Here is a 286,905-nt window from a genome sequence, read left to right on the forward strand (position 1 = left end):
TGAGCCACCCCTAAAAAAAAAGTTGTTTTAGCTTCAGCAATATTAGATTCAGAAAACTATTTTAAAGGCTCATCAGTTCTTAATGCCTTAAAAGCTTTGTTTTTCCTGTCTTGGTTTTGAAACTATACTTGGTTTGACTGTAAACATGGCAAGCAGAAAAGATAGTGTCCATTCACGCTTGAGCAAAGCATGCCTAGGTGCTACATGAAAGGCTGAAGTGATTTAGCACACATCAAGCACTTAAAACAGTGAGAGGCCACATAACCACTCCCTATATTTCAGGGATTTACTTTATGGATTTCTGTCATTTTACAGTTATCTAGCTCCGGGACATGTGACATCATGATATATACTATTTCAAAACAGAATGGCTGATGTCATCCTACTAACATTACATAGCCAAACCTATGGTAGGCCAATTTACTTTACTCAAAACATGACAAAAACAAAACATTACAAAAAAATTACTAGAGATTGCTTAAGAAACCTTCCATATATATACACATGGAAGGTATCAGGAACCCAGTGATGGAGAGGCAGTACCTTATTAGAATACATTAGTGATTAAACAAACTAAGAAAATATTGTTAAAGGGACCGAACAGACTATGGCTATATGCAATCCAGTAATATGCATTTATTATAAAGGGCAGAAAATGCTAGCAAAAGACAATACAACCAGGTAAAAAACCATGCTGTTTTCTTATGTTTATTTTTGAGAGAAAGAGAGAAGAAAGTGCTCACATGAACAAGCAAGGAGAGGGAGAGAGAACCCCAAGCAGGCTCTGTGCTGATTGCAGAGAGCCCGGTATGGGGCTCAATGTCACAAACTGCAAGATTATGACCTGAGCCAAAATAGTCAACTGAGCCATCCAGGCATGCCCCTGCTATTCTTCAATGCCCAATTCTTGGACTAAAGAGGAGACTGTGTTAACACAAAGTCTCTATCACAGCAATCAATCACAATTGTTTACGCTTACAAACATAATGTAATTAAAGAAATATTTGTCTTGCTTTGAGCCTACTAATTTCAACCAACAGGTGTTACATTTGATCAAATAGGAACATTCACTGCAAACAGTCTTCTTTATAAGCATACTTGGGGAGTTTGCTTCCTAACGAATGACTGGTAAACTCAGAAGAGAACTCATTCACCAGCTGTATCAGCTGAAAATCAAAATACATTAAAACTTGTGTTTATGACAGCATTACTAAAAAAGGGCTTAGCTTTACACTTTCCAGATCCTTCCTCCTTGTTTCATCTGAATAGTTAGAATGGAAAGGAAGTATGTATGAGCTAGTGTATTTCACATAAGACTATTTTGTAGGTGCTCTATGTATTGTTCTATTTCAGTTACCTTTTCTGTAAATGAATCCTGTCTCTTGATAAAGACTTAATAAGTGTTAACACTAGAGTTAAGAAGTCAACAATTTGAGAGAGACCTGCTGATACCTGGATATCACTCAATGTTGTTATTTTTTTTCATTGTAGTTATTTTGAAGTTAAGTGCCTTAAGACTTGGTTAACTTCCTATCCCAAGTATTTCACTCAGCGTAATTTCCTTTAAAAACCCCTAAATATCCTCTACCTTCACTAATATCAACCACAGTTAAAAAAAAAATGCTGACACCAGTCACTTCACTGAGCCCTTGAAACTAGCCATGAAACTAGCAGAATGTCAAATAAAAACTGCAGTTTCTGTCTTCTACAGGAAATGAAGACAAATGCTGAGAATGCAGCATTCCTTTAGTTCTTCCATCAACAGGATACTGGCCATTGTTTTGTGTGCTCCACACATTTCAAGCAAGAAGTAAAAATGCCTTTAATTCTTGCTGACCCTTTGTTTCTACTCCATGTTAGCCTTTGAGGCAATCACAGTCTCTTAGAATTGGGACTCTTGTCACCCACTCCAAAATTAAATACTATATTCAAGAAGCCACAGTTGGACTGTAAGACTATTAGTTTTGGTAAATTATCAGGAAATTCAAAGAGAATTTTTCCTACTTATAAAAGCCAACTACTGACAGGAAAACGTTAAAAGCTTACATTTGACCAGTCCAATAATTAGATGAAATAGTACACCTCAATTCTGACCAAACTGCAGGGCAATATAGGTTAAGTTTTTTTTTTAAGTCTCGAATCTTGCAGGTTCTCCAAGGTTATATACCCTTTTCTGCATAAATGCCATTCAGCTGGCACAGAAGTAGTAAACACTACCAAAGTCATAACTGATTACAGGTATGTATGTATGAATGTTTGTGTGTTGAGGGGAGGGGGGTGACATAGACTTTATCCAAACATTCTTCTTGAAGAACTAGAAATGAGGCTTACTTTGAGGGTTCAAGATTATAATACTAAATGCTGACCTAACATAAAAATCTTCAAAGGATGATGTGAATGTCCCTAGGCAGACACCACAGGCTTGGTTTCCTGGTGTAAGTAACTAAAAATCTGGCCAGTTTCCTTACTACTAAAACTGTAAAGGTCTCAAAGAAACTTCATTCTATGACACAACTTCTCAACAACTTCCCAAAATGTATTTTTAAGTGGGAGCCCAGTGATTAAGCTCAACCCTGTTTGTTACTGCTGCACATATTCATGTCTTTTTCTAACCTATACCAACATACCTGCTAAGAAATTAGACATTATGCGGTTGGAGCAATCATTTAAAGCATGATCAGCACATAAGCGTTACAAGTTACAAGGTCAGAATCAATTTTTTTACATCTGAATCACTGGAATATTTCCCTGTGAATCTAAATGCCAAAAATTCGAAGTTCAACAGAGTCAACAAATTAACCCTTGGCATAAAGAGTTATAAGCTTTCTCAGCATCACTTAATATTAACAAATTCAGAGAGTCTGAAACATTAAAATGACTAAATGACCAGGATAGATTTTCTAATACCTATTGAGCATCTATTATTTGGCAACATTAATTCAAAATTTATAGCCTACTATTTAACTGTAAGTTTTGTGTGAAACTGCCTTTCTTTACTTTGTTAAGCTATAAATTTGTCATTACTACAAAGGTAACAACATACAGGGAAAATAACAGGTTTTAGACTCAGAGTTTAGAGTATACAATTTGTACGTAGCTCATGTGTTCTAAAAAGTGATAAAAACTTTCCATCCCCAAACCCTACAGATACTGCTTCACTGTCTGACATGCAGTCAGGGAGAGGGTATGCTATGAATGCTTGTAGATTTTTTTTTTTTTTTAATTCATGGTACTAAAACTTCCCCAGGCCTGTCTCAAACGCTTCTGAACCCTTTAAACCTTGCTGCTTCTTTCATAGCAGTTAAACTGTCTTCCATTGTCTGAAAAGTGCCTCCATTCCAATTATTTTGGTTTCTGTAACTCTTAGACTTGTAACCTATTCTGTCACACCTCCTCTTGTTTTAATTCTGGAATTTCTTTCTAAATTTAAAATCTTCAAAAAATTTTTTCAAGTTCATCTTCCACATCGCTGATGTCCACAGGGGAAATTCTACTCCTAACTGCTCCAGAATCAATTGTTTCTGTATATATCGTATTACTGCAGCTCTTTACCACCATGGGTCTTTCTATTCATATTGTATCAAGTTTCTTTACATGCCACAGATAATGCTAACAGTTTCCTGAAGCTTCTTCCAGTTCCAATAGAAAAAAACTTTTAAGGATTTCCTCAGATCTCTTCCTAGTTCTATAGTATTTTTTCCCATAATCACACATTTAAACAACTAATGAGCAGCTATTTATTGTATGCCAGATACCACGCTAATACAGACAATTCTACAGTAAATGAGCTATGGCCTTCTCTACTCAGTGCGTCACAAGCACACAGCAATTACAATGGTGTAATTACAAAGGATGCATGGCTAGCCCAAATATATGTAGGCGAATACATGGTGTCTCAGGAGAAAGTGAAATACCATCTAAAGCAGGACACATAATTTAAGAGAGGACAGAGCGACAAAACTTGGAGGAGGACACATAGAACTAAAAATACCATTATGTGTCCAAATGGGGTATTTATCTTAGCAAGCAAACCATTCCCTAGACACTCAAAAAAAGCTTTTAACTAGTATTAATTAGAATGTGGAAAAACTGGAACTCTCATACATTGCTGGTGGGGATGTAAAATGGTACATCTGCCGTGAAAAACCGTTGGACAATTTCTCAAAAATGAAAACGCAGTTCTAAACCATAAGACCTGGCATTTCCACTCCTCAGTATATATCCAAAAGAACTGAAAATGAGTATTCAAACAAAAACTTTAATGGCCACAGCAGCAACATTCATTCATAATAGCCAATAGGTGGAAAGAATCCAAATGTCCATCAACTAATGAAAAGACAAATAAAATGTAGTATGTCTTCTACTCAATGGATTTACTCAGTAAAGGAATGAAGTATGAGATACATACTACAACAAGGATGAACCTCAAACATTATGCTTAGTGTAAGTTAGACCAAAAAAAAAGGGTCATATATTGTATGATTCCACTGATAGGTAAATCCATAGGGAGAGAAAAGTACATTATTGGTTGCAGGGGATAGAAGGGGGGTGGAAATGAGATACTGCTTAATGCATTTGGGGTTTCCTTTTGGAGAGATGAAAAGGTCTGGGAAGTAGATAGAGGTGATAGTTGCACAATGTTGTGAATGTACCATTAAACTGTTCACTTTAAAATCGTTAATTTTAAGTTCTACGAATTTTATCTCAATTTTAAAAGATCCTTGGCCCTGTTAATATAAATTCTTAGGAATTAGATATGCTTAATACATACTTTAAGTAGTCATTTGACTTAGTTTATAAAGACATTTAAAATTACAAAATAATTTACAGGGTGCCTGGCTGGCTCAGTCAATACAACGTAAGAGTCTAGATCTCAGGGTCCTGAATTCAAGCTCTATTTTGGAGCATGGAGCCTACTTAACAAAAAATAAATAAATAAAATTATAAAATAATTTACTTGAAAATGTATTTCTACTCTTCACATTTCAGAAGCCATTTTAACTCTTCGTATGCACCTTTTCACATCAGTGTTTTCATAAACACTGGAAAATCCTCTCCATTCCATTAAAGTGCTTTAAAAAAAAAAAAAATCCAGGAGCCCCTGGGTGGCTCAGTCAGTTAAGTGTCTGACTTCAGCTCAGGTCATAATCTCACAGTTCGTGGGTTCGAGCCCACATCAGACTCTGTGCTAACAGCTCAAAGCCTGGAGTCTGTTTTGGATTCTGTGTCTCCCTCTCTCTCTGCCCTTCCCCACTCATTCTCTCCCTCTCCCACCTCAAAATAAATACTAAAAAAGAAAAAAATTTTAAATCCATTATGGTACAATCACGGTAATTTTAGAACATGCCTTAAATGCCTTTTGCATATTAGGAGAGTTGTTTTTTTCACTTGTTTCTGGATTATAATCTCCAGAAATATGCCCCTAATGGATCGAGTTTTTGAGGGATATTTAAAATCTTTCCTTACCCCATCCAAAAGTTATAACTGTGAGACTAGAGAACAATAATTATTAGATATGTTTACCTCTTACCAATCCAATTAGATATGTTTACCTCCTAACCAATCCAGATGGATTTCAAGCATATGATAGTCTTCAATGAACATGTTGCAATAATCAAAACAGAAGTTAACTGTGAGAGGACTCCATAAATGTGGAGACTTGGTAAGGCTTTTAATATAATGAAACGCCTTCTTGAAGAAGTTCACCTTAGATTTACACAGTTCAAAAGGGAGAAATTTACGGTACCACAGAGAGTGGGGAAAGACATGAATTTTGTAAACCATGTTCTCCCTATGGGTTTTTTCCCAATTATTCATCCTCAATGAGTTATCCAAGGTCAGCTGTTTGCCAAGTTGAGCATACATGGTTAATCGCTGGCTTCACTGTGTCCACTACGGTGGTTTTTAAGTCCTTTTTCTCAGCTAGTCAGAAACCGATGAAAGCAACAGTCCCAAATCCTATTTTCATCTACTCTGATTCTCACAGTCAATAGATGGAGTCATCAAATGGATTTTCCTCTAGAGCCTCAAGGAAGAATACAATCCTGCCAAAACCCTATCTTCTCCTATGGGATTCATTTCAGCCTCTGTCCTCTAAAACTGTAAAATTTCTGTTGTTTAAAACATTATGTGGGGCTCCTAGTTGGCTCAGTCGGTTAAGTGTCCGACTTTGGCTCAGGTCATGATCTCAGGGTTCGTGGGTTCGAGCCCCACATCGGGCTCTGTGCTGACAGCCAGCTCAGATCCTGAAGCCTGTTTCAGATTCTGTGTCTCCCTCTCTCTGACCTTCCCCTGCTCACGCTCTCTCTCTCTCAGAAATAAGTAAAACATTAAAAAAATATATATAGCATTGTGTGTATGTGGGGAGGGGGGGAGTCATCAGAAACTGCAATCCGTAGGATCTCCAGCATACATCACTATTAAGAGTTCTTCCCTTCCCTACACCAGAAATGAACTGGATGTGGAAAATAAAAGGAAAGGGCCACCTGGGTGGCTCAGTCAGTTAAGTGTCAAACTCTTCAGCTCAGGTCATAATCTTGCAGTTCCTGAGATCAAGCACTCTGCTAGGATTCTCTTGGGAGTCTCTCTCCCCTGCTCATGTTTTCTCTCTCTTTCTCAAAATAAACATTAAAAAAAGAAAAAAATAATAAAAGGAAAGAATCTGGTGTAACTCCAAGATCTTGGCTTCAATAACTGGGTAGATGGTAGTTTTTTTTTTCCTTTAGCATGGCATTTATATTCTATTCTACTAGATAAAGGAGACTCTGCTCTAGCACAGGGCTAAGAAAGAATACTTGAGTGTCTGTATAAGCTAAATATTATGATATAAACACAAACACACACCTCAGTCTAACTTCACAATTGCCAAAAAGTATTATTTTAACTTAATGAGGAAGTTCAGAAAAGATAAAAAGATAGAGCTCAAACATCTGAGACATTTTCCACAACAGAACACAGCAGAATTTAAATTTTTTAATGTGGCAAAATGGTTTCAATGCACTCAATTCCTATTCTTTCAGGAATAAGCTTTAAAATCTGCTTTACTTCAGAACTTAAAAGTCCTTATTTACCTAATGATTCAGAACAGGAAGTGCTAATATTACTGGTGGTTCTGCCTCCGAAGCACAACCCTACAAGCTTGTAACCATTTTTCCCTCTATGGTTATGTTATTCATACTGAGCAAGCATGTTCAACATCCACTTTTCTCCTCCCCCACCTCAAGTGCCTCTGTTTTCCTAGAATTATATTTAAGTTTTACATTACAAAACATTTACAAAAACATTTACATTGCATTTACAAAAACATAAATAATACAGTAAAATAGAAGTTTCCTGCTTTCACTAAGTGGCTTCAAACTAGAATATATTCACGCTCTTGTCATTAAGAAAAACTCTTATAGACACATTTGAGAAGTTCAGCTTTAAGAGGGATAAAGATAACCCTCATTACCAGTTTACCTGAGCTCAATCATTCTGCACAATTTTCTAGTGGGAACTTGAATAAAGCCCTTTAAAAACATCATCTATATAGCCACTTAAAGCATAGAAAATCAAATGTTGGCTCACTGGCCCTTACTTTTCTCATAATATAAAAACGATTGGGGTCCCTAGGTGGCTCAGTCAGTTGAGCGCCCAACTCTTGATTTCAGCTCAGGTCATTGTCTCACGATTTGTGGGTTCAGTCCTGCATCAGGCTCTGATGCTCAGGCACTGACAGCTCAGAGCCTGCTTAGGATTCTCTCTCTCTCTCTCTCTCTCCTCTCTCTGCCCCACCCCTGCTATTGAGCACGCAAGCATGCGCTCTCACTCTCTCTCTCGCAAAATAAAACTTAAACAAAAAAACAACTAACCACTGGCAGAATGTGTACATCAAAGACCACCACAGCATAGATGCAAACACACTGCTATATTTTGCAGTTCAAATTATACAGACCATTCATCAAGGTGCCACATTCCAAAAAGACCAAGTATTAAAGTCTGACCACCCACTCGCTAGCTGTCTGACTACTGATTAACTGTAATGAACTTCAATTTCGTCAAGTGCAAAATAAGGCTAACCCTAACAATCTGATGGGATTTTCTTGCTAATTAAATAAGATCATGAGCATACAACATTTAGCAGTGTTCTCAGTGCACAGTAGGTGTTCAAATAACTATAGTGGTCAATTATTTTGATCTTTTAGATGTCAGGACAATTAAGATTTGATAACAGTTTGTTTTGTTTGTTTTATTTTAGAGAGAGAAAGAACAAGTGAGGGAGGGGGCAGAAGAGGTTCCACGCTCAACGTGAAACCCAACATGGAGCTCCATACCACCACCCCAGAATCATGACCTGAGCTGAAATTAAGAGTTGAACGCCCAACCAACCAAGCCACCCAGACACACCAAGATTTCATAAATAGTTACTCCCTTTAAGTTAGGGCAAAATAGGGGTGCCTTTGTGCCTAAGAGTCCAACTTCAGCTCAGGTCATGATCTCTGGGCTTCTGAGTTTGAGCTCCACATCAGGCTGTCCACTGTCAGTGCGGAGGCTGCTTTAGACCCTGTCTCGCTTGCTCTCTGCCCCTACCCCATGTGTGTGTGTTTGTTCTCTCTCTCTCTCAAAAGTAAATAAAACATTTAATAGCAAAAGTTAGGGCAAAATAAATTATATTTTTCATAACACACAAAAAAGAGACACAAAATCCAGGTATGACAGCTGGGTTTTGCATAATACATTCAGATCCAAGCCTCCTGCCATCCCTTTGGTTAAGAGCATTAGCCACAGGTGCTTGGCCAAGGGGGAAAAACATCCAGCTAGAGCTGTAAACTTTGCTGTGGCTTACAAGTTGAATTTGTGAAGCAGCTTTGGCATGGCATATATGTAAATAAATTTAGAGAAATAACTTCATTCTAATTTAAAGAACTGAAATATCAGTTATGAACTCATTTCCCATCTAAGTAAGAACATTCACTTCAACATAGGACATACATAACACCAGCGAAGGTCTGACTGGCATTCCAGGTGGGTATTTTATCAGATATGATGGTCAGGTTTCTCAAATGTATCTGACCGACGAACACGAATTAAAAATGTACCAACAGCATACACTAAGAGCTCATGGAATATTTAAAAAAAGGAGTTTAAAAATTTCTTTCTTTTGGGCACATTTCAGAGAGGAATCACTTATATTATATGAATATTTGTATTAAGTCCTGCACAGCATCAAACATTCTATAACATGTTGCAATTACGTATGAACAGCCTTTCCCAACTAACCAATGCAAGCTATAGTCAGTATTGTTCATCACTTTGTCCCTAGTCTAACAGTTGCTGATAAGTATTCAAATCTTAGGTAATTATCAAATATTTATAAACCATAAAAATCTAGGTCTGCAAATAAAATACTATATCACTGGTGGTCAGATACATGAATTAAATGTACTGGACAAAAATTTTATAGCCCACAATTATTGTTCCTAAAGTGCTACATCAAGTACTTTCACATACATGACCTCGGATCTTTACAGTAACTTTGTGAAGCAGCAGGCCTATCTTACTGAGACAAAGAAAAGTTTAGCCTTTAAAAAAATTTTTTTAAATATTTTTAAAAAATGTTTTTTAAATTTATTTCTGAGAGAGAGAGAGCGTGAGTAGGGGAGGGTTAGAGAGAGAGGAAAAACTGAAGCAGGCTCCAGGCTCTGAGCAAGCTAGCTGTCAGCACAGAGCCCAGCGCAGAGCTCTAATCCACGAACCGTGAGATCATGACCTGAGCCGAAGTTGGACGCTTAACCGACTGAGCCACCTAGGCGCCCCTAAAAAGTTTTTTAATATTTATTTTTGAAGGAGAGAGAGACAGAGCACTACTGGGGGAGAGGCAGAGAGAAACACAGAATCTGAAGCAGGCTCCAGGCTCTGAGCTGTCAGCAAAGAGCCAGACATCGGGCTTGAACCCACAGACTGGGAGATCAGAACCCTCATCTGAAGTCAGACACTTAACCTACTAAGCTACCCAGCTGCCCCCAAAAGAGCTTAGTCTTGTGTTCTCCAGTACAACAGCCACATTTCACAAGCCACGTGTGATGTGAGTATTGAAATGTGGTTACTGTGACTGAATTTATTTTAAAATTTAAACTACTTAAAACTAAACAGTAACTGGTAATAAATTCAATTATGAAAAACTTAAGTATGTTTGGAATAACCTGGCCATGCAAATCTGCTTTTTTCAACTGAAATAATAAGAAAGCTAAATACAGAACAAATATGTCCAATGAAAAGAGGGTCTGAAATGAGATGTGCTTTGAGTGTAAAATACAAATCAGATTTTGAAAAATCAGTACCCCAAGAAAGGAATGTAAAATATCCCACTGAAAATTTTATACTCCTTACATGTTGAAATTTTAACAATCTGGATCAAGTTAGAACATCCTCAGAGTTTGCAAAGTCCAACAGAAAAAAGCAAAGTAGGACACTGTATAACTTTTCTTAAGGCCAATCATTCTATTTCTTTGAAATATTTTGTGTCTGAAGACCCAGGTTCAAATCCCATTCTGACACTGTGTTCCCTTGGACAGGGTCTCACCTTTTTTAATTGTGTAAGAAGGATGTCTGGGGGGTTAAGTGAAGACTGAAAGCACCCAGCCACATACATTCATAGGGCAAAACAGGCTCTCACAAGAAGTCTACTGTTCCCTTCATTCACTACTCATTGTTCATCACAACCACTTCCCAAAAGAGACAAGACAGTATTCAACTAACATTTTTTTCAACTAACACTTTCAAATAATGAATGTTTTAATTTTGATTAATAAAGTGTTCTAAACTTTATAAACATGGGTGGTATGACAAATCTTCACTCTTACAAAGTCTATAATTGTACAGTCCAATGTAGTGGCCAGTTACATTTAAATCAATTGAAAAGAAATAAAAGTAAAAACTTAGTTCCTCAGTGACACAAACTAGTATATATTCTTTTTTAAAAAATATTTATTTATTTTGGGAGAAAGTGGAAGCAGGGAAGGGGCAGAGAGAGGAAGATAGGACCTGAAGCGGGCTCTGCGCTGACAGGCTGACAGCAGTGAGCCTGATGTGGGGCTCAAACTAACACTGACCTAAGATGAATGAAGTCGGACTCTCAACCGACTGAGACATCCAGCCCCGCTACTATATGTTTTCATCATGGAATAAAGTTCTATTGGACAGTAACTCTCAAAAAGAAAAATCACATCAGTAACAGTGACAGGAAAAACACGCTGTTAAATAGAATTCAAATATCATAGGTTAAGGTTTCTGAAATCACATACACCACACATGATTTCTAAAGGTTTCTAAAAACACTATACACTAAAATGAAAATGACCATGGTTCTATACACACAGTTTCACTTCTCTTACATTACCTCCTAAACAGAGTGCAAGCATATTCACTGCAATTAGCCACACCCCTTTAAGCTGAGTAAATAGACCATTAGGAAAATTCTGAAAAACATGATACATCTTAAACTTGAAAACCATTCCCAAGGTAGACTGTAGCAGAATTCCATGCGTCTTCCAGGCAGTATAGTTAAGCATACAGAATATCACAGTAATAGTGAAAACTGCTTCCTCTTTACAAATCAAAACAGCCATAACAAGAACCCCTACCATTCAATTCACAACACATTCCAAGCCTGTATTTATGGATCAAAGGGAAAAGGGTGGGGAGATTTTTAATTGCAGAACTCCAGAACATGGGTATACAGTGGAATGTGCCAATGGCCATAAAGATACTTAATGTATCTTTATAAGAACTGAAAATTGCAGGCAACATTTTGTGTGTAGTCTAGGATTTTTTTTAGAATCTGCAACTCTAGCAATGTCTTCCCCAAATAGGCACTCATCTGTTTACTATCAGCCTAGGAATCCTTAAAAAACAAAACAAAACAAAAACTTCATAACTTAGAAAATACTAATATTCATTTGATACAGTTCCAAGCCTTGATGACAGATCCTTCAGTTGGCCAGAATAGTTAACAAATTCATTTACAGTTCACCTTTAGAAACTTTCACAAAAACTAACTCTACACTCAAGTTCCTCAATTCTTGTTCCCAATTTTTATCCTAAGTGTTTCAGAAAGTTTTCTGTGACTTACCAAACTGGCAGAACTTGGGCCAAAGACCTGAAGTGCCTATTAAAATAATACTTGTTAATTTCTTGAAAAGGGATAAAAATGAGAAGTTAAGAGATACTCTGTAAGAAGTTGGTGATTGGGGCCCTTTGCACAATTAACCATTATGAGCTGGAGTTCACAGTCCCACTAGCAAGCTTAACTTTAGGCATGGCATATTACCACAAAAAAAAAAAAAAAAAAAAGACTGAATTCTTCAAATATATTAGCAAAGTTGCTTTACACTCAAATCTTCAAATTATTCCAAAAGGAAATTGTTTCACTTGAATATTTGCAGAAACTTAGAAATCAGACCCATATTTAATCTGTCTTCAATTAGTGACACGGTTGGATTCCAATTGTTGGGATTATTTAACAATTCTCAGAAATGAACAGCTTCTTTAACAGAAATGAAAAGCTAGTGCTCAAATCACCACTAGTCAAGAAATAGGGTTTACTAATGGGATATACCTCTGCCTTGTAAACACCAACTGTACCTGTTTGTTTATAATTTACAAACATTTGTCTGCAGAAAGATTATATTTCACAAACACTCTAGTGTGAAAATGCGCCTGTTTTCCCCACACACCCAAAAATATTATTTTCCCAACTCTTTACATTCATTTACACCCCACTTTAACAGAAAGAACACAGCAATCAAAACTTGGATGGAGCAAAAACAAGAACTTCTCCGTGTCCACTGTCACTTAACACTTTTTAACCTTTTGTAAAAGTGTTCCATTACTTCAAATGAGTTATCTGAAAAGCACAGGAGACTAAAGAGTTACTTAGTTTTTAGATTTATTCATTATAATTCAAGACTTAAAGGAAAATAATTTCTTGCTGATGCAAAGATGATAATACCTGTAAAGAAATATGAAGTTATGTTACTCATAGCCTAAATACCACTTTTTCTTAACTTTTTTATTAACAAGAATCCTTTATGTATGCCAACTGGAGAAAGTAAAATAGCTTTCAACTGTAACATGTCCCATTGGTCAATAACATTAAAGTCAAGTCAAACCGTGGCACCTTTTATCATTATTCAGGCCTTCAAAAGATTAGCTGAGGCAGGCCTCTTTAAAGGGGTATTTGGGAAGAAAGCAAAATATATGAATAAATTACTGCAGCCAAAGTAAAACCAGGATTGGTGAACTAAGAAAATCAGAGGCTCAGAAGAGGCTTACTTTAGTCAAGCCCTCCAATGATCATCTGCCTGGGCCCGCCAAGGGCAAACTGCCAGATAAGACAGTATGTTGCACAGGAAAGCACACCACGGGGAAGAACTCTAGAATCTACTAAAAGTAAGCCAATTACAGACCAAATAACCTTGCATATCTCAGAAAGGTATGCTCTATCTCCTGGAGTCAATTCAATTCCATGCAATCCTGAGGGAGGTACTTAGGCCAAGCCTACAACTACCTACTATATACTCCACCAGACCCCAAGATAAACTATGGATAACTCTTTCCCACCTCTTAAAACGAAAAAGGGAATAAAAGCCGCACCATTCCCAGAGAAATTAAGAAAAGAAAAAAAAAAAAAAGACGAGTACCCCTAGGGACCTTGACCCCACGCACTCTGAGACTGACACCGCCCTGAGAAAAAACGTTCCCCCATTCTACCCTCCTTCTGTTCCTTCAGTGACCTTCTGTTCCTACTGCCACGGGGAAGGCAAGAGGCAAGTCATCGCCGTTCCACCCAACCCCAGGGGAAGGTGCCTTTCTCAGCTGAGGGCCGCAGAGGGAGGAAGAAAAAAAGGTTGCTCCTCCCCAGCCCACCAGCCCCACAAGTGCTGAGTACAGACACGATGGGGAAAGGGAAGCGAAGAGCAATGGGAGGTGACAGCTCTGCACTGGCCTAGGGACTGAAAATCCTTCTGTGGAAGAAACGCGGGAGAACCCTGCCCCCCCCCCCCCAACCAACCTACCCAAATGAATGAACTGGATAAAACGGCGAGGGGGTAGGGAGTTAAAATGCGCAGTTCTTACCACCCAGGAAGCGAAAATAGAGGCCCTCGAACCCAGGCCTGGCCTCGCTGCCCTTTGCACCCCTACCCTCGTCCTTTCTATCCAAGCCCCCATACCATTAACCCTTAAGCTTTCCAAGATAGCGCCCCTATCCTCCACCTACCCCAATACCCCAAGTACCGATACCCACCCCCCTCCGATCCTGCTCTTTTTGCTTGGGCCCAGACTCCAGCCTCTTCCTTCCTACCCTTTCCACAGCCCTCATGGGCCCGATCCCAGCCGCACCTGGAGATGCTCCTGAAAACGAATTGGCAGAATCTGGGCCATGGCGCTGTCGGGGTGTATGGTCTCCTCCTGTCACTGGGGCTGCGGGGCAGTGGCTGCCCGGGCTCTCCAAGGGAGAGGAGGAGAAGGGGGAGGGGGGAGGCTGGACTCAGCAGGGTACTCTCCGGGGACGCAGGAAACTGGCAGGCAGACGAAAGAGCTCGGGTCGGGGGCGGAGGCTCCAGGGTCCGGGAGAGCCGCAATGGCGGAACCGAGCGCAGCGCAGACTCCGGAAACGGCTAAGCCCTGCGGAGGGATCCCGTCGACAGAACTCCGCCCAAGTCACCTCACCCCCTCCGTCTTATGTACCCCTCCACGGAGAGCCGCGGTGCAGTGGGGCGCAGGAATTCGGGGCGCAGTGCGCCGAGGGCTTCGCTTACTGCTGCGCCACTAAGGTAAATTAAAGGGATCGAAGGGACTACTTTTTTGGACTCATCACTTTCCCCAGCCTCCTTCTTTTCCTCCCCCCTCCTTTTTTTTTGCATTTTGCCACATCATGCGACTGGCAGTGACCGACGTCATTTCCGTGGGCGCTTAGGTCCCACCCACGTACTTCCGGGTGCACGTGATGCTGGTCAGGAAGAGTCGTCTGATTGCTGCCAGAGTGCAGAGCGAGTTCTAGGGAAATGCAGCGTCTCTTGGGAATAGGTTGGCTGTTGGGACGCTATGTGGAATGGCGGTGTTACTCCCTTTCCTTGTGGGCCCTACCTATTTAAATTGAGTCCCAAACGAAGAGGACGTGGCGTGGGCAGATGGGCCCAGCCCCCCGCCCTCTCCGTGACTCAGGGAAACGGCCTCCTTGCAGAGCGGTGTCTTGGCAGCCGGCTGCAGCACTTCTCCCCCGCCTACTTTCAAACCGTGGGTGGTTTCTTACGTCTCAAGGAGTGGGAATGAAATGGGGTTTAAGATCCTCCCTGCCCTTATGCACACCCTCCTGACGCTTGGAGAAGCTGATGCTTGGATTCTAACTAGAACTAGCACTCTCTTTGTGTGTTACCTAAATATTTGGCCCAAAGGACAGTGATAGGCCATTTAAGAGGTGTGTGAAGCTGGCCTTCTGATAGCTTTTATTTCTGCTGTCATTTTGGCGTACCTGTATGTGATATGAGTCTAGCCCAGTATAAAGAATTAAGAGTATCATATATGTGCTACAGAATTGGACCAAAATTGTAGCAGGAGGATTTTTTAGCCACACCAATGAGTCTCAGAGATTTCGATAATTAGTTTAAGGGAGAATTTTGACACCTTTAAGGGTCTTCTACGGTGTGGCTAACAAATTTTTGGAAAAAGAGTTTAACTGTTAGCGGTGTATTTCAGTGGGACCACCTTAACATTGCCCATTAATTAGCAGCGTTTGGGAGTATAAGTGTTTCAAAGCTGTCTGGCGCATCTTGTAACAGCGTTAAGATAACTATGGTATTCATTCTCAGTAACCTTCCCAGTACACTATAGCTAAGGTATAAACTGTAATATTTCATTAACAGCACAAATGCAATAAAGGATACAAGAATTTAGTTCTGTGCCTTTCATCTTTATAAGAGATGTGATAATTTTTCCAGAAAGATCTTGAGGAAAAACAAGTACACAATAATTCTTTTTAGTGACCTTTTCAGTTAAACATAAAACCGTATTAGGTATACAACAATTGTGTGTTAAGCAGTTTTGCTTAAGAGAAGTTTGCTTAATCATTTAAATTGCTTTTAATGTTTTTCCCAAAATATATCTCACCTACTTAAGATGAGAGAAGAATCTTTGGCAGTTAAGAGAGGAGACAGAGACTGTTTTGCATTGCAAAGAAAAGCCTTGCCACCATGTCCCGAGAGTGAATATTTATGCCAGGCAAAATGCTTGTAGATGTTCTGTATTCCACAACCTTTCTAATTCCAGTTTAATAGTAGTTGCTTTCAACCCTTTTTGAAAGTAGACAAATTCTAAATTAAAAATCTAAAGGAGTTATTGTTTTATTACAGTAAAAGCAGTAGCTTAATTGGGTTACATTTCTAATCTCAGAATCTGAGGTACAAGAGCTATATCATGAATGGGCCACCAAAATTTTCTTTAATTTGTTAGTAACTGTCTTGTATTTTCATCCAGACCTGTATGTAATTTTAAGTATTGTACATTTAGAATTCCCAAAGCAATTGATTTTAGCTTGGATTTTGAATGTATGGAATATCTTAACCAAAAGTGCACTGACGTTATGTTAATGAGTGCTGTGTCATCAGACACAGAAATGTAAAAATGCGTTGTTTTCAGAAGTCATTTAGGGAGAAGAAAAACAGATTACAATTTACCAGTTCATTTTGAACACTGTATCCTTCAAATCAATAAATCCAAAATGTTTCAAGAGGAAAAAATGGCCTAGATGATAAACATTAAAACCGAAACCTGTGCATTTTAAAGAACAGTAATTTTGGTTGAGGTAATAAAGAGAGCTTTTTACAGTAGTAAGTTGTTCCTGCTAACGGTGTAAGGGCAGAAAGGTTAACCTTGGTTAGAAATCCTGAAGGCTGAGTCACTGTTAGCAGTTACCTGAGCAGTAACCAAATGGCTTTGTTTTCAGATGCTACCTTAAGTTAGAGAAGATAGATAACCCAATAAATCAGAAAACAAATGCTAAGTTTTGGGGGAGTTTTTTTTCTAATTATGACAAAGTCTTAATACATATACTATACTAATGTGTTATCATCCTGGCTTTTAGTTTCAGAAAATGTTTTAGTAAGTAGCCGTATTAATAAAAACAAATGGTCAAGTTCTTCCAACTTGAAGCTATTTTTATCAGATATTCAACAGTAGGTCCTCGCTCTGAGTCACAGCAAGCACCATTAGCAAAAACTGCATTGTTCATATGCTATTTTGAGGAGTGTCCATTTCTCAAAACCTATGCAAGAAACTTCTATTGTACCCCTAATTTTATATTTTATGCCAGAAAATATATTTACATACATATATATGTAAAACATCTAGTGAGTATGATACCTCAGACAAAAATTCATTTGATTCCTCTGTGGGTGTTTATCTTCAAGCAGCCTCCAAATTAAGGCTGCTACCTTTTAACTTGACCTTTTAAAAACAGTGTGAGCTAGCTACATTGCAAAAGCCACAAAGTAAAGGCATTTCTCAAACAGTAGGGTGGGGTTTTTTTGTTTTTTATTTTTTGTTTTCTACAGAGAAAGCATGAGCAGGGAAGAGAGGCAGAGGGAGGAAAAAGAGAGAATCCCAAGCAGGCTCCATGCTCAGTGCAGAGCCCAAGGTGGGGCTTGATCCCACATGGATCCTGGGATCATGGGCCAAGCCTAAACCAAATCCAGAGTCAGACACTCAACCAACTGAACTACCCAGGCACCCCAAGAGATTAATTTTAAAGCAAAACTTTAAATTTTTTTAAATGTTTATTTATTTTTGAGAGAGACAGAGCATGAGTGGGGGAGGAAGAGAGAGAGAGAGGGAGACACAGAATCTGAAGCAGGCTCCAGTCTCTGAATTGTAAACAGGTCTCAAACCCACAAACCATGAGATCATGACCTGAGCCAAAGTCAGACACTTAACCATCTGAGCCACTCAGGTGACCCTTAAAGCAAAACTTTAAACCTAACCCACTGGACCAATTATTTAAAATTCAGATTTTAATGAAACCAAAAGGGATATACTTTACCATTACTCAATAAGTGGTTTTGCCATTTAAACAGCTTTGAAATATCTCAGCCCCATAACTTCACGGATATGAATCCTACAGGATAGGTAAAGAGCATCATATCAAATGCACTGACTCAAGTATCAACCTACAGTTGCCCACTTTATTTTGACCCCACACAAGGCACTGATTAATAGGCAAAGCTCATCTGAAAGGAAACATTTACAAAATGAGAAAAAAAAAATTTCATGGCCTTTTTAGTATGAGATGGACCTGAATTTATTTATACTCAATATCATTCACTACTCAGGCTTGTCCTAAATATAACTTATACAATGTATAATGTACAATTTTATAATGTATCATGGATGGCAAATCAGATCTCTACTGAATCTGTATTCTGTGTCAGGACTGAGCATGATCCTAGGCCAACACTAGCCCTATGGGAATACAATCTGGAATCTAGTCATATTATTTAGGCCCCTCCCATGTTGTCTAAAGGTTAAATCAGTTTCCAGCAAAGGAAATGAAGTGGCTCATAACATTACCTTAAAAAGTCCTCTCAGGAAAGTTGGTTCAAATATAGTGATACACACACAGAACATTATGGACAGAAAAACCTAGAAAAGTTAGATGCATGTCACAGTATCCCTTTCATATCCAAAATTTAAAGTCACAAGAAGCTTGAGAGGATTTATACAATGAAGGGATAATGAGGGCCAGGTGTTGGAATGATTGTTACGGGCTTTTTATTTCCTTTCTAAATATGTAGAACTATCTTTTCACCTCCTAGAGTTACTACTGTCTCCAAAGCAAGACATGACCCACAAATATGTTGTCTCAGGAATCTTAAAATTCTTTTGCACCCCAGGGACAGTTCTACTAGTAGCAATGCACATATGCAGCCTTCTCATAGTATTAAACTCTTTCTCAGAACAGAATGGTTAAAAACTAACATCTGAGGACACCTGGATGGCTCAGTCAGTTAAGCATCCGACTCTATTTCAACTCAGGTCATGATCTCAGAGTTTATGAGATTGAGCCCCACATCAGGCTCTGCACTGACAGCATGGAGCCTGCTTGAGATTCTCTCTCTCTCTCTCTCTCTCTCTCTCTCTCTCTGTCTCTGTCTGTCTCAAAAATAAACAACCATTAAAAAAAACCTGAGATCTGGTAAACAAAGTTTTGATTAATTATGCCATAATAAGGGTTCAGGAAGTATAATTTACTTGATCAACAAACACCTTTCAGTACATCCAGTGAAAAGTTAAACACTGTTAAAATCTCTTAATTAATTACGACAATTTTTTTATATGGGGAAAGCAATTCTAATTTTTAAACTCTTCAGGCTCATCACTGTAAAGTTTTTGTAAGTACACCTACATATGTAGCCTGATTTGAGTATGTACCAAATTTAGGACACACTACAAATTACTTTTTTAAAAATGACTTACCTCAATAGGTCATAACTGATAAAAGTAGATTATGTAAAATGAACCAAAAACCTAGTTATTTCCTTTTCCTGGTTGCTTATATTCCAAATAACTGTGAGTTTAAAGTTGTAAAGTACACAACCATACAATTAGTCATTCCATAACATTCCAGTAATGAGAAATACATAGCATTCATATAAGCCTACCTCATATTTATTGATTTAAATTTCTTTTTCTCAGCCAGCCGTGTTAGCACTAAGAAGAATGAAAAGGTCTCCTTAGGGTGAAAATAAAAACTAACCTGATAAAGACAGTCTTTTACCATATCTATACTTCTGGGTTATTTAGCTAAGCCATCAAATCAGATATAGAGATTATACTCCTCATTACTGAAGAGGGCTTAAAAATTCCATTTCTGAAAAGGGAACTAAATGGAGTAGCAGACTGGCACACAATGGCAGTCTCCTGTTGAGCCCAAGATGACTTTCAAATTTTTCTGTCTGCAAGAATGAGTGACACTCAAATTATTCATTTGATCTACTTAGTGTTAGCCCAAGGTACAGACTGGAAACTGAAAAGCCCTTCAAAAAAGCCCCTCTCAAGGCAACAGTGATGATCTTCCATTGTTTAACTTTGATTCCTTTCCACAACCACACAAATTCTTTTTATTCTATTCTATTTAGTCCATTCTGCCTTAAAATTTGAGCTTAGAATCTATTTATCCTACTTCTTAAGCTATTATAACACTTATTGACTATACCACCTGTTTAATTCAAAACCTAACTTATGTTGTCAATAATCATATCTGGAGCTAGCACAACAAACATTTACAAATAACTATTATATAATCATATATATATAATAACTATTGTATATATATTATATACAAATGGCATCAAACTAACTGCTAGGCTACTATTATGGATTAACCCATCTCATTTCCTATGTATTAGCTCAGCACCAAGTAGTATTAGATTAAGAAACATGTAGATTTTATCTGGACACGTAATGTGATCTTTTCTGTGAAAATCTATAGTAGTTTCACAAAAGAGTTTTGTATTATTCATATTTTAAGGTTAAAAGAACAGCTAACAAGTAATATGGTTTACTTTGAAATTTGGGGGGAGAATAAAGACTATAATTTAAATTTATTGATACCTAACATTATGTTCATTCCCATCAACTCTGCTATAAAGAAAAACAAAAGGGGACCTGAGTGGCTCAGTCAGTTAAGCATCCAACTTCAGCTCAGGTCATGATCTCACAGTTCGTTGAGGTTGAGCTGCATGTTAGGCTCTGTGCTGACAGCTCAGAGCCTGGAGCCTGCTTTGGATTCTGGGTCTCCCTCTCTTTCTCTGCCCCTCCCCTGCTCATACACTCTCTCTCTCAAGAATAAATAAACACTAAAAAAATTTTTTTAAATAATAAAAATTTAAAAAGTAAAAGCCAGGAAAATCTCAGATACTTCATGAAATTAAGATCTCTTCTTACAAATGAAATAATCTGAATTAGAATTGGTATGTGAAAAGTAGCTTTCCTGGATTAAAGTGCAAGTGGTAAAAAGTGAAATCAAAAGAACAATATTTCCTCATGTGAAAATTACATGAAATCTAAATTTCATTGTCCCTAAATAAAGTTTTATTGGAACACAGCCATATCCATTTGTCTATGTAATACCTATGGCTGCTTTCATACTACAACAGCAGAGTAGTTTCGAGAGAGACTGTATGGCCATAAAGCCTAAAATATTTACTGTATGGCCTTATCAGAGGCGAATCAGTTATTTCTTATAGACAGTTTGAACATAAGGAAAAAGATGAATATCTAAATACATAAATTAACATAATAATGAGGCACGTTTTTGGGAATATAATTAGAAGAATATTTTTGAGGAACAACAGGCTGCAGTAAGACAGGCACTTTACATTGCTGTTGGGAACCTAAACACCTCAACTGGTTCACCTGTTTGTTTTACAAAGCAGTTTAAGAATAGGCATCAGGAGTCTCAAAAATCACTTTCAATGCTATAAAGAATTTGACCATGAGAACATCTCACAACTTATTCAACTATTTTCCTATTGATAGATAGATATATTATTTTCAATTGTTTTGCTATTAGAAACAATGGAGTATATATATCATTTTTAAAGAATGCTGTATTTAACATTTTCATATATTTAACATCAATCATCAATTGATGCTAAATCTATGTGAGTCAAACTTTATGAGGAACAGCGTATTTTATATAAATCTCAAAGAGTTCCTAGAACATAAATCTAAAGGTGGGCTTGCTGGGTCATAGTTTATGCACGTCTTCAACTTTACTACATATTGCCAAAATGTTCTCTAAAATAAGAATAATTTTTTCAATTCCAACACTTTTCAGGCATACTGACTGTTGCCAGTCTGATGGAAAAGAATGACACTTCACTATTTTCAACTGGATTTCCCTAATTATTAGTAAGATTTCGTATCTGACCATTCACACACATTTCTTCTTTTGTGAGGAAATATGTTCCTTGGACATTTTTCTATGAGAACATGTCTTTACATTGTTTCTTTTTGTTTTGTTTCATTTAGTAACTTAAAAGTGAATCCTCATCCTTTTAAGAACAAACTTGTCCATTCCCACCACTGTCCCTCCAAGACTCCTTCCGCCTTAACTAGACCCAGTACTCCTCTCACACTATTTCTCTCACAGTGGAAGTCAAATTTTTTTTGTTTTGTTTTGTTTTTTAAGAGAGAGAGAGAGTATGGGCTGGGGAGAGGGCAGGAGGAGAAAGAAAGAATCTTGAGCAGGCTCCACGCTCAGTGTGCAGCCTTAATGGGGCTTGATCCCATGACCCTGGGATCATGACCTGATCCATTGAGCCAAAATCAATAGTCAGATCCTCAACCGACTAAGCCACCCAGGTGCCCCAGATGTCAATTATTTTTATAGGAACTCTTGTCATAATTACTTTAAAGCTTTAATAAATTCATATAGTACAAAATGAGTCCAAATGCTGTAGCTTGGCCTTCCATAATCTGTTCTCAACCAACATTTTTAGTCTGTTAATTTCCTACATATACTCCATGCACCAAATAAACTGGACTGTTTTGCCACCCTTCTCATATAGCCCCTGGGCTTTTTAATTCTCTGTCTTGATCTATGCTATTACCAACTCCCATCTGTTTACTGGAAATTCTTCAAAGAAAGCTCTTTCACATAATATAATGCGAACAAATAAATACAGGAAAGAATTTGTGGGGGGCACTTGGGTGGCTCAGTCGGTTGAACATCCAGCTCTTGATTTTGCCTCAGGTCATGATCCCAAGGTCGTGGGATCAAGCCCCACATCAGGCTCTGTGCTGAGTGTGGAGCCTACTTGAGATTCTCTCTCGGTCTCTTCTCTCCTCCTATGTCCCTCTCCTCAATTTGGGCACACTCTCTAAAATAAAAACTTTGGGGGGTCACCTGGGTGGCTCAGTCGATTAATCATCTGACTTCGGCTTAGATCATGATTTCATGGTAAACGAGTTCAAGCCCTGCATCAGGCTCTGTGCTGACAACTCAGGGCATGGAACCTGCTTCAGATTTTGTGTCTCCCTCTCTCTCTTCCCCTACCCCTGCTTGCACTCTGTCTCTCTCTCAAAAATAAATAAAAACATTTAAAAAATAAAATAAAAAATTCTTATATAAAAAAGAATTAGGAAAAATAAATCACCATTTTGCAACCATAAAAATAAAACTCATTCAACAAGAATCATCAGCTGATGATAAATCCAGAGGGTGATAATTTATGAGAAACAGGCTATTTAACATAATTTCAACATATCCCTCCTGAAACATATAATACGAGTAACTACACTGAAGAAATCAATATACTCTAACCAAGTAATCAAAATTAATATCACCAATAAGGGACATATACCATGTACCTCCAGATTTGATGCCTGAGGAAAGACATTAGGCAGTATTCCAATAAAAAATGCATAACCATGAGGAAACATTAGAGAAATCTAAACTGAAGACATTCTATAAAATAACAGCCTGTGAATGAGTGTCTGGCTCTTAATTTCCCCTCAGGGCATGATCCTCGGGTCATGGGATTGAGCCTCACGTCACGCTCCATGCTGAGCATGGAGCCTGCTAAGATTCTCTCCCCCTCTTTTTTCCCTCTCCCCCACTTGTGCTCTTTCTCTCTAAAATAAACTTTAAAAAGAATTTTAAAAATATATAGCTTAGTCTGAATTACTAAAAAATGTCAGAAAATGTTATTCAAAATGTTAAATGTGAAAGAACAAGAAAGACTGAGGACATTTTCTAGACTAAAAGCGATTAAATACAATACGCAATTCGTGACAGGATCCTGAACTGGGGGAAAATTTATAAAGGACATTATTGGGACAACTATAAAATTTGAGTATGGATTATAGATTTAGAATGTGTGCTTAACTTACTAAAATGAAAGAGCTTTCATGCTAAGAATACACATATACCACCACCACATTTAAGAAAATACACTGATGGGGCGCCTGGGTGGCTCAGGTGGTTAAGCGTCCTGACTTTGGCTCAAGTCATGATCTCACAGCTTGTAAGTTTGAGCCCCACTTCAAGCTCAGTGCTGACAGCTCAGAGCATGGAGCTGGCTTCAGATTCTGTGTCTCCCTCTGTCTCTACCCCTCCCTGGCGCATTGGCACGCTCTCTCTAAGAGAATTAAATATATTTTTAAAAATTAAAAAAAAAAAAAACACTGATAAATATACCTGAGAAGAGAAACTGGTAAGACTAATAACGTACTGACAGTGTCAAGAGCAGTGAAGATTACAATGAACAAATTAACAATGCAGGGAATGTTAGCAGAACTATCATCGCTAACCTTACTTTAAGAACAAACACAGAGAGGGGTGCCTGTGTGGCTCAGGTGGTTAAGCATCCAGCTTCAGCTCGGGTCATGATCTCATGGTTCATGAGTTCAAGACCCACATCAGGCTCTGTGCTGACAGGTCAGAGTCTGGAGCCTGCTTTGGATTCTTTGTCTCCCTCTTTCTTTGCCCCTCCCCTGCTTGTGCTCTGATTCTGTCTCTGTCTCTGTCTCTCTCTCAAAAATAAACATTAAAAAACAGACAAGCAAAAAAAAAAAAAAAAAAAAAAAAAACAAACACAGATATTTGGGTCCTTATGTGATTTTTCAATAAAGGCTCAAGTTTCTAGTACTGAACAGAAAAAAAAAAAAAAAAAAAAAAAAAAAAAAAAAAAAAAAAAAAAAAAAAAAAAAGAACAAACACAGATATTTGGGTCCTTATGTGATTTTTCAATAAAGGCTCAAGTTTCTAGTACTGAACAGAAAATTGTTTAGACACAAAGGAAATAACTGCAAAATAGTTACCTATAAAAAATTTAGATTCTTAATTTTTACAAAAAGCATCTAAAAACACACATTATACTGCCTTTTGAATTTTAATGACACTAATAGCTTTATTTAACAAACATTGAATGACTACTATGTGCAAAGCACTGTGCTAGGTGCCGTGAAAGATACAGAGATGAAAAAGACATAGTCCCTGCCCACGAGGAGCGTATAATCTAGTGAGGGAGACAGACAAATACGCAAATAACTAGAATACAAGGCAGTAAACAACAGAGGGGCAAGTGCTGAGTGTGGCCTGAGTGTGATATAACTAGCCTCAAGGTTCCAATTTGAAACACTAGTGATGTAGCATTGGCTGCTTTGAAAAAAATCCCATCTCAAGATCAGCATAACAGATGTTTACATGGTCATACCCAAGCAGCTGGAGGCAAGAGAATAGGCCAGGTGGAGGTTGCTGTCTGAAACACTGTCACGACTACATACATGGTGCTGATACAAGTATGTAGGGACAACTAAAAAAAAAATACATATATCATCTGTCCTTTGGTTAATGGCTATAGCTACTGTTTTAAACAATATATTTTTATATAAAAAGGAATTTATATAATCCCAGAAAAATCAATTTAAGGATTAATAATAATTCAACAAAGAATCTTGCCATAGGCAATTTTCTTATTTACTAATTGATTAAGACTTTTCTCTAAATATCTATAAAGCTCTGTAGCAATTAAACAGTTAGACATCTAAGTATTGCTGAGTCAAAACCTCTTATGTTCAGCCTTCTGAAGGAAATGGTCACACACCTGATAACCTGATATAATACTATTCTAATAGCAACAAGAAGGCCTTAAAGAGATTTAAGGAAAATAATTTTTAATGCTTCAAATGCGAATGGAATACACGCTGATTAAATACAATTCAATGTTCTTTGAAAATACCTCAATGACAGCATTTGATACCAGTTAAGGCCAGCAAAATTGAAGTGAGGAAAATATCACACGTACTGTCTTTCATTGGTTTCATATATCATTGCCTAAGACTATGGCAACTCAATGTTTTCTTTGCAAATTCCATTTATTGGTATTGAACTTTGATTTTAGCTCACATGCTAATAACGGCTGCTGACCTCTTCCTCTTGGTAGTGCTATTTAATATAAATGTCAAAGTAGAAGCACATTTCCTGGCTGCTCTTCCTACTTCCTGAATTGGAGGATTCACTGCTTAGCCTGTTTCCTTCCGTGTGTCACTGTGATCCTGGGACCTCTGCTGCTTTCGCTCAAGGAAACGAGCACGTGCATCTGATATGGATTTATCATCATTTCTTCTTTGCATTTTCTTTAGGACTTCTTTTGAGATTCCATCTAAAAACATTACAAATTAATCCAGCAAAATTTTAGTTGTGAAACTCAGTACTAGAAATGTTAACAAGATGCTCTGATTTTTCAATGCTAACAAGGAAAAAAAAGAAAATTAAAATTTGCCCTTTCAAAAGAAACAATGTAGCATATGGATAAAAAATAAAGAGCATGCAGGCACCTGGGTGGCTCAGTGGGTTGCGTGTCCAACTTCAGCTTAGGGGTCATGAGATCATCTCATGGTGTATGAGTTAGAGCCCCACGTTGGGCTCTGAGCTGATGGTGTGAAGCATGCTCGGGATTCTCTCTCTCCCTTTCTTTCTACCCCTGCCCCGCTCGCTCTCTCTCTCTCTCTCTCTCTCTCTCAATCTCTCTCAAAATAAATAAACTTAACAAAAACAAAAAAAAACAAGCATAGAGAGGTGCCTCAGTAGTTCAGTTGGTTAAGCATCCAACTCTTGATCTCAGATCAGGTCAAGAGATCAAGTTTGTGAGATCAAGCCCCACAATGTCAGCATGGGGTCTGTTTGGGATTCTCTCTCCCTCTCTCTCTGCCCCTCCAGTGCTCACGCTCTCTCTCTCAAAAATAAATAAACTTAAAAAAAAATTAAAAATAAGAGCATGGAAAAAAAAAGTCAATTAAAATAAATAAATGGAATAAATGAATGAATGCATGGAGGCCTAAAGAGCCAGAACTGTCCCTAATTCAAACATGTACTACAGTTATACACTGCCAACAAAATATTACATTTGTAAAGACTCTTCCAGATCTATTTCTCATGACATTATAAAAGCATAATAAAATTTGCTCTATAAATCGGCCTCAGAAAGCTTTACTGAAAAGCTTTTTGTGTCTATGAGCTGAGAATTAAACTTTTTGTCCTAGTTCAGTACAAGTGTTTACACCTCCCAACTAGGGATCTAACGTTTCACAGAAAAATCCCCTAGGGGGAAAAAAAAAAGATGTTCTGAAGTTAAGAGTCACAAAATTTTATAAACAAAATAAAAACAGCAATGAACTGCTGGGGAGCTATATGGCTTTATGGTTAAGTCCAGTCAGGCTCCTTGGATTAAAAATCCAGACTCTCAAATTATTAGCTATGGGATTTTTCAGCAAATTATTATACACTGCCAGGTATCTCCTCATCTATAAAGAGGGGATATGTATTTCCCTCATAGGGTTATTGTAAAAACTCAATGAGGTAATGCAAATTGTTAGCACATGGTAAAAGCTCAACAGATTTTGTCACTAATAATGTTGTTGGACAGAGGGATTAAGGAAAACATGATTAACTGGAAGAAAAGAAGGAAGTAAAAGTAAGAAAGTCTGAGACTCATGACAACTCTTTGCATTCTGAGGAGATAGAGACAGAATCTAAGCTTTATAACATTATTTCCGTAATTAGATGGGAGCATAAATATCCTCCCTGGACTTAAGTTACTAGAACAAGTGATTGACTCACCTTTTAGATGCTTTACGTTTTCCTTATTTGTCCATCTCCTTCTTGCATCTTCTCTCACTTCACGTCGGGCCACACTGCTCAAATCATGTGCATTAAATTCATGCAACTTGGGTAACAAGTCTCTCACCCATTCATAACGGATTGGACACACAATTCTTGCGTAGACTTTGGTGGTAACTAATACCTCATGAAAAATGATCCATTCGAGTTTGGTTTCTTGTTCATGAAGCTATACAAAAGAATTTATTTAAGGATGGTAACTAGGTAACCTGTCTTATTCCACGTTAGACCAGCCAAATACTAATAGCCCCAAAAATTCTGAATTAATTCCTATACTCTTCATTCAAACAGAAGGCATGGGCCAATCAGTACCTTTATAGCTTTATGTAATAAAGATATATGCTAGGGATGCCTGGGTGGCTTGATCAGTTAAGCCACTGACTTGATTTCGGCTCAGGTCATGGTCTCAATATTGTGCGGTGGGTCTTCATACTGGCTGTGGAGCCTGCTTGAGATTCTCTCTCAAAATAAATAAATGGACTTAAAAAAAAAGATGTATGCTAAATATAACCACAAAGTGAAAAGTAGAAAACATTTGTGTATTACTTATTCCCACACCTTTACAAATTTCTTCCCTTTATTAAAAATAAGACACTTAAAAAATAATAGTAGGGAACTTACTGCTGAGGAAGGATGAATGTGGACTGGGCTTCCACGCCCATCCATTGTGCAAAATGTTCTCCCAACAGATCTAAAAACAAAAACAGCAAAGGATAAAGACAAGAACACTAAAATAAGTAGAGAACTAAGTCTAACAATGAACAATTATAAATAATGTGTTCTACCACAAAGAGTGTTATGAACAGAAGTTTAAACTTACTGAATTGTCACTATAACTTCTCTACCAAGCCATCTTAAATAATAATACATCTTAAACAGTCATTTCAGTTAAGTACATTTCTTGTTAATAAGTATTAATAGTAACAATAATATCGTATTTGTGCTTTAACATTTCCAAAATGATTTTCTAATAAATCCTCAAAACAACCTGTGAGTTTGGAGAGCAAATTACTTTTATTAAGAGGTCAAAACAGAGTCAAACAAATCAACTAGCCTTCTTAAGGTCACACAGTTAATGTACGGTGAAATCAAGTCCCAAACATAGGTCTTCTGACTTAAATCTTTATATGATGCTATATCTCTCTTTAAAGGGATAGTTTTCATTATTCTAAAACCTGATAATTAGAATATTACACCTATCATTTCTGTAATTCATGTTCTTAACTTCAAATTCTTATCCTCTTCTACAGTTCCCTACATAAATGTTATTCCAAAAACTTGTCAAAATATTAGCCCTAGTTCAACCATCACCACAGATGATTTCTTATAAATCTTTAGATATATTTCCATTATAACCCAGATCAGACTGCATTATAATTGTTCTTATACTTTGCAGTACATATGTATTTGTACAAGAAAACACTTTTTTTGAAAAAGAGAAGGAGAGAGAGAGAGAGTGCACACAGGCAGTGGAGGGGCACAGGGAAAGAGAGAGAGAGAGAGAGAGAGAGAGAGAGAGAGAGAGAGAGAGAGTGGGATGCTTAACTGAGCCACCCAGTTGCTCCCAAAAATCTTTTTTACTTGCACTATTTGAATTAGTTCCCAACTTTATGCCCCATCATCCCCAAATATCTGAGTGAGCATAATCCCATAATCAAGGACATTCTCTTACATAACCATAATACAACCATCAAAACCAGAGAATTAACACCAATACATCTAACATACTAGCATCTAATCCTCAGAACCCTCTGAAGTTTTATCCAGATGTCCTAATAAAATCCTTTATAGCAAAAGTTTCCAATTCAGAATCAAGTATTAACTTTACCTTTCATGTCCCCTTAGTCTACCTCATAATGGCAGTCTTTCTTTGACCTTCATGATCTTGACAGTTTTTTGTTATTTTACTTATTTTGTTACTTTACTTATTTATTTATTTAATTTTAAAGTTTATCTACTTTGAGAGAGAGAGAGAAAGAAAGCAAGCATGCACGTGCATGAGCATGGAAGTGGCCAAGGGGCAAAGAAAGAATCCCAAGCAATCCCAAGCAGGCTCTGTGCTGTCAGCACAGAGTCTGAGTTAGGCTTGTTCCCACAATTGTGAGATCATGCCCTGAGCCAAAATCAAGAGTCAGGCATTCAACCAACTGAGCCACCCAGGTGCTCCTATTTATGTGTTTTTTTGTTTGTTTGTTTGTTTTTTTGTTTTTGACAGAGAGAGCTCATGAGCAGGGGAAAGGGGCAGAAGGAGAGAGAAAAATCTCAGGTAGGTTCCATGCTCAGCATGAAGCCCAACTCGGGGCTCAATCCCATGACGCTGAGATCATGACCCGAGGTGAAATCGAAAGTCTGACACTTAACCAACTGAGTCACCCAGGTGTCCTCTGATAGCTTTTTGAATAGTAATTTTGTAGTACACCCCTCAATTTGAGTTTGTCTGTTTCAGGATGATTAGATTTAGGTAATACATCTTTGGAAGGAATATCACAGAAGTTAAGCTGTGTTTTTCATTATATTCTATCAGGAAGAACATGATTTTGATCTGTTTCATTACTAATGGTGTTCACTTTGATAGCTTGATTTGGGTAGCACCTGCCAGACCTCTCCATAAAAAGTTAATTTTTCCCTTTTTCTCTTCATAATTAAGAATTTTGTGGAAGGGCGGTTGGGGGGGCTCAGTCAGTTAAGTGTCCAACTTCGGCTAAGGTCATGATCTCACGGTCTGTGATTTTGAGCCCCACCTTGGGCTCTGTGCTAACATCTCAGAGCCTGGAGCCTGCTTCTGATTCAGTGTCTCCTTCTTTCTCAGCCCCTCCCCTGCTCATACTCTCTCTCTCTGTCTCACTCAAAAATAAACATTAAAAAAAATTTTTTAAAGGAATTTTGTGGAGAAGTGCTCAACTAATTCCATTTGTCATTAAACTTATAATTTATTCACTTAGTAATTTATATGACTATAAACTCATGATTTCAGATTTTATTCAGTGGGCTATCTAATCTATTACAATCATTATTTATTTTGATGCTTAATATATCCTATATTTGATCACTTGGAGCCTATTCAAGCTAGCTCCAGTGTACTTCTAACATGGCCTCAAACTTCATTGATCACTTCTTACTTGCTGGCAAAATAAGATGTTCTTGGCTCATCTTGTACTTTCCTACCCCTATTTCTCCAAACAGTTCTGAGTCCTTTATGTGGCAGATGGCTGTTTTAAGTCAAGATCAAGGGCACTAAGTATATTCATTGCTATTATGGTGTTATTGCTCCCAGTCCATCTGAGCGCTAGGATATATTTGTGTATATATATTTACACACATACAAACACATATATTTAAACCATAACATCTATTTTATTCCCACATCTATATATCCATCCATCTAACTATACTAAAAACTGTCAGTTCACAATGAAACCATGAAATTCCAATCCAACACTACAGGGCTTATTCTCATTTTCTCCCTTTCAGTACTTCCAACTCCCTTCATCATTATGTGATCAATTCCTTTGTATATAAATCTCCCATCATCACCATTATTACCCCTTTCCCTAAAAAAAAATGCCCTTCCTCACTACACTCAGATTCTAACACCCAACACCAAACACAGCCCATATGAGTGCCTTCCCCATCCTGCTCAATTATGAAAACTCCACACCAAGCTATCCTTCCTCAGGGATGCCATGCGCAACGTTTGTCTTTCATACTCCATAAAGGGCCACTCCTCTGCAAAAAAACCCTTGTCATTCAACTTAGGTGCTGATATCCCATGCTAGATAGCTGTCCTACAAATTCCCTCCTATCAAACTTGAGCTCCAGTATCCTACTCTGTGCCACTGCAGCTCCCCTGCACAAGAGATGATTATGAAATGAAGAGTCACTGTAATTGATGCCACTGTAATCACAGAACTTAAACTGGCCATCAATCTTTTTTTTTTAATTTTTTAACATTTATTTATTTTTGAGAAAGATAAGAGTGTAAGTGAGGAAGGGGCAGAAAGAGGGAGAGACACAGAATGGGAAGCAGGCTCCAGGCTCTGAGCTGTCAGCACAGAGCCCGACGCGGGGCTCGAACTCATGAACCATGAGATCATGACCTGAGCCAAAGTTGAACACTTAATCGACTGAGCCACCCAGGCGCCCCTAATCCATCAATCTTTAATATTAAATAGTTCAACAGTGTAGTCAAATACAGTAGTATTTCTTTATCCATTTCTCAAGCTCATTATTGCTTACCTTCGAGCTACATTTTTGAAATAGCCTGCACAAAGACATCTCCGTAGTACTTCATGTTTAGGGCCTTCAAAGGTCTCCCTTGGGAAATCACTTTGCTATAGAAAGAATATACATACAGTGGTAATCTCACAGAATAATATGAAATAATCTTTTATTTTGAAAACTATATATTTCTAGAGATTTCAGTTTCTGGCCATATGAAATAAGAGGGTTCAGATTTATCCTTCTGTTTGAAACAACCAAAAAATGTTTTACATGAAATAATGATTTCCAAAACACTGTATATCAAGTAATAAAGAATAGTGATCTCTGAGAAGTAAATGAAGTATGGAAAATAAATGAAATAGGCCCAACAGCGACCCCAGGTTACGGTCCACCTTGAGAGAGATTCTGGATGAAGGCTCAGGGGAGGAAAAACCCAGTGGAACCTGGAGAATACCCTGAGCTAAAGAGGCAGAGCTGAGAGTCCAGGAAGACCAAGATGGCTAGAGTTCACAGGCCAAGGGTTCAGGAGAGAAGAGAGCTCGGATAGAAACAGAAGTTGAGAGATCTGCAGGACAGCCTCTGCCAGTGTTCAACTGAGCATATAAATGTGAGGAAACTCCCCAAGGCCAGGGAAAGAATCTCCCCAAAGGATAAGAGGGAATAGTGCCTGGTACTCAGTTAGAAATGGGGCCTATTCCTACAAACTGGAGATCAGAATACCTCATAATTTGCATAGTTTGTGGTATAGTACTCAGGGAATCTTGCCAAAATTTGACTTAAGAAAAGATCACTTTAGCAATCACCTGTTTAAGTTTCCTGATTAGTTCTCGAAGTTGAGCTTCAACACGAAATGCTGAAAATAAGCATCTCCAGTGAATCCAATGTTTTTGGCACCACGAAGCTGGAGCTCCACTGCAGAACAAAAATATCAGTATCTTTAAAATATCTTCTCTAAGTGAAAGTCTAACAAGGGCACCTGGCTGGCTGGTTCAGTCAACAGAGTATGTGACTCTTAATCTCAGAGTCATAAGTTCGAACCCCACACTGGACAGAGTTTACTTAAAAAAACAAACAAAAAAAAAGGCAGTAACATTCTCATTTCTTCTATAAAACTAGAAACAAGCAACACTTAGCTCTTTTGTGAGACCTGTCCCATTACTGAGAGAGCCATTTAAAAGAATCTGAAAAAACAAAATTAATGTGGTTGCCTCTGAATGAATTAAAAAATAATTTGTAAATTAATTTCTTTTAATATATGGTTTAACAAATATCCAACCCTTTTCTCATCTAAGGTACTTCTGAAGAACCAAAATTCTGTAAGGTCATTTTCAAGAAAGGCTTAGGAAAAGAAAGAAGACAACTAATATTATATAATAAATGCCTACCTAGTAATAGTCACCCAACATAGATAAATCTCACTAATGTTCACAAAAATGCCTGAGGTCAATAGTATGCCCACTGAACCTTACTGTCTAAACTCACATAGTAAATACATATTAGAGCTATATTTTAAACTGACACTTTCTAGTGGGGTCTGGGTGGCTCAGTTAAGCTTCCGACTCTTGTTTTCAACTCAGGTCATGATCTCAGGGTTCATGAGTTTGAGCCCACATCAGGCTCTACCCTGACAACACAAAGCCTGCTTGCAATTCTCTCTCTCCTTGCCCCTCCCCTGCTTGCTTTAAATAAATAAATAAGGAAATAAATAAATATACATATATACATATATGCATACATATATGCATATATGTATATGTATATATGTATATGAGGGGCACCTGGGTGGCTCAGTCAGTTGAGCATCTTTGGCTCAGGTCACGATAACTCTTTTAATGGGTTCAAGCCCCAGGTCAGGCTCAGTGCTGACAGCTCAGAGCCAGGAGCCTGCTTCAGATTCTGTGTTTCCCTCTCTCTCTGTCTGCCACTCCCCCACTCATGCTCTGTCTCTCTCAAAAATAAACATAAAAATAAATTTAAACTGACACTTTCTAGTACATAGAACTATTTCACATACCTTGATTTGCACTGTTCAAATATGACAGCTAAAGTTGCAAAATCATTAAAGCCTCCAGCTTTAGCTGCCAATTCTCGATGTCTTTGTTCTGCTTCCTTCTGGTACTCTGGATCAACTAAAATGACAAGTTGAAAGGCAATTTAGTTATACTTTACATCAAATGCCTACATTCATTTTGTTTATTCAAGGTCATTAGAATCTGCCTCACTCACCATCTGCAGTGGAGTAAAGTGGAACTATATTAACTCTTGGTGGGGGGGACCACTATTTACTCCTATAAATTATTTTCTTCTTTTTTTTTTTTAAATTTTTTAATGTTTATTTATTTTTGAGAAAGAGAGACAGGGTGTGAGTGGGAGAGGAACAGAGACAGGTGGAGACCAAACTGCAAAGCAGGTTCCAGTCTGAGCTGTCAGCACAGAGCCCAATGTGGGGTTCAAACTCACAAGCTGTGAGATCATGACCTGAGCCAAAGTCAGACACTTAACTGACTGAGCCACCCAGGCACTCCTCTTCTTTAAGTTTTTATTTATTTGTTTGGAGAGAGAGAGAGAGTTTGCGTGTACACACAAACTCATGTGCACACGAGTGGAGGAAGGGCAGAGAGAGAGGATCCTAAGCAGGCTCTGCATTGTCAGTATGGAGCCCAACTTGGGGCTGGAACTTATAAGTCATGAGATCATGACTGGGGCCAAAATCAAGTCAGGCGCTTAACTGACTGAGCTATCCAGGCACCCCACTCCTTTTCTTCTTTTAACCACACTTCAGAGGTTTAAACAGAATAGTAACATTAGTTCTCCCAATACATTTGCCTTTAAAGTATTTAGAATTTATTTTTTAAGTGCAGTTTGATCAGAAGAGTAACCCATGTTCACAGTAAAAAAAAATATGTAAAAGTTCAACATTCTCCACTTTGTCACATTACCCATAAAGCCAATCCTTATAGCTATCCACTGTTATGAATGTGGGTCCTTCAAGATATTTTCTTTTTATTTTTTTAATGTTTTTTTAAATTTACTTTTGAGAGAGAGAGAGAGAGAGAGGCAGCGTGAGCAGGGGAGGGTCAGAGAAAGAGGGAGACACAGAATCCGAAATAGGCTCCAGGCTCTGAGCTGTCAGCACAGAGCCCCACACAGGGCTCGAACCCACAAATCGTGAGATCATGACCTGAGCCAAGTCGGATGCTTAACTGACTGAGCCAACCAGGTGCCCCTTCTTTTTTTATTTTTAATATTTATCAATTTGGGGGAAAGTGCAAGTGGGAGAGGGGTAGAGAGAGCGGGACAGAGGATCCAAAGACGGCTCTGCACTGACAGGCTGACGACAAAGAGCCCAATGTGGGGCTCGAACTCATGAACCATGAGATCATGACCTAAGCTGAAGTCAGACGTTCAACCAAATAAGACACCCAGGTGGCCTATTCAAGATATTTTCTATGTATATACCAGCCTATGTATACATAAACCTGATATATGTTTTGAAACTTCCTTTACTTAATAATGGCTTCATGGCAATACATAAAGAATTATTCATTCTCAAAATAGCTACATTGTACTCCCCAGGGATATAAGGAACATAACACAATTTAACCAGTCCTTATCTATCCAGTTCCTATTTCTAGGCAAATAAACCATCATATAAGCAGACCTGAACTATTACTAGCCTTTTGTTTTTTTAACTTTATATTGAAGTAAAACATGCATGCAGGAAACTACCAGGTCATAATTCTACAGCTCAATATTAATAAACATAATATACCAATGTACCCGATACCCAAATCAAGAGATTTTTACTAACAACCAGAAGCCCTCTTTTTGCTCTCTTTCCAATAACTACCTATTCTCTTCCACAAACCATATTCTGACATCTAATCCCACAGAAGGCTTTTGTATAAATTTTGTATAAATGTACTTCATGTGTCTGATTTCTTTTGCTCAACATTTGTTTTTGAGATTTATCTGTTACTGACATTGACCCTATCCCACTCAGGATTAATACACTCTCTAATTGTCCAAGTTCCCCACATACCACTTTGCCGAAGCTAAATTTCTTTCAGAGTCCCACTTTTTTTCAAAATTTCCTAGGGCTCCTTCATTAATCATATCAATCATACCGCAGTTTGTTCTCCTTCAGTGAACCCTTCCCAACTAGATTTAGCATAGGCACCACGTTCCCTGGTACTAGAGAGAAGTACTTCTATAGACTATGAAGTGAATCTGCAAAGCAGTAGATCCTGGTATTAGGAGGAAAGCAATCTGATTAAAGAAAACACTCATGAAGATAAAAAGTCTTTCATCCCAGGCCTTAAGTAGCTTCTACCTTTGTTACCTAGGTAACAACTAAAGGAAGCAGCTAAAGACAAGAGGAGAGAGAATATGATTACAGGCCATACAAACAGCCCTGTCAAGGTGATAATACAATTCCCATCTCCTGAACCACTCTAGGAAACAGATTTTTAAGCCAAAACATTTAATTTCAAGCACTGAATCACCATTGCCCAAAAGGTCTTATACCAAAAATCAAATTGCACTAGACTCAAGCATCATCCTGACCTGCCTCCCAACACTAGAGATAAGCCTATCTATCAGCCAGGAGCTCCTGGATCCCTGAATGGTGTTTCCTGCTGTAGAACTGTAGAGTGCCAGTTGCCTTGACCCCTGGGCTATGAAGCCTCAGAGACACTTCCTGCCTGGTCTCAGTTCTTCTTTCTCTGCCTCTAGCTGACCATTCAATGTGGCTGTAATACCTACTAGCATAATTTACACAGGTGGCTTAACCATCTCTTATTAAAATGTCAGAAAAACTAACAAATTTTAGTGTAGATTAAAATTTTAAACTCAGCTCATATTCTATGAAGATTAACTCTGCATGGTTAACGTTGGATCCCAACTGTTTAGAGCGGTGACATACATTTAAAAAAATGTAGAGAGCATACTGCTTCCCTGTGTCCATCCCACATTGCTACCTTCTCTGTGTCTCTGTCTCTCTTCCTCAATTATTCTCAAAGTCAAAAGAATAGAAACATTTTTTGTTCCTTTTCCCTGCCTCTTCCCCCAAAACAGCCTAATTAATTAAAATTAAAACAGGCAGAAGTCCCATAGTAAATTCTGGACATGTATAGGAAAAGTCACAATCCACATCATACACAGTTCCTACAATCTCAGCAAGTTTATCCTCTAACTGAACAACAGTTTGATTAGCCATCTTTAATTGCTTTCCAGTAGACTTGTCATTTTCTTTAGTTTATTATCTTTCCCCAGATGAAATTCTATTATCAGTTTTATCTCATGCAAATAGGCAGATATTACTGAGGCAAGAACTATAAGTAAGAAGGTGAAGCAGCAAAACAAGATTGTTATCAGCTGAACCTTTCCATTTGGGAAAATAATTCAGTACTTTTCCATATAGCAATCAGTCAGAAAGCAAAACTACTTCACAGAGGATATCAATAATAATAACAGTCTTCAGAGCTGAAGCAGAAGAATAAAGCCATGAGTGTCCCATACACATAAAGTACCCTTTATTTCTAAAAATATCACAGTTAAAATGAAAGATTTAGAACCTACCCAGTGCCGTTATTTTAAATTTGCTCTATTTTAAGGCAATGCCTTCAGGTGGCTTAAAAAAAAAAACACCTAAAAAATATTTAACAGCCCTCACTCCATTATCTGACTTCTAAAACAATATCCATACTAGGAAACATTGTATACAGTTCACTACAGTAAAAGAGAAATCATTAAATATGTTGACAGTATGATCATTTTGATGTTTATAATCTTTGTTTAATATTAGATCTGAGAATACTACCCAGTTTTACCAGTAAGGATATAATAAACCAAATTAGATGACCTACAAAGACCCAAGCCAGAAAGTATACATTTCAGGTATAAGTCACATGCTCAAAACCTGAAGCTGCATTTTACAGCCAGCTAAAGTTCTTCATGATCCAGGTTTAAAAATTAGTTGTATATTTATATGTAAGCCATAGTATCTAATTATGAATAAAAAACTGGTAGCAATTGTTGCCTCTAGGAATCAGACCTAAGGACATGTTTGAGGAAGACTTACTTTTCATTTAATACTTTGTGTAGTGTTTAAATTTTTAACTATATACATGTATGGGGAATGATGATATGAGGAGTTAGGTGAAACCTCTCCCCCAGATAGACATTTATTAAACCAGTCAAAATTGCCAAAGACAATCATTCAAGGTCTCTAGAGATTGACTGAATCTATGGAATTCAGTAAGTACAGAAGGCAGCATCACATCTGGGTAGGAACTACACTCAGCCCCCCAAAGCTTTGTGTGTGGAAGAGGGCTTAGCAGCCTGAAAGCAGCAACCTTTTTCTCACCTCCAGCTCCTACTCTGTAAGGGCAAACAAGGGCAAACAGCTAATGAATGGGGGCACATCTAATGACAGTGCATCACAGCTTTCCATTCCCTTACAGCTCTCCCCTGCAGATGAGCTGTCCTAGTGAGCACAGCAGCTGAGTGGTAGCTCCCACTACTCCCAGTTTTCTAGAGCTACTCCAGGTTTTGGGGTTACTGGGGCTTTTTGGCAGCTGGTAAGTATCCGCAGCGGCCATCTCATCAAGCTTTGTGCTGAAGAAGATGTATACTGGGCAGTGGTGGTAAGTGAAGCACCAGTTCCCACCACCTCTCACTCACTCCATGCTTCTGCTCTATAGAGAGGATCCTGGTGGGGCAGCCAGTGAAGAGCAGATTCCCAATCAACTCCCAGCTCCTGCTCCATAGCATCCTCTTCTTCCGAGGAGAGGATGGGGACAAGCACTGTTAAAAACCAGCAATAATTTGTGCCTGCCAAGGTGGAGGGGCAACTTTATTTGGATCAGACTTTGGAGCAACTTGTGCCCCAAGAGCACTGTCAAAAGCAACACAGCAATCAGCAAGCAATCAGTGGAGACTAACAGCTTACTGTGTTACCGTTTGAGGCAGACCAACAAAAGATTGATGCAGATAGGCCAAACACTTAACAGAAAACAGAGAAACCTGCTAAAACCAAAGCCGTCCTGATATTCTAAAAGACTATGTAGATGCCCCAGGTTGTACCTTCTGAGAAGCAAAAGGAAAGGCAACATCTGAGCCTCTGGTCTGTGGCTGAACACAGGACAAACTCATTAATTCTCTGAACTATGAAAATAGTCTCCAAACCACACAACACAGACCCAAAAGTAAAGGGTGAAAACATCACTAGCTTAAAAGTCTTAAGTACAACCTCCAACCAACCAGCAGGTGAGTAGCTGACTCTTAATAGCTGTGAGGGCTGGCAGAATAATCCACAAAATACACATCAAGAGAGTATGCAATCCAAAGAAGAGAGAAAAAAAAAAAGAATGATGAAAGATGAGCAGTCTCAGAGAATTGTGGGACACCACTGAATACACAAACACATGTATAATGGACTGCCAGAAGGAAAGAAGAGAAAGAGGCAGAAAAAAAAGTTGGCTGAAAAATTCCAAAATTTGATGAAAAAAATTAATATACACATTGAAGAACTCTAATGAACTCCAGGTAGGATAAAAAAGATCCACCAACGCATAATAACCAAAATACTGAGAGCAGCAAAAGAAAAATGACTTATTATACACAAGAGTAGGCCAATAAAATTAACAAATGACTTCTCATTAGAAGTGATGGACGCTAGAAGACTGTGGGGTGATATATTCATAGTGTTGAAAGAAACTGTCAACTAAGAGTCCTATATCCAGTAAAACAATCTTTCAAAATAAAGGCAAAAATAAAAACATTCCCAGAAAACAGAACCTGAAAGAATTCATTGCTGCTAATACCTGACTTACTAGAAATAAAAAAGGAAGATAATCAGACTGAAAGGAAGTAACACCAGAAAATAATTTGAATGACACTGAAAAAGAGCAGTGATTACAGAGAATATAATTATTTCTTCTATTATATCCCCTTTGATTAAAAAAAAAATTGCATGAAACATTATCTATAAAATCGTGTTGTTTGGGTGGGGGGGGTGCCTGGGTAGCGCAGCCGGTTAAGCATCACACTCTTGGTTTTAGTGCAGGTCATGATCTCAGTTTCCTATGTCCAAGCTCTGCACAAATAAGCTGGGGAAAAAAACAGTGTTGTTGGGCCTATAACAGATATATATTTGACAATAACAACTCATGTATATGTATTATCTATTTTTTTAATTTATCTATTTTGAAAGAAAGAGAGAGCATGTTTGTGAGGGGTGTAGGGGCAGAGATAGAGGGCTCTGTGCTGCCAGCATGGAGCCCAATGCAGGGCTCAAACCCACAAACTGCGAGATCATGACCCGGGCTAAAACCAAGAGCCGGATGGATGCTCAACTGACTAAGCCACACTGGTGCCCCTATTTTTTAAAAAATAGGCCTAGGTCAGTATTTAATGGGAAAAAAACCTTGTTCTTGGGTCTGACATAATAATAGAAAAGGCCACTGCTTTATACTTACATTTTCATCCTGTGGAATTTAGAAACACTGATAAATCTCTGAGCTACTTAGTGCTTTTGGGGTCATTCATGTTTCATATCCATTAACATGATTAACATCAAGTGCATCACAAAGGCAAGATTTAATCAAAAATATCTTACCAAATCAAAGCACAGAATCTAAGACATGTTCCTATTGGTTATACTATCTAAATAGCCTAAGAGTTAGATTTATGTCCACAGACATCTAAGACCAACTATTAGGATAACAAAGGGAAGTCTCTCTTTTCCTTGAGTGCCTACAAATATAATTCACTTTCAAAGAATGTTTTGCTAAAGTGTAGGTCCCAAATAAAGGCCTTCGAGATACCAAAAGCCAACTCAAGAACTTGATTAAAAGAAACGAAATTAAAAAAAAAAACCACATAGTTAAAACCTAAGACCTGAAAAACCTGAAAAGCTAAGATGTTGAGTCAACAATCTTTTGAGACAGAAGATCATAAATAAAAAATTTAAAACCAATACCTGGACTTTTACATCCAGTTCTGAAATAGACTTAATTTTTCACTTTCTTGTTCATATATATTACAAACCCCAAATACAATATTACAATATTTCCTTTAAACCTTCATATGTTTTCAATATATATGACAATAATTGCACACACCATGGAGGAATAAATGGAACTAGATTGTTGCAAAATTTCCTGTATTTCACATAAAGCAATATTCATTGAGTAAACTGTGATTGAAGATATATATTATAATCCCCACAGGAAGGACATGTTAAGCAGGAGAATAAAGGGTTCAATGTGATCCCTATCAAGTTTCACAAAAGCCAAATCTAAAAAAAAAAAGAGAGAGAGAGAGAGAAATGGCTCACTGAGGGAAGGTGGGATAGCATCTGACTGAGAAGGGGCACTGAGTAAGTTTCCTGGAGTGATCTAACTGTTCTGTATCTTTTTTTTTTTTTAATTTATAAGCAAGTTAGTTAGTGTATCATGCAACAATGATCTCAGGAGTAGATTCCTTAATGTCTTTTACCCATTTAGCCCATCCCTCCTCCCACAGCCCCTCCAGTAACCCTCTGCTTATTCTCCATATCTAAGAGTCTCTTATGTTTTGTCCCCCTCCTTGTTTTTATATTACTTTTTCTTCCTTTCCCTTATGTTCATCTGTTTTGTATCTTATAAATGTTCCATACCTTGACAGGGGTTATATGGTATGTGCACTCTGCAAAAATCAATTGAATTCTATACCTAAGATTTATATGTGTCACTACATGTAAACTTTACCTCAAAAATAAAAACTGTAGAGGCACCTGGGTGGCTTAGTCAGCTAAGCATCTGACTCTTGTTTTTGGTTCAGGTCATGATCTCACAACTTGTGAGTTTGAGCCCCCACTGCAGAGCCTGCTTTGGATTCTCTGTCTCCCTCTCTCTCAGAGTGTCCCTGCCCCACTCATGCTATGTCTCTCTTTCTCTCTCTCAAAATAAACAAACATTAAAAAATAAACAAACCTGTAAGCAAAGAGTGGCATACCTGAGGAATTCTAAAACTACTTTGTATATTCTAGGGACAAAGGACAATTTGAATATAGACTCTGGACTAGATAATAGTATTGTATCAATGTTAAATTTCCTATTTTTGATAAATGTTCTATGGTTGAATAAGACATTGCTCTTATTCTTAGTAAATATACATACATACATACATATATCTACATATATATATTTCATGGTAAGGGATGCAATGTTCCCAAATGATTCAAAAAAAGAAATAAAATGTATGTATGTATATAAAGAGAGAGAGAAAGAGAAAAATAATAATAAAGCAAATGCAGCAGTATGTTAAAAACTACTAAAACTGGGACGCCTGGGTGCCTCAGGTGGTTAAGTGTCCGACTTCCACTCAGGTCATGATCTCACGGTTCGTGGGCTCGAGCCCCGCATCGGGCCCTGTGCTGACAGCTAGCTCATAGCCTGGAGCCTGTTTCAGATTCTGTATCTCCCTCTCTCTCTGACACTTCCCTGCTCACGCTGTCTCTGTCTCTCTCTCTCTCTCAGAAATAAAAATAAAATATTAAAATAATTTTTTTAATAAATAGATAAATAAAAACTACTAAAACTAAGTAAAAGGTATAAACGAATTCCTCTACTATTTTTCCAACATCTCTGTAATTTGAAATTGTATTACAATAAAAAGGTAATTAAAAAAAAAAGAGCTAACACCAGACTGGTTTTATCTATTCAAATATTCCAATGAGGAAAACCAGTTCCTTTTTCTGGCCTTAGACGGGATCACCCTAATCTAATCTAACTCCACTTTCACAAATGAAAAATGAAGTCCAGAAAAACTAGGCCAATAGTCAGATAATTAGGCTGCAGTGGAATCAACTTAGAACTCTGATCTCTCCCACTCTGAGCTCCCACTTCAATACTCTGCAATAGTTTTTTAAGAGTATTTTTAACTTTGAAAACCAGCCAAACTTATTTATTTATTATTTACTTATTTATTATTTACTTATTTTTTAAGTTTATTATTAAAGGATAGTTGACATACAATGTTATATTGGATTCAGGTGTACAACATAGTGATGCTACAATATTATACATTACTCAGTGTAAGTGTAGTTACTATAAAACATTATTACAATATTGACTATTTTCCCTATGCTGTACTTTTCATCTCCATGACTTGTTCTTTTTATTTTTTTGTTATTTATTTATTCTTGATATAGAGAGAGACAGAGCATGAGCAGAGGAGGGGCAGAGAGAGAGGGGGAGACACAGAACCCAAAGCAGGCTCTAGTCTCTGAGCTGTCAGCACAGAGCCCAATGCGGAGCTTGAACCCACAAACCGTGAGATCATGACCTGAGCCAAAATCAGACGTTTAACTGACTGACCCACCCAGGCACCCCAATGACTTATTTATTTTGTAACTGGAAGTTCGTTTCTCTTAATTTCTTTCACTTATTTCACCCATCCCCCAACCCACACCCAGCCAACCTTATTTACTGCATATGGTATTTACCAGAAAAAAAACTATTGTAACCGGGGGGTATTACTAGAGTCAAAATTCTGACACTTAAGACTACAGTCTATTTGGGAGAGGCAACACACTGATTAAACCAGAGTACTTTTATAGAAAAATATATCCTCCATTATAATCTTGGCAATAACAAAACAATCTGGACCAAACACTCACAGCCTATAAAGGGATATGGCCAGGATGATAGTACACACTACTGTTAGTCTTGGCTGCAGGCAAGATATACTGTCTACTCAGAAACTCCTTTGAAAACAAATTGTGATTTCCCCCCATTAGAAAGAAGTAAAGCTGACATGGGGCCACGTATGTTGTGTCCCATATTCACACACCAAGAAAGGAAAGAAGAAGAAGTTTAAAGGCATGGAAACCTCAAAACAATTCTCTTAGAGTACAAGGGCTAAACTTCCCATTTCTTTTGTTTCTAGGGGGGAAAAAGTTAATATATTACTAATGTACTGTAACAGGGCAAAGGTCCACCATACTATCTTCCTTTACCAGTGAAAGGAACTCTCAGCCAGGAACATTATAACTCTATTTCAAACAACTAAGTTAAAGGATAACAAAATGTAAAATTCGTTTATCCTCAGTTTCATGTCTCATAGGGCCAGATATATGGTAATAAAAACCGCCCAGTGAATTACTGAAGAATATAAATAAATGGAGAGATATTTCATGTACATAGATAGGCTGACTCAATACCATCAAGATGTCAGTTCTTTCCAACTTGATCTACAGATTCAACATAATCCCAAATAAAGTACCAGCAACTTATGTTATGGATATCAAGAAACTGGTTATAAAGTTTATGTAGGAAGGGAAAAGACCCAGTGTTGAAGAGAAGGAGCAAAGTCAGAGAACTGACTCTATCCAACTTCAAAAGTTACTATAAAGCTCCAATACTCAAGACAATGTGGTACTGACTGAATAGAAAAAGAGATGAATGGAACAGAATATAGGGCCCAGAGATAGACCCATACAAATATAGTTAAATGGTCTTTGACAAAGGGAAAAGGTTTTTCAATGGAAAAAGGATAACCTTTTGAACAAACAGGGCTGGAACAAATGGACATCCAATTCCTAGAAGATAACATAGGAGAAATACTAGAAGACAATGGGTATAGTGATGACTTTACAAATGTTAACAGCAAAGGCATGACCCATGAAAGAAGTAATTGAAAACTGGACTTCATTAAAATTAAAAGCTTCTGCTCTATGAAAGACCACGTCAAAGGAATGAGAGGACAAACCACAGAATGGGAAACAAAAGTTGCAAAAGATGTATCTTATAAAGGAATGTTTTCCAAAATATATAAAGACCTCTTAAAACTCAACAATAAGAAAACATATAACCTGTTTTAAAAAGACCTGTGGGGGGTGAGGGGAGGGTGCACCTGGGTGGTTCAGTTAGTTAAGCGTCTGACTTCGGCTCGAGTCATCATCTCTCAGTCCGTGAGTTCGAGCCCTACATCAGGCTCTGTGCTGACAGCTTAGAGCCTGGAGCCTGCTTCAGATTCTGTGTCTCCCTCTCTCTCTGCCCTTCCCCTGCTAACACTCTGTCTCTCTCACTCTCAAAAATGAATAAATGTTGCGGCGCCTGCGTGGCTCAGTTGGTTAAGCGTCCAACTTCGGCTCAGGTCATGATCTCACAGTTTGTGGAATCGAGCCCTGTATCGGGCTCTGTGCTGACTGCCAGCTCAGAGCCTGGAGCCTGTTTCAGATTCTGTATCTCCCTCTCTCTCTGACCCTCCCCTGCTCATTCTGTCTCTCTCTCTCTCTCTCAGAAATAAATAAAACATTAAAAAAAAAAAAAAAAAGGAATAAAAAGACCTAGAGGTGCCTGGCTAACTTAGTCAATGAAGCACGTAACTCTTGATCTCAGGGTTATAAGTTTAAGCCCCTCGTTGTGTGTGAATTATTAAAAATAAAATCTTGAAATAAAATGAAAAGATCTGAATGGACACCTCCCCAAAAAGATACAAATGGCAAATAAGCATATAAAAAGATGGTTAACATCATATGTCATCAGGGATCTGCAAGTTAAAATAACAAGATACCACTACACACCTATTAGAATGGCCAAAATCCAAAACACCGACAACACCATATGCTGGTAAGGAGGTGGAGCAAGAGTAATTCTCAGACTCATTGGTGGTCAGAATGCAAAATGGTACAGACACTTTGGAAGAGAGTTTAGCAGCTTCTTACAAATATAAACATATTATTATACTACAACTCAGCAGTGAATTGAAATCTAATGTCCACATAAAAACCTGCACACTGATGTTTATAGCAGCTTTGTTCATAACTGCCAAAACTTAAAAGCCACCAAGATGTCCTTCAACACGTGAAAAGATAAACAAATTCCACAAAATGGAATATTGTTCAGCAATAAAGAAATGAGCTATTATGCCACAAAAAAACAAGAAGGAACCTTAAATGCACATTGCTAAGCTACAGGAGCCAGTGTGAAAAGGCTACGTACTGTATGATCCCAACTATCTGGCATTCTGGAAAAGGCAAAATGATGGAGAAGTAAAAAGATCAGAGACTGCAAGAGTTTGGGGTAAGAGATGTAGGGATGAACAGGTGGAACACAAGGGATATTTAGGGCAGTGCAATCATTTAGTATATCATTGTAATGGTGGAAATGTGTCATTACAGATTTGTCAAAACTCAAAGAGTATACAATACAGTGATCCTTTTAGGATCAATACAGGTTCATCAATAATAACAAACGTACCACACAATTCAAAGATGTTAATAATGAGGAAAACGTCTGTACTTACCCTCAATTTTTCTGCAAACCTAAAATGGGTCTAAAAAATAAAGCCTATTAATTTTTTTAAAACTCATCAATAAACTTCTTACCAGGTCTAATGAAGACATTTTCCACAGACAACATCGCTGCTATTGGAAGTAGCAGATCTTCACAATCCAGAGAGGCAGCCTTGATTACCGCACATGTCAGATGTGGAGGGAGAGGAAATTCTACCATAGACAAACCCAGTCTGGTCACATGGCCACTCCTTAATAGGAAGAAAGGGATCTTAAGTCTTTCTGCCTTGGGAGAGTACAAATGAAATGTTCATCATTCAGAATAATCAGATATAATTTATATTACCTTAAATCAACTCCAGAAATTCAATTCAATGTAAGAAATATGACACACTGGTCATTGATAAAAGAAACATAGAGATGATAAATTCCCTGCTTTCAAAGGCCAATACATCCAAAAAAGTAAACAATGAGACAGAATAAACTTGTATAATAAGAGACCATACAAATTGGTACAGAAACATAGAGGATGATGTCCTTAAAGAAATGAGAGAATGATAATTACCAAATCTTTCCCTATCACACAATCATGAGAACAAGGACTCTGGCTCTTTTATTATTTTGATTTTATTATATTAAAATAATATACCCATATTAAGCCTGCACTGAAATGGTATTCAAAAATTACTTGTTAAATAATATTAAACACAAACATAATTTTATCATATACTTTTTATTGGTTTGTTTAAGTAGGCTACATACCCAGCAGAGCCCAGCATGCGGCTTGAACTCACAACCCTGAGATCAAGACCTGAGCTGAGATCAAGAGTCGGATGCTTAACCAACTGAACCACTCAGACACCTTTATCATATAATTTTTAAATTCAGAAGTGTGGCAAAGAAAAACGGGAGGACAAATTCTAATTTCAGGTAAAACAATTCATTCAATTTAAACAAATCATTTTCTACTGATAAAAGAAACTATTAGGAACTCTATTTTAAAAGGAGATTGGGGTGCCTGGTTGGCTCAGCCAATAGAGCATATGACTCTTAATCTTGGGGTTGTTTGAGCCCCATATGTGGCACAGAATTTACTTAAAAATTAAAAATGAAGATAAAATAAAATAGAAAGAGATTAACATCTGTTGTGGTTGGATTTTTGCTGTTGTTGTTTTACCTGTCGATAGCATCACACTGGTAAAGTTGTTTAAGAGCTTCCAAAATAAGCCTCTCATTCGGTGGATCCAAATAGGGAAACCTGTGTGTTTAAATAAGATATAAAATAAGATTCCCTTCCCTGACCATGGTTAAGATTTGGAAGATTTGGAAAATTTCTTTATAAGGTTTTACTTCTTCTGTTTTTCAAGCCCTTTTTCTTTTCCCTAAGCATTCTGTGATCATAATCAGCATTCAGCAGAGAAAATTATTTTTTCAGAATCACACTCTTTTAATTCAAGAAGTACTTCTTTTTGATTCCAAGGGCTAGAACACTTAACATTCTTCTCTATTTTAATCCTGCCCCATTCTTCAAAGCTAATGTCAAATCTACTCTGTTGTGTAGCCCACGATTTTTTTTTTTTTTTACAAATAGTTTATTGTCAAGTTGGTTTCCATATAACATCCAGTGCTCATCCCCACAAGTGCCCTACTCCATGCACATCTCCCCCCCCCCCCCCCCATCAGTCCTCAGTTTGTTCTCAGTATTCAAGAGTCTCTTATGGTTTGCCTCTCTCCCTCTCCCCCACTATTTCCCCCCTTCTTCTCCCCCATAGTCCTCCATTAAGTTCCTCCTAATCCTCCTATACGTGCAAACATATGATATATGTCCTTCTCTGCCTGACTTATTTCGCTCGGCATAACACCCTCAAGGTCCATCCATGTTGCTACACATGGCCAGATTTCATTCTTTCTCATTGCCATGTAGTATTCCATCATATAGATAAACCACATCTTCTTAATCCATTCGTCTGTTGATGGACACTTAGGCTCTTTCCATGTTTTTGTGTAGCCCACAATTTTTATTACAGTTTTATAAACCAGTGGAGAAAATTAACTGAAAGTGGCCAAACATTACAACTTGTTTAATAGCACCTCAACGTGTTTTTTAATAAAATAGTAAATATATTCGATTAATTTTACCATATTTGCTGTATGTACATTCTTATTTTCTCCTGAACTATCTGAAAACAAGTTGCAAATACAATACCATTTCACTCCCAAAATACTTCAGCATGCCTCCTCTGAAAATAAAGACATTCTCTTACATAACCATAATACCATTAATGAACATAAGAAAACACATTCAAAAAGGTGGCATATAACCAAGCATGAATATGTGTATTACATATTTTTGTTTGTTCTAACTAGAACAATAATTGCTTAATACTACTGCACTAGCTCACTTTTTCCACTCTAAGTCTTGAGATGGTAAATCATCCACTCCAATTTCTCACCTTGAAAAAGGTCCAACAAAGGACAAAACGTCCAATACCTTACACAAAAGTCCATTCCAGGATTCACAGCTCTATTTAAAAACAATTAAACAAAAATCTTGTAGACTGTTCTACAGTCAGTTTTCCTACAACTTGTACCAACAAGTCCTGGCATCTTCTAGAGCAAGAGTCAGCAAACACTTTCTGTAAAAGGCCAGATAGTAAATATTTTAGGTTCTGCAGGCCATCTGGTCTCTGTCACAATTATTCAATTCTGCTACCGTAGTGAAAGCAGCCATACATGAATGAATGGACATGGCTGTGTTCCAATAAAATTTTCTTTACAAAAACAGCCAGTGAGCCTAGACCATAGTTTTTGACCCCTGTCCTAGAGCAATACCAAACCAATCAGCTGCTTCTTCTGCAGAAGTGCCCTTTCAGATTTGTAAAACTACCACCATTTTTCTCCCTTGATTATACCCTTTTTTTCAAGCACTCCTTGTATTATTTGCTTTCCAAGAGACCCACTATACCTAATTACCATCTTTTAGAAACACTCTAGTTTGTCAAATGCGACTCCTCATAAAATGTGATAATATCCAAAACTGAACTCCAAAGGTAGAGCAAACAACATAGAACAGGAATGCTGTAATTCCAGTCATTTGAACTTTGCAGTCCATTAACATAACCAAAGTCTATGACAGTAGAAATTTTTTGTTGTTTTCTAAACAGAATAAGAATTGCAAGCTCATATTGAGTTGTGGTGATCTGGTCATTTCAGATCTTTTCCACGTGAATTTCCTTAATGTGCAACCAAAACACAGGATATAAGATGTAAGCTTTCAGACTTCTGCCCTGTTAATTTGGCCTGTGAGATCATTCTAAATCTTCCAGTTTTAATCATTAATTAGATATCAAGACATTTTCCAGAAATCTGATAATCATGACTTCAATATCTTTACTTAATACTATCATTTAAATACTTAGGAGGAAAGAGCAAAGTTCAGTTTACTATCAGCAAATCCTCCATCTAGGATATACTACACAATTAATCAATACTTTCTGGATTTGGCTCTTTGGCAACTACTCTATTCTAACCCTAACCTTATTCACAAAGATGTCAAATGTAATCTTATCAAATACTGTGTAGAAAACAAGAGACTTTAGGTTATCATTCAATAAATTCCTATGGTGCACCCATTATGTAGACAGTCCTGTATTCACACTGAAAAGAAAATGGTTTATTACGACATATCCTTTGTGAACCATTTTGATTCATACTCATTACTATAAATCACCATCAAATTCTCTAAAACCATTTTCCAATAAACTATGCTAGAATTTGCTAAAGACCAATTTCAAGTATTGGGCAGTTGTTTACAGATTCTGCCCTTTTCCTAAATGAAAAAAAATCAAGACATTTGTATTTCTCATAATGTTCTGGCAACCTGTTCTGCATAATTTCTCACAGATAACCCAAAACCTGCAAGTTATTTCAGTGCCATGGAAATAATTCCTAAAGCCTCAAGACACTCATTTATGGTCGTTAGGTTTTATCTCATTTGCTAATCCATCTTGGTCATCAATTCCGTTTTATTTAGACTTGGTCTCATCTTTCTAGTTTTAAAAACATTCTTGATAAGGGAGAAAAAAGAAGCAATAATTGAAAAGCTCCATTTTCTTTCTGTCATCTATGAGACCTATACCATCTATCCCAAATACTGGTTCTATTTCTAGACACCTTAAAAAGAGAGAGGAGAGGGGCGCCCAGCTGGCTCAGTCGGTGCAGCACGCAACTCTTGATCTCAGGGTTGGGAGTTCAAGCCCCAGGTTAGGTGTAGAGATTACTGAAAAATAAAATCCTTTAAAAAAAAAAAAAAAAGGGAGAGAAGGAAGAGAAAAAAAAATTTTTTTCTCTTGTATTTTGGGGACTTTTAGTACATTCTAAGTCTTAAAACTTATGATGGAAAGGGGCACCTGGGTGGCTTAGTCGGTTAAGCGTCCGACTTTCGCTTAGGTCATGATCTCGTGGTTCGTGGGTTCGAGCCCCGCGTCGGGCTCTGTGCTGACTGCCAGCTCAGAGCCTGGAGCCTATTTCAGAGTCTGTGTCTCCCTCTCTCTGACCCTCCCCTGCTCACGCTGTCTCTCTCTCCTAGAAATTAAAAAAAAAAACAAAAAAACAAAAAAACAAAAAAAAAAAACATGATGGAAAAATAACGCAGTGCAGAAGTTATTATTATTTCTATTTTTCTAACACATATTATTCTTGATTATGTGCCACTCATGATATCATTCCTATCTTTCTAATACATATTTATTCTTGATTATATATTATTCACAAAAATAATACTATGAATATTATTATTTTTAAATTGGGCTCATTTGAAAGCTTTCTGTTTAGCCATTCAGAACTCTTTAGATGATTCCTCTTTCTCGTTGGTATTATTCACAATTACAGTTAGAATTTCATGTTATATGCTTTCCTTTTTAATTATCTATATTCTCATTTAGAACATCCAAAAAATATTAATTGGTTTTCCAAGAGTATATAATATATATTTGGATATACCTAGTAATTACTTTCCTTCTTATGAACTTACAGAATGCATGGTCACCTCCCACAGTTCCTGACACCTTCACATTCTCAGACAAATAAGACTAAAATTAAGAGCAAGACAGCACTTTCCTTCATTACTTCCTCTATCACATATAGTATGAAATTTCAAGCTCCTACAACAATATCGTATCCTGTACCAATTAATTATATAGTTTAACATTTGAGTAATTTAACAGTTGTTCTATTGTTTGCTTCATGCGTCCGAATCTTATTTACCTAATATAACTTAAGTTTAGTGAAAGCAAAAGACTACTACCGAGTATTGTTCTGTCTCTTACAGTACTTGGTACAATGCTGGTCACACAAAAGATTCTATGAGAAAACCACTTTCTGATTAGAATAAGGGTCATTATATACTTTTCATTACAGATAAACAGTGGTCACTAAATGATCCAACTAAACCTCAGCATGAAGCACCCCATTAAGTCAAGGTTAAAACATGAGCAAGGGATGAAATCACAGGAAAGCAATGCAAAGCCCTTTATTTGGGTTTAGGTTAACCTCGAAATGCTGTGATATTGGAATCAAATACTTCAAAAAGAATTCTGGCTCCACCCTAACAAATTTTTCTTTTTTCAAACTGTCTACATACCTTATAACATCGTGTATGGCAAGGCACTTTAAGGTCAGAACTACAGATGTCAAACTAGTTCTCTTGATCTCAGGGATCACATGGTCAGGCATACACTGGTTCCAAAAATCTTTACTATAGATCCGAAAGCATTTTCCTGAGGAAGTCCTGCCAGCTCGGCCACTTCGCTGTAATGCCTCACTCCTTTGAAAGAAAAAAAAAAAAAAAAAACACAAAAGTCACCAAAACACACTGCAAGTTTCCTAAGTAGTTAAACAAAAAAGCTTTACACAGAGACTTACTTTGATATTGGAACCACCTCCAGGATGTCCAAGCCTAATCTGGGATTGTGATTTAACTGCTTCACAAAGCCACCATCTACCACATATCTAAGAGGAATGGAAAACAGTTAAGTTTTTAGAAAATAAGGAAAAACTTGCCGCATCTTAGCCACTTTGGATTCTCCTTTTCTATCAACCTAGCCACTACATGATGACTTTTATGCTAAATGTAAAACTTGAAAGTCAAGAAACCGGAACCCTGTTTATCACTGATGGAAATGTGAAGTGGAATGTTTTAGAAGCAGACAGAGGTAGTATTAGTTATACTACATCGTAGAAGTACTAAATACTATTCATTTTTAAATGTGAATTTTTTAAAAAATTTATTTTTAATGTTTTTATTTATTTCTGAAAGAGAGAGACAGCATGAACAGGGGAAGGTCAGAAAAAGAGGGAGACACAGAATCCAATCTGTTAGCACAGAGCCCGACGCGGGGCTCGAACCCATGAACCGTGAGATCATGACCTGAGCCAAAGTCAGACACTTAACTGAATGAGCCACCCAGGTGCCCCAAAATGTTAATTTTATATTATGTGAATTTCTCCTCTAAAATACACCTGCAAGTCACCTCTAGACCATTCAAATAGGTTCAGAATCTAATTCCTAGTTAGCCTTTAACAATACCAATTAAGTCAATTAAACAAAGAACAAGTTAGGTACAAAACTAAGTTAGGAGTGGCAGCAGGTTTACCATTCACTAAGAGAACAGTCCAAAACACACCATTTAATGACTTTTGCCATTGCTAGAAAAGGAATATTGCAGAGGATAACTTACTCCAGAGAACTAACTGCTCCCTTAAGCCCTTAGTGAAATCATCATTTTTAAAGTAAAGAAGAAAAGGAAAGGAAACTGCCTCTCAGATCTGAACATTTTACCCAAAAGAAATATATAGAATTTTCAAAATTCACATCCAGTCTTCCTATGGCAAACAGATAAGACTTTTAGTTAAGGACATAAAATATATTGGATTGAAGATAAATATCCAGAGGGCTGTGGTTCATTAATCTAAAAGAACTTCACATTAACCTTCAGTCTAGATTTAAAATTTCCAAGTGTTTCTCCACACAAAATTTACTCAGAAACTTGATGTATTACTGATTACATAAAAAAATAAGCGACTTGTGGGCGCCTGGGTGGCTCAGGTTAAACGTCTGACTTCAGCTCAAGTTATGATCTCGCAGTTCACAGGTTTAAGACCCATGTTGGGCCCTGTGCTGATAGCTCACAGCCTGGAGCCTGCTTCAGATTCTGTGTCTCTCTCTCTCTGCCCCTCTCTCAAAAATAAAAATAAAAAACATTTAAAAAAAAAGATAAGAGACTCGCATCATAGTTCATTTCACAAAAAGGCGAAAAAGACAAACAGTACCTTCAGATAAACACTTGAATTTACAACACTTACTCCACCAAGTGGAGGTGTCAGATGAGAAAGGAATATCAGATCATTTTAGGTATATGCTGATAATGAGCATAGAGAAATAGCTTTGGCTTTCTATCTAATAAATAATGAAACCTGTGAAGCGTTACACATAATCTTAAATTTGGGAAGAGAAAACTACAAAGTGCCAAGTAAAAGTAGTTAAAAAGCATACTAAAAGTATACTGTGCACCTCCTACTGCATTTTCTTTTTTTTTTTAAGAATTGTGGTCATTTATTTATTTTTTAATGTTTTATTTATTTCTAGGAGAGCGAGAGAGAGAGAGAGAGAGAGGAGAGAGAGACAGCGTGAGCAGGGGAGGGTCAGAGAGAGAGGGAGTCACAGACTCTGAAACAGGCTCCAGGCTCTGAGCTGGCAGTCAGCACAGAGCCTGACATGGGGCTCGAACCCACGAACCGTGAGATCATGACCTGAGCGAAAGTCAGACGCTTAACCGACTAAGCCACCCGGGCGCCCCTCCTACTGCATTTTCTAACTATGGCAATCAATAATTACAAAAAAATAATAGATGATTACAAGGAGGTGAGAAGGAAATTAGTATATGGCACAGGGGAGCAAACACAAAGCTAAGTGGTTTCTTTGGCTTTAAATGAAACCTTACAGATGCCTGGGTGGCCCAGTGGGTTGGGCGCCCAACTTAGGCTCTGAGGCCCATGATCTCATGGTTAGGGAGTTCAAGCCCCGCATTAGGCTCTGTGTTGACAGCTCAGAGGCTGGAGGCTGCTTCATATTCTGTGTGTGTGTCTCTCTCTCTGTCCCTCCCCTACTCGTACTCTCTCTCTCAAAGATAAATAAAGATTTTTTTAAAAAATTTTTTAAGGAAACCTTAAAAGTTGTACCTGATTCCATCTATTGTCAAAGATGTTGCAGAAATATTGGTGGATATGACACATTTTCTAATTCCAGGTGGAGGTGGCAAAAATATTCTCCTCTGTTGATCTAAAATATATGTAAAGCGAAAACGTTAACTTACAATATGAATTTGTCAAACTCCACTTTTGAAAAATTTACTTTTCATTAAAAATTGTTTCCTTCACCTCTTTAATTATCCTGAATTCAAAATAGCAAAACATCTTTGTCTCACGTCTTGTTGCTAAGATTTCTAGATCCATTAAATCACAGATTATTACTGCTAAAATAAACTCTACAGCAGAGAGTACTTTTATGTAGGTCATAGCTCCCTTTGAGAATATTTTAAAACTGTGAACCTCTTCTCCATTAAAAGACACATATATACACACATATAAAAATTTCAAACAATTTCAGAGTGTTCAGGGACTTTCTGAAGCCCATCCACGAATGGCACATTAAGGACCTCTCTCTGTCTTAAAGACTGATTAGCTAAGTGGTTTTTACTTTTTGGGGTGTCTTTCTGATTACTCATGACTTCCTCTTTAAGCAAGTTATACCACACTAATTTCGCTTAGCCATACATTCTGAAGGGTGAGCCCAAGCAGTAATGCTTGTAGTATTGTACCTTGTTCCTCCAGCCATAGTTTATGGCACCAAAGATAAACATCTCCCCCAAGCTGGGGCAATCTGATTCTCCTGGAATTTGGAATAAGGTCCAAAAGATGCTCAATTTGACTAGGCTAATCTCTGGCAAAGATGAAAAATAAATTTGTGAACCATAGGGAAGTAGTACATAGAGGAAAGTCTAAAAAGAGAAAAGAATGAATTAGCCACGAGAGTTGACAAGAGAATATCTCTGGGCTCCAGGCACCTCCCAGGCCTTAACAGAACTGGGTATAAAATAAGTAGCTGACAGATTTGGCCAGACTTGCTCTCCTGCCAGGTTAAGAACAAAATAAGACAAGAGAGTTGAGAATGTTTACAAGGGAATGATTATAGTACGGGTGAAAGAAGGTAAGTGACAGTTGATAAAAGACATTTGTCAATGCATTCTGAAAACTGCTGAATTAGAAACAGTGGCATGTCTGGCCAAAATATGAAGTAATCATCAGAAAGATGTTTAAAACTGTGATCAGAAAAGATGGTAATGATAAAGTCTAGGATGGAAGCTTCTGAATGGGTAGCTGAGGTGGGGTAAAGAAAAAAAGCATTTAAGCTATAGAGATCAAGGAACTTTGAAGGAAGCAATTTGTTTGAGTGAATCACTGTATTTCAAAAATTTCCAAAAATTAGAAGTGATCATGCCAGTGAGTAAACAAGTCAATCCATTGGGGTATGAAAAGAAATTATTATCATTTCTATTTCTGTTTTCCATAACATCTGTTTAAACTATTATATGTACTTACTATTGTACATTATATATTAGAACAATAAGTACCTAAATATACACCTTAAGAAAAAAAATTAAAAAACACCCTGCTGTATTTCTTTTACATGAGATATGCCCATATGTGTTTGGAAAATTCACCTTTTTATCTAAGCAATCTCAAATTATTTTCCTTTCAGTAGCCAAGAAAATCTTAACAAGACCCGTTTTGAAATAATAAAGTACAAAACCTGTTCTCAAATAAAGATCCATGTATTCCCAGTATATGTAACAAACCAAAGCTGAACTGCTATTATAAGGAAGAAAAGGAGTGCACACATACACACACAAAGAAATGGCACAGATAAGCAGTTTTAATATCATGGAAACTAGGCCAACCATTTCATTTTACAGATGAGAAAACTAAATCCCAGAGAGGTCAAGTGACTTGCCAAGATTTACATAGAGACAGACAAATTTGAAACCAATAATGTTGATTTTCTTCCACATTATTCAGAAATTAATTTCACAAGTAAAAAACTACTAGAAAGGCAGCTTAAAAATCTATGGGGAAGTTTTGAGGTGAACACAAAAATAATTTCAAAAAGATCTATTTCTTTTAGATTTATAGTTTTTTGGTAAAAAAAAAAAAAAAACCTTACTAAGTGTTAAGATTATTTTTTTAGGTATTACATTTAGGTAGCCTCATTTCTTCCAGATGGTTCAAAGGAGTAATATACTACTTTGTAGTTCAAACTATATGTTTATACATTATTTATGGTCTATTTATTCTACTACAACACAGCTCCATGAAATCAAGAACTTTCTTTTATTCAAGACATAGTCCCACTACCTAGAACAATGTCTGGACCATAGAAAGTCCTCAATAAAGTTCAATAAATTGATAAATTAAAAATGCATTATATAAATAATAATTTAAGATCCTTCTATCTTTAAAATTCCACACTACCCTAAAACTTTACATAAATTAAAAAAAAATCTATTTAATGTTTATTTATTTTTAAGAGAAAGAAAGACAAAGCACGAGCAGGGGAGGGACAGAGAAGGGAGACACAGAATCCAAACCAGGCTCCAGGCTCTGAGCTATCAGCACAGAGCCTGACATGGGGCTTGAACTCATGAACTGTGAGATCATGACCTGCGCCAAAGTGCACACTTAACTTGAGCCACCCAGGTGCCCCAAAACTTCACGTAAATTAAAAACGTCCTTCCTGAACATATTTATCTCTAATCAAATCTGTTTTTCAATCAACCCATTCTAAAAATATCTAATTTTTTGTGTGTGTGTATTTAAAATATCTAATTTTTTAACATTTTTTAAAAAATTTATTTCTTAGAGAGAGAGAGAGAGAGAGAGAGAGAGTGAGCAGGGGAGGGTCAAAGAGAGAGGGAGACACAGAATCTGAAACAGGCTCCAGGCTCTGAGCTGGCTGTCAGCACAGAGCCCAATGTGGGGCTCGAACCCACGAACCATGAGATCATAACCTGAGCCAAAGTCAGATGCTTAACCGACTGAGCCACTCAGGCACCCCTAAAATATCTAATTTTTTATGTGTTCAGTTCATGCAAAACTTCAGTTTCATTTACCATTTTGTTCACTATAATCAACTAAAAAGTCTTAAAACTGCTGTTTTGACAAGACACGTTTACTTCATTTACATTTCACCCACACACTTATTTCTTTTAATTTTTATTTATTTATTTTGAGAGAGAGAGTGTGTGTGTGTGTGTGCACCCGCACAAGTGCAACTGGGGAAGGGGCACAGGGAGAAAGAGAAATTGCAGGCTCCTCACTGTCAGCACAGAGCCTGATGCACGGCTCAGTCTCACAAACCATAAGATCATGACCTGAGCCAAAGTTGGACGCTCACCCGAGCCACCCAGGCACCCCTATACCACACACTTTTTACCATATTCCACAAGTACAAACACATACTAGATTTCTTTTTAAGGTTTGTTTTTTGTTTTTTTTTTTAGTCATCTCTATACCCAGTGTGAGGCTCAAACTCATGACCCCAAGATCAAAAGTCGCATGCTCTTCCAACTAAGCCAGCCAGGTGCCCCAACACATACCACTTTTATGTTGCTTTATAAAGATTTGGAAAAAAGTTAAATACATATATCCTAAAGCACATTCTCACTCTACAGGAAGGAAAGGGGAAATGGAATACTATCATTAGGATGTAATAAGGTACTAGGATGTTATTAATGGGGGGAGGGGAAGGGATTGGCAAGAGGCAAAAAAGACACTCCAAAGTCCACCAAGAAATGAGGATATTGAGAGATCCTTCAATACTCATAATGAAGTAACACTCCTAGATATGTGCATATGAGATATGTTAAAGCCAACTGAAATTCCCTCACAGAATTTCTTGTCCCAAAATTCTCCAAAAAGATTCCAAAGCAGAACTATTTCTGAAAGTGAAAGTGACAGAGTAAAACAGAGGGAAAAGAACACAACCTAAAGTATAAACATAAACTGTAAATTAGTGGGGGAAAAGATGATGATCCTGGAGAAGAGGCACAATATTGCTCAGCTCAAACTCTACCCCTCCCCCCGCAAAAGTCATTTTTGGGTGAGACAGAAATATCTTGAGAATTCTAACACAGCTGAAAATCAAACTCTCAACACAGAGAAAAGACTTGAGATAATCAGTAAATGCAACTGAAAAAGTAACTAGGAGGAATTTAAAAAATATGGATGACAGGCAATCCAACATAAGAATAATTGACGTCCCTGAAGTACAGAAACCAATAGATAAATAAAAATTATATTCAAAGATATAACACTAGAAAGTTTCCCTAAGATAAAGATCTGAATTATCAGATTAAAAGAATACATCATAAAAGTTCAACTTGTTTGTGGTTGTCATTACATGGGTATACACATTTGTCAAAATTCACTGAACTGTATATTTAAAACCAGATAGTTTATTCTATGTAAGTTATATCTCAATAACGTTGATTTTTTTAAAGAAAGCACATCAAATTCCAGTAAATTTTAATAAAAAGCACTCTACACCAAAAATATCTTAATTAAAACCAATGAACTTTAAAAATAAAAAGAAATTTCCCGGCAATCAGACAGAAAAAGCAAATGACTTACAAGGAAGGGAAAAAAAATCAGGCTTGGCCTCAGACTTCTCCGCAGCAACATTCAATGCCAGAAGACAACTGGACAACGTCTACCAAGTTCTAAGGAAAAGAAAGTGTGACCCAAGAACATAAAACCCAGCCATGATGTAATGTAGTTCAAGTATAAAGGCAAAAGCCAGACATTCTCTCAAACATAGAAGAATAACAATAAAAGATAACACTCAAGAGCCCTTTTATCCTTCTATTAAAAAAAAAAAAAACACGTTAAAAAATCCAGGCAATCTAAAATTAACCAAAAGTAACTTGAGAATAGAAAAACCAGGGCGCCTGGGTGGCTCAGTCAATTAAGCATCTGACTTCAATTCAGGTCATGATCTTGTGGTTCATGGGTTAGAGCCCCACGTCAGGCTCCGTGCTGCCAGCTCTGAGCCTGGACCCTGCTTTGGATTCTGTGTCTCCCACTGTCTCTGCTCCTTCCTGCTACCTCTATCAAAAGTAAACGTTAAAGAATGGAAAAACCATGGTGAAAGGATTGATGATAAACACTGATACATCTAAACAGTGTAAAAACTAACAAAAATCAGAAGGGAAGGATACAGAATAATAAAAGTACTTAAGTCCTTACCTTTCAAATCAGAGAATCAACAGGTAAGATCTAAAAAGACATTAACTTCAGCTTCTTAATATCTTTCATCTTTTTAAACTTTAAAGCAACCTTTCATAAAATATTCTCATGTGGTAAAGAAAGATTTATTCAAAGTTTAACAATTCCTTCAAGTAAATTCAAGTAAAATTAAATACTTTTTTAAAAAAGCAACTAAAGGGGGCCTGGGTGGCTCAGTCCATTAAGCGTCCAACTTTGGCTCAGGTTGTGATCTCGCAGCTCGTGGGTTTGAGCCCCACATTGGGTTCTGTGTTGACAGCTAGCTCGGAGCCTGGAGCCTGTCTTCAGATTCTGTGTCTCCCTCTCTCTCTGACCCTCCCCTGCTCATGCTGTCTCTTCTCTCAGAAATAAAAAAACATTTAAAAAAAAATGTTTTTTAAAAAGCAACTATAAGTATTTCTATCAACCTACCTATATATTTACTTGTCCTTCTGCATGTGCATACACACATACACACACAGACCTGAACGTTTTTCCTAATGTTAAAGATGGTTATTCTTGTATAGACGAACTTAAGTTGGTTACTTTACTTTTACCTTCGTAATTCTGTACACTGCTTAAATTCTTTATAATGAAAACCGTATCATTTTACCTTGAGTAATATTTTTAAAAGAATACTAGAGCAAAAATGCGGAGACATTAAAAGTGTGTTAATTCTGCATAGTGGGAAATAGATTGTTTTTGCACTTTTCTGTATTTTAAAAATTTCTACAAAGGGCTAAAGAGAAAAACATAAAAGAACATATATAACAGGATGACATTTTTTGTTAGAAAAAACTGAACAATAAAAATATATTTAAATATATAAAGAAAAAGTTCGTTACCTCAAAATATTGTGAATATAACTTAATCATGTTGGTAAGATCTAAGCTTAATTATTTTTCTTACATTGTACTCTTTACGAGTACATACTCTTTACAAAAAAAAATGTTCACACTGAGCATGGAGCCTGCTTAAGATTTTCTCTCTTTCCCTCTATCCCTCTCCTCCATTCATGCTCTCTCTCTTAAAAAAAAAAAAAGAAGAAAATGGGATCACTGGACAGCACAATGCAGAAGAATGAAACTAGAGAATTTTCTCACATCATACACAAAAATAAACTCAAAATGGATAAAGGACCTGAACGTGAGACAGGAAACCATCAAAACCCTAGAAGAGAAAGCAGGAAACAACCTCCTTGACCTCAACCACAGTAATTTCTTACTTGACACATCCCCAAAGGCAAGGGAATCAAGAGCAAAAATGAACTATTGGGGCCTCATCAAAATTAAAAGCTTCTGCACGGCAAAGGAAACAATCCATAAAACTAATAGGCAACCGACGGAATGGAAAAAGATAGCTGCAAATGACATACCAGATAGAGGGCTAGTATCCAAAATCTATAAGGAACTCACCAAACTCCACACCCGAAAAACAAACAATCCAGTGAAGAAATGGGCAGAAGATATGAACAGACACTTCTCCAAAGAGGACATCCAGATGGCCAACAGACACATGAAATGATGCTCAGCATCCCTCCTCATCAGGGAAATACAAATCAAAATCACAATGACATAGATACCACCTCATGCCAGTCAGAGTGGCTAAAATGAGCAAATCAGAGGACTCTAGATGCTGGCGAGGATGTGGAGAAACGGGCACCCTCCTACACTGTTGGAAAGAATGTAAACTGGTGCAGCCCCTCTGGAAAACAGTGTGGAGGTTCCTCAAAAAATTAACAACAGAACTCCCCTATGACCCAGAAGTAGCATTGCTAGGAATTTACCCAAGGGACACAGGAGTGCTGATGCATATGGGCACATGGACCCCAATGTTCACAGCAGCACTCTCAACAATAGCCAAAACATGGAAAGAGCCTAAGTGTCCATCAACTGACGATTGGAACCAGAAGATGTGGTTTATCTACATAATAGAATACTACATGGCAATGAAAAAGAATGAAATCTGGCCATGTGTAGCAACATGGATGGAACTAGAGGGTGTTATGCAGAGCGAAATAAGTCAGGCAGAGAAGGACAGCTACCATATGTTTGCACGTATAGGAGGATTAGGAGGAACTTAACGGAGGACCATGGGGGAGAAGGGGGAGGGGGAAATAGTGGGGGAGAGGGAGGGAGGCAAACCATGAGAAACTCTTGAATGCTGAGAACAAACTGAGGACTGATGGGGGTGGGGGCGAGGGGAAGGGGGGTAATGGGCATGGAGGAGGGCACTTGTGGCGATGAGCACTGGGTATTATATGGAAACCAACTTGACAATAAACTATTTAAAAATAATAATAATAATAATAATACAATGATCCATATGTTCCTCACCTAGTAACCACTTATAATCAAATTGGCCATATTTGCTTTCTATCTAACATATCAAATTTGCAACCTAATTTTACACTTCAAGGAACTAGAAGGACAAATGAAATCCAAATTTAGTAGAAGGAAGAAAATAACAAAAGTCAGACCAGAAATAAATGAACCAGAAGCTAAGAAGACAATAGAGAAGGTCAACTAAAAAATACAACTAGTTCTTTGAAAAGTTAAACAAAATTGACAAGCCGTTAGCCAGACTCACAATAAAAAAAGAGAATTCAAATAGATAAATTCAAATAATTTCAAAGAAATTAAAAACATGATATCATAATTCATTCTACAGACATACAAAGGATCATAAGAGACTACTATGAATACTTACAGGCCAACAAATTAAACAATCTAGAAGAAATGGATAAATTCCTAAAAGCATAAAGCCTACCACGTCTGAATAATGATGAAATAGGAAATCTGAACAGACTGATTACTAGTGAAGAGATTGGATCAATAATCAAAACCCTCCCAAGTCCAGGAACAGAAGACTCCACTGGTGAATTCTGCCCCACATTCAAAAAATAATTAATACTAATCCTTCTCAAACTTTTCTACAAAGTACAAGAGGAGGGAATTCTTACAAACTCATTTTACATCGCCAACATTACTTTGATACCAAAACCAGACAAGGATACCACAAAAAAAGAAAATTACACACCTCTATTTCTGATAAACATAGATCCTCAAAGCAAAAATCCTCAACAAAATATTAGAAAGCCAAATGCGCCAATGAATTCAAAGAATCATATAGTATGATCAAGTGGAATTTACTCCTGGGTGCAAGGATGGCTCAACATCTGCAAATCAATGTGATACACCACATCAACAAAACAAAGGATACAAATCGTATGACTATCTTAGGGCCCCTGGATGGCTCAGTCAGTTAAGTGGCCGACTTTGGCTCAGGCCATGATCTCACAGCTCATGATTTCGAGCCTCACATTGGGCTCTGTGCTGACAGCTCAGAGCCTGGAGCCTGCTTCGGGTTCTGTGATTCCATCTCTCTTCCCCTATCCTGCTTGTTCTCTCTCTCTCTCTCTCTCTCTCTCTCTCCCTCCCTCTCTCAAAAATAAATAAACATTAAAAAATTAAAAATCAAAAAAAAAGAAGAAAAAATCCTGCACACTAACCCGAGGTAAATCTCCCTTTCCTTTTCTTCATGTATTCTGGAAACACATGTGCTGTTTTTTCAGCCCCTATTGAATAGATAACCGGTTATGAAATGCAGTTTTACCCTGTGACCTCAGGAATATCACTTAGCCTCTATCTGTAACATAAAGAAATCTGATTATGCAAAAAATAAATATATGGGTATATTTGTATTTTTCTAGAGAAAGAAACCATGGCTTTCATTATCTTTTAAAAAGAATCTGAGACTCCATCCTCAAAAAAGGCTAAGAAGCACTGAATTAGATAATTACTTTCAGTGCTAAAACTGTCAAATTCCATGCAAATATTTGTCACTTATGAAGTAACAGGTATATTTCAGTAAACCTGAAAAACTGCAAAACCTTGAACAGTTTTTACAAGAGGGAAGTTAGAAGAGCAAAAAGGACTGAGGGAAACAAGAATAAGGTCCTAGACATAACTAATGATGCAAGACATTAACAGAATGTCTAGCAGAAAGTGAAAACTCTGGACCTCAGTTTAACAAACATCTGATAAGGACTTTTGCAACATATAATACTCAAGTAGTTCGAGGTCTCATAAAGATGAGGCGACCATAACACAAGGTAGGATGTGTTAAGTGCCACAAGAGGAACAGCAGAGCACAGTAAGGATTAAATGAAGAAGAGATCAAAGCCAGTTGGGAGGTGGGAAATCAGGGGAGGTTTTTATGGAGGTGGTTGCACTCATGAAACAAAACAGCAGGATTTCAGCCAGTAAGAGGGGAGAATAAAAGGGAAAAGAGGAGTTCAAGTTAACAAAATAGCAGATGCAACCACAAAAAAGATGTGGAAAGAAAAGAAATAAAAAATACCGCCTACACTTTGAGCTTGAGAGAACATCACAAAGGATGGGGGGTCAGGAGTTCAGCCCAAGGAGTAGGATCATATAATCTTAGCAGTAGAAGGGATACCACAGCATCTCTTCACATTTGACATTTGAGAATTTTTTGTCAGTTAGGGAGATACCTTAAGATGTCCCTTTAAAACAGTAAGCCACCTTCATAGCTAACCCAGAAATAAAAGCAAATAACATATCCACCTCAAGGGGCACGTAGGTGGCTCAGTCAGTTAAGTGTCCAATTTCAACTCAGGTCATGATCTCAGAGCTCATGAGTTCAAGCTCTGTGTCAGGCTCTGTGCTGACAGCTCAGAGCCTTGAGCCTGCTTCAGATTCTGTGTCTCTCTCTCTCTCTGCCCCTCCCCTGCTCACACTGTCTCTCTCTCTCTCTCTCTCACTCTCAAAACTAAAATAAATGTTTAAAAAATTTTATTTAATAATCCCCACCTCAAAATCTTCACTTATTCACTACACCTAGATATGAGTCATTTTTTTAAACCCCCTCACAACAGGCTACAAGCAGGAAACCCTTCTTCCCTCTCCTCACTCCCAAGTCCAAGTCTTCTATTCCTAAAGCATAATGGGAAATAAAGGAAATAACATATAGTGTTTCTCCCCACCACCCAAAGCAGCAATAATAAAGAAAATAAGTGTTGTATTGTAATAACCAGGCTTAAAAAAAAAAAAAAAAAAAGCCTGAGATCCCAGGAACCTGCCACTCTCTTCCAACTGAAGTTACCCATTACTCAGTACCTCATCAGCTCAATTTGAAAGCCTCTTTGCATTGTTATAAATTGTTCCAATAAATATTACTATGCTCATAATGGATCACCAATAGTTCAACTTTATCGTGCCCTTGGAACCAGAAGGAAACTAAAATAAACAAACAAAGCCCTTCAGTAATGGCTCTCCTGACACCCAGTTCACACATATACGCCAACACAGAAAATCTCATACATTGGGAATTAAGGCTGAAAGCAGATTGAAATCACACTGGAAGGATAATAAGTACCAAGTTATTAAGTTAGTATTTTAATTCACTTGGTAATAAGGAATGGCCGAAGATACCCAAGAGGAAACACACAATCAGAGCTGTGCTTCTGGAAGATATTGCTTACCATTGCAGGTATGATGGTAAATTACATAAGAGAAAACAGGGTAGCAGGTTATGTTATCAATTTTGGAAAGCAAACTGAAGAGCCCAACTCTAATGATGACAATGAAAAATGAAAAAGAATGAATGATCTGGACAAGAGAGAAAAAAAAAACCTATAGGAGTGCTCACATTTGGATTGAATGATCTAGGATGATGTGATGCAGACCAGTAAGCCCTGTGAGGAAACCCAGGAGGTTCACAGCTCAGGAGTGAGAATGAACTAGAGACCATCATCCACACAGAAGCGACAGGTGAGTCGTAGGAGCCAACCTCTCCAAAACCGAGAATTCTAAGAAAACAGCAAACTAAGGATAAAACCTTAAGAAACAGTCACATTGAAAGAGGAAGAAAGGCTGGGAAGGGTGGGAGGGCAGCAGCACACTTAGAGAAAGAGTGGTCAGGAGAACGAGATAATTAAAAATATCCCTGATGACAGCATTCCAGGGAGACTTATTATGATCACAAAACCAAAATACAAACTATGAAAAAAAAAATAGTCAGGAAATTTGAGAAATAGAGGTCATTAGCAACCCTTAACAGTGTAAAAACTGGATTTCAGAACATTAAACAAGATGCAATAGCAGACTCAACATGTTATTTTCAATGTGGCAAAGGAAAGAATGAAACTATTTATATAGAAAAATACATTTATATTGTTAATAGTTAATAACAAAGCAACTGTGGGGCACCTGACTTCAGCTCAGGTCATCTCGAGATTCCTGGTTTGAGCCCCATGTCCAGCTCTGTGCTGACATCTCAGATTCTGTGTCTCCTTCTCTCTCTGCCCCTCCCCCGGTCTCACTATGTCTCTCTCTCTCTCTCTCTCTCTCTCTCAAAAATAAATAAACATTAAAAAATAATTTTAAAAAATAACAAAGCAACCATAATGAGTTTTGAATTACCTTAGTGGTTAACAAAGAAAAATATAATAAAGGAGACAGAGGATTCAAATCCCCAGGAAAACAATGAAAACTTTTAATATCAAATAATGATCCTAAGAATTGCCTTAAAGATATAAAAACCTAAAAAAAAGATTTCAATATAGAAGGCAAGGGCCTAAGATCATCACAAAAGAAACTGCCAAAAGTCATTTACAGTTATTTACAAACACACATATTCCTAAACTTTTTTTGTTAACGTAAGAGTAAAAACTACCTCCTCAACAAAACAAAAATACACATAAAATATAAAAACACTCAAATTCTTTTTACATTAAGTGCTAATCACCATCAAATTCTAAATAACTTCTCTTTGGTTTTACATATCAAATTCCCTAATAAAGTAGTTTTACTAAACAAATTCTAAGCCTAATTCAACAATATTTATTATTAACAAATATCAGGATAAGAGTTGGCATTTGCTCTTTGAAATTATAAAAGAACAGCATCATTCTTGAAAACCAGGCTAATATCTGCTACTTCAAAAGAAAACCTGTGAAAAAAAAGACTGTGTTTACGTCTCAGATGAACCTAGATATATGTTTCCAGAAATTCTTTGGCACTGGCAAATTAGGTTTGACTTATGGTACTCCTATCAAGAAATTATAGTCCTGGGGCACCTGGGTGGCTCAGTCAGTTGAGTCTCTGACTCTTGGTGGTTTCACCTCAGGTCATGATCTTGCAGTTTGTGGGATGGAGCCCTGCATCAGGCTCTGCACTGTCAGCACAGAGCCTGCTTGGGATCCTCTCTCTGCCCCTCCTCCACGTGCACATGCACTCAGGAAAAAAATTTTTTTTAAGAAATTATAGTCTTCATTTCAAAAAAGTTATCAACAGTATTTTTGTTCTGCTGGGAGAGGACACAGTCCACTCATAAATACCAAAGGGGTATATCCAAGGCTCTTAAAAAAGTGAATATGAAAAGACTTCGAGAAAAAAATCACTTTCCTAAGGAAGGCTGGTTCCCTTAACGTTCTGTTTCATGATCTAGGTGACAGTTACAAAAATGAGCTGTTTGTAAAATTAACTGACGTAAACAGTCAGGATCTGTGCACTTTTCTGTACATATGTGATTATTCAATAAAGTTTGTAAAATAGTCAAATTGTCTCTTCTAGTGAGGAATTACCTGTTGTCATAGATCCGTAACATGGCAATATTAACAAACCATCCAGAGTTGTATCTTGAACATCATAATCATAATCAACAGACTCTGCCATCTGAAAGAGTAACTCACAGCTTTTTTCAATTTCAAACTGACCTGAAAGGAGGGAGGAAAATAATATCAGCAACTAACAGCAAAAAAATATATAAGAATGGAAAAAAAAAAGGCTTCTAGATTAAAATTAGTTTTGCATAATAGTTATTTTAAATTTCACTTGATCTAAAGGAAATGAACACATAAATTGTACCAAATCTCAACAATAAAATTAGAAATTGAACACCAGTTCCCGGAGAATTTTAACCTCTTCAGGAATAAAAATGTTTATAATCTTCAAGACTTTCATCTTGCTAACACAATATTTGAGAAAGACTCAGTAAAGTTAATCATTAATACAGGAAATTCTAGTCCAAGAGATACTGCATTTAAGTGTATTTCAAAATACTTAAAAGTAATCTGAAAAAGGCAGCGGCTGTTACAATGTCTCACTTCTGAAAGTACAAGGCAGAGTAGGAGGAAAGCGATGAAATGACTCACTTCTGTTAGGAGGATGCTGCTAATTGAAGAATCACACTAGTTTAGGGTTTAACTAATCTATTTTTGACTTCCAAAAAAGGCCTGTCTATGAGAGATGGAATCAACACCTCATGTACTGCCATCACACAGTGCCATTCCACCACTCAACGAAGAAAGGAGCTAGTAGGACGTCTTTTGAAATAATGGAATTAATCATTCACATCCAGGACCGTTTAATGTGGTAGCAGCTTTATATAAGACAGACTAAGAAAAATACTAATAATTTACCATTTAATATCTTTTTATTAAAAGGTCAGCATACTTTATGTATGTTTACTAATGAGACTGGCAGTTTTTATCACAGTGTAGAATTATCTTATATATCTCATATAAGGCATAATATCTAAAACTATTCAGATAAATCATAAAAAAGCAATATGAGTTAAATATGAGCCCGGATTTCCCAACAAAAGTAACACTCTATTGTGATGCCACCTTCCCCTCTTATAAATAGTTAAATTTTTAACCTGAAACTGAATGCTCACCAGTCAAAAAAACCAAGATGTCTCCAGCCATTTCATTCAAATGGATATCCATAGTCACTTTCACAATCTAAAGCAAGAAACACAAGCATAATATGCCAATGGAAATACAGTACCCCACTCCCAACCACCTCCCCATGTTCCACAGAAAAGTTAAATTTGGTTCTCAAAAGTGCTAGGAACTATGAGGGCTGCCATCACAATACAAGGGAACAAATGAATTAATAAACCACTTAATCAACTAGAATCATAAATATTAAAAAAGACATAAAAAGGATGGCAAGTAATACCGCTTGAATATATGCAGTATTTTCTCTGTCTCGTGGGCCAATCAAATTGCAGAATTTTTCTCTGACTGGATAAAGCCTTCCAGGTATATCAAATATTGGACAATTTCCAAAGAATGCAGAGAGCTTGGCTAATTCCATAGTTGCTGACATCACCACGACCTTCAAATGCTCCTTCCTGTTAGGAGACTTCTCCTGAAATAACTTCTTTAATAAGCCAAATAAGATGTCCTGAAAAAAAAGTAAATTTCTAATAAGTCACAAGTACACCTAACAACCAACTTATTTTAAATATTTTGCCTTCCTAACCAAAGAACTCCTATTTCAATAGATTAAAATGTAAGTAAGACCAGACAATTCTCTACAAGTTAAAAATCTACCCCAAAGAAGGAAACTAACAAATAACCAGTATATTAAAATACTCACTGTAGTTAGAGTTCTCTCATGGGCTTCATCTAAAATGATGACACTGAACTTAGTAAGATTTGGATCTCCCAGAATATGTTTCAGTAAACATCCATCAGTCATATATTTGATTGCAGTTTCCTAATGTTCAAACAGCAGAGTATATCAGCTTACATATACAGTGTTACAGAAATTCACCCCTCCTTTACAGACTAAAATTTCCCCCAAATGTACAGATATTAGGTGATCCAACTAACCTGACTAGATAAAAAAGTAGGTAAAATAGCCTAACAACTAGGATGGTAAATTATAAGACATGTGATCTACACAGGGACAGAGATAAGGAACTAAGGTGGATGTTCTAGGATAAAGCAACAAAAGTGACCAATATGGAGATATAACACAGTAGTTAGGGGAAATTGGTAAGATAATGCAATGGCTTCCCATGAGCAAGCTGTAGGAAACAGCAATAAAATGCGATCCATCTCCCTGTCTCAGCTACTGTTTTAGAGGACTCAGGAGAAAAGGTAGAGGAAATAGGTGCACCATTTCCTCTCACTCTCTTCTTCCCTCACTATTCTCATTATTTTAAAAATTATGTCAGTCGACTAGCATTAAAACAAGGTGAGAATAAGATCCAAAGGCCAGGAGTTAATAGCAATATAGACATAAAATGAGGGAAGACAAAAGAGAAAGTTCCCCAGCAGTGACCACTAGGAAGACAAAGATAGTATTCTGGAGTCACCGTGTGCCATAAATGATGGCCATTCCTATCAGAAACCATATTCAAACAGGGATTGTTTTGTATCTGGTACAAGATTTAAAAAATCCTGAGGGAATATAAATTGTAACCATTAACTATTAAAAAGAAAACAATTTTATTAAACTTGTTGGTGCCATGAATACAGATGATACTCGATAAATATTTGCTTATTGACTTTTCTAAGTTGTCTGTCCATTTTCCATTGACTTTAGCAATACAAATATACAATATGGATCAACCTGGAAAATATGCTAAATGAAACAATCCAGACACAAAGTACCAAATATTATATGATTCAACTTATAAGAGGTACTTAGAAAAGGCAAATTATAGAGACAGAAAGTAGAAGTTACCACAGGCTGGAAGGAGGAGGGATGGAGGGACTAATGTTTAGTAGATATAGTTTCTGATAAAAAAAAAAATTCTGAAAAATAAAGACTAGTGATGGATACACAAGATTGTGAATGTATTTCATACCAATGAATTGTACACCTAAAAACTGTTAAAATGGTAAATTTTATGTTATGTATATTTTAATACTATAAAAATTGTTTCAGAGAATACAAATATAAGTTACATATCCAGGATTCTTACAGCTAAAAAACAAGAGAATCCTTAAAAAATAAACATGTCATTTATAAACTAACGGAGAAGAGAGAAAATAGGAAAACTATTTCATTAACAATGGGCAACAATCATTAACAACGTGCAACAAAGATTAATTCTTTTTTTTTTAAAGTTTATATTTGAGAGAGAGTGTGAACAGGGGAGGGGCAGAGAGAGAAAGAGAATCCCAAGCAGGCTCCAACCTATCACCGGGGAGCCCGACATGGGGCTTAAAACCCACAAACCATGAAATCACGACCTGAGTCAAAATCAAGAGTCAGATGCTTAAATGACCTGTGAGCCACACAGGTGCACAAACAAAAATTAATTCTAATCTGAGGCTTTGTCTCTGAAAATTATAAATGCAGGGGCACCTGGCTGGCCCAATCAGAACAGCATCCGACTCTTGGAACTTGAGGTTGTGAGTTCAAGCCTCATACTGGGTGTAGACGTTACTTAAAATTAAAACCTTTAAACAATAAAAATATATAAATAAAAATGCAAATTTGAAGTTAAAATCTTTCATAACTTTTTCCAACCTTTCTATAAGTTTATAGGTCTTATAGTAATAAAACTTTTGTACCTTAGAGCTGCAATCATCAAAACGAACTTGGTACCCTACTTTGGATCCCAAAGTGCATTTCATTTCTTCAGCAACCCTCTGAGCAACTGATATAGCAGCTACTTTCCGTGGCTGAGTCACACCAATCATACCGTGTTGTGAAAACCCTTTCAAAAACAGAGGTAAAAAACAGAAAACTGTTAACAATTGCTTCCAACTAGAGCTAAACTGTTTCTGACCAAGCAACACAAACTGTTCAAATGTTTCCAAAAGAAAATCCTGCAAATTAACAATATACCATTTTACCAATGCACCATGGAAATTTAAGTGGTAATAAAAAAATAAGAATACATATTCAAAATATACATATTTTAAGACTACATGTTCAAAATATTTTAATTTAATGTTCAAACATATTTTAATTAGGTTTTTTTTCCAATTTCTGTCTAAACATTTACACTAAATAATAAGCCCAAAATTTTTAATTCCTAGGAATTCTATAAATGCCACAGAATTCCTAGATTTACTTTTGCCACAGAAGTTTAAACATACTACCTTTCATGTATTTACCATTTTAGTATTTCTGAAAGACGCATCTTACAATCGATGTTTTCTTTCTTTATTAATAGTATGCAAAATAGTGATATGTCTTAATAAATGGCACATCAGATTTAATAGATTAGAATAAATTAATATCAGACAAGAAATTTTTATTTTTTATATAACATCCAATATAATTTTGCTCTATACCAACCTTATGATAGTTTTACCATAGTGAAAGACATTTTAAGGGTAGGTAATTTGTTAGTTGGCTTGGTGTTATGGAGTCAGGGAATAAATATTTACCCGATAACCCTCTGGAGAAAGAACCAAGAAATACTAATGTCAGCAACAGATATCACTATATCCCTTCCCCCTGTAAATTATTAAAATACCTAATGGTTAACAGTCTGCTGCAAGACAACCTCATTCTATAGCAGAGAAGCATTATCTACCTATAATTTTATTTGAGATTATTATGACAATTAAAAATGGAAAAATCATCATTTGAATTAATTCCTGAACATGAAATAACACCATAAAAAAGCAGGGACGATGTGGGGAGTGTCAAAATAAGAATTGAGACTGTAAAACCAATGGTGGGTATTTGTGCAATACAGAGTCCTATTAGCTTTTAAGAGGATATTTTTTTAAGTTTATTTATTTTGAGAGAGAGCACTTAATCACACAGGAGAGGGAGAAGCAGAGAGAGAAGGAGAGAGAGAATCCCAAGCAGGCTCCACACTTGTCAGTGCAGAGCTGGACAAGGGGCTCAATCCTACAATTGTGAGATCATGACTTCAGTCAAAATCAAGAGTCAGAGGTTTAACCTACTGAGCCACCCAGGTGCCCTAAGAGGTTATTCCCAGAATAAAATTACCTGCTTCATATAGATATTTTGGGAGTTGAGTGGTTTTACCACTTCCTGTATTTCCAGTAACAATAAGGAATGAATTGTCCCTCACAGCTTGAATAAGCTTTTTTCTTTGTTTTTGAATAGGAAAAGTTGGAGTAGTTCCTCCTTCCTGTGATGTGCATCCTTTCTCTTCTGTAATAACAGAAAAACAATTGTGCAATTAAAAGGCCTGTAAAGATACCTTTAACTCAATTTCCTAGAACTGAACAGAGAAAGGCAACAGAATTTCAGGGCTAGAAGGGATAGATCCATGACTTCTCAGGTAAGTCACCTTTGTCCAATTTGTATTTAAGGGTTTACAAGCCCAGAACAACTTTTTAGTAAAATCTAACAACGTGAGCATTTGCTAATGCACGACTCCGAGTACTCGACAAAGTAAGCCTAGCACAAGACAATGTATATGCGAGCAGACCTAAACAGAAGCACAATACCCAATTTTATTAAACAATAGACCAAAAGCTAGAACACTGCAGGAAACTCTCAGCTGAATTTTAAAGAGCCACCTGTGTTTGCTTCTGATTCATGGTTCAAGTTAGGTCCCTGTTCAGAGTGACTGATATCCCAGAAGGCCAAGTGGTGGGTAACCATGGAAACTGGCTCCTGGAAACTGGCTCCCTTCATACCATACCCAAAGGCAGGCTGGCGGCCCGACGGGGGGGGGGGGGGGGATGGATGGGTAGAGAACAAAGGCTTTGCGGGCCTGTTTAAGAGCAGAACGCGTCTAGGCGCTGGGGTTCACTTTTTTGTACCCCAGCAGGGTTTTCACCCAACTTGGATCTGGGACCGCCCCCCTCAAGACCAAAGTGCTCACTGGACGCAAAGTTCGCCTCCGGCTTGGAGGGCGAGGAGAACGCTGCAGCCTCCTCTCCACTTTTCTCTGCTCGCCAAAGGCGGACTTTTATCCCCCCAAAAGCCCCCATGCCGAAACTCCCGCTGGCCTCCGCAGCGTCCCGCGGACCGCACCTCTATCAGCGATGGAAACAGCCGAAGGCCGCTCTTCCTGAAGGTCTATTGACCGCTCACCCTCCTCCTGCCGCCTTGGCGCCCTGCCCGCGACGGCGGGAAACCGGGACATAGACCTGGCCCGGAGCGGAGGTGAGCACGTCCACCGATCTGGAGAGATGGGAGGGGAAAGCCGAAGACGCGCCCTGATGACGTCGAGGTGTTTACTTCCGCGCGTGCGACTTGGAGCGAGGGGAGGGGGAGATGTTAGGTGACGTGGCGCGCTGCCGCCGGAAAGCTCCCCCACCCCCGCGACCTGGCCGGGCCACCAGCCGGGAGGCCACCAGCCAGGGGCTCATCCCTGAGGGTTTCCCGCCATCTGCGGGTGTGTGCTTCACCTCGGGCCTTGATGCCACTTCCAAGGTCCAGAAGGGCCCCCTCCCACTTGTGCGCGGAAGAGCCAGGTGACATCCCTTTACCAAGCTGATGTGGTCGGTCTTCACACACCTAACGTGATGTGACCCTTTGCCAGAACTGGAACCCTTCTAGAGTGCAGCGTTTCCAGAACACATTCTCCTCTTGTTCATTCTGTAATCACCTGTTCATTTCAGAACTACTGAGTTGCAGAGCTGAACTTATAGTTCTATAGTGTCCAAAACTTATGTCCCACACACTATTCGTTTCCTTCATAGGACCCTGCATTTCAATTTATTTTCTTCCTCTTTCTTCCAACTAGACACAAAAGCAGGAACTTTAAAAAACCACAGTACATTTCAGCCCAGAGCAAAGTGATTCAAAATAAGCCGTCAATATTTGTTGAATTTTCTGGATGGATGAATGACTTACTGACCTTCAGAGGATTTAAGCTCACTTAATGGATATGGATTTCTTGGAAACCACAATGACAAAGGTTAAACAAATACACAACAATCAGAGGTGGGGCGACTATTTCAGAAAAGTACTTTGGGGGGAAGATCTTATTATTGTTATAGAACCTTCCAATTTTGTAAATAGTATCAATTGTAACAAAATCAATGCTAGAGGAAAATTGTTTCTTGAGCTTTTCAACCATTCCTACTATTAGAATTAGCCAACACTTAAGGTTCCTCGGGTGGCTCAGTCCCGTAAAACGGCCAACTTCGGCTCAGGTCATGACCTCACCGGTCCTGAGTTCCAGCCAGGAGTTGGTCTGTGTGCTGACAGCTCAGAGCCTGGAGCCCGCTTCAGTCTTGTGTTTCCATCTCCCTCTGTCCCTCCCCTGCTCACACTATGTCTTCCTCTCTCAAAAATAAATTTTTTTTAAAAATTAGCCAAACAAGACAACTCAAAGTTGTCCCTTCACTATTAACTAAAGACCACTGTGTTCCTATCTGATCAGGCTTCAAAAGATGTCATTGGACCCCAAGATTTTTTTGTGCTCATAAAAATGTATCAACTGCTTTTAGGTAGGACTGATTAACATCTAAAACGTAAGCTTATTGGATTTTGAATGATACCAAATGAAATCCAGCTTTCTAGCAGCTCTATAGCTCTAAAACCTGGGTACTACAGGAATAAACCTAGCAATAGGAGAATATCTCAGATTTCTATCATCCATTAAAGGAATCTCCCAACCTTCTGAATTCTGTTAGAAATTGAAAATATTACAAGTCAGAAAACAAAGCAAAAAATGCATTTATAGTACAGGCAAAGTATTGGTGAATACAGGGCAAGGTATTTTAGTATTTGCAGTATACTATCAAAGTCACTTCATGAGAAAATGAACAGAATCATTTCAGACCAATAATAGTTACCATTTATTAAGCACTTAATAGTCAAGCATTTAATATACATTTTTTTTTCATTTACTTCCCACAAAAACTCAGAGAAGTAGGTTAATGTTATACCTAATTTTCACATGGGAGAGTTAAGGCTTACACACTTGCTCAAGACAACAAAGCAAAGAAGTAATAGGACCAAGATTTGCCACATTAATAATCACTATACTGTAATGGGAGATGAAATTCTCTAAATTATCTAAATCTTGGTGCCTAATATATTTTCTTTCAATGTTTGCAAATCAACTATTATAGAATGACTCCATTCTTGATTGAGAATCACCTAATGAGAGTATCCAGGAAAAACCTCTGCAAACCAAGAATGAAGAAAAGTAAAAGTGAAAAACTCAAATATTGTTTAACATTGTTGATTTTAAAACCGAGGACATTTAAAACATGTTACCATTAATAGCCATGTGCTCCAGGCTACTCCAAATTAAAAGAACAATTATTTCCTGTCCATTGAGTTTATAAATTTCAATGGCAAACAAGATACAAATAGACAATAAAAATAGAAAATAAAGGGGCGCCTGGGTGGCTTAGTCAGTTAAACATCCGACTTTTCGCTTAGGTCATGATCTCGCGGTTTGTGGGTTCGAGCCCCGCGTCGGGCTCTGTGCTGACTGCCAGCTCAGAGCCTGGAGCCTGTTTCAGTCTGTGACTCCCTCTCTCTCTGACCCTCCCCTGCTCACAGTGTCTCTCTCTCTCTCTCCTAGAAATAAATAAAACATTAAAAAAAATAGAAAATAAAAATAGAAAAATTGAATCTAAGAAGGTTAGTGTTGCCAACAACATTGAATCTATTTCCTGTTATCTTTGGGTCACAAGAAAAATGGGAAAGAAGTTATATTTAAAGAAGTGTGAGGAGTATAAACTGCACCCTACTGCTATTATTTCATAGGCAGTGTTTCAAAATGTTCTTGAATCCAGGAAATTTGTTTCTGACCATCCAAAAGACAGGAAAAAGGATCAATATTAGAGATGTACAAAAAAGGAACAGAATTTTAAGATCATCTCCAGGAAAGCTAGGAAAATATAGAATCAATGTTATAATTTAAAAGAAATAACTGGAGCAGAAAGAAAAATTATCAAATAAATTAATGCAATAAAACCCAAACATTTACAAAAGCCAGACAAGTGGTGATATGTAGAAAATTAATCAAAACAGGAAGTTAGAGAAAGAGAGTGAGCAATGGCGTCAAACAAATGTGTTTTTTAAATTCGTAAAGTTGGCCAAAACAAATTGTTGTCTTGTTAAAGGGTGGCAGAGAGAAGCCAGATTATAAGCAGGTGAGAAGAGAATGAGAGAGTAAATTGAAAATGTACATAATGCATTTGGAGATGTTTGGTTAGAATCTACCAAGGTAAATGGAAGGGAAAGAAAAAGATAGCCAGAAAAAGATGTCACTGCTACAGGGTATATATGATGATTTTAAAAAGATGTGGTCAATGAAAGCATTGGGGTACAATTAAAAAGTGTGTTTAAGAGAGTTGAAACACAGAGGTACTAATGAAGAAGAAAAAGCAAGTTCACATTTTGAGAAAAGATGCAGAGTTGGAAGAGACAAAATAAACTTTTAATCAAGGTAAGTGTTATAAATCTGCATTTTTGGCAGATTTGTATCCCAAGATATGAATCGATTGTTTCTCTGTATTCTTTCCCTATCTCTATCTTACTTGGAAACCAAGGGCCTTTCTTCCTCATCAGCCCTCACTAGAGCAGAAACAAAGATTCAAGGTCACTGCTGACCTAAGGGCCAAGACCAGAGCCTCCCGTATGTGAAGAACTGGTTATTTTCTCTCTCAGGACTGATAGGACTGGTCCTAGAGAGAGAGAAGAAAGAAGGAAGAATGTAATGAGAAAGAAGGCATAGAACCTGCAAAGTGGGCAAAAGAAAGAGGCTTGAAAGTTCTAATGGAAGGAATTCAAGAAGATGAACCATCCTCACATGTGGATCCCTCCTCCTTTAAAAAACCAAAACCAGGGGCGCCTGGGTGGCTTAGTCGGTTAAGCGTCCGACTTTCGCTTAGGTCACGATCTCGCGGTTCGTGGGTTCGAGCCCCGCGTCGGGCTCTGTGCTGACTGCCAGCTCAGAGCCTGAAGCCTCCTTCAGAATCTGTCACTCCCTCTCTCTCTGACCCTCCCCTGCTCACGCTGTCTCTCTCTCTCTCTCCTGGAAATAAATAAAACATTTAAAAAAAAAAAAAAAAAAAAAAAACCAAAACCTATGACCAGTTTGTCATTTGGATACATGTAGCCCTGTAAGAGACAGAGGGAAGCTTGTACATTCTAGAGGGAATGGAAGCATTTAGAAGAACTTCACTCCCTAAACCAGGTAGAGCTAGATAGAAACGGTTGGGAATTTTTCTATGAGTGACGTGATTGACCCCATATCACTGGTTTTGGGGAGTTTTTTAAACAATGTTTCTAAATTTATTTTTGAAAGAGAGAGACACACACAGTGCAAGCAGGGGAGGAGCAGAGAGAGGGAGACACAGAATCCGAAGCAGGCTCCAAGGTCTGAGCTGTCAGCACAGAGCCCAATGCAGGGCACAAACTCAGGAACTATCAGATCATGACCTGAGCCAAAGTTGGACGTTTAACCTAATAAGCCACCCACGCATCACCATGCCACTGCTATATATTCTGTTAACATGCCTGTAAAATATTAGCAGTTGGGAGATTTGGAGGAAAATAATAGATGGACATATCCTAGAATTTAGCGAAGTATCCATCTTTCAGTTCAAAGGTAAAAGAAACCATCATACTTCCTTCTCTTTTTAATCTTGTGTTTCTGTTGTCCAGATATTAAGATGTGAGTTAGTATCATAAAGCCCCTCACCAAACAGTCATTAAATCACTCATCAATGTTATAGTTTAATCAATAAATTAATATTGAGACACTTCTAATCATTGACAATGAAAATTGATGCTTTATACATATGCATATAATCTTTTTTTAAAATATTTTATTTATTTCTGAGAGAGAGAGAGAGAGACAACGTGAGCAGGGGAGGGTCAGAGAGAGAGGGAGACACAGAATCCAAAGCAGGCTCCAGGTTCTGAGCTGTCAGCACAGAGCCCGACGTGGGGCTCGAACCCATGAACCATGAGATCATGCCCTGAGCCGAAGTCGGGCACTTAACCAACTGAGCCACCCAGGCGCCCCCATATAATCTTTTTTTTTAATGTTTTTATTTATTTCTGAGAGAGAGAGAGAGACAGCATGAGCAGGGGAGGGTCAGAGAGAGAGGGAGATACAGAATCTGAAGCAGGCTCCAGGCTCTGAGCTAGCTGTCAGCACAGAGCCCGACACGGGGCTCAAACCCACGAACCATGAGATCATGACCTGAGCCGAAGTCAGTCGCTTAACTGACTGAGCCACCCAGGTGCTCCCATATATGCATATAATCTTGAATACATGTGTAGAATTCCCTTATTCTATTAGTAAAATAGAGGCTCTTCTAAATGAAGACTCAGTGATTACTTTAACTTCCTATTCATTCATTCATTCATTCATTCATTCATACATCCATTCACTCATTCATGTATTCATTCAATAAATATTAGGATACACAACTCTTTTATGTATCCTTTTTAATAGCCATCCAAAGGCATAAAGATATGTGTAAGACATGGTCACTACCTTCAATGACATTACATGTATTCAAGGAGATAAAATATTTAGAGGAGGAAAAACTAGAGTGATTAAGGAAGGCTTCTTGGAGTTAGTGGCATTTGAACTGAGCTTTGAAAGTTGAGAATATTTCAGTAAATGCCAGGGAAAGGTCCTGAATAGAGAAAATTTCACAAAGGCAGTAATAATAGAGTGATCAAGATATGATTGATTATGGATTATTGAGAAATCTACAAAATTAATGTTCTATCTCTGGTCATAGTCTCTGTAAATCTTTCACTTGCCTGAAGGTGGCAAGCTGGGTTTATTCGAGAAATTTTATCATCAATATTATTTGAAAGAAAAATGAAACGGTAGTATTTTTCTGAAAAGCAATTTTTTTCATCAACATTTAACTCATAAAGCCAAAAAGTTTTGAAAAAGATGAAAAATTATTAACATAATATTTTAAATACTGTATATACTTAGTATTCCTTTATTTTTTTTAAGCTTTTATTCTTAAGTAATCTCTACACCCAACATGGCGCTCGAATTCACAACCCTGAGATCAAGAGTTGTATGTTCCTCTGACTGAGCCAGCCAGCTGTCCCTAGTATTACCTTTTTTAAGGCATATACATTTTATATTGCAGATATTTTAAATTTTAATATTTAAATTTTATTTTCCTTATCGATTTCTCTGTTGTGATGCAATTTTTTCCCTGGAAAAAATAGTAAAAAAGATTATATTTTTTAATTTTAAGTTAATTTATTTATTTTAACTAATTTCTCACCCAAAGCTCAAACTCATGACCCTGAGATCAAAAGTCACACACTCCTCCAACTGAACCAGTGGGGGTAACCCTCAAAGGAGCTTATGCTTTTAAGTATTACCATTAAAATCTATGATAAGCATTGTTTATAAGTCTTTTGAGAGCAGTCATAATTTCCAAATGGCAAAACTCATCTTTTTTTAGTGTATAGTTGTGAGTTTTATGAATTTTGACAAGTGCATATGGTTTGTAACCACTGCTAAATAAAGTTATAAAACACTTCATTATTTTAACAAATTCCCTTGAGCTCTTTTGTGTTCAACCCCTTTCTTCACCTCTAGGCCCTGGAAACCACTGATTTGTTTTCTGTCTCTATAGTTTTGCCTCTTCCAAAATATTGTATGGATGGAATCATATAGTATGTACTTTTAAGTCTTTCATTCAGCATAATTACCTTGAGTTTTTTTTAAACATTTTTTTTAATATTTTATTTATTTCTAGGAGAGAGAGAGAGAGAGAGAGACAGCGTGAGCAGGGGAGGGTCAGAGAGAGAGGGAGTCACAGACTGAAACAGGCTCCAGGCTCTGAGCTGGCAGTCAGCACAGAGCCCGACGCGGGGCTTGAACCCACGAATCGCGAGATCATGACCTAAGCAAAAGTCGGACGCTTAGCCGACTAAGCCACCCAGGCGTCCCATAATTACCTTGAGTTTCATCTAGAGTTGAATATAGTTGTAATGCATATCAGTAATTCAATTCTTTTGGTTATTGAGTAGTATTCCATTGTATAAATATACCACAATTTGTTTATCAGTTCATTAGTTAAGGGACATCTGTGTGGTTTCCACTTTTTGGTGATCATGCATAAAGTTACTATAAACATTGACATACAGGTTTTTTTAATGACTGTTCTCATTTCTCTTGAGTATATACCTAGAAGTGGAATTGCTGGTCAAAGACAAATGTATGTTTATAAGAATTGCAAAACTTTTTCCAAAAAGACTGGAGCATTTTGCACTTCTACCAGTCATCCAGAGAATTCCAGTTGCCCTTCAGGCTTGCTACAACTTGGTATTAACAGTTGGTTTTGTTTGTTTGTTTGTTTGTTTGTTTAACCCATTCAAATGAGGAGTAGTGGTATGTCATTTATGGTTTTAATCTGCATATCCCTATGGCAATGATGTTGGACATCTTTTTACATATTTAGTTGTAGTCCATATATCTTTGATGAAGTGTCTATTCAAATATTTTGTCAACTTGTGTGAGAGAGGGAAGGGTTGCTGATTTTCTTATTATTACATTTTGAGGATTACCTATAGATTTTGGATTCAAGTCCTTATCAGGTATTTACTTTGCAAATATTTTGGCCTAATATATATGGCTTATCTTTTAATTTTCTTAATTATATCATCCAAAGAGAAGTTCTTGATTTTGATGAAATCCAGTTTATCAATGCTTTCTCTTTTGATTGTGCTTTTGGTGGTATCTAAAAAAGTCTTTGCCTAATCCAAGTTTACAGAGATTTTCGCATATGTCTCCTTCTAGAGTTTTTATAGTTTTGGGTTTGACACTTCGAGTTTAAGTTGTTTTGAGTTGATTTTTGTGTATGGGTCAAAGTTCTATTTTTTCACACACTTGTACAATTGTTCAAGCACCATTTCTTCATAGTAAAAAATTTTAGCAAAGGAAGGGACTCACATTTTTAAGTTATACAGTTAACTTATCTGTATAATAATAACTTATCTGCAATAATCTTGTTTGAGAGTTTTTTCAACTTTTGGTTTTAGAGTTTTTAAACTTTATTTTCCAAATATTATATCCTATTTTTAAAAAGAGCAATTTGGTGTCTTGGTTCTTCTACCTCTTATTTTATTTTATTTGGCAGTGTTAGGATTTCAAGGCATTCTCAAATCACATTATGTATCTCTACACCATCTAGAGTTATGGAATTCAAAACTGCCAACCCCCTTTTTTAGAGACGAGGAAACTGAGACTTAAGGATCTTCAATGAGTTTCCCATGGTCATACAACTAGACGGAGGCAGAGAAGAGCCCAGGGTAGTTTTCCAAATCTCCAGACCATTGCTCTTTCTGCCAAATGTGTGTGTCACTGAACTTTACCTCTACTTATTAAATATGGATATTTGCTGCAACAGTAGGCTTTTATATAAAATTGCATTTTCAGTGCTTCTTCATCTAATACACAAAATTTGACTATGCAAAATTAAACCTAGTTGTTACAAAATACCACCACGCTTTATCCAATGCCACTGTGTTTACAAATCTCATGACAAAGTAAATAGACACACACCAAGGAAACATAATCTAGACAAAGGAAACAAATCTAATATAGTAATCAAAGGATTACTAAAATGCTGACATTTTAGTTGATAATTCCAAGACTTACACTTAGGCATAATTTTTACATTAAATTATCTGTGTCTCTTCATCCAATTGTAAGTTAGACAGAAAAATCATCTTTTTCACTACATGGGACTTTCAACCAGCTGGTGAATTAAATCTGAGTGGTCCATTCTTGCCTTATGCAACAAAAACATACATATGCTTGTAAAACCTAAGGAAAAATCCCTAGATACCAGCAACAGATAGGAAATGGAAATGTATAGGAAAATTAAAAACTGTTATGTGGGGACAGTCTCCTGTGAGAATGCTTTCAGAGTGCAATACAATTTCCATAGAATATACATACCCAACTAAAGATGAGCTCACAACAACAAAAAGATTACACATCACATGAAGAAATAAACCATCATGAGACAGATCAGGAAAACCAGCAAATAAGGAAACTTGTATCCCAAGAACTAGAAATGATGGGAAAATTTTAAAGAGACTACAAAATAAGAGTTTTAAAGTATTAAAAAGATAAAAGAATAGAAACCGTAATGAAACAGAGAGCATTATAAAAACAAACAGGCAGGGACACCTGGGTTGCTCAGTTGATTAAGCGACTGACTTCAGCTTCGGTCATGATCTCATGGTTCCCAAGTCTGAGCCCCATGTCAGGCTCTGTCCTGACAGCTCAGAGCCTGAAGCCTGTTTCAGATTCTGTGTCTCTTCTCTTTCTGCCCCTCCCCTGCTTATGCTCTGTCTCTCTCTCTATCTTTCAAAAATAAATAAACATTTAAATAAATGAATGAATAATAAACAGGCAGATTCAAAAAATAATAAAAAAATTAAAAAATAAGCATTCATTAACATTAAAAACTCATTGGAAGGGCTCCTGGGTGGCTCAGTCAGTTGAGCATCTGACTCTTGATTTTAGCGCAGGTCATGATCTCGTGATCAATGTGATCAAGATCTTGTTCATGAGATGGAGCCTACATCGGGCTCTCGCTTGACAGCGTGGAGTCTGCTTGGGATCCTTTCTCCCTCTCTCTCTGCCCCTTCCCCAGCTTGCTCATGCACGTGTGTATGCATGCTCTCTCTCTCAAAATAAATAAATAAACTTTAAAGTTTAAAAACCCCCATGGATTTTAAATAAATCAAGAAAAAGTAATGAATAGAAGACAAAGCTGAGGAAATCACCTAGAATAGAATGTAGCACTTAACCATGAAGAGATGGAAAATATGAAAAGTAAATTAAGAGGTATGGAGAATGGAATGAAAAGACCCCCTATATGTTTAATGGAGTTCCAGAGTGATAGAATAGACAGAGTAGGAAAAAAGCAATATTTGAGTAGAGAATCTCTGGGCCCTATGAAGGAAAAATAAAAATCATATACACCTAAACAAAGTGAAACACAGAAAAAATAGAAAGAAAATTTTAAAAGCAACAAGATAAAAAAAATTCCTGCAGGGGAATAATAATACATTATCAGCAGATTTCTCATCAATAAAAATTGAGAATAAACCAATAGAGTAATAAGCATCAAAAAAAATCAAGAAGTCTATACTCAAGCTGCCATTCAGCAGTAAGACTGAAATTACGAGGTTCCTGGGTGGTTCAGTTGGTTAAGTGTCTGCCTCTTGGTTTCAGCTCAGGTCACGATCCCGTGGTTCATGGGTTTGAGCTCCACATTGGGCCCTGCACTAATGGTGCAGAGTCTGCTTGGTATTCTCTTTCTCCCTCTCTCTGCCCTTCCCCTGCTCACACTCTCTCAATCTCAAAAATAAATAAATAAACTTAAAAAAAAAAAGAAAGTGAGACTGAAATCAAGGTATCTTCAGACAAATACTAAAATAGTTTACCAGTAATCGATTGTTGCTTAAACTATACTCAAGTATATTCTTCAAGATGAAGGAAATTGGACCCAGGAAAAAGGACTTTCTGCAAGTACTAATTGTGAACAGAAAAGTTAGTAAAAATACTGGTAAATCTAAATTAATGTTTAGTATTAAAAAGCAACAATGATAAATACTACCAATATAGAAGGATTTTTTAAAAGGTGAAACCAAAATGTTATAATAACGTAAATAATAGGAGGGTGAATCTTCTAATATCGTGTATTGTTCAAAAGAGGCTGACAATGGGGTCACCTGGGTGGCTCAGTCGGTTAAGCGTCCGACTTCAGCTCAGGTCATGATTTCACGGTTCGTGGGTTCAAGCCCCAGTTGGGGCTCTGTGCTGACAGCTCAGAGCCTGGAACCTGCCTCAGTTTCTGTATCTCCCTCTCTCTGCCCCTCCCCTGCTCATGTTCTCTCTCTCTGTCTCCCTCTCTCTCTCTCTGTCTCTCTCTCTCAAAAATAAACATTAAAAAATTTTTAAACCAAAAAAACAAGAGTCTGACAGCATCTTAGACGTAGGTGAGTGTGCATGCTATAAATTTAAGAGTAAACATTGAATAAAAAGAAAGCGTATATTTTCATAAATGTAAAAAAGAAGCAAATTCTTAATTTTACCACTATGAAGAAAATATACTTGACAATCATGAACTTGTCAACAAAGAAAAACCAAGCAAGCAAAAAGAAAAAAATGTTTAAAGGCTAATTACAATGTTTATTTATTTATTTATGTTACATATTTTTTAATGTTCATTTATTTTTGAAAGAGAAACTGAGACAGAGCATGAGCAGGGGAGGGGCAGAGAGAGACACACACACAAACACACACGCACAGAATCTGAAGCAGGCTCCAGGCTCTGAGCTGTCAGCACAGAGCCCGACATGGTGCTCAAACTCATGATCTGTGAGCTATGAGATCATGACCTGAGCCGAAGTCAGACGTTTAATCAACAGAGCCATCTAGGCACTCCATAATGCTTAAATGTTTAAAGGCTAATTACAATGAAGAAAAGACCAATTTTACTTTATTTATCATTTAAGCGTATTTCTTCTGAGAGAAAGAGCGCATGCACATGTGTGCACAATCAGGGAAGGGGCAGAGAGAGAGAGAGAGAGAGAGAGAGAGAGAGAGAGATCCCAAGCAGGCTCCCTGCTGTCAGCGCACAGCCCCAGGCGGGGCTCAAACTTAGTAACCGTGAGATCATGACCTGAATAGAAATCAAGAGTTGGATGCTTAACCAATTGAACCAACCAGGCTCCCTGAAAAGACCAATTTTAAAATTGTATAAGCCTATAAGAAAATAGTAAGTTTTGGGGCCCCTGGGTGGCTCAGTTGATTGAGCATCCGACTTTGGCTCAGATCATCATCTCCTGGTTTCGTGAGGTCAAGACCCGTGTCAGGCTCTGTGCTGACAACTCGGAGCCTGGAGCCTGCTTCAGATTCTGTGTCTCCTTCTCTCTCTGCCCCTTCCCAACTCAAGCTCTGTCTCTCTCTCTCTCTCTCTCTCTCAAAAATAATAGATTACCATTAAAAAAAAGAAAATAGCAAGTTTTGTTTTATGATACTTGTTCTATGTCTCATAAAGCTTTATGTAAATAAACTTGAAACTGCAACTGTTTACCAGAGAAACTGGTAATTTTTTTATTTTTTAATTTTTAATCCCATAATAAATAAAGCTTAATATTTTAAAAATACTAATATATATTAATATACCACCCAAGGCAGTAGAGATGACAGAAAAACAATTCAGTAACTCAGTAGAGAGCAGGAAAGTAAGTAAAGAAAAACCATGGTAAACAGAAAACACCAAAAAGATAGTAGAATTAAATTCTACTATTTAGTAAAGTTGGAAAAGCATACTTATAGCATGATATTATTTAAATAAAAATTTAAACACAAAAATAATAGCATTGCTTATGGACACATACCTACCTAGGAAAATTATAGAAACATGGGGTACATACTAACTTCTGGGTACTGGTTACCTGTAGTAAGTAGGAAGGGGATGAAGGAAGTTTGTTTCAAATACATTTGTAATTTGGATTTCTTTTGAAAAAGTCTGAAACAAATACAGCAACATGTTAAGATTTATTCTCAGATACATAGATGATTAGCATCATGTTATTTTCTATACTTTTCTGTATATCTGAAATATTGACTCTACGTTAGAAACTCCCCAAACCGTGGAAAGGCGCTGTCCTACACCACACATCCTCCTGGTTACCTCTATGACCCTCTAGCGGCTTGCAGAAAAGTTGAAAATAGAAGACCCTTGAGATCCAAGACTGTATTCCTGTCCATATGATGCATCCAAGACACTCCCTTTACCAACACTTGGTATTTTTTTAAAGGAAGGAAAGAAACAGAGCCATATAAAAGGTACACACCTCTTGTGGGAGCTTTGTTGCTTCCATGTTTTGGTTTTTCTAACTATCCATAACTTCAAGGTAATGTGTGTCTTTTGTCATTGGAAGAATTTGATTAATCTTTCTCTGATGCTAGAGAAAAAAGAGAAGAAAGGACAAGGACAAATAAAAGAGAAATGGAATCAAGTCCCCCAAATAAGAATTGGAATGTAATTTTCCTCAATGTAACCCATATTGAGCTTCAGATAGGAATTTTTTTAAAACTCATTTTGAAATTTTGTTTTCATAAAAGGCCTTAAATAATGAGTAACCTAAAATATGAAATCACAAAATTTCTTTTTTCTCTCCTGTTGGTCATAATTTTTTCCATTTTTATTTTATTTTTTTCTTCTAATATTTTCTTTAAATCCAAGTTAACTTGATGGTCATAATTTTTGAGCACCATGGCAAAAAGAGCATTTACTGCTCCCTGAAAAAGAAGCTAGAACAGTATTTTGTAAAGCCCTGTTCCCAGTTGTCTTGCAGGGGAAGACAACTTCCCCTGTCCTATGAGGATGCCCGTCTGCCAGCAAGATGGAGTCATACAGTGCCCACCTCCTAGTGAGCAGCAGATATGGAGACAGTTTATTCAGAAGGAAAGAGGAAGTAGAGGGTGAAGGGTGACCTTGAAAGGGAAAAGAGGAGTTAGGGTCCCTGGGACTTAAGTGTTTTTCCCCAGGGCAAGTTTCTAGAGAATGGAAGTAAGTTAGCATGAGGAGAAAGCTGAAGGGAAAATGGCTCATGCTCTGCTTCCATTTGACTTGGTACAACATCCAATACAGTGATTGTTCAGCAGTGACAAAGAGAAGTCTGTGGATGGATTAGCCTGAAGCAGTGGTCCTGGCTGCTGTGTGGCCTACAGGCCATCCTGGTGAGAGAGGACAGAAATAGATGAGACTTGTAGAAACTAAGAGGCTGCAGTGTTTACAGAGGTGGGCCTAAACCATAGACCCAGTGATTATACCATCAGCAAGTAAGGGCGAGTAAGAGCTGTCACATCCCAAAGGGGCCCTCAATGGTTACCAGTCCACAGAGATGCCATTCTGCCACAAGGACAAATTTACGTCCTGAGACACCACAGGCCTCTTCTCTCCTTGATGCTATAAGATCACAAAACCTTCCATACAGCCAGACACTATTTTGAAGAGAAACAAGGGTAAGGAGGAAGAAATGTGAAAGATGTTCGCACCCACCCAAAAGAAAATGTACTGTTCAATAGTGACTACTGAAACTGAAAATAGTACATTGTTACCTTGAATTGACAAGCTTGAAGTTTAAGAGATTTTCCCTCCCACTGCAGAAGCTTACAAGAAAAGTTATGTTTATCAAAGAAAATAAAGAGGAATATATTCTTTGCATATTGGAATCATTGTGTGGATAAATTTTTGACCCCACTATATGAATGCTTATAGGGGTATTTTTCCAGATTGTTTCTTCTCCTGATGTTGTTACCCTTTCTCAATTCCCATATATTACCCCTTCTGAAAAGAACTGCAGTCCCCACTGTATTGACCAAGGAGGCTCCAAATGCAAATACCAGCTTTATCTATCCTGGAATGGGCAGGAGTAAAGCATGAAGCAAGAGGGAGTAAGGTTAAGAATAGATTCAGTTCTTTGTAACCACAGAAAATGTCCACCCCACCCCCACCCCCCGCCATTCTGCCCTTCTTTTTAATTTGTTCCTTTCCTCTGGTCTGAGGGCCCTTATGATCGGAACCATAGAAAGCCATGTGCACCGAGACCACCATTACTCACCACCGTGACCATTCCCCTGGGTAACACAAAACATTTAATAGGCTTGTCCCAGCATCTAATAACAGAGGGAGACACATGGCAGATCACGATAATGATTTTGTATCTTTCTGTAATGATGAAAGAAAAACTTGATCTCGCATAATAATCTCTGTTATTCATGAAACTTAAATGGCATTTCCTCATGAATTTTAATGTGCCATCCATTTTCTCACTACTTACCCTGCAATTCTACGTGAGGCTTTGCAGAACATCGTTCTCTTACCTCTTTCTTTCCTACAATGATATAATTATTCTATCTAAACCAAAAAGCTTTAGGATGTTTTTTTACTATATTGGCCAGAAACCTGGTCTAAGTTGACATTAAATAACCTGGAAAGATCAAACTGTGCACTTAGGATTTCTGTACTTTTTTTCTTGTTTGTATGTTAGAAGTAAGTTCAGTATTTGATATTTACCTGGAGCATCATGCAATCATAATTTTGCGCCTTTTTAAAGAAATCATAATTAGTAGCATTCATGAAGGTACGTTATTTTGTTTGGTGTTGAAAAGTTAGGGAATAGTTTGCAATGTTTTTTTCTTTTTATTCCTTGTTAGTAGGCATAATTCACTTTGAAATTTTGTCCCATATTATTTGTAGACAAGTAATCTCAAAATTGTATAAAATTAGGCTAGATTTTAAGCTATGTAAGGACACAAAGTGTCTTACTTATCTTTGTATTCTACAAAGTATCAAACACAAGGACTTTCAAATAGAAGGCCTTCATAAATATTTGTTTAATGAATAAAAAGTATATTTTTCAGAAAACAAATTAGTGGTTTCTAGGTCTGTGGAAATAAGGATGGAATTGTCTGCAAAGGGTATATAAGGGAATTTTTACAGTGATGTTAATATTCTACATATTGATTGTGGTGGTGATTACACAACCATAAGCATTCACCAAAGATGGCACAATGATAGTTGATTAATTTTGTTGCATGTAAATTATCTCAATAAAGTTAATTAAAGAAAGAATCTTGTGATAATATCATAGTTTCTTTATAGGAAATAACTAATGGGGTGCCTCGGTGGCTCAGTCAGTTCAGCATTCAACTCTGGATTTTGGCTTAGGTCGTGATCTCACAGTTTGCAAGTTCAAGGCCTGGGTCAGGCTCCACACTGAGAACATGGAGCCTGCTTGGGATCCTCTGTCTCCCTCTCTCTCTCTGCCCCTTCACTTCTCACAACTGCACACGTGTGCACTCTCTCTCTCTCAAAATAAATAAATAAACTAAAAAATATATATAAGAAAAAACTAACGACACATGCTGTTAACAAGTAACTAGCACATTCTTTACATGATCAAATAACCTGGTTTCAGATCAACCTTGAAAATTCCTAATTTCTTGATTGAATGACCAATAATTTATTAAATACTACCATATGTCTGGTCCTATACTGTGTCCTTTTAATTTCAATCATTTTTAAAATTCTTGCACAGGGGCACCTGGGTGGCTCAGTTGGTTAAGAGTCCGACTTCCACTCAGGTCATGATCTCATGGTTCGTGGGTTCGAGCCCTGCGTCGGCCTCTGTGCTGACAGCTCGGAGCCTGGAGCCTGCTTTGGATTCTGTGTCTCCCTCTCTCTCTGACCCTCCCCTGCTCATCCTGCCTCTCTCTCCCTCAGAGAAATAAAAAATAAAATAAAATAAAATAATTGCACAAAAAGTACTGCCAAATAAGAATTGTTATTTCTATACTATACTAAGTATAGTATATTCTTATACTATGCTAAGGCTCAGAGAGGTTAGATAAACTTGTACAAGACCAGACATTTTAGTTTTTAAAACAATCAGTGTAAGCATAAATATAGTTTCAAAGAGGCTAAACTAAACACTTGCTTATAATTTAGGAATTCTGAGGAGTCAGATGATTTTGTCCAAAAATTAACTATAGTATGGGGCACCTGGGTGGCTCAGTCAGCTGAGTGTCCAACTTCAGCTCAGGTCATGATCTCACAGTTCATAAGTTCAAGCCTGTGTCAGGGTCCACACTAACAGTGCGGAGCCTGCTTGGAATTCTCTCTCTCCCTCTCTCTCTCTGTCCCTAACCCCCCTCATGCTCTCTCTTTCTCTTTCTCTCTCTCAAATCAACAAGCATTAAAAAATTAACTACAGTAATAAAAATAAAAATTTTAATTCAGCAAATAATAATTTGCTTACTCTGTGACAGACACTGCCAGATATTTCAGAGAATGTAATGTAATGCTGAGCATATATAGACTTTGCTTTCAAAGTATATACCATATTACATGGATATGAGATGCATGATAAATAGCAATAATACCAAGCAAAGTGTGGAGCTAATATAAGATTAGAAATAACTTTGCACTGAAGAAGGAAGAAATATCTTCAGCTTCTGCTAAGCTGATTAATTTTAAAAATTTTAATGTGTATTTATTTTTTGAGGGAGAGAGACACAGAGTGTGAGTGGGGGAGGGCCAGAGAGAGATGGAGACATAGAATCCGAAGCAGGCTCCAGGCTCGGAGCTGTTAGCACAGAGCCCAACACGGGGCTCGAATCCACAGTGAGATCATGAACTGAGCCAAAGTCAGATGCTTAACCGACTGGTAACCCAGGTGCCCCTAAGTTGATTAATTTTAAAAACACAACCTTGGGCACCTAGGTGGCTCAGTTGGTTAAACGCCAGCTTCGGCTCAGGTCATGATCTCATGGTTCATGAGTTCCAGCCCCACGTCAAGATCTGTGCTGACAGCTCAGAGCCTGGAGCCTGCTTCGGATTCTGTCTCCCCCTCTTTCTCTCTATGCCCCTCCCCCACTCACACTGTGGTCCTCTCTGCCTCTCAAAAATAAACATTCAAAACACACACACACACACACACACACAACCAGCCACCAAGGGGAATTTAGGAGACGTTCAGGCTTAAATGGTTTTGATATGAAAAAGAAATGCAAAAAGTTTTCTCCTTCCCTTGCTCTATTTATTTATTCTCAGTTCAAAGCTCATCTAATAAATAACCTATGCGTATGCATTGTTGGGTGCTAGTCCTTAGACTTTCACTTGAATACCTCTCTGACTTCATTCACGTCTCTGCTTAGATTTCCCTCACAGGGACACAGAGAGGCCTTTCCTGATCATGTTACCTAAAAAAGTATTTTATCACTCTCTATCTATCCCCTTTGTTTTTCTTCATCATTTATTGCCATCTGACTTTATGTTAAGTATTTCTCTTTTTTTTTTTTTTTTTGAGAAAAAGAGAGAGAGAGAGAAAATATTAAGCAGGCTCAATGCTCAGCACAGAGCCCAAAGCAGGGCTCCATCCCCAGACCCTGGGATCATGACCTGAGCCAAAATCAAGAATCAGACTCTTAACTGACTGAGCCACCCAGATGGCCCTGTTAAATATTTCCTATTTGTTTATCATTTGTCTCCTCCAGTAATATTTAGGCTCCTTGGGGAGGGTCCATGTGTTTTGTTCACTGTTATGTCTCCAGCACCTAGGTTGGTGCTTCATATTCTTTGTTCAATGAATGAATGAATGAATTTTAGACAGGTCTTTCTGACTACAATATCTCCTCTCCATGTCTTTTAGTCTTCATTTGAAATTCTACCAATTTTTCACTTTATGGTTACTTGACTTTTTCTAGATATTAATACTTTAACGTGTTTGAAGTAGAAACATACTTTTTTTTTTTTTGCAATAGGGCACACGAGAAAAAAACTGAACTCAGAAGTATGTCTATGCTTTGTACAATTTTTCTGAAACTGAATTGTGACAACTCTTCTTTATGTTTTAGCCTGGGTTTTCTAGAAAACAAAACCTAAGACAAAGCTTAGAGAGCTCATGTTTATTGTGTATTGGAGGTGTGGAGGGAGGGGAGATGAATATAATTTCAGAATAAGGAAGAAAGGGCCACAGCTTCTTGAAGGGACACAAACAGTTGCTTGGTCATATGAGATATCTCTGGAGAGGCTGTATGGATTTTAGAACAATCTATTGGAAGGCAGGGAATAAGGGCAAAAAAATTCCTCTCCCATGCATTTCTTAGTTGTGCTACCTAGCTTCTACAAAAAGGCCCTGGGGAAGCCAGAGACTGCATGGGTCCTGCGTGGTGGACCAGGCTCCTGAAACTGCTGTGGTGGCCCCTAGTCCTCATGGCCAGTAATTTGTCTCAACTCCTACCCATGGTTATAAAGCCCTTGACTCTGCTATCATTTTTTAATGTGTGTCTGGCAAGAAAGTAAGACAAGTAGCCAAGGCCTGGGGACGGGCGGAGCCAAGCAGAGCAGTGATGGCACAAACTCCCAGAAATTATTCAGGGCAATTATTTCTAGCAACCAAGGCTCCAGCCTCATGTGTGATACATAGCTATATCTAGCCTCTCTCCAAGTGCTCACTCCTTGGTGTTATTTCCAGTCTAAATTCCCTAATTCTGCACCTCATTTCTTCACCTGTCTACATCCTCTTCCAAAGTAGTGGGTTGTTATGTTTGGGGTTTTTTTAAATTTGAGAATTTTGTTCAGCAATTTGAAATGAAGAATTACTTTAACCCCTATGCATGATATAGTTAATCTTGAATGTTACTTATTTTTTAGATTGGGAATCATTAATTCTATCAGCAGATATTTATGAAAGCATCTACTATGTGTACTACTCTGTTCTAAGCACTAGGACAATCGATAGTGAATAAAACAGTCAAAAATGACTGCATCATGCGGCATACATTTTAGTGAGGGGAAAGGAAACAGACAATAAATCATGGGAACAAATAAAATATTTATTATGTTGGATGATAAATGTTATAGAAAAATAAAGAAGGGAGGTTTTCTTTTTAATTTAGTGATCTTTTGCATAGACAACTATGGACCTTCAGGGAAAAAGAGAAAGAAGTGAATAAAGCATTTAGGGAACAAAGAGTTCTGGGGTTGGAACTCTGGGTTAGGCCCATAGACAGAGTAAAGAAATAGCCTGGGGGTTGTAGATCATCATGGCTTCTCTGTGCAAGAAGAAATTTTTTTCTGTAACTTTTTGATGTATCATTTTAATTTAATTTAATTTTTAAGTTTATTATTTTTTTTTAGAAAGATAGAGAGCGAGTGGGGGGAGGGACTGAGAGAGAGGGAGAATACCAAGCTGGCTTCATGCTCAGTGCAGAGCCCTATGAAGGGCTTGATCCCACAGTGAGATCATGACCTGAGCCAAAATTAAGAGTCGGCACTTAACCAACCGAGCCACCCAGGCACTTCTAATTTTGTGGTTTTTAATGTTTATTTATTTTTTAGAGAGAGACAGAGTGAAAGCAGAGGAGTGGCAGAGAGAGAAGGAGACACAGAATCTTAAGTGGGCTCCAGGCTCTAAGCTATCAGCACAGAGCCTGACATGGGGCTCAAACTCACAGACCAGGAGGTCATGACCTGAGCCAAAGTTGGAAGCTTCACCAAATGAACCACCCAGGTGCCTCTAATTTTTTAATTGAAGTGTAGCTGACATATAATATTATGTTAGTTTCTAGTGTATAACAGTGATTTGACAAATCCTATATATTATGCAATGCTGTACCATGATAAGTATAGTTACATCTATGACCATATAAAGGTATTACAATATTATTGCTTTTATTCATATGCTATAATTTTCATCCCTTGACTTATTTATTTCACACCTGGAAGTTTGTACATCTTAATCCCCTTCACCTATTATATCCACCATTCTTCCTTTTTGCAACCACAAGGCACAATTTCTTAAAATAACCTTCTCCACACAAATTATAAGCAGGACCCGTTGCACAGAGCATTGTATCCATGGGAGACAAAATTGCTATTAACTCAGCTTTGCTTCACAAACAGATTACATGAAGTACAGACAACACGGAGCTGGCCATTCCATCTATAGAACTGAGAAACAGCTCCCCATAACTCCCAATTACTCTTCATGCCTATAAGAAGTATGCAAGCTACAGAACTGAATAAGATGCAGAGAAGCAACATTTTATTCTCTAAGGATATCTCAGTACATGCTGCACAGTTTTATGTTCCTTCTCTCTGTCAGACACAAATACTAGAAAGTGAGCCCTCATCTCCAAGTAGGGTACCTGAAATGTCCCTAACCAGGGAAGGAACTTGGAAAAACTATGAAAGGATCCAGCCAAGAGAGCTTGGGGAAGAATTCCCATGTGGTATATTATGTTGAAATTAAATTAAGTGGAGATGAGACTTTTCAGAGAATCAGACAGCAGATGTCAGTTATTGATGACTGGTTTGATAATAAAAATGAGGATCTCAGGGACACTGAAATCAGTGGCTTAGTCAGTTAAGTGTCTGACTTCCACTTAGGTCATGATCCCACAGCTTGTGAGTTCAAACCCTATGTCAGGCCCTGTGCTAAGAGCTTAGACCCTGGAGCCTGCTTCAGATTTTGTCTCCCTCTCTCTCTGCCCCTGCCCCACTCTTCTGTCTCTCTCTCTCTCTCTCTCTCAAAAATAAACATTAAAAAAATTATAAAGTGAACTTTATAAGCCTTTGTCCTTCTGTCTCCATCTCCTTTCTTTTCCCTGATCTCTTTTTAAAAGCCTTGTTTATAAAGACATGTAACCCTTACAACTGTGAGGTCACAACCCCTGAAATGCACATATCTAAGTGTTTTCCAAGGTCTTTGCCTCCACTTTTACTGATCCAACAGATAGTCTCCACAAGCCTCTAGGCACTCAGTGAGGTCATTTCAGGCTAATATGATTCCCTTGAATGTTATTTTGTTCTAAATAAAATAACTGAGAAAATGTACCATAATATGAGTTTTTGTAACTTAAATGGAAGGTGATCCCTCCTCTTTGAGAGATGCTTTTTTAAAATCTTGCCTTGGGATGCCTGGGTGGCTCAGTCGGTTCAGAGTCCAACTTTGGCTCAGGTCATGATCTTGCAGTTCGTGGGTTCAAGCCCTGTGTTGGGCTCTGTGCTGACAGCTAGCTCAGAGCCTGGAGCCTGTTTCAGATTCTGTGTCTCCCTCTCTCTCTGACCCTCCCCTGTTCATGCTCTCTCTCTCTCTCTCTCTCTCTCAGAAGTAAATAAAAAACATTTAAAAAAATAAAATAAAATCTTGCCTTATATGTCCTCACATACACCACCTGCCTATTACGGGTACTGTAAGAACTAGGAATGCAATGGTAAAAAGTACGTAAGCCCTGCTGTCATGGAGCTTATATTCTAGAAGGGGAGGCAACTGGAATAAAACATTAGAAGTGCAGGGGAGTAAGGAGATATGACTAAATGCAATGTAGTACCCTAGACTGGATCCTAAAACAGAAAAAGGACATTAGTGGAAAAATTAGTGAAATCCAAATAAAGAGTGTAGTGTAGGTAATAATAGCATATCTATGTTCAGTTTTAGTTTTGACAAATGTGTCACAGTTATGAACATGTTAACATTAGGGAAAATTGGGCAAAGGATATATGGGAAGGTCTTCTGAAAATATAAAATTATCCCAAAATAAAAATTATACTAAAAAAAAGGAAGAAGAGAAAAAGAAGAGCAAGGTGATTTGGGAGCACTCAACCTAATTTGAGGGTCAAGGAAAGCTTTCAAAGAAAGCAATATTTAAGCGGAGAACTGAAGGACAAATAGAAGTTAACCAGACAAGAATATGGGAATATATCCACAATAGTATGTATGTAGAATGTTTAAAGGGCCAGAAGCAAGAAAAAGCATGATAAATTCTAGAAACTGAATATAATTCAGTATGGCTAGAAATTAGAATAGAGTGGGTCTGGTGAGAAGGAAGAGAATGGATAAGATAAAGCTACACTGGTAGGACACAAAGGGATTTAAAAACCATGTTGAGGGGGCACCTGGGTGGTTCAGTCAGTTAAGCGTCCAACTTCAGCTCAGGTCATGATCTCACGGTTTGTGTGTTAAGCCCCATGTCAGGCTCTGTGCTGACCGCTCAGACCCTTGAACCTGCTTCGGATTCTTTGTCTCCTTCTCTCTTTTCTCCTTGCTCATTTGTGCTCCATCTCTCTCTCAAAAATAAACATTAAAAAACATTTTTTTAAATGTTGAGAAGTTTGCATCTTGGGCAATCCCAAGAAGAAATAAAAACTACTAGCAAACATATATTTTAAAAGCTTCCTTTATTGGTAGTCAAAGAAATGGAAATTCACTGGATAATATTTTAATTTATTCAATTACAAAATGTTTTTCAATTATAATATTCTCTGATGCTGAGGGTATGAAGAAGGAGTTGCATATACTCTGCTGGATATCTTTCTGGAAAGCTTTTTTGCAATTTAAATACAAAGTTCCAATAATATTCAAATCCCTTTATCCCTTCAGTCTTACTTCTGGGATGTTTTATTAAGGAAATAATTAGAAATACATCTTTAAAATAATATAAAAAGACATCCTCATCATAACAGTATAAAACTTTTTACAATCTTGGTGCCAAAATAGAAACATAGGGGTGCCTGGGTGGCTCAGTCAGTTAAGTGTCCGACTTCAGCTCAGGTCATGATCTCACAGCTCATGAGTTCAAGTCCCGTGACAGCTCAGAGGTTGGAGCCTGCTGCAGATTCTGTGTCTTCTTCGCTCTCTGCCCTTCCTCAACCCGTGCTCTGTCTATCTTGTCTCTCAAAAATAAACATCAAAAAATAGAAACACAATTAAATACATGATTGTTTCCATACGATGAAATATTATCCAAGTATTAAAAACATTTAAAAAGAATTTTGGAGTTTCAATGACATAGATTATAAATATATATGTATATAATCCATATATGTGTGCACAAGAATATCCGAAGACAGAACTGGCTACTTAATTTGCAGGACCCAGTGCAAAATGAAAATGCAAGACCTCTTGTCCAAAAATTATTAATAATTCTGAGTGGCTCAGTCGGTTGAATGTCTGACTCTTGATTTAGGCTCAGGACCTTGTTCTCTAAAGAACTTGTTTGTGTGACTTGTCATGCGTTTCTGCCAGAGCTACACATACACACTCATGGAAGGCTTAATTGGCTTGTGCTCTGTATCTGGCCTCAGGATCAGAACTGGCCCTACTGTTTCTGACGCCAAGAGGGATTAACTTGCCTCACCTCCTTGAACCAGACTAGGCTGGCCCCCTGGAATGGATCAGAGAGGGAAGAGAAATATGCAGACTTCCAGGCTCCTAAGACTGTGAGATATGATCAGAGAAACAGAGGGAAAAAACAAACAAACAAACCCAGCTTGCTCAGGATGGCATGTAGGCAAACTAATGACTCACCACAGATCACACGTGGGTAGTGTATATATTGCCCTGTCAGAAACAGTTGGTTGGAAGCCTCACCTGAGGGAAGGATGCTCTGTCCAGGACCCTCAGTTGGGACTCCAACTAGGCTGTTATCCGCGGGGCTTCCCCAGCCAGAAGGTTGGGTGTTGTGAGTTCCCCATTTGACGTATTAGCTCTTCTTTGTTCTTCTCTGTACTTCTCCTCCTCTTTATGTTTACTATAATTGTTTAATTCCATATATTACCTTTCCCTTATAATTAATGAAACTTTCCTCCACAAAACAGAAAATCCAGCTATCATAAATTACTATTATTTAGCACATACCTGATCTCATGTTCCTGAAATCGAGCCCCATGTGGGGGCTCTGCACTGACAGCATGGGCTCTGCTTGGGATTCTCTCTGTCCCTCTTTCTCTCTGCCCCTCCCCCTCTCAAAATAAATGATATTTTAAAATTATTAATAATTCCAAAATAACAGTAGTAAAACCTTAAATCAAATGTAAGGCGCTCTGAATGAGTCCTGCACAAGTGCATGCCCTTGAAACTGGCTAGCCCTATAAAAAAATACTGAAAGAAAATATCCCAAAACATTAATAGTGATTATCTTTGGGTTTTGGGATTACTGATGATATTTTTTTTTCCTGATGACTTTTATTTCATGTCTTTAAAATTTTTTCACAATAAACATATATTGCTTTCTTTAAATCTTCAAACGGATATATTTCATGAAGAAGAAATATTATTCTATAAGAAAGGACTAGGATGTAGGTTTTTAAAGGTGAGCAAATAAATTAGTATAAATGTAAATGCACATAAACAACTATTTGCTTCTAAGGCAATTATATTGCTGACTCAGTTGTCAGTTGCTGCATGAAATTACCCCAAAATGTAAAGACTTAAGCCAAATAACAAATTTTTGTTCTGACTTAGTCTGCAATTAAGAGCTGGGGACAGATGGCTGTTCTTCTGTTCCCTGTGGTGTCTGATCGGGCTGCAGTGTCCAAAATGGCTTTTTCCTTCATGTGTGGAGGCTCACCTGAGATGGCTTGGACATCTGGGCACTAACTGAGCACCCTGGTTTTTCCTACAACAGAGTTGCCGGACTTCTATACATAGTGACTGAAGCTCTAATCTTCTGTTTGTACCAAGCTTTCCCATGCCACATTGGTCAATCTAAACTACATGGCCAAGCTGAGCTGATGTGACAGTAGATTACACAAGATGATACAAGACTATACCAAAGTATATGGCTTATGAGGGTCACTAATTGCCTACCTGTAGAGTTAAAATTAGATTTATGGTAACAATAATATATGTTATTAACATATTAACAATAATAATAATAATTATTAACATATATTAACAATAATAATATATATTATTATTAGTAGTATTAATGGATAGTATATGAAAATAGTCATAAATTGAGTTTTATGTCATATATGTATACTTTCAAGGGTTTCCAACATTTTATATAATGCCTCACTTGAGATATACAATATATTTTGAATCTATTGACTTGTCCCTTATTCATTCATTCATTTACATTTTCTAGGTGAAAGGGATTCAGAGTACACTTACTGTGACGAGCACTGAGTAATGTATAGAATTGTCGAATCACTATATTGTACACCTGAAACTAATATAGCATTGTATGCTAATAAGGCTTGAATTAAAATTGTTTTAAATTATGCAGTTATCTAATAGTAATTAAAACAATTTTTTAACTGAGTATAATTGACATGCAATGTTACATTAATTTCAGGTCTACAACATGGTGATTCAACTTCTTTATACATTACGCTATATTCACCACAAACACATATTGCTTTTATAACCAGTGAGAAAACAGTATGATTCTTTAACACACTTGCCCTGCCCCTCCCTCCCACCAAAAGACCTGAAAGGCAATCTACAGTGAATTGTTTTCTATTTTGCTTTTAGGCTGTTTTAAAGATCCATTTTGGGCCACTGGGAATAACAAATACTTTTTTTTAAGTTTCTACACTACATTTTTAAGTCACTGTAGAAAACAGAGCAGGATATAAAAATGAAATCAGTTGTTAAGTCAAAAAAGCAAGCCAAGCTGAATCACAAATAACACATTTCCATCTATTTTTGTCCCATATAGAATGAAGTATTTGGTTGGACATTGAACATTTGCTTGAATTGTGCAATGCTGAAATTTTCTTCAGTGTCCTTAGACCTACATTCATATAATTAACAGCCCACACTAGCAAAGGAAGGAAGGCCTGCAGGAAGCCTATTGCATCTTGAGCACTTGCTCATTCAAAGAACGATTCAGCCGTGCATTTTTTTTCATCGAAAGGGGCTGCATCTGGAAGACAATAAAAGACGCCTTAAGTGAGAGAGCATGAGGGGATTAAAAATCATACAGAGGGTATTCACAATGCATTCTTTTAGAATTTATACAGAGAAGGCTTAACAAGTTGAGCTGTTAGAGACAAACTACCACTTTGGCACTAAGGAAGCACACCAGCCAAGGCAAATCACTTCATCCTTTTAGTGCCCCAATTGACACTCTACCTAGGTACAAAGGATTGTCCCTGCAGCCTTCATATTTTGGCATATTCTGTACTGCAGGCTCAAATAATTGTCTCCCTTGTGCAATTTCAAGCAGAAGGAATATGAAGAAAAGAAAAATGATTGGATCCCTTTTTCTCTCTCATCTTCTATAATGGTGTATCATGAGAAAAGTCTTTCTATAGAGCACCAACTAAGGAGGGGGGATCCAAACTGAGGAAGCCAGAAGAAGACCACTTGTTCCATTTAGGAAGGGGAAGAGACCTAAAGAGGAAGATCTTAGGGGAGAAAGAGGAAAAGGAGAAATGAGAGTATCAAAGACAGGGAGGGAAGTTGAATAGATTTGAGACAGAGAAAAGAGAAATATGTGATACTGATGTTTGAGTATCTTCAAGGAGAGAAAAATGTTCAAGAAAATATTTATAAGATGCTGCTGGGGCACCTGGGTGGCTTGGTTTGGTTAGGTGTCCAACTTCAGCTCAGGTCAAGATCTCACTCTGAGTTCACGCCCCACTTTGGGCCCCTCCTGTGCGAGCAGCTCAGAGTCTGGAGCCTGCTTTGGATTCTGTGTCTCCCTCTCTCTCTGCCCCTCCCCTGCTGGTGCTCTGGCTCTCTCTCTCTTTAAAAATTTTGTAAATAAACATTAAAAAATTTTTTTAAAAAAACAAGATGCTGTTATAGCAGTGTATTATAACCCTTGAAAGCTTCTCTGTTTCCCTTGAAAGCTTCAGTAAAAAATGATTACTCACCAATATTTTTGCAGTAAGATTTCTGTTGTTTGGGTGAGATGACATTTGACAGTGGCCTCTGGGGAGTCAGAGAGGACCAAGGAATGTCAGGTACATTCATGCTGCAGGTTAAAGACAGCAAAGGGGACTCCTTTCTTCATGTTTATTTTATACAAGTGTAGTGGACGAAAAAGTTTTCCTTGACCTCTTACGGTCCCCGGCTGCATCTGAAATTTAAACTGGCAACGAGACAGAGTAACAGGAAAAAAGCATACAAAATCACTTAATGTAAGTTTTAGGTGACACGGGAGCCTTCATATAATAATGAAGATCCAAAGAAACAGTTAGACCTGAGTACATTTATTCTAGGCTTTATGAAGAGTGTTTATTCCTTTTTGTTGTGAAACAAGGGGCTGAGGTGGAGATCAAAGTGCCAATTCTACGTTAAATCTAACTGCCAAGAAAGACTTCTCTGAGGAGCTAATATTTAAGTTAAGGAAATCATATTTGAAATCTAAAAGAAGACAAAAAGCTAGTCAAGTGACATGTCAGGGAAAAGCATTTTATCGAGGGGAAGAGCTTATATGATGGTCTTTAGAAAGGAAAGTGGCTTTAAAGATGGCATTACAATAGTACCTGTTGTCTATGGGGATACATTCCAAACCCTCAGTGGAGGCCTGAAACCACAGATAGTACTGAACCCTGCATATACTGTATTTTTTCTTGTATATACATACATATGGTAAAGTTTAATTTATAAATGAGGCACAGTAAAAGATTAACAATAATAGCTAATAATAAAATAGAACAATTATAACAATGTACTGTAATAAAAGTTATGTGAATGTGGTCTCTCCCAAAGTATCTTTTGTTTTTTGTTTTGTTTTATTTTGTTTTGTTTTAGAGTGCGAGAGGTGCGAGCAGAGGAGGACAGAGGGAGAAAGAGCAAGAATCTCAAGCAGGTTTGAGCCCTACATAGGGCTCGAACCCACAACCCTAGGATCATGATCTGAGCCAAAACCAAGGGTCAGCCACTCAACTGACTGAGCCATCCAGGCGCCCCTCAAAATATCTTACTGTACTATACTCACCTTTCTTCTCATGATAATGTGAGATGATAACATGCTTACATGATGAGGTCAAGTGAGGTGAATGATGTAGGCACTGTGATGTGATGTTACACTACTATGGACCTTCTGGTTATCTGTCAGAAGGAGGATCATCTGTTTCTGGGCCTCAATTGACAGTGGGTAACTGGAACTGTGGAAAGCATAACTGTGGATAAGAGCAGACTATTGCACCTGAGGAAGGGGTCATAGAGGTTGGAATTCAATTCAGAAAGTTGACAGGTGGGCTCTGATTGGTCCCTTCTGAGCCATAAACCAACCTCTGTCAGAAAGGTACTGTGAATAATATGGGAGGCACTAGGGTGAGGTGCTAAGAAGATAGGAAGGGAGATAAAATCCAGGAAGCAGGGTGACTCTTTCACATTCCATAAAAGAAAGACTTGTAGAAATTGATTTCCTGCGGGTTCTGTGAGGGTACCATCTTCTTCTATACCATCAGGTAAGATTGACTTGTGATTAGTGACATCAGGACAAGCCATTTGAAACAGGAGCAGTGCACGGAAAAAAGGGATCCAGAGTCATACCATGAACTATGGGTGATATGCTCTGCTGATGACAGGTTTTATAAGACAGGCCATGATCCTATGCACTGCTGACTGAGGAAATGTCCTTCATGCAGATCCCCACTGTCTCTAGAGTTGAGTTGGAAGACCTACATAAGAGGGGACCTGGGAGGGAGACCTTAATTTAGCCTCAAGCTAAAGCCACTTTACCTCAACACACTTTACAAGGAAACCCTCCCTAGATCTGCCTTCAAATGGATTAGAACTTGAAGGGGAAGATAAGGGAGAGATCAGCCCCCAGATCTCCAGCAGGTGGATCTTGGTTAGATATGTAAGTATCTTGAAATAGAGTTCTATTAGTTCAGACTATTAATTATAAGGACAAAATTCCACTCAAACCAGCTTGAGGAGAAAAAAAAGGGCTATTGGCTCACATCCTGGAAAAAAACAGAAGTATGTGTGAAATCAAAAGTTTCTGCCTCTCATTTCTCATCTCTATTTGGCTTGGCTTCATTCTCTCACTTCATATCCTCATTCTTGGTGCTTTCACCCTTTTTCCATGTGGTAGGGAATAGCCCAGTGGCTCAAGCCTATGTCACAGCATAACTACACTTTTCTCTCCATACTTGTACACATCAAATTCTAAGGAAGGTCTCTGGTTGGCCATCCTTGGTCAGTCCTAACTTCTAAAGCCAATCACTCTGGAGGGACTCTAATTGGCCAGATCCTGGTCATAGGCCCACCCATGAGGCCAAGGCTATCAGAGTATTATGACTCAAAGTCCTATGAACTAGGAAGGGTTACTTCTCCAACACCAAGGCTACTGGAGAGACAAAACTGACAAAATTCAGAACAGTGAGGAAAGTTAAGAATACATTTTTATGAGAGCAGCACAAAAGAAGTGTAAAAATTACTCCAATCCAGAATGGTCTTCCTCTACCAGCACTCAATTAAATTACTGTTCTCAAAGGGTAACTTTCTCATGAAATAAAACGGAGGGTGGGTATTGAGGAAATGCAGCAGGGCAGGAAATCATCTTGTTCTCCCCAGAGGTATAAAGAAGGGCAAGAAACAGATGTAGGTTCCCACACTGAAGTAAAAAGGCATTGAAAGGGACAGATAGAGCTCTGGTTGCTGGGACTAAGTTTACTTCCAGAAGGTATAGTAAAAGACAGCAAGTTACAGTCCAAGAAAGCATGGGCCCAACACAAAGAAGTTGTAAGGTCTCAGATGGTAGATGTTGAATATTTCTCCAAGTAGATTTCCAAATACTGAGAGTCACCTGTCAGGTATTCAGGCTGAGATTATAGTGCATACCTTCAGTCCTTAGTATGATAAGAATAGGGACTTGATAAAAACAAGGCAGGGCCTTCAGGTCTAGAGAGAGTGTAGTTCCCAGCAGGTTTCTAAGTACACAAAGGTGTACTTACAAGCACAGATTACCTCAAAGTCTGGTCTTGGAAACAATTCAGAAACCCATTGTTGGAGCATGAGGTTAGAGCTGGTCTAAGCAGTGGTTGTAACTTCTGTGTCAACTTCCTGGGTGATTGGCAGGAATGCCTTTCAGAAGCTGAGATTTATTTTAGGGGCCAGGTTTATTTAGGGAGAGGGAAGATATAGAAGTGGGAAGTCAGGTAGGTTTTGACAGGTACAAGGAAAGATTATTTACTATGCGAATTTAATTGAGTGTGTTTTGATCAGATCAAGTTTCAGAGCTGTATCAAAGTCCTACAAGGGAGATATTTTTTAAAGGTAAAGGTGTAGGCTCCACATCTGATTTGAAGTACCCAGGGCTATGAGAATATCATGATCAATAAATACTAGGTACAATGTTGGGGCACATTTGGATAAGAATAATTCGAGGTCTTATATTCATCTCTAAGATGTGCCTCTCTGGGTGAAGCTGTATGAATAAAAATGTGGCTTCAGTTTCAGGCTGGAAACTTGGCACCATTTACTTACAAATTAAAAATGCAAACAATACCTCCAGCAATGTAGATAATGCTATGGGTTGAATTTTTTTCCTTATTAAACTCTAGTTAAGCCATCCATCACTTCAAGGGACAATTTTCCCAAACGTGCTCTTCTTAAAACCACTGAATTTTATTTATTCTCTTATATCATGAAGAATTTTGACTCCTAGGGGGAAATCTCATGCATGTGCCCATCTGTTTTTCCTTTTGGGGGTGGGAGAGTTTTCTTCCATCCTTTCCGCTTGAAAACTATTGCTTTCCCATTCCACAAGATTCTGGTGGGCCTGTCCGTTACATGGGCTTATGACCTAGGCTGCCCAATCAGAGTACTTAATTCCCCTAAACACACACTTGGTCCAGGAGGGAGCAAGTGACATAATCTAAGTTCTTTCCAAAGATTGATGTAAATCCAGAGGGAGAAAGTGTCTCCCTCTCTTCTCTGGAATTGCTCACTGTGAGAATACAATAAACCTGGGCTATTTGGTGGGTTATCTTTGCTCTTATATGAAGAAAGCCTGCCTGAAAATGAAGCCACACAGAGGAAAACAGAAGCAAGACAGAGAGACACCAAGAGAAAGGTAGGAGAGATCTAATGACAAGATTTGTACTCTAGAACCAGTGATGCCAAAGTAGGCCCATTTGGACTTCCCATTTCTGGGAGCCTATGCATTTTCTTTGTTACTTAAATTAGACTGTGGGGTTTCTGTCACATACAATTGAAAGGCTCCAGACATTTAAAAATCAACAGTTCAACCACACGGAGTCTCAAGGTACTATTGCTAGCCCTGGTCACCACATGAATACTGACCAGAAGTAAGCTTTATTCATTTTTACTTTATTGGAGGAATGTTTGAGATTCAATTTTGTGTTGTGTAATTTTTACTTGTTGCCTCCATTGTCTACTTCTTGGAATTGCATGGTATGGGAGCATATAAAACAGACCGAATAATTAATGGTGTTAGTTTTAATTTAGCACAAGGGAATTAATATCAAGCCACAAAACTTTAGACATGAACTTGCTTTTCTGATCATCTTTTTTTTTTTTTTGAAGTTTCTTTATTTATTTTGAGAGAGAAAAGAAGAGAGAGAGAGCACACACCCAGGAGAGGCCCAGAGAGAAAGAGACAGAGAGAATCCCAAGTAGGCTCTGCACTATCATCACAGAGTCTGATGCAGGCCTCGAACTCACAAACCACAAGACCATGACTTAATCTGAAACCAAGAGTCAGATGCTCAATCGACTAAGCTACCCAGGGGCTCCATTTTCTGATCATCTTTGATGACAATGTTTTGAAAGAATTTACATGCTTGCAAGTAAGGACTAATCTTGCATAATATTAAAGTAGATAACTGTCTGTCATTGGGCACCAGTGAAGTTTCTTTGTCTCATCAGGTATTTGAAAGAATGTATAAAAATCACATGATGAGGGGCACCTGGGTGGTTCAGTCGGTTAAGTGGTTAAGCAGCCCAACTGGGCTCAGGTCATGATCTCACAGTTTGTGAGTTTGAGCCACATATCTGGCTGTGTGCTGACAGCTCAGAGCCTGGAGCCTGCTTCAATTTTGTGTCTCCCACTTTCTTTGCCCCTCCCCTGCTCACACTCTGTCTCTCTATCTCTCTCAAAAGTATTTAAAATAAAATAAAATAAAATAAATCACATGATGAGAACTTCTAACTGATGTCTAGCATAGTTCCAGCTTTGGTAAGTTCAAAGCTGCTCTGACTCATTATCCTCTACATAAGTTTTTTTCCTTTTCTTTGGAAGCTTTGTTTCTGGCATCCTAAAGTTTCACAATCATGCATCTTGATGTGGGCTTTCCCCATTCTTGTGATAAGTGGACCTTTTCACTCTGAAAATTGATTTGCTACTATGCTGAGAATTTCCTTGTACTTTGATAATTCTCTCTATTTTCTATTTCTTCAATCCCTTACATTAAAAAAATATTTATTGAGGACCTACTATATGTCTGGTTTTGTTCCAGACGGTGAACAAAACAAAGTTCTTGCCCTGGAGGTGTTCAGATTTTAAGGAGAAATTGGACATTCTGCAGTGATTCTGTAAGTTTTTTTCCTCTTTCTCCAATTTCCATCTTTTGGATTTTTTTCCTTCTGGAAGATTCCTCAACTTTATCTTTCAAATCATTTATTAAAGTTTTTGTTTCTGCTGTAATATTTTCAATTTCCAAGGGCCCTATTATTTCATGGGTGCACATCTTCCTCTTATCTCTCTGAGAATGTTTTAACAGTTTTTTTTTTAATATTTTCTTTTCTTCTTGCTTTACTCTATACCTCTAAATTTCTCTGTCCTGTTTGTTTGTTTTGGTGTCTGTTTTTCATGATGAGACCTTTTCACCTATTCATATTAGTTTCATAATTGAAATTTTAATTTTAAAAACAATGACATGTGGCGATAGCTTAGCTCTGATGGTATGATATTTAACAGATACTTGCCTTCATTTTAGATGGAACTGCGTTTTGAACGGAAACCAGTCTCCGTGCATACTTAGATCTTCTAAACAGGAAGGACAATTTGAGGGTTGCATATCTAATGAGTTCAATAGAACATGAAGATAATTAAGATAATTCATGTCAACAGAAAACAGTAATTTAATATATGTTTCTAACTTAGCTAATTCACAGTCTTGACAATCACTCCTTTGCTATAGCTACACGGAAAAAGTCCAGAGTGAATTCAACCTTCTTCTTGAGAAAAAAAATCGAAAAATTTTACTCAGAACTCATATTTCATTTTATTTATTTATTTATTTATTTATTTATGTTTTTTTAATTTATTCTTGAGAAAGAGAGTGTGAGCAGGAGAGGGGCAGAGAGAGGGAGGCTACAGAGGATCCAAAGCGGGCTCTGTACTATCAGCAGCGAGCCCAGCACAGGGCTCGAATTCACAAACCATGAGATCATGACCCGAGCCGAAGTCACACTCAACTGACAGAGTCACCCAGGTGTCCCAGAACTCATATTTTAAAAACTTTATTAGGGTGCCTGGGTGGCTCAGTTGGTTAAGCGTCTGACTTCAGCTCAGGTCATGATCTTGCGATCATGTCTGTGAGTTCGAGCCCCGCATTGGGCTCTGTGCTGACAACCCAGAGCCTGGAGCCTGCTTCCGATTCTGTGTCTCCCTCTCTCACTGCCCCTCCCCCACTCACGCTTTGTCTCTGTCTCTGAAAAATGAATAAACCTTAAAAATTTTTTAAATAAAACTTCATTAATTACACAAATAAAATGAAGTGGTTTTATCTATACAGATGACAAGATTATCTTTTCAGCACGAATGAAGACTTATTACAGTCTTTCATTCTAGAAACCTACTAATATGTTCATAGCATTGTCTCACAAAAAGTGGTTAAAATAAGAAGAGATATTTCACTAGATATAATATACATTAAAATGAGGAGCTGTTGCAGAACCCAAAGTGCATCTTTTCATAAATATAGATTTATTCAGGAACTTTCTCTCTGGAGATTTTTAAATTAAATTAACCTTACTTAACCTTAACCTATTTAACCTTACTTAAATATGTGGAGAATTAAATTTTGATGGTGGTTTAAAATTATTACTATATATTGCATTTATCATTGGAATAATTTTAATAGATTAGAAATCTAGATGGTGTTAATAACAGAAGGTAATATCCACTGGGTGCTCTGTATACGGCAGATACCCTTCTAAGCACTTTATGTTTCTCTCATTTAATCTTTACAACAACTCTGTGAGGTAGGTACCATTATTATCCCAATTGTTTTTTTTTTCCTTTTTCATTACCATTTATTTATTTTTGAGAGAAAGAGTGTATACAACCTGAGGAGGGGCAGAGGGAGAGGATCCTAATGTCGCAGGCTCTGTGTCCAGCATGGAGTCCACCACAGAGCTCCATCTCACAACCTTGAGATCATGACCCGAGTTGAAATCCAGAGTTGGATGAAGCCCCCAGACACCGCTATCCGCATTATTTAGATAGGAAACTAGTAACTGGTGGAGCTGGGATCAAATTCAGACAGCTGAGCTCCAGAGTCAGCCCTCTCAATGACTAAGTACCTCCCCTTAGGTACAGCCCTAGCACAGCAGAGAGAATTTAAAGAATTAACAGACATTTTCCCTAGCTTCCAATGGTATCTATTTGCATTCTTTGGTTCAAGAAACAGAAACTAATTCTGGCAACTCAAGCAGAAGAGAGTTTATTGGAAGTTAATGGGATGAGCTTACAGAACCCATAGAAAGGCTGGAAAAGCAGGCTTGGCTTCAAACTGGAAAAAAGGCAGATCTAGAGGGTCAGAGGCAAGAACTGCAGGGAAAGCTGTGGCACAGGTGGTATGGTCAGGACACCCTCTCAGCTGGGACACACAGACTCCAAATATTTGCAGTCATTTCCTGTGGATTAGGACAGGAATTACAGGAAGGGAGTGTTCAATTGGCCTAGGTTGGCACGGCTTGGGTCAGGAAAGAGGGTGGGAGCATACTTATCGAGGAGATTACATTCTGTAGAGGAGAGATTATTGCTATGAGAGCCAGACTTCTCAAGTTTAATATTAGCTTTACCACTTGCTTAGTAACATTGGAATTTATTAATCTGTCTGTGGCTCAGTTTGCATATTTTCTAAAAAATAGGGAGAAGAGGCACACCTGGGTGGCACAGTCAGTTAAGCATTTGACTTTTGATTTCAGCTCAAGTCATGATCAGGGTCATGAGATGGAGCCCTGAGTCTTGAGATTCTCCCTTTATCTCCTACTGTCCCTTCCCAGTTTGCACACACATGCACACATACTCTCTCTCTCTCAAAAAAAATTTTTTTATTAAAGTAGGGTAAGAATAGTATTAATCTCAGGGTTGTTTACAGAATTAACAAGTTAATACTCATGAAACTCTTTTTAAATTTTTTTAAAATTTTTATTTATCATTGAGAGAAAGAGACAGAGACAGAGCGTGAGTGGGGGGAGGAGCAGAGAGAGGGAGACACAGAATCTGAAGCAGGCTCCAGGCTCTGAGCTGTCAGCACAGAACCCGACGTGGGGCTCAAACTCACAAACCGTGAGATCATGACCTGAGCCGAAGTCACACACTTAACTAGGCTACCCGGGCACCCCAATAATTTCACTTTATTTGAACTCGGAAAGATTTTCATATGGATACTAATGCTGAGAGAAGTGTTGTAAGCTTCTTGGTGATTAAAAAAATCTAATGCCAGTGGGAACATGAAGATATAAAAAATAAAACTGTCACTGGGGGTCAAATTGTATGGGGTTCTGTGCTAAAAACTAAACTGGTTCCTATGCATTCCTTTGAGCTAACCTGGGAAATGTATTTTCCAGAACTAAAGCTTTGATAAGTTACAAAACCTTCCATTTCAGTTTATTTAGGGAGACATAAAAAAGGATATGCATGACTCTGAAATATTAAATGTAGTTGTAGGAGCTCTAAAAACCTCATTGGTTGAAATTAATTGAGGAGTTCTCCAAACTGAGGGCTGATGGAGGTGGGGGAAAGGAGGAGGGGGGTGATGGGCATGGAGGAGGGCACTTGTTGGGATGAGCACTGGGTGTTATATGGAAAAAAAAAAGAAATACAAAAAGACCAATAAATGCTCTATAAGTAATTTTTAGAAATTGAGTTCTCAATTAGTGAAATGTATTCATTAAAAATTTCGGAATTAAATTATTTAATAAAGGAAAACAGTTTATTATTATATAAAGGTCTCATTATATTGGATAAGATAGATCTACTCATAATTAGCAGCATTTCTTACATGCTCCTAATGACAATGAGTAGTTTAAAGAACAAGAAAAATGAACATATTTATTCTTCTGATCTATTTAAAATATATTTTAAAATTTATTTTATCTACATTAAAAATTTTTTTAATGTTTATTTATTTTTGAAGGAGAGAGAGACAGAGCATGAGCAGGGGAGGGGCAGACAGAAAGAGGGAGACCCAGAATCTGAAGTAGGCTCCAGCCTCTGAGCTGTCAGCACAGAGCCCAACAGCCCGACACGGGGCTTGAACTCACAAGCCACAAATCATGACCTGAGAGGAAACCAAGAGTCAGATGTTCAACCGACTAAGCCAGAGCCAACTCTTGTCAGCGCAGAGCCTGCTTGGGATTCTCTCTCTCCATGTCTCTCTGCCCCTCCCGTGCTTTCTCTCTCTCTCTCAAAATAAATAAGAATTAAAAAAGAGAGAGAGAGAAGAATGGAATAAAAGAAGCGAAAATATGTGTGTGAACCAAGAAAAGTACATAAAGAGCAAAAAGTGACAAGAAAGGAAGAGATAGAAAACTGACAAAAAGATCAAAGGTATGGTACTTCATTCTGAGGTGTAAGTCAAGGAGAAAATTAAAGGGTTTTTTAAAGTTTCCCTACCAATGGAGAAGTGGACAAAAGAGTTCTATTACTTTAAAGGTACAATTCTTTCCTTTATTATAAAACTATTCCATGTTCATTGCAAATTTTCAGAAGATACAAAAAAAATTTTTTCACCTAAAACCCAGTCATTTCTAAGACATCAATTTGCATAAGAATGTTTTTAAGATTAAGGAGGATGAAGGCAATGAAAGTGGAGTGGTTAAGATGTTCTGCCGGGCAAAAGCCACTGATAACGCAACTGTTGTCAAATAAACGTAGGTTTATAATATAGCCTGCTGCAGCAAGAGAGAATGCACACTTGAACACCTGGGGTGTCTGGGTTAAGAGCCAGTGGGAGAGGGTCTTGTTAGGATTTGGGCTTACACTGATTGATTTGGGGGGAAGTAAGGGTTTGTTCTAGGTTGTGTTCTGTCAAGACGCAGGGACAATTCCATGACCGGATATCTAAATTTTACCTAGAAGGCTGGAGTCCCTTACATAGCTAGAACAGGGGAGTATTTGCTTATTGTCCTGGCTGTTTAATGTCCCCATGCTGTCCATATTCAGATACGATTGTTACTGTCTTTTTCCCACCATAGTCACAGAAGTGACCTTGTCTAATTACTGTTACCCTGGGAAAATTGTTTTATTTTCAGTGGGGGAACACCATAGCCAGCTATGAGCTGCCAGCTAAAAGCTGTCAGGGACTTTTTTTCACTTTCTCAAGCAGTTATTAATCTTGGATTCAGACTTGTGCTCAAGTTTACAAATGGGACTCTATGAAGTCCAAGTGACAAAGTGTGACCAAAAGTATGGAAGAGGAATACCCCCTATTCCTGTACGGTTGCCATGCAGCACTTCCAGAGTTTTCCATCCATTTCCTGATGACAGCATCCTCTCCAGGGCTGGGGTCAAGGGTAAGAGGGAACTGCTGCCCTCCAGTGTCTTCCCAAGTAATTACACCAGTGACTTTGCCCCAGCTGATGAGACTTCCTGAAAATTTATAGGAATACCTCAAGAGGAGGAGGGTAGATATGTCTGGGAACAAGAGGCAGGAAAATTTCAGATATTACTGGTTTAAAATTTTTTTTTAATGTTTATTTATTTTTGAGACAGAGAGAGAGAGTGGGTGAGAGAGACAGAGCATGAGTGGGATAGGGGCAGAGAGAGGGAATCACAGACTTGGAAGCAGGCTTCAGGCTCTGAGCTGTCAGCGTAGAGCCCGGGACTCACGAACCACGAAATCATGACCTGAGCCAAAGTCAGACACTTCAATGACTGAGCCACTCAGGAGCCCCCAGATATTACTGTTAATGTGACCCTGTCAGTACTCTCAGCTTGGTGAAACCTGGAGAAATATCAGCTACATGTATTGTAGGTTTTCAATGAGAACATATTTTAATGTCTATTTATTTTTATTTATTTATTTTGAGAGAGAGAGAGTGAGCAGTGGAAGAGCAGAGAGAAAGGGAGACAGAATCCTAAGCAGGTTCCTTGCTGTCAGCACAGAGCCTGACATGGGGCCCTATCCTACAAACTGCGAGATCATGACCTGAGCTGAGATCAAGAGTCAGACGGTTAACTGACTGAGCCACCCAGGCACCCCAGAATATATTTTATAATCACAGAAGGTATATGTTTAAGAATAAGAATTTAGGGGCGCCTGGGTGGCTCAGTCAGTTGGGCGTCCGACTTCGGCTCAGGTCATGATCTCACGGTTTGTGGGTTCGAGCCCCATGTCGGGCTCTGTGCTGACAGCTAGCTCAGAGCCTGGAGCCTGTTTCAGATTCTGTCTCTCTCTCTCTCTCTCTGACCCTCCCCTGCTCATTCTGTCTCTCTCTCTCTCAAAAAATAAAAGTTAAAAAAAAAGAATAAGAATTTAAACATTTATGTTGGACTGAGAAAGGACCATGCAACTTAGAAATATGGAATAATTAAAGGTGAGGGAGTTAAAAAACATTTTAATATCAAGAATTATATAATAAAGTTTACATAAATAAGGTTGAAATTTTACTAAAGGTGGAAAGGATATTGAGAAATTGGAATCCTTGTGCATTGCTGGCAGGAATGTAAGATGATATAGCTCTATGGGAAATAGTATGGCAATTTCTAAGAACATTAAATATAGAACTACCATATAATCCAGCAATTTCACATAGGTATAGACACAAAAGAATCAAAAGTAGTGACTGGAACAGATATTTGTACCTCCACATTCATAGCAGTATTTCTTCATAATAGCTAAAAAGTAGAAACAACAATCAACAAGTGAGTGGATTTGGTATGTCCACACAATGGAATATTGTTCAGCCTTAAAAAGGAAGGAAATTCTGACACATGCTACAACATGGATGAAACTTGAGGGCATTATGCTAAGTGCAATAAGCCAGACACAAAGAAAATATTGTATGATTCTATTTATAAGAGGTACTTGGAATAGGCAAATTCATAGACAGAAAGTGTAAAATATGTTACTAATGGGGACTAAGGAGGAATGGAGAATGGAGAGTTATAATTTAATGGGTACAGAGTTTCGGTTTGGGATGGTAAAAAAGCTCTGTAAATAGATAGTGGTGATGGTTACACAATACTGTGATATATGTACTGCCACTGAATTATACACTTAAAAATGGTTAAAATGCAGTAGAACTCACCTATGACCCAGCAATAGCACTGCTAGGAATTTACCCAAGGGATACAGGAATGCTGATGCATAGGGGCACATGGACCCCAATATTCATAGCAGCACTCTCAACAATAGCCAAAACATGGAAAGAGCCTGTGTCCATCAACTGACAAATGGTGGACATCAAGAAGATGTGGTTTATCTATACCATGGAATACTACATGGCAATGAGAAAGAATGAAATCTGGCCATGTGTAGCAACATGGATGGAACTTGAGGGTGTTATGCGGAGCGAAATAAGCCAGGCAGAGAAAGACAGATACCATATGCTTGCACATATAGGTGGATTAGGAGGAACGTAACGGAGGACCATGGGGGAGAAGAAGCGGGGGAAATAGTTGGGGAGAGGGAGGGAGGCAAACCATGAGAGACTCTTGAATGCTGAGAACAAACTGAGGGATGGGGTGCCTGGGTGGCTTAGTCGGTTGAGCGTCCGACTTTCGCTTGGGTCATGATCTCGCGGTTCGTGGGTTCGAGCCCCGCATCGGGCTTTGTGCTGACTGCCAGCTCAGAGTCTGGAGCCTGTTTCAGTCTGTGACTCCCTCTCTCTCTGACCCTCCCCTGCTCACGCTGTCTCTCTCTCTCTCTCTCTCCTAGAAATAAATAAAAAAAAACTTCAAAAAAAAAAAAAAGAACAAACTGAGGGCTGATGGGGGTGGGGGAGAGGGGAAGGGGGGTTGATGGGCATGGAGGAGAGCACTTGTTGGGATGAGCACTGAGTTTTATATGGAAACCAACTTGACAGTAAACTATTTAAGGAAAAAATGGTTAAAATGGTAAATTTTACGTCATATATATTTTATCAGTATATAAAATTTATACAAATAAAATAAATTCATTACTTTATCTTTAAAGAAATATGAAATGTTCCATTTTTGTACTTTTTAAAATTGTTTTTTAGACTTTATTGGCTGATCTTTATTACAGAAAAAATATATTTTAAGAGTATATTACATACTTTAAAATAAGGTTATAATTTCATGGCCTTAAGCATAAATTCTTTGGATATGTCCCATGGCCAGATGAAATCAAATTGAAAGCTCAAGGTTTCCCACCCAACTTTTAGAGAAATAGCATTTTAAGGATTTTCTGCTATGTTTTTATTTACCAGGTACTTCGTGGTATAGAGGGTAAACTTAAAGATACTGTAAATGAGCTGTTTCCAACTAAATTAATAGTTTGGTTTGATTCATGATTACTATATTTAACTTTGATTACAATTAGAGAAAATTAAAGTGAATCTAAATAGAAGTCTACATAAAAGCATATAAAAAATTGGTCCCCAAATAGCCCCAGAGAAAATAATATATTTTGCTGCTCTTGGGATTTGCAGTTTTGGGTTTTTATTTTTAATTTTTTAATGTTTTTTATTTATTTCTGAGAGAAAGAGAGACAGCGTGAGCAGGGGAGGGTCAGAGAGAGAGACAAACACAGAATCTGAAACAGCCTCCAGGCTCTGAGCTGGCTGTCAGCACAGAGCCTGACATGGGGCTCGAACCCATGAACCGTGAGATCATGACCTGAGCCGAAGTTGGATGCTTAACCAACTGAGCCACCCAAGCGCCCCTTGAGATTCGCAGTTTTTGAAACATAAGGAAAAGGGTGTATTACAGCAAGAGAACTTGTGAAGCTGCCCAAAGACCTCAAATCAGAAGATCTGAGTTCAGATTTACTTGGCCTTATGTGAGCCTAACTGTACCTAGCACGGTGCCTGGAGACACGGTAGGTGGGGAGTAAATACGTAATGAATAAGTAGATGATAAATGAATGTCACTTCCTCTCTCTGAACCTCAATTTTCTCATGAAGAAGGAGGCAGTTGGACAAGAAGAGTAGGTCTCAGCTCTGGTTGTACCTTAGAATCACCTGCAGAGCTTTTAAAGCTCCCAGTACTGGCAGCCTTAAAGAGCAATGAAATCAAACATGTGCTACAACATGGATGAAACTTGAAGACATTATGCTAAGAGAGCTAAGTCAGTCACAAAACAAAGAACAAACAAAAACAAGTGTTGTATGATTCCATTTACATGAAGTACCTAACAGTCAAATTGATCAAGACAGAAAGTAGGATGGTGGCTAAAGAGGAGAAGGAGGGAACAGGAAGTTATTTTTTAATAAGTATAGTTACTGTTTGGGAAGATGAAAAATTTCTGGAGGTCGATGGTGATGATGGCTGCATGACATTATGAATGTATTTAAATGCTACTGAACTATACACTTAAAAATGGTTAAGATGATGAATTCTATGTTTTGTATATTTTTATTTTATTTATTTATTTTTTATTTTTTTTTACAAATAGTTTATTGTCAAGTTGGTTTCCATATAACACCCAGTGCTCATCCCCACAAGTGCCCTCCTCCGTGCCCATCTCCCCCACCACACCCATGAGTCCTCAGTTTGTTCTCAGCATTCAAGAGTCTCTCATGGTTTGCCTCTCTCCCTTTCCCCCACCATTTCTCCCCTTCTTCTTCCCCATGGTCCTCCGTTAAATTCCTCCTAATCCTCCTATACGTGCAAACATATGATATTTGTTTTGTATATTTTAACACACATACACACAAATACTGATGTCGAGCCCCTTGCCAGACCAGTAGAGTCAGACTGGGTGGGGTCTGGGGACAAAGAGATGGGGCCTGAGTGAGGGCATTGTTTTTTTAAAGCTTCTCAGGTAATTCTAATGCACAATGAAGAGTCAAGAACTCCTCACCCAGATGATGTATGAGATTGTGTTTTACTTCAACCACCCTTACTTCTAAGTAAAATGACCCAACAAGAGAAAATGAAGACTGCTAGCTAACATTCTGCTCCAATTTCACAAATATAAATAACTGCTTGGATAAATTGCCTGAATCCAAATTGCTAATGGAGTTACACTAAATTTTTTCTACATTATTTTTCCTCTGTTCAATAATTTTAGTTCTTTTCCTAAAATGAATAAATCTTCTCATAAAACTTCGCTGGGCAGATGTACAATTCTCCACTCAATGAAAATTTGTATACATAACAATAGATTCTAATATAAATTATTCTTATAAAGAACACATATGTCCACATTCATCAAGATATTGCTTTTCCAAAGTCATTTTTTTTCTAAAGCCTGACATTTTCTGTTTTAGTTGTCACAAATATCCAAATAAGTTGTTAACCCAAGGCTTTATTTTAAAGTAACAATTGTAGAATAATTTTTTAGAAAAAATTATTTTAAAATAATAGATTTGTAAACATTAAAGGCAATTAGAAAGTTTTCAACATTGAAAACTTAAAGTGACAGAGGAAAAGGAAAATGTGGGTTATTTTTCTAAAAACCTAATTGTTGGGGCGCCTGGGTGGCTCAGTCAGTTAAGCGGCCAACTTCAGCTCAGGTCATGATCTCACGGTTTGTGGGTGCGAGCTGCACGTTGGGCTCTGTGCTAACAGCTAGCTCAGAGCCTGGAGCCTGTTTCAGATTCTGTGTCTCCCTCTCTCTCTGCCCCTCCCTCACTCATGCTCTGTCTCAAAAAAAAAAAAAAAAAAAGAATAAAAAATAAAAACCTAATTGTTTTATAAAAGAAGGATTGTTTTGCAATATTTCATTGTCTTGGTGCAATAATCACAGGATATTGGACCAGACTACAAAATCAGAGCTAAAGCAAATTAAAGATGAAGTGGAAAATATTTTTATTTTTTTTAATGTTTTATTTATTTCTGAGAGAGAGAGGCAGTGTGAGCAGGGGAGGGTCGGAGAGAGAGGGAGACACAGAATCCGAAACAGGCTCCAGGCTCTGAGCTAGCTATGGGCACACAGCCCAATGCGGGGCTCGAACCTACAACCCATGAGATCATGACCTGAGCCGTAGTCAGATGCTTAATGGACTGAGCCACCCAGGCGCCCCTGAAAAAAAAAAAAAAAAAAAAAAAAAAAAACTAAACCAAAAAAAAAAAAAAAAAAAAAAAAAAAAAAAAAAAAAAAAAAAATGTTTCCCATCTAAAATGAGAGAATTGATGCATGTGAAATAAAAAGTAATCACTTTTGATTCTAGATTTGTATGTATTTTTACATATAAATCTTCTAATGAGTTTCGAGTGAAAATTGTTCTTAACAAAACAACAAACTTAAGTGAGTTAAACTTCTAAGTTTGTTTTTGTTTTTTAAGTAGGTTGCACGCCTTGTGTGGAGCCCAATGTGGAGCTGTTTTAAACTCACAACCCTGAGATCAAGACCTCAGCTGAGATCAAGAGTCAAATGCAAAGGGTGCCTCGGTGGCTCAGTTGGTTAAGGGTCCAACTTTGGCTCAGGTCATGATCTCATAGTTCTTGAGTTCAAGCCCCGCATCGGGCTCTGTGCTGACAGATCAGAGCCTGGAGCCTGCTTCAGATTCTGTGTCTCCCTCTCTCTGCCCCTCCCCCACTGTCTCTCTGTCTCAAAAATAAATAAAACATTAAAAAAAAAAAAGAGTCAGATGCTCGACTGATGGAGCCACCCAAGCACCCCAAGTGAGTTAAACTTCTAGAACTCAATATTTTTTTTTAACCTTTCTTTCCTTTAGAATTTCTGAAATGTCCTCTTTAAAACATACATGATAAATTATACATTCTCACTGAGCCATGTAGCTTAAATGTGCTGTATACCAACTGTAGCTATTTAATTACAGAACTGATTTCACACAGAGGAGCATATTTTTATGCTTTGATTTATTTTTTAATTTTTAATGTTTATTTATTTTTGAGATAGAGACCCAGAGTGTGAGCGGGGAGAGGGGCAGAGAGAGGGGGAGACACAAAATCCAAAGCAGACTCCAGGCTCTGAGCTGTCAACACAGAGCCTGATACAGGGTTGAAACCCAGTAACTGGGAGATCATGACCTGTGCCAAAGTCGGACTCTTAACCGACTAAGCCACTCAAACGCCCCTATTTTTATGCTTTTAAAACATCAGATACTGGCTTTTAAGTTGTTGAGACAACGTATTTATTGTTTAGAGTAGTCAAAAGTCCTGATAATAATATGTATTGTATGCTTTTTAAAGAATAAATATAGTGTTCTCTCCCTCTCTTTTGCATTCTTTCATTAAAAAAACACTAAGCATAGGGTGCCTGGGTGGCTCAGTTGGTTATGTGTCTGACTACGGCTCAGGTTATGATCTCACAGTTCATGAGTTCCAGCCCTGTCTGGCTCTGTGCTGACAGCTCAAGAGCCTGGAGCCTGCTTTGGATTCTGTGTTTCCCTCTCTCTCTGCCCCTCCTCCACTCATGCCCTGTCTCTCTTTCTTTATCTCAAAAAAAAAAAAAAAAAAATTAAGAAAACAAAGCAAACAAACAAAAAAACACTAAGGACTTATGTGCCTTTGCTCATTTCAATGGATACAGAAACAATAAATCACATTCCTTGTCTTCAGGTAATAATTTACAATAGGGTGGAGGAGGCAGACAAATAATCATATAATATGCAATAATAAACATAAAATATACATATGCAATATGGTTAGACACACACAGTATATTAAGAAAGGTTGGAGGAGAGGGGCCTGAACTGAGGAGAGAGAAAGAAGAGAAGGCAGTGTTTCCCTGGAGCAGGGGACATCTGAGCATGTAATATTCTTTTGAATTAACTTATATAGAGTGAATTCCTTACAGTTTGTGAATAAATGCACATTTTTAAAATATTTAAATCTCCTGGGGCGCCTAGGTGGCTTAGTCGGTTAAGTGTCCGACTTTCGCTTAGGTCATGATCTCGCGGTTCGTGGGTTCGAGCCCCGCGTCGGGCTATGTGCTGACTGCCAGCTCAGAGCCTGGAGCCTGTTTCAGTCTGTGACTTCCTCTCTCTCTGACCCTCCCCTCCTCACACTGTCTCTCTCTCTCTCTCTTAGAAATAAATAAAAACATTTAAAAAAAAATTTAAATCTCCTAAATTTCTTCACATGGCATTCCAGAGTCTTTATAATCTGACCACCAACTTTCTCCCCAGTCTAACCTTTGCTATTGCCTTTGGCATCTTTTGTGCTCCAGTGGTATCTAATTGCGATCCTAAATAGGTTCAGTGTTGGCTCACACTTTCAGACTTTGGAACACGAAGGTCCCCTCGCTGGAGAATAAAATGGCTCCTGTCCCTACACCTCTTACTTAGCTATCACTTCCTCTGTGAAGCCACCCTTAACTCTCCAGCCTGGGGAGAGTTTGATCTTTGATCTCTAGAAACATTTGAGGACACACCTAAACTTTCCTGAATAAAAGACTCCACTAGAGCGTTTGTTAAAAAGCATATTCTTAGACCTCGGAATTTCCATGGAAGAAGCTTGGTAATCTGTATATTTAACAAGTTACCCAGGGAATTCTCATTTGAAGAAAAGTTTTGGAAACATTGTTCTATCTTAATAGCACTTCTCATATTGCCATTATTTGAATGATCTGTCTGCAAACCGCGTTTGTTCACTATTATGTTCCCCGTCCCAATATAGTGCCCAACTCATGGAAGGGAGCAAAATATCAATAAATGAAAAAAATCTAATTAAAATTTTTTAATCTAATCTATTTCTTGTAAGAGTCCTAAAATCATTAAGAAATCACTTTTCTGACTTCTGCATCCCTTATTCCATGATAACTATGCTTTAGCCTTGGTTAAGTTGCTCTTAAAGGTGTTTGTGCTTCTTAGGGCCTCAGCTAGTCCCTTATTTCCCACTGTCCAGGTGCCACACACCAAGGTCTTACTATGCTGGGATGAAGCCTCAGTTTTCTCTGAATGAAGTGAGAATGTTAATAGTGTCTATATCATAAGTATTTTCATGAGAAGTAAATAGAATAACATACATAACACTTAGCACAATGTTTAATATTGAGGAAGTGCTAAATATGTGAGGTAATAATAACAAAGAACAGTTAGGTTTGGTTTTTTTTTTTAAGGTTATTTATTTGGGGCACGCCTGGGTGACTTAGTCAGTTAAGCATCTGACTTTGGCCCAGGTCATGATCTCATGGTACCTGAATCCAAGCCCCTTGTCAGGCTCTGTGCTGACAGTTCAGAGTCTGGAGCCTGCTTCAGATTCTATGTGTGTCTGTTTCTCAAAAATAAATAAACATTGGGGTGCCTGGGTGGGTCAGTCAGTTGAGCATCCAACTTTGGCTCAGGTCATGATCTCATGGTCCATGGGTTCGAGCTGCACGGTGGGCTCTGTGCAGACAGCTCAGAGCCTGGATCCTACTTCGGATTCTGTGTCTCCCTCTGTCTCTGCCCTCCCCTGTTCATGCTCTTTCTCTCTCTCTCAAAAATAAATAAACATTAAAATTAAAATGTTTTAAATTTTTAAAAACTTTTAATGTTTATTCATTTTTGAGACACAGAGACAGAGCGTGAGTGGGGAAGGGAGAAAGAGAGAGAGAGAGAGAGAGAGAGAGAATCCAAAGCAGACTCCAGGCTCTGAGCTGCTAGCACAGAGCCCAACATGGAGCTCAAACTCAGGGACCAGAAGATCATGATCTGAGCCGAAGTAGGACGCCCAACCGACTGAGCCACCCAGGCGCCTCTAAAAAAATTTTTTATAGGGGTGCCTGGGTGGCTCAGGTGGTAAACATTCAATCTCACAGTTAGTGAGACTGAGCACCACTTGGGGTTCTGCCCTGACAGCACAGAGCCTGCTTGGGATTCTCTGTGTCCTCTCTCCCTGCCCTTCTCCCACTTGCACTCTCTCTCTCTCTCTCTCTGTCTCTCTCTCAAAAATAAATACCTAAACATTAATTTTTTTTTTAATTTTGACAGAGAGAGAGAATCCCAAACCGACTTTGCATTGTCATCACAAAGCCTGTGTGGGGCTCAGACTCACAAACCATAAGATCATGACCTAAGTCGAAATCAAGAGTCCAACACTCAACAGACCAAGCCACCTGGGCACACGCAAGACCAGTTAGATTTAGTGATTATTGCTCCTGGGAACCTCCAAGTACGAATAAGGAATCTACAATGTGATGCTTTGAGCCATTTCCTTGAGGGGTATACCTTAAAACTTAACAATCCCTTTTCCAGTTGCCACATTTCAAAATCCTTTCTGACTCAGCCTCTCTTCCCTTACTACTGTAATAACCCACATGTCATGGCAAAAGATATTATCAAGGGAGCTGTAAGAGTGGCTTACTAAGACGAACTTTGTCCCTTTTTGGAAGTCTGTCCTTGGAGGTTTTCTCTAAATATATGTTTTTCAAATTCTTAGCATCTTGTAATGTCTAGTACCTAGCCGTGAGCACTGATTTCCAAAGGATCAGAACTTTAATCACCATCTTGCCATCCCCCCACCCCAGATGTCCAGTGTTAATACATCAATACCAACATGTCGTTGATTACGGTTATCTATTAAGGGTATGATGATAGCCAAATATTCTGGGTCCAAAGAGACAGCAGGTCATCACCTGTTGACTGTTTAATAGACAAAGAAATGCAAAATGACAGAAGACCATGCTGTTGCCTAATCCTGGAAAACAAAGGAAAAGAACTATTAACCCAAGAGATTTGGCTGCATGCCTAGGGTGCTTAAGTGATAATCCAGAATAATTCTCAACTCCAAGTAATTATCCCATCCCCTTTTAAATCTCCTCACTCAGCACATTTTTCCCCTGCTAAAGGCCACTCTCCTTTAAAATATAATCTTTGCCTACTTCAAACCCTACCAGATCCTTGGGGAGCTTCCTAGTTAACCTTTTGAGGTTAACACTTTGATCCCAACAAATGTGCAGTTTTTCCAAGCCTTGGTATCTATTCCATGGAACTCTGGTGCCTTCTGTTAAGGTTCAGATCAGATCATCTAGGGGAAGGTGTAGGTCTAGGGAAAGTGGTCTCACCAAAGTCTACCTGTCTTAGACCTAGAGGGTATTACGCTAAGTGACATAAGTCACACTGGAAAAGACAAATATCATGTATTTCATTTATATGTGGAATCTGAAAAACAAAACAGGGACACCTGGGTGGCTTAGTCAGTTAACCCTCCATCTTCGGCTCAGGTCATGATCTCACAGTTTGTGAGTTCGAGTCCTGTGTCGGGCTCTGTGCTGGCAGCTGAGAGCCTGAAGCCTTCTTCAGATTCTGTGTCTCCCTCCCTCTCTCTCAATCTCTCTCTCTCTCTCTCTTTCTCTCAACAATAAACACTTTAAAAACTTTTTTAAAACAAAACAAATTAATAAACAACCACACAAAAAGCAGAACCAGACCTATAAATACAGAGAACAAATTGAAGGTTCCCAGAGGGAAGGGAGGTGGGGAAATGGGCAAAATTGGTGAAAGGGGGTGAAAGATATAGGCTCAGTTACATAATGAATAAGTCATAGGAATAGAAGGTACAGCATAGGAAATATAGTCAGTGGTAGTGTAATAGGGTTGCATGATGACAGATGGTAGCTACATTTGTGGTGAGCATAGCATAATGTATAAAGTTATGTATAATGTTTAAAGTGGTTTTTAAAAAATTTTAACTCCAGTGTAGTTAACATACACCATTCTAATATTTTTGGGTATACAATGTAGTGATTTAACAATTCCATACATCACCCAGTGCTCGTCATAACAAATACACTCCTTAATGCCCATCACCTATTTCACCCATCCCCTATCCACCTTCCCTCTGGTAACCATCAGTTTGTTCTCTATAGTTACGAGTCTGTTTCTTGCTTTGTCTCTCTCTCTCTCTCTCTCATTTGTTTTGTTGATTAAATTCCATATATGAGTGAAATCATATGGTATTTTTCTTTCTCTGATTTATTTCTCATAGCATTATACTCTATAGCTTCATCCATGTCATTGCAAGTGGTAAGATTTCATTCTTTTTCATGGCTGAATAATATTCCATTGTGTGTATATACATCACATCTTCTTTATCCATTTATCTATCAATGGACACTTGGGCTGTTTCCATAATTTGGCTATTGTCTGTAATGTATAGACTTATTGAATTACTATGTTGCACACCTGAAACTTATATAACATTGTGTGTCAGCTATACGCAAATTAAAAACAAACTTTTTAAAAAAAGTCTACCCATCCTAGATATAATTACAATGTAATTATATATAATTATATCTTATAATGTAATACGACTTGAACTACAGAATCAACAATGAGACACAATGTACTAAAAAGGAAAAAAAAGCTCTTTGTACAGTGAAGGAAACCATCAATGGATCAAAAAGGTAACCTATTAAATGGGAGAAGATATTCACAAATGACATATCCAATAATGGGTTAATATCCAGAATACATGAAGAATTTATATAACTAAATACCAAAAAAAAACAAATAATCCAATTAAAAATGGGGCAAAGATACTGAATAAATACTTTTACAAAGAAGATTATAGATAGCCAACAGACACATGAAAAATACTTAACATCACTAATCATGAGGAAAATGTAAATCAAAAGCACAGTAAGATATCATCTTACATCTATCAGAATGGCTAAAATAAAAAACACACGAAATAACAAGTTTTGTCAAGGATGTAGGGAAAAAAGGAACTCTCATGCAGTGTTTGTGGGAATGCAACTGGTACAGCCACTGTGGAAAACAGTACGGAGATTCCTCAAAAAAGTTAATAATAGAACTCCCATATAATCCAATAATTCCGCTACTGGGTATTTATCCAAAGAAAATGAACACACTAATTTTAAAAGATACATGCACCCCTTATTTATTGCAGCATTATTTACACTAGCCAAGATATGGAAGCAACCCAATTCCCATGGATAGATGAATGGATAAAGAAGATGTGGTATCTAAGAAGGAGAAGAAGAAGAAGAAGGGGAAGGAGAAGTAGAATACATATACAATGGAATATTACTTAACCATAAAAAAGAATGAGATCTTGACATTAGGAACAACATTGCTGGATATAAGTGACATAAATCAGTCAGAGAAAGAGAAACAACATGATTTCATATGTGGAACTTGAGGAACAAAACAAATGAATAAACAAAGAAAAAGATACAAACAAACAGATCTTAAATACAGAGAACAAAACAGTGGTTGCCAGAGGAGCATGGGAGGGGGAATGGGTGAGATAGATAAAAGGGATTGAAAATACACACACACACACACACACAAACACACACGCCTCAAAGTTAATATATTTTAATGTGAAACAACCATAATAACAACGTGAATCTAAATGTATTATGACCCTTATTTCACTTTGAGATGCACTCAAGTACCTTTAGTTGGAAATGCAACTTACTAGCAACATTTTCTTTTTTCCAACTCACTTCTCAAATAAATGACACTTCCCATATCAAATGACTTATTTATCTGGAGTACATTTGCATGACACTGTGTGGTCTGGCCATCTTCTCCAGATTTATACAGCATTTATTGAGTACATACTATTTTCTGGGTACATTCTCAAACATGCCTTATTTTTGTTCAGCTTAATTTATGGATAAGGAAACAAAACCTTAGTGAGGTTAATTTCTCGCCAAATTTTCAACATAATTCAAAATCTAGTGCTAAACAATTACTTCCTCTACCAAAATATAAAATGCATGATATTTTTGTAAGAGATGGAGAAATATTTTTTTTCTTATTTTTCACAATTTTTTCATTCAAGAAACATTTATTGAACACTTACCATATACCAGACACTTTTCTAGACACTAGGAATGCATTTATGAACAAAACAATGATTCAAAGCTTATATCTAAATGGGAGGAGACTGAAATGATCATGTCATTTGTTAGTATGTAGGACAACAGTAAGTGCTAAAACAGCTCTTCGTTGCCCAATAATAAAATTCCTGCCCTCATTTTTCTTGTCCTATAAATCAGCACATCTTGTAATTTTTACACAGCCAATCGCTTCCACCATAAAGAATTTTTTTCACTATATACAAAATCAACTACCTCAATGGTTGTTCCTTCTCAGTGTTCTTTACTGGTTCCTCTTCATTTCTCTGACCTCTAAATATGGAAGTGTTGCAGGATTCAGCTCTCATGTCTCTTCTTGGTCTGTATTCATGTTTCATTCTGTCTCACAGCTTTAAATACCATCTATGCCCTGATGACTTCCCAACATATATCTCTATTCCAGACCTCTCCCCTAAATGTGTGAGACATCAGATCTTAGGTATCTAATAGAGATCTCAGACTTAACAGTAAAGGACTATAATTATATCCCAAACTTCCAAGACCTTGGAGTCATCCTTGACTCCTTTCCTTCTCCTATCCACACCTCCAGTTAATGAGCAAATCCTGTCTGCTCTACCTTCAAAATATACTCCATATCAGTCCATTTCTCTCTGATTTTTCCGGACATCCTGCCCCGACCACCATCAACTCTCACCTGGATTATTGTAGTTTCCTAACTGGATTCCCTGTTTCACCCTTGCCCCTTCCATTCAACAATCAAATTAATTCTTTTAAGATAAAAGTTAGCCTATGTCATTCTTTTTCTTAAAACCCTCCAATGGATTCCCGTCCCGCATTAAATAAAACTACAAAGCTCAAATGGATACCAAAGGCTTGGATGGCTTCAAGCTGCTATTTCTCTGACATCATATTCTCTTCTCACCTGCTTGCTTATCACACTCCCAACACTTTGGTCTCATTGCTCTGCAAGCATATGTCTACCTCAGAGCCTTTGAACTTGCTGCTCCTTCTTCCTGGAACCCTCTTACTGATTATATCATGGCTCATTCCCCTAACGTACCTTAAGTCTCTACTCAAAGTCACTGTAGCAGTGAGTCCTTCCTTGAATATCCTACAACATGTCCTTCCTCTGACCCAGCTTTATTTTTCCCCCACAAAACTAGTCACCAACTGATATACAATGTTTGCATATTTCTTTTTTCCCCTTCTTTTTTTCTTTAAACTAGAATGTAAGATCTGAATATAAGTTGTAAGCCAACAAGGAGATGCCCATTTTGTTCATGGCTATATTTCTACACTGGAACAATGTCTGGCACACAGTCAATACTGACTGGATGAATGACTATCAGGAGGTGGTTATTTTCAAGTGATGAAAAACCAAGCTCACATGATCTAAAAGACAAAAAAGAAGGTGCGGCGCCTGGGTGGCTCAGTTGGTTAAGCATCTGACTCTTGATTTGGGCTCAGGTCATAATCTCATCATTCATGAGTTTGAGCCCTACATCAGGCTCCTAGCTGCCAGTGCGGAGTCTGCTTGGGATTCTCTCTCTCTCTCTCTCTCTCTCTCTCCCTCCCTCCCTCCCGAGTGCTCTTTCTCTCTCAAAATAAATAAATAAAAATTAATTAATCAATTACTTTAAAAAAGACAAGAAAGAAGGTATTGGCTTAAGCAACCAAAAAATCCAGGAATATTACTGGTTTCAGACACATCCGGAGCCAGGGGGTTAAACAATGGTATCCGGACCAGAACTTTCTTGATGTCTCTGCTCTTCCTATCTCTATGCTGACTTTATTTCCAGGCATACATTTATTTCATGATAGGAAGATAGTGACCAGTAGTGGCAGGTTAATGTCCTTATAGCTCCAAGCCCAAAAAGGAACTTTCCATGCCCACTAATCTAAAGTCCTGACATGTGTTGGCCTGGATTGCTCACATGTACCCCCAGAAAAGTCACTTTGATTGAGAATGCAACAGTCCAGTTAACCAGGTTCTAGTCATATGGCCCCTCCTAGAGCTGAGGGTAGAGCCAACAGTACAAACTCCAGATTTAATTATTAGTATTGCAAGCTTCAAACATGATTGAATGCTCAGCTGAGTCCATCGCTGGTGTGTGAAACCTGGGACCATGACACATGGGATGGGGTCATCTGGCACATGCCCCTATTTTGATGCACTGGGCTCCTCTGAACCCTCAGACTGCAGAGTTGATCCTTCTCTATTAAAAGCTAGAGCTCAGGTGTGAAAAGACACTGGAGAAGGCAAGACAACAGGGATCCTGGTCAGCATCTGCCTCAGCTCCTCTCCTGGATTCTAGATCAACAACTATATTAAGTGTTCCTGTCTGCCCTAATAGGAAGTCATGATTGGGGCAGCTGAGTATATTAAGTGGTAGCATAATTGAGCGGGTCTGAAAAAGGAGGAAAGGGACTATTCCCAAATGGAGCTGCAAGAATAAGCCAGTATGTCCCAGTAGGAGGCCGAGAATACTCGTGGGATAGGATTTTGAGGGTGCTTGATCAAGGGAGCCAGCACCTAACACTGGATAAAGTATAGTTTATTGAAATCTCATATCTCTCCTCTCCCAGGATATGGGATTTAATATTGAGCAAAAGTCCCAGGGGATGGTGCAAACTCACTGCTAGGGCAGCTCTTGGAAGCATGAAGAAAATGATGGTCCACTCTGAACGAAGTCAAAACATCTGAATTGCCCTGACAGATGGTGGAGGAAAGAATCAAGAAAGTGAGAGAAGTAAACACATTGGAATAGATATGCTGTGAGGCCTGACGACCTACCAAATAATAATATTACATGTATGTATATTACATATACCCAGAGTATGCTACATTTGTCAAAGCTATCAGGAATATGCTAATGAAAGAGGTACCAGCATCAGTAAATGTTTCAGTGGTGGCTAGGGTTACCAGTAGAAGAGGATGTCACAGGGCTTGGCCCACTGACAGAAACAGGACTGATGGGGCCCTGAAGCAACAGAGACTAGGGGGCAGTACTTAACTACCATAAGCTGAGGCAAGGGTGGGTGGGGATCCCACAATTATTGCCATTGCCAGCAAAGTGGAATGGCAGCCAGGGAGGCTTAACTTAAAGAAAGTTGTGGAGATGGTTAATAGAATATGGTATCCTAAGGGGCAAAATAGATAGGCAGCCAATGTGGGTATTGCTTACTATCCATCATCCAAAGAAAGCAAAGATGGAGAACAGGAGGCTGAGAGCAGTTGCCCTAATAGGAAGTCATGATTGGGGCAGCTGGGTGGCTCAGTCGGTTGAGTGGCTGGCTCTTGATTGTGGCTCAGGTCATGATCTTGCAGTTCGTGAGATCAAGCCCGGCATTGGGTTCTATACTGACAGTGGGGATCCTGCTTGGGATTGTCTCTCTGCCTCTTTCTCTCTCTGTGTCTCTCAAAATAAATAAAAAAAACTTTTTAAAAAAAGTCATGATTGGGGAACCAGCAAGAGCTCCACTTGAACTACAAGCTATGGCTCCTGCCTGGGCATTTTTAAATTTTTTTTTTAATGTTTTATTTATTTCTAGGAGAGAGAGAGAGACAGCGCGAGCAGGGGAGGGTCAGAGAGAGAGGGAGTCACAGACTGAAATAGGCTCCAGGCTCTGAGCTGACAATCAGCACAGAGCCCGAAGCGGGGCTCGAACCCACGAACCGCNCTCCAGGCTCTGAGCTGGCAGTCAGCACAGAGCCCGATGCGGGGCTCGAACCCACGAACCGCGAGATCATGACCTAAGCGAAAGTCGGACGCTTAACCGACTAAGCCACCCAGGCGCCCCGTGCCTGGGCATTTTTAATCCCTGCGTCTGTGGAAGGGCAAGCAAGACTCACCATCTTGGCAAAAGTAATTGGCTGTTGTTACAAAATGGGGGCAAGGAGGAATATGTATGGAACTCAGGCGATCCACTGGGTGCTTTATGGTATCTCCTTACCCAACTAACAATGCATAGGGACGAGTGCAGCAACCAAAGCCTGAGACCCCAGTGGCTCAGACCCCCCAGAAATGAAGGTTGTGTTTCACCACCAGGTAAGTCACTGAGACCAGTAGAGATGATGTATAAGGGCCCATAGTGGAGAAGGGAGACAATGAGTACCAATTGTGGCCCCAAGACCAGTTGCGGTGCCACAGACTATAGTTCATCCTACTAACCTCCCTTTTCTAAGTTTCTCTGCTAGAAAAAAGATCCACCAGAATCCTGGAGGAGCTGATCCCCAAATGTGAATGAAGTAGTGGATCTGGATGGTAAAAGGGTGCACTGTGACAGTTAGGAAGATGTACTACTTGGATCTCCCTTCAAGAGAGAACTTCCATCCAGATGCAAGGAGAGCAATTAGCAGATGATCTCCAGCTGCAGCATCTCAGTTTTTGAGCTGAGGCCATGCTTTTCCTGACTCGCCCCTGGAAAATAACTGAACATGATGGAAATACTAGGGCCTGACTAGTTCTGCCCAACACAGATATCCTCTGACTGTCAATCTTTGCTCCAGAACTTGCAAGTAAGTTGGCCAAAAGTTTGTTCTAAGTATGCCCTTATTCAATCTTTTTTCCTCCTTACTTTTCTTTCACAAGTGGCAGATCCCCACCAGGGTCCAGAAGCTTTGCCTGTCCCATCCTACCTCCTCCCCCTTTTATCTATTACAGGCATTTCACCAAAATCAACTCCTTATGCTCTTAACTCCATCTCAGTGTCTGCTTCCTGGAAGACGCAACTGACACAGAGGATTACAAAAGATGGCTTCCTGCCTGCATGACTTTGGACAAGCCACTTAATCTCTCGATGCTTCGGTTTTCTCAATATAAATGAGGATATTATTACCTCTCTATAGGGTTGTTGGGGACTTAAGTGTGATATTTAAGATTTTTATGAGAAAAAATGAGAGAATGCATGTAAAATGTCTAGCAGATAGCCTTGTGCATGTGATAAATGTTAGCTGTTATGCTAATGAAAGTGATAAGGCAGACTATGGGAATTCTTTAGCTTTCTCCTTCCAGGCAGATATGTTCATTTGCCTAGCACTGGAGAACTGTTACTAGTTTTTTCCCCCCAGTACGATTAACATCTTCACCTGCAGTGAGAAGTATCGGTTATGCCAAACCAAAAAGGTAACAATAGACCCCAAGGACAAGTAATTGTAATTGTTTCTAGAAATGTGATTTTTTAAATTAATATAATAATGACAATCAAAATTTGAAATAGAAATTGAATTGTGATTTTGTAGATGAATGCAAATCTACATGTTAAAACAGGAAGAACAATATGCATTTTCCATATCTAAAAACAAGGGTGATTTATCCCCCGCAATGAATTTTGATGTAACATGCATGGGGCCACTGCCGTGATACATTCTAGTTTTCAATAATATGTGGTGTACTTTTTAAATCAAAACTTTTCATTTAATCTCATTTTCATGTATAAACATGTACACATCTATTTTGGCTAGAATTTTCACAAAGGTAGGAAGAGGAATACCAATAGAAACTTTATACAAAAGGTTAGCAGAGTCTAACTCAGCAAAAAAAAAAAAAATGTTTATCAGTCCAGTGGCTAAAAGTGTCTATTATGTTGTTTGAGCTGACTTTTTTTTTTTTAATTTTAAAATAACTTTTTTTTTTTTACAAATAGTTTATTGTCAAATTAGTTTCCACATAACACTCAGTGCTCATCCCCACAAGTGTCCTCCTCCATGCCCATCCCCCCCTCCCCCCCACATCCATCAGTCCTCAGTTTTTGTCAGCATTCAAGAGTCTCTCATGGTTTGCCTCTCTCCCTTTCCCCCACCATTTCCGCCCGTCTTCTCCCCCTTGTTCCTCCGTCAAGTTCCTCCTAATCCTCCTATACGTGCAAACATATGATATTTGTCCTTCTCTGCCTGACTTATTTCGCTCAGCATAACACCCTCAAGGTCCATCCATGTTGCTACACATGGCCAGATTTCATTGTTTCTCATTGCCACGTAGTATTCCATGGTATAGATAAACCACATCTTCTTGATCCATTCGTCTGTTGATGGACACTTAGGCTCTTTCCATGTTTTAGCTATTGTGGAGAGTGCTGCTATGAACATTGGGGTACATGTGCTCCTATGCCTCAGCATTTCTGTATCCCTTGGGTAAATTCCTAGCAGTGCTATTGCTGGGTCATAGGGGAGTTCTATTGTTAGTTTCCTGAGGAACCTCCACACTGTTTTCCAGAGGGGCTGTACCAGTTTACATTCCCACCAACAGTGTAGGAGGGTGCCCGTTTCTCCACATCCTCGCCAGCATCTAGAGTTCTCTGATTTGGTTTGAGCTGACTTTAAGTCACATCTGAACTACACTTATCATAAAAGGTATTGATTAAAGTACTTATTACTTCCTCTGGTGAGTCCCTTGGCTAGTGGAATTTTATTTTATTTTATTTTTTGAGCCAATTTTTTTTAAATTTAAATTTTTGTTAGTTAACATGCAGTGCAATATTGGTTTCACGAGTAGAATTCAGTGATTCATCACTTACATACACACCCAGTGCTCATCACCAGCGCCTTCCTTAGTATTCATCATGCTAGGGAATTTTTTTTTTAATGTTTTATTTATTTCTGAGAGACAGAGAGAGAGAGAGAGGCAGCGTGAGCAAGGGAGGGTCAGAGAGAGAGGGAGACACAGAATCTGAAGCAGGCTCCAGGATCTTAACTAGCTGTCAGCACAGAGCCTGATGCGGGGCTCGAACCCATGAGCCATGAGATCATGACCTGAGCCGAAGTCAGATGCTTAACCTACTGAGCCACCCAGGCTCCCTGGGGAATTTTGTTTTTAATGTTTACTTATTTATTTTGAAAGAGAAGAGTGCAAACAGCGGCGGGGCAGAGAGAGAGGTAAAGAGATTGAATCCCAAGCAGGCTCTGTGAGCAGAGTCCAACAGGGGGCTCAGATTCATGAACTGTAAGATCATGGCCTGAGCCAAAATCAAGAGTTGGACATTTAATCAAGCCAGCTAGGCACCCCGTGCTAGTGGAATTTTAAAAGACATGTAATCTGAAGGATCTACTTAATTATATTCTGCATTTGGTTTTAATGGGGAAACCAATCATACAATGCACTAAGCCATGAGGTAGAAATTACCATCCTTTAGGGGAGAAGCTGACACTCTTTTATGTTTAATTTGGTAATTTTTTTTTACTACCATGCCATTTTCTGCATCTGTTGCTGTTCAAATTAATTTTGAAGCAATTTCCTTACTGTAGATTGACAGGGTGAGGATGAAAAATTCTAACCCCGGAAGCATCCTGAGTAGTTCACTTAGCCTTTCCATCAAGAACCCACCCTACAACTCAGATTAATAAATTCACAAATTTGAACATACATGCCCTTTCTGAAAAAAAATTTTTAATTTTTTTTCTCTGCAGGTTATTCAATTACAACAAGAATGATTGCCTTTTCTGTTTCTTAAAATATCCTAAATTTCTGTTTGAACCACTGTCCGAACAATCTCCTTGAAGATCAGTTGAATATAAAATCATAAAGATACACCTTATCCAAAACAACAATTAAATACATCATCCCCCTTCTGCCTTAAAAGACACTGAAACATAACATTATATAGTCTACATATTCCATACCTAGTCATTTGTTGCTATTTCGCAAAAATAAAGCCACTACCATATCATGTAATGTTTCTTCCTGATTCACTGCTCCTCCCTGTGACTGTTTAGAAGCTCTTACTCTCCCTATATTTGCTTCCAACATTGTACACATTTTCTTCTCCTGCTTAAAAAGAAATGTCAAGTTCCTGATCTTTTGTTAAAGATTCACTGCCAAAGATGGTTTCACAGCGGGAGCCTTCCTAGGGAGAGAGCTGGCTCACATTCCTGCTAAGAACTTAACCTGGGAATGACAGAAAAATAATTATAATCAATGTCAGAGAGCATATGGGTTTCTACCGAGAAGCCTGCCAAATAAGACCCACACTAATCCTTTCCATCTATCAGTTGGTTGACTCTAATGGACAAATTCCTCATATTTGAATAAATGAAAGCCCAAATCTCACACATATTTCTCCCATATCTGAGAGGTTTCTGAAAGAAACCAGTAAGTACCTTGCATCTTTCTTAAGCTTAGTTTCCATAAATCTACAATTACTGTGTTTTCATGTCTATAAATGTGGTCATGCCTTATTTCTACTTCATCCTTTAACCTGGGTGACCCATTACGATCAGTCCATAGATAGTGGAAGAAATGAGGCCTTTTTAAAATATACACTGAAAAAACCCCACATTTGAATAGCATTGCACTTTATGTTGATGTGTCTTTCACCTGGATACACCCCAACAGTATGCATCATTTCTAAAAGAGAAATAATGCTGAGATGATTAAATGGAGGCAGAAACACCTGGTGCATATCATTACAGAATTAGGTCCTGGATGATTAAATTAAGATATTAATTGGTAAAGAGTGGCTTTCCAAGCAGTTTTCCACTGAGTTTAAGTTTCACTTTGCCATCTACCCTGCTTTGCTTTTTTTGGGATATGTGCCGTGAAGTTTATAAATATATAAATATATGTATATGTATATATGTATGTATGTGTGTATATGTATACATATATATGTGTGTGTATATGTATATATTATATATACACAAATTTTTTTTAGGACAGGATTTTCTGTTTGAAGAATCCCAGAACAGAGGGAAATCAGAGGCAGATTTGAATTTCCTCACAAGCCTCTGTGTTTCAAACATTTAAAGGCCTAGAATAATTTGCCTCTTTTCTACACAGTTGAAAGATAAAATCAAGCCTCTCTTAAACCAGCATTCTATTATTTTTGCAAGTGTAAACAAATCAATAAACACTAAACATATTGCATGCTTTCTGGCTACATGATACAGAGAGTAGACAGCAGGAGACGACATTCTTATCAAATATTGGTAGTTCTTATTTTCAATATTTAGAGAACTTTAAGCAAAGAGAGAAATGAATTGGAAATGAGGTTGCTGTTTGCTACTATGGAGCTCCATTTACAGATCTAGCATTTAATTAACAAAGATACACTATATTGGACAGCTGCCTCTTTGCCGTAGCACCCTTTTGCTCCTATTGAGATATCCAATAGAGCTGTCTGAGCATTCAAGTCATATTCTAAAATAAAGATTTTTAGAGAGGAATTGTATATTGACATTGTTATTCCCCCAGCCATGTAATCCAGCCCCAACTCCCAGCACTAAATTTACAAAGATGAAATGGCATTTTCCCCAAAGCTGCATTGTCAGCTGTTAGGAAGACTTACATCTCACTTCTTATTTCCTCCAGCATAATCTGTAAAGCCTTGTGACAACTCCAAGATGACCAATATCCCTGAAAACAAAAAGGTGCAATTCTGTATTTATAGACCAAAATGAACCAGAAATGGACATTCTCACATAGCAACTGTTCAGAGCAGGATGAAAACAGGAACTCCAAGACCTTGAGGATTTTTGACTCAGAAAATAATTCTAGCTATATTTTCTCCGTAACTGGTTTGACAAGACCTAGAAATCTAATTTGCCAGATACTGGTCCCATGTATTTTGTGAGATACTATGTATATCACCAAAATGCTTCATAATTCAATTTATGAGGTAGCCAAATAAGATTATGGGAGGTTTCAGGTGTTTTTTTTTTTTTTTTTTTGAGCAGGCTGTGCTATGCTTATTAATAATAAAAACATCTCACTCACTCATTCACTATAAAGCACTATAAACACTCTAGTGGATTATATTCCCAAGTTTATTAGTAAGTTGATTGCTTAAAAATCCAAATGGTTTTTCCTTGGGCATAATGGTATAAATGGTAGTTATATTCCAAGCATAAACCCCAAATTTGATTGACCTCTAAATCATAGGAATAAGAACCAGCCTGTGTTCTGGTTGCTAGGAGTCACATATCTGCTGATCATTTTCCATTTATCACCTGCTCTGTGCTTTGAAAGGCTGGGCTACAAATGGATTCATTCAACTGCATTTCCTTGCAGGCTGGTTTTCACTTGGCTTTAGCCAAGAAAGGGCATGGATCATTGATGAGAGAGTAAGAGGAGAGTGAGGATGGGGTAATTTCTTTGACTGTTTCTGTCCACTGCCAGACTGCCTGCAGCTATGTCTCGCCAGACTATATCTCTAGCTAGGTGGCCCTTCCTGTGTAGCTCCAGCTCTTACTGGGCCCTGGGGGACACCATTCATTTGCTTCCCTTGTCTCTACCTTTGAGGATATAATCGTTCCATGCTCTTGCCAGTCTTTGGTGTCTCAACATCCTGTGTTGGTTCTCATAACCCTGCCTATGTCTCAGTTAGTAATTCCTTCATTAGGGACACCTGGGTGGCTCAGTCAGTTAAGCATCTGACTCTTGATTTCCGCTCAGGGCATGATCTCGTAGTTTGTGAGTTTGAGTCCCACATCGGGTTCTGGGCTGACAGTGAAGATTCTCTCTTCCTCTCTCTGCTCCTCCCATACTCATGTGTTCTCTCTCTCTCTCTCTCATTCAAAACTAAATAAATGGACATCTAACAAAAAAAAAAAAGAAAAGAAAAGAAAGAGTTCCTTCGGGGAGCCTGGATGGCCCAGTTGGTTAAACGACCAACTTCTGCTCAGGTTATGATCTTGCTGTTCATGGGCTCAAGTCCCCGCTCAGGCTCTGTGCTGACAGCTCAGAGCCTGGAGCCTGCTTTGGATTCTGTGTCTCCCTCCCTCTCTGCCCCTCTCCTGCTCATACTCTGTCTCTGTCTCTGCCTCTGTCTCAAAAATAAATAAACATTTAAAAAATCTTAAGAAATAATTCCTTCATTAAAATATGTTCATTTGTACAATCCATCAAGACTCTGACTAAGAAAGTGAAGAATGAATGGGAAAAAGAATTTATTTCTTTCCTGGGTGCAGATGTTGCTGCCAGAATTTCAGGCAGGGTCATTCATGTATCTAACAGATACTAATTATGCTCTTCCTATATGCCATTCATTGTGAATAAAACAGATCTAGTCCCTGCCTTCAAGGAATTGACATTCTTACTTGGGAAGATAAACTTAGTAAATAGTAAATATAAAACTTAGTTATATACTCTAGGAAATATAATTTAGGAAATAAACAGGATGCAGTGATAGAGGATCATTGGAGGAGGAGGGCAATTATGGATAGGATAGTCAGTGAAATGCTTTTTGTGAAGGTAACATTTCACTGAGACCTTAAGTTTGAGGAGGAGACAGCCACTAGGAAAAGAGCTGGCAAAGGGTGGAGGAGACATGTTCCAGGCTGAAAGTTGCTGAAAGTATAAAGGCATAGAATGGGAAGAAGGAACATGGTGCAAAAACCAAGACCTATGACAGCTTTTTGACTTCGAAGGAAATTGATGACAGATATTTGCAAGCCACATGGGGAGCTGAGAGAAGAAAAGTATGACTGGAGTAGAGGCCAGGTGGAGAGTGGTACAAAATGAGGCTTGAAAGGTTGCTCAGAGAGCTCAGGGCAGAGCCCTGTAGGCCAAGGTGAAAAATATGGATTTTATTCCAAGTATAATGGGAAGCCATGAAGAGTTCCAAAGTACAAAGTGATACAATCTTATTGGAATGAACACTGGGTGTTGTATATAAGTCAATTTGACAATAAATTATATTTAAGAAAAACAAAACAAAAAACAAAGTAGCACAATCCGATTTAACTTTTCAAAGCTCACTCTAGCTGCTCTATAGAGAAGGGCTTCAGGAGAAAACAAGTGGAATCAGGGAGAAGAGTCAGAATGCTATTACAATCCAAGATGAAGATGACTTACATTTCACTGTAAAGAGGTAGGAGTGAAGATGTAGAGAAACAGACCTCTTCGAGTTTCCTGTTGGAGATGGAGCTGACAGGACTTGATAGGGAGGGATTAGGTATGGGGTGAGGCCAGGGGAAAGGGAAGACTCAAGATGACTCCCAGGTTTCTGTCTTGGGCCACTGGCGGAATGGCGGAGCTGTTTATTGAGAGGAGGAAGACTAGGGGAAGAATAGGGATGGAAAGATTGATAAGGTGAAGATGTCTAAGAGTCATCAAAGCGTAAATGTCAAGCAGGCAGATGGCTCTCAGAGCCTGGGGCTCAGAGGACAGATTGAGTTGTTTCTTAGTCAAGCAGATTGCTCAGGCCAACCTGACTCAGGCCAAAAGCGATCTCCAACGGGCCTGGATGTAGTCACTAGAAAGTCACATAGAGTTTAGATGTAGAGCCCCATTTAGTAAAAAGCATGCTTATATCTTGCTTTGTCATTAGTGTACATATTTTCTTTCAAGACCTCAAAGAAAGAAATGGCTGGTTGCTGGGGCACCTGGGTGGCTCAGTCAGTTAAACGTCCGACTTCGGCTCAGGTCATGATCTAAGGTTCGTGGGTTTGAGCCCTGCACTGGGCTCTGTGCTGACAGCTAGCTCAGAGCCTAGAGCCTGTCTTCGGATTCTGTGTCTCCCTCTCTCTCTGACCCTCCCCTGCTCATGCTGCCTCTCTCTGACTCTCAAAAATAAATTAAAAAAAAAAAACATTTAAAAAATTGTTTAGAAAAAGATATGGCTGGTTGAAAACACGATTTGAGAATGCCTAGGTCCCTGATTAAACACCATCATAATCTTGCCTCTAGAGTTCCTATTTTAACATGACTTAATGGTATATTTAAAGAAGAGCCTCCAGAGTCCAGTTTGGCAGATGTACAATAATGTCCGTATGAGGAGGCATGCACCCATAATAAAAGATAAGGTTCCAAGGCTTTTCATTCTGGTTGTCATGGCAACAGCAGCACTAGCTGTGGAGGTAGGAAGGAGGAAGAGGGAGGAGAGAGGAGAAATCAGGAGCTGTGGTGGCTGTTAGTCTTGGGAAGATAATTAAAGACAGATATTTGTAAGCTGCATGGAGAACACACCCTATAAATCCAGGCAGTTATAAGTATACAGTTTGTAATTGGACAATTTGTTCCTTCTAAGGACCAGAGATACACTTATAAGCTTTATCAGACTCGGGGGCTGGGAGTACATCATGCATCTGTTCTATCCCCTGCGCCCATTGCACTGCCTGGGGCTCCATGCACTTGAATGAAGGAGAAGATGAGTTCCCCAAAGAAGAAGCACTACTGATTTTCTTTGGGTTTTAAATTGCTAGGTGGACAGATCCTTTGGATAAAGATTCTATTTTACATCAAAACCATATACATCTTAACTACAAATATTGGCGAGGATGTGGAGAAAAAGGAAACTTCATGCACTGTTTGTGGTAATGCAAACTGGTGCAGCCACTGTGGAAAACAGTATGGAGATTCCTTTAAAAAGCAAAAATAGAATGACCATATGATACAGTAATTCCACTACTGGGTATTTCCCCAAAGAATACAAAACACTAATTCAAAAAGATATATGCATCTCTATGTTTATTGCAGCATTATTTACAGAAACCAAATTATGGAAACAACTCAAGTGTCCAGTGATAGGTGAATGCATAAAGAGAAATATATATATGTATATGTATATATATATATATATATATTTATATGATGGAATATTAATCAGCCATAAAAAAGAATGAAATCTTGCCATTTGCAACAACATGGATGGAACTAGAAAGTGTAAAGCTAAGTGAAATAAATCCGTTAGAGAACAAATAAATACAATATGATTTCACTCGTATGTGGAATTTAAAAACCAATATAAACAAAAAAAGGAAAAAAGAGGCAAATCAAAAACCAGACTCTTAACTCTAGAGAACAGACAGGTATCAGAGGTGAGGTGGGTGGGGGATGGATGAAATAGGTTAAGGGGATTAAGAATACACTTATCATGATGAGCACTGAGTAACGTATAGAATTGTTGAATCGTTAGATTGCATATCTGAAACTAATATAACACTGTATGTTAACTATACTGGAATTAAAATTTTTTACAATGTTTAAAGCATATTTATATTGTGGTCAGTAATTATAGGTGACAAGCCTAAAAGGAAGACTCACCTCCAAACCAAAAGACCAAGTCTGGAAGTCTCACTCTCTAGGACTGATTCTAACAATCATTCACTAACTGTGGATGGGATACTATATATATATATACTTCTGATGAGGGTCCATTATATAAGAGGCTTTGGATTAGATTCTTGAAGTGATTAAATATTATTTATAAACTGAAGATAAGGACACTTGGGTGGCGGCTCAATCAGTTGAGTATTTGACTCTTGGTCTCAGCTCAGGTGTTGATCTCAAGGTCATTGGGTTCAAGCCCCACACTGGGCTCCATGCTGGGTGTGGAGACTACAAAACAAATAAAGAAACAAACAGTATGTTTTAAAAATAAATAAACTGAGGATCCTCAATGTATTGAAAGTTGTGAAAGTGAAGAAAAGTGACAGTGTGGACAGAGATTCCTGTCAACCCTAAAAACCAAGGAGACCTAGAGAATGAAAATTTGTTCAAGGGTATGTAGTACATCAGGTGCTCACAAATATCTAGACATTCAAAAGGGAAAATCCTCAACGGTATGGACCCATCCGTAGCCTATGCAAAACATCTCTCAAAACCTTTCTGAGCTCACCATGCAGTCAATACTGTAATCACTAATTCTGTTTCCTTCAGGTGCTAAAAAGAGTATCCTGGATGAGAAACACGTATACCCCAATGACTGAAAAGTATATCCCCCTTCTTCAAGTCACGCTGAGGTTAAAATTCAAATCCCACCAAGATCTCACAGACCTCATGATCTGGCAGCTACTGATTTCTCCAACCTCAACTCCCAATACTTCCCCCCCTTTCACTGTAAGTTGTAGTCACACTGGCTCCTTTCTATTTCCGAAACACCCCAAGTGTTTCCCTGCCTACACTCTTTGCCCTTCTAGTTTTACCTGAGAGCAATGCTTTTCCTCAGATCCCTCTATGGCTAGTTACTTCTTACCGATCGTGTCTCAGCTAAATGTCACCTCCCCGCACAGGCCTTCTGTGATCTCTGTGCCTACGGTTGCAAACTTTCCCCTTTTATGTCCCCCTCTACCACGGTCCCTAGCTATCCAGGCTAAGGCCTGTTTTATCACTATATCATATCTTGTTTACTTTTTTATTATCTGATTCCCAAACTGGGATAAAAACCCAACACAGCTGCAGCCCCAGCCATGAGCACAGAGGTAATACTCAATAAATACTTGTTAAATCAAGTGAGTGGGGTGGAGGGAGAAATAACATAGGAGTTGCTCTACACTAGAGAGACGAGATACTAATAGGGAGCATGATCTGAGGTAAATGGAGCCTTCCCTTGTGCCCACAATGTATCTTTCACAAAGCACCATTAAAGTACCAGTCATTGCATGTATTTTTGGTTTTGTGTGTCCCTTTACCAGCACTCCAGTGTAGGCCATGAACAGCTTGAAAACAAGAACCATCTTGTTCTTGTTGGATGCCAACGATGTCCAAATAAATGTTCACCGGATCCCTCAATTCCCTGCTGAGGGAAATTGGCAGTTCAGAGGAAAAAAAATAGAGATTTTCTGTTAGACGAGCTTTACTTAATTGGCTGGGTAGGTGCCTGCCAGAATGAGCAGTTTCTACAAGGAAACAAAAAGATACACTGTATGGGTAGTGGCAGCACCAAAAGATAGTCTTAGGTGAGTCCGTTAGCCCTCCATCTGTAGTCTCCATCAGCACCGTCCAAGGAACCTCCAGAAAATTTTCAGGCAATTCCCCAGCCAGATGGCTGGCCTGAGCTCTCCCTGCCTAGCAATGCTAGCACCACGGACACATGGAAGTCAGACAGAAACAGCGACTACTTGACAAAAGTCCAGAAACAGACTTATAAAAACAGCCTAGCTGAAAGTAAGGGTGCACAAAGGAGGCACCAGTAAGGACCAATGTTCAAGAAGGAGTGACTGGAAAGAACTGTTTAATGTTTTAAACATTGCCAAGCTGAGTAACATGAGACTGAACTTGTTATTTCGCTCAACTATATATAGTTTGCATCCTGGAATTCACTCATACTATATATAGTAGAGTTTTATTCATGCACTCCAACTGATTATGTGTGCTGGACTGAAGTGTTACAGTGGTGCCAGAAATGAAGAGAAAATGGAACGCTTCCACAGACCTATGGGCATGTTCTTTACGCCCATTGCCATTTTCACTAATGCGTGGCGGCGGCAGAAAGCTAATTGAGACCAGCCACGAAATAACAGGCTAGAACCTTCACTGCAGAGAATGCCTCTTTTCAGGCTTTTCCTTGTGGAGTATTTATTTATTTAAGGACTGGCTATGGTCATCATTCAGAAATACAAAGAAGGTTTAAAGACCCAAATAATTACCCAGCTTTTATAACAAAGGAATAACACAAAAATAACTTCTTGTCCTGTCTCACTCAAGAAAGACAGTTCTATTAAACTGCTCATCATTAGCTGTTTCATAAATTTTAGTCTTTGGGAATTAAGTAATTTTTATTTAACTTCTCTTTCTTGATTAAAATAGCAATTGTCCTGACCTGCTTCCTAAAGTAAATGTTCTCTGAATAGCCTGTTTTAGGCTGAGAAACTTATTTTAATTTCGGAGTCTCAGGTCTCTTTTAAAAAGCTACTTTTGGGGTGCCTGGGTGGCTCAGTCGGTTGAGTGTCCAACTTCGGCTCAGGTCATGATCTCACAGTCTGTGAGTTTGAGCCCTGCACCGGGCTCTGTGTGGACAGCTCAGATTCTGTTCCCCTCCCCCCCCACGCTCTGTCTCCCAAAAATTAACAAACATTAAAAAAAAATTTTTCAAATACTTTTGGTCATCTCCTCAAAACTGGAGATGTTTGGTAAAGTCCCTAAAGGGTCTTTACTGAGAGGGTAGTGTGGTAGACATTTAGTGTCCAGCATCTAATATCCCTTCTTGACAATATACCCCGGTTTCCCTTTGGGGAATTATTTCTCTCCTCTCTACCAACACACTTCACATGAAGCACACTTCACTCCTGCTCCCACAGCGCAGCTAATGGTAGCACGCTATCTCTTTGGTTCCGGGGATGAGTTGGGAGATGAGTACATGGTTCAAAATAGGCCAATCACAGCCCATAAGACTAAATTCTGGGACTTCTACTGGAGCTCTTTGAGGAAAAAGTGGCCTTTTTTTCTGTAATTGGTTGTGGTGGTCTTGACTGCCCATAGCTGCCAGAGACCACTGGTGACTAGAGAACAGAACTAACTCAGGAAGTAGAGCTGCTGACTGGATCCTAGGGTTCTGTAGTCTAATGCCTAAATTAAGCTGTGCCTGAAAAGCTATGCCTGGACTTTTGGGCTTACCTCACTCAATAATTTTTTTTATTTTTTTATTTTCATATTTTTACTTAGATTAGTTTCGGTTGGATTTCCTGACATCTGCATCAAATACAACTGGAGGCTGCAGAAAAATTAGTACTTAAGCAAGATTGGGGAGTAGGTTGAAGATTCATGGGACTGATGGAAACAATTGATCTGAGGATCCCCTGGAAAGGCCTACAGATAACTTTAGAGATCCTGACCCCCACTGACTGAGGATCCCAATCTTCCAAGAATTTTTTATTTCAACTTAATTTTGTTTTTCATGATTCCAAAGTCAACGCTAAAGAAAAGGGTATACACAAATAGATTTTATTCTTTCTCTTGCCCCACTCCGGCTCTTTTACTTAATGGATAATTTTACTGGTTTTGGTTTATTCTTTCAGTGTTTCTTTATGCAAATGTAATAAAATATGAATATATTTTTTATTTTCCCTTTTTTGTTACACAAAAGGTAATAGGCCTAGCTTTGTTCTGAGTGCATTTTATTTCTTCAGTGTATGTTCATTCAAGGAATACCCTTCTTTGAAATCCTACAGTGCCTTTGATTATTCCTGGTTGCTTTCCACATAATATCTGAAATGGCTCAGAGCTTTATTTAGCAGATCCTACCATTTCTCTGCTTTGTTACCCTGGAGACATCTTGATTTAATACTGGAGAATCCTATTTCACCAGAATTAGAGAATTCAAATAGAGGAGCTAAAATGAGGGTCCAACGCTAAACTAAAAAAAAAAAAAAAAAAAGAACAAATCTAGAAAGTCTAATCTGAGTACTACCAAACAGAGACAATTTCAGGCAGTGGGGAAAGAGTAGAGGGGGATGCCAAGAAGTCTGATTTTTCAGACCAAAAACAGAGATTGGCAGTGATAGGTACATAAGCAGCTAACCCAGAAAGAAGGGTATGTATTGCCACCAAATGATCCATTATTTTGAATAGATGTCAAATTCAGTTCTTTTGGTTGGTCAGAAATCTCTGCTCAAAGTAATACATACACTGACCCACATGTTCTTTTTTTTTTTTTTTCCCATAGTTTGTTGTCAAATTGGTTTCCATATAACACCCAGTGCTCATCCCCACAAGTGCCCTCCTCCATGCCCATCTCCCCCCTCCCCCCCACATCCATCAGTCCTCAGTTTGTTTGTCAGCATTCAAGAGTCTCTCATGGCTTGCCTCTCTCCCTTTCCCCCACCGTTTCCCCCCTTCTTCTCCCCCATGGTCCTCCGTCAAGTTCCTCCTAATTCTCCTATACGTGCAAATATGTGATATTTGTCCTTCTCTGCCTGACTTATTTCACTAAGCATAACACCCTCAAGGTCCATCCATGTTGCTACACATGGCCAGATTTCACTCTTTCTCATTGCCATGTAGTATTCCATGGTATAGATAAACCACATCTTCCTGATCCATTCATCCACTGATGGACACTTAGGCTCTTTCCATGTTTTAGCTATTGTGGAGAGTGCTGCTATGAACATTGGGGTACATGTGCTCCTATGCCTCAGCGTTTCTGTATCCCTTGGGTAAATTCCTAGCAGTGCTGTTGCTGTGACCCACATGTTCTTAATACTCGCAGCTATCTTACTCACCCTTTCAACAGAGAGTGGCTTCCACAAGGCTTTGACTGAGGCCTGACAGCCCCAGAATGCAGACCTTAAAACATGGGATAATTTACTTGGGACAGAGTGAAAGACATTTTCAGATTAAGTCTATACAGTGGAAGATCTAAAACTAACTTTTTTCTAGGAAATTATATTTAGCCTTTGATATGAGAGAAAATACCTAAAAGAACATGAATTTCAATGAAACAATGGGTTGAAAATGAAAGGCAACCTACAGATACTTAAAATTTCACTGCAGAGCGTCTTGATAATTTACCCTATTTTATTAGGCATTTGGCACTTGGATAAACCAAGCACAGTGCTTGGCACACACTAGCCGGTGAATGACTTTATGGGTGAATGAACAAATGAATGTCTCCGTACAATGTGTTCATTGCTATTTTCCCCTAATACCAAGAGACAAATCATCATCTGTGGATGTTAACTTCATTCATTCGAGTTCTTGAGCAAAGATTCCTGAATTGTATGTGGTAGAGAAAAACTATTTTAAGAAAAGGGAATTATCATTCCATCTTACTATTTTGGTCACTCTTTCTTTTCTTATCTTGCAAAACTGTATATTGATATACCCAGTGAGGGCTGATATTTTCTCTGGATTGGTTAGACTTTAAATGGGTTACATAAACACATTTCCATTTATGGTTTCATGCAGGCCTTTTTTTTTTTTTTAATCTTTATGGGAGGGGCAAAGAGGGAGGTGGACACAGAATCTGAAGCAGGCTCCAGGCTCTGAGTGTCAGCACAGAGCCTGAGGCAGGGCTCTAGCCAATGAACAGGGAGATCATAACCTGAGTGGAAGTCCAATGCTTAACCAGCTGAACCACCCAGGTGCCCCCATGCACGTCTTAATTAGAAGTAAATGAGCCAGGCATTCCGTTCTTTTATCTTTTAAAAAATTAGCATTTAATAAATAAATAGCATTTATTGCTTATTTTCCTTTTGATCTAATATTCTAACTAGGGAGTTAGAAAAGTCATGAGAATTTTTTTTTTTTTTTACTTTTTAGGTAAATGTATTTGTCAATTGTGTTTTACCAAGCAACAAACCCCAAGAAAGGAATGAAATACAAAGCAGATGTTCACAAAGAAAATAGACCTTATAATAATAATACACTGCAGTAGTTCCCCCTCACCCCTCGCCCAGCCTTATCTATGGGGATATAGTCCAAGACCCCCAGTGGATGCTTGAAACCGTAGATAGTACTGAACCCTATATATACTGTTATTTCCTATGCCTTGGAGATACTGTAGGTTTGGCTCCAGACCACTGCAATAAAGCACATATCACAATAAAGCAAGTCAATGAACTTTTTGGTTTCCCAGTGTATATAATAGTTTATACTATACTGTAAGTCTATTAACTGTGAAATAGCATTATGTCTTAAAAACCAATATATATACTTTAATTTTAAAATATTGCTTAAAAAAATGCTAGTCATCATCTGGGCTTTCATTGAGTGGTAATCACTGATCACTGTAAGAAATGACAAAAAGTGAGCAAATGCTACTGGAAAAATGAAACCAATTAGATATATTCCCTACAGGGTTGTCGCAAACCTTCAATTTGTAAAAAACACAGTATTTATAGAGCACGATACAGTGAGTCCCAATAAAAGGAGGTATGGCCAGACATACATACCTATGATACAGTTTAATTTACAAACGAGGCACAAGTGCCCGGGTGGCCCATTCGGTTAAGCGTCTGACTCCTGGTTTCGGCTCAGATCATGATCTTGCGGTTAGTGAGTTCGAGCCCCAAGCCCTGCATCAGGCTCCGTGCTGATGGTGCAGAGCCCGCTTAGGATTCTCTCTCCCTCCTTCTCTCTCAGCCCCTCCCCTGCTTGTGCTCTCTCTCTCTCAAAAATAAATAAATAAACTTAAAGAAAACAACAACAAATGAGGCACAGTAAGAGATCAACAACAAAGACTAATAATAAAATAAAATAATGATAATAATATACTATAATAAAACTTAAGTGAATGTGGTCCCTCTCTCTCTCTCTCTCAAAATATTGTACTATATTCACCCTTCTCCTGATGACGTGAGATAACATGCCTGTATGATGAGATGAAGTGTGGTGAATGACTTAGCCTTAGGCTGCTATGGACCTGAGAATCCCTCAGAAGGAACATTTGCTTCCTGACCACAACTGACTGCAGGAAACTGAAGTGGCAGAAAACAAAACCGCCACCCGGATGGGGGCGGCGGGGGGACTACTGACTAGTTTTGGTAAAACATAGCCTTTGTAACTAAGGGATAAAGCTTCATCTTTTCTGCCCTAAAAATGAAATATTTGTTTGCTAGTCAGGTGATGTTGTAAATGCACTTCCAGATGCTGGGATCTTAGGAAATGATTATTGAACATACTTTATTCTCAAATATGTGCTATTATTAATTAAGGTAAATGTTTTATGCTGTTGTCAAATTTCAGTAATTTTGTTTTGGGTGCAATAAAGTCACCAAGAACATATATTTTGGAGCTAATGCTATTTTTCTAAGAAAGCACATTTTATAAAAGCTAATTCAGCATCAACTTATTCTAGTCAGAAATCCATAGACTCAAAATGTGATTTGGCTCCGAGATTTACATTTGTTTCAATTAAAAAAGTTTTCAATTAAAAATCACCAAATTATGCCTAACATCAATTAATTTTTGCTCCAGGGCACAAACCATTTCTATATTAAGTAACCTAATAGAAAACACTTTCCTTTCAAGGTTTTGTTTCTTCACTAACACACCATGTGCGAAAATACATTCTTGGCACAATATATCATACAATGGAGTTTGATTACTTACGCATGTTTCTGACATTTAAAATACCTGTATTGTCCTCAGAAGGTAATGCGGAGTATATGAGGCTATAGACTACAAACAATAGAAAACAAGTTGGTTGACAATTTGAATAGACTGGAATGTGTAACCAAAGAACAATGGAGACACTCCTTGTTTGCGGCTTTTTTAGAATGTAGTAAACAACTGTCTTTCAAGGACAGGGTGACCCGACCAAAAATTGTAACAAAACAAAATCTTAAGGAAGCCTTGCAGAAGAAAAATGAGTACATTAGATGAGTAATCCAGAGAGAAAAACAAAGGAGACAATGAAATCTACAAGAAGATTTGGCCATCAAGAAATCTGGATTTTTAGGGGCCCCTGACTTCCGCTCAGGTCATGATTTCACAGTTAGAGTCTCAGGTAGGGCTCTGTGCTGACAGCTCAGAGCCTGCAGCCTGCTTTGGATTCTGTGTCTCCCTCTCTGCCCCTTCCCTGTTCGTGCTCTCTCTCTCTCTTTCTCTCTCTCTCTCTCTCTCAAAATAAATAAACATTTAAAAAAATTTTTTAAAAGAAACTTGGATTTATATACATTTATATAATACTAAGGGCATTTGATTCTGCTATGATGCTGACCTAAAGTTCAGTGGATTTAAAAACAAAAAACTGCAACAATTAGTACAATCGCTCCTTTGTTTTTCTTCTCTCCTAACTGCTAACCACCGCATCACAGAGCTTCCACTTCCTCTTTCTTTGCTCACCAAAGACCTTTGATTCACTTTTACTCTTTACAAATTTAATTGACAATTATGCTGTTATAAAGATCAAATTATTCTTCATGAAATTATCTGCTTTATAATGACTAAATGTCACCATTATATTTAAATCCACTTCGTTTATAAAAATGCCTTTATGGAATGAGTCATTTTTCTTTCAAGGCTTCTCAAGCTGAGAATGTCTTATCAGTCATAATTTTTAAAAATAGTATCAAGGCACAGATCTCCTAGGTCTCAAACCATTTTATAGGGCATTTGGGTCTAATACATTTCTGCCATTGTTGCATTTGTGTGAGGGCTATTGTTTGCATTAGACCCGAGGTTTTACAAAGTAGTCAGTGAGGGATTACGTTAATTTAGGTCAGGCCTTTAGTCACTGGCCATCATAATAATACATTTTCTACTATTTGTACGTTTGCATATATTTCCAGAACATCTTGGCTTTGCTATTTACTTAGTAGAATTTACAACTCTTTCAATTACCTCAGAGTTTTTTTATCCTTAAAACAAGATTAAATTGCTTACATTTTAAAAATGTAATACAGACTACATATATATATGTAATACAGACTATATATATATATATATATATATATATAATGCTGCCTTTGGCGAAAAAAGAAACAACTCCAAACTAAGTGCAGGAGATATGGACATTTCTTTGCCCTAGATTAATTTACTTAGAACAGAGGACTCTTTGTCCATGTCTAGTGGCAAAAGAGAAGTTCTGATGATCAATATTCTACAGGACTCTATCCAACAAACCTGAATTGAGTTGCCTCTTTGAATGTTGTTTGCATAGTTTAGTTAAAAAAGGAAATGTCTAGAAAGGAAGGATGTGGAAAAAAAAATTTTTGTGATGTTAAATTCCTATACGTGCACTCTAACGATTTAAACATTACTCAACACACATGCTAGTCAGCTCAAGTTGCTAACTGAATATAGGTCCCAAGAGATTAATAAATTTACCTACCACCTTTGGAGAACTCTAGTTACAGATCAGCCATTACCTCTTCCTGTCCCTGCCTCTCAATAAGTGACTTCTGTTTCACATTATCCAGAATGGTGTAGTCCAACCTGAGTAAAACATCATGGTTCTTAATGAGAAGTTTCAAATGCATCTTGCCTTCATAGTTAGCTTTCAGTGAACAGCCAGAGCAAAAGAGCTGCTATTAGAAGAACTGTATTTTCTTTACAGCCAGTTCTTGTCCTGAGACTATGTTTGGTTAAGGATACTAAGTTGAGACAGGCTCCTTCATAAAAAGAGAGAAAGAGAGAAAGAAAAGAAAGAAGGATAAGAAAAAAAGAAAAGAAAGAAAGAGAAGAAGAGAAAGATTAAGAAAAAGTTCTGCAATGTTTTTATAATAATTCAAACTGAAAGCAAATGAATGTTCCACTTTTTAGCATACAGAAAAGAATGAGTATATATTTAATTCTATTTATTTTTTGAGTTATTGCCAAGGAAAGACAGCTCTTTATACAACAGCACAAGGACTGAGTCTTAGGGGTAAAAAAAAAAAAATGGATTAAGTGTTTGCATTAAGAAGGACGATGCTACAGACTCAACAAGAGAGAACCCAGAGGGACTGACAAAACTCTTAGCTATTCAGACTTGAGGGGCTGTCCCTGAGCTGAGATAAATGATTTTTAGGATACACGGTTTTTTAAAAATGACTGTTTTGGTGGTGTTTACCTTTCCTACTTTTCTTCTCTGAAACTGTGCATGACCAAATTCAATTATTATTTTTATTCTCACACTTGAACGGGTATAAATGCCCCTCCCACCACTACTTTGCCTACCCTCCACTCCCCTAATACATGCCTTCTCTCTTTTGTCTCCTTATTTTTCCCTCTTTGCTCTCTCTTACTCTTCTTCCTGAGGATTTCCTAAGCAGTGCTTACAGGTTGCCTGCCATGCACCGAAAATATCTCTCACCATAATCTCAGGCCTCTTCCTTCTATATACTTGTCATGGGCAGCCCGTGTAGAAACTGCCCAGTCCTGTTATTCTGGAATCCCTCTTCCCTGTTCATTCTTTCTCTAAAGATAAAGCAAGGTGGGGCGCCTGGGTGGCTTAGTCGGTTAAGCGTCCGACTTTCGCTTAGGTCATGATCTCACGTTCGTGGGTTCGAGCCCCGCATCGGGCTCTGTGCTGACTGCCAGCTCGGAGCCTGGAGCCTGTTTCAGTCTGTGACTCCCTCTCTCTCTGACCTTCCCCTGCTCACGCTGTCTCTCTCTCTCTCTNCAGCTCGGAGCCTGGAGCCTGTTTCAGTCTGTGACTCCCTCTCTCTCTGACCTTCCCCTGCTCACGCTGTCTCTCTCTCTCTCTCCTAGAAATAATAAATTAAAAAAAAATAATAAAGATAAAGCAAGGAATTCTAATGCTGAGAACACGTCTAACCAGAATGAACATGAAAACCAGCCAAAGAAAATGTCCCCATTTCCCCTTCTCATGTTTATGAGGAAATATACGATACAGGTCTACATCTGTGTTCTCTCACTTAGTTTATACAGTTCATGAGAGAAGGAGATTTGATTCTCTGCTACTTATTGTCTGGGTGATCTTGGACAAGTTACTTAACCAGATGCCTGAAATCCTTTCTGGAACAAGGCAGTGGTATAAACAAATAAATGATCTTGCTCAAACTTAATTTCCTAATTTAGAGGGAAGATAGCTTAGAGGTTAAAAGCACAGGCTCTGCACTTAAATATCCTTGAGTGGGAGTCTGGGACTTTCCATTGACTTGCAATAAGGCCTTAGTTTCCTCACTTGTGAAGTAGAGCCAATAATAACATCAACCTCATAAGGTTGTGGTAAGCACTGAGTGAGATAATGCATAGAAAGCTTTTAACACGGTGCCTGGAACTCCATATGATCACTGATGCTGGGTTTGTTTGTTTTTTTTAATGTTTATTTATTTTTGAGGGGGGAAGGTAGGGACAGAGAGAAAGGGAAACACAGAACCTGAAGCAGGCTCCAGGCTCTGAACTGTCAGCACAGGGTCTGATGCAAGGCTCGAACCCACAAACCACAAGATCATGACCTGAGTGGAAGTTGGACGCTTAACTGACTTAGCAACCCAGATGCCCCTATGCTGTTATTTTTTTTTAATATTTATTTATTTATTGGGAGAGCGCAAGCAGGGAGGGGCAGAGAGAAGGGGACAGAGGATCTGAAGCAGGCTTTGTGCTAACAGGCTGATAGCAGTGAACCCGATGTGGGGCTTGAACTCCTGAACTAGGAGATCATGACCTGAGCCAAAGTTGGTTAAGCCTGGGTGCTTAACCAACTGAGCTACCCAGGTGCCCCATATGCTATTATTTTTAATAAGGTATCATCATGACAAAATCTTGGAGGCTGTATCACAATGTTAAAAGTGAGATACCATTTTATGGAAATAATCTACTATGAAATAATAAGATATATATTAATAATTATATAATTAATATATATATTTATATGTAATATAATAATTATATGGCTCTGCCCTAGGTTCCTGGCACAGAACTCCTAACACTCTTGTAAATAGGGGATGGTAGAAGAATTTTTTGTTCTAACATGTAGTCTTTGACCCTGGTTTCTGACACAGAGCTCCAAAGATCTTTGTAATTTCCTCCATGATAGGACTGTCTTTTGTTCTAATGAGATGACTCTTGGGCTTCTGGATAGGAGCTGGTCACCAGAGAGACCAAGCCATGATTCAAAGCTTGGAATTTTCAGCACCCCCTCCCAATTCTCCACTCCAGAGAAGATGCATCATGCCTATGTGATGAAGCCTCCACAAAAATCCTAAAAATAACAGGTTCATAGCCTGTAGGTAATTACTTTCATACGTAGCTCAAAAAGATAACAATCTGATCAACCCAAATTAACAACGATTTCTTAATATAAACAAATATTTAGCATTTAAATTTCCAATCTCTCAATCTCACAGTTCATGGGCTCAAGCCCCATGTCAGGCTCTGCGCTAACAGCTCAGAGCCTAGAGCCTGCTTCGGATTCTGTGTCTCCCTCTCTTTTTGCCACCCACACCACTTGCACTGTGTTTTTCTCTCTTTTTCTCAAAAAAAAAAACATTAAAAACAATTAAATTTCCAATATCTCATAAATGTCATAATTTTACTTAATGTATGTGAATCAGGATCAAAATAATGACCACATATTGCAACATCCCATTATGTCTTTTAAATTTAAATTCCCTCACCATCCCATTTTCCTATTTCTTGCAATTTATTAGTTGAATAAACTGGGTTATTTGTCCTAAAATTTCCTATAATCTGGATTTTGCTGCCCCTGTGGGGCAATTTTACTTGGTTTTTTTTTTTCCTGTATTTCCTATATATTGGCAATTGAATATCGATGCTCAATCAGATTCAAGTTTGATTTTCTTTTTTTTTAATCAACACTACTTTATGGGTGGTATTGAGTTCTCTCATTGGGAGGCACATAATCTCTGATTGTCTCTTTGGGACATTAACAGTCATTGATGTTCAATGACTAGATCCTTAATTTGTTAAGAATCTCGAAATGGGGATATTTTATTTCAAAGGTGCATTCATCATTTGTATCTGGATGTCCCATAAAGAGAAATTTTCCTCTACCTACCAAGTGGTTACCCAAGGATACAATTAGAAAAGAAAAAGCAGAATTGCATAATAAATACTTCAGTCATTTCCTTTACTTTCCAGTTTTTAAAACAGTGAGTTATTAAATTACTATTTAAAATTCAAGTAGGGATTTATTATGAAAAAAAGAACACTTTGGAATGTATAGTGTATAAGCATCAGAGTTTGTTTTATTTCTTAAAATTTTAATGACACACAAAAATAAAAGGCTAAGAATTCCAAGGTCAGCAGCTGCGTACAGCCCGAGAGAACATTCTGTCTACATAGGAGCACAAAGGAAGATTCTGGAGAGTTCTGGGAAAACTGTGGAAGTGGCATGTGCTAATATTTGTGATACACTGTTGACAGGTACATGACTGCATATTGAAATGCTTGGGAAAAATTGGATGGGTTCATGAACAAATAGGCAAATGAAAATACATGGCAATTTTTAACACAGGAAAAATAAAGATTATTGAAGAAAGGCAGTGTGGTTAAAAATGCAATTTGGCTTGTCTGTAAATGGTATTTGCTTAGCCATAATAATGTAAACACAGCCTTCGGTAAAACAAAAAGTGTTGATATACTTATGCAGGGAACGCAGGAAAAAGGGAAATAGAAAGGTGGTATGAAGATACAAAACCCTCCTCTACCATGGTGGGGAGTCAGTAGATTTCATCTAGATCATTCGGTCAAGAAGTTACATAAAATCATATTATTTAGAAAGAGTAATAAATGTTAGGGAAAAAACAGCTAAAAGAGTTGCAGTTGTTGCCTCTGGGGAGTAGAACTGGGTGGTATATACAGATCTTGCAGGGGATTGATTTTTTATCAGAAATGTTTAGGCAACTTTCATACTATTATATACGTGTATTACATGTATAATAATAGAAATTAACATAAAAATAAAAGGATAAATTGCCCATGCAAGTTGAAAAATATAGAAAAAAAGAGCTGCAGAGTGAAGTTTACTCTCAGGGCAGAAAAAACACACAAAAATATTTCAGCTTGCATTCATTTATTTTTTTGTTTTTTAATGTTTTTTTTTAATTTTTTTTTAATGTTTTTATTTATTTCTAGGAGAGAGAGAGAGAGACAGCAGGGGAGGGTCAGAGAGAGAGAGTCACAGACTGAAACAGGCTCCAGGCTCTGAGCTGGCAGTCAACACAGAGCCCGACGCGGGGCTGGAACCCACGAACCACGAGATCATGACCTAAGCGAAAGTCGGACCCTTAACCAACTAAGCCACCCAGGCGCCCCTTTCAGCTTGCATTTAATCTGTAGACTTAACAAAGATCTCTTTCACACACTCCCAGTAGCCTTCTATGCCTAAAAAGACTTTTCTCTACTTCCAGTACGTTCTTAATCATAACCACTAGCTTGCACTTCAATCTTTCACAGATTATCCAGTCACTTTAACCTTACGATCTCATGCCTAACTCTAAACCTGATTTCCAGCTGAATCCTCTTCTGGAAACGGCCTATCAGCTACATTGATCTCACAAGCAGTATGTGATCAAGCCTCAGTAAACACTACAAAGCCTGGGTAAACTTTCCTTGTTGGCAATACCATGAGCACACGGTCACACATTGTGGTCAGGTCTCCATGATCCCATGGGGAGAAGAGGACCAGAAGTTCTATGTTAGAACCCCTCTTCGACTCTGCCCGTGTGTCTCTGCCTTGACTGATTTTAATTTGTATTCTTTTGCTATAATAAAATTGCAATCATAAGTGTAGTACCTCCTGAGTTCAGCGTGTTGCTGTAGCAAATTATAGAATTGAGGGCGGTCATAGGAACCTCTGAACTGATAGCCAGCTAGTCTGAAGTGAGGATGGCCCTGGTTTTGAAGTCTGGGGTGGTCCAGAGCCGACAGCCAAGAAAGAATTCTTGAACACATCTTTGGTGCAAAAAGGTGATTTTATTACAGCAAGGGGACAGGACCCGGGGGCAGGAAGAGCAACACTGGGGGCGTGAGGGGTAACTCATTACATACCCTCAGATTGAGAGGGGGTCAGGGCTAGAGTAAGTCTCTAAGGAATTTTGGAAGCAAGGTTTCCTGGACCTTGAGGGACTAGCTGTTGCTAGGGAAACACCATTTATTACCATTTAGTAAAACCTCAGTCATGAGACCCTTCTGATGTATATCAGGGAGGCCATAAGCTTGGAGTATGATTGCCAGCATATATCTTGGAGGAGCTGAGATAAAAGGAATTTCCAAAGGAATTTTACTATGTTAAAGTAGACTTACAGGTTCCTCGAGCTTGGGATAATGTTAAGCTAAGGTTCTCTTTTGCCCCCTAGCAAAATGTCATCATCGAGGCAGCTGAGATCCTAGAGGGAGGTCACTCCGCTGGGTTCAAGGACTTGTCAATGTGCTGTAGGCAGTAAGGGAATTTAATTTTTCATTTGCCTTAGTTACCCACATCACCATGGCAAGCATTTAAACACCTAGCCTTTGTTCTTGGGTAGACAGGATATCTAAGGAATATCACATACAATCATATCACATACCTGAGGTGGGTGCTGTCAGCCTACACTTTGCCCCCAGCTTGCCCCTCATCACTGGGAACCCACGAACTTGTGGCTGGTGGCTGGAGTGAGAGAAGGCATGTGGGGACTCTTCCCCAAAATGCACAGTTAGCTAAACTCATCGTAGTAGCTGAACAGTAGGGAGTTGCCAGCATGGGAAAGGCCATGAGGGAACTGCAAGTCCTTATGGGTGAGTATCAGACTCTGCTTACTTCCCTAGCCTGTGCTGCGGCGCTCTCCCCACACCTCCAGCCACTGGACAACCACCTCAGGTTCAGCATGTCTTCCCGCAGCCCCAGAGCTCAGAGACCGATCCAGTCCTTAGGCTGCAGGGATTTAAGGAGCACTGGCCCAGCACTCTGAGACTCCACACTAGCACTCTGTCAGAGCACGGGGGAGAAACACTCAGCAGACCTGGTGTAGCCGCCAGGGTCTCGTTAGAAAGAAGACGACTAGGGCCTGGGTGGCTTCATCGATTAAGTGTTCAACTCTTCATCTCAGCTCAGGTCTTGATCTCAGGGTTGTGAGTTCAAGTCCCACGTTGGGCTCTGCACTGGGCATGGAGGAAAGGAAGGAATGAAGGAAGAAAGAGAGAAGGAGAATGGAGGGAAGGAAGGAAGAAAGAAGACAATTAAAGAAGGACTAATTACAAAGGAATTTCCTACAAAAGGGTGGTCCCAGGCAACCAAAGGGATATAGCAGTTGGTAGCCAAGAATAGCAGCCCTAGAGTCACAGACAGAAAGAGAGAAAATGGAAGAGGATTCTGTAAAGACAGCTGTTCTATGCCACAGCCAGTGGGAAGCAACCTCTTTTTTCTTCCCCCTTATCTGCAGGGCTCTCCAGTAACGGACTCAGCTGGAGCCAGGGGCAAGGGAGCCTGTTGACACGGCCCATGTAGGTCAGCCTATGGGGTGGAGAGGAACAGAAAGCAGATCTGGAAGGATAAATGGGAGCTTTTCAACACCTTCAAATCCACTCTCTGTACCTACCAGCTGTGTGATCTATAACATGCCACATAAACTCAGGTCCTTCTTTGATAAAACAGAGAGCTTTAGTAACCAAGGACCAAAAGGAAATAATGCACATGAAGTATTTGCTGTAGCAAGGTCATAGCGGAGGCTCTGTATCTGGCACACAGTAGTACGAAGTAGGATTGCTGCTCTGCCTCTGCCTTTTCGCCCAGTTCTCATACCTGGGCTTCTGACTTGCTTCTGAAACCCAGCTGCTCCCAGTACCCCATTCTGATCATGAGATTGAGGTTATTTTTATTGTGCCAGAGGCCCTATTATTCGCTTTATCCTACAGCCTCCGAGGAGTGACACCTTGCCGCAGGCTTGTAGGTAACCATGGAAACCCGCTGCCTTCATCAGGTGACTAAAGGCAAATTGGCAACAGCCTGATGAAGGTGAAGGAGAGAGAAGCTGAAAACAAAGACTTTTAGGAGCCAGGTTAAGCAAAAACCGTGCTCCAGACTTAGGGTTGATCCCTAGAGAGAGCACGCAGCTCCACACGGGGGACTCCCTCCGTAAGTCACAGTGCACACAGGACACAGTGCACTCAGAGTGCAAGGCAGGGTTGGAGGCCCCTGTGCCACTGTCAGCTGACTTCCAGTGAGTTCTGCACAACCTGCAGGCTCTGCAGGAGCCATTTTGATTGAAAAGCTCTCGGTTTCAACCAACCTCCTCTGAGAACTTGGTTCAGGAAACCAGGACTAGATTGGCCAGAAGCAGATGGAACAGATCTACAATTTTATTATTATTTTATTTTATTTTTTGAAACATTTTAAAGTTTTTTATTTATTTTGAGAGAGAGAGAAAGAAAGAGCATGAGCAGGGGAAAGGCAGAGAGGGGGAGAGAGAGAATCCCAAGCAGGCGCCTCGCTGTCAACACAGAACCTGACGTGGGGCCCCACCCCACGAACTGCAAGATCATGACCTGAGCTGAAATCAAGAGTTGGATGCTTAACCGACCGAGGCACCTAGGTGCCCCCAGAGCCACAATTTTAGAGAAAGGGAGCACATTAGATTTTCAGGGCTGCTGTTACAAAGTACCACAAATTTCTGGTTTGACAGCAGAAATTTATTGTGTCACAATTATGGAAGCTTGAAGTCTGAGACCCAGGTGTAGCTTTCTGAGGACTGTGAGGAAGATTCTGGGTCGTGCCTCTCTGCTAGTTTCGGGGGTTTTTCTGGCCTTTCTTTGGCATTCACTGGCTTCTAGAAGCATCACCCTGAACTCTGCCTTGACTTTAACATGACGTACTCGTGTGTGTGTGTGTGTGTGTGTGTGTGTGTGTGTGTGTCAAATTATCCCTTTTTGTAAGGAATGCAGTCATATTGAATTAGCCCCTACCCCGTAATGGCCTCATCTTAACTAATGCATCTGCAAGGACCCTATTTCCAAATAAAATCGTATTTTAAGGTGTTAAAGCTTAGGACTTCAACATATGAATTTTGAACAGACACAGTTCAACCCATAACAGGGGGTAGAGGTGGGGAAAGTTTGTCCCATGACACCTGTCTTGGTTCTTAAATATTGACCCTTCTGGAATTTCTCACCAGTGGGAAATTCCTTCCTATCCACAAGCCTTTGATATCCTGGGTTGTGCCTTTTGCCCTACAACCCTAGTCTTGCCCATCTACATGCTTCCCTTCTACCAACTAGCTCCCTCTGATCCTTGGGTATACATCTCTGTATCTCTAATCTTTCAGTATTTTTCTGTCTGCCTGCAAAACTTGAGGGTTTTCTTAGAACTGGCCTCACTTCAGGGGTGCAGTTAATCCAGGTCCCTGTTTCTTTAGCTATGCCCCAACCTCTGTAGGTACAGGGAGGCCAGCAATGTTTGAAGTTCATGAAAGTGAGGACATTTAGACCCAGACAGACAGAGTTCAGAGCCAAGTAGAAGAGTGCTTAGGTAAGCAGAGTTACAGTGTACCTTGGTAGATCTAAGGGTGTTTACCACTGGCCGCTTGAATGGATGGCCCAGGTCCACAGGCTGATTATGGCCACATGGAGGTCTGCAGATGGGTCCTACCCCAGAGTAAAGCAGGAATAATCTGGCAGTGGTTAGGAACATGAATTTTGTTCACCAAGCCTCAATTTCTGCATCCATAAGACCCATAAACAAAAGTTATGAGATTTTTACGGTGATTAAATGAATAATGGATAAACGGCCTTAACCCAGTGTCTGATAAAAACTAAGCAGTCAATACGTGTTTGCCATGGTGACCATGAGGGTCACTTACAGACATTTAACTGCTTCTACAAAGTTCCATGATGTTGACAACTAGTATCTGAATAAGAGAGATTAGAACTGCTGCTCCTTTATTCTTGAAATAATTGACTCAAACAAAATTCTAGAAACTTCCTGGGGGGAAATGCTGGCTATTCTTTGAGGTATATTTCTACCCAGTAGTATAGCTAGGTTGTGACCATTGATCCAGGAGAGAAGCTACCAATTTGTGATCTACTTAGATATTAGGTAGCTTTCGTGGCATGAGCAGGGAAAGAGTAAAAGGTTGGCATGAGCAGGGAAAGAGTAAAAGGTATCTTTTTCTTCCTCTCCAGGGAAAAGAGAAATTCTACGGGCTCCTGCGATTCCAACACTGGGCTAGAAGTAGATCCTGTGAGTGATGACAATTATCCTACACACTTCCTAACTTAGCTCAAAAATACCTACACTCTTTTTAACAGGATCAGGAGCACCTGATCATTTTGAAAAGATAATTTCCTCAGATGAGAAGCAAACTGCACAAGTAATCATTATGTGCATCCCCTCCTGCCCCTCCACGGTGTGATTTAATGTATTTTAGGAACTAAAGTTCAAAATGTGAGTTTCCTGGGTAGAGAAAAATAATCTGTCAGAAAGCATTTAGGAAAAGGCATAGCAGACAGATTAAATATATTCAAAGATCTGTCCTTGACCCTCTTTTCTGTTTTCCTTGACGATGTCATTCAAATTCCAGCTTGTGATGAAGGTCAGGTCTCTGCCTGCAGCTACAGCTGACAGTCTCTGGAGGGCTGGTTTCTAGTGCCTACTGGAAGATCTCCATTTCTAGTGCCTACTGGAAGATCTACTGACAGTGTCATAAAAAGCAGTAGATCTCAGAGGGAAGTGATCATGTGTACTCTTCCAGCTGTGTGTGTGTGTGTGTGTGTGTGTGTGTGTGTGTTTCTGTATTTTTCTTGTGACACTGTCTTAGTTCATTCATTCAGGCTGGTAAAAACACCATGTACTGGGTGACTTAAATAACAAAATTTTATTTCTCATGATTCTGGAGGCTGGGAAGTTCAAGATCAAGATGCCAATAGATTCACAGTCTGGTGAGGCTGCTTCCTGGTCATAGATGGCCACCTTCTCACTGTGTCTTCAAATGGCAGAAGGAGTGGGAGAGCTCTTTGGGGTCCCTTTTATTAACCACTAATCCCTTTCATGAGAGCTCCATCCTCATGACTGGATCATCTCTCAAAGACCCACCTCCTAATATCATCAAATTGGGGGTCAGGATTTCAACATATGAGTTTTTGGGCAACACAAACACTGAGTCCATAATGGACATTTACTGCTTTCTATGTTGTATTAATTTCTTTATATACGTATCTTATCTCCCTTGTAAAATTTTCAACTCCTTTTAGATAAGATCTGTTTTTAATTCATTTATATTTTACAGTGTGCCTCTCAAACAGTGAGTGTTGGCTTTAGAGTTGGTTAATCCTGGCCATATATAGGATTTCAAGGACATTCCCAAAGAGGGCTATGATCTTCTCAGCTGACATAGTTTATACTTACTGGGGAAATGAAACAGGGATGATCTTTGAAAACACTTTCGCTAGTGAGTGGGCCAAGTGGCTTAAATCTCCCCACTATTTACTCAGTGTTAAGAGATACAACACCCCACAGAATTGTGCTCAGTTATAGAGAAGATTTCCTAGTAACCATATTTATTTATTTATTTTTATATTGAGAGTGAGAGAGTGTGTGAGCAGTAGAGGGGCAGAGAAAGAGAAAAAGAGTAAATCCCAAGCAGGCTCCTCCCCACTGTCAGTGCAGAGCCCAACATGAAGCTTGACTGTACAAACCATGAGATCATTACCTGAGCTGAAATCAAGAGCCAGACACTTAACCGACTCAACCACCCAGGCATCCCTGAACATATTTTTTAAATGACATTAAAATTTGTTAACAAACAGACTCACTTTATTGTCAAATTAGTACCAGAGGTGGGAACATCATAAAATGGATATAGGATTGTTGCATGATTTTTTAATCTCAATACCCAGGATTCAATGTCTCGCAGCTTTGAAGAATGAAGAGGTAGACACAGAATAAAATGAGCAGCAGGCAAAAGTTTATTAGAGTATAAGATTAGAAAGTAAGAATAGTATGAAAGCTCTCGAATGCCCCCAACTATAGGCAACAGTCTTTGTTTTATAGGGTGTTGGTCTGCCTCTCCTTCCCCCAATTCTTCTCAGATTCTATTGTTATCAGCTTGATAACTCTAGGTGCTGGGTTGTCCACTCCTGATTGGCTTGACTCCACTGTGTGAGGAGTTAGAATATGGTCATACTGTCTCTCATAAACATAAGTTTACCATACTTTAGTTAGGTATTTTGATTGTCAAATTCCTAAAAGGAACCTGAGGGGGAGTAGGTAGTGTCTGTTCCATTCTTAAGAGGAGCCTTACGCTCCAGGGGGTTTGCTGTGGTCAAACCCTCCCAACATTGTTCCACAATGTGTGTTTTTTCCGATCCAGGGACCTCAGGTCCTAACCTTTCCCTCTTTGCCTATCTTCTCTTCTCTTTTCCCTATCATAGGATGAGAATTTCATTAAATACTAAGCAAAACATCTAAGTGTTTGAAAATAGACTATCCATGTGGATTATTGGAATAGTGGTTGGAGAGTAAGAACCTAGTATTTTTTTCTTGTGCCCAGGGAAATGCAGAATAAATAATAATAATGAGAAAGAGGAGGATAAGGAGAAGAAATGTTTACCAAGAGACTGGACGGGGCGCCTGGGTGGCTCAATCAGTTAGGGATCGGACTCTTGATTTCAGCTCAGGTCATGATCTCCTGGTTTGTGAGTTCAAGTCCTATGTTGTACTCTCTGCTGACAGCAGGGAGCCTGCTTGGGATCCTCTCTCTCCCTTTCTCCCTGCCTCTCTCTCTGTTTCTCTCTCTCCAAAAAATAAGGAAATGAACTTAAGAGAAAAAAAGAAATTTGAATGTGCTGGGTACCTCAGGTACATTATCTCATTAATCCAGTGGGGTAGGTAATATTATTTTCATTACACAGGTCACTAAATAGAAGTCATGCAGAGTATAAGCCCTAGAGCTGGGATGAAACCTGGTCCCGTCAATTTCCAGAATCCAAGTCTTTTTTATTGCTGTTTTTTTGATTATGTGAACATTATGTCTAAACAACAATAAAGATTTTAAAAGGAAACAAACACAAACTTGTAAACGGTGAATATCTTATGGTAAAGACTTCTTTGTACTTTTTGTAGATCTGTTTAGAAATTTTTTGCTTGAATCAACTCTACGTTTGGTTAAATACTCATAACTGTAATATATGCAGTTTTCAGTGAATTTTCCCAGATAATCAACTATGAGATTTGATGGCATATCTCATGATTCTCGATCCTACCCCCATCCACCCTCATTCCAGAAGTCCTAGAAATGGCTGGGATTTAGAACAGAAATTCTACCATTGAATTCTGTGGCATGCTGCCTACGTAGATTTCCCTGCTTCAGGACGGAAGCCCCATTTTCCCACCTGCTAGGAGAGTTGGTTGACAGCTCTCAGATGAACATCTTTCCAAGAATTGCCCTTCCTCAACTGAAAAAGGCTGCCTTCCTGGGGTCATGCCCTTCTCCCCAGTGGCATCCACTGCTGATGACTGGTCAATGATGGGGGAGATGGTGAGAGAGAACCCAAGTTTTTAGGAGCCTCGTAAGCAAACTGTGCTGGGGGGATGGGCTCTGGGTTCCAAAGAAGCTCAAGATGCCAGAACAAGTCAAACTCTGTCCTCTTAGTGGCCCAGACATTATGGCCCCCTCGCTAATCCTTCCCGCAAATAAACACTGCACCCAGGAGCGTGGAAGCCAGGTGTGGGGTCACCACCGAGGCAGAGAAGGAAGAAGAGGACCTCACTGAGTTTAAAGAGTTAGGTGGATCCTGGTTACAGTTGTTCGCCTTCTCCTCTTGCTGGAGGAACAGCAGCTGCCGGCAGAGCTATTTTATGATGTGTGGCTGTTTGCCAGGAACAGTACTATTTAGCCATTACAACGCAAAACAACAGTTTTACAGGATGTTTGAGGCTTTGTTTTTATTGTGGCTTTCTTACTAAGTGCCAGACACTGCGCCAAAGTTCATACGTGCACTATCTCATTTAATCTTTACAATAGCCCTTTGATACCAGGGTTGCATTAACCGATTAAAAAAAACTGAAGTTTAGAGAGATTAGGGAACTGCCCCTGGAATTCACCATAATAAAGACCATCTAGCAAGCAGAAGCCAGGTCTGTCAGGAATTTCAGAGTTTTGACTGCTGTTCTGCACTGACTCCCCATGATGTAGCTCACCGTAATCATTGTCCAAAGACCTCATGTGACAAGCTGAGAACGATCCAGCTACCATCTTCCTATCAACAGCAGTGCCTAGCCATGTGTTTTGTACATAGAAACTGAATTGAATTAAATGGTGCTGACAGATCTCCTTAATATTAGACGATAATGTGATAGACCACAAGCATATCAAAAAAGGCAGAGTTGACTTTTTATTCACACCGTAGAAAAGAACTGAAGTCCCATCCTGATTCATCCGAATCTTCTGTTACCTGTAACAAAGCAGGCCTCGCAAAATCAGATCCCAAGGCAATGTGTTTTTCTAGAACTAAAAGTTCAAGCAAGTGAAATGCTGTCACTGCCCTTTGAGATAAGTGATGAGGTGGGCACATCTACCCGTGTGCTGCCTGCTTTGGCTCCTCACTGGGTCCCCAGGTGCTGACACAGTTCCTGGCACATAGGAGCCTCTGGATAAATCTGTATTGAAGGCCAATGTGCTGTTCTGAGTGAAGTCCCAGGGTACTGGGACCGGAAAAAGAATTCACCTTTATCGAACACCCACTGAGTATCAGTACTATGCTAAGTGTTGGGGGTACAGGGTGGCTTCAGTACAGCTACAAAATTTGTAGGGTCCAGTGCCAGACGGAAATGAGGGGTGCCTGCACCTTGTTTGGAAATTAAGAATTTCAAGATGGTGACAGCAGAGCATTGAACCAAATGCAGGGCTATTCTGAGTATGGGGTCTTGTGTGGCTGCATAGGCTAAATGTCCAGGAAACTGACCCTCGGTGAATGAGAAAGTTTCTGTTATCAAAGATTCTCAGCTCAGTAGTCAAGAAAAAGGCATACACAATGATGATTTGGTGTGATACAAAGTGTGAGTATCACACTTTGGGGACAGGGTATGAGTGTTATGAGAGTAAAGACTCATTTAGACCTCACACAGGTATTATAATCTCCTTTTTAAAAAAAAAAAACTAAACTATTTTTACTGTATTGCCTGTGTAATGGATTTATTGAGGTATCACTCACATATCATACAATTTGATCCACCCATTTAAAGTATACAGTTCAATTGTTTTTAGTATATTGATAGAAATGTGTAAGTGTCACCACAATCAATTTTAGAACATTTTCATGCTTCCAAAAAGAAGCTCTATCCCATTAGCACTTCCCAGTTTCCTCCACTCCCCCCAACCCTAGGTAAACACAAATTTTATTTCTGTCTCTATAGATCTGCCTATTCCTAAGAGTGGAATTGCTGTTTATATGGTAATTCTGTGTCACGGTGTTTTATTAAATAACAGCTTTATTATATGTAATTCATATGCCATGCAGTTTACCCTCTTAAAATGTACAGTTCAGTCATTTTTTTGTATATTTATAGAGCTATACAATTACAACTATCTAAAGCTAGAACATTCTCATCACCTCAAAAAGAAATCTCATACCCCTTAGTGGTCATTCCCTATTTCCTCCTCCCTGCAGGCCATGGCAGCCATTAATCTGCCTTCTGTCTCTACAGATTTGCCTATTCTGGAAATTTTATATAAACAGAATCATCATGTAATATATGGTGTCTGTGTCTACCTTCTTTTACTTAGCATAATATTTTCAAGGCTCATTCATTTTGCAGCACATGTATAATCTCCTATTTATAGATACAAGACTCTGGGAAGCTAAATGATTTGCTCAGGGTCATACAAATGGAAAGTACCAATATCAGGGTGACCAACCATGCCAGTTTACCCAGGACTGTCTCAGTTTTAGCAGTGAATGTCCCATTCTCAGGAAATCCCTTAGTCCCAGTCAAACCAGGACAGGTGATCACCCGTGGTGGGATTCAGCCTACTCTGCCTGCAGTACAATTGACATGGCTTTGTGTGACCAAAGAGCTGCAGTACTCTTCAGGTGAAACCAAACCAGCGTATCCTACAACACTGTAGAAAATTTGGACATTATCTCAATGTCCCTTCAGTTAATCTTTGTGCTTCTTTCACTTATTTATCGAAGTCTCCACTTTAATATTCCCCACTTCCCCCCCACCTCTCCTCCACTATTTTTTTCATAGCACTACACAATTTACTTACTTAATACTTACTCATTACTTACCTATTATTATTACTTACTTATTATTATCGTTTCTGTGTTTCTGTCTGTCTGCACCACTACCTTCCCTGAATATAAGCTCCATGGGAACAGGAGATTGCTATTTTGTTCATTTAACTATCCCAGTTGCCTAAAATAATGTTTGGCTTGTAGCACTGCTAAACATTTTTTTACTGAATAATCCTTATCTGACACCTAGACCTTGCATTAGGATGTCTAGCTAGCCAATTTTAATATCTACTAGAAGGTGACTATGACAATTGGTCATGATAATACTCTTAAAATTCCAAGGTATAATATGAAATCCAAGACTTTCTCTCTCTGTGTCTCTTTCTCTCTCTCTTTTTGAAGTTTTAAACCTCCAAAGAAGTTGAAAGAAGAGCTGAATAAACATTCTAAATCATTTATATAGGTTTACTACTTATTAACATTTTGCCACAATTGCCTCTACATGTGCACATGCATTCACACGCACGCACGCACACTATACTTACTCAGTAGAGCACACAATTCTTGATCTTGGGATTGTAAGATTGAGCCTCATGTTGGGTGTAGAGATTACTTAAAAATGAAATCTTTAAAAAAAAGAAAGTAGGATGAAGTTGTATAAACCCTAAATGCCTAAAATATGGATCTTCTCGAAAAAGGACATTCTACTAAATAACCACAATACCACTACTATCACATCAGAAAATTAACATTAACTCAATAATACAATTTAATATAATATATGTCTATACTCAAATTTCTCCAATGGTCTTAAAAATGTCTTTTATAAGCAAGTTTTTTTCCTCCTCTAATGCAGATTTACACAGTGCATTTGATTGTTATCTGCTTACTCCTGTTAATCTAGAAAAATCTCTGCCTTCAGGTGGTTTCCATGACATTGAACTTTTTTAAAGAATATGAGCTAGTTGTCTCACAAATCTTTCCCAAATGCTGGATTTTCCTATTTCCTTATGTTTAGATTCAGACAAGAATTCTGCAGAGGGGGTGTTGTGTACCTCTTACTGCCTAAGATAAGAAGCTGCACATTGTCTAACCACTGGTGATGCCAAAGTTTGACCACTTGGTTAACATGATGTCTACCAGATCGTGCAATGGTAAAGCTACATTTTCCTTTTGGAATTATTAACTAATCTCTGAGATGCTTCTTTGAAGCCATGTGATTATCTTGTTCACCAACATCCTTTCACTCAATAGCTTTAGCATCTGTTAATGATGGTACCCTGACACAATTCTTATGTTGGCAGTTGCAAACTCTAATATTCATCTACATTTACTAGCTGGCATACTGTTAAATCACTGTGAACACAAATTTTTCTACATTTCATTTAATGTGTTATAATCCATTGCCATCATTAATTTTTTTTTTTACCTTTTTTAATTTATTTATTTTGAGGGAGAGTAAGAGTGGGGAGGGGCAGACAAGAGAAGGAGAGGAAGAGAATCCCAAGGAAGCTCTATGCTGTCAGCATAGAGCCCAACACAGGACTCAAACTCACGAACAGTGAGAACATGATCTGAGCTGAGATCAAGAGACAGACACTTGGGGCACCCAGGTGATTCAGTCGGTTAAGCATCTGACTCTTGGGTTTAGTGCAGGTCATGATCTCACAGTTTGTAGGTTCAAGCCCCGCATCAGACTCCGCAGTGACAGCATGGAGCTTGCTTGGGATTCTCTCTCCCTCTCTCTGTCCCTTCCCTGCTCGCTCTCTCTCTCTCTCTCTCTCTCTCTCTCTCTCTCAAAATAAATAAATAAACATTAAGAAACAGAGTTAAATGGTTAACTGACTGAGCCATCTAGGCACCCCTACCATCATTAACTTTTTGATGCCCAAATTGCCCCCAAATTTGGCAACTGGGTGCTCCTAAAACCCAAGCTTTATAATATTAGCTAATGTATATGTCACAAAATATAATGATTTGGGGGCCACTAAATGCTAAAAAGTAGACCATATTCATATGTTATTAAATGCTTTCTGAATAGTTTGTTGGCACAAAGTGTTTGCTACCTAAAACAAGTTCAGAAAGAATTTGTTGACAATAACTTTGATATTCATAGAAGCTATGTTATAGAACATTTTCTTTAACCCAACCCAACCTTTCAAAGTGGCATATGAAGAGTTGGAAAATTAATACAACTGCTTTGGGTGCGGGAAACTTCATTTCCTGAGCAATGTTGATGGAGTATGAGAATAGAAGGAAACTCTAAGTAGCACCCAGACAGATAGAACTCGGTCGGATTGCAAGACAGACAATGGCTTTACCCCTTGGGGACTATATTTCTTCTCATGTGGTAAAAAAGCCAAGGTGGTCAGTCCAGGACTAATGAAGCTGCTCATCATCAAGACTTCCTCCTTCTTTCTATTCCACCATCCTTGGTCTGTCACTTTTGTCCCATGTTAAAAGATGATCACTGAACATCTAGGGTGTTGCATTTGTATACTAGGTCAGGAAGAAGAAGGAAGGGATAAGAGGCCAAACTGAATGAAGAAACGTTCTCAGAAGCCCCAACCAGACACTTGCGTTTATATCTTGTTGCCCAGAATTGGAACAAATGGTCCCCTTCCCTGCAAGGGAGTCTACAGTAGATGAAGGTGGAGAAGGAAGCTACAAATAGCTTTTGGTACTCAATACACACTATCTACAGGCATGTAAATAACAAGGCATCTTTAGTTAGTATTTCATAAAAGTCACGTCTAAAGATGTTAACATGGCCAGAGTCTGTTGCCTTCCATTCATAAAGCAAAAACGTTTCATTATTTTTTTAAATTTACATCTAAGTTAGTTAGAATATAATGGAATAATGAGTTCAGGAGTAGAATCCAGTGATTCATCCCTTGCATATAACACCCAGTGCTCATCCCAACAAGTGTCTTCCTTAACGGCCCTTGCCCATTTAGCCTATGATCCCACCCACAACTCCTCCAGCAACTCTGTTTGTTCTCTATATTTAAGAGTCTCTTATGTTTTGTCCCCGTCCATGTTTTTATGTTATTTTTGCTTCCTTTCCCTTATGTTCATCTGTTTTGTATCTTAAACTTCACATATAAGTGAAGTCATGATATTTGTCTTCCTCTGACTAATTTCGCTTAGCATAATACACTCTAATTCCATCCACGTTGTTGCAAATGGCAAGATTTCATTCTTTTTGATTGCTGAGTAACACAACACTCCATTGTGAGTGTGTGTGTGTGTGTGTGTGTGTGTACCACATCTTCTTTACCTATTCATCTGTCCGTGGACATTTGGACTCTTACCATACTTTGGCTACTGTTGATGGTGCTGCTATAAACATTGGGGCGCTTGTGCCCCTTTTGAAACAGCATACCTGTAGCCCTTGGATAAATACCTAGTAGTGCAATTGCTGGGTCATAGCATAGTTCTATTTTTAATTTTTTGAGGAGCCTACATACTGTTTTCCAGAGTGGCTGCACCAGTGTGCATTCCCACCAGCAGTGCAAAAGAGATCCTCTTTCTCTGCCTCCTCGCCAACATCTGTTGTTGCCTGAGTTGTTCATTTTAGCCATTCTGACTGGTGTGAGGTAGTATCTCATTGTGGTTTTGATTTGTATTTCCTTGATGAGTGATGTTGAGCATTTTTTCATGTGTCTGTTAGCCATCTGAATGTCTTCTTTGGAATAGTGTCCATTCATGTCTTTTGCCCATTTCTTCCCTGGATTCTTTGTTTTTTGGGGTGTTGAGTTTGATAAGTTCTTTATAGATTTTAGAAACTAAGCCTTTATCTGATATGTCATTTGCAAATATCTGCTCCATTCCATTGGGTGCCTTTCAGTTTTGCTGATTGTTTCCTTTGCCGTGCAGAAGGCTTTTATCTTGATGAGGTCCCAATAGTTCACTTTTGCTTTTGTTTCCCTTGTCTCTGGAGACATGTTGAGTAAGAAGTTGCTGCGGTCGAGGTCAAAGAAGTGTTAAAGCAAAAAAATATTTTGAGCATCTTCTACGTACTATTACTTTTTTGAGAATGAATATAAAGAAAAAGGCAATCTATTGCTTCACTTGTTCTCTTTATAACATCTTTTTGAAAGTTCCAAGTAGCAGTCTCAGCACTCAGCGGACAAGCAGGTGTGTTCAGCTTTATGTTGCCTCTTCATATCAGTTTCAAACCCAATCAAAACAGGAATTGAATCACTCCATTGAGATAACTAGCTCAGTCAACTATTCAGTGTTCTGTTATGTAAACGGCTCTCTTTCTGAAAAATTACCCTAGATGAAATTCGTATTCAGACAGTCTTGCCAAACTAGCTTCAGTAGCTCGGTTGGACCAGCATTATTTGCAATGTTTATAGCAAGTTTTATATGTTTATAGGGTAAATATGATAATTTGTATTATACTAAATGATAATAGAGATCAATCTGGGGTAATCTACTTACAAACACAACTTAAAAATCCTAGCACTATCACCCTAATTTCTTGTCTGAATTGGCAAAGCATAAACATGTAGATTCCCTTAAGAAAACTGTTGCATTAGACTTCAAATTTGCTTAGATTTTCTAGGTCAGAGATAGGCATGCTATATAGCCCTTGGGCCGAATGTGGACTGCCTGTTGTAAATAAAGTTTTATTGGAACACAGCCATACCCATGTGTTTATGTATTGTCTAAGGCTGCTTTTTAACTACAAATGGCGGAGCTGAGTAGTTGTGATAGAGTAGTTGTGTTTGGCCCTTAAAGCCTAAAATATTTGCTATCTGTCCCTTTACAGAAAAAGTTTTATTTATCATGACTTATATTAGCATATATTAGATACTCAAAAAATTCTTCTTGATTTATTGAATGAATATATTAAAGGCTTTTTAGTCAGATATGATAAGTCAACAAACCAACAAATCTAAACACAAAGCATTTTATACTTCCCCAATTTATCTGATATTTGCTTGTTTGATGGTAGTTTGCTATTGTTGACAGACCATATGCCTCACAAGGAACATTTTAATGCTTTGAGATTCCAGAATGCAAACTGCTCGAGGTCCAAGTTTTCAACGAGTTGATCTTTGGGCTAAATATGTCTCATTGACATGTTTTATTTGGCCCACACAATGTTACTGTTGTTTGCTTTTAAAGTAGCATTAGCTGCCAACATTTAAAAATAAGGAACCTTCACATAATAATCTAAATCTCCAGCTTCTCTTGAAGATTTGGAAGATCAGGCAGACAATGTAGGATACACAACTTGGTTCGGGCCATAACCACCTGGGGCCGAGTAGCTGTTGCCTCCCCAGATGGGGTAAATGCTCTCCAGTTCACCACAGTCCCAACCACTCACTACAGTCTTACCCATGGCTTATCCCAGCTAGGTACCTTATCTGCCTGAACCTTCTGTAGACATTTGTACTTAGGATCATTACTCTAGGAGTATCATTTGCTACAAAGCCCTTGAACTATCACACAAGTTGACAGGTATACACTTGCTTCATTCTCGTGGATTGAAAATAGACTGGTACATCTGAAGACAAAACAGGAAAGAATGACAATGCTATTAAGTCCATTACCTTCATTCCAACTAGAACACAACTTCATTCCACGCCCTCTTTCCTTTTTCAAACAAGCCTGAGGACTCAACCTGCTTCCCTTCCAGCTATTCAGCTCCTTCCACCCACTCCATCCCCTGGAGTTGTTTACCTCAACCCCTGGAGTGCTGTCTCCCCAGTCCCCTGCTTCCTTGCTGCCCTTGAACACAAACACCTTGGCCCTTTTTGTTTTTAGAGTTTTACTGTTAATCATTACAGGGAAACAGACAGGAAATAACAAGGAGGAAATTACAAAGTTAAAAAAAAAAACACCTTATAGTCATAGTCCCTGTTCCCTTGATGAGGTGGCACCTGGAAGTCTCCTATTTTTATTCTCTCCTATTAGGTTTGCATCACTGGTGTGTTATATTTTTTTACAAAGGGCCTAGAGATTCTATATATCCAAATGCTGCTGAAGAATCGCTTTGATGGAACTGGAACCATTAGGTGGCAGCACAGGGCATATCTTTTCAAGTCTTTCTATATCAGGCTGGTGGATGTGAGGCACCAAATTGTCTAGGAAAGGATAACTTAGTACCAGATCAGGGCAAGCACTTGGGCTGAAGCCAGCAAGAGGATAAGAGCCCGCTAAAGGGCTCCCAGTGGGCTCGCAGTCACATTGTGCGGTCAGGTAGCCAACTGGGGACTTCTTGTCTCCTCTGTGGCTTTCCCTGATGTGTTGGTTAGAATCACAGATGATCTCCAACACATTGGAGATGATAAGAACCTTCAAGTCTGACACTTTGATTTTATAGACCGAGGCTTGACGGTTCTCCTCTTGCCCCTAGGCCATGAGACCAGTCAGACGTTTTTGCAGGTTCGCTAGACCCTTCTGGTCTGTCCCTCCTGGTTAAAAGTCTGCTTTCATATAGTTAAAGACTAATTTTCCTAGTTTCAAAGGTGAAATTAACATGGGGTTCTTTGCCTCTGAGAGAGCAGGACTTTTATAAGAAATAGAGACTTTACTGGACCCAGGTAAACAAAAGTAAGGTTTGACTGTGTCTCCACTGACCTAACCCATCTAGGAGAAAAGTGAGGGCCCCTTATCCGGAAGGAGAGTTATGGCTCTCAACACTCTGAGCAGGCTAGTGTGTGCTCACCTTTCTGGGACCAGCTAGTATCAATGTGGCTCCTAACAAGGGTGGCTTAGCATATCAGGGCTAGGCCGTGCGCATCCAAATAATTCACCAATCCTCTCAAATTACATTAGTGAAACCACTCATACTCCTAGAATTGAAACACAGATTCAAACAATTGTATTAGAACAAAATTGTGTCCTTAGGCTTCAATTAGCTAAGAGGACTGTCTCATGATCAAAGGGGAAGAGGTCTTACTTTAAGATAGCATTTGCTTGAAGGGATCAGGCCACAGAAGAGGAATTTTGTTGAGAACTACCACCACCACTATAGTCTTACCTGCTTGTGTTGAGGCACATTCTGGGTGTTATAGAGTCTTGCTACTCAAGTTGTGGTCTTCTGACCAGCAGCAATACCTGGGAGCTGGTTAGAAATACAGATTCTCATGTGGTGCTTGGGTGGCCCAGTTGGTTGAGCATTCAACTTTGGCTCAGGTCATGATTTTACGGTTCATGGGTTCCAGCTCCACATTGGGCTCTGTACCAACAGCTCAGGGGCTGGAGGCTGCTTCACATTCTGGTTTCCCTCTCTGCCCCTCCCCCACTCATGTATCTCTCAAAAATAAATAAACATTAAAAATAAAAGAAATACAGAATCTCAGACCCAAACCATTCCTGCTGAATCAGCATTTCCATTTTTGCAAGATCCCCTATCAATGCCCAAGCACATTAAAGTTTGAAAAGCACTGCTTTAGAACACCCTAGAGAAATACACGTTCAAACAGCCCCTACCTCAAAGAACTTCTAGACCAGCTTAGGAGCACAAACCACACATGTGAAAAATGTCTCGAAAATGACCAGTAAGAAATGTGTCATTAAGACCATGTATGGTGCCCTAGAACATATAGAACACACACGTTTTGAAAGGGTGCAAAAGAATGATTATGGTTAAGAGGTGTTTGTGAGGTGTCAGGTGGTGAGATTCTGATAAGCATGTATTAATGGAGAGGGAAGGACAAGGGAAAGCATTTCAAGTGGAGAGATCAGGATAAAACCCGTGAGGAGGCAAACGAAATTCTAGGCAGTGGCCTACAGATATTTTATTTTCTTATGCATGTCCCCAGACTTTCATGGAGTCCTTAAAATGTACTGATGCTGTGGCTACACATGCATATGACCTCAGCACCTGTTAGGTCTTTTGGTTTAGTCAGTGGTTCTCATGGGAATTCTTCAAAAGCATTCACCAACACACAAACTTTTTTTTTTAATTCAAACAGGCAGATCCTTACCCTTTCCTTTCTTGTGCAGTTGGCTGTGATTTCTAGCTCTTCTTTTATAATCAGGTAAAAGGAAATTCCTTACATGTGCACTCTCCTAAATTGCTTGAGCCTTTCTAATGTGGTGCAAATCTTTCCTGTAAAGCTCTTAATCAGATCTCATAAAAGATTCAAATGTGTTTTTAGTTTCTAGACAAAGTTAATCATCCTGGAGGGCCAGGAATTAACATCAAAACTGGAAACTTGTGTTGTTCCTGTCTTTATGTCTAGGTTTAGTTTGCAAAGCAAAAGTGATTGCACGGGGAATGAAATCCAGAATTTCGGTATTTGTTTTTCAAAGGAGCTGGTGTGATAGCAACCCTCTCCTCTTCATACATATATCTGATAACCGAAAGAGTTGACTCAGGGGTGAAAGAGTGGGCTTGAAATGGAGAGTCTAAGAGCGCCCCCACTGGATGCCTGAGGGAAAGCACATTAGGAGAGCCTGTCGGGCCAACTTCCTGAAGCAGCACAGGTAGACTGGAGACTCCAGAAATGAAATATGATCAATTTGAGAAAATAACACCCTTTATGTAATTCTTTAGAATAATTCCACCATAAGCTCAGGGACACTTCGCCCTCTCTGAGCACTGTTGTGGGTCGCTGACATCGGGATGGAGCCCTGAATCTGTCCAAGTGGATGTCTGCCCTTTGGCTTCAGGGCTACAAATTCCTTTGACCAGCAACACTCTGGCAGAAAGGACCCCGGTTGCCCAGGAGCAGCTGACTGCTCATCTCTGTCACTGCCTATCAGCAAATAGCTTGTCACCAGCTGCCCAGTGCACCCAGAAAAAAAAAAATGGTTCCTGTATTCACAGAGATAATTTGAGTTGATAGGAATAGCATCAGGGGAAGAGACTGGTGTCACAGAATCAATACTTGAGCTTCACAAATTAATGTCTTAGCTCTGGCTCTAAGTTTGTATTCAGGAGGCCACTGCTCCCAGACAGAGACGCTAAACGGAACAGACATTTCATTCCCAACAACAGCAAATTTCCTTTCCTTAATGAGGAGTCAACCAGAGACTTGATATGTTTAAAAAAAAAATTCATTGAGAGCATCCATTAACTGTGAATTTTATGTTTATTGTGGCACACCTCTAGGAAATAATGTGGAGATGCTGGGAGAAGGGAGCTGCATGCCTGGTATGAATGCTGATTATAGAAATGAATCTTTCTACACTCATGTTCACAGATCATTGTGCACAATAGTTAAAACAGAAGTAACCCAAGTGTCCATGGTTGGATGAAGGGTAAAAAAGAAAATGTGATAGATACATGAAATGGAATGACATTCAGCTTTTTTTAAGGAAGGAAGGAAACTTTTATATGAGCCACAACATGGATAAACCTTGAAGACATTATTCTAAGTGAAATAAACCAGTCGCAAAAGGACAAATATTGTATGATTCCATTTATATGAAGCACCTAGGGTAGTCATGTTCATAGAAACAGAAAGTAGAATGGTGTTTTCCAGGGTCTGGGGTGATGGGCAATGGGAGTTATTATTTAGTGGGCACAGAGTTTCAGTTTAAGATGAGAAAGTTCTCAGGGCACCTGGGTGGCTCAGTCAGTTGGGCTTCCGACTTTGGCCCGGGTCACGATCTTGGTTTGTGGGTTCGAGCCCTGTGTCGGGCTCTGTGCTGACTGCTTGGAGCCTGGAGCCTGCTTCGGATTCTGTGCCTCATTCTCTTTCTGTCACTCTCCCACTTGCGCTCTGTCTCTCTCTGTCTCTCAAAAATAAATAAATGTAAAAAAAAATTTTTTTTTAATAAAATAAGATGAGAAAGTTCTAGAGGTGGATGGTGGTGATGGTTACACACCAATGTGAATGGACTTAGGACTACTGAACTATAAACTTAAAAATGGCTAAAATGGTAAATTTTTGTTATGTATGTTTTGTCACCATAGGGAGAAAACTGAATGTTTCATCCATCAGAGAGCAAGCCCTTTATTTAAAGGAATCTCAACATCATTGGTTTCAAGGAGATTTCTTGGAAATTTTCAATGGAGTACAAATAGTTTAGCCCCTGATTGAGTTTACTTTTGGACATAAATTTATAATCATAGAGGTTGACAAACTGATTAGATATCAATCATCCATTTAAAACAACACAGATTGGGGCGCCTGGGTGGCTTAGTCAGTTAAGAGTCCGACTTTCGCTTAGGTCATGATCTCGCGGTTCGTGGGTTCGAGCCCCACGTCGGGCGCTGTGCTGACTGCCAGCTCAGAGCCTAGAGCCTGTTTCAGTCTGTGACTCCCTCTCTCTCTGACCCTCCCCTGTTCACGCTGTCTCTCTCGCTCTCTCCTAGAAATAAATAAAACATTTAAAAATAAATAAATAAAAAAATAAAACAACACAGATTGTAACATGGTCACATAAGATTTACCAGCTAAGCAGTTTTCCTATCTTGTAAATTAGAGGTTTTCAAACTTGAATGTGTATGGGAATCATCTAGGCATCTTGTTAAAAATGCAGATTCTGATTTAGTAGGCTTGGGCTGAAATTTAAAATTCCGTTTGTCTAAACAGCTCCAGGTGCTGCCGATTCTGCTGGTCCAGGGATCCACTTTAAGTAGCAAGAGTGTAGATCTCTCTTCAGTTAAGATTCCTGTCCACACCTTGGAGATAACAGCCCAGTCCTTAAAACTGAACATCAGCATCTCCAGGTTTGAATAAAAGGAGAGTCTCTGGGTGTTATTAATTACTTCTGGAATCCTCTCACTTTGCTTCTTACTGCCATCAAAATTCAGGTCTTAGAGATCTACAACTCCTTCTTTTTCTTCAGCCCAAGCATGGACAAAACATAAATAAATCTGTTGCTCTTAGGTATAGGCCAGATCACCTGCAATTTCCAAAATCATGCTTACAGGAAGAATGAAGGAAGGGAGGGAGGGAGGGAGGAAAAGGGGGAGGAAAGAGACAAGCAGTCAAAACAGAGAGAGAGAAACGGAGGGAGAGTGGGAAACAAGATAAAAACCAAAAGCAAAAAACTTCTGAAGTCCTCTGTAAGAATCCTTCCTTGTCTGTCCATTGTTTTCAGGCTAAAAGTTCAGACTCCACAAAAGGGCTTATCAGGGCCTGTTGAGGTCCCTGTCTACCTCTCCCAGCTCATCTCTTGCCATTCCCCTCCATGTTCAGCCTTTATGAAGTCTATTTTTCCTTGCCTTTACAGTGTTCTCTTCCTGATCTGGAACCTCATCCCCTCCTTGTATCACCTGGCTCAGGCATTGTCTCTTCTGGAAAGATTTCTCTAACCATGTTTACCATGCTCATTTCCTCCCCTCGGGAGGGGAGTCGGTAGTCTTTCTCTGTCTTCAACTGCACATAGTGCTTACCTCTATCACAGTATTTCATAACATGTTTTAATTGTGTTGGACTGTGAGCTCTTTGAGGGTTGGGAAGATGTCTTCATCCCTAGCACAATGTCTAGAACAAACTAAAACAATGTTTGTTGAAAGCATCAGCAAATGCAAAAGAACTGTAACATTGTGTGACATTTGAGGAAGACATTGCTTAGTTCCTAAAACACCATAAAGCTGCCCTCAGAATGACTTTTCTAAAGGTCAAACACATTGACACCAATTTGGATGTTCCAGCAACTGCGACTAAACTCCCCTATTCTGATAAGCTGTATTACCCCAGCTTCCTCATTTTATAGCATCTTCTCTGGAAGACCAAATGCAAAGAAATACACAAGGTGATAGCAGTAATTTTTTTAATGGAATTTAGTGGAAAGCTAGAATCTCTTTGAATATCAGTAATCTAGTTGCATTCTTCTTATTGCCAGTTTGGACCTAAAATAAGTCTTTAAAATTGCAAAGCCTCCAAGTTGGAGGTCTCGGGGCATCAGGGATAGCTGTTACTAGCAACTTCTAAATTGGGACATTTATAACGTATCTGTAGATTTTTACTAGATTCTGCCTGCTTTGTGCAAAGTACTAGCCAGGGCCTATGGGGATTATCAAACTCTTAATGCCCTCAAATCTTTGCCTTTTAGTGATCTGTGCTATTTGATTTTGTGGCCTCAGCACCTACCTATCCTCTGGTCAACCTCTAACCTCCATCTCTCCCGTCAACTCTAGACAGATGTTTCTACCAGCCAGCAGGGCTCGTACACCTGAATGTCATGCACACATCTTACATGTACTATGTCATCATCCCTTCTCCCAAACCTGTTCTTTTATTAGCTATTCTGGTTAATGGAACCCTCATTTCCTCATCTACCTACACTATTGATTTCTACGTCATTCTTAACTTCTTCCTTTCCCACATCATCTCCCATCAATCAATTCTCAAGTCTTGCTGGGTCAGTCTCTCAAGTCTTCCTTTAACCCATTCTGTTCCCTCTTGTTCAATCATTAAGACCTTGTCACTTCTCATCTAGGTTATTGAAATAACCTTGCTGCTGATTTCTTTGCCTCCAATCCCTCCCCAGGATAACGCTTCCTGCAGATTGCTGCTAGAGCATCTTCCTAAAACCCAAAACTAATATTGCCCTTCCATTACTTAGTCCTTCAGCAAATCCCTTTTATCTGTAAAATAAAGTCCAAAGCCCACATCGAGAGCTACAAAGCTCTACGTGACTTACCTTTTACCCCACTTCTCTTCTGACGCTCTCCCTACATACCAGAAGATCCCTCCAAACTCCTTACCATTTCCTCAGCACACAATGCTGGCTCCTCCTGCAGGGACTTTCCAGATGTTCTAAAGTTTCAGCCCAGAAAACTCCTGTTATCTTTAGATCAATTCAAATATCATCTCCTTTGTGAAGACTTCACCTCAAAGCACTCAGTAAATGCTTCTATTATAGCACTTCTCATGTTGTATTATAATTATTTTCTATATGCCTCTTCCCCTCTAGTTCCTCTACGAACTGAGTTCCTAGAATATAGTGGCCATGTCTCACACTGTTTTGTATCTTGGCCTTTGACAGAGTACTTGGCGCATATCGAGCCTACCATAGGGAAGCCTAAGTGGCTCAGTAGGTTAAGTGTCTGACTCTTGATTTCGGCTCAGGTCATGATCTCATAGTTGGTGGGGTAGAGCCCTGCATCAGGTTCTGTGCTGAGGGCATGGAGCCTGCTTGGGATTCTCTCTCTCTCTCTCTCTCTCTCTCTGCCCCTCCCCCACTCTCTGTCTCTCAAAATAAACATTTTTTTTAAAAAGCCTACCATAAATGTTCAGTGAGTGACTAACTGAATAATTGAGTGAATAAATAATTGACTGTGATAGGAGTCAGAATAAGAGCAGTAAGAAAGGTGAAAATAGGGACGCCTGGGTGGCTCAGTCAGTTAAGTGTCAGACATTGGCTCAGGTCATGATCTCATGGTTCATGAGTTCAAACCCCTTGTCAGTTTCTGTGCCAACAGCTCAGAGCCTGGAACCTATTTCAGATTTTGTGTCTCCCTCTCTCTCTGCCCTCCCCTGCTCACACTCTGTTTCTCTCTCCCTTTCAAAAAATAAATTAACATTAAAAAAAAGAAAAGTGCAAATAAACTGCTGCCATAGAGTTCAGAGGACAAAGTCATATTTATCTGGGAGACCAAAAAGACTATATAATTGATTGCAATCTTTCAATTTAATCCTATATATTTGTTTATGCCTTAATGCAAGATTCACCCATGGCCCACTCCTCCAACTTTTCACCCCAAAATGACACTAATTTTTAAGAGAGAGAGAGAGAGAGAGAAAGAGAGAGCTTAGTAGGGGAGGAGCAGAGAGAGAGAGAGGGAGAGAGAATCTTAAGCAGGCTCCACACCCAGTGCAGAGCCTGACTCAGGGCTTAATCCCACAATCAAGACCTGAGCCAAAATCAAGAGTTAGACGCTTAACCGACTGAGCCAACCATGTACCCCCCAAAATGACACTAATTTTACCTTCTATCTCCAGTGTAATAAACCTCCAGTTTGTATAAAATATATGATATTTCATATAACAACCTGGACTCATAATAATTTCCCTATTTGTAAATAGAGATCCCATCTTTTTTTCTAAAAAGGATCTAAGTGGCAACCTCCTAATGGCTTGTGTGTTCCTTTGGTAGCTTCTTGTATAGAAGGTACCCACATGTTTGTCGAATGAAGATGTAAAGGGTTGCTCAGGCCCCACTGGTACTTACGAGTTGCTAGGCAAACTCTCATACTTTAGAGAACTAGCTGTTGTACTTAGCTGAAGCAACTGTCTCTACCCTACATGTCTGACTGCATTTCTGTCCATTCCAGTTCACTTGGGTTATATCTTTCTTCACATAGATCTTTTGAACTTAGAACACCGAAGGCCTGTGTATCTTCATGGCTCATAGCTCCATAGTGCTGATCTGCCCCAGTGTGGTTAATGCTTAGCCCCTAAATCACTGGTTGAATGTCCTGAAGTCTGAAAGAGTAACAAACACATGCTAATGGATAGCTTGGGTTTATGTAGTGACAGGTGCTTTGTGGACAGCACCTCAGTTAGCCTTTTAGCTCCCCTCTCAGGCACATGTCATCCTCCTTTCCAAAAAGAGAAAAGGACGCACAGAACAGGAGGCTCCAACACAAGTGCAGTTCCTGAGGAACCTAATCAAGAAGCAAAGTCTAGGGGCACCTGGGTGGCTCAACCAGTTAAGCTGCCAACTTTGGCTCAGGTCATGATCTTGCGGTTTGTGAGTTCAAGCCCTGCATTGGGCTCTGTGCTGACAGCTCAGAGCCTGGAGCCTGCTTCACATTCTGTGTCTCCTTTGTTCTCTGCCCCTCCCCACTCACGCTCTGTCTCTCTCTCTCTCTCAAAAATAAATAAACGTAAAAAAAATAATAATAAAGAAAGAAGCAAAGTCTACTAATCTCCAGAACTTTCTTTTTTTCTTTTCCTTTTTTAAATTTTTAATGTTTATTTATTTCTGAGAGAGCGAGAGAGAGAGAGGCAGCGTGAGCAGGGGAGGGTCAGAGAGAGAGGGAGACACAGAATCAGAAGCAGGCTCCAGGCTCTGAGCTGGCTGTCAGCACAGAGCCCAATGCAGGGCTCGAACCCACGAACCATGAGCACATGACTGAGCCGAAGTCGGACGCTTACCCGACTGAGCCACCCAGGTGCCCTAACCTCCAGAACTTTCTTACAGGTCTGTTGTATATTGGGATCCTACACGGAATTTAGAACCCAAATTTCTGGATTCCCAGACCTGTGCCTGACTCACCAGGTGGTAATGAATGTCTACATTTTCTGCAGGCTGAATTGTTGCCTCAGAGCAGAATTATCATTTTATTTATTGTCTTTTCCTCCTGTCATAGACAATTATCAGCTGCTGACCCTTCTCTTTTCCTAATAGGTCTCCAAATTTCTGTGCCATGTGGAAAGGGACCAACTTTCTTTCTCTTAGGGATGAGTTCCACTGGCTATAAGCTCATCCGTGTATCCTATCACACTGAGCTCAGCTGCGGATTTAGGCATGGCCGGTGACCTAAAATGGGATAATCAGAGGGGGGCCTCGGGAGTTTGCAGGGGATGTTGGGACTTGGACTCTTTTCAGCCCGGTAAATGGTATGTCTTATTTCTGCTGCAGCCATAGTGAAAAGCTTAATGCTGGCAAGAGAGGGATGGCTTGCATCATGTGGTGACAAAAGGATGAATCCACCCAGAGGAAGCGGAACCAAGAAATCGATCCCTGCTGTTGGAGTCCCGGATCAAATCGTGTGAGCCAATAAATCCTCTCTATTGCTTAAGCCTGTTTGAAGTTGTCTTATTTCACTTGGAACATTAAACTTTCTCATTGATGTACCTAGTTACATTATAAATTGTGCGACAGCAGAGACCCCTGGCACATAGTAGGCATTCAGTAAGTATGGCTGGAAGGAACACCTTCCATAAACTCCCTTTACTCAAGTGACTACTAAGGAGTTCAGCAGGAAAGTAGTGACATGGAACTAGAAGCCAGGATCTCACCTCAACACAAAGCTTTTTTAGCTACCAGGATGTCTCCCAGTAAATACGGTGGGGTCTTTGTAGAGCCCCCAACAGAGCAGTCTCCCCACTTCTCTGTGAGTTTTGAACTGAATTAGAGGACTGTTGTAAGCTAGGTGAGGACCAAAAATCACCTGTATTACTAATAAAGCTGATATTAGAGAATGTGGCTTATATTGTCAGACAAATGAGCTTCTCAATACTCATCCTCAGATTTAGATAGACTTGGCCACTCAGTGATAGACAGCTGGGCCAGAACAGTCTCCCCTTCCCACCCTGGGAGAGCAGTGCTGACCCCCAGCAAAAAAAGGAAGAGAGTATCTGACACAGTCTCCTTGCAAACTCACCAGTCATATGAAACCACTCCTCTTTCCCAGGGAAGAATGAGGGGGTGGAGAGGAGCCTGGAGTGTTATGCTAATTGGGCTCCTCACACAAGGATGAAAACAGCAAGAGTAGGAAGTCTCCCTAACACATGTCAGGTATGATTTGGTCAGGTCAGTGGATTCTGCCTTGTTTTTAATCAAAATGGGTTATTTTTCAAAGTAGCAGAATTAGGTACTCCGTGGAATAACCCCCCATAGTAACATCAAGCTCCAGCAGGGGTTAGAAATCTTCCTTTTAAATCATGCAAAATTCATAGGAAGAAATAAGAATTCATGTTAAAAATGACACGATCTGGGGCACTAGATGGCAACCGTCCTTGTGTGTGCTCCCCATGCCCATCAAAGGCATTTCAAGAGCACTGAAACCTCACACACTTCCCACACCGACTGTCAGTTTCTTTCTCTCGCTGATCTCAGAGCCACATGGTGCCTATTAGTCACCAGGAGAGCAGAGCCAACGTTTAACTCTTTGGTGACACAGGGGAAACATCCTTCAAACTGGATTCCAGGAAATCTAGGGAAATACTAGACAGGAAGTCTTTTACCACCTTCCAAATTTCCCCAAAGCCAAGAGGGGCCGGGAGCATTTTTCAAAACAAATGGTCAGTCTTGCTAATGTGACTGTGTGCCACATGCTTTTGGTTTCACTCACCAGGGCATTTTTCCTGCTTTAGATTTTGTGTTTTTTAAGGTAAACATTTACCGTCAAGGCTCCAAGGGAATTTTCCCCAAAACTGTCACTTGTAAATCTGAAGTTTGGTGGACAAATGAATTACCAGATCAACTAGGTATTTGGTACATAGGGCACATTTGGTACATAAATATTTAAAATTCAAAAAGTTTCACTGAAAACTGTGATGTTGGCTGTTTAATGCGACTCCGAGTGCAGGATGCCCTGAACCCAGCACGAATCTCTTCTGGCTGCTAAGACAAAGCTTTGATCTCATACTGCACAGCTCCCTGGTGGACTTTTTACTGGAGGGCGTCGGTTTTGCTGGCCAGTTCTGGGACGGAACCCAAGCTAAGAGTGGAAACCCACAACACAGCAGATTGAGACAATAGGTTCCCATCTTCTCTTCTCAAATGCAAAGCTATTTTCTCATCTATTACCTGCCCCTATTTTTACCACCAAAAGCTCTCCACTGCCGCTTTAGCTATTGATAATTGGCAGTGAGTTTTGCAATGTAACAGCTGCCCAGAATCAATTCCATGCAGCTGCACAGAAACCACTTCCAAGAAAGCTCATTTGGGGGTTACTCAGCTGCTTACCTGTCCTCCAATCCCTTTCTCACCTCACACGTCATCTGCGGGAAAAATCTGAAACTTGAACCATGTGCCTAAACGTCCAGTTCTGAGTATACAGTAGATATTTGAGACATTCTCTTATTGATTAATAATTGATTGATGTGTACCTAGAGGAAGGGAATGGGCATTTCCATGAAGAATTGCTGTGTAATTCATAATGAAGGGCATTCCTGCTGACTCATAACTCCTTTCTAATTTCAGTTCAAAACGGCCCAGGGAAATATTTGGGCAAAAAAGTTGGCCTCAGGAAAAAGCCGGTGAAGTGTGTTTATTCCCCAGAAGAGAAACAGCTGGGGACTGCCAACTGTGATGGGCTCACCTCTGTTTTTGCTGGTTTATCCCACTCATCAGCAGTACCAATGAGGGTCGTCTGGGAAGCTGAACTTCCCCTGTCACCCAGGCCAGCTGGAGCCATAACCCAAGGCTCTGGTTTGTTTCTCACAGCTACTGCTCACATGCAGCCATGGAGGTAGCCATGACCTCTAGATGATACTTTCTCACACTGAAGACAGTGAAGCCTCCAATCACTTGAGAAATGGGAGGCATATACGTACAGAGACATTCTGTCATCTGGACAGCCTTGGAAGTGTTTTTTCTATCTTTCCTCAGCTCCTGATCTGGTGGGATTGGGGCCAGAAACCCTCCAAGGGCAGCAAACTCGGAAGAAGTGCTTGCAAGAGGGAGAGCAAGGCAGAGGGCCACTGCCTCCCTGCCTTGAGCAGTTCAAGCACCTGGAGCCCTCAGGGTGCTCAGGCAGAGAGATTTCCAGACCTGCCTTTCCCTCGTGACTCTACACTGCACTTCTTTAACTCAGCCTCCGCCAGGAGCTATCATGGGGCCTGGTATTTACAGCAGTGACCGAGATTGCACAACCATGGAGATGCCACCCCTGTGTGTATGCTGACCTAACGGTCAAGGGTCACTCCCTGGGCTCGAGAGCAACCTTTGTTCTGTTTCCTTTGTGCAAAATGCCAGGATGCCTCTGCCTTGAAGAGGTTGACTCTGTTGTCAGCTGTGGGAAAAACAGCCAGAGTTGCTATTTACACCCTGAATTGCAAGCTGGGTAAAAATAGCACTAGCAGCTTGGTCCAGCTTCAAACCCCACTGCAGAAAGAGATTATTTTTGGAAGAGAAGATTTTCCTCCCCACCCACAGATCTGAAAATGGTCACCTCCCGGGAGGAGAAGAGGAGACAATCCCACGCAAAGGTGAAAAATATCCCCTTCTCCACCTGCCTACCCAAGACAGCTCACCAAGAGACCGATGAGAAACGCCTTCCCCTGACAGCCAGATCAGGCCTCAGCACAGGCCTGCAGGTGACCTAGTTCAAAGTACAGTGGGAATTAATTAACTTTGACTGTAGCCAGAGGAGGCAGCTGTCTGAACCTGGATACACCACCATCCTGTTGATCACTATTAGGCTATTTGTTTACCTTTTGAAAAAAGAAGAAAAAGGAATTCACCAAAAGAGTACCTAAGAGTACCTAAGACCCCAAAACAATAGCTTAGAATATCTACTGCAGGAGGGCTTGGGAATTACTCTCCAACCCTCTCAAGGTGTGCTATAACACAGCTATAAAATGATGAACAAATTCCTGTAAGCCTGGTCTGGTCCACTTCTGTGTTTAGGGCTCCCTGATAACTGGAAGCTGAAGCTCTTCCCTCATGAACTTGCTAGAGGTTAGGAGCTGGTGTCCAGGGTCCTGGAGATCTCTTTCAGTTTCAGGACGTGACCCATATGAACAATCAGTGGAGGGGCAGCCTGGGTGGCTCAGTCGGTTAAGCATCTGACTTTGGCTCAGGTCATGACCTCGCACTTTGTGAGTTTGAGCCACATGCTGGGCCAGGAGCCTGCTTCAGGTTCTGTGTCTCCCTCTCTCTCTGTCCCTCCTCGGCTCATACTCTTTTTCTTTCTCTCTCTCTCAAAAAAAACTAAACATTAAAAAAAATTTTCTAAGGCTCTCAGTGGAAGGAAAGTCTACTCTTTCAGCGAAAAATATTTTATAGTTTTAAGTGTCTAAGGTGTCTATTATTATACACATGCAGATGGCTCCTAGGATATGTGAGAAAAATACCAGATCAACATTGAATTGTTCTGTAGTCTGAAAGTGCCTAAGCCACCCAGAGCTGAGCCTAATGGGTGCTTAGTAAATACTTTTAGGATGGACAGGAAAAATCTCCCATATCCTATCTCCATTTGACCCTCTTTCTTCCGAGATCCAGTAACCAAGATGAATCTTCTACGTGTAGGAAACATATCTAAAGACATACCTAACCAACCAAAAGAACAGTGAGGAGATCACAGTACCTCCCAGCAGCCCCCACCCAGACAGCCATCACCCTGACTCAGGGAGGGCACTGGAGTAGCAGCAGAGGAAGGGACAGCTGGGTCTACGTGCCCAGCCACCAAGGCAGCTTCCTGCAGCCTGGCCTGTCCTCAGACCACAGACAGACCTAGATTTTAGTCCTATCCTTGTCACCTTCTAGCTCTGTGACTGTCACTTTACCTCTTTGAATCTTACTTTTTCCTTCCGAGAAGAGAGATGATAATAACCACCTGCTGGGGCTGGTAAGGAGCAAATGTCGCAGCACAGAGAGCATGTGTTCCGTGCCTGGTAGACAGCAGGGGATACTATGAACCCAGCATCTGGGAGCAGTTCTATTTTTCCTGTGGCATAGCACATGCCCAGTTTTAGGATCTGTCCTGTTTCCAGCTGCTGGGTGACGGTGAGTCTACCAAATGGTTGAAGTCCTAACTCCCTGAGAAATGCACTGCTTTTACAGAAATTGCTGAAAACCTTCCGCCACATTATCAGGCCTTTCTGGACCATGCCCTTCATTCGTGGTGGACCTTCACCTCTCTGCTTCCACCTTTCTGTAACACCCATTTCCCCATCCTTATCGAGAAGCCAGAAATAGAATCTCCCTACTCTGACATCTTTGCCAACGGGGAGCTCTGGCCAGTGCGGGGCTGGGTCAGCACTGGCTCCTCGGTTGAGGGAGGCCTCAGAAGGTAGCTCCCCACGGCCCTGTTCCAAGTCATACTGTGAGGGAAGAGTTACAGCTCTGTTGCTGCTTAGCTATTTCAGCTATTCAGGTTCAGGGCCCTGAGACTCCCCAAGGACCTGGGAAAGATGGCTACATAGCCCGTTGATCGGGACCGCTTAGGTTTCTATTGCCAAAGTTGAGATCCAGATAGTGCTGACTCCAGCCCAGGAATGAAATGAGCTCAGGTGTCTCTCTCTCTCTCTCTCTCTCTCTCTGACCTCTCGCTGAGGATTGTAGGCCAAGGTGGCCAGGCTCTCCCCTCCAGCCTAAGTCAGCCTCCTCCTGAGTCAGCTTTCTGCACCTCTCTATTAATAGCCACTGCTTTGGCTGGCTTCACTCACAGTATGATCATAGTTTAATAATACATTTCAGATAAGGAAGCAGCAAACTTCCTGGAGCTGGGGTGCTGAGGGCCGGTAAGAGCTCACACTTGGTCCCAGAAGGCAGAGTTAGGGGCTTGATTTCTGCAAAAGGAGCGGCCTGATACAGGTTGGGGAGACTAAGTCATTGGCCTCCAGGACAATTCACTGCTTTGGGGTTTCTGTCTTGCTGCGCTGCCCCCAGTTTAGGACGGGAAGCAAGCATTCAGGATAACTTTGATTTTATTGGAGGCTTGGACAGGGTGGCAAAACTGTGGCTTTTATGCAGTAAGAGTAGTATCCAGCCTGGATAGAAGTTCTGGTCCAAGCTGGGGTTTATCCTTACTCAGGTCACCTTTTCTCCGACACTATAGTAACAAGGTGCCCTATTTAGAGAGGCTCTGATTGTCTGGATAGGACAGGATGCTGAGAGCAGATTGAACCCCAGCAAAAAAAAAAAAAAAAAAATTGTTTTCATGCTACTCTCCTCTCCCTCCTCCTCTATCTCTCCCCAGTAAAAGCAGACACACTGAACAACCTTAAGTGATAAATTCATACTATTAAGCAGCATAGTCGGGTCACCCTGCAATGCGTTCCAGCATTTTTGTTCTTTGAGAACTTTGAATTGGAAGAACATGCAAGTTTAGGAGTAAGACAGCCTGGGTTCAAATTATGACTCAGCCTCTTGGCTGAGAGGGCTTCTACTCTCCTGATTCTCCAACTTCTCACAAAGGGAATAATAATAATCTCTCCTGAAATGGTTTTAATACAAATGAATTGAGACAACTTTGGAAAATATGCCTAGTATAGTACCTAAAATATAGTATGTGATTAATAAACTCTTAGTTTTCTTTCCAGAAAATAAAAGGCAGGAAACATGAGGGTGCACCAAGGCCATCCAAGCCTCTCACACTAGTGGAATAAAATGACCAGCATGTCTAAATGCGCAGCCCCATGACGTAAGCATCTCTGATAATGAAGGCTCACAGGAACTAGAACTTTGTTTCCCTTCTCTAGATTCATACCACTCAGAAGTCCGAAACTGAGGCCCAGTCAGGCCCACAGCGTATCCTGCTGAGGCCACAGTGAGGAGTCTCCCGGCTCCATTTGCCTTCCATAGTAACATTTATCACAGTTCATAAACAAAGGATGGCATCAGGAAGAATGGGTAGGCGATGAGTAGGGAAGGGCATCTATTCCACTCCCATATGCCTGTCTATATTTCAAGGTCTCCCTTAAAAGAACCAGGTCAACCAAACCTCAAGAGTGAACTCTGCTGTCAGCAAGCCAAAGAAAAACAAAATATCTTGCATGCCCTGTTTTGCAGCTCCCATCTGCACCCCTCCCCCCAAAAAACACTTGCTTACTAGATGGCAAATAATGGTCTCTTTTACCTGGTATCAGCTGGCTTCCTTCAACCAACTACTTCAAGTCTGGGGGCGGGGGGTGCGCGGCAGACCTTGTTCTTGCTACAGCTTGCTTCCTTCTTTCCTGCCAGCAGCCAGCATGTATCTGATGGGAGCCAGCCAGAGCTCCTGGCAGCGCAAAGTGGGGCAAGCCCTAGCATGACCTGCCCCCCGTGATCTGACCCCCAACTGGGCATTGAAAGGGGACCAGTGTGGGGGAGGAGAGAGCTGGGTTAAATTGACTAAGGCTCATTTCTATAAAAGCAGCCCAGAATTCCCTTCACCTCAATAGGCAGAGGAGCAGGGCTTCCTCTGATATCTCTTGGATAGTGATCCTCAATTCCTCTTTGAATCTATCCTTGGTATTAATTCTAACCTGATTTCATTTATAGGTACACGTTGAGGAGGATGAGTATAACATAACTTATTCACGTGCCATAGAGACCACTCGATTTAAGGATCAGGCACCAGACACCATTCATTCCTTCAGTTGCTTAACAAATAGTTCTTGAACATTTACCTCACACCAGCACTGTTCTATACACACTGGCAAATAAAACAAAGATGGTCTCTGCCCTAGGGGGCGAGCTAGACAATGACTATGAAAATTAATAACTATGTAATTATAAATTGGGAGAAATGGTGTTGAGAGAACTATCAGGTACAGTAATAGAGAATTATGAGGGAGGGGTCTCATTTAGATGAGGGAAGGTATCTCTAGGAAGTGACATTTCAGGACTCGGGATTTCAGTGGCAGTTACCCATGAAGATCTTACCTCGCTGCTCAGCTAAGTTTCCTTGTCTCTTAATGAAAGGCTCCAAGAAGAATGAAAGTGTACCTCAGCCAGGGATGCAGTGAAGAACATTCTGGGAGAAGGTCAAGGGCTAGAAAACCATTCTTGCAGGTCTCCTGCTGTGGATGCATTTACTTCTCTTCCCTTTCTCCCCCACCCCTGCACCCATCTGTCTTCTGACCACAGCCTTTCTGGGATGCTTTTTTCTTCCCTACAATCTCTTCCTTGTTCTTGTCCCCCAGCACGTTCTCATCACTATGAGCATTCTGCTCTCCCTGATGCAGCCCACAGAAGCCCTTCTTTGTCTTTGAAAACAGTTTTCTCCTTGGTCCCTATAGTCCTGCCCTTGAATCCCCAGATGCCAAATAGCTCTGACCTACAGGAGCTAAAATTCGCCAATCCTGCTGGGCCAGCAGGCTAATTACCAAGTCTTCTTTCTATAACTCTTTATCTCAGGGTTGTTTTCTAAATTAGCATTAGCTAGTTCCATATCAACACCATTTACTCCCCACTTTAAGGAGCTGGCCCTCTAGATTGGTTGTGGAACCAGCCTAGATAACAGAGCCAGACAGACCTGGGTTTGAATCCCAGCTCCCCTTTTTACCAGCTCTGTGACCTTAGACAACTAAGGATCCTTTTCTGGGCCTCAGGTTCCACATATGCAAGGTCTACTCTGCAGAGGTGGTATAAGAATTAGTCAAGAGGTATGCAAGATAATGGAATGTTACAGTAGATGTACTACAAATAGGAGTCTTTATTATTATATCAGCTATAAAATAGCCTGTGTAGAATCTTGGCAGTACCTCTTTTAGGAAGGGAACTGATTATTCTCTTAAGAATGGTGTCCAGGTCTCCATTTCACCAACTTGGCCACAGTAGCTTTTTAATCTGTATATTGCTAAGAACCAGGTGAAAGGATACTTCAGGACATGGTGAAGGGCATGGATCCCAGAATCTTAGATTGGAAGAAATCCTGAGAAAATTCTAGTCCAAGTTCTTGCTATCAGACAGGACTGAATTTAACTCTCTGACAGATGGAAATCTTTTCCAATACATAGTTGAGCAACTGTCACTCTGCTGCCTCAGTGGTATTGTTCCTGTGATCACACACATTGCTAGAATTACTTCACTCAGTCATTCAATCACTGATTTTAAAAATATTTATAGAGCACCTACTATGTGCTGAGTACTACTCAAGGCACATGGATATATAGGCAAGAAGACAAAGTCCTGCCCCTCATGAGACCAGCTATTTGCAGAGATTGAAAATAAAATAAAAATAGCAAGAAGAGGGATGGAGAGAGAGAGAGAGGGAGGAAGGAAAGAAAAAAAGGGGAGAGTAGGAGGAAGAGGAAGGAAAGAAGGAAGGAAGGGAGGGAGGGAGGGAGGGAGGGAGGGAGGGAGGGAGGGAAGGAGAAGGAAGGAAAGATAGAGGAATGATATGAAGAAAATAAAACACAATAAGAAAATAGAGTGGTGGGGAGCAGGAATAATGAGGTAGGGTTGCCAGAGGAGGCCTCTCTGAGATGTCACCTGACTAGAGACCTGATGCACAAGGAGGAACAAGACATGAGAGGATGTGAAGAAGAGCATCGTAAGTGGTGGTGATTTCAGTGTAAAGTCTCTGAGCAGAAACAAGCTGGATGTATTCAAGGTACAGAAAGAATTTCCACATGGTTGTGGGTAGTGAAGCTGCAGGTGCTAGAGTATGTAAGGCCTTGAAGGTTGAATTTTATTCTAACTGTAGCATTTAAGCAGAGGACCAGCAAGATCTGATTTATGCTCTGAAAGGATCCCTGTGGCTATTCTTGGAAATGTGCTATCAGGAGCATGAGTGAAAGTAAGGAGACCAGTTAAGGAAGTTGTTGCAGGAGTCCAGGAAAAGGTAGATGAAGGCTTGAACCAGGTTGCAGCACTGGAGATGGTACAATCTGGCCAGATTTGAGATATATTTTAGGGGTAGAGCTAAAAAGACTTTACTATGGGTTAGATATGAGGGTGGGGATTGATAGAGGGGAATCAAAGACGCCTTGATTTTGAACCTAATAAATCGGGAAGATAGTAGTGGTATATAATGAGATGGGATTGTTTGGGAGAAAATACTTATTTCATATTTTCTCTTCCTCTAGACTGAAAGTCCCTTTGGGGCAGGGCCTCTAACTTTTCATGATCACTGCTGTAGGCTCAGTGTCTGGCACAGGGCCTGGCTTGCAGAATAACAAAAGCAGCTACCCGTAGTGGTTTGTTAGTACATACACAGCGCCGTGCTCCATACATATTCATTGTCGCATTTAATCCTCACAGGACAACTGTGAGGAGATACTTGCTCAAATCCTCATTTTACAAACCAGGAACTGGGTTCAGAGAGGTGACATGACAGCTTCAAGGCCTCACTGCTACTAAGTAGTAAAGCTTAATAGTGGTGTGTCTGGCTCCAAATTCTTCTCTCTCTCTCTCTCCTTTTTTAAAAAGTAGTTTCCATGCCCAGCGTGGAGCCCAGCACAGGGCTCAAACTCAAACCCTGAGATCAGGACCTGAGCTGAAATCAAGAGTTGATGTTTAACCAACTGAGCCACCCAGGTGCCCCCCAGCTCCAAATTCTGTGCTCTTCATCACCATACCACATGGTGTGGATGGATAGATGGATGGGTGGGTGGATGGAGGATTCGGTGGGTAGATAGATGGATCAATGGATGGATGGATGGAAGGCAATATACTTACTGAAAACCATTTATAATAAAGTGTCTAGAGGAAAAATATATAAAAAGTTCTAGAAAGCTTTAAAATAAATGAATATATAATATATATTATATTATATTATATTATATTATATTATATTATATATTTGAAGAAATTACCTTTTCAGGGAATATTTTCTAGTACTTTTTTCAATGATCCGAGATTACTTTCAAAGCATTAGGATCACATGAAATGTTTTTGATGTTTGAAAAATATCTTTGGGGAAACTTGATCAGAATAAAGGCAGAAAATATTGCTGTGAGTCAGGCAGCCCAGAACCCAGAGCTACTCAGCAGTGTCACTTCCATGGCTAAACAAGAACAGCAAATCTTAGTTGTGGCCTACTAGGGTAAAATCAGTTCCACAGTGTTTCTAGTAGGTGTTCTATTAGACTACAGCTTTCTCAAGGAGAGTATCCCATACCTAGTTCATGTTGGTACAGTGACTCAGGTCAGGAACCTGGGACCAGCCTAGATCTCTCCCTTTCTATCACTAAAACAATGAAAATACAAAATTTGTTGAGCACTTTCTGTGCCAGACACTGTTCTAGGTACATAGACCTCATTTGATCTTTACCACAACCCTATGCTGCAAATACTATTATCAGCCTCATTTTACAGATGAGGAGGCTGAGGCAAATGGCTTAAATAACTTGCCCAAGTCACAGTGATAGGAAGTGTATGGAATCAGTACAATCTGAAACCACATAGCCTGTGTAGGTAACCCTAATGCCACCTTACTGAACAATCCAGTCCTGTGGATTCTGCCTTCTTAATCATACTCTCAGTCGTCTCTTCCTCTCTGTCTCCATGGTTACTGCCCTCAGTCAGACATTGCATCTTATCTCATCTGCAATATTACCACATCCTCCTCAAGTATTTCCCTGTTCCCCTCTCTGCCTTTCTCTACTCCTTTCTTCTATAACCGACCAAGTTGGAATTTGATGCCCATCTGGTCATGTCATGTGTCTGTTCAAAATCTTTGAATGGCTTCTTCCTGCCGGAGCTAAATCCCAACTCCTTGGGGCACATGGGTGGCTCAGTCGGTTAAGCCTCAGACTTTGGCTTCAGGTCATGACGTTGTGGTTCGTGAGTTTGAGGCCTGTGTCAGACTCTGTACTGACAGCCGTACTGACCCTGGAGCCTGCTTCAGATTCCGTGTCTCCCTCTCTCTCTGCCCCTCCCCTGCTTGCACTCTGTCTCTCTCTCTCTCAAAAATAAACATTAAAAAATATAAACAAACAAACAAAACAAAAAACCCAAACTCTTTTAAAAGCATTTCAAGACCTGGCCCCACCCACTTTATGCAGACTCTTCCTCTTCTCCTGCTGTTTACCTTGAACCCTGTGTTATAGGCATCATCAAACATATGCTCTCTCAAGTGTGAATACTGGGGGGGAGGGGGGGGTTGGCACTACCCACAATGCTTCCTTCTTTTCTCATGGGGGCAACACCACACCCTCCCTTACATATGTGCACGTCTGCACACATACCTTGTCTATTGGTGATTCCTCTTTATTCTTGAAGCCTCCTCTATGGAGCATTTTCTCACTCTCACAACCAAATTTAGGAACCTCTTCCTCTTCTTTGGCACTGCCCCTTCATACCTCTGATGAAGCATATCATTTTTTAATTGTAATTTTCTCTTTACAAACTGTCTCTCTTTAAGATGTGAGGGTGATCTGGCTGTGACATCTGTCACCCCATTGATCGCCAGGGTTGATTCGGCTGATCTGGCTGGCTAGGCGGGTGTCCCCTTCCTCCCTCACTGCTCCATGTGCGTCCCTCCCGAAGCTGTGTGCTCGGGTCGAAGAGGATGACCTTCCCCCATAGAAGAGGAACGTTCTTCCGTCAAGGGTATATGTGTAGCCGCCCTCCCCTGCTAGAACCTCCAAACAAGCTCTCAAACTGTCTCCCTTTACGAGTGTAAGGTCTTTGAGGGCAGGAACCATAGTTATCTTGTTACTGTTGTATCCCCAGAATCTGTACATGTTAAAAAGTCATTGTTAAGTGAATAAATGAATGACCCATTGAAATGAATTGATTTGCAAAGTAGAAGTAGATTTCAAAATCTGGGAAACATTTTGTTCTCACACTTTCCCATTGTTAGATTTATCTACCTGGGGATTTTTGCTGCAGTGGGTCTCAGGTTGTAATTATAGAGTGGTTAAGAATGAAGGCTCTGGAGTCACATTAGCTAGGTTTAAAACTCAGGTCTACCGTCTGCTAGCTGTGGGCACTTAGGAAGTCATCGTCTTACTAAGCCTAAGGGTTTTTATTTTGTTTTGTTTGTTTTTACTTTAAAACTGAATTAATAGTAAGGTCTACATTATAGGGTTAATGTGAGGGCTAATGAAAAAAAGAACATATGGAGCATTTGATGACTGGCACAGAGCTAGTGCTCAATACATATGAGCTATTATTAGTAGCTATTTTCCTGACAGCTTCACTTGACCCCATTGTGTCATCATCACTCTTGGAACCAAATGTCTAGAGTCTGGTTCTCAAACATAGTCATTCAGTTTCAGCAGGTTTTGCATTTACCGTAGTACCGGGTCACCTTGGATACAGGACCTTGGGGAATATGGATCCAGATGGTAGCGGAAACTAGGAGTGGCTTTCTGCTTCTAAGTCATGATTTATTGCCTAGAAACCAAAAGTAAGCATTGCCAACCAGTCAGCAGATTACCTGAATTCTTCAAAACTCCCACCTTTCTGGCCCCCTGCTCATCCTTGCATTTGGAAAAAGGGGGATTGGTGTAGGCAGTTCTGGATACAAACAGCAAAAGAAGAAAAGAGGAAAAGAAGGGGGATATAGAGACTCTCAGGTTAGACTACAGGCTGTTTTGTTCCTCTTGGCCACAGAGGGGTGTACAAGGAGCAACCTGGGTAAATAGATCTCCCTGGTGCATATCCCACACACACTTGGAAGAAATGCCTTCCTTTCAATTCTCATGCAGAAGGAAGGGGTTGTAGTCTCTATTCAGATCTGAGTCTGCGAGATGCTGATTCTAGAAGCCTCTTTTAGATGTCATAGAGTGTCACTAGGGTCTTGAACTAAATGGCCAAGATTATAAATTGCAAGATCATCCTATAAATGTGTGTGCCATTGAAGTGAATGAGGAGTAACAAGGAAAAGAATAAGATAATTCCTCAAAAAGTTTCAAACGCTTCATGGCAAATCACTTTCTAAAAAAAAAAAAAACAAAGAAATAACATAATTTGGGGTCAAGGGTGAGGTTTTCTTTTGAATGTGCAATCTTTTATAATTATTTCACATGTGGCTATTTTATTTTTAAATTTTATTTTATTTTTTTAGACAGAGACAGAACTTGAGGTGGGGAAGGACAGAAAGAAAGGGAAACACAGAATCCAAAGCAGGCTCCAGGCTCCGAGCTGTCAGCACAGAGCCTGACACAGGGCTCTGCCTCATGAACCGTGAGATCATGACCCGAGCTGAAGTCGGATGCTTAACTGACTGAGCCACCTAGGCACCTCTACCTGTGGCTATTTTAGCAATGCTGTCATCCTGGCCATCCTACTGCAAAGCTCACCTTTCTGGTTTAAAGGATTCTAGGTTAGAAGACAAGAACTAATAGAAAGGACTTGGTTTTATAATCTATGCCCAGAGCAGAAGTGGATTTTTCTAAATGGATTAATGAGAAAGCAGTCATTTTGGAGACCTTATGAGATCATAAACCTGGGTCCCTCTTCCCAGTACCTGCTTTCTCACTTCTTCATTTTTTCATTCTTTATGTTTTCTTATGAAGCAAAAGATATACTTGTTCTTATTATGTAAAGTCACTTTTAAATTTCTTCCCCACTCTTTACCTTGTTTGGTCAGAAAGGAATTTTTGTACATTTATCCCATGGGAAGAATGTGGCAATAGAAATCAGGAAAAGAAAAGAGTATCTACATCTCTCAGAATGACTAAGTTGAAATATAAACAAACAAACAGACAACTCCAAATGCTGAGAAGCATGTGGAGAAACTGGATCTGTCATGGACTGCTGGTAAAAATGCAAAATGGTACAAACATTTTGGAAAAAGTTTGTTAGTTCCTTCTAAATACAAACAACCACTTGCCATGTAACTCAACAATTTGAAGGATTTCCCCAAGAATGGTAAAAATATATACATAATATGCACAAAAACCTATCCACAAATGTTTATAGCAGCTTTTCCCATAATAGCCAGAAACTGGAAACAACACAAATGTCCATTAGGGTAAACATACTGCGGTATATCCATACAAGGGAATACTATTCAGCAATAAGAAGGAATGACCTACTGGGGTGCCTGGTGGCTCAGTCGGGTAAGTGTCCAACTTCAGCTCAGGTCATGATATCACAGGTCATGAGTTCAAGCCCCCTGTCAGGCTCTGTGCTGACAAGCTCAGAGCCTGGAGCCTGCTTTGGATTCTGTGTCTCCCTTTCTCTCTTCCCGCCCATGCCCTGTCTCTGTCTCTCGCCAAAACAAACATTAAAAGATTTAAAAAATAAGGAATGACCTACTGATTCATGCAATAACACATGAATCTCTAAAGCTTTATGTTAAAGTATTATGAAAGAAGACAGATTCAGTAGGCTACATATTATAAGGTGTTCTGGAACAGGCAAAACTACAGGAACAGAAAATAGATCAGTGGTTGTCAGGGGCTGGAGAAAGGAGGGGGCTCACTATAAAAGGGACATGAAGGAACTTTTAGAGGTGATTTAAATATTCTGTATCTTAATTGTGACGGTTAGTTACATGACTGTACCTATTTGTTAAAACTCAGAGAGGTACACCTCAAGAAGGGGAATTTTGCAACCTGTAAACTATATCTGACTTGGAAAACTACTTGTATTTCTTTGGCTTTTGAGTTTTGAAATCCTAGGCCATCAAAAGTAAGAAAAAAGATTCCAGGAAGAACCTGGAGAGAAGATACCATAAATGAAAGCAAGATTTCCCCACCTCTATCCCTCACTTGAAAGGGATTCCCTAGACCAAAGAGATTAGGGATGAGAGGGGGAAAGAAGGTAGTCACAGAGATTAGTGAGGTCTGGAGGTAAAAAGGTTAAACCTAAAGAGACCCCATGGAAAGGATTAGAGTCCATGTTCACTGACTGCCCAATTTATGACTGAGTGAGCCCACATATGACATCAGCAGGCCATAGTGCTGACGACCTTTCCTTGAGTGGCATACAGCACATCACCCTCTGACCAACCAGCTGAAATGACCCATGTTTGTGCCCAAAATGCTGCTCAGATCTTTGTCCAACATATCCTGTGTGGAGAAACCCTTTTCCTTGCTATTACATGAGTGACTTCCAGCCCCCACGTTGCCTACCCTGTATTTCAGTTCGACTGAATGAAACCATTTGAGAACCTTCACTCCCACCGTGAGATGTGAAACACATGCCTGCTTTAATTACCTTTTCTATCTTCTAAAGTTCTGTCTCATTTACCTTATTGTTTCCAGTGGAATGAAGGTAAAAGCTAAAATAATCTTTTCTTTCGCCCACAACAGTCCATAAATACCACCAGTTTCCCTTTAGGTTGGGGTCGAAAGGAATAATTCTTTTGTTAAATGGTCATCCTTACATTCACATGAATATTTGTTCATCTAACATCACTGAGCTGCTAGTGTGGTCACTTGTAAGGAGTCTGGGTACCTGGGCTCTGGGAAGAGTCCTGGGGAAAGACAGACGATCTGGTAAGGACCACAGCACAGGCCTGGGTCAAGAGCTAGAGGGACCCAGTGGAAGACAGGCACCAAGGGGCCTCTGGGAAGCCTTTCTACAACTATACTTTCCAGTTCAAACCAGTAATTGCAGTGGTAGCTCTGACCTTTTCTTCTTTGGGCAACTACCCACTCCCACTTGTTAAATAAGTACTCCCTGAAGGGACTGAGGAAAGTTCCTGAGGGCAGGGACCTTGTCTATTTACCTCTCGCACAATGTGTGGCTCAGAAATACTTGTTGACAGAATGTGTAAGTCTTTGGGGATATTACTATTTGCAAAATATCAAGACACATGTAAAAAAATATAAGATGCTTAGAAAATGAGCGCAAAGAAAAAGGATCGTTATCAAACACCCTACTCTAATTCTTCTCATTTGTCCAGTGATTAACATGCATTTTCCACTTCGAAAACCACACATCCCTGCCTTGCCTTCACCACTACTATAGCAACAATAACCAACGTTTCTTTAGCTCTAGGGTGCCAGGCTCCATCTCAGCTCCTGATGCACATCATCACACTTAGTTCCTACCACAACTTTCTTTTACAGGTCAGTCAACTGAGCCTCAAAAGGGAGCCAACCTATCCAAGGTCACATAGCCAAATCCAGCCTGGAAGCCTGCTTTTTAGTCCCTACGTGCCAGTTAGTCTCCTGCTCACAGACAGGAAGGATCTTTACAAGCATGCTCGTGCTGAGTTCCACCTGCCTCATGGCACGGCTTTCTAGGGCAGACCAGCCTTAGGCTAAACCTGGGTCTACCCAAGGCAAGATGAAATATCTGACGCATTGGACACAGCAGCTCTAAACCAGTTATCTCTGTGGTAACTCTGGCCTTACCTGTGCAAGATGGCTACTCACACCTCCTTGTTCAACAGAAACTCCCACAGGTCCTTCCTATAGGTAGGGCCCCAGAAGGTCAGTGGCTCTTCCTTTTCTCAGTCCTCCTCCCTCAGATGGCTGGCATTCTCACGGGTGCTATTTCTTTATAATATCATAGAGACATAAAATGAAACGAAACCTGAGTCCTGGGTATGTCCTGTCACCATGGAAACAACTTCAAGCCCGGGTGCCTCCAGGAGAAGTGGGTGCTGTTCTTCCAATAGCCGTGGAAACAAGGGGCGGGGAACTGGACAGAGTGAAAAGAAGCGCCTGCTGGGCTGGTGGCATGTTCCACATTGGATTATGTCAGCAGCAGCAACATTATCAACCTATATTCTTAATTTTGGGGCTGGCCTGGTACAGAACCTACCAGCCAAATGAATGACAGGTCAAAGTATCCTACTTTCGTGAAGGGACATTTTAAAGTCTATTAAGGTGGCTCAAAGAATGTGGTAAGAAAAAAACATAGTAATAAATTCTAAGAACACACTGTGAATGAATTTTTGTTCCTCGGAATGGGAAACCAAAATTTTCCCAAGAGACTCCATTATTAAAGCCATAAATAAAAATATCCCTGCTTGGTTGCTGTGCCTGCATGGCCTTGTGCTGGAGAATGAGCTCAGAATGAGAAGCAGGCAGAAGCAGGCAGTCCAGTGGAGGCTGGGGAGGTGACCAAGATTTGAGAGTATTCTGCTGCTTCTGCATGTTGGCTGGACATCAGACCAGGACACAAGAATAAAGAGCAAATTATGCTTTATTGAAGACCAATAAAGATGGTTACCATGAAGATTATCCAATAACATTCTAAAATTAAAGGATGTTTAATTTCAAAGGATGACTGATATCCCTTCACCCTCCCCCCCCCCCCACCCCCGCATAAATGTACGTACTCTAGAAGTAAAAGCAAGTGTGTGGTGCAGGGACCAACTGCTTGCCTGATCACCTGGATGCTGGGTTCTCGTTTCAGTCTGCTTATCAGGCTCATGACCAGGTGTTGGTGACTTAACTTCCTCTCCTCCTTTGTAGATGTGGTTTAGAGAGATGAATATTAGATCCTAACTATCCTACGTGCTAGCAATACTCAGCTGCCAAAAAAAAAGTGACACTTGCTAAGTCCTATTTGATCGAGTCAATGTGCTGGACACTTTATGGCCACTATTTGATCCTCATGATAACTTGAGTATGGTTGCTGGTATCTCTAAATTTATGGACGATGCAGAATAGTCCCTAGAATTACAGTGACTTCCTCAGAGTGATCAATGTATCAGCATGCAGTCAGGCTTCAAATCCCCATCTGAACAATTCCAAAGCCAACCTTCTTTCTACTTGACTCTGGTAATTTCTGAGCTTGGAATAAACCATTAGCATCATTTTAATTCAAAATAAATATAATGTAATATTTCTGTCATAGTTTTCAAATAATTTTCTAATGCCTTAGAAAACTCAGCTTACCCAGCTATCCTGTCTCTCATTAAAATGATCCCATGGGGTGCCTGGGTGACTCACTTGGTTAAGTGGTTAAACGTCCAACTTCAGCTCAGGTCATGGTCTCATGATCTGTGAGTTTGAGCCCCATGTTGGGCTCTCTGCTGTCAGCACAGAGCCTGCTTTGGATCCTCTGTCCCCCTCTGCCTCTGACCCTCCACTGCTTGCTTGCTTGCTCTCTCTCTCTCTCTCTCTCTCAAAAAATAAACATTAGGGGGGAAAAAGATCCCATATCACCTAGAGGGGAATTAGAAGTCTCTTCATGCCACATGAATGTTCAATCTTCAGCTTGTTCCAAGCTGGCCTGGAGAATTAGCCCTGAATGTCCCCACAGAGATGGTATGGTATGTTGGGGTACTTTAGTCACCTCTACGTAGGCAAGGTTTTTACTTTCCTCTTTTCTATCAGTCTGAATAACTGAACGCAACACTTTTTCCCTTAAAATCACAACCCTATAGTCAACAGGCCTGAAACCATATAAAATAAAGGTATAACAATTCTTCCTCTGAGGTGTGAGCTCTTGGCTTCCAATGGAAAAGACAATTTCTATTTCACACACAGCAAAGGGGGAGTGGTGGGGAGAAAACAAAACATCCATGACAGTTTGGGTGTGTGCTTGGTCTGGTCTGCCAGAAAATTTCCTATGTGATAGTTATTCCTGTTTCCTGAATGGCAGGCTGGGGCCCCAGACTGGGAGTGGGGTTGGGGGCTTAAAATCAGAACAAAAGTTTACAAATCCTAGCTCTTCCATGAGCATGTTATCTGTGATCTGAACCTTAGCTTCTTCTTTTGTAAAATGGAGTATTTGCTTCATAGGATAGTTGCAAACTTAAGCAAATAATGTACATAAAAATCAAACACAATAGTCCTCTTCATTTCACTCCCAATTCAAAACAGCAATCTGTAATCATAACAACCATTTTATTACTGACTCCTTACTATGTGCCAGGCACTGGGCTGAGCCCTTTCCATAGATTATCTTTTCACTAAGTGAAACCAGTATTTGAAACCAAGTGCACTGACTCCAGCAATTGCCCGTGCCCTGCTCTAGGTTCAGATTAAAGGAGTTATGAGCAATTACTTGTGCAGGAAACAGCTGCCCATGAAGGTGGCGGTTGATGTGGCTGGATATTTGGCCAACGAGGGAGGGCCATGCATAACCCTTTGTTCTCCCACTCTGCACAATTAGTACCACTGACTTTCTGCTCCCGAGGGTTAGTTCCCTGACTAAACTAGGCACATAATAGATGTCCAAAAACTGCTTGTTGAATAAATAAATGCAAATAGTAAACTGCTCCTGACGTAACCATTTACCTACCTTGTGTAGGAAACATTTAATGCTAACCTCTCCCTTCTCCTCTTAGGGATACTAACATATTAAGCAGATTTTGAAAGCTGTTAGTTCTCCACCATTGACACTAATTCAATGTTCACCAAGCAGGTATTAAGTACATACTATTAATCAAGGGGCTAAGGATGACACATGTGATCTACTGCGGAGTATTAGAAAACAACAAAGCCCAGCTTACACTCAGCTATGGAATACACAATACCTTCCAGGTAGCAGTGACCTTTGTGGCTTTGCTTAAATTAATTTCCTAATTCACATTCCTTGAACCCTTACTTATTAAGCAGTCATGATGGGCAGACTGAGAAAGCATCCTATGAAGCTATACAAGAATTAAGAAGGCTGAAGGAAGAGACGGGCTAAAATTTGGAACACAGTGTAGGCAAAAAACATAGGGCTGGGAAGCCAGGCTATGATTCCTGACCCTGTGATTCTCATGAAACCATGATAACCTCAATTTCATCATCTATAAAATGGGAATAATCAGCATTTGTCGTCACTTTCCCATAGGGTAGTGAAGACTCCTGGGATGATGTGAGGAAATGCCTCATTGCAAGGATCTTAAATGAGGTCATGTAGGCCAAGCACCCAATTCAAGATCTGGTGCAAGCCAAGCACTCCATGAGCATCAGTGCGCTCCCCTCACTTCCCCAGCCTGATCTCCTGGACAGCCAAAGGTGTAAGAGCTTGGGAGTGTGAGGACTGAGGATTGCTGGTTTGGAACTGGTTATATCCAGCACACGTTATCTTTTCTCTCCTCCTGGTCTGCCAAAGGCAAACAAGAATGAAATGATAACAGACACTCCACTGAAGCAAAACAGGTCACAGGAATAAGATAATACACTCAAGGACAAATAAAAGTCAACTGCAGCTCAACCCAGAATGGGTAAGTGAAAATTCATGGGAAGTAGATAAGGTATTTCTTATTTTATACAAAATAGGCTTTTAAAATACTTTCACCAACGTGAAAATACACGAATACATACACACACTTGTGTGGATTTAATATCCTCTTTCTTCGCTATTTAAATTGCCTATACAAGGTGAGAACTCTCTAAGTCATGGAGGCAAGCTTTTGGAAAAGTTATGGTATAAAATCAAGTGTAGGCAAAAATATTTAGTGTGTTAAATGAAGGCACCAGAATACAAAACTACTTACACTGATTGGTTATGCAAAGCTACGTATATGGACGCTACTGGAGGAAAACAAGAACAGCTGATTTTTTAGAATGGTCAAACCCTCACCCAGCACCTAGAATCTAATATTATGTTTCACAGTCGTTCTGTGAGTGAGAAGACTTGATTCTCCATATACTGTAACTGTGAATACTCATTTCCCTTTGTTAGCCGGTTATTCAGATAATGCTGCCTCTCTGTGACATAATTTTGTTGTTTTACAATTCTTTCATCTCTTCACTTAATGCAATCCAATTTCCCCCAAGAAATTCGTATAAACAGAGAAGTTTGGAGAGTCTAAGAATATGGGGCTTAGTAGAAAGAAATCTTAAAGGTCACTCATGCATTTCTGATATCCAAAGATAAGAGAAACATTTGTAGATGAACAGGAGACTTGATTTTTATTCATTAACTGGTCAACTGTCCTTGGAGAAAACAATCTCACAGGGTCTCAGTTGACAGCTCTGTGAATGGGGTTAGACAGATGATCTCCTGTAGGCTTTTCAGTTACTTTTAAGTGTTAAAAGTCAAGATAAAACACACTGCATCAATTAAGACAGATGAGCCTTCCAAATATTTGAAAACTTTATTTTCTCAAATGAGCACCAACACAGATTGGAAATATGACAGAAACAATGCACTTTTCTCTAATACTGAATCACTATGTACAAATACAGGAAAAGGTGAAGACAAATTATTTGAAAATAATTATCTTTGTTATTGAAGCAAGTGACCTGAAAAATGCCACCAAAAAAGATAAAGAAAATAACAAAACCCAAACCCAACAAATACGATTTGTAAACACAAGCATAAATAGATTCCCTACTGAAAGATCGTCTCTGCAGGTTGGAAAAGGGAACGGACTCTCACTCTCACCAAAATGTTATATAAAAGCATATAGGCAGAATAAATTTGGTGATGATTATAACTTGTTTCTTCTTGGCTTTACCTTTCACTTCTGGCAGATTTCATGACTGTATTTTGCTTAAAAAAGATTAAACATCTCTTTCCTCCACCTTGACCGCTAGCACGTTTTCACTTTTAAGTCTACCTCTTTCTTAAAATATGTAGTTGACTGGGTTTAAGATTTGATTTCCTAGCCTCTTCCTGAACCTGAGGCAATCTGACCTTAAAATAAAATAAGCTGTTTACCTACAGGGTATTGTGTATGATTTTACTGATGTTGTTTTAACCCAAACCAGTTACTGATGTGGCTTTTATAACAACGGGAACCCTAGGGTACATAAGGAGTACACTCACATCTCAGAAACACAGATTTGACTCTGCTTGATCTTCACAAACAACAGACTTCCTTTACAATCTGTGAAAGTTGAGCACACAGTGAAAGAGGAGCAAACTGGCAATAGCTCCAAGCTCAGAAAAACAAAATCCTCATGGTTTGTGCTGCTGGTCCACTCGGAAACAAAACAACCAGAGAGAAAGAGAAGAAAAGCCTTATGTGCCCAAGGTGTAAACTGTAGGTATAGTGTCCCCAATAAAAAAGAAACCAGGAGGCACAATCTCTTCACTTAATGCTTTTTACACACACGCGCAAGGGCCCACATGTGCACACGCACACACACAAATTAAAAACAATATCCCAATTTGCTGGAAATTCTAACAAAAGGAACCGCTAAGTTGTTACTAAATTTGATTTTTTATTTATTTTCTTTTCTAGCCAATACCGGTGCAAGAAAATATTCTCAACCTGGTAGTGTAGCGCAGAGTCTTGTTCCATTGGGAAAGAAATGCAGAGAGGCATTGCCTTACTGCCTCTGTACAGACTAAAGTGATACAGATCTTTTTTTAAAAAAGAGTATCCTGATGATCACTATTTCCCTTAAAATATACTTCAAGAAATGCAGAGGAAACCATAGAATTTAAAAATGAAAATAAAAAGTGCTCTCGGGATCTGAGAAAACAGCACCAAATATATTATTTAAAAAATTAAATATTATTTACAAAAGTATATTTCACAAGCAACTTTTTTAATATATATATCCACTTGAAAATCTTTTTATAAAGGGGACACCTCTTTTTCACACACTGACCCACCAGTATAAAGATTTACTCTAACCTACGTCCATGATCTTGCTGTCACAGGAGTTGGGGCAGTACTCAGTCAGGCCCAGCTAACGATCTGTGGCTATCAAGTTTGGCTGTATTTGATTCATGTCAATTCAACCCATCAGCAGCCTGAGACTAACATTCTGGGGGGTTGGGTGTAATCCAGGGCTGCCAAGGCCACATGACCCAGGGCAGCACAGGGGAGATGGACCTAGAGGGTCTGCTGGCTGGACTTTAGTTGCAAATGAAGGCAGCTGCTGGCTGAGGTATAGAACTTCATGCCTTTCCCTTTCTCACTTCTCCCTTTCCCCTGCCCTACTCCCTGCACCCTGCCTAGGCTTTACCATCAAACTCCAATTCCCTGAACCTGCCAGGGGTGAATGGATGAGGTCTTTGGTTATGCTCTGAGTCAATAATTTGGTGAGGAAATTAAAGAATGAACTGACTGAGGCCATGAGTTGATGTGTCTCCATCACTCAGCTGTGGTCTCTCCAATACTGCTAGACATTAGGTAGACAAGCTATGAATGGAGCAAACGTTATAAGAAGCACTTTAGGTTTCATTGACACACAGGGAGAGCCTAATGAGTTGTGGGTTTTTTCCCCTGTAGTTATGGAAAAACCAACAATCTACTCAGATCTTTCGCATCAAGTACGGCGCCACGCACCCACTGGATGCTCAATGGGTAATAAAAAAAAAAAAAAAAGAAGGAAAGAAGGAAGGAAGGAAGGAAGGAAGGAAGGAAGGAAGGAAGGAAGGAAGGAAGAGAAGAAAGAAAGAAAGAAAGAAAGAAAGAAAGAAAGAAAGAAAGAAAGAAAGAAAGAAAAATGAAAAGAAAAGAAAAGAAAAGAAAAGAAAAGAAAAGAAAAGAAAAGAAAAGAAAAGAAAAGAAAAGAAAAACCAGAACCCGGGTCTAACTGAAGCCTGCTCTGCCTGCTCTGATCCATGCAACAGTCAGAGGCCTCATCCCCAAGGAGCAACAGTGGCACATTGGTCTTTTCTCCCCCTTGAAAATTCGAGGGCACCCGATGTCTGGTTTCTATATCACCACACTCCATTTTTAGTTTCATAGACAAAACACGTACCCATGTTTAACCCCATTTTCTTTCTATGGAAAGGAGTATCAATAGTCAGGACATTCCCTGAGCAAAGGGGCTAATCAAAATCCATAAATGAAGGCCACGACCTTCAAGGGAGAAAGAGGGAATCTATAATTTTTGCGCTGGCAAGCCAGCTTAGGAATGTGAAAGTTGAAAATGCTTTTTATTGAGATCTTGGCCCTGGGAGCCAGGAGACCTTCTTCTCTGGGAGCGGAGATGAAATACTCCTTCCGAACCTCAGTCTGCTTTTTAGTAACGTGAGGAGAACGTAACCTCCCCGGGATACTAAAGCACTGGAAGATGTGGACAAAAAGCCTTTGGGAACAAGACTCAGTTTCTAAGAATCCTTTTACAGAGGCAGTCTGCTGCTAAGCCTGGAGCCACTTGGCTTCCTGTCAGTCCTGCTGTCCACCACCTCCAGGGCAGGACCATGCCCACCTCAGCTCCCCCTTCTGCACCCAGAGACATGAAAAAGCATTTCCACCATGGACTCACTCCCTAGGGGAAATTGTTCGAATTCTGGAAATGTCCTGGATTGGCTGCTTGAATCTTGATTATTCAACTTTACAGATTCTTGCCTCTATGAACTCATTCTTTTGTGACGTTTAAGGTGAATTCTTCCTATAGGAGCAGCCTACTTTCGAGAATGAGATGCTGAGAATTATCTAACATAAGCTGCACATATCTTAACAATAATTACATTTTCAGTCTAAGCAATAAAAGTAACTCAGTTCAATGAGTTTCGGTCATGCACCGTGTACTGACTGAAGTGTTGTAGAACACACTTCACAGTGTTGGTTAATTGTAACAAACTCCTTTCTCTCATGAGCCTTCTAGGGATTTGTTCCCTGCTTCCCTAATATAATGAACTTTGGTTTGGGAGATGAGAGGCAGGGGCTAATATCGGAATTTGTTACTTGATGTTTGACATCATACCTAAGCCCTCCCCACTGCTGGACCACTCTGACAATTTCTCTCCACACAAAGCATTCAAGTCCAAGGAGAACAGCTAGGGGCATAAGCAATCTACTGGCCCAGTTATCACTAAGCTCAAAGCCTTAGGACTTTGTTTTCCACAATCTACAATGATAGAACTGGAGAAAAACAATCAAAACTCTATCTACAAAGAACTGCTGATCTCACTGAAGCCATTGCATACCAAAGGGGAAAGATACACTAACCTGTAATGGCTCAAATCTAAACTATTGCCCCACCCCACCCACTTCCTTGCCACAATGCTCTTTTCTTATTAGGGGTCAGGGGGGAAAAGGTCAGACAGTCAGAACCGCTAGCTGGTTCTATTTTTTTTTTTTTTTCCTGGCCAATAATATCTGAGCCATTTCTGCAGAAGCTCCCAAATGGCAGCCCCCTTTGTTCCCTGTTCTCCTCAATTACTGATTTTTAACTTTGTTGGCGGTCAAAGCCTTTGGGATGTTTGGATCTTGCACCCATTGCAAAAGGCAGTCTCCCCTCCTCTCACCAACAGTGGCTGAAGAGGCAAAGATTACCTGAAGGGGCAGTGAGGCATCAGAGCTTATCAAAACCATCTGGGCTTCACACTCTCTGCTGCCAGGACACCCCTAACTGGACCCAGGAGGACCAGGCCCCTGCCCCACTAGTTAGGGCCCGTTCTTGTGCTCCAATGCTAACTGGACACAGCTGGTGTCAGGAACAGAAGCTTCTGATCAGAGAGAATGCAGTCTATGAGGTATTTTTTTTCTTTGTCCTTTTAGACAAGTCGATTATTTCAAGCCTAAGTTACCAGGACTCCAGGAGCAGCACAATTTTGTTCCTCCCTCTAACATCCCGTCCCCTGACCAGCCCTGGGACCCTCAAGGCTCCCCATTTCCTTCTTCCTTGTACCCCTGTGCTGTGCCACTGCTCTCCTGACAAGAGGCCATCAGGCAGCTCTTAATGGGCCCCGGGGCCCTTATCAAGGTGGGCTGCCGCCATGCGGTCAGGCATCTGTTCCTTTCGTTGTTTTGTTTTCAGCCAACACTAGAACAGAGAGAGAAGCCAGGATCAACTCACAAACAGATACAAAGCAAAGAGACAGAGAGACAGCGATTTAGAGGCCGGTCACCAGAAAGACGGCGGCAGGGTGGGAGAATGCCCCAGATGGCAAGGCCCCTAAATGGATGGAACCAAGTGTTCAGTCACTCTCTCACGCTTGGGTAGAATGTTCGGTTGGATGGCGTTCACGTGGACACTGGGGTAGGCAGATACCCTCTGATCAGTCCCAGCCATTGTCCTTGATCATGTGTGCTAGCTCAATGATGTATTTGCCTTCTTTATATTTCTGGCTGCTTTCAAAGGCATGTTCCTAGGAGACACAAAGGAAAAGATACCAAATGAAGAAAACAAGTAGGTAACCTTTTATTTTATTTTATTTTTTGAGCAAAGGCAGGCCAATGACAGGGATCAGGAACAGCTTCATCCCGACTCACTGAGAAAATACCCACCACACAAACATGCCAGGTCCCCTTCACTTAATACGGCTCCGAGGCGGCACCACGACCTTCTCAACATTTACAACAGTTTAATGTTTTGCAATTTAAATGTTATAAATATTTTCTCAATATTTACCATAGAATTTCTTCAAGATCTTTGTTCATTTAAGTCTTTGCCCAGGGGTGCCTGGGTGGCTCAATCGGTTACTTGACTTCTGATCTTGGCTCAGGTCATGAGATCAAGTCCTGCGTTGCGCTCCACATTGACAGTGAGAAGGCTGCTTGGGATTATCTCTCTGCCCCTTCCCTGCTTATACTCTCTCTCAAAATAAATAACTTAAAAAAAAGTCTTTGCCCAAATGTCACCATCTTATTTATGTCTTTATTTTATTTTGAGTGACAGAGACAGAGAGCGAGCAAGGGAGGAGCAGAGAGAGAGGGAGACACAGAATCTGAAGCAGGCTCCAGGCTCTGAGCTGTCAGCACAGAGCCCGATGTGGGGCTCGAACCCACGGACTGTGAGATCATGACCTGAGGCAAAGTCAGATGCTTAACCGACTGAGCCACCTAGGTGTCCTCCAAATGTTACCATCTTAGTATAGTCTTTCCTTAGTAAATCTTTCGTCCTTTAAAAGCACAACTTCCACCCCAGAACTCTTTCCCCTCTCTTCCTGTTTCACTTTTCTCCACAGCACTTATCATTCTCAAAAACATACAGTATAACCTCCATGTCTATTTTACATATTATCTTCCACTACCACAAAAAAAATTTCATTGAGAGTAGAGATTTTCATTTATTTTGTTCAAAGCTGTGTCCCTTGGTCTAGAAGACTTCTTGCCATATAATAGGTCTTCCAGTAAGTAACTGTGGAGTGTGTGAGTGTGAGTGTGTGTGAGTGTGTGTGTGTGTGTGTGTGTGTATAAAATCTTAGGGGAACTTGGTTTCAGATGCTAACCAGAAATCTGCTCTAAGGATGATGCATCTATAAAGTCTGCGTGTTTTAATTCTCAATTATTTTGTTACACTTAGAGAAAAGACACTCAGGGAGAGACCAAAGTATGGTGAGGCCATATAGGTCTCTTATTTATTTATCTTGCTGTTTCTATGTGAGGTGTGTTAAGTCTGTTTTTCCTTCACTGCCCTTCTCTGGGGATAAAGGAGCCACATGAACTGGAGGCTGAAGAACCAGCAGCCCTCAAGCCCCACCCAGCTGCCAGGCTTCTGGAAGAAAAACTCAATATAAACCACCTGGGCCAATCACTATCCTAAATTTACAGCGCTGTGGGTGGGCTCTCAGGCTAGTAAGTCCCACAGTGGGGAGGGGGGAAAAAAAAGCCCTGCATAGGTATAGGTTCAAAGGGATATTTCATTCATAGGCATACATGAATAAAAACTCAATGTATTATCTGAAAAACACTGGTCATCATGGTCATTATGGGTAAGCTTGGTGAGCAGAAGCAGTGGATATCCGCTGCAGTTCTGAGTCTTCCAAATTAATAAGTAGCTAAACCCTAGTGCCCACAGGTTCTGGGCGGCATGTGTATGAAGTGTATCTTCTGTCCTAGACCTCTGGGGATTTGCATCTCAGAATGAGAGCTCAGACTTGAGTCTCTTGTTGAGAGACGAATCATTCCACAAAGTCGAGAGGGGAGAGGCCCTGAGAGAGAATGTGCAAACACATCACACACATGCAAGAGCTGTGGGGTCAGCAGTAATTTCCCTGACACTTCATTATGCCTCAACTCTGTGTGTGTGTGTGTGTGTGTGTGTGTGTGCGTGTGCGTGTTGTGTGATGTATACACAACAGAGGAATGTGGTTCGAGAATAAGACCATGGTAGCGTGTTCGGGGATGGGGGAAGGTAAAAAGAAAACTAGGAAAGTAAGAATATATCTCTACTGAACAACAACGAAAAAGGACAAAAAAATTTTTTTAATAGCCCCCATCCACAGGGCACTTGCAGAATGTCCTAAATGGACTCCAGGGGACAGAGCACTAGATCTGAAGTCTACAGAAACCTCCAGGCAGAACCCCATTTCTGCTTCCTGGCACCAGAAGCATCACTTAACCATCTTTGTTTATGGCTGTGAACTTTCCATTTATAAAAGTGGGATAAGTGAAAGTACTTCACAGGATTACTGTGAGGGTGAAAAGAAACAATGGAATGAAACCTTGGATCACTGGCCTGGGACATGAGAGATAATAAATATTTGGGGAGATGGATGTTTCTCTATCTCATCCTATGGATATCACTATACCTGTCAAGCTGTTTTATCTGTTTACCCGTAGCTTTCCTCTCTAATATGATGACTATAAACACCCCTGAGGGCAAGGATTAGATCGCATTTACTTTTGTATACAACACAAAGGCTTTTAATAAACCTTTGTCAAAGGTGTGAATAATTTTACATAAAGTAAAGAGCAAAAAACTCATTCAGATTTATCTTCTGTCTGTAATTCTGCATATCTTTAATGGAGTAAGATGACCAAAAGATTGGGAAAACAGAAGGGCAGAATATATCTGGATCAAAACCAGAACTGTGGCCCCCAGATCACCCAGAGGGGGCCAGTGGCCATGCAGGGGGAACAGAATAGCCAAGGCCAGTTTTTCCCACAAGCCACAAGGAGCAATCAAGGCAACTGTAGGGATCTGTGACCATTGTGCCATCATGAAACACGCTATCTAGGATCTTTCTTCCTAATTCTGAACATGTCAAGGGAGATATGAAAGATGGAATCTGGGGGTGCCTGGGTGGCTCAGTCAGTTGAGCATCATCTGATTTCAGCTCAGATCAAGATCTCATGGTTCGTGAGTTCGAGCCCCATATTGGGTGCACTGCTGTCAGCTCAGAGCCTGCTTCAGATCCTCTGTCCTCCCCACCCCATACATGCCCCTCCCCTACTTGTGCTCTCTCTCTCTCAAAAATAAATAAACATTTAAAAAAAATACTAGTTGAGTTAAACAGGAAAGGAATGAATGTCTAGTAGGGAGGGTCTAGCCATGACTATATTTGACAATGGACATTAATTAACATGTTTGATGATACCTAGCATAGAGCCTAGCATGTGAGAGATGTTCTGGGGACATTTACTGGAGCAAAGGGCATGGGCTCCACAGTGAGACTCCTGAACATCTATATCCTGGTTTGGCCATGTAATGGCTAGGTAACATTGGATATACCACAAACCTCTCTAAGCCTCAGTTTCCTCATCCATAAAATAGGGATTAAAATATGAACTACCTTCTAGGGATGCTGTGAATATAAACAAAATAATGTATGCCTGCAGCACAGTAAGCTGTCAGGAAATGGTATGTGCTGCTATTATTATTAATTAAATTGAAAAGCAGGTGTGTGTGTGTGTGTGTGTGCGCGCGCGCGCATGCACATCTGTCTGTCTGTCTCAGGGGCAGGTGTGAAGGAATGAGTAGGAGAAGGGGACTATCAGAGAAAAGAGAAGAATGAGTGTGGTAGACGAGAGTGTGCCAGGAGATGCTCGTTGGGTCCAGTTTCCTGTCCTGGACTAAGATAATCCCACAAGACCATAGGAAGACAGTGGAAGAAATCAATCTTCAAGCATGAAGCTCTCTTGTTCTTTCATTCACCGCCAACCAGACTCCTCAGTACTTACATATTTCCAGCCCAGAGTGGTTTTGCAGTTTTCACAGTAAATGTCTGCGACTGCATGCAGTCCTGTGAGCAACACTCGCTCTTCTGCAGGCCCGCAGCCCACATTAACTCTGTGCCAAGGGACAGAGAAAACGGGTAGTTAGTCACACATTCATCATCAGTCGCTCAAGCTGAGCTTGCAGCAAAAATAAATAACTGAGCACAGATGCCTCAAGGGAAGCCAACACCGAGACGGGGACCATTTATGACAGAGTGGTAACAACCCCGAAAAGTGAAACGTCACCATTGAAATGATTTTGAGATCTGCAGGTTCTGATTCAGTGAGTGTATGAAAAATAGTCTTCATGGTTGAGACTTCGCCTGGAATGTTTCTAACTAATGCTTCTAATCTTGTGACCCAAGGGGACAAACAGATGGCCACATTGTGAAGACCACATTCCTGAGCACAGGTCCTCAGCTCAGAGCTTACTGAGGACTGGATGCAGCCGAAGATGGCAAACGTGACATCAGCACAGTTTTGTCCCGATTACACGGATGAACGAGCCCCATATTATCTCAAGCTGAACATGCTAGATTTCCATTCTCACAGTTCATCACGCTTGTGTGAGCTTTGGCCTTCCTTTCCCAAGTAAAAGGGTACGAATGATGTGCTTAGCAATGATGGGGGGCCCTACAGGGTGCAGTCGGGGAGACTCTTCACTCCCAGGCCTTTCCTCTGCTTTCCTGAGCTCCTGAGCTGACACTGGTGTCTGTTGTTCGACCTCCCCTCTTCCCCAGTGACTCATCGTATCCCTCCATGATGAGGCTCTCAGAATCACTTCAACTTCTTCTCTGTGAGACTATAGCCCTCTGATCCTCCGATGTGCTTACTAAGGGTAGTAAATGTATACTTTTTAGCCAAAGATGCTGCCAAAAAAAAAAAATCCACAAAGATAACTGGCTTCCAATTGTGGACAGTAATGTTCCATTGGGCTTTTACTGTGGCAGAAAGGGCAGGGTCCATTGTTGAATTATCACTGAGGGCTGCTTTTCCCCTACCCTGCAAAATCTGCACCAAACAATGGATGTACCATTCAGAGACACTCACACTGAGTTAAAGAGGTATGCTCGTCCTTGACTTCCTTGGAACGACTGAAATGCAAGAAAACAAATCGATAGTTAGATATCCATTTCACCCACCCATTTGAGAAACCAGCCCCAAATCACAACAGTCATGACCTTCCAGGATTGACACAGCAAAAAAAGAGCACTGAGCCATTTAATAGTCCAGCTGGCAGACAGCATGGGGGAGGGCAAGAGGGCAGAATAAACAGAGCTAAGAGTTTGGGCCAGCCCACACTTGGGCTGTTTTCACAGCCCAGGTGAGAAGATACAAAAACCAAACTCCACAACAGAACTGAAAACTTCTTCCTTCCTGACACTATCCGTTTATTAATACACCTGAGATAATCCGCTTTGGCGTTTCTTGGACCCACTTGATTTCAGGCATCTGTGCTGGCCACAGCTTTCCTCCGAGTTGGCTAGGGAAATCAGTGTGAGCACTTCTGCTTACCCTCTTGGTCTAGCCCTGCAGAAGAGAGCAAAGAATCCCCAAGGCAAGTAAGAATAAACCACTAAACCCACACTCCTCACTTCTTGGAGATCCTTACTGCCGTGACAATTACAATCCTCCTAAATTACTTCTGAGGTGTAAGCAATTTGAGCTCTAGATCACAGGAATGCTCAACAAGCAGCAATCCCATTTTAAATTCTAGCTTAAATAGGAGCTGCCTTCTTCCGACTGAAGGGTGGCGGGGAACAGAAGAAACATGAGCCAGAACTTGCCATGCCATTTGGCATCTACTTCCATTAACACAGGCCCTATCCGTGTTTTGCTCCTCTGGTTACGCTGCAAAGTCTGGCTGACATGAGCCATCCGTGTTCTGCATTGCTGCCTGCATTTTTAATGTGGTCTGACAATCGTACTCTGAACCAAACATCCCAGACTTCTCTGAAAACCAGTCTAAAAACAAACAAACAAATAAGGGACCCTGTCATGACCTCTACTACTCAGTAGCTGGAGAAATCCAGCCGTGACTGGTTAACAGATGACCAGAGGGTGGGAGAGAACCAGACAGGACACAGATCACTGCTCACCAGACAGCCACTGTCAGAAATGCAGGACTTTAGGGATCAGTGCTGCCAGCCAGAAAGAAAGGCAAAATTTTTGACTTGTGGAAAAACTGCCTTTGGGGCAGCTGGATTATGGGTTGCCCAGCAGAAAAATGCACCAGAGGCCTTTGCTCCCAGGTGTAGCTCCAAGAAGCAAGCCGATGCTCCTCAGCTGCTGCTCAGACCCAAACCAGCTCTTGCCTTTGGGTCTGAAACATTCCTGAGGAACATAAAAGCTTCCTGACTGGAAATGAGCATGAATATGAGTGTCCCGGCCTTGAAACCTGGAGGTCTGCACGACGTGTTTGGAAGAGACATGTCCCTGTGGCACAGACTATGGATTTGCACAACCTGTTAGTTCAACCTCGGAGCACTAGGCACCCAAGCACTGCCAGGATAGCAAAAGCTCACGATCTGGCCCCACCAACCTCTGCAGTCTCTTCTCTTGCTAGAGTGTCCTTTGCTCTAGTCAGGCCAAACCATGTGTGGTTCCTGGAATCTTGTGTTTCACCAACTTTACCCAAGATACTCCTTTGGATGGGGAGGCTCTACCACCTGACCAGTGCTAGGCCTGGGCTCAGCTTCCTCTCTTTTGTAAGGCTTTCCCTGACCTCCCCTGGAAGAGGCATGTGTTGGCACCCATGTTCTGGACACCTCTTATTCCTGGTCTGTTCTTTTTTAGCACTTAACATATTGGATCTAATTTGTCTGTTCATTTTCTAACTCCCTCACTAGATTGTGACCTGCCTGAAGGTACAGGCCATGTCTTCTTCACACACACTCTCTCTCTCTCTCTCTCTGAACCTCAGCATATAGCACATGAATCTGACATACTGTAGGCTTTTTTTTTTTTATTTATCCCACAGGTAAATTGCCTCTGTTTCCCTTTTTTCTTTAAATGGCTTTATTGATATATAACTAACACAATAAACTGTGCATATTTATTTTATTTTTTTTAATTAATGTTTATTTGGGGCGCCTGGATGGCTCAGTCGGTTAGGCATCCAATTTCAGCTCAGATCACGATCTCACGGTTCGTGGGTTCGAGACCCACGTCAGGCTCTGTGCTGATAGCCAGCTCAGAGGCTGGAGCCAGTTTTCAGATTCTGTGTCTCCTTCTCTCTCTGCCCCTCCCCAACTCATGCTCTATCTCAAAAATAAACATTAATTTATTTTTTTAATTTTAATTTTTTAAAAAAATTTTATAGTTTATTTTTTATAGTTTAGAGAGAGAGAGAGGGAGTCACAGAATCTGAAAACAGGCTCCAGGCTCTGAGCTGTCAGCACAGAGCCCAAGGGGGGGCTCAAACTCACGATCTGTGAGATCTTGACCTGAGCTGAAGTCGTACGCTTAACTGACTGAGCCACCCAGGTGCCCCTAAACTGTACATATTTAATATGTACTATTTGTATCTACCTGTGAAAACATCACCACAATCAAGATTATGGACTATCTTTCACACCCAAAAGTTTCCTCTCGTCCTTCTTCATCTTATATAGCCTTTCCCTCCCCTCCTCACCCCTTTCTCCACTCACTTGCAGGCAGTCACTGTGGTCACTACAGTTTCTATTTTCTGATTTCTTATAAATGAAATCACACCATATGTAGGGTATTTATGTCTGGCTTCTCTCATGCAGCATAATTCTTTTAAGATTGATCCATGTTGAATTTTATCAAAAGCTCATTCCTTTTTATTGCTGAGTTATTCCATTCTATGGATTTACCAAATTCCTTTATACTTGGTTTGATTTTGATAAGGGATTTGGACTAGTCCACCTCCAAGTCCCCTTCCAACACCAAAATTATACTGTTTTATGATTCCACGGTTCTACGTTATGGATAATAGGGAGTGTCATCCTCTAAGAAACACTTGTTATGAACTTCAAGTTCAGTACTTAGAAAAATGAGGCTATGGGGAAAACAAACACTAGAGGAAAGCAGACAGGAAAATGATGACAGGGCAACGCAGCTCTACCATTTATAACCGGACAAGGCATTTATTTCTAAAAGAGTACAGATTATCTACTATATCCAGGTAGTTAGGAATGCAGAGAGAGGGGCAGCATTGTAAGACTTTCCAGGGTAGTGGTGTTCCAGGAATGTACACAAGACAATCAGGGTAGGGAAGAAACACTAAATTTTTAAACTATATTTATCTCTTAAAGAAAAAGTTTCACTAAACAGTCACAGAGATTGCCACAGGGATCCTCCCTGGGCTAGTATGTGCCATGTGTGTACAGGAATCTACAAGGAGCACAGTGTGGGGCTCTCACTAAATGTGTGTGTGCCACTAACAATGGGACCCTTCAGCCTGGGCTTTTAGAATATCGTGAATACTATTTTTCTGTGAAACAGGATGACAATAATGAGACTAATCTTGTAAAAACATGGTATTTAAACAGTAGGACCCTTGTGGTTTTTTTTTATGTTAATATGATAGAGCACTACAGAGAGGTTCGCGCTTACATCAAAGTACTTAAAAATGTAAAGAAAGTTATACATTTTTCTTTTGCAAAAAGATGAGCATTCCCAACTGGCCTTTGTAGTAAAAAGTGGCTGACAGTAGTATGGTACTCTGCAATATTTTCCAAAGAACAAATTCACTAAATCTGCCCCCTTCAAAGTAAAAGTGATATTTTAACAGGGAATGTTGTGCTATGGAGAGAACTGGTATTTGGCAATGTTTTCATCAAATACCTTCTTTGTAGTTTAGAATTGATAGGACTATACAGAAAACCGATTTAAAATAAATGATACTGAGAAGAAAATGCAGGTGGAAATCTTTGTGTCAGAAATGGTTTCTCAGATGCTACCCCAGAAACAATTCATAAAAGGAAAAGACTGCTAAATTGAACTTCATCAAAATTTTTAAACTTTTACTCTGAAAAACAGTCATCAAAGAGAAAAGTTGAGCCATAGTCTGGGAGAAAATATCTGGAAATCACATTTATGACAAAGCATTTGTATCTGAAATAGATAAAGAACTCTTAAAACTCAAAAATAAGAAACAAAAACCCCAAGTTTTAAAATGAGCAAAAAGATTTTGCACCTTGATGGGGCTCCTGGGTGGTTCATTCAGTTAAGCGTCCAACTTCGGCTCAGCTCACGATCTCATGGTTTGTGGGTTCGAGCCTTACATTGGGCTCTGTGCTGACAGCTAGCTCAGAGCCTGGAGCCTGCTTCAGATTCTGTGTCTCCCTCTCTCTGACCCTCCCCTGCTCATGCTCTCTCTCTCACTCGCTCAGAAATAAAACATTTAAAAAAAAAAGAATGGTGCACCTTGATGGCTCAGTTGGTTAAGCGTCCAACTTTGGCTCAGGTCATGATCTCACGGTTAGTGAGTTCAAGCCCTTTGCTGACAGCTCAGAGCCTGGAGCTTGCTTCAGATCCCGTTCTCCCTCACTCTCTGCCCCTCCCCCGTTCTCTCTCTCTCTCTCTCTCTCTCTCTCTCTCTCTCTCAAAAATGAATAAATGTTAAAAAAAAATTTTAATGAGCAAAAGAGACTCTCTGCTTCTCTCCATTCAACAGACACTAGCATCTTCTGATACAGTGTCAGCCACATCCCCAAGACAGGATGGTGAAGGTTGGAGTAAACAGATTTGGCCATATTGGGTGCATGGTCACCAGGGCTGCTTTTCACTCTGGTCATTGTCATTAATGACCCTTTCACTGACCTCAACTACACGGTCTACATGTTCCAGTATGATTCCACCATGGCAAATTCCCTGGGACAGTCAAAGCTGAGAATAGGAAACTTGTCATGAATGGAAAGCCCATCTCCATCTTCCAAGAGCAAGACCCTGCCAGTATCGAATAGGGTGATGCTAGTGCTGAGTATGTTGTGGAGTCCACTGGGGTTTTCACCACCATGGAGAAGGCTGGGGCCAAGAGGGTCATCATCTCTGCCCCTTTTGGTGATGCCCCATGTCTGATGGGTGTGAACCATGAGAAGTATGACAACTCCCTCAACCTTGTCAGCCTGCCCCCTGCACTGCCAAAGGTTTGGCCCCTCTGGCCAAGGTCATCCATGACAACTTTGGCATTGTGGAGGGACTCATGACCAGTCCATGCCATCAGTCCCACCCAGAAGACCAGAGACAGCCCCTCTGGGAAGCAGTGGCATCATGGCCAAAGGGCTGCCCAGAACATCATCTTTGCTTCCAGTGATGCTGCCAAGGCTGTAGGCAAGGTCATCCCTAAGCTAAATGAGAAGCTCACTCACTGGCAGGGACTTCCTATCCCCACTTGCAACATGTCAACCATGGATCTGACCGGCTGCCTGGAAAAAGCTGCCAAATACGATAACATCAAGAGGGTGCTAAAGCAGGCATCAGAACACCTCAAGGGTGTTCTGGGCTACAGTGAGGACCAGGTTGTCTCCTGAAACTTTTAACAGTGACAGCCTTCCATCTCTGATGCTGGGCCTGGCATTGCCCCTAATAACCACTGTGCCAATCTCATTTCCTGGTATGACAATGAATTTGGCTACAGCAACCAGGTGGTGGGCCTTATGGTCCACAGGGCCTCCAAGGAGTAAAAGCTCCCTGGACCACCAGCCCCAGGGGGAGCAAGAAGAAGAGAGAGGCTCTTAGCTGCTGTGGAGTCCTTGCCCCAACTCATCCCCTAACACACTGGAAATCTCATGACCTCTACAAAGTTTCCATCCCAGACCTTCTGAAAAAGAGGAGGGTCTTGGAGAGCCCTACTTTACCATGTACCATCAATAAAGTATACTGTACCCAGAAAAAAAACAAAATTTAAAAAAATATTTTAAATAAAATATAAAATGAGCAAAAGATCTGAACAGACTTCACCAAAAATAAACAGATGGTAAACAGTCACATGAAAAGATACTCAACATCATTAGTCATTGGGGAAAGTGCAAATTAAAAACACAATGAGAAATCACCACACACCTATTAGGATGGTTGAATATTTTTAAGCTGACAGAAACAAGTGCTGTCAAGAATGTGTAGCAACTGGAATTCTTTCATACACTGCAAAACAGCATAGCCACTTTGGACACGAGTTTGGTAGTTTCATTTACCCAAGTTAAACGAAAATCTATGTTCATGTAAAAACCTGCAGGAGAATGTTTTCAGAGCAGTTTTATTCATAATTGTCCAAAACTAGAAACAACCTAAACGTCTCTCAGTTGGTGAATGGATAAACCTCCCATTTAATAGTAGTCTGTAATAAAAGGGGACAACATGTTGACACATATAACAAGGATGAATGTGTAATGTATCAGGCTAAGATCAGTGGCTGCCAAAGGTTACAGGTGAAGAGAGTTTCACTACAAGGAATAACTTGGGAGATGGAATTGTGATCTTCATTGTGGGAGTTACAAGACCATGTATTTGTCAAACTCATAAGCCTGTATACCGAAGAATGAATTTTACTTTGTAAAATTAAAAGTTTTTAATCCAATAAATATTTAAAAATAAGCCATCTCTGAAATCTCCCATCTGTACACTGTATTTTTATATTTGTACAATTAGAAACTATAAACAATTTTCCAATACTCTACTTAAAAGTATTCCAAACAAAGTCTCAGGGGTTTGAAGCCTTGTTAAAAAACACTTTTCTAAAAGTTTGCAAGAGCAACCGTGAAGTTCAGCAGAAACCTTTGTGTGACTGGGTAAACGAGATGGATTGTGGGAATCATGATTTTCATAAGCACAAACATTCAAATGTTGCATTTGAATTGACCTTTCTTTGTAAGGAACTTTTTGGTAAGGGAAGTTGTTAAACTGAAGTACTGAAATATACTCTCATTAGGACATACCTTAGGATTACTGTGACTAATGGTAATTTGAAAAAAAAAAAAAAAGAGCATATTCACATACGTTCAATAAATAAGATTTGAAAACATATTTGTAATTGTGTTTTCTTCCTTCTAAATTGTATTATTTAAAATGTCTTTGAATATATGTTTCTAATGTATATATTAGATAGCAGTACATGATACCACTTAAAAGCTAAGTATCCATATATTAGGGGTATATACTCAAACATTTTACTAATAGTTGTATGTGATTTTTTTTTTTAAAGTTTGGGGGCACCTGGGTGGCTCAGTCGGTTAAGCGTCCAACTTCAGCTCAGGTCATGATCTCACGGTTCATGGGTTCGAGCCCCGCATCGGCCTCTGTGCTGACAGCTCAGAGCCTGGAGCCTGCTTCAAATTCCGTATCTCCTTTCTCTCTCTGCCCCTCCCCTGCTCACATTCTATCCCTCTCTCAAAAAATAAACATTAAAAAAAATTTTTAAGTTTGGAGACTACTGCTCTGGGGGTTTTTGTCTGCTTTGGGGCAGGACCTATGAGTAATTTCCCCTAGCCTAGCATAGCTTAGAATTCCTAGAGAGTAGGGGGTGGAGAGGACACATGGCAGAGAAGAGAAATGCCAGCCAGGCCCAGAGGTGCCTCTCACAGCCACTATGGTTCCCCCAGGCCTGTTCTACGAAAGTCAACTGGCAGAGGCCCACACTCTGCAAAGGGCTGTCTGGGAGGCAATATCTATTCAGGTACCCCCTGAATAACTGTGAACCTGTGTCCTCAGTCTGGCATTCAGGACCAGCTGAATTTCCTGGGGCAAGACTCTGGAAGCTCTTCTACCATGGCTTCCACTCTGGGCCTCTGCCAAGTCAACATTTATGATGGGAAAAACAGCCATTGAGAACAACAGGCATCTTGCAAATAGACAGACAAGAATAGCCCCGGCTGGATCACTGTATCCTGTGGGTCCCAGCCCAGCCTGGCATAACCAGGCACAGCCTGGCACTCCCTTGAGGGAGGGTGTTACTAAAGGTGGGGAGACTGAAAGGAAGTTAAGGAAGCAATTAGAATGAAGCAAACAGAATTTCAGACCAGGAGAGCCCAAACAGACTGTCAGACACATTTGTTTGCTATCATTACTGCCAGGCAACAAGGCAGCTCTTTTCCATGTTGTGTATCAACCAAGGCTGGTGTTCAGAACTCCAGGAAAGGGTTTTTTTTTTTTATTGTGTTTTGGGTTTTTTTTTTTTAAATTACACAACACTTTTCTTCTGTCCTTTAAAGGCAAGTAATAGTTCCAGGCCCAGCCCTTCCAGCCAGCTCAAAGGAACGGAAAGGGCTTTGAGTTTCCTGTTTAGTATCCAAAACCACTGATTTCTGGCCCCTTTGAAAGTCTGGAAAACAGCAATTCCTTTCAAAAGTAGGAGGACCACTGAAAATGAATACTTTTGGAGGGGGGAGATGGCAAAACAGCAAACATGTGAGCTCCTTCCCCTTGGTACAGGCGCAGGTCCTCACCCTGGCGCCGACTCAGGCATGAAGTCCTCCTAGCAGGAAGCAGAGCCTCTCCAGTGTAGGCCGTCCTCTCACTGGGAAGGTCAACCATTTTCAACTGAGCATGCGCCTCAGGAGATGAGGGACACAGGTGTCCACCCAGCCGCAGTATCTGGGAGCTAGGAGCAAATGTGCATGTGACAGGAGGATTGAGTCTTGGCATCAGGAAATCAGGATCAAACCCTGGTTTTACAACTACAACTTGGGTACTTGACCTTGAGAGAATTATTCAGCCTCTCTCACTTCCGTATCTTTTACATCTGTAGGTGGAAACCATGTCTCTTTCATAGGGGTTCTGAGGATAATAAGTAAAACAAAGTAAATGAAGTCCAGAGTAAAAAGAGGGTCAGCTCTCTATCTTTCCTCTTTGGCCTGTTCAGGAGCCTGGAAAAGAGAGATGAAAAGGCTGATTCTAATCTACTTGGGTTTATAAAATCCTCTTCTTTGGTGACTTTGATCTCCACCTTTCTCTACTATTACGACAAAAGACAAGTAAGTGTTCACTCTTTACAACTCAATGTCTCCATAAAAATGGAGGGATGAGACTGAAGCTCCCCATGGTCCTTTCCAGTCATGTTCTGTGGATTCTTTAAAGCACTTAGCGCTGGCTTCTCCGCCCTACCATCCATACGTAGTATGAATTACATGGGCTTCAAAGAGGCAGACTGCCACAGTTTGAGCCCTGGCTTTGCCATGTACCAGCTACGCTACTAACTTGAGCAAGCCAATGAACTACTGAGACCTAATTTCCTAATCTGTAATATGGGCACAATAAAATAGTATTCATACTCACACCAGCTTTCTATGAGAAACAAATGACTCTGTGTATGAAAAAAAGTGCCTCATAAACTTCAAGGCTTTATATATTTTGTCATTGCTGTTACAATTTTTTTTTTTTGCTGTTACAATTTTTTATTATACAGCTATAAAAGAACTTATTAGTACAAACATAAAGTTGAGTTCTTTTTAACTGAAGTGTAATTCACATTACCATAAAAGTCATTCTTTTAAAGTATACAATTCAGTGGCTCCTAATATATTCATAAGGTTGTGCAATTGTCACCACTATCTAATTCTAGAACATTTCCACAATCCAAAAAGAAATCTCATGTCAACTCCCTTGTGCCCTGCCCCAGCCCTGATACTCACAAATCTACCCTCTGTCTCCATGTATTTGTTGAAGGCACTATATACTATACTATATACCATCTCAGCAAGAAGATAACAGAAGTATTAGGTAGAGATACAAAGGAAGGTTAGCAAACCCTCTGCTCATGGGGTGCCGGTTAAACAACCCACCTCAGCAGGTCCGACATTCTGCTGGGGAGGGCCAGGTCAGTCCTTTCTCCTCTCTCATTCTTTTTCCATCCATGGTCAGGCCCAGTGGTGTTTACCATTTAGGGTCAGGGTAAGCCACAGGCTCCATTCCAAAGAGCTGAAACCCATGCAGAATAATACTGGGTCCTGTTTGGATTTCACCCTTGAGGAAACATATGGAGAAAGTGGGAAGGGTGATAATAAAGAACAATGGAAATGATGAAAACTTCCAGAATTAGAACCCAAGTGCAATTTAAAGAGATTGGGAGAATTTAGCTAAGAGGCAAGAAGAGTAAAGGAATTTCTTCCACTTTCTCTGCAAGGAGAAGATGAGGAAACGGATGTAAATGGAAATAAGAGAGACTTGGGTTAACTATAAGGGAAGAATTTCCTGACTCTGTATGACTTCCACACTAGGACACAGGTCACTAGGAAAGGTGAGGAAAGAACGAAGCCATTTATATGTGTTTATCATCTGCAAAAAGCTTTCACATATCTCTAGAAACATTGAGATGGGGTGGAAAGCCAAGTGTGCTGATTAGGGGCAGAAGTACAGCCTCCTACAGCCCTCCTCCCCTGGCTCTGAGCTTTGGTAGGTCTCAGATCACCCTCACATTCCCTAAACAGATGGAGGGAGGGGTGGGAAGGGACTGGCTCTAAAGGAGGAAATATCTGCTGTGTGGAGTCATAAAATTCCAAGGGCATGGGAGCATGCATGATGCAAATGATGCAAGCAACGAACTGCAGACACAAAAGGTGCTGAGCAGTCTGGGCGCCACGTTTTATTGCTTTAAGGGGGATATTCAGGGATCTAAGTCATTTAATGATCAGACCATTCAAATTCACCTTCCTGATGACTTATATGAAACAGACTGCTTTTAGGGAGAGACCTAGAATAGAGAAATGGAATAGAAACAGAATGGAATAGAGAAAGGGCCTGCAAAAGTCTGCTCCCTCGTGGTGTCATGTCTGCCTGATGTTCAGTGGAAAGGATGCAAGCTTGTGAGCAAGCTGTGTAACCTTCAAGTCGTTCTGAGCCTCAGGGCCCCATCTACAAAAGGGAGAAACACTAACACCTATTCCAAAGGGATGTTGTATTAAATGAATGCCTATACGTAAAACACAGTGCCTGGTTCATGAAACAGCATTAAATAAATGTTTGTTTCCTTTCACACCACCATGGGACTTCCGGATTTAAAATGGGAGTTGCTGGACTAGTCTAGAAGGGCTGGGCTGTCTTACCAGTGCTTCCCCAGACTCTCTTCCAAACCCCCTAGAGCCTCAGATCCCCACAGCTACTCTCCCGCACCTCTCCAGCTGTTCTAAGAGCCTCAGATGTGGTTTGGGACCATGTGGTTGTTCTCTGTTGAACCAAGAGCAGATAAGACTCCCTAGCTTGTGGCAAAGGGTTAGGACAGTAGATGCCAACATAAACATGCAGCCAGTGGGAAAGTAGATGCCGCCAGCTCTCAACATCCTGCATTCACTCCTTGCTCTCCATAGAGAAGGCACAGAAAACATGCATTCTTCAGGAAGATAAAGAGCAGGGGATTCCCATAAACAGACAAGCTCCATCCACTACAGAAGAAAGCTCAACATGTTACTCTCACTGGGTCTGTTCAGGGAGACTGGCTTCTGAGTTAAGAGAGGAGAGGTAGCGGAATCAGAATGTAATGGCAAGCAGTCATTAATACTGGGGCCCTCTGCAGTTCAACTCAAATATAAAACTAAAACTTTTAAGGGGGCTGAAACAATGGAACTCAAACTTCTCTCAAAACCATCAGGTCTTTGAAAATAATTCACTAGGAGCTGCTAAAATTAAGAAGACAATGCAAGTTAATTAATATACCTAGGAAGGACAAATACTGATTTCTTGGATTTATATTTCAATCTAGACTTGTTTCCAAAGCCAATTGGATACTGGCAAATGAAATGTCCTCATACTACAAAAGATATCTGATGTCAGTGGGTAAAATCTCAGACTCTCAAGGTAAGTCTTTCCCTACAACCAATCCAGGCAAAAAGACCAGAAAAGGCTTCCAAGACTGAATCCATGCACTATGGAGGGGGGTTCTCTAAAAATGTTTTCTAACAAGCAATCACTGTAGTGAAATTGGGGAGTTTATAGAAGAAATTAAGCTGGCTCATTCCATTGGAAATTGTGAAATAATAACAGTATGGTTGTGGGCGCCTGGGTGGCTCAGTTGATTAAGCGTCTGACTTCAGCTCAGGCCATGATCTCACGGTCCATGAGTTCAAGCCCCACATTGGGCTCTGTGCTGACAGCTTGGAGCCTGGAGCCTGCTTCAGATTCTGTGTGCGTCTCTCTCTCTCTGCCCCTCCCCCACCCATGCTCTATCTCCTTTCTCTCTCTGTCTCTCAAAAATGAATCAATGTTAAAAATAAAATAAAATAAAATAACAGTACGGTTGTATACAGTGCTTACTATGTATATAGTGCTTACCATATGCCAGGCAAGATTCAAGTTGTTTTACATAAACCAAGTAATTTAATCCACTACCAATCTGATGAAGTAGGTACAATCACTGTCCCCATTTTACAGATGAGAAAATTAAGTCCAGGGTCAAACAACAAACAGATGACAGAGACCCAGGGAGTCTGGTTCCAAAGTCTAAGAGAGAATGAAGTTGGGATAACAAGGGTGTTGTCCAGGTGACTCACTACAAGAAAGGGACCTAACAGAATTAGACTAATACCGACATCAGAATGTACAAAGCACTTTTATATACATTAACTGATTCAATCTCTAAAATAGCAGAGGAAACTGAAACCCAGGGCTGTTCAAATGACTTTCCCAATTTCACAAAGCTTGTAAGTCAAGGTCAGAACATAAATCTTTTGACTCCAAGTCCCAAGATTTTTCTAGAGCGTGTTCACCTGGAAAATCTGTCTCTTTGATGAAGAAGGATGTATCAAGCTGTCAGAATGGATGAAAATCTCTTAGGCTATTCAACTTCCTCTGCTCTGATTCCATATTTACTTAGCAACTGCCTAAACTTAATTCTCTCACTCAAGTGGGTTTACCTTCAAGGAAGATAACACATAGTCTGAACTTTCAGGACTACCTGTTCCACTGTACATTAACCAATTAGAATTCTGGTCTACCAATTAGCTTCCTGTGAACTGTGCTAGATGAACTGCTTCACCAGAGCTTGGCCACTCTTCAGTGCATAGGTAAAATTAAATGTGTCAACCTACAATGCCTAAGGCTGACTGAAGACCACCAAAGGAATGTTCTTTGCAACCCAACCTGAAAACAGCCTTCCCAGCTCACTACTGAGTGAAGGATTCTTGTATCATAAGCAGTGAGAACAAATAAAAGCAAAGAGGCCCCTTAAAATCCCGTCTTTGGCACCTAGACTTCATGGCAAAGAATGAGCAGAGAACCCAGAGACTGTTTGGGGAGTTAGCTAAAAAAGAAAAGGAAGGACTTAAATAATAGCATTCTATAGGAATCCCTGCAGTGGACTGCAGTTTTGGCATAGCAAAGGATCTCAAAATAAAACAAAACATACATATGACCTTATCCAGTTTTGATTTCATAGACCTTGGGATTTGAAGGGTCTCCAAAACTCAGCCACTCATCTGATGCAGGGCTCTCACCACATTTCTATCAAACCTCTTCAAGGGATAGGGAACTCTCTGCCTCCCCAGGAAGCCCATTCTACTGCCAGTCACTCTACCTGTCCCTAATTCCTTGTATGAGCTCAACTCTTATCTCCTGAGAGTTCCCAAAACGTTCCATCTTTATATTTTCTGGTGCCAAATAATACTTCGAGTGATATCTTTAAAGCTATAATCTTGCTTGCATCGAGGTTTCCTTATATGGGCTGAACTTCTCCCAGCTTAGTAGCATGGTATAATGGAAGAATTATGTAGTTGTATGAACTAGATCCAATTCCCAGTTCTGGCACTTTCTGTACTTTGTGCTCTTGGATATGCTCACTTCTCTGGTCTCAAGTTCCTCATCTGCCAAATGGGAGGACAATACCCACCTCACAGAAAGTGAAATGCCTGGCATAGAACAGTCTTTCTATAAATGGCAGCACCCTTCCTTCTTCCAGGTCCTTCGAACTTCTGTATGTGGTGTGGTTTTAACCCTCACCAAGTTTACCACTATCTTCTAAACCTCATTTTTCATTCTATCCTAGGTATTCTCTAAATACCTTCAACACTTTGCTCTCCTGGAAGTGCTAGTCATAGCGCAAGGCCTTAAACAACTGGACTTCAGGTTGCATACGCTATAAAGCAGGCTGATGAATGTGTTCCTCCCACTGTGGCAGGAACCATGGCCAGCACCAGGCTTTCCTCCAGTGAGCACAGTAGCATACATCTACATTTAATCCCTAGGTACACAGATACAGATACACACACACACACACACACACACACACAGGGACTAAGTTTAGGATAAGTTTAGGAATAGAGTTATAAGAAATGGTTACAAAGGAAGAGACATTCATGGTGGGGCTTGAAGAAATCACAGCAAAAGAAAGGGCTCTTAAGAGATAGGAGCATATGAATGAGGATAGGGTGCTTGCCAAAGTAAACGCTGGGCACTGGTGATTCTAGGTATTCCTTCTAGAAACAGAACATGACACTGGGTCAGAACAACCATCCTACTCACTCCTGCCACTGTCAGACAAGGCTAGATCGTCTACCTCCAACTGCATGATGTCCTTGGGCAGATCCCTAATCCTCTGAACGGGGAGTTGCATCATCTGTGAAATGAGGGGGTTGAGTAAGGTCTCTTCCGAGGGTGAACATTGTGTGAATCCACTTTCTCAAGAGAATAAATGCCTCTCATTAAATGAGCATTTCTGACTCAGAGTTAGACCTCTTCTCTCATGTTTTTAAACTTCCTGTTTATCTGCATAAAAAGTCTTTTCTGTTCATAAGCTGGCTTATCTTATCTGACAATTCCTATTTTAGGACTCTCATCTTCAAGACATAGAAACTTAAAACCTTTCCACATACTCTGGTGCTCAACCTCCTTCCCTGGCCAAAACCAAAGCCCCAGGCACATTGTGAAATATCAGGCATTGGAAAATCATCGCCCGGGCAAAACAGTTTTGTGTTACATGAATGTAGTCTATGATTTAAAAACTGGGGGGAATCTAGGGGCACCTGGCTGGCTCAGTTGGTTAAGCATCCGACTTTGGCTCAGGTCATGATCTCACAGTCTGTGAGTTTGAGCCCTGTGTCAGGCTCTGTGTTGACAGCTTGGAGCCCAGAGCCTGCTTTGAATTCTGTGTCTCCCTCTCTGCCTCTTCGCCTCTCGTGCTCTCTCTCTCTCTCTCTCAAAAATAAAAACATTAACAAAAAAATAAAAAATAAAAACAGGAAAAATCTAAATGTCCAATAGTAAGGGCATGGCTTAGAATCTTGGGATATGATCATAATGATCCATAATTAGAAATCAACAAACACTTAATGAGCAGCTGTGTCCCAGACCTGGCTGGACACAAAGGAGAATGTAGCAAGCTAGCTCTGCCCTGAAGGTGTTTATAATCTAACTAACTAGAAAACAGGACTAAAATATACAAAATACAGATAAAATAATGTGTATCCTTGCGAGACATTATGGACGTTGTATCCTTGTGACACATTATGGACGTTAAAGGAGTTTTTTGAGAACATGAATGAAACTGAAGAGGATGAGACCATTCTGGGGGTGGGGGGTGATTTAGCAGTGGGCATTCCTTGAAGAGTACGTAAGATTTGGAGAAACAATAGCACTTAGCACAGCCTCAGCACAACCCATCTACATCCATACCCATCTCCCTCCTAGGAGAGGGTAATAACTCCATGAGAACCCAGCAGTGGTCCCTAGATGTTTGCAAACATATCTTGTGTCTTCCATAGTTGGATACCACCTCAGGGCATTGTCTCAAGCATTATCAGTGGTTTATAAGTGAAGAAAGAGAGCTGATGGGGATAGAACCACTCCTGGAAGCCAAATGTCAAGAAGTCCCTGCCTTTCTTTTGGGCATCTACTTTGTTTTGAAGTGAGTGTATGCATTGTCTATTGTGTACACATCTAACATAGGGCATTCTTACCACTCCCCTTTCCACTAATTTTTCCTTATGGATGGGGGTGGAGAGGGTGTGGGATCCTTAACAGCACTGAGCAGCAAATTTGAAAGCAGAACTTGTTAGTTTTTAAACAAGGACCAGCCAGTTGGCCCACAGAGTGGGTGTTTCCATGCGAATTCCAGCACTTTCAAGTTGCTCCATGAACTGAGCCCAGCCTGGACAGCAAACCTTGGTGGGTTTTTTTATTTTTTGTTGTTTTTTTTTTTTCTTTGCAGCCTGCTCTTTGCTCAGGTCTAGAGAGGGACTCAATTAGCATCATGGAAACACAGAGCAGATTTCAGAAAGGAAAGGTCAGCTAGCTGCAAGCCCTAGCATTTGCTATCAGCCATCTGCCAGGCAGGAAGTGCTACTCAGATCTATTTTTAATCATCTTCCCTAGGCGAGGGCTCCGGGGAGAATGCAGAGGCCAGGCATATTCCAAGACAAACATTTAATTGCTACCTTTCTGTACACATTCTTAAATAGTCTCTGGATGCTCAATAGCAACTTATACATATGATGCCCAGTTCTTGGGTTGTCGTGCTGGCGCCGACCGACAGGGTTGTATTTGGAGGCCCTGGCTGAGAAAGCTTCCTGACTGAAAGATCAACTCCACATAACATAATAACCAGGTTCCAGGGATTTGCTCTGGTTACAAGTGACGGGGAAGAGAGACGCTGTGGAAGTCCAGGAGCACATGTTCTTTCCCCACTGCACTGAGACTGGCAACGCTAACCATGCAAACTTCCTGCTCATTTTATTTTAAGTGCATCTATCTTTTCAAAAAGGTAAATTAAAACCAGTTCGTCTGGCAGTAACTCATCTGTTACTCAAGATATGGGTTGGCTAAAGAGAGAGGAAAGGTTTCATCTCAATTCCCAGGGACCCAGGCTGTGCTGTGGCTGGTCATCCAGGCACAAGAACATTTTGTCCACTGGCTTCGTCTCCCTCCTGACTAGGAGCAGCACTCACGTCTCAGTTCCACCCAGCCCAAGGAACGAAACATCTCTGCAAGGTCTGGGCAGGGAGTCCGAACGGCCCGTGGCCATGGCAGATTATGCAGAAACGGAGCCTGGCTCAGAAGCCCCTGCATTCCCCGAGCCCACACACTGAATACACAGTTGCCTTGTCTCTTGACACTTAAAAAACTTTCAGCCTATAACTCCCACCCTTAGATAAAGTCTAAGCATATGTACAGTTGTACCAATAAAAGATGGGGGCTAGACAGCCAGCCACCACCCAGGGCCTGCCCCATCAAACACAATACCAGGGAGCCGAGCACCCATGTTTTATGCCGTGGAGTGACAAAGGGACAATGGCGTGACAAAGGGACAAAGGGGTCTGCTCCAGGTGTTACCCACCTCTCCTCCCTCCCCCTTCCTTCCTCTTAGAAGCTTATCTGTCAGTGAGCTGCCAATGGGAAAGCTAAGCCAAAAGGGCACCTTGGCTGTGGGATCTTTGCCTGGCAATGTGAAATAAGAGACTGAGTATTTGGGGCAACTTAACACCAGCAGGAGCCCAGCCAGAGGGTCAGGGAGGAAGGGACTGAATAGGCAGACATGTGCTTCACAGGAGATCTAACTCCCAGGGGTGGGGGGTGGAATCCCTCCCCTCGGGGCTGTGGAACTCTGCCCTAGTGAGCTGGGGCACACATGTCCCTGAAAATAAAAAGGCCACTGCACAGGGTCACTCTCCCTGACCCAGTTGGATCACAAATTAATTAGGGCTTCTGAGCCCTGCTGACTCTTGAGTTCCTCTTCTTTCTGGTTTCAGGAGCAAAAGGAGCTAATTAGTAAACAGCTTAAGAAAGAATAATTCTTCTTCCCCTGCTGAGAATCACCTGTGCCCTTCCTTCATCCCTTCCCGTTTGCCATGGTTCTATGCGTCAAAATACTATTTTGGGGGGTGCCTGGGTGGCTCAGTCGGTTCAGCGTCCGACTTCAGCTCAGGTCATGATCTCACAGTTTGTGGGTTCAAGCCTCACATCAGGCTCGTGCGGACAGTTCAGAGCCTGGAACCTGCTTCAGATTCTGTATTTCCCTGTCTCTCTGCCCCTTCCCCTCTCATGCTGTCTCTCTCTGCCTCAAAAATAAATAAAGCATTAAAAAATTTATTAAAAAAAAAAAACAACACTCTATTTTTTAAAAATCCAGAGGGGTGCCTGGGTGGCTCAGTCAGTTAAGTGGTAGACTTTGGCTCAGGTTATTATCTCATGGTTCGTGAGTTTGAATCCTGCATCGGGCTCTGTGCTGACAGTTCAGAGCCTGGAGCCTGCTTCAGATTCTGTGCCTCCCTTTCTCTCTGCCCCTCCCCTGCTCACACTGTCTGTCTGTCTGTCTGTCTGTCTCTCTCTCTCTCTCAAAAATAAGCAAACATTTAAAAAAAAAAAAAAAAAAAAACAGAGACCATAGAGTATTATGTTCCATAGGGTGTCATGTTTGTTCCAAGTTCAAGACCCCAGGAACAGGGGTTTACCTGGAGATTTCTGAGCCAGGCAGACAGCCTGGGAAGCACCAAGAGAGTAGGCTGGGATGGGTTTCTCTACTAATTTAGAGCCAGAAACAGTGTGTTGGCGCACTTAAGGGTATGACCTAGGACTCATGCCTGAATTCCAATTCTGGTTCTACCCTTTCCTAACTGGGTCTCCCTGATCAATTCAATTTGTCTAAGCCTCACTTTCTTTATCCCAAAATGGTAACAATGGTAGTACATCTCTCTCTCTCTGGGTTGGTGTGAAACAAAAGATGTAAATACCAGCACTGCACTGGTATTTAGTTAACACTCAGTAAAATGATAGCTATTGTCATCATTATTGGAGGAAGGTCTCCAAAGAGTTCTTTTCTTTTTCAAACAAATGTTAGTCAAAACCACCCTTTGTGCCTTCAGGGAGTGGAAAGAGCTAGAAGGCAGACAGTGAACACTAGGGGCAGAATGCCCTGGCTACCTTCAAAGCAAGGAGAAGGCTGGGGCAAGGCAAGCCAGGAAGCCAGCGCCTAGCATGTTGAAGGAGGCCCTTGCTCTGACATGCTGCCCTTGCACTTGTATAGCCCTGAGAGAGTGAATTAATACCTCCTTAGGTCCTGTGTCCTAGGTGACTTATTTCCTCCCCTTAGGCAGGGGCTTCATTAGTAGTCACATTCAGACCTACAGAATAGGAATTTCTGGAGGTAGGTCCTAGGGATCAACCTTTTTATCCCATGTTATTCTGATGTGCTGTCAGATTTGGGGACCTCTGCCCGGAATCCCCATTTTCTCAGGCCAGTTTCAACTACATTCGGGCATATACTAAAACACAGGAAAAGTGCAGAAGCCATCTATTTCTCTCCTTCACTTTGCCCTGTCCCAAGCCCCACGACTACACCAAAAGCCACGTGAATTCTGCACCTCAGCTCTCACTTTAACATAACAGAAAAACTCATAAATGTGGGGGCGCACGTGTCACCTTATGATGACCCAGTGAGCTTCATGAAGCCAGCCAAGGGGGTTGCACTAAAGAAGGTACCTGGCCCAGCGAACCAAGGAACGTTTACGGGTGTTTGGGGTTTGCCAATGATTTATCTGGCTGCTGTTTAGCTGAAGGTATCACCAGGGAGGAAATGAGCCTGGCGGTGAATTACAGCACTGGCTTAATTATCAGTGTTTATTAACTTTATACAGTATCAACATTCCTGTGCACACAAAGCTCATGGATATAGAGTTTATAGAAGGTGGAGAAGTTGACTTTATGAACTAGGCTAGATTATACTATTTTGGTCCAATCTCAATCAAATGCTATCACTCCCCTGCTTAAGAGTGTTTTAGTCGCTCCCTACACATACAAAACTGAATCTAAATTCCTTAGCTGGGCCTTCTGGGCCTTGTGCAATCCACCCCTCCTGACCTCCTGCTTCCCTCTCTCACCCGCTCCGACTCTTCCTGTCATTCCTTAAGGCTGATCTCCTCTAGAGGATTTCTCCGCCTCTGCTCAGAATGGACCTGCCCCCCACCCCCAACTTCTCCTGTTCACTTAGAAAAAACTCACCCTGCTCTTTGCCCTTAGAGTATCTTGAACAACTACCTCTTCAAAGCCTGTGTTTCACTACATCTTATAATAATTTACCTGTTTGTCTTCCCCACTAGATCATAAGCTACTTATGGGCAAACATTTTCATGTGTCCATTGCAGTTTCTCCAGTGTCTCATATTCAGTATGTGCTGAGTGGTCAGAGAGGTTACAGGACTTACTCAATGCCATGCTGACAAGTTAGCGGCAGAGCCAGGCCTAGAATAGAAGTGGCTTGACCCTTCATTCAGGACTTATAAAATGACGCCACTGACTCTGTCTGCAGGGCCTCACATTGGTTTTCCATTACAGTGATGACGTTGAAACTATGTGCTCTGTCTGGCTTGGTCACCTTGTAACCTTTGGTGGGAACCTGTGGGTGCGAAATGGCTGGGGCTGAAGTTTAGCATGCAGCTGACACCGCGGTGTCAAACAGAACTAGTCAATGAACACAGTGCATCAGCGCCTACACTATCCATAGCAAATGTAACCACTGTGCTGCCTTTAGATCCCTCCTGAAATCACATGAACACATTTCTCTAACATACAATTCACAACTCATTCCCATTTTGTAGCCTAGGAATCAGCAAATAATGTGCAAGGACCAAACTGAGCTTTTTACCTGTTTTATAAGTATTTAACTGGAACACAGCCATCTCATTTGTATTCTCTATGGCTGCAGAGTTGGGTGGTTGAGACCATATGGCCAGCAGCACCTAAAAATTTACTATCTGGCCTTTGCAGAAAATTTTGCCAACCATTTAGCTGTAGGAAGAGGGAATGAAGACTCCAAAGAGGCCCCTCCCTTCTCCCAAGAGACTGGTTGCCCCCACCCTGGATGTTAGTGGACCAACTGGCTTTTGCATGATGTCATTTCTTTTTTTAGCACTGGTTACAGGCCTGGGATTCAGGAGGAGATTTTGCCTGACAGAGATGCACAAGGGCCTGAAACACCTAGCACATGGCCTAGCATATAATGGTGCTCAAGAAATGTTTATTAAATAAATAAACAAAGGCACGGGAGGTCAGCCTGTCTGAGTCCATCCTCCCTCCTGTCAGTTTCAAGGTGACCAGTCACACAGGTGCCTGGCAGCAGCCTGGTGACCTAGATTTGTCAGCCCTTATCTTATCGGCTTTCCTTTCCTGTGTATTTACCCAGCACCTGCCCCCACAGCGCCCAGGGCAGACTGGCCTGTTGTTTTTACAGAGAAGGAGACAGACAGGGAGGACCTTACCTCCCCCACAGATAGACTTTGCTTTTTCTTTCTCCTGCTGAAGCCAGGATCAAGAAATATGGGGACTTGGAGCTTAAGCAGCTCCAATAAGTCTGGTTTCTCCAGCTTCCTCTCTCCTTCGGCTTCCTGGTGAATTTGTCTTGGGGAGGAAGGGGGGACCTTAAAGGGCTCCTCAGAGCACTACCTGTCATTTGGGACATTCTGCATCAAGAGGGAAGGGGCTGAGGGCTGTGCAGCTTTCAGAAGTAAACAAAGTAACCAGCACCCAATGGTTAGAGGCCTGTTCCTGAGAACAGACATTCCTCCAAAGCCACATCAGAGAGCAGTGGGTCTAATTAATTCTCTGGCCACCTCGAGCTGCAAGAGCCTAGCTAGCTGTTTTGCCAGGCTGAGAGAGCCGAGGCTGACATTGTGGCGGAGGACAGGGACAGTGAGGGGAAGAGCTCTGCGCAGTTGGGCATCTCACGGAAATTAGGCAAATCGGATGGAAAGCAATATGGAAATGTTGGTTTCTCGGCTGCCCCAGACAGCCCTGGGTACCAGGGACAGAGGGGATCCCCACTGCTACTGCCACCAACTACTTCTGCAGATAGTGGACTTTCCAGTGACCAAAGAGTACTAGGCACAAGCTGGCTGAGGGCAAAGCAAACATCTGTTTGCCACTGTATTCCGAATATCTAACATGTGAGAGGGGTTCACTAAATGTGCTACAAATGGGAGGGTTTAGTGCAAGAGGTTTCACTCTGGGATCTTCTGTTTTGGCAAGGGAAAGCTTTTCCGTCCCCTCAGGTATCAGCGGGAGAGTTCAAGTTAAATGCTGTTGTTGGGACCGACCCTGACAGGGAGGAAAAGGCGATTCCTGGGCCCCCAAAATTAGATCACTTTCCTTCCGAGAAAATAAGGGTCCCTTCAAAGGCCCAAAGGTGTTGGAGGCAAGGGGGAGGGGCGAGCCTGGGCCACCTGCTCAGCCTCTCTCATCACTGGTCTGGGAGGGGAGGGAGTTCATGGACTGATTAGATGTTGTTGTTGTTTTTAGCAGCAGCTGGTGGAGCCATCTCCTCCTCTCTTCCTCTCCTCCCCCCTCCTTCCCTGAGTAACAGTCCAGCCACTAGCAATAGGCCAGGGAGGGGAGGGATGCAGAGAGCTAAAGCTCTCCAGGCTAGGCAGCCCTGACCTCAGAGACAATACTCTGGGTCACCAGGTCAAACCCTCCCTTCAGGAGCTGGCTGAGCGCTTTGGAAACAAAGATATCAGAGATTCTTTTGGGGTTTGTTTTTTAAAGATAATGAAAATGGCTTCTTTCAAAAGAGCCTCGCCCCCATCTCCCCCATGAAGCATCCCAGGGTGAATCAGACTGACAAGCAATGCTCAGCTATGGCTCCAACACCCAGGCTGCCTGGGCTGTTGTAGTAGTCTAAGGAAAAATCACCACCTGACAGCCTCCATGGGAAAGGGGCAGGGGCAGATTTTTCCATTTAAATTCTAGAGAGGCCTGACAGCTACTTGCAGGTAAGCCCAACCCCACCTGTTCAAGAGCAGAGGCTGCCACAGTTACTTAATCACCTCCAGAAACCTGCTGGTCCCTTTGGAATTATAAGGACAAGAGATTCAATGTTTATAGAGGTCTCAGAAGACCACTGGTAATTGTATAGCTAAGGGGGTAATAGGTGAGACTCAGAAAAAAGGAAGGATCTCTTTACCAGGACTGTTAGGGGTGTCAGGGTCTGGGTATCTTTGCCACTTTATTTGGTTTTGCTTAATGAGTATTCACAGATAACAGCTAGCAGCCTTTACAGAGCATTCACTATTGTCAGGCACTAAGAGAAGTACTTTATATTGATCATCTCACTTCATTTCCACAAAAACCTTACAGGTATCTAATATTAATATGAATCTCATTTTCCCAATGAGGGCATTAAGATACCGAGGTTATTAAACTTGCATAACCACTAAGTGAAGAAGTCAGGGTTTGAACCCAGATAGTCTGGCTCTGAGACTGCATTGTTAACCACTAAGTTATGTTGCCTTGTATTATCTTCTGATGTTGTATTAGAATCAGAAAATGGGAGAGATGAAGGACACTTTAATGACAGTCTAATCTAATGCCTCAGTTGGATGGATGAAGAAAAAGGAGAGGCACAGAGAACAGTTTTGCCCAAGATCATACAGCTTAATGCTTTTTTTTACCTGTCAGCCCTCTCCCCTAGACCTGCCTCCAGCATCTACAAGCACGAATCACGTGCAAGGCAGTAGGTGGTATGGCAGAGAGGAGGTGGCAAAGTACAAAGTCAAGAGGCACTCAAGTTTCTCTGGGCTTTGGTTTCCTAATCTGTAAAATGAGGAGCTGAAGGGGAAAATCTATGTTCAAAGGCCCCTCTAGCTCTAATGTTCTAAGAGTCTATGACTCCAGGTCATTCAGAATCTTATTAGGAAGCAAGACAATTATATGTAAAAAGTGCCCATAACCATAATAACACAGACCATATCATTATTATAAGACAGTCATTATTAACTACCAAATGAACAACCAGGCAGTGAACCTCTCTAAGAGTTCAGTGGGAGAGATTCCCACAGCCCAGCAAGACAACCTAGAAATACTTAAACCAGTCTTTAGAAATGGGTAGAAAGTGAATAGAGAGAAAGAAAGAAGGACTCTTCATACAAGGGAAATGAAGGAGGGAAGACAGGGTAGGATTTACCACCTATATTCTGAGAGACCAGAAAATAATTGATGCCAAAAGGAGCCACCTAGGTCACGACTGTCAAGCTATGGTAAAGAAGGCATAGACCTATCTAGACCTGTATCCCACACAGTGTCTTGGTAACCTATGCCCTTAGGAAAGTCGCTTAAGTCCCACCTTGAAGGAATGTTGTAAAGTAAGTGATGGAGCAATAAGGAAAATGTCTAAAGGAGTCCCTAGCACATAGGAGATGTTCAATAAATAGTAGTTAAGCAGCAACAGATTTTTCATCCTCTTTTTTTTAGGGTACCAACACAACCTCATCTGTAACATTCTTCTGCCCTCCACAGTGAGCCTTACACTCCCAAGTACCTCAACACAAGAATCGTGTTGGCTTCAACTTTCTATCCCTAGCACCCAGCCTAGAGCCTGGCAAGTTGTTTGAAATACAAAAAAAAAAAATATTATTGAACTGAACAATCAGTATATGGCAGTGGATTCTGGTCAGGCCCCAAAAAAACAAAACCGCGAAACCAGCAATGGTGCAGCTTTACCATTCCAGAGACAGAGGGAATGCCAATGCTCAAATAAAAACACAGGGCAGGGGTCCTGCCCCTACTTTTTGCTTCTCAGGGAAGACACCCTGTTCAAAAGAGTTTCTTTGGATCTTAAGGACACAAGCTTGCAATCATCAGCGTCCTTATTGAATGCCAAAACACTAATGTACAAACCAATCCTATGATTGAAACCTTACAGGCATTTGCAAACCACAGAGTTAATTTTCAGGGTATGCCTCATAACTCAAGTCAACATTTCCTTTTGGTATTTAAAGCAACCACATAGAAAGGATCACATTTAAGCAGATTCATGCTCCAGCTGCCTACAGTCTATAGCAAAAAAAACACAGATGATTCACCAGACTTGGTCCCTAGCAGCTCCTCTGATAATAAATTGGTGAGCAATTCTACTTGTACCTAGATCATTAATTTTCACAGGGAGCAGGCATGACTATGGGACAGGTCCACCTCCCATCCAAAGAGTATGACCTCCTAAACTCAATTCCTCTCATTCACGACTATAAGTGATAGAATGTTTTAAACCTTAAAGTGCTTATATTTCTTTCGCAAGCAATGCTCAACAAATCATCCCTGAAGAACCCCCATGTGCCCCAAACATGTGCAGACCACTGCAATGCATACACATGGGTTCCTCCATCTCCAGTCTCTTCTTTAGCAGTTCACCTACCACACTGTGACAACACTGCCATCTCAAAGCAAAGCTCTGGCTGTGTCATTGCTTGCTCAAAAGTTTCAGTGGCACCCAACTGCCAGCAGTATAAAGCCAGGACTTCTATTCTCCCAACAATCTGGCTTCAATCAACTCCTTCGACCTGTTTTCACACAGCTCCTCAATATCTAACCTAAAGGAATAGCTGCTCCCTGCACACTCCAGCCTCTGCTTCTTTGTTCATGCTGCTTTTTTTTTTTACTGGCCCCTCCCCATCCATTTGCACAGTTCCAGGTTCTTGCTTAAATGCACACTTCAATGTCACTTCTAACAAGTCTTCCCAGAACTTCGATTCCTAGGCAGATCTTAATGGGGTTTTTATTTGTTTTCGTTGTTTTGTTTGATCAACAACCTTTTGAGGGCCTGAAGAAACCTACGGAACCTTCCCTTGAAAAACAGATCTATGCGCACAGAATTGAACATATAGTTTCAGAGATCCCTTGAAGCCAGTCCATGAGCTCCAAATTAAGACCTTCTTATGTCTGTCTATTTTGGAGAACTAATTGTCATTTGCTCATATATTCACTGGAAATCTACCAGTCTTTACGAACTGTTCGGAGTGCTAGATAAACAAAGATGGTATCACAATTATCTCCTCAAGCATTTCACAAGCTAAATGGAGACATGCACTGTTCCACTGTGATAACTGCTCTAAGATAAACATAAGGTGAAATACAGATTTCAAGAAGGGATGACTTATGAACCTATTATCTCCCAGCCAGAGTCCAACTTCCTTGAGGATAAAACCCTTGAGGGCAATATTATAATATCAGAGTGCTACACAGAATACATATTTAGTACATGTGCAATTACAGAACAGAGCCCATGAAACAAAACAGCATGTACAGGCACAGCCCCCACTGCCCTCCACCCCCACCTCCCAGAGGTCTCTGATCCAGTGAAGGTGGTCCTATGTTGGAACAATCATGCTATACAACTGATCCCAGCAATAATTGTCCCTATGGCAAGAAGAGACCATAATATACTACATCTTACAAGCTCCAAATGGTTTCTTTTCACCAAGGAACACTGTAATCTAACCATATCCCTTTGGTTGGAGATTTTCTGTACAAGACCTGTCACCCCTTCCCGAGTGATCAACAGACAGCCTTTTTGCACTCCTCCAGAACTATCGCTTCATCAGAAGATTAGGGCTTTCAAAGGTCAAACAGCTGGGGGAAGAAGTCAGTGATTTTAGGTTTTACAAAAGCTAAATTGATTGAATGTGTTTTTAAACGGGGCTTATTGGCTTATGTTGGAACTCTTCCACAATTTATCGCTTCTGCTTTTGCTGTCCCTCAGAAATGCTGTTTGGGGAAACCAACAAACATTCAACAACATTTCACAAACATTGCAAAAGAAGCAAAGGTACCCACTATGGTATGAGTCCTACCAACATGGTTGTCACCAACATCTTTTTTCTTAAAGCCCATCAGTAACTCTGGTACAATCATAGGTCACGCTATTTTAGAAACAAAAATTTCACTTTTTATGATATAGACATTTGTAGATTTACATACAATCTAGTTTTTTCCTACTGCTGGAATAGAAATACTAATTTTACTGAATTATAGTTTTTGCAAGAATCATTGTCACATATCTACTGGACACCAAAAATCTTTCAATTAATAAAATTAGAATTAATAAAATTAGAATTCAACATATATTTTGCAAGTTAGGAAAGCTCAAAATTATCTTCAAGAGCCACATCTGATCTCTGGACTTCCACATCAGCACCCCTCCCTCTATGTCCACTACCTCTAAGCCACTGTGTTAGGGGTACAAGTCTTTTTGAAAATCACTGGTGTTGAACACTAGTGCTCAGAAGCAGAGGTGGGCCACAGCGGGCAGAGGGGGCCTCTCAGTAGCCACTAGACCAACACACTGCTTCAGAACATCCTCTCCTTCCTACCACTTTTCTCAAAGCAATGCTGCATCTTAACATCTAGGCAGGCAGAGAAAACCAAAATGCTACCGCTGTAGGCCAAATGGAGCCCTATAGGGAACAAAAAGAACCAGCCTTCTAAAACCTCCCAGCCTCACAAGGAGGCCCAGTGCTTGGGGAGAAAAAAAAAAAGCCAGAGCTCCTCACACAGAGCACAGATAAAGGGGTATGAGATAGAGATGTCTGGTTCCGAGGCTGTGGAACCTCAGGCCAGTCACTGAGTTGCCCACAGTCTGTTTCCTTATGAAGAGAAGCTGGGCTAGATGATCTGCAATTCTGGGAATTCTGTATTTGTCACCAGAAGATCTGACGTAGTAATAAACAGCTTTCTACCTTTCCCCTGCACTGGACACCCACTCTATAGCCTCCTACAACACCTTCCCTCTGAGGACCCAGAACACCAGAGCAAACTGTCTTGTAAAGAAGCCACCATCCCCAAAGTGAGTTTGTGAGAGATCAATCCAACTCACCATTCCAAATATCCTACTCCACAATGACATCAAAGGGTGATGGGTCGGCAGGAGAGAAGCAAAGGAAGGAGAGCAGACAAAACATTTTCATGAAAAAAGTTTGTGAAGATCCAGGCTTCCATAATAGCTAGTTTCCACTGAAATGAGCAATAGATTGTTCTCGCTTGGGGCAACTAGCTGTTCCAATTGAAACTATTATTATTTTATAAACACAGTATATTTTTATAATGGGGCTTGCACCGTGAAGTGAGAAACAACAATGTGAGCAATTCCTCATGCCAACCTAAAATACCTCTGCATGCAAACACTCCAGACTTTAGACCACAACACCCCCTAAGAAAATGTAGGATGTCTCAGCACATTCCCTAGATAGTTCTGTCATCAATTCAAAGAGCACCCCCAACCCCGTCCTACAGAGCAAATGCTCTGTTACCTCTGTGCAGACACACAAGCTTTTACTGTTGTCTTCTTCTAGGGCCTTTTCCTCTTAAATCAAACTTCTGGGCTCCAGGTTCTAAAGTGAAATGATCTTGGCTAGACTAAATTTGCTTGGTCTCGATCAAGAACAATACCCTCCACCACCCCCGATCCCGCTTTAGACCAAGAGAAGCAGAGGGCCTACTTTATATTTGCATAGGAGCTTTGTGACTTGCCAACCACCCACACACCCATGATCTCATCCAGTCTCGTAACAACCCAATGAGGTAAACCTCCTCACCCAACCTTCAAATATGGTTATGTCTACCTCCCAGGACTGTTACGGAGGTGGCACACAGTAAGCACACAGAAGTGCTAGCTACTGGGCATTACACACAGCACATATTACTTCACTCCTTTCATTAGTGAGAAACTGAGACTCAGAGGTTGGACAGTTGATTCCAGGCAATGGGGCCTCTGGGGACTTACAGCAAGGCAAGAAGGTGGAAAGCCTGGTGCAGGATTTCTTTCCACCACCTCAGTACAGACCCTAATTGTTCAAAACTTTACAACTACACATTTCCACGGGAGCCCGAAGTCCTGACTCTGTTCCCAATTCTCTACCAGCCACATATTCAGAGCTTTAGTGTTTGCTTCTCCATAAGGAAGTCAGACTCACTTTTTTTTTTTTTTAACCAAACAACGGAATGTCAGGCTTCCAGATGAAAGGCTCTATTACAAGTACAAAGTATCATTTAATTACACTGCTGCTCCAGTTATCTGCTTCCCAGCTCCTAACTCCCACTGGGCAGATTCTGAAACCACATAGGAGATTATGTCAAGAGGGGAGAACAGGAGAAACATTCTCTCCCTGAACTTTCTTAAATGGAAGAGAGAAACAAAATGAAAAGAAAGGCCCATTTTCCAAGGAGGGGGCTGGGGCAGTGATCTTTCCTTTAAGCAGACCTGCATAAGAATCTATAGATTATTTAACGCTGGGGGTGGCTGCAGACTGAAATAAAGGAATCTTTGTGCTGTGCCAGCCACAGTTCCCTCACCCCCTCCCCACAGCGAAGCATTTAACCCAACTCTTTAAATCATCAAGCTCTAATGTACCCCATCTGTGCACCGGTTGTGGCCAGTGAAACTGAAGCCTGTGCTGACTTTGGCCTGGACTTGTGAATGAGCCTTTCTGCCCCAGAAGGGGCAGGAAGGAGGACATGAGGCCAGCAAAGATGGTTTTTGCTCATCACTGGTCTTCTTCCAAGGCTCAAGCTCCACCCATCTGTTTATCTGCTCATTTACTGAGGTCTGCAAACGGGTCAGGTTCTGACCCAGAGATACCAAACTAGTATATATGGTCCTTGGTGAAGAGAGAGGAAAGAGGTGAAGAAGAAGGGCTGCTGCTGTTGGCTGAGGCACAGAGGCCTGAAATATGCCCATCTGCATATTCAGGGATGTTGCTTAGTTCCAAGTGGTTGGAAAATAAAGCAACGAACTGGCAAGAAATCGAACTCAAAAGGCCAGATTGTCCAAGGCCCTGAATACCAGGCTTCAAACATCAATGCTGAATGCCACTACCATCTCCACATGTTCCCTTCTGTCCATCTCAAGACCCAGCTCAAATACCACCCCTTCCAGAAATCCTTCTTGAACGCACTCAAAGTAATTCCTCTCTCTCCTTTAAGCCTCCGATTTGCATTCTTGGAGTGCCTGTAGGAGTCTCAACTTCTCCATCCATAAAATATGATTACCATCACCTACCTTAAAGTCTTCTTAGGGTTAAGTGAGATAACATTTACAAAGTGTCAAGTAGCAGTTTTCAGTACATACAAGGTGCTAAAATACATTTTATTGTTACCTCAATTTCTTATGATACACAGTACTTCCTCCTGGTATTAAAAGGATGTCTCGACTTCCATTTTCCCTGGAGATTTCCAGAAATAGGACAGCTCACATTTTCCCTCCAAGCTGCAGGCCCCCTTCCAAAGCAAAGAGGACTGACTCCTCTCTTCCCTCACTGACACAGCCTCCCCTGGAATCCAAAATTCCAGACATGAGGGGTTCCCAAAAGATTCAAGAGGAATGAGACAAGATGAGCCCGTTGACAGAGAAGGAAGCTATAGGCTGGCTGGAACATAAATGGCATAAAAGAAAGTAATTAGCAGAAACCGAGAGAAGTAAAAGTGGGCCAGGGGCCAAGACTCTGTGGGCTCCAGGATTCAAGATCTGTGGTAAACCTAGATCTTGGAATAGGCCTAGAAGGAGGACTTCTGTCCTGAGTCCTGATTTGAGAAGACCCACAACCACAGACATGATTGTTCAAGCAGCCTCCTTCACTTCCTGTCAAATCAGCCAGCTGGACAGGACACTTCACCCTTCTCTGGCTGGGCTATCGAGCCAGAGGCAGGGAAGAGTAATGCCACCTTTTCTAGAAGTTCTTGTAAACAGATCAAGAACAGTACTTTTTTTTTTTTTTTTAATTTAATCTGGGTATGATTACAGGTTGGCTTGTTTTTTTTATTTTAATGGCATGAAGTCCAGGTTCTGAGGAAGGATGGTTTGTAGAGAGAAAGGGTCCCCATGATCTTTCTCCTTTAAGTGCAGCCTAGCAAAACCTGTTTCTCCTCCCATGGGATTTAGGGCCAGGAGGAAGGTAGCTCCCCTGAGAATGTTGCCTGAAGGAGCCAGTTTCTGGATTTAACATTTGGGATGTTTATTGATTCATTAGTAATCCCCTCACCCTCCCTTTAGGAAGCAGCTGCTAAAGCTTTTCAGGGAAATAGGGCTCCATTCTTTCTTCTAATTTTGATCAAGTGTCACACCACAGTATTTCAGGTAGCTGCCATAAAGATCCCCATAGGCCACAGGGTCAGCTCTTCACCAAGCCACTTCTGGTCCTCCCCAAAGGCCACCCATTTTTAGTAACTCAGCAGTCTTGTCACCTTCCTACGGGGCTTGGCAGACACTATCCTTTCTCATGTCAGCTAAGAAGTGCCTCCTCTGAGATATCCTGCCCCTAACACCTTTCTTAGAGCTCAATTTCCAGGCAGGCAGCCCTCTGCATGGCATTCACCTGCCAACCTGAGTTAAGCTAGCCAAGCAAAAGGCTCCGATCACTCCTCAGCCCCTCTCCCCTCTGGCCTGTGAGCCACCAGCTCCCCCCAACTCCAACAGGGATGACATCTAATTTCCAGAATTACAAATTAAGCTAGTACATCCTCCCTGCCACTCAGAGTTATTTCTCAGTTGAGTGAGATAGCCAGGAAGGGTATCTGTACAAACAAACAAAACCAAAATACAAATATCCTGGGTTCTTTGGGAGAGCTTATAAACCTGTGCAACCTTATGAGCCAGAAATGCTCCCACCCCTCTGCTCCCTGGGGTGGGCAAGCAAGGCCTGCAGGGAACATGTACCTTGGAAATGAGTTCATCGTGATTGGCCAAGTGGGCTCTGCAGTGAATGCAGCTGTAGGTCCGGTGGCAGGAAGGCAGATACGCCTGGAAAGTCTTGGATCTTGTCATCTTCACCATTGGCGCCGCAGAGCGTGGAGTGAACTCCGGAGTGGCCCACGAGGCACTCCCACAGGATGGGTCGCACGGGAAACACCGGAAGACACAGGTAAAGGCCGTGGTTTGGCAGGGAGTGGGTGTGGGGCAGGCTCCACACACTGGTGACGTCTTCAGAGGAAGGACCCACAAGCAGAGGTCTAGGGCTGGTTCTCAGCAGCCTGCAGCGCCAAGAGAAGGGGAATATCATCAGCTGATGGAACAGGGCTTCCTGCAAAGCAAGTGGAGTCCAAATGACACCCAAGAGGGCAACATTTATAGGGAAAAATGACCTCTTCTCTGTTTCCTGTTATCATCGCCAAGATGCCCAATGAATGAGAAAGAAACTCCTGGAGATCCCAGTGTTGCTGGTTTTCTAGAGTTGGAGGGCTAGTATCAACTCAGGGTTCTCAACAGCCACCCTACCTACCTTCCACCAACACTGAGAAACTGGCATGATCAACATTCTTAGGGAACCCGAGAAGAGGCTAGGCTTAAGGATGTGCCACCTGTAGCCCCAGGGAGAAGACTCCTAAGGGGCCTCCTCTTCTGAGACAACCAAGATATATGGCTAAAGGAAAAGGAAAAGTTCAGCCTCTACAAAGTCACTAAATCCACAGTCGCAGATATATTTGTCATCCATCTCCGGATGCCCGGAGTCCTCCAACGCATGAAACCACTACCAGGAGAAACCACCATACTCTACACCACCCTCTGTTTTATGGACCAAGCATGGGATACAAAGGATCAAGTTCCCAACCAGCAATGTCCCTTATGGCTAGCAAGTTCTTCTTGCCATACTTTGCCCAGAAATAGATGCTTAGTACTTTGTCTGAAAAGCAAGCAAGCAAATGGCATAATCAGACTCCTGCATCTAAAATTCACAATGACAGTGAGTTTTACCAGAATCTCTCCTCAACCCTCTAAGTTCCCATTAGTCATCCCATGGTACCAAACATCTCTCCTGCCATTGCCTCAGCAATTTTATTCTACTAGGAGCCAAGGACAGTGAGAAAGTAGGTGGCTTCCAGGCTACGTCCAAGTAAAGGTCTGAGGGCAAAACCTCAATACACACTCTGCTTCTCTGGCTGCCCTGCCTAAAGCTTCTCAGCCTGCCTATTCCTTGGGCTTCACTAACAGGGGTGGTGTTCCCACCTGCCTACCTCCCAGGAGAGCCACAGTGTTAATTAATGCCGGCATCCTGCTTTGAAGATAAAATTATTTAGAGAGCCGGGGGAGGAAGACAAATAAAATCAGATCTTCCTTTCTGGATTGTGTCTGGGATCCATCTGGATGTTTAGAGAAAGTTGCAAATCATACTTCTCTTTTTCCTCTAAACCTCACTAACCAAATCTTCCAAAAGGATGCCTCCCTCCTCCCTGACATCTTTCCCACCATAGCAGTCACTGAGAGCCACTATACCCCACTATGTCCCTGAGACTCTGTACACCCTCCTGAGAGGCCAACAGCATGGGCCAGCGTTAGGCTGAAGGACAACAGCAGCTACTACCCCTTATCCTGCATGTCCCTTACGCAGCCCCGAGCCAAGCAGGGCTCCACATTCAGGGTGACCAATTACACATGAGACGTCCAACCGCTGAAGAGATCCAGACTTACAGGGCCCCAGGTATACTGTTTTCCCTGCGTGGTCTCCCCATCACTATTTTTAAAGATGTGAAATCGGCATAAACTGAACATGACAGAAATACTCGGAAGAATTTGGAAGTGAGAAGTCGTTTCCCTAGCTTTACCTCAGAGTTAGGCCTGCCCATAACAGGAGATGAGGAAGGAAGATACAAGACCCCTTGGACCCAGGGCCCCTCCTTCTCACCATGGACATCTTCTGATAGCACATAAGGTGAGTGTGATCAAAACAAAAACCTAGGGTGTTGGGGCGCCTGGGTGGCTTAGTCGGTTAAGCGTCCGACTTTCGCTCAGGTCATGATCTCGCGGTTCGTGGGTTTGAGCCCCACATTGGGCTCTGTGCTGACTGCCAGCTCGGAGCCTGGAGCCTGTTTCAGAGTCTGTGTCTCCCTCTCGCTCTGACCCTCCCCTGCTCACGCTGTCTCACTCTCTCTCTCCTAGAAATAAATTTAAAAAATATATATTAAAAAAAAAAAAAACCTAGGGTGTTGAATGTTGAGGTGTTAACAGGTGGTAGAAAGAGCCAAGTACCCTGCCTGGGGTTTCCTGAAATACCCTTGAGCTTTCTTTCCAATACCTCTATTTCACTCGCAGGAAGGGCCATTATCTCCAGGAAAGGGGTGGGAGGTCAAAGTAAAGAACAGGAAAGGCAGGCAGGGAACTGAGCTCAAGGCTTACCCCAAGCCAGCTTCTGAAGTCCACAGCCTCAGCTGCCCAGTGGGGGGCACTAGGAGCATGGGTCCCCTCAGTCTTACACAAACACTAAAGGAAGAAAAGGAAACAACGAGCCCTGGCTGCCAGTCTGGGTTTATACAGCAGCCACAGAGTCTGTTTTCTTATACATGCAGACAGCTTCTAAATTATGCATTTCCCCAGAGTAGAATTATTTCTTCTCTCACTTCTCTTCTATAGGAAATGGGGGGGGGGGGGGCGGGGGGAGATGGAGTTTGCAGGCAGGGGTTTCTGGTTATGCTCAGCTTCAAATCTGAATTCCAAAAGTTGTTCAAAGCTACCTTCTGAGGAATAAGCATTTGTAGTGTGTACTAAATGTGAATATGTCACATACAAACACATACCTATGCACACACATTCACGGCACACCATAGTTCTGAACTTAAAAAGACAAGAGAAGAATTGAGTCCATAAGCAGGGTCTCAGGCTGCTGGGTGCTAGACCCCAGAGGGCCTAGACAGCAGGCATGAGACTTCACTATTCACTCTGCTCCTCTCCCTCTTTCCTCTTTTCATACATAGGAATTCACAGGCATCTAAAGGACGACTCCTTCCCCGAAAAAAAGGAAAGAAAAAGTGGCTTGCTGAAATATGCATCTTGTCCAACCACTACAAGGTAAGCTGGAGGCAATGAGAGGGGGAAAGTAAAAAGCAAGCTGAAGCAGAATCAACAGAGGGTCCTTGTGTCTAAAAAGAAAGAGTAGGCTGTCACAGGAAAAAAAAAAAAAAAAGATGACAGCTAGGTCCAAAAATTCATCATCTATTACTATCTTCTTCCCTCTTAAGCAAAAATTTTTAAAAGCTGCCTCTTTGAGTCAATTCTTAGGAAGGAAGGTAAAATAGATGATTTTTTTTTCTTTAAAGGAAGAAATTAGGGTATGAGCCTGCAGAACTTACTACTTTTCGATTGTTGGACTTTGGTACCTGTGACATGCCCCTTGCTTCACGAGTCCAACTCGTTGAACATACTGGAGTCCAAACTGATTTCCCACAATAATCTAATGGGCTCGATGTTTAAAAGCCTCAGGGCACATGTACAAATTAAACACCATTTTAAGTGAAGCAATAATCCATCACAGTGGAAATTAAAGGAAGATTTGTTACAAGCCCCAGCTGGCTCCTGCTCATCAGCATGGAAAGAAAAGATGTGAACTATTATGATTAAAAACAAAGACCTCAGATTCTGCACTCCGAGAGCCGAGTGCACAGGGAGCACACAGCAAAGCTGGCTGTCCCACCTGACAGGCCTTTTCCACCAGGAGCCACAACTGCAGTTGGAACTCAGAAGAGAAATTCCTGAATGTCCCCAGGATGGGGTGGGGGAGGGGTTAGGAGGGACAGATTCTCCAAGGAAGCCATGAAGGAATTCGACGAATGGGGCCGGAGACAAGGGACCACACAAACTGAGAAGGTGGAACTCACTAGGGGAAGTAACACCTCTAGCCACAGGACAGGGCCAGCCGGTTGTTGTTTTTTGTTTTTGCGGGGTGCTTTGACGAAGGCTGAAGTCTTTCAGCAAACACTGCTGAAAAAGAAGTGGGCTGTGGGATCACACACCACTCCTACTCCTTTCTAGCTCAGTGATCTTTGACAGTTTATTCAACTACTGGACCCCCAGCTTCCCCATCTTGAATACCAACATACACAGGGTCATGAGCAGCAAATGAGATGTCAGAACATAACACGGTGTTGGCATGCAATTATGCCAAAATTATAGCTATTATTTTCAGTGGTCAGTTTAAAAAAAGAAAGAAAAAGAACAAAGAGGCCTGAGGGTTACATCACCACCTCCATTCGGACCCTTTCACTTGTCCTTGGGCACCACAGGAGATGGCACTATTGGGGTGACATTTCTCCAAACCTAGACTTCTCAAGGTGACCAGGAGATGATGACATTGGAGGAGCCAAAGGAGTGCTTCCCTGATTGCTACTAAGGTCCTTCCTCAGTGGCCACCTCCCCCAGGCTCTAAAGGACTGCCAAGAACACAGCATCTCTGATTTACACAGCCCTAGCAGGTCCCTGAGCCTTTTTCCCCCCTGAACTCCCTCCTCTGTATTACAGCCACTGTTACCTATTTAAAAAGCAGATTTGACCACACTGTCACTCTCATAGCCTTCAGAAACGCAATAGAGGGGGCGCCTGGATGGCTCAGTTGGTTAAGCATCCAGCATCCAACTTCAGCTCAGGTCATGATCTCATGGCTTGTGAGTTTGTGGGTTCACGCCCCACGTTGGGCTCTCTGCTGTCAGTGCACAGCCCACTTCAGACCTTCTGTCCCTCTCTCTCTCTGCCCCTCCCCTGTTCACACTTTCAAATATATACATTTTATAAAAATAAAAAAATAAAAGTTCAAAAAAAAGAATAGGAAAAGCAATATAGGACAGTAGTTAAAAAGATGGGTTCTAGAACCATACTCAGGGTTTTTAATCTGTTTTATCCTTTACAGGCTGTGTGACCTTGGGCAAGTTTACTTAACCTCTCTGGACCATGCTACCATCCCTCATTAGAAAATAAGAATAATACTATCAGCTTTATAAGGCTCTGTGAGGATTAACTAATTACTCAGCTTGCGCATCTGTAAGTATACAATAAACTAGTGTGTATTACCACCGACAACCACCTACCGTTGACACCTACAAACTGCTTCAGACTCATCTCTACAACCTCAAACTCCATACTCCCATTTTTTAAACTGACATTTAAGGGTCTACCATGTGTCAGGGACTCTCCTAAGTGCTCAGATTTAGCTATCAAACTCTTAGTTCCCGCTAACACACCATACTTGCATTTCACCCTTCCACAATTTTGTTGATGCCATTCCCTCAGCATGATGCATCCTTCCCACCTCTCACCAGGCCCTTTAACTTGTCCATTAAGATTCAACTAAGGGGCACCTGGGTGGCTCAGTCAGTTAAGCATCTGACTCTTGATTTTGACTTAGATCATGATCCCAGGGTCATGGGACTGAGCCCTGTGTTGGGGTCCAGGTGTGGGGCCTGCTTGGGATTCTCTCTCCCTCTCTCTCTCTCTGCCCCTCTCCCTCCCCTGCTCATGCTCCAAAAAAAAAGAAAAAAGAAAAAGGAAAAACTCCACTCAAATGCCACCCCAACATGGGGCTTATTGGTCCTTCCTCTGTGCTCACCTCTATCTTAACAAACCAAAATTATCCTTTTCTGCCTCTGTATCCTCCATGAGAGGTGGTAAGTTCCAAGAGCAAGGACCACATTTTTGTGCTCCCTGGACTCAGCAGCACAGAGCACACAGTAGCAGCCGTTATTGAACTGAACTCCCTCTGCTTCCCATTGGGCTGCTGCCTAGACCAGTCTACCCCTGTGTGAGCAGCAGACATGACTGAGGTCCCTCCCTTCCCTCTCCAAGTAATGAAGTAGGAGGCATAGTTACTCTGGGTCCCCAGGACCAATGAAATACTACTCTCCCCTGACAGCCCCCACTTAGATACTGTGCTGAGATGCTCAGAACTATGGTTCTTCTTGGCTACAGAAGATGTTCAAAGTCCCGGGCGTTAATTAAAGGCCTGTAATGGCATCCAAGTCCAAACTTTGCCCTTGTGGGGGCTAGGTTAAATTATACATGTATTGGCAAAGAGAGAAATTCTGATTAGAGGCAAAAAAAAAAAAAAAAAAAAAAAATGGCAGTGGAAAAGGACCAGGTGAGCCATTTAGGGGCCTGGGGGGCAGGAAAAAGAGATAATGGCTGTGGAAGGCCTCTATTCCAGGAGGAAAGTCCGGCACCCAGACTGGGGAGTTGAGAGACCCAGTCTCCCTGGACCATCAAATAAGAGGAGTGGCTGGTGGTGTTAGCCCACTGGTGAGGGGTTACAGGATCTAGAAGCCGACGGACGTAGGTCCAGTCTTGGGTTTCCTCACCAGCTGCATCGCCACTGGGCAAGTTGCGTGAAAGGGAAGAACGACAATGTCTACCTCGTGGAGGAGACAAAAGAACCAAATGAGAAATATATATTGCAAGTGAAGCATTCAAGTGCAGCACCTGGAAGAGTCAGCGATCGGATACCCTAATTAGCTTCAATCCTTACCAGCAAGGGAGAAAAAGCACGGGAACTGTTCCTATTCACAAGACCCAACAGGCAGTGTTCCTATCTCCCACGTTGACTCACGGTGGTTACAGGACTAGGGCCTAAATTAATCCACTTAAAGGTACGCTGGTTTAAGTAGGTTTTTGTGGCTTAGCTGGGGATCTGACATTATTGCTATACCATTCCGAACAGATGAAAAGTCACCTCTGAGGCTCACACTGATTCAGCTAACCCCACGATGGGGCCACTACTGAAAACTTTACTGAAATACACCTATTACAGCTACCATGGAGCTGATGAGCAAGGCACACAGGAAAATCAATGTCATCATTATCATTTCTTAATTACCCACTGTGTAGAACTGGACTCAGGTGGTACTTCAAATTCATTCAGAGGATAATAAAAGCCAGTTTGGATATTCAAGGAACCATTCTTTTTCTTTTCTTTTTCTTTCTTAAAGTTTACTTATTTATTTTGGGAAAGACAGAGAACAGGGGAGAGGTGGGAAGAGGAAGAAAGAGAGGGAGGGAGAGAATCCCAAGCAGGCTCCACACTGTCAGTGCAGAGTCCAAAGTGGGACTGAATCTCACAAACCAGTTGATCATGACCTGAGCCAAAATCAAGAGTCAGAGGCTTAACAGTCGGAGCCACCCAGGCGCTGCAGAACAACTCTTATAAACAAAGTTGACCATTCATCTCTACCCTGGACATAGGGCCGAGGCTTGATTTCACAAGGATTATCTGTCAGATGATAATCCTACGTGATCTCTAGGATTCCTTTGGCTCTTAAAGTCCTGATTCCATATTGTAATCTCTGCCAGATGAATCCTGCCCCAGAGCACAGAATCCGTCCACCATCTTTCATTCTGCTAAGACCTTGATTTCAGCGAGGTCGTGCAGAGTCATGCAGAGTCCACTCAGAAATGGCTGTTGGAAAGTGTCTTTGCAACGTCTGTTAGCAAAGCTTTGTATTGCCACATGGCCCTTAGTTCAGCACTCTGCCTGAGGAGGTCCCCACATGAGGCTTGCATCTGTTAGAACATCTGCATAGAGAAGAGAGAGTTCCCCTTGAAAAATCCTGAAACTTGCATGTAATTCACTACACACTAGATAGAGGTAGCTGTTACTAGCTGACTATGAAAAGATCAGATATTACTTTTGGTTGTTTCTACAGTTTAGATTTAGAAAAATAATATAAAAAGCCCAAACGATCTGTTTGGATTCATTACCAAGGACACTTGGCTAATGTTCATCAATGGCTTCCTTCTTTTGTTATACAACTCCAATCTCCAAAAAGGATTTAAGGTAGTTTACAAAAGCATATACTTTTTTTTTAATGTTTTATTTATTTCTGAGAGAGAGAGAGAGAGAGAGAGAAAGAGAGAAAGAGAGACAGCATGAGCAGGGAGGGTCAGAGAGAGAGAGATAGAATCTGAAGCAGGCTCCAGGCTCTGAGCTAGTTGTCAGCAGAGAGCCCAATGCGGGGCTTGAACCCACGAACCACGAGATCATGACCTGAGCCAAAGTCGGATGCTCAACCAACTGAGCCACCCAGGCGGCCCCCTTTTTTTAATGTTTTATTTATTTCTGAGGGGGGCGGCATACTTTTAATATAGGTTAAGAAATTATTGGGGCTCCTGGGTGGCTTAGTCGGTTAAGCGTCCGACTTTCGCTTAGGTCATGATCTCGCGGTTTGTGGGTTCGAGCCCCGCGTCAGACTCTGTGCTGACAGCCAGCTCAGAGCCTGGAGCCTGTTTCAGTCTGTGACTCCAGCTCGGCACNCTCTCTCTGACCCTCCCCTGCTCATGCTGTCTCTCTCTCTCTCTCTCTCCTAGAAATAAATAAAACATTAAAAAAAAAATTATTGGGGTGCCTGGGTGGCTCAGTCAGTTAAGCATCCAACCTCAGTTCAGGTCATGATCTCGTGGTTCGTGAGTTGGAGCCCCACATTGGGCTCTGTGCTGACAGCTCAGAGGCTGGAGCCTGCTTCGGATTCTGGGTCTCCCTCTCTCTCTGTGCTAGTCTCCCACTCGTGCTCTGTCTCTCAAAAATAAATAAACTTAAAAATTATTTTAATTAAAAAAGAAATTAATTAAATTTGATTTTAAAAAAGGAATTAATTAAATTTAATTTTAAAAAAGGAATTATATTCCTCCTAAGAACTTAGGAGGAATATAAGAACACAAGGAGAGTTAAGACAGAGAAATGCATGCTGTTACGTTGCTAAATATTTACTAGATTTCAACTGCAAATTTGGCTTTGAGCTCCTCAGTAAACAAGGGAGAAGAGAAAATATCAGTACTTATAAGGTTTACATTTCCTATAAAATAAAAGCATCTTGGTTGTTCAGGCTACAGATTTTCTGAGAGACATTTCTCCTGTGGGTGGTTGCAGAGGAGACGATGAGCAGTGAACCCAGTGGACAAGATCCCCAGCATATAGCAACAGTTCCCCCATAAAACTCTTATAAGACTATTTCTTACAGGTCCCTCCATGAAAATGCACAACAAAACAAACACCAAAGGGCAATTCAGTAAAAGGGATTCTACATGGGGGTCAAATAAGGGCAGCTCAAAAGCATGACTTTCTGATGGTCTGGCTGGATCCAGTGATACAGACTCTCCAGAGGAATGGAAGAGTTACAGAGCCTTCTGGCAAAGCTCCATGAATATCATTTATCACAACCAGGCTTTTGAGTAACAAAAACATGGGCATCCTCCAACATGCCAAGTCCAAACACTAATACTTTTGAATGCTAACACTATTTGGCCCTGGTGTTTGTTGCATTCAGTTAGTTCTCTTCTGGGCTACTTTTCCCTTAAACTCTCCCCTTATGGCCTATCATGCCTCTCCTGGCTCTTCTCTTTGACTGAGCCTTAATCTCCCTGGCTGCTCTTCTTCCTTCCTCCTCCTCCTTGGAGATGCTTCTACCGTGTCCCTGACTGCTTGCTCCCCACAGACATTCTCACCCACATCCAAGTCTTCTAAACCTCTGCCTTCTGCTCATGAAGCCTGGGTCCCTTTCTAAAGGATGCCTCCAACTGGTCCTAGGAAGGCACTTCAAGTTAAATGCATCCAAAGCCAGCACCACCTTTCCCCTTCCCCTGGCTCCTACCACCTTCACCCTAATTCTGCTTCCTTCTCCTGAAGGCCCAGTTACCAAGGCAGGAAAGACCCTTTATTCTCTCTTGCTTCTATCTCACACTCTATTGGTCCCCTAGACACTTGGCTCTGACTCTGCAAACCAGCCTCCCATAGGCATTTTCACAGCTACAGCCAGCGGCACTGTGTGAGCCCTACCCTCCCTCCCTCACCCCGAGCTCACGTGACAGCTCCCTAAACTGGTCTCCCTGACTCAGCTCTTACCTCTCCAGCCCATTCTAGAATTCTATTTATACAACACAATCTGATCACATCTTTCTCATGTTTCAAAACCTCCAGTGGTCTCCTAGCAGCCTATAGGACAAGGTCCAACCCCTCAGGGGGCACCAAGGAACTAGGCTGATTCTCTATCTTCACCATCACCTTCCCACCCCCTCCAAACCTGTTTCCCCAGAAGACCAAGCTTGTTCACTACTTTTTCCCAAGTTGTTTTAGCCTCCTGCAAAGTCTTAACCTGTATTCACTGTCTGGAAGATGCCTGCTCATTCTTCAATACCCAGATAAGACCCTAAGCATTGGCAGTGGCCACCTTTTCCCAGCATGCAAAAACCTCTTCTCCTGAATGGCTCCCATACTGTTTGTGTATCTGTCTTCCAAACTGGGAACTTCCTGAAGTCACAAGTCCAGTCTTCACTGTCCCTTGGTTACCCTAGGACTCCTACTCTAGGGCACATCAGAGAGTCTTTTTTTCTTTTTTTCCAGAGAGACTTGATAAATGATAATTAACTGAGTAAAATGAATGACCATCAGTGAAACTGTGCTGCTCTGTAAAGCTGATATTTTTAATCTTATTTAAAACACTATCCAGTGCATTTAAAATATCTAATTCTTGACATTACGTGGGATTCGAACACCATTAACGCTCTACAGAGTTAAAAAGCCAGCAAACTCTTGTGACGTCAACTCACATGGACTGACAGATGGCATACGATACTCAGTCCTACGGAGCTGTATCTCCAATGCGACACATGACAAGACAGACCCTCTGATGGTTTTACCCAGCTGCCGTCTGATCACAGAAATGGTCCCCATTCTGCCACTCCTGGCCATTCATACCATCTGTGTGCCACCCTGTGTAGTTTCCCAAGGGCCCCTCCCCACACTGGCACTGACTTCAGACCCCCTGGAGAAACCCTCAGACTTCCAATCCAGGAACGTTCTTTCTCCCAGGGTGGTCCCCACAAAAGCCTCAGGACAATCTGAGTCTGAGAAAAATTAAGCATCAGATTTGTCTCAGGCCTGCAAGGAAAAGGGTCCCTCCACCCTGTCTCTAGTCCACGTGCAAAAGAAGGCCACACCTTCCCTTTTCCTCCAGCCCCCAGAGATTGCTGTCTTCAATATCAGTCCTTCGTTTGGTATTTGGCCATGCTCAGAGAAGATAATCCTAGTCAAAACAAAACAAATACATTTTTCTCATGATCTGGGATCCAGAGAGGGATCGGGTCCATTGCTCTGTCCCCCTGACAGGGCTACACGTGAACTATAATGTAAAAGTCATTTAGAAGATCTTCAAGAAAATGTTCTGGAAAGTAGGGTAGGAGATACAGCCCATCTTTAGAAGTTACTTCACCACGGAACCCTCCCTTAGCCTCCACCAACCCCTACTACATAGATTCCTCCTCCTAGCAGTCTTCACAGCTACGGTTGTACTTTTACTGAGGTGATTATTTGATTTTCATGGTAGCTCATGCTCTCAAAGATTATTTACTGAATAAATGAATGTCTATGGACCCCAGGCACTGTATGACCTTGATTTCTCTTTAACTGCTGCTACCCCAGGGCACAGCTGGGGCCCCAATTAGTTACAAACCATCCATCCCAAATCTGCCAATACAATTCTGTTGTTCAGCTCTCAGCATGCCTTTGGCTTCCTCACTTTAATCTCCCAATTCAAATAAATCCAAAACTCTAGACTCTGACATCTGTGGCTGGGCTCCCCGCCTTTCCACAATTGGAATTTGGAAATTGAACTTATTAACACTCCAGAGGGAAAAAAAGGGCAGAAGCACTTTCAAAAGGATGCCTTTGTGTCTGAAGTCCCAATCACCACCAGCTCAAAGATGGATCTATTTTGTCTTAAGAATTATTAAACTGTCATCTCGTATTGCCATCTATTGAAGAAGAAAAGGGGTAGTAGGGTGAAATAGAGAGAGACTGGTTCTAGAACAAATTTCTGGATCTCTCCTGTTATGGGAATGGCAGAAAGATTTTAGTAAGAATTACAGCTTCCTTTCCTTTCAGGCCTGGCATATCAAGGGGCACCGTGCACGTTGCCAGTGCAGTTTTTTCATATAATTTAAGAAACATCCACAAAGCTAGTTGTTTATGGGTCAGTCTTTCCACAAAATTGTGAGCCATTCTTGGCCAAAGACCACATCTGGTTAATCATCCTTCATACCCAGCCTAAAGCCTAGCTTGCAGGAGGAGCTCAGAAAGGTTGGTTGAAAATGTGGGAAGTGAAGGGAAGATGAAGGAGGAGTCATCTGAGGCCCTGCAGCAACTGTTAGTAAGACTCCAGGACTCTACAGAGTTTATGAATTTCCTATTACGGGCCCATGATGAGCCACGTACTTGATATGCATTATCTCAATTAATCCTTACAACAACCCAGGGAGGCAGGCATTATTATGATTACCCTAGTTTAAAAGATGAGGAAAAAGCTCAAGAAGTTCAACAATTTGCCCAATGTCACTCTACTAGAAAGTACCAGAATCAGGATCTGAAGCCAGGGACACCACCACCCAAGGATATTTCAATCCAGACAAGTTAGAGAAGAGTCTGAAGATGGGCATCCTTGGCCCTTGAGCCCATTAGAGCAACAAGCAGAACATCTTCCAGAGGGAGAGTCCAAGTCAACTAATTATAATGCAAACAAAAATGTCAAATTCTCTTAAAACATCTTCAGACTCTCAGGGTTGGTTCACTGCTTCAACTTTTAATTACAGAAACACAAGAAAACAAATGAGGGAAGGAAATAACCTCAACCAGAAGGTAGGACAACAGATTAGACACAAGGAACTGCTAGCTTTCAGTTCCTGTCAAATCTTCCTGCTCATGGATTTTTAGCTTTCTGACTGCAGTTATATAGGGATACTTCTTTCCTCAAATCCTAAAGGAAACAAAGAATCACTTAAGTCAAAATAACCAAAAGCCCCATTTAATTTACATTCATACATAATACTCATGTTTATACCATTAATACAGCAAATACTAAAAGAGAATTCATTTCTAACTATGGTCCACTTGGTGGTGGATCAATTTAGGGAGGGACCCCCAACAGACAAAAGACCAAAGTGGTAAAAGGAGAGATAAACAGGAGGCAAATATAAAGGGAGGACACACACACAGGGGCACTACAAACAAAAAAAAAAGGAAGCAGTAAAAATACAGTAAGGGAGAGGAGGCTAAAGGTCAAAGATGCTTAGTAGTTGGTTTCTGGTAGGGATATCAACGACCTCCCTGATTTCCAGAACTCTGACGTGTGTGGGGCTGGAAACTGAGGGGAGGGAGGAGTTATAATTTATGTGCTTTTATTAGATTCCCTATCCTGAAAATTCTGATTCTGTAGGCCTTGGGTTGGACTAGAAATTCTTATGGCACCCAGGTTTGAGACTCTGTAGGGACAGTCTCATTTCTTGAGAATGCCTATTATCTGTACCAGCTAATAGTTCTTCTGTGAATAGAAGCCACAGTCTATCTCCATGAACTTATTCTAAACTGTAGCAATAGCAGCCCAAGGAAAAGCCCAATGTTCTCTTTCCAACATCTCATGTGCCTACTGAACATTCCCCATACATTACCTCTTAATGTTCATACCTCTGTGCCTTTGCACACACTGTTCTTCCTGGAGTGTTTCTGCATGTTTAAATCCTCATCATTCTTCACAGCCCCATTCCCAAAATGCCTATACTTCTTTCTGTATCTTTGTAATGACTTTAAACTCTTTGTACCTTGTACTCTGGTTATTGGCACATATGCCTTAATCACCCTGTTTGAGTATATGCTTAAAAGTATACGGTGCAGGGGCCATATCTTAACTCATCTTTATCTCCCAAAGGTCCCATATTATCTGTTGAATTATTATTAGCCAGGAAAATAAAGCAAAACCAAGATTCAGTTTCAGCCCTAGGCCAGAGGTTCCTCCTCTGTAGCTCAAAATAGGAATCAAAATTTTCCTGACCCAGGCAGGATGTGCTCCAAGCCTACCCTCTCTTGCCCCAGGTACTCACAACCAGAACAGCATGGAAAAACAAAACAAATCATTAGGAATGTCAATATTTCCTATGATTAAATTTCCTATCAGATAAAACAATGCCACTTTCTTCAGTCGAACCAAACTCAACTAGTGCTCACACCTAGAAGACCCTTGTTTGAGCCTCAGTGAGACCTGGGTGCCATCTGGATATCAAGCCTTCCTTTCCTAACAAAAAATAGACAAGGGAACTCCAGCAACTAGAGACTATTTCATTCTGAGCTGGCAATCTAGTTTCAGATCAAAACCACTAAATCTGGATATACCGCATTCTCAAGACCACAGGGGAAGGCTGTAGCTCAGGAAACAGGCGCACATGGCGCTGCTGAGCCAACCAGGAATGTGGGTGGCAGTGCTGCACTTTGCCCCATCACTGGCAAGGTGCTCCTTTGCCCCATCACAGACAGGAGGTAGGCTGTGCATAGGACCAAGACATACTGGGTTATTTGGTATTTTATTCAGGGGTTGTTATTTTTCCAGAAATACACAGGAGTAGAAAGAACCCTGCACCTGAGAAACAAAATGTATGGTTTATTGTCTCTGCTTTGCCCCAATTAGCTCTGTGTCTTAAACAAGTCCTTTTTGCCTATCTGAGCCTCAATGTTTATATCTCTAAAATATAAAATGATTTTCATAGTCAAACCGGCATATATCGCATTTAAAAAGAATTATAAATCATTAATTTGAAATTAGAGAAAATAAAAATTACAAGTTTAACACTGGAAAAACTTAGTATGTAGGGCCCCTAAAGTCAGGCCACAAATTTGGCTCTGTGCTTCCTGGCACCCAAAACAAAAAGAGAAACATGATAAGTTACACATTTCCAATTGCCCACAAAGAAATATCATGCCCATTCCTCAGGAGAGGAAAGCTTTTTCTGGCACTCATTTCTAAAAGAAATTTCTTCCTATTAACTTCTTAAAGGGGAAGCGAAGTGAAATTGTAGACTAACGCTTCAACCAACATCAACCCTTATGAGAAATGTAGTAGCAAGTTATATAAAGCTGTTTAGGACAGTGTCCTCCAGGAAAGCAAAGGGCAGGACACCTAAGTTCATCTCAGTGAAAATAACTCCGGAGGGGCTGAGGTAATATGGCCCAAATATGCAGCTTTCAGTCAGCCCAGCTTAATCCAAGGATAAAACAAAGAATGGCCAGAGGAACAGGTAGACAACATGTCCTTCCAAAAACTTGTATAAATATGGCCTCTTCCACATGGGAAGTTGGGCAGTAAGGGCGCCTGGGTGGCTCAGTTGGTTAAGCATCCAACTTTGGCTCAGGTCATGGTCTTGCAACTGGTTGAGTTCAAACCCCAAGTTGGGCTCTGTGCTGACAGCTCAGAGCCTGGAGCCTGCTCTCGCTTGCCCGCGCTCGCTCTCTCTCCCTCTCTCTCTCTCTCAAAAACAACTAAACGTTGAGGTGCCTGGGTGGCTCAGTTGGTTAGGCTTCCTACTTCAGCTCAGGTCATGATCTCACAATTCTTGAGTTTAAGCCCTGCATGGGGCTCTGTGCTAACAGCTCAGAGCCTGGAGCCTGCTTGGGATTCTGTGTCTCCCTCTCTCTGCCTCTCCCCTGCTCACTTTTTGTTTCCCTTCCTCTCAAATATAAACATTTAAAAATTAAAAAAAAAAAACAAAAAAAAAAACAACTGAGCTTGAGTGGCTCAGTTGTTAAGCGTCTGACTTTAGCTCACGTTGGGATCTAGCTCAGAGCCTGGAGCCTGTCTTCAGATTCTGTATCTCTCTCTCTCTCTCTGACCCTCCCCGGCCCATGCTGTCTCTATCTCTCTCTCAAAAATAAATAAAACATTAAAAAAAAATTTTTTTTTTTAATGTTTTTAAGTTGGGCAGTAATTTGCAATGAAATGATTTCAAACTTCTGTTCTGGTTCTGATAGGTCTAAGTCACATCTTTAGTCTTCACTTATTGGCACTAATTAAAGAGCTGGTAGTTTTCTCCCTCTTACTGCACATTCCCAAATCAACAGATTGGGAATTCCTGCCAAAGAGAAGAGGGAAACCTATTGATATGAGCATTATTAAAAGCTAACAGCAGGTGCCTGGGTGGCTTAGTAGGTTAAATGTCCTGATTTCAGCTCAGGTCATAATCTCACAGTTGTGAAATCAAGCCCCCAGTCAGGATCTGCACTGGCTCTGGAGAGCCATGGGATTCTTTCCCCCCCCCCTCTATGCATGGTGTGTACATACACATGCCCTCTCTCTCTCAAAAATGAATGAATGAATGAATGCTAACAGCAAGTGCTTATGTGCCCAGCTTCCCATCCATTCTCTCATCTAATCTTCCTATCAATTCTGTGATGGTAGGGGCGCTTGGGTGGCTCAGTCAGTTGAACATCCAACTTCACTCAAGTCATGGTCTTGCAGTCCATAAGTTCGAGCCCCACACTGGCCTTTGTGCTGACAGCTCAGAGCCTGGAACCTGCTTCAGATTCTGTGTCTCCCTCTCTCTCTGCCCCTCTCCTGCTGTGCTCTGTCTCTCTTTCTCAAAACTAAATAAACATTATTTTAAAAAATATGTGATAGGGGGCGCCTGGGTGGCTTGGTCGGTTGGGCGTCCGACTTTCGCTTGGGTCATGATCTCGCGGTTCGTGGGTTCGAGCCCCGCGTCGGGTTCTGTGCTGACTGCCAGCTCAGAGCCTGGAGCCTGTTTCAGTCTGTGACTCCCTCTCTCTCTGACCCTCCCCTGCTCACGCTGTCTCTCTCTCTCTCTCTCCTAGAAATAAATAAAAAACATTAAAAAAAAAATTTAAAAAAAAAAATATGTGATAGTAACCGTTATTAGTCCTTTTTTACAAAAGGAACAGAGATTTAGAGAAGTTTAGCAAATTGCCCAAGGTCACAGAACTAACTCTCCAGATCTTTCTGGTTCCTCTTAGTCCTACTTCAGTGCCTCCTAGTATCAATAAAATGTGATTGCTGGTAGAAATGCTGGTTTGTCAAGAGAACAGTAAAAACAAAATAAAGCTACTGGGGAGGGGAGGGAGGCAAGAGTTGTTTATTAACAACAAAATGACAACAGAGCTTTTAGAGACCTACTAAAAAGTACACAAGGGTGAAAATATTGTGAAAAGCAGAAGTCTTAAAATAAATTCCAAGGGAACACTACTTCACCCTGGGATAAGGGAGAGAAAAATTATTTTTCTCTCCTCTTGAAAATAAAAGTATCAGGGCACCTGGGAGGCTCAGTCATTTGAGCATCAACTCTTGAATTCAGTTGTCATGATCACATGATTCGTGGGATCAAGCCTGCGTTGGAATCTGTGCTGACAGTGCACCTAGTCTGGTAGGGATTCTCTCCCCTCTCTCTCTCTCTGCTTCTCCCCCTGCTTGCATGTGCTCTCTCTCTCAAAATAAATAAGTAAACATTTTTTAAAAGAAAAGTCTTATTTATATACTTAAAGACTCAAACACTTAGCTCTCTTTAGTCATTCATCCATTCTATGATGGATAGATATTTATCCAATGCTACCCACACCAAGTACTGTCAGTAATGAGCAGAAGACAGAGAAACTCCCAAGCTTCCAATCTAGCCATCAAGTAGACAATGTATTTCCAGATGGTATTAAAGTTCTTTGAGAAAAAATAAAGTTAAGAAGATTAAATAAAGTTGAGGGGCAAGGAAGGGAGGAGCTGTTCTAGATAACTGGTCTGAGAAGGGCTCTGAGACCCAAGTGAGAGAAGCCAATCATGTAAAAATTTGTAGAAAAGCATTCTAGAAAGAGGAACTACAAGTATGAAAGCCCAATGGCAAAAACCTTTCAGATTTTACAAACTGAGGAAAGCTAGTGCAGTTGGAGCAGAGTGGACCTGCTAAGGCCATGTAGGAGAGGAGAGATAAACTGGGGAAAGGGGATAGGCTATGCAATGCCTAGAGGGAAAGGACTTGGATTATGTCTAATGGGCAACAGGAAACCACTAGAAAACTGTAAACAGTAGAGTAGCATAATCTAATTTATTTTTAAACCCTCAGGGGCTATATCCACAAATCTAAGGGATATTCAGGTAGGTGTGGTCCTTTAAAGAAGCAAGTAAGAGGCATCTGCCTGGGTGGCTCAGTTATGGGCTCAGGTCACAATCTTAGTTGGAGGGTCATGACTCCTGCTATGGGGCTCTGCACTGTGAGTGCAGGGCCTGCTTGGGATTTCTCTCTCTCTCCCTCTCTCAAAATAAACTTAAAACATATAAAGATGCAAGTAAATATCATCTTTCCCTAACGATGACATCATTGAAAATGATCAACTCTAACAAAACACCTTTAGCTTGTAGGCCCTGGCTTCCCATAATAGGAGGCTAAAGTTTAAAAAGATGCTTCCTTTTCCAGAGCTTTGTACCCTTTCATGCTAAATAATGCAATTGTCAGAGCACCTAGTGATTTGTTGATGGAAATGCCAAGATAATTTACAAAGGAAACTGATCCTGATCCTCCTTGAGTCCCACCTAGACATCTCTTCCCTCTGCTTTTCTACACCAGGATATTCTATCCTTTGCCATCCATTTGTTGATTTCTTTATTATTGATTCAAAACTAAATATTCCAAATGTGAGTTGCTTGACCAAACTGAACATTATCAATTTCAACAATCCTATAGTTAGTGTTCCCATAAAAACCATACCTTTGGCAGAAAGGACCATAGTTGAATTTGAATTTGGATAGAGTTCCATTTGAAGCTAAATGCAGCTTTGACTAATTCAAGGAAATTTATTTTACCAACCTGTTTGGCAGACACAGTAAAGGGAAACATCTAACACGTGGATGCATCATCAGGTTTGTGCTTGAAGGTAGAGACAGAAGTAACAGCACCAGAAACTGGATGACTAACAAGGTTCACCTGCACACAGGAGCCAAGCTATCATCACAGGAAAGAACCAGGGCTGAGGTAGGCAAGGAGATCAGGGGACCTTAAGTCCCTTCTTATCAACAATTGTTGACAGATAAGGCCCTGACTCTCCCATACTCCCTCCAGCAATCACCAGCCTGCTCTTCCCCCAGGCCACATGGCCTGGAATACCCAGCTATTAAACAGCATCAACACTTTCTGCTGGCCAATTGTTAATATCCCAGGGATAATAATAACTATGTCACTGTCTCAAAACTATTAAAATCATTAAAACAGTGAAAATTCCCATAATCTGTGAATAATTACAGCAGATTCATCAGCACTACTCACAACCCCAACCCCACGCCACCTATAAACATCCAGTTGTACAGAACACAGCAGCCCTCAAATGGATTGGGCAAGGTGTTGTGGGAGCAATGGGGGTCTTATGGCCAAGGCTTCATGGCAGCTGAAAGCAAACCACCCTATGCTCTTAGACTTTCCAAAGCCTAAGCTAGTACGACTGGCAGATGAGTGATCTTGGGCTTGCACAGAGTGGGTCACACGCTTGACTAAGGCTTTGCACACTTCATATCCAATTTATACTCTTTCTTATTGACCACCTGTATCACAATCTCATGGCCCACTTATTAAAAATTCACCCCAGGGGCGCCTGGGTGGCTCAGTCCATTAAGCATCTGACTTCTGCTCGTCATGATCTCGCAGTTTGTGAGTTCGAGCCCCGCATAGGGATCTGTGCTGATAGCTCAGAGTTTAGAGCCTCCTTCGGATTCTTTGTCTCCCCTCCATCACCACCACCCCTCCCATGCTCATGTTCTGTCTCTAAATAATAAATAAAAACATTTTTAAAAAATTTTAAATACACCTCACTGAATAAATATAAATATCTCCAGAGTGGACTGACAGACTGCATTTTTAAAATAATCTTTTAATGTTTATTTATATTTGAGATACACACACCCTGCACAAGTGGGGGAGGGGCAGAGAAAGACAGAATCCCAAGCAGGCTCCAGGCACTGAGGTGTCAGCACAAGGCCTGATACAGGGCTTGAACTCACTAGCCAAGAGATCATGACCTGAGCAAAAGTTGGATGCCTAACCAACTGAGCCACCCAGGGGCCCCCAGACTGCATCTTTGAACACTACTCAGCTCATCTTTATGCACATTTAAGTGTGAGGACCTCCGTCCTAATGTTTCTTAAACTGTGGGTCATCACCCATTCACCCATTTGGTCAAGAAATCAAGTTAACCGGCCATTACCAACAGTTGAGTTTTTGTTTTTAATTAAGAAGAAAATATGGAGCATACTGCAGGTAGTGAGGGCAATTGTTTCCTAGAATTTATCACAGGTGTGGACCTCAGTGCAGTGATGTAAAAGGTATTCCTTATTTTGGACCCCACTCAAAGTTTGAAAACCATTCTCCTAGAGGGAAGAAGGAAAATAATATTCTCGTGCATAATGTTTATTTTCCACTTTCATCCCTAATTCCAAGCTTTCTTATTTTAGTTCAAACACAAGATATCAAGACAGACCCCAGAAATTCTATTATTAAATCCTAAACCAATAAGACAAATAAGCTAAGGAGGAGAATGAGCCCAAGGCCCCCACTCTTGCCTGAGACCCTTACCATGAAGCTGGGGTAAAGGAATTGTGCCAAAGGGAAGTCTGCACAACTCTCCTCAGGGTGGACCTTTTCCTTGGTAAAGAACTTATAGCCACTCATATTACCATTCGGAAAAATTAAAATGTTCCTCATTAGGTGCAAGACTCGGCCTTAGTATTGAGTGCTAAGGAAATGAGGGGAGAATAGACAACTGAGAGTTGGCCCACCTTTGCGTCCTGTCGCAATGATGAAGTAAGTCAAAGGAAAGCCAACAGCACTGATGGCAAGGCCTGAAGTTCTCACAACCAGGAGACTACAGAAGAGCGTCAAGCATGAGAGGTCAAGTCCCACCTCAGAGCCAGTGACAGGAGTTCTCTTGGGCAAGTCACTTCTAAACCCCTGAGTTCCTTGCTTTGCCAGTGTTGTCACCAAATGGGATACAGGGAAGCAGTCTGCCTACTGCTCTGGGACAGGGAACCCCATCTTGCTGAACCAGAAGAGAGGAACAAGAGAGGAAGGGCAAAGAAAGGAGGAGGAGTAGCTAGATTAGCCTTTAGACTCAACAGAAGCAAGGGCTCACTCAAGACCCCAAGACAGCACATTGACAAGAAGGCCAGAAGGCAAAGCCCCAGAAAACCCAGGAGCAGTTTTGTGTGCCATTCACTGCGGTGGGGCTGTGGGAGGGTCAGCTACTTGCAAGAGAAAAAAACAAAACAAAACAAACAAACAAACAAAAAAACAGAGGGTACTCACTCACTTGGCTTTTTAAGTGCTTGCAAGCTGAGAGTGAAATCAGAGGTGGCAGTCTCCTGGGCTGGGTCCGAAAGAACAGGTGGTTTCCCCCACCCCCAACGGGAGAAAAGCCGCCACTTGACTAAAGAAAGACACCCAGGAGGTCGGCGGCCAAGGAGGGTGAACTTGAAGCAGTGAGAGGTCGGGGCTGCCCCTCAGCGCCAGTTCCTGGGAGGTATTCGCTGGAGAGGCCCCTGCATTCCGTCGGGCAGGAGAGAACTCGGCGCCCACCCCCTTGGCAAGGGCAGTGGGGAGGCTCCGGGAAGCGGCCAGGCAGGAACTCGGCTGCGGTTACCTCGGCCCAGGGCCGGCCAAGCGCTCCTGGGAGTTTCGAGCGCGGCCAGTCCCCCACAAGCAGGGGTCGCGGGGGCGGCGCCCCCGGACCCAGTGTCTCCAGCGAAGACCCAGCGTCACCCGAGAAAGAAAGCGTCCCAAGCCCACCCTCCCCTGGCCCCCTACGGAGGCCGAACGCGCAGAAACTGTGCTGAGAAAGAAGCAGCGACCCGGTGTCCAAGTCTCGTCCTCCAAAACGCGCACCCTGGACTTGCCCGGCTTCTCGCACAACTCCTCCTCCCCGACCCGGGGACCCGCGCCACCAAGGGTCTCCCGGCAGGCAGCCGCCGGGGCCCGGCAGTGTTTGTAAACAAACCGATCACGTGGCCCCGGCGGCCCGCTTCCCGCCCCTCGCGCCCCCACGGGGACCCCACGCCGGACCTCGCCTCGACGGTGCAGGGCACAGAGCGCCGGGCACCCCGCGGGAGCCAGGCAGGAGGGGCCACGGGACCGGTGCCCACTGCCGGGTGCCCGGAGCCCGCGCTGACAGCGTGCCCCAAGCCCACGCGCGCCTGGCCCGCGCCGCGCTCCAGGATCGCTTACCCGGCAGCAGGCTGCCCCGTCCGGCCAGCGCAGGGCTCGGCTCCACGGGGGTGCGCAGCAGCACAGGACCGCCCGGCTGGCTCCCGGGCTCCGGGCGCGCTCTTAAAGCCACAGTCTCCGCCACTGCCGCCGCCGCCACTCCGCATCCCTCCGGGTCGGGGCCGGGGGCTGCCCTGTGACGGACGCGCCCCCGCGCCTATCCCCTAGCCTTAGCACATAGCAACACGCCGCGGGTTGGCTCGGCACGGCCGCAGCCCATCCGCCCCGAGCCAATCAGCGAAGGACGGAACTCCGCCCCCCGCTTCCCCAACCTCCGCCCCCCACCCCTCAGCGCTGGCCGGGCTGGGGTGCGGGGAGTGCAGAGTGCCGGGTCTGGCCCGCGGCGGCTGAGCCCCGGAGCCTGGCTGAGCTGGGCCACTGGCCGGAGGAACAGAGAGAGAAATGGGGATGATGGGCTTTCAGTGCCGGGGGTCGGGGGAAACTCTATTTGCGTTAGGGGTTTGTCCGCAGATCAAGGCTGGGATTCCTAGCACCTAGGGATGGGAGTGGGCAAGCTGTCTAGGACCTGTAGGGGCAAGACTGTAACCCGCTCCTTACACCTTAGCCGCCTCTTACTCGGAGCCTAAGTGACCTGAAGACGTCCTCAGGACCCGGTTCTGTTGCATTTAATAAGATAATGCCAACCCAGCCCAGTCCCTGCTCAGAAGCAAGTCATTTCTCCACTTCTCTCTGCTAGTAATTTCAGCGAATTAAAAGTAGGAAAGATGTGGTAGGGGATTTGGAAGGCACCCAGCTCCTATTGCTGCCGATTTTCCAAAGCTTCTGAAGGGAAATGCGGATGGCTAGCCCACAAAAGTGGAATGGTCGGTGAACAGAGGGAGGAGCCCGCGTTCTGGATCAGTGGAGTGGTGCTTTTCAAGGAAGAGAAGGTTAAAAAATAAGCCCAGGCAGTCTGGAAATCCAGGAAGGCACCAGGTGGGTGGAGTGGGCCAGTCTCCCTGCAGGAAAACAGGTCAGTTTGAGAAAGAATGCTGGCAGGGGTCAGGGGAAGAGAGCAGCCTAGCCTTTTCACTTCTCCACTAAGGTTCTGCAATTCCCCAGAGAGCAGTAGGAAACCCCGTGTTTTATTGAGCAGCTCTCAGGATGTGAGATGCCTCTGGAGATACCGCTGACTTCAACTCCCCTTCATATACTGGCTCGGACATAAACTGAGAATGTTGCTGGGGTAGATCCCCAAGTGGCTCTAACTTCGCCTGCAACTCCATCCAGCTGTCTTTAAAATATGTTTGGTTCAGTTACTATACATCGCATCCCTATTGTGTTCATTTAATATACCTTGTATGGTTGGATGTGAGTCCAGTCCTAACGTCAGGATGTAAAATGTAAAAACAACAACAACAAAACCCTCAAATTCATCAGCATCATACATGTGTATCAGTCTCAAGTTTGCAGTTTGGGTGCGTAAGCTAGAGTACCAGGTCACTGTCACTGTTCACATTTGACAAACTTGGAAAGCCTAAAGCTGAAAAAAAAAAAAAACCCCACAAACCTTTTCGGATAAGAAAGAGTCACAGACAAGAAAGGTTTAACACTTAATCCTTTATCTAAAATGTGATGGATTCTTTAGATCATCAAGAGCTTGATTTCTAGCCCCTATGTGCCCCCTGGCAAATTTCTTTGTCTCTCTCTAGGCCTTCTTTTCACAGTTGAAAACAAAGATTGGGATAGCCTGATTTCTAAAGTCCCTGCCCCTCCAAAACTCTCCCTAAGGCCAGGAAGTCAAACTTGTTACAATGTTTCAGCAATATTCTAGTGAATTTTTGTGTTGCCGGATCAACACTCCCCGACAGTAGATGCTGCGTTAGTTTAACACCCTAGGATCCTGGGATGTTATATAACAAGATTGGTGGCTACTGTTTCTGTTTAAATAAAAGATAATGTTAGCTAAGGAGGACAAGCTCGGTGCAGTGGTTCAGAGGGAGATCTGAGGACCCCTGCAGGCCTGCTGTGTGTATGCAGGGGACTGGAGAAGGGAACTGGACAGTAGGACCAGGACACAATAGAACCAGTCAGCCAGCTAAAGGCAACAAAAAAATATTTAATAAGCCTGATCATGCCTCTTCTCAGTCAAGAGGGCCAAACATGGTGAGTTGCTAAGCATTAAGGTAGAAGTGGAACAAAGCAGTACAGGTGACTTCTGTCCATCACTGAAAACAAACACCTCTAACTGCCCCCTCTGTACACATATACTCAGTGCCTATTACATGCAGAACTTCCTGCTTGACTTGGATGGTACTATTCTAAAAACTTTACCCTGGAAAGAAGCTGGGGCCAATGGAGAATGTGTGAGAATAGATAGATATTTATCCTGTAGGGCAAAAAATTAGATGGAGAGAATGTAGGGAAAGACATAAATTTGTTCAGATTTTACCAAAGAGCTCTTTTAAAAAAAAAAAAATCCTGGGCAATAAAATTTTGAGATATTCCTGGCTTCCCAGACAGGTTATCAGCCTGGCTTTGTCAATGGCCCAGTACCCCTTGTCTCCTCTGCGTGAGGCCAAATTCATTCATTCCCAAAGCCTTAGCAGCCATTCTTTTCCAGCATCCCCTCCAATCCCATGTTCTCCCTGTTGTCATATCCACATCATTGTATTTGATATGTTTAAATGTTCCTTTCCTTGATCCCCACACCAATCCAACAGCAGGTCTTGTCAGCTCTACCTCAAAAACATATATTTGCTCTGCTCTATCACCCTGGTTGGAGCCACCCACATCTCTTGCCTAGAATAACCAACAGCTGATCTCCCTGCTTCCAATCCATTCTCTATACAACACCAAATGGTACTTTTTCTTTTTTATTTTTTTTTAATGTTTCATTTATTTTTGAGATAGAGGGAGACAGAGCATGAGAGGGGGAGGGGCAGAGAGAGAGGGAGACACAGAATCTGAAGCAGGCTCCAGGCTCTGAGCTGACAGCACAGAGCCTGATGCGGGGCTTGAACCCACGAACATGAGATCATGACGTGAGCTGAAGTCAGACGCTTAACCGCTTAACCAACTGAGCTACCCAGGCACCCCCAAATGGTACTTTTTCAAAACAAACTCCTTACATTGATCCAGGAGGCCCTACTAACGAGCCTGCCAACCTCTCTTGTCTTCCCCTATGGCTCCTTTGCTCATGGTGCTCCATGCCTTCCGCAGTCAAGATGGCTGCCTTTCTGTTCCTCAAATACACCAGATCTAGTCCTGTTATAGTATTTTTATTTGCTGTTCTCTCCACCAGAAATACTTTGCCCCAGAAGGCTGCCTCCTTGCCACTTGGTTCCCAGGTCAAATGCCTCTTCCAGAGAGACACCCCCCCACCCCCCACCCCCCCCAGCCACTACCCAATCTTCCAATCTTCATTCCACACACACACCCTCAAGGTACTCTCTATCATGCCTTCTCCCACCTTATTTTCTTCATAACACATATAACTCTCTGAAATTACCTTGCTCATTTATTTATTCGTCTTCTGTTTCTGTCTGACCCAGCTCTAAAGTATAAACTCCATGACAGCATCAAGGACCTTGTCTGTCTTGCTTCCTGTTGTATTCCTATTGTTCCACAAAGAGTGTCTGACACTCAACCAATATTTGTTTGTTCAATAACTAACTGAACAAATGAATGAATATGTCTACAGCCTCACATCTTTGTCACTGCAGTTTCTTTCACTTAGAATGGTATTACCTCCTTAACCCCCCACCTTCCCCCTCAGCTTTTTCTTTTCATCATTCCACCTCAAAGCCTTTTTGCTTAATGACTCAGTCCAAAGATCAGATCAAATGTCACTCCTTTGGAGGAGTTTCCCTTAACCTCCCTGGAAGAAGTCATTCTTTTTCTCCTCAGTACCTTCACGGCACTTTATTCGTGGCTCTATTATATCACTCAACACTCCCCACTCCCTAGTAGGAGTTACCAGTTATCCATCCCTTCTGCCAGTCCCTCCTGGGCTGGAACCTTATCAGATGTCTTTGTATTTTCAGCCCCTGGCACATGGTAGGCCCTCTGTCAAGGTTTATATCTGAATTGAATCCAGCAGGGATCCAAGCAGGAATGGATGGCACCGGTCCTCAGACTATACTGATCAACAGATAGCAGTCTTCCTTTGTCATATAACATTAAACCTGTAACTTCAGGGTATCCTATAGTACCAGGGGCAACCTACATTTTAAAATCACAGTACAACAAACTGAGAACAAACTGAGGGCTGATGGGGGTGGGGGAGAGGGGAAGGGGGGTGATGGGCATGGGGGAGGGCACTTGTTGGGATGAGCACTGGGTGTTATATGGAAACCAACTTGACAATAAACTATGAAATAAAATAAAATAAAATAAAATAAAATAATAAAAATAAAATCACAGTACAATAGAAAGTTCCTGGAGGCTAAAGGCTACAAGCTCGCATACTACCGTATCACCTGGGAAAACATTGCCCTTTGCCGGTGTGGGGAGGGGAAGTTGCTCATCCCACACTTCATTCTAGTCCCCCTACCCCCACAAGTGAAGTCCCATAACATTACATCACAGAGGAGGGCCTGGTGCCATCTTCTTGTGAACAGATCATGGTAACAGTGCTTTGTTTCTTTATGTACAATAAATGCTTTCTCTGATCTTTGTCCAAGTCCTTCATTTTCAGCCATGAAAGTGGCTGATTATATGCTTTTCAGACTGTAAATGGGTAAGTGTTGTACCCCAGCCCTCCTGAACATACCCTAACAAAAAACTGCCATTATTTATTGAGCACATATTGTGTACAGAGCAGTTTCTATTCTATCTAGTTGTATTTAATCCTCAAAGCAACCTGGAAGATAGGTAATTTTCTCTCTCTCTCTCTCTCTCTCTTTTTTTTTTTTTTTTTTTTTTTTGCTGATCTTATGGAATCTGAACCCTGACTTATCTGGCTTCAAAGTACATTCATTCCCTTTATTCCCTACCATCAAAGAATAAAAATGCTTCTCTCCTCTTCTCTTCAAATTTCTCAGTCACCTTTACAAGGAAATGTATCTGAACATCAAACAAAGCAAAACCCTTTGCCAAGCTAAAGGGCCTGGAAACAAGAATTATAAGAGCTGAGCGCTTCCATCTTAAAAACAACAATAATATTTATCTTGCTCTTCCTATGTTCTGGGAGCTGGTAAATGCACTTTACATGCATTGTTTAATTTAATCCAATCTTCACAACAACCTTATGGAGGAAGATACCACAGGTCACCTTAAGCACAGTTCGAAATCCAAAATCAAAAGAGTTTGACAGAGCTCATATAGAACAAAAGCAGAGCAGTAGTATTCTAAAATCTGTAGGGTAAAAAAAATGGACAGAATACAAGCAATTATATTTTCCCTACTTGATTTTCACAAGCTACTAATAGCATTCTCATTGAGTATCTTTTGGTACCCAGTCCTTCCCATGTGGGCTAGTCTCAATATTTGTCTAATTAATAGATATATCTCCCAATCAGTTACAGTACCATGGAGGTGTCTCTCTTCTGCACAATTTTTAACTTTCAACAGATATAATAAACCATGGCAAATTTTCCCAAGCTCCACTTTCTAAGAAAAAAAAAATATGCAGCTCATTTGATGGCAAACTTCAACTGACATGAGGTCATTCACAGGCTTTATTAATCCCATCTAGTATATTCATATGTTTATTATAGGAATACTAATGCTTGAAGAGCTCCCACTCCCTGGGATTTTGCATTACATACCATGTATGCACACTGAACGCTCCTAAAATTTAAAACATCTCTATCCCAGAGCTCCTGGGCAGTTTAGTCAGTTAAATGTCTGACTTCAGCCCGGGTCATGATCTCACAGTTCATGAGTTTGAGCTCTGCGTCGTGTTCTGTGCTGATGGTTCAGAGCCTGGAGACTGCTTTGGATTCTGTCTCTGGCTCTCTCTGCCCCTCCCCCACTCACACTCTGTCAATCTCTCTCCCTCTCTCAAAACTAAATAAACATTTAAAAAAATATTTTAAAAAACCTCTATCCCAGAATTTCAAATATGGGATTGAGGACTATTATTATCCTTATTTTACAGATGAGTAAATTTAAGCTCAGAGATGTTAATTAATTTGCCCAAGGTCACACAGCCAATAAATAGTAAATAGCTAGTAAGTAGGATTAAGAATATGTCTGAAACTGAAAAAGAATTTGGAACACATGACAGATAAGGGCTCGTTTTTTCTGATGGCAAAGATATGAAGTGACAATTCATGGTAGAGGAAAAAGAAATAACTTCTAAAGATATGAAGAAAATATTCAATCATAGCAATAATAAGAAAAAAATTTAAATTAAAATTGTAATGAGGTGCTATTTTTCTCCTATCAGATTGGCAGGTAGCAAAAGGTTAGATAACATTGCATTAGAAAAGATATGAAGAAATAGCCATTCATACGTTGTTTGAAATAAGGTAAATTGGTATGATTTCTATAAAGGGCAATTTGGTAACCTCTCTCAAAAGTAGAAATTAATATACTCAGAAGTTTCACTTCTAGAAACTTATCCTTAAGATATGCTCACACATGCACACAAAAATGAATATAAAAAGATATTGTAGCATTGTTAGTATTAGCAGAAACTGTCTCTGGGGAATGTAACTTTGCCGTTGATTGTAAATGCCCAGACATTTTACAACTCTCTCAAACTGACAATGGGGAATGATTTTTTTTTTCTGTCCAGTAGAAGAAAATCTCAAAAATTATGTTTACCCTATAGGCCATTAGCCAGTTTTGTATCAAAATTAACAATTTTAGGGACACCTGGGTGGCTCAGTCGGTTAAGCGTCCGACTTTGGCTCAGGTCATGATCTCCTGGTTCCTGGGTTCAAGCCCTGTGTCGGGCTCTGTGCTGACAGCTAGCTCAGAGCTTGGAGCCTGCTTCAGATTCTGTGTCTCCCTCTCTCTCTGACCCTCCCCTGCTCACTCTGTCTCTATCTCTATCTCAAAAATAAATAAAACATTTAAAAAATTAACAATTTCATTTCATAATTTTTTTATCCATTGAATATTTTTCAAATTTTATACTCTCTTTCAAACCAACTTTGTCATCCTGGTGGGTTCTTCATCATAAATTAAATAAGACTTGAATATGTACTTTCTATGCATTTATGTTAGAAAGACGCTTTTCAACTTTTGAGACTGATGCTTTGAGATAATATAAATCCATCACTAAAGGACTGGTTGAGGGGCACCTGGGTGGCTCAGTTGATTAAGTGTCCAGCTCTTGATTTGGGCTTAAGTCATGATCTCACAGTTTGTGAGTTCAAGCTCCGAGTTATGCTCCATGCTAATAGCACAGAGCCTGCTTGGGATTCTCTTCTCTCTCTTAGAATCTGCCCCTCCCCCCCCCAATAAATAAATTAACTTAAAAAATAAAGGACAGGTTGAATAAATTGCAACACCTCTATACAAAGGAATACTATGCAGCCATTAAAAAAGGCAAGTCTGTATGTGGGTCCTCCATGAGGGTGAGGATCTTTGTCTGGTTCCCTAATGAACCTAAGGACCTAGAATAGTGTTTGAGCACATAGTAGCCTTAATTTCTCCTGGGTGTGATAACAAGTGACCCCAAAATATCAATGACTTATACAAAAACATATTTCTTTTTCCCTCATGGATATGTAGGGCAGCTATGGTAGCAGTGCTGTAGGCTGAGGGTCACAGGTTACGTTTAGATTGGCTTCTAGTATCTGTTCATTTGGGGGCCACTGTAATTTCAAGAAGGACATGATAATATATGATACCCCTTAAAGCCTCTACTTAGAATGACACACTGTCACTTCTACCCACAATCCATTGGCCAGAAAACAAGGCCAAATCCAAAGTCAAGAGAGAAGAGAAGTATTTTATACCTTCTCTAACTGGAAGAGTCTCCAAAGTCAAAGGGCAGAGAGCAGAATGTATAACCCTATCATAAGGAGAAGAGAACAATATTTCAGTCTATCACAATGTTCAATAATTATGTGTTGAATGAATGAAGAGTGAACCATTTCCAGGAATTAATTTTTTAAAAAAGCACAGTAAAGAACAATTGTACAAAGTATGCCACCATTTGTTTTTGGCGGGTTTTTTATTTTGTTTTGCTTTTTAAGTTTATTTTTTTTTTGAGAGAGAGCACACATGCATGAGCAGAGGAGGGGCAAAGAGAGAGGGAAAGAGAGAATCCCAAGCAGATCTGCACTGTCAGCACAGAGCCCGATGTGAGGCTCAAATTCATGATCCATGAGTTAATGATGTGAACCGAAATCAAAAGTTGAACGCCCAACTGACTGAGCCACCCAGTTGTCCCTGCCACTACTTGTTTTAAAATATATATTTACATGTAGTATATATACAAGTGTGCTTGAATATGCCTTTACTACCCAGGGGAATGCTCAAGAAGCTTGTATCTGTGGCTGCTGCTAGGAAGAACTAGGGGAAGGAGGGTTAAGAATGGGAAGGAAACTAATCATTTAGTATTGCATGTATGTATTACTTATTAAAAAATAAAACTGGGGCACCTGGGTGGCTCTGTCAGTTAAGTATCAGACTTCAGTGCAAGTCATGATCTCACAGTTCCTGAGTTCAAGCCCCACATCAGGTTCTCTGCTGTCGGCACAGAGCCTGCTTCGGATTCTCTCTCTATCTCTCTCTCTCTCTCTCTGCCCCTCCCCTGGTCTCTCTCTGTCTCTCTTTCTCTTTTTCTCTCTTTCTTTCTTTCAAAAATAAACTTTAAAAAAATTAAAAATAAAATTAAGTTCTCTATGGAGGAAATGAAAAGAACAACACACACTGTCTAACTATAGAGTCCAAATTCTTTTTTTTTTTTAATTTTTTGTATTTTATTTTATTTTATTTTATTTTTTACAAATAGTTTATTGTCAAATTAGTTTCCACATAACACTCAGTGCTCATCCCCAAAGTGCCCTCCTCCATGCCCACCCCCCCTCCCCCCCACATCCATCAGTCCTCAGTTTTTGTCAGCATTCAAGAGTCTCTCATGGTTTGCCTCTCTCCCTTTCCCCCACCATTTCCGCCCTTCTTCTCCCCCTTGGTCCTCCGTCAAGTTCCTCCTAATCCTCCTATACGTGCAAACATATGATATTTGTCCTTCTCTGCCTGACTTATTTCGCTCAGCATAACACCCTCAAGGTCCATCCATGTTGCTACACATGGCCAGATTTCATTGTTTCTCATTGCCATGTAGTATTCCATGGTATAGATAAACCACATCTTCTTGATCCATTCGTCCGTTGATGGACACTTAGGCTCTTTCCACATTTTAGCTATTGTGGAGAGTGCTGCTATGAACAGAATTTTTTAAATTCTTAATTCATTGCAGATATACTGTACATGAGATCTCCTTTGTCTCTAGTTCCTGCAGGCTTACCTATAACACTGCACTGATTATAGCAAAATTCCAACTTAACCAGTTTTTTAATGTTCTAGGGCTGTAATTTTCAAACTCTATGGAAGGCTTCCCATTCCTGGGAAGCCCTGTAGGTGAAGTCTCTGAAGAGAAAGGTATGAAACTAGTTCCTCCTGATCCCTTCAACTAAATTAACTCTGTGTTTATTTGTTTTGCTTCTGGATTTAAATAAAACCATTTTCCTGATAGTAAGATGTGGTAACTATGCCTCCCTCATTCTCATTTTGTGGTTCTTCTAGAGCAGTTCTTATAGGCACCCCCCAAAACTTCAGATAAAGTCCCCCTCAGGACATAACAATAAAGAGAATAAAAATATGATGAAAAAGATTGAATATCTACACAAAGACTCACCTAGTCAGCAAACAAGGAGACAGAGATGTAGGGCTGCCCATGTCCAATTATGGATTAAGGGCCTAATTTCTAAGAACTATTGTATTGTATTGTATTGTATTGTATTGTATTATATCGTATCGTATCCAAAGCTATAAAATATTCTAGATTCTGAGTGAATGCATTGTATTATACGTTGTCTGAAGAATAGCCTCATTCATTACTGAAGTGTCCCAGTGAAGAATGGGAATTCCACACCTGGAGGTTGACCATGGCCACTCACTCGTGCTCACCTTTCAGCACACAATATGGCATCTTGCAGTTTATAAGCCCTCTTCAGTGGACTTATAGATTATATCATGGTACAGTATCAGTTTTCACTTAGTTAACTCTCACAAAATGGACAAGGGTTTAACAACATTCCTGGAAAGAAACCACAAGTTAAAGATAATAATGAAAACACAAGCAAATAATAAAATGGTAGGACTGACATTTCTCTTACCTTTAATATAAGCTGACAGCTATGTTATTCAGTAAAAGCAATAACATTCTTGTCAGGTCTGACAAGAAGATGATACCAAAAAAAAAAAAAAATCAGAATGATCTGCAGATGATTTGAAAAATGGATTTACAATTTATTTTTATTTTTGTTTCCCTGCTAGGAACACACAACCAGAGAAGTTTGGTGACACCTGGTTTGAAAAAGTGACCCCAAAGAGCAAGAATTTGTCAGTTACTCTCCAACGCAATCTCGACAGAGGGTGCCCAGTATTTCATCCTACTTAACAGGTCACCCCTACAGAGAGCCTGAATGAATCCAGCTACTATAGTTTGAATGTACCATCTTTTATGATAGCCTAACTAATTTCTCAATTATATCCTTGATTTTCAGGTTTAATTTATGGTTCAAATGTGGTTCCCCATGTTACCTTTCCTACAGGTAGAGAATGTACCACCCAATGTTAATGTCTAGTCATTGTGTAATTCAGGCTTGGACTTCTTGTGAGCTTGGTTCATGTGGGTTTATCCCTAAGAGACTGCTCACCTCTGAGTGTTCTGACATGATGAGTTCCTGGATTTGTCAAGGTGATGTCCAGACCCTAGACAACAGGGACCGTCAGTTCCCCCAGGTGACTTCTCCATCTTGGTACTCTCTCTTGCCAGTGCTGTCCTCAAAATTCTTTCACTGGAGGCCCTACAGAGCAATATATTTAGGAAACTGGGCCTGTTTCTAAAAGAAGGGGGTTTCTAGCTCTGAATTACATTAACTCTGTAGCACACTTAAGGTTATTCTTGTTCAACAGCTTTTTCTTCTATGGCCTCAGGTTTTGAACTGAATACACTAATTTGTAAGCTGATTGTTGCTTTGGTCTGACAGGCAGCAAGGCCCAGGATCCCTACAAGGGCTCTTCAGACAACATGACAGCCAAGATAAACTAACCTGCAGAGCCAAGTTTACAAAGGCTCAGAGCAGCCCCTCTGCTATCCTGGCTGGCGATTGTGGCAGGGCGCTAAATAATTGCTTAGCCAGCCTCTGTGGCACTCTCCCTCCCACGACTGGACACTTCCTTCTTTGAATGAAACTGAAATAGCTCCATTTCCTTTAGTCAAATAACAATATCATCAGCTGTCCTAGCAGCGTGGCTGACCAGACTTTTATTTTAGCCTCACTGCCTGATGGCAATTTTCCAACTCTAGCAATTTCCAGGAGTGAGGAGCAGCCTGTGCAGAAAGGGTATGGTGGGCCCCATGGAACTGGGCTGCCTTTAGATCAATTAGGATGGCAGTTCTCAGCCTCCGTGGCATATTAGAATCATCGGGAGAGTTTTTTAAACATAACACTGACTGTGCCCCACCCCTAGCAATTGTAATTTAATTGGTCTGGGACCGAACAACGTAGGCCTGGATGCCTTTGAAAGCTCCCCGGTGAGAAGTGCAGTCAGTGATGAAGGCCACAGACTTGAGATCTTACTTTCAGAGGGAGGATTTGAAGCTGACACAATTCTCTTGTAAGCCTCCTGCTCTGAAACTCCCCTCAATCATCTGCTCACATCCCATTTTGCAATCAGCTTACAGACATATTTGCAAAAAGCTACAAAAGTAAATACGTGTTAATGATACAACGCCACACTTCACAGGTTGCAAGTCATTTTCTCATAGATTTCACTCGACTCTTTAAACAACCCAGTGAGGTAAGCAGGTGATTATTATCCATAATTTTTTGGTTAAGGAAATTGATATTCTGAGCTGACTGAGGACCCAGACTTCTGTTTTTTGCTCAGCACTCTTTTAATTATGCAATAGTTACTCTACAGTGAAGGTTAATAACCTCAGCTGCCAAATACAATCAGAAAAGAATGCACAGGAGTCAAAAGCAAAGACTTTAATATCAGACATAAAAATTTGAGTTTTAGTTTTGCTACTTATTAGGTCTATGATCTTGAGCAAATCTTTTTGAGACTCAGTCTTTCTCAGTTGAATACAGTACTGGGATATAGTACCAACTTCAAAAGGGTATGTATCAATGAGATATAATATATAATGAGAATTGATAGTCTTATTATACGATTATGCCACATTTACCTACTTGTTAATATAGAAATAATCTCCAAGAATTTTGTTAAGTATTTAAGCTCCTTTATTCCATTAAGTTGTCTTTGGTATCAGTCTCTGCCTTTCTTACCAGATACTGCTGCATGAAGTGAGGGGCTTGATTGGTTCATGATGGTGGCATTTCTAATCACAGTCACCAAATGATTCCTTTTAGAACAGACATCAGAATCCTAGCAAATGCACCATTTTCAAAACTTTTCGTTTCTTTTATCAGAACAGTGCTTGATCAGATGCTTTTTAAAAAATTAAAAGAGGCACGCCTGGGTGACTCAGTCGGTTGAGCAGGTTGAGCGTCGGACTTCGGCTCAGGTCATGATCTCGTGGTTCATGGGTTCGAGCCCCGCATTGGGTTCTGTGCTGCCAGCTAGCTCAGAGCCTGGAGCCTGTTTCAGATTCTGTGTTTCCCTCTCTCTCTGACCCTCCCCTCTCTGTCTCTCTCTGTCTCAAAAATAAATAAACTATAAAAAATTTTTAATTAAAAGACTTAATTTTGAGCAGTTTTAGATTTATAGAAAAATTAAGCTGAGTACAGAGTTTTCATATAATCCTGCCCCTGCATGCAATTTCCTTTTATTACCATTTCATATTAGTATGGTACATTTGTTACAATTTAATGAGCCAATATTGATACTTTTTAATTAACTTAAGTTCATAGTTATTCAGATTTCCTTAATTTTTACCTAATGTACTTTTCTGTCCCAGAATCTCATCCAGGAGACTATCTTATATTTAGTTGTCATGTCTCCAAGCTCCTCTTGACTGTGATGATTTCTCATACTTTCCTTGTTTTTAATGCCCTTGACAGCTTTGAGGAGTTCTGGTCAGGAACTTTGTAGGATGCCCTTCTATTTGAATTTGTCTGATACTTTTCTCATGATCAGCCTGAGGTTATGTGGTTTGGGGAGGAGGGTTATTATGGAGGTAAAGTGCCATTTTTATCACATCATATCAAGGGACATACTATCAATATAATTTATCAGTGCTGATGTTGACCTCAAACAGCTGGTTGAGGTCATGTTTGTCAGGTTTCTCCACAGTTAGTACTCCCCACTCCCCTTTCAATATTATAATCTTTGGCAGGAAGTCACTACATATAGCCCACACTTTTGGGATTTATACTCCCTTCCTTTAGAATGGAATATCTATATTATTTAGAATTCTTCTGCACAGGAGATTGATCAAATGCTTTTGTTTGTAAACCCTTTGCTGTCACCACCCACTAGGTCATGAAATTAATATATTTGGTGGTGGCCATAGCCCTGATTTTCCAGATTAGAACCATAATGGGGTCTAGGGAGACCTCTGGTGGTAAAATCAGGGCATAACTGGCCGACTACAGGTTTGCACCTTAAGCCACTGACGTTCCTTCAGGCCAGTGGTTCTCAACCAAGAGTTTGCCCCCCAGCCCCAGGGATCATTTGGCAATATCTGAAGATGTCTTTGTTTGTCACACTTTCGGGAGGAGATACTACTGACATCTAGTAATAAGAGGTGAGAGATATTGCTAAACATCCTATAATGCACAAGACATAGCAAAGAGTTATCTGAGCCCACTTGTCAATAATGCTGATGTTGAGAAACCCTGTGGCCAGTGGCAGTATATAAAGGTTACAGGTGTATAAAGTTTACAGTTATGCTCAAAGGAATACTGTTACAATGGTGTGGGGGAGACCCTATTTTGCAAAAAAAAAAAAAGGAAGACAAATTCTTCAATATAATGTGCAGCTCAACACTGTCACAGCACAGCATGGATGTGAAATGGTCAAGTGACTTCTGGGAAAGTCTAATTTCTATTTGGGTCAGCCTTGTTCACATGAATATGAGTGGCAAGAGCTCATGCTGTGGAGCTGAACAGAAGCAAACACTAAATGGAAAACTGTTCTGAGCAGAAGAGTTGCCGGTGAAGAAAGAAATGGACTGGAGCCAGTGTTTTGAGAAGGTGATTATTTGATAAAACTCTTCAGATAATTTTTTATTTTTTTATTTTTTAAGTTTATTTATTTATTTTGAGAGAAAGGAAGGGACGGACGGGGCAGAGAGAGAAGAGGAGAGAAAATCCCAAGCAGGCTCTGTACCCCAATGTGGGGCTCGAACTCATGAACCAGGAAATCATGACCCAAGCTGAAGTCAGACACTCAACTAATTGAGCCACCCAGGCATCCTTCAGATAATTTTCTAAAAACTAAACAATTCTGAGACAAAGAAAATTGTACCCAGTCTGTTACAGCCACAGTCTACAGCTACTCTCAATTGCATTCCTATACATACATATTTTGTGCAATGAATATAACTACTCCATATTCTGCTTTTCTTTTACTAAATATTGTGTCTGAAATATTTTTTCATATCCATAGAGTATCCATTATCTTTTATAAAGTCTATGATAATCCATTATGAAGGTGAATCATACTATCTTCTTCTATTGTTAGACAATTACATTGTTTCAAATAATTCTCTTTTCTAACATTGCCCTATATAGTGGGGTGTTTTGTTTTGTTTTGTTTTGTTTTATTATGTGTTTAGGGTACCTTTTTAGGAGTCCAAGTCTAGGGTCAAAAATGTGAATGGTAGGTGATAGGGATGGAAGAGGGCACTTGCTGGGATGAGCATTGGGTGTTATATGGAAACCAACTGGATAATAAACTATTAAAAAAAAGGGATAAGAAGACCCCCAAAAAATTAAAATTAAAAAATTAAAATTAAAAAAATGTGAATGGTATATGGCAACATAGAATGGATAATAACACAGAATTTGGAATTAGGAAACCTGGATACATAACTTGGTTCTGTCTGTTACTACCGATGTTACTGGAATGACTTACTGAAGCCTCCTGGTCCTCCGGGGATTGGGGCAATAATTAAATAAAACTGTATATGCCAAGTACATTATATAGATCTTGGTAAATAGGCAAATTACTATTCTTTTTCTTTGCTCCTGAGACCATCAAATTTATATATACTGTCTTTTTCTGACATTTCTAACATCTATACTTTGCTATAACTTTAGAAAATTATAGAAAAAATGTAACCACTATTAACCCTTTAGAGAATTTACCACCAGCTCTTTTTTAAGATTTTATTTTTAAGTAATCTCTACTCCCAATGTCAGGCTTGAGATCAAGAGTCATGTTCTAACAACTGAGCCAGCCAGGAACCCTTACCATCAGCTTTTTTTTTTCCTATAAATATGTAATTTATGAGTTTTATTTTTATTTTTTAATTTTTTTTAAGTAAGCTCCACATCCAGCATGGAGCCCAGTATACAGCTCAATGCAGGGTTTGAACCCATAATCCAGAGATCAACACCTGAGCTGAGATTAAGAGTTGTATACTTAACCAACTGAGCCACCCAGAGACCCCTATAATTTATGATTTTTTAAAATAAAATTTTAGGGGCACCTGGATGGCTTAGTCAGTTAAGCGTCTGACTCTTGATTTCAGCTCAGGTCATGATCTTATGGTTTGTGAGTTCGAACCCCGTGTCTGGCACTGACCGTGCGATGTGGAGCCTGCTTGGAATCTTCTCTCTTCCTCTCTCTGCCCCTCCCCTGCATGCATTTTCTGTCTCTCAAAAATAAATAGGTGGACTTTTAAAAAACTTTAAAATAAAATTTAAATCACATGGAATATGCTGTTATTTCTTGCCCTTTCTCACTATTATATTATAAAACATTTACCTACATTTTCAAAAATATGATTTTTATTGTCCCCATGATATTCTACCTTTAAATATATTTCCTTTAATGATTCTGGTATTGTTTATACATTCTGATCACTTCTAAATTTTTGTAATTGTGAGTAACTGGGTAAGTATCCTTGAACATATATTTTTATTCATATTAATTCTTCCAAGGATAGTGCATACTTTCTTAGGGCTGCCATAACAGACTACCACAAACTGGGGAGCTTAAAATTAGAAATGTACTGTCTCACAGTCCAAAACTCAAGGTGTCAGCAGGGCCCTGTTCCCTCTGAAAACTGTAGTAGATTCTATCATGCTTTTTAAATTTTATCTTGTGTTGTTTGCTGGCAATCCTTGGCATTCCTTGGCTGATACTATAATCCCCCTTATCCAGAGTTTCACTTTCTTTTTTTTTCTTTTTTTTTTTTTAATTTATTTTTGAGAGAGAAGACAGAGACAGCATGAGCAGGGGAGGGTCAGAGAATGAGGGAGACACAGAATCCGAAGGCAGGCTCCAGGCTCTGAGCTAGCTGTCAGCACAGAGCCCAACGCGGGGCTCGAACCCATGAACCGTGAGATCATGACCTGAGCCAAAGTCGGACGCTTAACCAACTGAGCCAACCAGGCGCCCCCAGAGTTTCACTTTCTGTGGTTTCAGTTACCTGCGGTCAACCCCCTGTGGGAAGCAGATGGTCCTCCTGTGGGTCCTGGGAAGGTCCACAGAGGCCTAGCATTGCGTCACATGCTTGTGTCATTCACCTCACTTTGTCGCATCACATAGGCATTTTATCATCTCACATCATCACAAGAAGGGTGAGTAGATTACAATGAGGTATTTTGAGAGAAACCACATTCGTGTAACTTTTATTATAGTACGTTGTTATAATTATTCTATTTTGTTATTAATCTTTGTTGTTAATCTCTTACTGTGCCTAATCTGTAAATTAAACTTTATTATAGGTATGTATGCCGAGGAAAAAACATAGCTTTTATGAGGTTTGATACTACCTGCCATGTCAGGCATGCACAGGGGATCTGGGAACATACCCTCCACAGCCAAGGGGCAGGGCTATTGTAGATAAATAACTCCAGCCTCTGCCTCCACAGCCACACAGCATTTGTGTTCACATGGTATTCTCCCTCCTCATAAGACACTAATCCTATTGAATTAATAACCCTTCCGATTCCAGCATGACTCCATCTTGCTAATTACATCTGCGGTGACCTTATTTCTAAATAAGGTTACATTCTGAAGTACAAGGGGTTAGGACTTCAATTTATCTCTTGGATGGAAACAATTCAACCCATAACAAATAGATCACAGGATCAACATATCTGAACAGTTTCAAAATCAATCAATTTTTCTAAAATGCTCTTCAAAATATCATACCAAATTTAGGGGCATCTGAGTGGCTCAGTCAGTTAAGTGTCTGACTTTGGCTCAGGTCATGATCAAGGCCCGCGTTAGGCTCTGTGCTGACGGAACCTGCTTCAGATTCTGTCTCCTCTCTGACCCTTTCCCTCTCCTGCTCTGTCTCTTTCTCTCTCAAATATGAATAAACATGAAAAAAAATTTTTTAAAGATCATACCAAATTTATTCTTTATAAGAATGACTGTCTTATGATACATTTATTGACATTAAGCATTCTATTTATTTTATTTGTTTTTAATGTTTATTTCTTTTGAGAGAGAGCATGAATAGGAGAGGGGCAGAAGAAGAGACAGAGAGAGAGAGAGAGAGAGAATCCCAAGCAGGTTCCAGACTCAATGCAGGGCCCAACATGGGGTTCAATCCCATGACTGTGAGATCACGACCTGAGCCGAAATCAAGAGTTTAACGCTCAGCAAACTGAGCCACCCAGGTACTCCAAGCTTTCCTATTTTCAAATCCTAACCATATTTATTAGTGAATTAGTATTTATTGGTTTAAAATGACCTTCCTTTGTGAGACTGAACATTTTTTTCCACATGCTTGTAGCCATTAGGCTATTTGTATTTTCCTTCTATAAATTGTTTATGCAATTTTCCTGTTTTCTATAATACTTCTCTGATTTATAAAAGTTGATATAAAAGAATATTCACATATCATCTATCCCACTTATTCTAAGTCTTGTCTTTTTCTAACTTATTCATTTTTAACTTTTAATTTTTATGATATATTATTTTTTTCCCTTTATACTTAGAAAGTCATCAATTTTTAGAATTAGTTAAATACCCATATACTTTTGCTTCTAAATATTTTATGCTTTCATTTTTCTGGATATATTTCTCTCTTTAATTTTTTAATAAATTTTTGAAATGTTTATTCATTTTTGAGAGAGAGAGAGAGCATGAGTGGCAGAGAGAGGCATACACAGAATCTGAAGCAGTCTCCAGGCTCTGAGCTGTCCGCACAGAGCCCGACCCACAGCTCGAACTCACAGATTGTGAGCCAAAGTTGGTGGCTTAACTGACCGTGCCACCCAGGTGCCCCTGGATATATTCCTTTGAATTCTGGAATTTAGTTTCAGTATCTTATATGAGGCAAAACTCCAACTAGGTATTTTTATTCAATTTCCTTACACTATTAATAATTATTTCTTACCTATTGTAATGCATCCTTTATAAAATATTAACTTAGGGGCGCCCAGGTGGCTTAGTCGGTTAAGCGTCCGACTTTCGCTCAGGTCATGATCTCGCGGTTCGTGGGTTCGAGCCCCGCGTCGGGCTCTGTGCTGACTGCCAGCTCAGAGCCTGGAGCCTGTTTCAGTCTGTGACTCCCTCTCTCTCTGACCCTCCCCTGCTCACGCTGTCTTTCTCTCTCTCTCTCTCTCCTAGAAATAAATAAAACATTAAAAAAATTTTTTTAAATAAAGTATTAACTTAATCTCTTAAAAATGTTATGAGATAAGTAACTTATTATCTACATTTTATACCTAAGGAAACAGAAATTTAGTAACTTTTGTAAGGTCTCACAGCTAATAAATGACAGAGACAGAATCTGAACACAGGCAATCTGACTCCAGAGACCCATTTTTAGTTAAATTAGTTAAAGTATAAACAAGTCAATATCTGTAAAGAATTTAGAACAGTGCTTGACACATAGTAAGCTTTGTATAAATGTTTGTTTAACAAATATAATGAAAGTGGCATAGCTTATATATCCTAAGATCTGCTTTGTGGGGAGTAAGTTTAGGAATTTCCTGAGCCTGCACTGATGGGTTAACAAGGCATAAAAAATTAAAAAGCCATAGGATGTTCTCACCCAAGTTTGGGTAAACAAGATTAGGTGAATAAGTATAGGTAAGGCAAGGCAAAGGCCCCAGTATAGATAAGGCGGGGCAAAGGTATATGAGGTAAAAAAGATTAGGTATTCAGGGTGGAAATGCCCCCAACTTAGTACTATAGCAGAAAGCTGCTTTCACAGAAAGGAAGGACCAAATTAGTTAAACAGGTAAATAGGGCTATAGACCGCTGCGGGGGGTGGGGGGTGGGTGGGGCAAAGTTGCCCAGAGCCGAGCTACTTAGCAAAAGAAAGGTACCTTGTTGACCCTGAGGTAGCATACTCTGTCTTTCCTGTCTCCTAGACCAGTTTAGGTAAACAGAGGTGGTGCCTCACATCTGCTGTAAACAACCTTCCACCTAGCTCCAGGATTTTGTTTTGTATTAACCCAAACCCCTAACACCGCATATTTTCAAAACCCCTTTTCACTCATGCCCATGAGTTAATGTTCACAGTTTGTGCACGTCTCTTTGTGCACGTCCATCACCATGTTAGTAAGCCTTCTGATCCTAATAAAAACAGAGCAAAGACCCTTAATCTGGGCTCTTATCTTCCCCCAGACATCAGCCTCTCTGGCATTTTAATCCTACGTCTCGTTTTCTTGCTGGACAAGAAAGAACTCCAGACCCAGAGTCTATGACACTGTTTCAAGGATATCCGCTTCTATTCCACTGATTTGTCTTGTTTCTGTTCTAGTTTTGATTACTGACATAACATTTTTAAATGCACTGGAGCAAGCCCACACCCACATTCACTAACCCTTTGTAACACTTTCCTTGTGGTCTGCCTACACATTCTCCCAAATTGACTGTTTTTACCCATAATTATGAAAATTTTCAAATATAAAAAAAGTTGACAATTGCACAATAAACACTCCACATAAACTATTTTTTTTTCTTTAAGTTTAGTGTTTGAGAGAGAGCATGTGTGGGGAAGGGACAGAGAGAGAGAGGGAAAGAAAGGATCTGAAGTGGGCTCTGTGCAGAAAGACCAATGTGGGGCTCCAACTCCCAAACCATGAGGTCATGACCTGAGCCAAAGAGAGATGCTTAACCCACTGAGCCACCCAAGCACCCCAAAGTTTTTTTTAAGTAAACTCTACACCCAATACAGAGCTCAAACTCACGACCCCTAAGATCAACAGTGTATGCTCTATCAACACAGCAGCCAGGCACCCCTCCAGATGAACTTCTCAAAAACTGATCTTAGAACTCAAATAAAAACAAAAAACAATTTTTTTAAACCTCTTTTGAGGATTTGATGGAAACTAACCCACTCTAAGAATTTATAATATCTTTATACTAATTAGAGTTCTCCTTTAGAAACATGATTTATTTCTCTACGTATTTGGGTATGTCTTTGTGCTTCTTAGTAACATATTCATAATCCCAATTACTTATTAATATTAACCTGAGATATCAGACGTATGTTTCTTTTGTTTGCCTTGGTGGGAAGAATGTAGAAGAAAGTTTTTTTTTTAAATGTTTTATTTATTTCTGAGAGACAGAGAGAGACAGCGTGAGCAGGGGAGGGTCAGAGAGAGAGGGAGATACAGAATCTGAAGCAGGCTCCAGGCTCTGAGCTAGCTGTCAGCATAGAGCCCAAGGTGGGGCTTGAACCCATGAGCTGTGAGATCATGACTTGAGCAGAAGTCAGATGCCCAATCGACTGAGCCACCCAGGTGCCCCTGTACTGCCCTGTCTCATATATTCCCAGAGAATGCGAGCCTTTGGTGAGCCTCCTGTTTGGCTCCTGGCTGAGATGTGGGGGCTGTGAGGTGGCTGATGAACAGTGTGCAGGCCCAAAGCTGTGAATTGGTAGTATGAGCTCTTCTCTGGAGAAAGCATCCCCACAAGGAACCATCCATCCCTGTGGTCTGGGGTAAGTCACAGAGATAGTTCCGTTTTTGCTTTAGAGCATGGAAAAACCAAGAAATAATAAGTCACTGGAGCTGTTTGTGAATTGGAAGTCACTCAAAAGACCACTCCTGGCTTGTCCTGGATCTCTTGTTCTGCTGGGATGGGAAGATCCAAGCCAGGGTCCATCCGCCACCGTGGGAACAGTGAAGAGGCTAGTGTGGAACTTGAACTTTTTACAAAGAGAACAGGGACCTGGTGCGACTTGGATAAGGAGACGTCCAAAAAATGGGGTGAGTAACTCTAAACTGAAGTCTCTCTGGAGAGTAAGTATTTATGAAGCACTCTGTACCCACAAAGTGAATTTCAACCATTTATTATCTAAACTCACAATATCACAGTAACATGTATGTATTTGTATTATGGCTAATTACCCAAACTTGAACTGTTGCCTGTAAGATGGGGGATATTTTCATACACTTGGGACTTGCTTTTAATGCCGCTGTGAAGCAAGATCAGGAATTTTTGCACTCATACCCGAGTCTTGATCCGGACCCGTCATTACCATGCAAGCCTATAATTCCCTCCCATGGCGCTTCTGTGCTGGCTCTTCTGTTGTCAGGCAGCAGCGAAAGGTGAATTCTTTCATATGAATCCCTGACAACTCTTTCCTCTTTATTCCACAGCTCTGTGATTTGCCTTTGTGCAGCCCTTTGTGTTCTGAGATGACCAGATGACATATTCGTATGTTGATGATTTTGAATGTGTGCATGGCTGAGAAGATCATACCAATTAATTTTCATGCAGAAGCCAAGGTGAAAACTGCTTTGGATTGTGGCAGTTGAAGCTGTTTGAAAAACTCGGGGCTGATTATAGCTTTTTCTGAAATCACCAAGAAGCCTCCAAGAAGCAATAGCTATATCTTATTTCTCATCTGACTGTTCAAATGACCCCATTCACAAAAGGGCTTCTCTACTTAATCTACCCTATCTCTCCAATTGTCTAAAACCCAACTTCACTTTTTAGCTAGAATTATTGGCTACAGGCTCTAAAAGGAATTTTATAGATCATTTGGTCCAACCCTCTTATTTTACTGATGAGGAAGAACCAAGATTCTAAGAGGAAGACTAGCATCCAAGTATTCCAAGTCTTCCTTCCATTCCCTGTTGCAGAGTCACGTGATGTTTGATGCTGCTCAATGTGTTCCCATAGCTACATGGAATGCTTTTTACCTTGGATTTTTCTACATCCCCCACCAGGCCTTGCACAGGGCTCATCCACAGCCAATCAGCAGTTGACTGTTAATGGCCACTTGGAGCGCTGTGCTGAGGAGAAGTCAGATCTTCTCATGGCTGACCCTCTCTCATTGGTCAAGTTTCAAGGAAAGTTCAGGTAAATACCTAAATTAAACTGTTCTAAAGTTAGGTGAGCAGTATACATTACTTTAGCCTTGCATATTGGGTGTTCTTATCCATCCTCTCCTAGAGGTCAATATTTGAAATAGGCTAAT

General features: G+C 40.5%; 3 protein-coding genes and 3 long non-coding RNA genes across 9 annotated transcripts in view; all 6 read right to left on the reverse strand.

Moving 5' to 3' along the window:
• The window catches only part of CLTC (clathrin heavy chain), a 64,937-nt gene extending 50,260 nt beyond the window's left edge, over positions 1 to 14,677 (reverse strand). The window contains exon 1 of one of the 2 annotated variants that reach the window (XM_039247308.1): positions 14,380 to 14,677. In XM_039247308.1, the coding sequence (XP_039103239.1) occupies positions 14,380 to 14,421 (42 nt within the window). In that variant the 5' untranslated portion in view covers positions 14,422 to 14,677. The remainder of the gene's footprint in view (positions 1 to 14,379) is intronic. The other variant, XM_039247309.1, reaches the window with a different exon arrangement.
• Positions 14,678 to 24,910: 10,233 nt separating this feature from the next.
• On the reverse strand, positions 24,911 to 73,523 carry DHX40 (DEAH-box helicase 40). Its single transcript, XM_039247337.1, has 18 exons — positions 73,343 to 73,523; positions 72,344 to 72,511; positions 70,945 to 71,090; positions 69,014 to 69,133; positions 68,591 to 68,818; positions 68,304 to 68,370; positions 67,210 to 67,341; positions 54,462 to 54,561; positions 52,146 to 52,232; positions 51,865 to 52,047; positions 47,401 to 47,481; positions 46,317 to 46,474; positions 33,954 to 34,068; positions 32,743 to 32,851; positions 31,955 to 32,049; positions 28,340 to 28,409; positions 27,659 to 27,887; positions 24,911 to 26,201 (listed from the first exon to the last, which is right to left on the reverse strand). The coding sequence occupies exons 1-18, from the start codon at positions 73,452 to 73,454 to the stop codon at positions 26,062 to 26,064; spliced, it is 2,340 nt and encodes a 779-aa protein (XP_039103268.1). The 5' UTR covers positions 73,455 to 73,523; the 3' UTR covers positions 24,911 to 26,061.
• Positions 73,524 to 96,517: 22,994 nt separating this feature from the next.
• On the reverse strand, positions 96,518 to 187,383 carry LOC120241932. 3 transcript variants are annotated; one of them, XR_005530986.1, is made up of 4 exons: positions 187,092 to 187,383; positions 100,480 to 100,697; positions 99,397 to 99,524; positions 96,518 to 96,546 (listed from the first exon to the last, which is right to left on the reverse strand). It is a non-coding gene; the product is annotated as an uncharacterized LOC120241932 (long non-coding RNA). The 3 variants fall into 3 exon arrangements; XR_005530984.1 differs by lacking the exon at positions 96,518 to 96,546 and having other exon boundaries at positions 99,229 to 99,524; XR_005530985.1 differs by lacking the exons at positions 96,518 to 96,546; positions 187,092 to 187,383 and adding an exon at positions 101,589 to 101,714 and having other exon boundaries at positions 99,229 to 99,524.
• On the reverse strand, positions 162,034 to 164,476 carry LOC120241933. Its single transcript, XR_005530987.1, has 2 exons — positions 164,447 to 164,476; positions 162,034 to 162,116 (listed from the first exon to the last, which is right to left on the reverse strand). It is a non-coding gene; the product is annotated as an uncharacterized LOC120241933 (long non-coding RNA).
• A 17,103-nt stretch (positions 187,384 to 204,486) lies between the features above and the next one.
• On the reverse strand, positions 204,487 to 242,400 carry YPEL2 (yippee like 2). Its single transcript, XM_039247344.1, has 4 exons — positions 242,097 to 242,400; positions 210,795 to 210,838; positions 209,709 to 209,817; positions 204,487 to 205,951 (listed from the first exon to the last, which is right to left on the reverse strand). The coding sequence occupies exons 1-4, from the start codon at positions 242,211 to 242,213 to the stop codon at positions 205,862 to 205,864; spliced, it is 360 nt and encodes a 119-aa protein (XP_039103275.1). The 5' UTR covers positions 242,214 to 242,400; the 3' UTR covers positions 204,487 to 205,861.
• A 31,726-nt stretch (positions 242,401 to 274,126) lies between these two features.
• LOC120241912 lies at positions 274,127 to 280,997 on the reverse strand. Its single transcript, XR_005530983.1, has 4 exons — positions 280,939 to 280,997; positions 275,954 to 276,073; positions 275,027 to 275,176; positions 274,127 to 274,404 (listed from the first exon to the last, which is right to left on the reverse strand). It is a non-coding gene; the product is annotated as an uncharacterized LOC120241912 (long non-coding RNA).
• Positions 280,998 to 286,905: the final 5,908 nt, after the last annotated feature.

Source organism: Hyaena hyaena, unplaced genomic scaffold, assembly GCF_003009895.1.
Source record: "Hyaena hyaena isolate Hyena2069 unplaced genomic scaffold, ASM300989v1 scaffold_298, whole genome shotgun sequence".
Lineage (NCBI taxonomy): Eukaryota > Metazoa > Chordata > Mammalia > Carnivora > Hyaenidae > Hyaena > Hyaena hyaena.

Bases quoted from the DNA above. Each gene is read 5' to 3' on its own strand.
- DHX40 (XM_039247337.1), bottom strand. From the start codon at position 73,454: ATGTCCCGGTTTCCCGCCGTCGCGGGCAGGGCGCCAAGGCGGCAGGAG. The intron at 68,819-69,013 runs GTGAGTATTTTA...CTTTTTTTTCAG, and splicing joins ATGAGAGAACTCTAACTACA to GACATCTTATTTGGCTTATT. The intron at 46,475-47,400 runs GTAAAACAACAA...CTTCCTATTAAG, and splicing joins CAGTGTGATGCTATCGACAG to GAGTGGCCATGTGACCAGAC.
- YPEL2 (XM_039247344.1), bottom strand. From the start codon at position 242,213: ATGGTGAAGATGACAAGATCCAAGACTTTCCAGGCGTATCTGCCTTCC. The intron at 209,818-210,794 runs GTGAGTGTCTCT...CCCTTGGCACAG, and splicing joins GCATACCTCTTTAACTCAGT to AGTTAATGTGGGCTGCGGGC. The intron at 205,952-209,708 runs GTAAGTACTGAG...TGTGTCTCCTAG, and splicing joins CCACTCTGGGCTGGAAATAT to GAACATGCCTTTGAAAGCAG.